At 36.3% G+C, this 288358-nt stretch overlaps 1 protein-coding gene across 2 annotated transcripts; it reads right to left on the minus strand.

Moving 5' to 3' along the window:
- Positions 1-61914: 61914 nt before the first annotated feature.
- On the minus strand, positions 61915-151110 carry LOC131029720 (probable ion channel POLLUX). 2 transcript variants are annotated; one of them, XR_009102813.2, is made up of 13 exons: positions 150401-151110; positions 150192-150260; positions 149570-150103; positions 135714-135896; positions 135481-135540; positions 135159-135362; positions 107394-107642; positions 73742-73840; positions 73238-73432; positions 64163-64255; positions 63469-63735; positions 62903-63336; positions 61915-62797 (listed from the first exon to the last, which is right to left on the minus strand). XR_009102813.2 is itself a non-coding variant. In XM_057960342.2 (12 exons), exons 1-12 carry the CDS (start codon positions 150857-150859, stop codon positions 63121-63123), a joined length of 2628 nt encoding a protein of 875 aa, XP_057816325.2. In that variant the 5' UTR covers positions 150860-151110; the 3' UTR covers positions 61915-63120. The 2 variants fall into 2 exon arrangements, 1 of the variants encoding a protein (XP_057816325.2); XM_057960342.2 differs by having other exon boundaries at positions 61915-63336.
- Positions 151111-288358: the final 137248 nt, after the last annotated feature.

Here is a 288358-nt window from a genome sequence, read left to right on the forward strand (position 1 = left end):
TTGCCCTGTTAGGAGCCTAGCCTATTAAAGCTTTACAAAAGTCCTATTAAGAATTGATCCTGTTAGGAATCACCGGGTTAAGGGATTGACTACAAATGACTTGTTATAAGCAATACCTTGTAAGGAGTAACCGCAGAAGAGGATTTGAATAGCACCGAGCTTGTTAGAGCTTACCCGGTTAGGGGATTTCAATTTTGCTGTAATTGTTAGAAAACAACAGGAGTTTGCTGATCTGTCTGAATAGCACTGCACTTGCTTGATCAGATCCATTTCATGCTCCTATCTGCCTTTACTCAAATTGTAGATACACCATCTAGTTAGGCAACCACACACTCAACTGAACAGTGTCTATCTCTTTGCCAACTCTACGAAACTAAACAACTTCATCGACCTTATAAACAAATCAATTAGGTCGGTAACACAACTAAACCCTAATTCTCATCGAGATTACAAACAAATTCGGTTCAAGTATGACCGTTGGATTACATAGCAATCTCTGCACATTAATCAAGAAAACCTTGATCGCTCCTTGATCACCGCTTCATTGAACTTTGAAACTCAGCACGTGCTTTGCATTAGATGCAATACATTTGCTCATTCCCTAGACAAAAACCGTTACAACAACTCGCCAAAATCTCTTGGAATTGTCTTCATACAATAATCATGTGTGTCATCATCATTAACACTCATCATCAGATCATAAACTAATATAACCAATAAACTTGATCGATTAGGGTTTATCAAAAACAACAGGTAGGGTTTACCGGTTATATCAATAGATAAGGTTTACACCGCTACACCGGTTATCAGTTCTCCTCACAAATTCTTCTTACCGGTTACAGTAACAATATTACAACAATGTCAACAATATCATTACCGGTTCAATTGACATCAATGACAACATAACATATCATTAATTCAATCTTCATGCAAATGCCAACATAGGTGAACTATAGTTGTAAAGCCCATCAGAACTATAGTTGGGGCAAATCCTGAATACTTGGTCAAAGAATGACTAGCACCAGCATCCACTATAGAGGATGGAGTGGTTCTTCGGTCATCCAGAAGAGTGTTGGTGCAACTATAGTATAGTTTATCACAAGATTAAAACTCGAATAACAGTAGAGCATTGTCGGCTCGGTAACTCAAAACCACCCAACTCAATTATAGTCTTGAATTGAGCCCTTCCTTCTTAATCGATTGATTTATGTTTATTAATAACCTAGTTGGGGACGGGTTCTACTGGACATAGTGCAGCCAGAGCACTGGGTTTCGGTGCTAAGCATGTGAATCCTCAATCCGTTATGATCCATTACCATCATCTAGAAAGGACTATAATCTCCGCCCATTCCAACTAGAATGTTGTAGAAGGATTGATTTGCCTCTCCCTCATTTTAGTGACAATACCACTCCACAGCCACCACCACAACCACCACTATAGAGGTAGTGGAGTCCTATCTATCAAGGGTGGGCCCCTACTATTCTATGGGAACAACTACCTTAGAGTAGTAGGGGTCCTATGAATGCACATTGCCATTATTCTGCAAGGTGGTAATAGGAAGCAATTTCCAGGGTGGGTGGGCCCCTACAATGACATCTACCTTTGTCCCATAAAATTGTAGGGAAAGCCCCCTACCATTCTAAAGGGTTAACCCCCTACCCCTACTATTTGTAAGGGTATTTATGTTGCAACTGTATCAACTCGCCAGTACCACATCAGGTGTAGATTAAAATACAGATACAGATACAATTGATCGAGATCGAGTTGACCTAGAAGCATACCCAATAACATAGGCAGGCAACTATTTTGACTTTTTGCACATTTATCCCTGTTGTTCTGGGTGAGATAAAGTTGAAAACAAACATTTAACTCCTTACCACTAGCAGTCGTTGAAGAACCAATTCAAGTTAGATCACTAGAACCACCTCTTACAGGTGCGCATCCAGTAGCTACATCTCTAGTCCCAGATTGAGTTCCTAAATAGCATTTGACTAAGGAGAAGCACCAGTCAAACCATGGGCATGGCCAGTATCAGAGCCATCTTTCCCAGCATCTTAGCCCACCCAAGAGCCAGTAGTTTAAAAGTCCCTAGTAGGAGCAGGCGGTGAGGCAGCAGGAGGAAAGGCAGGGCGCTTCGAGGGCATCCCTTATAGTGAGCAACAAATAGGCGTGGTTTCATCGGTCATAAAGGGAAGGGTGCATCTGGAATGGAAAGGGGGCATGGTTCTTGGTCATTGATGAGAAGGAGCGGCATTATAAGCATAGGTGAGTGATCTAGATCAAGATGGATTGGTTCCTGGATTTTCTCAGTAGCATGATGATCAGTATAGCATATGATTGAAGCAATCACAATCGGTGAGTAAGCAACTCGATGGGTAAACACCAACATTTGCATTACTAGCAGTAGTATTAGTGGATTTGGTTGGATCGGGTGGATGGACATATCGACATGGGTTGATGGCATCAACATACATGTCAAATCAGGGGGTGTTTGTTAGTACAGAAATGTTATCTCCCCGAGATCTCGATGAATGGTATTTGGATTGTCTTAAGTTGATCTCTAAGCAAGTGGCATTAAACCCAAGGACGAAAGGAGGGGCTTACTCTAGCTCAATTCTAGCATTTATTGATGCACATTAATTAATGAACGCATTAATGAACTGCATTCAAGCTCGTATGGGGTGGGTGGGAGGACATGTCAGAGCAAGCCGATTCCCTTCAAATAGTAGGGGGGGTGGGAACGGCTGGAAGAGGCTATGGGGTTGATTAATTAACCCTAAAATTTGGTTGGTAGCATTGCCAAATAGTAGGGGCCCTGTCGGGGCTTTCTCACCCCTACGATTCATTTGTGGGGAGGATAGTAATTGTCAAGTTCCCGGGGGGCATAGTCTCCCTCCCACTCGGGCCCCTACTATTCTAAGGTAGTTCAATGGTGCGGGAGACTCGATTATCATTCAAGCGAATCACGTTTGAGAAGTGCTCCTAGGGGTTCCTCGGGTGCTATTGTAAGGAGGAGATAAGATGAGAGTTTCCCTTAGAATAGTAATCGCCCTTAGAATAATAGGATCATCCCCCAGGATTCCTTCAATCAATGCCCTTTCAATAGTAGGGCCCCCTCGCTCCCCATAGAATAGTAGGGGATTGGCACGAGCTCGATCAGAGAGGGCGGATGGGGCCCCATATACGGCAGGGTTGATTGGTAGGTTATATACCAAAGAAATATTCTATACTAGATCCCCTTATAATAGTAGGGGCCTACTAATGGTATCAATCTAGATTGCCACTTCAACAACAACGGCAATAAAACAATTTTCTCTTAGCCAACAACGGCAATAAAATAATTTTCTCTTAGGCAATAGCGGCAAAAAACAGTTTTCCTCGAGGCCTCCTACCTAATTTCCCACCAACAACTATCTAAGGAGGGGGCGGGGCCCCAAGTCATTGAATTGCAAAAATGGTCAAAAAGGGAGTTACAGATCAGCAATTTCCCCTGCCATAAATTTGATTCCCCGACACTTTGTCCTCCCATCGAAAGATAAGGGGGGTCTATTACTACATTATTTTTTCATCCCAACCTAGCCCTCTTTCCTACTCCTCTCCCTTGCCCCTATCCTAACCCCTGGCCCCTACTACTATTTACTATTACATTCTCCCAATAAAACATAAGTAATTAATTGACCAAGATAATGGCTTCTCCTTCCATTCCTTGAGTGCTTGTAGAGGCAAAGGATGACTTGGGAAGACATGCAATATCAAATAGAATAGGACTTGAATGATTGAGCATCCTTGTTCATATGAAAATGCATTTAGCTCCATGTGGTAGCTATCTTTTTGTACTACATTATGACACTTCCTGGCTAGTTCTCTAGCATCTAGTCCTAGTGTATATTGAGTAGCACCTAAAATATGTATCATGCCTTTCTATGTTTGTGTCTACTTTACTTTATTGGATTTCATGTATGCTTGGTGTATAATGTGAGTGTAATTATCCATTTCTTGCATATTATGTGAGTGTATGTGTTTGGGTTGTGTGATTATCTCCTAGTATGGTGGGTGTGAACCTACAGGTTCCACTTGGTAGGGTGGCATTGTAACCATCATTGGGGATAGGAGGCTATTGATTGGAGGAAACATTGAATACCAATTACTCACTATTTCTTTATACTTATAGCTAGTTTATTTCAAGATAATATGTAATTCAAGTACATTTGAGTCCTATGCAAATGTAATTTATAATCATGCGTATTAGACCTGTCTTGAAGAGGTAATTGTAATTTTAATAAATGAGAATGGATTAGTTTAGTTGTGTTCCTCAATTTTGATTTTGATAATGAAGATACAGTATATTTCCTTTCAACCTCAAATATTGCATCCAGTTAAAATGAACTTGGGAAACTTTATTTGGGCTTACAGTGAACTTCTTGTTGTAGTGGCAAATCTCTCTTAAGTGTTATTTTCTCGATCAAATTTGTAGAAAATATTTTGTGTTTTAAGCTTCAAGGATCAAGCTTTTTTGCTTTACATTTTGTTAAGCTTATGAAAGAGGTAAGGCAAAACCCCAAACCTTGAACCCCAAAATCCTCTTCATCTTCATGAAAATTTACCAAGTATGTCGAGCATTGTACACCATACGTTTACCTCAATGCCTAATTTAGCTTGTTGTAGGTGGAAGGGTTGATCCCTAGTCCTTGACCCCTAAAGTGTAAATTTTAGGCTTGCTTCATCTACAGTTCTTAGACATCGAGCATAGGGATTTTTTAGCTTCAGTTTTGACCCACTAACAAAATGGGTAAGTTAAAACCCCAACCTCTAATATCCAATGAGAACTTTCTGCACTTCAAAGCTTTCTAGTTTTTGAAATTTAGACTTAATTTTTTTTCAAGTTTGTTGGAACTCAAACTATGTAGTTTTTGGGTTTGTTGGACTTTGAACTTTACACTTCCTCCTTACCATTTTATCTTCGTTTGGTAATGGCTAAGGAAAAAACCAAACCCCATAACCCTAGTCCAATTCTTAAAATATCAAACTTTAGATTTCTCTCTTCTAGTTTCCTTTACTTTGCAAACATTGTAAAGGGACTTAAATGCCCAAACATTGAGAAAAAATTTGATATGACTCAATCTAGTGCTAAATTTGACCCTATCTTCCAAAATGTCAAAAACTTCTATCCCAATGATCGAAAATCAAACCTCTTGTTGAACACACCCCAAGACTAAGGGGGGATGGGTTAATAAGTCTTGAAAAAAAACTTTTATGTACAATTTAAATTCAACTTTAAAACCTTTAATTTGATCAACAACAATGAAAGATAAACCAATGAACACCAATACACAAGAGAACACCAGAATTACGTGGAAAATCTAGGAAGGGAAAAACCATGGTGAGATTCAACTCACAATATATATATATTATTATATTATATTTAAGGCTCACTGCCTAAAGAAGCTCACTTCTTTCAAAAAGGACTTGTAGCTAAGGTCTACTACCTCGAGGAAAGAAACAAAGGACCTGCTAAGAAAAATCACTATGTCTAAGTAGGGTACATGAATGTATGAGTTATAATGAATAAATTTTCAACATCATTACATCCAACAATCTCCTTAGAATGTAGATGCTCTTGACACACTTCCTCAAGCAACTATTTGACAATTCAGCACTGAAAATTCTACCATACATTATACTCCTTCACTTTTGCATCTTTCACAGTCCACATGCTTTGCAAATGAAAAAATATTCTATATATATATATACCATCCACAACATCTCAAAACACCAATTAGGTTAGCCATAACAAGGGACAAAGAGTGATCCCAACAAGTCAACCACAAGAGCATCTTAGTGGTGAAAGTGGTCTAATCTAAGAAATAGAGAGGACCTAATAACAACTTATTACATCTTTCGATGCAACCCCAAACATCACACATATTGGAACACAACCTCCCAAGTCAGGCAAAGGCATGGTGCAAGAAAAATAACAAACCCTGACGGCTAGATAACTACAAATCACCTTGATAACCAACACAAGATAAAACATTTATTTAATGAAATTCTAAATGATAAACTTAATCCTAATATTATTATCAATGTCAAATTTAATACGAATATCAATATCACTTTTAATAATACTAATAATGCCCAATTAGTAGTGATATTAATAATATTCTCAAGATTGTAGTTACTATTATGGCTAGGAATATCACTACTAGTAAGATTTATCATAATCATATAAAGTACCACTCTAGCAAGAGAATTAAGATTGGTACTGTGATGCTAAAAATGTGGTATATAAGAGGCATACACATATTAATTGGTGCCCACTGTGGGGCCCAGCCCCTTTGATCTTTAACAAGTTTGCTTGCAGGAAATTTCATTGACAGGTTGATTAGCTCTCTTGGGCTCTCGAATAGCGTTCTTGGTCTCTATTGTGGCGTTTCGACACCTCAAATGACATTTCTAGGAGATTCATCAACTCTGTTTTTATGTTTTTTTGTACTTTAGCACTTTCAGTCTGTACTTTAGCATTTTTGGTATGTATGGTGGCGTTTTTGGCACATTTGTCAGCGCTTTCAATCTGTTTGACAACATTTTTGGTGTGTAGAACAGCGTTTCTGGTGTGCAGAGCAGCGTTTCTGGTGTGCAGAGAAGCGTTTCTGGTGCACAAAGCAGCGTTCTTGGCACATATGATGGCGTTCTTGGTACTTATTTCACTGTGAAAGACCGGAGTCACAAACTATTTCGTCGCCAAAGAATGCAATATAAACTACTAACTTTGTTTGCAGCCATGGGATTTTGCACTTATATTTGTTAAATTAGGCACATAGACTAATTACAATGGAAATGAACAAACATGTCTTATGTGTTTTGATGATAGGCGAGTATGCTCTCACCTTTCTTAGGTGATCAAAAATCCAGACTCATCCTTTGCTTTCAATAGTGCATATCTTTAGCGGGCCTACCCTGCCGAGGAGTAATAACTCTTAGTCATTAAGGCAGATGAGAGGGGAACGACCCAAGTGGGAACGGCTAATGTCAAGCAATCCAACCCACTATAAAATAAATATGTCTTTGATGAAAATCAAAGCAACGAAAGTGCTCGGGAATAGCTCTCCTCTGTACCTTCGGGTATATCAAACCTTGGTTTTCAAGGCTGGGAGACCTCTTAACTAAGTTTATACCCTGATGCGCCGAACAGATCCCTTACTAGTTCCAAGTAAATTAGAAGCTACCCGGTTTACCTCCGAACATTATTAAATTCTTAGTGCATCGAGGGGGAAGAATCTCTCCTTAAGATACTCACCATATGTCCCTCTTGAGTGTATGTGCGAACTCCCCTTTTGAGACCTTATTGCTAGGCTCATAACGGGACTCCACTAGCTCTCGCAAAGGCAAAAACACGGGCGCCCTTTAGGGGGTGACAAGGCTGTGTGAGCTAACAGGGTACCAAGTTGTGGGCTAAGAACTAATAATGAAGCGAATCTCCTTAGGATAGACTGATTGATGTGTTTTCAATTGTTCAAAACCCGTGAAAACTTGAGCTTTCTTTAAAGCTTCTTGAACATACACTTTATGTGTCCTTTGGGACAAAAATACAATCTGAATTCTGTGTTTATAAGTCAAGTCAAGATATCATCCATTGAAATACAACAAACATTGAAAAATCAAACTTCAAATAGTCAAATTCACAAGTTTCACAACAGATTAGCTCTATCAGTTCAAACAATTGCATTCACAGTCCAAACATTAGCTCTTTTGGTCCAAACATTAGCTTTATCAGTCCAAACAGTCGCATTCACAATCCAAACATTAGCTCTTTTGGTCCAAAGATTAGCTCTTTCAATCCAAACAGTCGCATCTAAAGTTCAAAGAGTCGCACCTATGGTCCAAACAGTCGCATTTTTAGTCCAAATGTCAGCTCTCTTAGTGTGAATGTCAAATTTATCATATTTCAACATTAACTCTCCAAGGTTGAGCACATTAGAGTTTCTGGTCTAAACATTAGAGTTTCTAGTCAGTTTAGCAGCATTACTAGTAAGTTTGCCAGCGTTTCTAGTCAGTTTAGTAGCGTTTCTGGTCAGTACAGTAGAGTTCCTGGTCTAAATAGTAGCTCTCTTGCTCTAAAGGTCAGCTCCCTTGGTCAAATCAACAACTCTTGTGAGTTGCATGTCAAATTGTTCATGTTGCAGCATCAGATCTCCTAGTTGGTACTTGTTAGGTCTACATATCCATTCTCTGAGTCTGAAAATCATAAAGTTGGGTCAAAATTGAAATCTCTTAAGTTCAAACACTTAATTTACTAAGTCTACACATTATCATTTGAACTTTTTAGTCACTGTATTGCAGAACAACGTTTTTGGTCTGTCCATCAGCGTTTCTGGTCTGTCTGTCAGCGTTTCTGGTCTGTTTGGCAGCATTTTTGGTTTATCTGTCAGCATTTATGGTCTGTCTGTCAGCATTTCTGGTCTGTCTCTCAGCGTTTATGGTCAGTTTAACAGCGTTTCTGGTAAGTTTGTCAGTGTTTCTGATTAGTATAGAAGAGTTCCTGGTCACTTTGTCAACGTTTCTGGTAAACTGCATCAAAATCAGAAAACAAAAATAACCCATTTCTCAAATAGTCAAGCAGATTCAAGAACAAGACACACAAAGGTCTCAAGTTTTCACCCCAAACAAGTTAAAGATCAAACACCTTAAAGTGCAACATCACATTGTCTTTGATAAACTGATCATTCAAACATAGTTTCTCATCAGATATATCATCCTTTAATCACAAAACTACAACGCTTGATCGAAATAACCTCATTCTCTATGTTCTCCATGGGCTTGATTTGTGTGTGCCTTGCTCATGTTATTGGGATCTAGTACAAGTTATCTCTTTCGGTCCAAACAGTCGCACATACGGTCCAAACAGTCGCACATACGGTCCAAACGGTCGCACATACAGTTCAAACAGTCGCACATATGGTTCAAACGGTCGCACATACAGTTCAAATAGTCGCAAATACAGTCCAAATGGTTGCACATACGGTTCAAACAATCACACCTACGGTCCAAATAGTTGCACCTACAGATTAGCTCTTTCAGTCCAAATAGTCGCACATACGGTTCAAACGATCACACATACGGTTCAAACAGTCACACATACGGTCCAAACGGTTGCACCTATGGTTCAAACAGTCGCACCTATGATCCAAATAGTTGCACCTACGGTCCGAACAGACGCTCTTCTAGTTTAAATGTCATCTCTCTTGGTATGAATGTTAGATTTTTCATATTTCAACATTAACTCTCCAAGGTTGAGCTTGCTAGGTAAAAACATCAATTTTTTCATTCTACACATTAACTCTTGGGGTCAAAATAATCATTGTATAAGTTCTAACATCACTAGTTTAAGCTTCAGAGTTCTTGGTCTAAACGTCGGCACTCTTGGTCTAAATGTCAGCTCTCTTGGTCTAAACCTCAACTCTTACGGTCTAAATGCCAGCTCTCTTGGTCTAAACGTCAGCTCTTTGTGTTGAATGTCAAATTACTCATATTTCAACACTAAATCTCCTAGTATGCACTTGTTAGGCCTAAATTTCACTTATCTGAGTCTGAAAATAAAAAAGATAGGTCAAAACAACAATCTCCTAAGTTCAAACACCTAATTTGTTGAGTCTAAACATCATTGTTTTGAACTTTAGAGTCATTGCACTACATAATAACATTTTTGGTATGTTCCTCAGCGTTCTTGGTCGGTTTGTCAGCGTTTCTGGTCAGTTTGTCAGCGTTTCTGGTCCATATAGCAACGTTTTTGGTCAGTATAGCAGCGTTTCTAGTCTAGCTATCAGTGTTTCTTGTCTATCTGTTAGCGTTTCTGGTCAGTATAGCAGCATTTCTGATCAGTTTGTCAGCACTTCTGGTCCATATAGCAGCATTTCTAGTCAGTTTGGCAGCGTTTCTGGTCCGTATAGCAACGTTTTTGGTTATTTTGTCAACATTTTTGGTCTATCTGTCAACGTTTCTGGTCAGTATAGCAGTGTTTCTGATCAGTTTGTCGACGCTTCTGGTCCATATAGCAGCATTTCTAGTCAATTTGGCAGCGTTTCTGGTTATTTTGTCAGTGTTTCTGGTAAACTGAATCAAAATCAGAAAACAAAAAAAACCCATTTCTCAGACAGTCAAACATAGAGACTAGGTCATCTTCTTGGATCATTCAATTAGGTTATCTTCTATCAAAATAGATTCAAGAGCTAGACACGCTAAAGGTCTCAAGTATTCATTTCCAACAAGTTTAAAGATCTAACACCTTAAAGTGCAACATCACATTTTCTTAGATAAACTGATCACTCAAACATAGTTTCTCATCAGGATCTATCATCCTTTAATCATGAAACTACAATGATTGATCAAAATAACCTCGTTCTCTATCATAGGATGTATCGTTCCTATTGGAATTGGTTCTTATCAAATCATCACCATTGCACTCGAAAACTGAAGATCGAAAAACTTGCAAACTTTTAAAACACTTAAACCATCTTGTCGTGTCATATCGCGCTATCACATTTACATTGACAGTTGATCCCTTATCAAAACAACTTTTAGACAATCAAACCTTTGAAACGGAAACAAAAACATTTGCCATAGCTGAAAATCATATCAACATGACATACCAAAGCAAAACACAAGAAGAAAACATAACAAACCAACATTTTAGAATAATCAAACAAGTCCAAAATCAAAATCCAACCATGTTAAAACCTCACAAGGATTCAAATACATCTCAAAAGAAAGGTGGCTCTTTTATGCAACTCTTAAAGATATCCCTATAGGATTTGGCTGAGAAAGATCAAAATCATACACCTATGTCTAGCAATGGCTCATCCCTCCATAAGCAAATTAACTCTCCAAAGGCATCTATTCCTACACCTCCTGAAAGCTTGCAAGAACCTTCCATAGCATCCTTACCAAACAATATACCCATCAAGCCTACTTCGGAGGATCCTATTCAAATCTCATCTCCTTCACATCCAAGCATTGATTCCTTGCAAATTGAAGTCCTCATTCATAGAACGCTTGTTAAATGTGTCCAGATAGATGGAGGAGTTGGCTTAAACATTTGCTCTTTGAGTCTTGTCTATGCTTTGGGTTATTCAGAAGATGCAGTTGATCACCTGAAAAAGATCAAAATTAAAGCATATGGTGAAGAAGAACATTACTCTAAAGGAATTCTGATGTTACCCATCAGCATGGGACCTTTGCAAAAAGAGACAACATGCCAAGTTCTAGACTTGGACCTGCCATACAACATACTCTTGGGGAGACCATGGATACAAAACATGCAAGCTATTCCATCAATACGCCATTAGTGCTTAAAATTTCCCTACAATGGGCAGGAAATCACAATATCAGCAAACTCAAATCCATTGCAGTGTTGTAATAATCTGAAATCAACTCAAGAGGTCATGGTTTCACATAACAAAGAGGCAACATATTCCAGCACACAATCCAAAGAACAATCATTTGCATCAATTTTGTCAAACATGGAAAAACAAATACAGCTAAGAGATCGAGGAAACGAAGAATATTCATTATCATGGAACAACAAACAAGAGCAACTTGAAGTTGAAAGGGAAGAAGAAGATGTAGAAGTCGATATAGTTCACACGTATGCAGGACAAACATTAGGAACTAGCCTATTTGAATCAGAATCACATGCGGCTGACATGGACTTAACCGAGGACAATCAGGAGCTACTTGCGCGAGGTCATTCTGACGAGAGTATTGTTCTAGACATGGAAATACATACTGAAATCCTTGACATCTCTATCATGACCCCTAATATCTTTGACATAATCCAACATGAGGATCCTTTATCCTTAATTCATCCTAAACCTATGGACTGGGAAAATGAAGGACATACCACCATGGATACCTTTCCTAATGACCATGCCATATCTTAATGAAATCAAACCTACAACAACTCTCACCAGAAATTTCAGAAACGTATCTTCAAGTCAAATGGGAGTCAAATCTCCTAGTCGCAAAAGTGAAAATAAAGAAAACAATATCAAGTATAATGCTGAAAACCATTTCTTGGCAACATTAGACCAAAAAAGAGTAAAAATAAAGGACACATCTAACGGTGAAAACCTCCTCGAGGCACCGGAAGATGGGAGATTTGACACCTTATCTAAATTTTATCAAGAGAAGTCATATATCTTGATGGAACGAGCAGAGGCAGTTATCATTGGCACAACTGATCTACATCCAACAACTTCTCTATCGGAACTAGAAAGATAAAAATACTTGGAACTCTTCAAAAGGAGGCAAATCAAAAGATGGTCATATGCAGACATTCCAGGGTTGGATCCAGATCTTATAATACATCACCCAAATATCAGTCCAAGAGAAAGCATCAATAATGAAACACATCATGGATCAAGAGCAAGCATACTATTCATCACACCACAAGGTCATACAATTCTGAAAGCATACAAATTAAGCTTCCCATGCACCAACAACACTGCAAAGTATGAGGCTTTGGTTACAGGTATCAAAATGGCTGTGGAATGGAACATTACACAACTTCAGGTCTTTGGAGACTCTCAGCTCGTCATCAATCAAATCAATGATGACTATCAAACAAAATATGACAAACTCATGCCTTACAAAAAGATGGTGGATGACTTCAAGAAATATTTTGTTGAAATCACTTTTGAACAAATTCCAAGAAATGATAACAAAGCAGCAGATGCCATGGCAACACTTGATTCTCTATTACAAACACAGGAAAATCAAGAGCGTTATGAATTCCTGGTTGAAGAGTTGTTTTTCCCTTCTCATAATTGTCCTGATTCCCAAACCATCTATCAACTTATTAGACATGATTCATCCCGCTATGGCCAAACTTACACATACCTGAAAGATAACATCTTACCTCCTGACTTATCAAAAAATCAAAAGAGAAACTTTATTCGCCAATCCTCCCATTATACTCTTGTCGCGGATACCCTATTTAAACGAGGTCTAGACGGTACTCTTTTAAGATGTCTCGAACAAGAATAATCTGAGAAGGCCTTAAAGGAAGTCCATAAAGGCATTTGTGGCACTCATTCAAGTGCTCTTACCCTTTCAAAAAAACTCATACGCTTGGGCTATTATTGGTCGACTATGGAACGAGATTCTTTTCAGATAGCTAGAACGTGCAAACAATGTCAGATCCATGGGAACTTGATTCATGCACCAGCACAAGAACTTCATGCTTTGGCAACATCTTGGCCTTTCTGCCAATGGGGTCTTGATCTAGTAGGAAAAATAAATCCTTCTTCATCTAATGGTCACAAATTCATCCTTGTAGCTACAAAATATTTTACAAAATGGATCGAGGCAGTACCTCTCACAAATATCACAGGAAAACAATTGTTACATTTATCTTGAATTACATCATCTGTCGTTATGGAATACCAATGACCATTATCATTGATAATGGGCGACCATTCAAGAATCAGGATGTACAAGAGCTAAGTGAGAAGTTTAAGATCCAACATAGATTCTCCACACCCTATTATCCATAGAGGAATGGGCAAGTGAAAGCATCTAACAAAACTATTCTAAAAATCTCAAAAAGATAGTGAACGATGCTGGGAAAGATTGGCATATTCAATTAAACCCTGCTCTCTGGGCCTACCGCACCAGTATCCGCACACCAACAGGTGCCACGCCTTTCTCTCTTGTATATGGATCAGAAGCCATATTGCCAATCGAAGTAGAGATACCCTCTCTACGTGTATCACTAAAAGGACTTATCCCAGATGAAGACAACGAGTATCTAGACCGCAAGAGTTAGAACTGATCCATGAAAGAAGACAAAATGTCTTTGATCATCTAAAGGTATATCAGCAAAGAATGTGACGAAATTATAATCACAAGGTCAAACCACGAATCTTTCAAGTGGGAGAACTAGTACTAAAGGAAAATCCACGAAATCAGTCAGATCGAGAAAAGAAGGGAAAATTTGAACCAAACTAGTTAGGTCCATTTGTGGTCACAACAGTATTTGAGTCAGGGGCATATCAGCTATCAACACAAGATGGAGATCAGCTCGAGGAACCCATCAATAGCATGCATCTGAAGAAGTTTTATGTCTAAAAAATCCAAAAACAGTGAAAAAGCAAAAAATCCAAAAACAATGAAAAAAACAAAAAAATCCAAAAACAGTGAAAAAGCAAAAAATCCCAAAACAGTGAAAAAAGCAAAAAAAATCCAAAAACAGTGAAAAAGCAGAAAAAATCCAAAAACAGTGAAAAAGCAGAAAAATCCAAAAACAATGAAAAAGCAGAAAAATCCAAAAAACAGCGGAAAAAGCAGAAAATCCAAAAACAGTAAAAAAGCAGAAAAAAAAAAAAAAAAATCAAATATGAGAAAAAGTGCAATAAAAGCAGATGGTGAAAACCTGGCAAACAGGCATTATCTGTCGGCTAGCTCTTCCATCTATTGGTTAGCGCATTCTTCTGCTTGCATTCTTTTCCATCAGCGCTGTTCATATTCATCATAAAGCCTTTGTGCATACGCAGGCATCCCAGGTGATTTCTCGTCATGGTTTAGATCATTGACTATATCATAATAAGGCTTGTTTCTAGGCTGGGGGCAAAATCCTGAACCTGGTTGGGGGCAAAAAGTTGCAATCATTTCGAGCTTAATCAAAGCAGGTAGAACAACAGTCAGACAACGCTTGTCAAGCGAAAAACTAAGACACATCCAACGTTGAACATAAGATCACATTGTCAACCATTAACTATCACATATCAATGGATGATATATCTTGACTCATGATTTTAACACTTTGGCAATAATGGATCAACTATTTTATGTTGATTTTTGCTATCATGATTTCTGAGTAACTCCAGGATGTCTTTGACTAGAGGAACGAGGAAGGAACATGATATTTTTCTTGTCTACTGTTTGTAAATTAATCATTAATATGTGCAAAGTTGTCTAAGGAAATGATCATCAGAGTATCATCGAAGACATTTCGAACTTGCATATAGAAATGGTTAATACTGCCTGTTTTACGCAAGCAACACTCTAGTCATCTTGGTTCAATTATACCTCGATGCTTGTGCTAACTTGCAATATCAAAACCCAGGAAAGTAGTGCTCAGGTCATCATGGTTCAATTATACCATTGATATTTGCACCCACTTCCCACATTTCAAAGGCCCAATGATGAAACAAAGCAATGACTTCATGACCGGTCCAATCACTGCATTGCATTTCATTTTTGCATTTGCATTTAGCTTGCATTTCATTCTTGCATGGGATCACAAAATATCATCTTATCCAAGGCCAAATCTATCGCAGGAATCATCAATGTATCATCATAGGTGTATACACAATCAGAACGATGACTCATCTCTCCAAATATTGTCGACCCAACGCAAATCTTACGCTACCCCCTCAAATATGAACCCACATCAGCATCTAAATCTTCCTGCAACAGGATATCAACAAAATGTCAGTTATTTATCTCATCTAATCCATTCTATCATGTCTTATACAGGATGAATCCTTCCTGGAACCAGACATTTTGATTAAGTCTTATACAGGATATATCGTTCCTGAAACCAGACGCTTTGATCATCTTTGTCTTATACAAGAGGTGTCATTCCTGAAACTAGACTAAATCTTTATCTTCTCAATCTAATCAATCTTATCAATTCAATCAAGTTTTATCAATCATCACATCTAGAATCACATCATAGTGATCAAAGAACTCACACTTTCATCAATCAACATTGCAGAAGTCAAATCATTTCTTATCGGGAAATGAATCGGATTGACTCTAAAAATCTCTAAAAATCGAAAAATCATAAAAAATCGAAAAAATTTCAAAAAAATCGCTAAAAAATCACAAACATTCGAAAATTATCCAATTCATCTCCCGAGGGGGCATCCTCGCATCGATATCTATCAATTAGCATCTGGGGCATCATATCGAGATTTATAATCTCCAGATACGACATCATATCGAGATTTATCATCTCCAAATCAAATCAGTATCATATCCAAACCAAATCCTCATCAAATCAAGATCGAATCTACATCCTATTAAAATCAATATCAGCAACATCATCAATCAAGTTTTCTTTGAACCAACGCGTCGTCACACATCGCTTCAAAGAGGGGCAAAATGTATACACCTAAAAATGGTCTAAAGATAGTTAATTAAATATGCAGTTATTTGATTAATTCCCCTTCCCAATTAATTGAATTCACAAGTAATTTAATTAATTTTTCTATTCATCTACTAGTAAATAAATCTAAATGATTTATTTATATAGTTCATCTCATATCCCCCTTTGATTAATTAATGTCTCCCCATATTAATCAATTCTTCTAATCCCTAATTAAGATTAACAAACTCAAGTTTGTTGAGATTAATTACCATTTTCCAATTATTTGAATTTCTAAATTCAAATGAGCACATGGCTCCTAACTTTAACCACCTAACCTAACCATCCTCTAACTTAACCCATTCAATATAATCTTGGGTCTAACTAACCATATCCTATCTTGCACATTCTAACCTCCTTATCCTAACCTCCCATGGTGTGGATATTCTCTCCTTGAGACACATGGCACTTTTGCCACATGTCTCCTCCCTTGGACACTTGCCCTCTTGTGAGCAAAGCTCCTTGACACTTGTCACCACAGAGATGACAAGTGTCTCTTCCTCCATCCTCTTCTCCAACTTCCTCAATCTTAGCCTTGATATCTTCATATCAAATCTGGACCGTCAATTCCTGCCACATCAGCTTTGGCCTTGGAATTCCTATAAATATCCCCCATTTTGGAGCAATAAGCATCCCATCTCATATCAATTTAGGCATCATTACTATAGGCAATTTGCATTTCAAGTATCTAGTAATTAGCTTTTGGATTTATCATAGCATGTTAGTCTAGTTTCTTAAATCATGCATTTCATATCATCTCCATAGTCAATCATGATCAAATAGCTACTCAACTCTTGAGTTGTCACTTTGGAGGCCATTGCTCCGCTGAGAGCCCATCAATCCAACACCTTCAAGGTCCTCAAGAATAGAGGAAAATGGGACATCTCAAGGAAGGCTTATGGTTTGCATCTTTGATTTAGTTTTGAAATTAAGCTTTTCAATTATATCATATTGTCTCATTATATGTGTATGCCTTTTATATACCACATTTTTAGCATCACAGGTACAAATAGAAAGGCTCGCGACTACTAAATGATAATGAGGTTGGTTCTATGGATAGGACTTACCTCAAGTTAGAAAGTGTAAGACGACACCTTTTGCTACACCGATGAACTTCCTCTATTACGTCAAATTTAACCAAGGGTTTTAGTACCCTACATTATCAACCTAAGGTGTGTGTTAGGGACTCTCTCCACCCACAAGAAAATTCTATCCATTTAAAAATATTAATAGCTTTAAATTAATACTATATATCAACTAAGTCACTTAAAATTTTAATTTTACTTTAATTATTTAAGATTATAGAAGCATATTCTGACTATTCTAAACATGCAACATATCCATAATCAAGATATAATCATAAACCATATGCTCGTATCATTGTAATCAAATAAGGTATCTCTATGTAGCATCAAAATATAAAGTATTTGTATCCATATATAGGTGACGCCTCATAGAGTATTCACAATTAAGTACAATATCATTATCATTAACAATGAGAGTATTTTACCATTTAAGAAAGTATGACTAGGTTTATAATTCCTTGAAAATCCTTGTTTAATATAGGTTCGACTAGATATTTACAGAAATAAGTATATAAAGCATATGAGTAAGGATTTTCATGCCTGTTAATGGGATTTCAAGGGTTAATCATTCCCAAACTGGGGAAAACAAATTCTCATGGTTGCCACTAGAGAAAGAGTGGATAAAGATCAATTTTGATGGTGCAACGCATGGTAATCTTAGCCCTTCAGGTGCGGGATGTATTGCAAGAGATAGCAAGGGAAGCACTATTGCCAACAGTAATCAGAATTTAGGAGTGGGTACTAACAATGATGCTGAAGCCAAAGTCACCCTCCTTGCAGTCCAATTGGCACGTAAACTGGGTGTAGAAAACCTTCATCTTGAAGGTGATTCCCAAATCATCATTCATGCTATCCTCAAGGGCAAGACAAATTACTGAAAGATAGATCATGTAATTCAATGCATTAAGAACCTCCTCACCACCTTCCAAAGATTTAAGGTGACTCGCATCCAGACATAAGGTAACAAGGAAGCAAATGCATGTGCCAACCAAGGTTTTGATCTTTAGGTTGGCAAAACATGTGTGTCTATTTCGTCCAAATGGCCAAATACTTGAACACTTTTTATTTCAAAGTCGGTGATCATCTTTGTGTGGTAGTTGATCTTTTGAATTTGAATGGGCTATGAGGAATATTCCCTATTTTATCCCTATGTGTTGGTCGTACGATCAAGACCGATATCATTAATGTAGGGTCAAATATGATATGCTTTTCTATCAAGCAAATCTTGAAATTAGCTCTCGGAGTACAAGATTTCCTAGTAGATGCAATGGTCTGTGTGGGATGGCGACATTCTCCACCGATGTCATATGAAATTGTGAGAATGTAGCATAAGATGATGGTCGTTTTTTAGTGTGCTTTCCTCAAAAAGCCAAGTTCCTTAATGGCATATCGACCTACTGGAATTTTGATGACGACTGAGTTGGAATGTTTAAATTCCAAACTAGGTGTATTTATTTTTCAAGGTGATGAATTGTATGTATTGATTGATTGGCATCTTTAAGAAGATTTCAGGCCTAGCATTGGCATTGTTTTCCCTATGAAGCTAGAAAGTATCTGCAGAGTGAGTTTTACACCACCTTAGAAGTATGGAGGCCAACTTCTCGTTGATGGTGTTGAAGCCCATGGTGGCGTATCTCAAACGAGAGACTCTCCAATATCTTCAAATTTGATGATAGATATCTTTCTTGACCTGTGTCAAGATCATATTTGACAATGAATATTTGAATGCCCAGTTCAAATATAGATGCAATGCAAGCGTGGCTTCAATTCTTGTCGCTTGGTGTTTCAAATTGGAGGTAAAAAATATAGTGCAATGGTTGGTTGATAGCTGCCTCAGACAGGGTTGGTGTGGGGGATTCGGGATTCGGGATTCTTATGAAGGGAAAGGATTTGTCTTCCTGGGTGGGGCGTGGTTACAAGATATTGAATTCACTCCTCCTCTTCTCCCCTTCCTTATATCGAGTGCAAACAGCATAAGGAGGTTCGAAGGGCCTCTACACAGGTTGGCATGACAAGGGTGAAGGATTATTTGAAGGCCATGGAGACACATAAAATTTGGTGGGAGCTAGAGAAATGAGAAATGGGTACCATATGACGAACACTCATCCCCAGCAACAACAACTTCTACGTCACGATGCAAATGGGGAAAACCGAGAAGCTCCAATAAGAAGTCGGGTAGAACACTATGGATTGCTTTCCCTCCCCTAAATTGAGATGGTGCAGTTTCATCTCAGACAACCGATGGTCAAAGGGTTGCCTCCCAGTGCCAAAGGAAAGGAAATTGTGATAGCAGAATGAGGTTTTGACTATCGATTATAATGTGTTTTGTATATCTATTAAAACTCTACTTATTATTATTACCAGATGTAAATGTTTTGTAACTAGTTAGCTTAGATTTCATGGGGTGATGTAATGGTAGAATGCTAGATGGATGGGGGTGTTTTTTTGTCCTCGGTCTATGTGGATGTTTTTTGATAGACTAATAGGGGAGATTTTCAGACTCGTATGAGCTCCCTCAAATGACTCTCTACTATTTTTATCGATATTAATAAAATAGACTCATTTACTGATATTAAAAAAGCTAATGATTTTCATGCATTTTCAAAAGAACAATTTTAGTGTGGTGTAATTTGCAAGTGATCTATCCAAGCTAGCAGACATGTTGTCTGACCCATTAATTTTTAACCTTGATGATATTGCTTAAGGAACATCAACTTAAGTGTGTTGTACATCTTCTTGTTGAGTATTGAAGTTAGATATTTAGTAATGAACCTAAAAATATCTTTAAAAAATGTTAGTTATGTTTTTCCTCTAGGATAAAATTTGGGCATGATAGGCACTACACATTAGATAAGTAATGTTACATCTAGTTTATAGACATATGAAAAGGAAATTGTTTGATAAAAACTTTTTACATGGTCATGTATGCCTATAACACCATATGTATCTTTAAATCTCAATCAAAACTATTGCTATCATATATCTTTGTCAAAATCCCCTTCAATATCTAATTAAATGCCTCTAATTCTCTATTATCCTATGGGTAGAAAGATGTGATTAAAATATCAAATAACTCCTTAATTTGCTAAATGAAAAAAATATTTCCTTGATCAACAATTATTCTCATAAGAAACCCAACCTTATAATGTCATTCTCATAGAGAAAATTTGTAGCTATTTTTTCTATACAATCCTTGGTACAAACTTTACCCATTTAGTAAGATATTTAGTTATATTATATTGAATCCAACAAAGCCATTTATAGTAGATGGATTGATGGGACCAATATATTGTATGGCCCGTTTTTTAATGGTTCCAATGCTAATACTAGCATATCATGCATTTGATTTCTCTATTCTTAGATATATGTCACATTTTCTTATATACTTATTGGAATCCTTAAACATTGTAATTTACCATATGCTTTCTAGTATTACTTCTTTTTTTAATTTCATCTCATGAATTGTAATTACTAGAGATGTCTTCATGAGCTTCTCTCAAAATATCTTCTCTTACATGTTCTAGCACACTTCTTCTTATCATTTCATAGTTTTCAATTATTTATAATTTTACCTATATTAGCATGTATAAGGGAATTCTTGAATTGTTAACAATTAATTTTCCTCTTTGCTCAAGTTGTGTAGATGGTCTCTTATAACTAATCATTCTACAACCTATTTGAGTTTATATAATACTACCTAAATTCCAATAATATGTATACCAAAAAATAATTATCGATATCCTTTATCCTCCCTTATATGTATTCTTCATAAATAATCTATACCCTAATTGGCCTTTCCTAATTTCACAAAGTCTAAAATTCAAATTCATAATCTATAAAGAACACAAAATATGTAGGTCTGAAATTTTATAGTTTGTACATTATAGAAAATGTCTTTCCTTCTATGATGATTTGTACTTCTCTACCATAACTAGCTTCCTACTTGAAAATGTAATTAAATGATCATTATTAGGACTAGCATAGTCAAATTCTACTCCTATTGGATTTTCAAATGCATATACACACATAAGGCTATTTATAAGGTTATTTATAGTCTAGAAAGATTACATAAAGATTAGAATTGATGAATTGTTTATTTATCTGCTCCTCAATATATCAAATACTTCCTAATATGTCTAACTCTAGCAAATTTCTTATTATTTTCTTCTTCAACAAGTCTTCAATAAGGCTATACATTGACACGTGTTTTTTAATAATAAATTTATGATATCCTATAGATCTTAGGAATTTTTTTTGTCTCATTTTATCTTAGGTAGATTTAAGACTATTTTAATCTTGATGGGGGCTGACCATAATTCCTTCCTTGCATATATTATATCTCAATCATGTTCTAAAGCGAGTAAGAATATGCATTTCTTCAAGTTTAGGGAAATCGTCTAATTTTTTATATTGTTAAAATATTATTCTAAAAGGTTAGATATATATGTAACAATAAATGTAGATAATTGTTAAAAAAATTATTATTGGATTAATGTTTTTTCTAATAATTATTGTTAGCGAAGTGATTACAAAAGAACACAAGGACAATTATGATTTTTACTTAGAGATCATAGTTTTGTCATATCCCATTTTTAATTGATTTAATTTCATGTACAAAATGTTCATTCCAATATTTTTTATAGACTAAAGCAAGACTTATTAAATTTTTTCTCGTGTCTCATTTTTAATTAATTTAATTTCACGCACAAAATGTTCATTCCAATATTTTTTAATGGACTAAAGCAAGACTTGATAAAATAATTTATTTAATATTTTCTTTTCAAACCCATGATAATTTATTCTTTCAAAGAATATTAATGGGCATAAATAGTAAATATATTTTATTATTTAAAAAAATTGAGGCATGAGGTTTCTTATGAAGAGGTTTGTAACCTCTAGGTTTAGGTGATAGACAATTATTGATAGCAATTTCTATTACAACTTGCATAAATGGTGTTAGTGTCCAATTTTTATCAAGAAATTTTGTAATGATAAAAATGTTGAGCTTTTTTTAATGGAATTGTAGTGCCCCTCCCTGATCCATCTTTCCTTTTTGTGCATTGATAGACTATATTGTTATAGCTTAGACTATTTTGTGATGCCTTTATTAGATGTTTATGGATTTACTTATAATCTAGATGCTTCATTATGGATGATAGACATATTATGCTTGCATTTGATATTATGATTACATGTGGATGATGACATTTCTAGATTATTATGATGATGGACTCATTCTTGATGATTAATATTGTACTCATTTTATATGTGTGATTCATGTTTACATAGAGAAATTGATGGTATTATACTATGTACTAATCCTATTTTATGGTATGATGATGATTATGATAGTGCATGATTGATTGTGAGTGTCTTCCATTGTATTCTTGATAAAGATGATGTCATATCACTCATTGCGAGCATGATATGATGTTGTGATTCTCTTCACTTGTTTGTCTATTTTATGATACATGTTATGGTATATGTTGTTGCACTTGTGTTGGTGATGACAGGTTTGTAGATACTAGGCATTGACTCCTCCCGCCTTCACAGGTCTAAGCGTGTCTTCATCCCAATGGCAAGTTGATCGGAGATGACATGAAAACCCATTCTATACTCTAGGTTTAAGTTGATTACCCTTGTCAGTTTAGTGTCTTTGCGTGAGATGTTGTTTAGTGTCAAGTGGTCTTCTGAGTTGTCCTATGTTGGATTGCTTTGGGTGTTATGATTATTGATTGATTTAAATATTAATTAATTGATTGATTTATATAGTTTAATAATGTTAAATTAAATTAATGAATTTAGATAGTTTATAATAATTAATTAAATATTAGTTGATATAAACATGTTTAAATATTAATGTGTGATTATTATTTGGAAATAATTATTATTATTATTTTATCCTTTGGTTTTATATCATTATTGTTTATCAAGAATTATTTATTATTTATTTAATTATTTAGTTGTAGCTTTAATATAAATGCGGGTATTTGTTTATATCCTTTGATTATTTAATTATTGGGCTTTATATGTAATTGTGCCCATGGTTTTATTAATATTGGTTGATTATATTACTATTACTATATTTCCTATTTACACTACCTAACCTATATTGCTATTGGATGAATATTGGGTAAGTTATTTAAATAATATTTGATATATTTTACCTTGGTTTTTGCACAAGGGTTGGTAAGAAATATATTTTATTTGATTATTTTGATTGGCTGACGTATTTGTATAGCTTTTGGCTTGATTTTCTTTTTAATGGCTTTCCTGAGCATTTTGTTGGGTTAGCATTCTTGGAGCATTTTTTTGCATTCAATTTCTTTGTTGGAGCTTTTGTTGTTAGATTTGCTTGTGGGATTTGGATTTTCATTTGGGCGCTCCTTCAGATTTCTTCCATCACTTCTACTGTCTAGGTTGGTTGATTTTGCCTCTGCAATTTATTTTTTAGAAAGGAGTGTATGCACTGTGTTTTCTGAAAGATTGTATTCGGTAAATCTCTGGGTTGACCTTTTGGAAATAAATTAATGTAGTTTTATATATATGGTTATATAGCTTTGGGGGAAGTATTTATACAGTTTTATTTGGTTTTGTTTATTTTTTTCTCTGTCATGAACGACATTTGTGTCTCAGAGAACTCTGTGATAATTGTGAGAAGCCTGTAGATTAACAGAGCTTTCTATGAGTTTTTTCTGTATCGATTGAAGAGGGAATTTGTTACTCTTGTTTATACTTTTGGCTCTCGGGGATTATGTATATGTTGTTTTGGAATTCTTTGTTTAGAGATGTCGGGAGTCCTTCCTTAGAAGTTTGATGTACATTGATATTGTCTTAAATTTAATTATCTTTTTCCTTAGCTTCGTTTTGCCTTTGTGTTACTTTTGGGTGGATTTTGAGTCATGGTTATGCCTTAGCGAATTTTCTAAGTCAATTCGTAATTCTATGTTTCCGTTTTTTTGAGTTTTTAGCTCTCTAAGTCATATGCACTAATTTAGGAGTCATGTGCGCTATTTTAGTCATATGTGTGATTTTGGGAGTCATATGCACGATTCTGGATATCATATGCGCTAATCTGGGAGTCATATGCGCTAAAGTATGAATCATATGCGCAAAAAGAAAGGTCATATGCACTAAGCTATCTTTTTTAATCTTTTATGTCATTTTTGAGCTTTTCTAAGATTTATGTGTCGAATTTTTGAGATTCCAGAGGTTGTTCCTGATTCTTGAGTTGTTTCAGGATTGATTTATTGCCTAATTATTGACCAATTTGGATTATATTTGGATTATTAATTGATTTAGTTTATATGTGATTATTTGGAACTGGGCTCATTGGTTATATTCTTATATGATGGATTATTTCTTTTGCCTAAGAGGTTGTTATGTTACATATTGTGGTATTGAATTGAATTGGAACCTTGGTTCACCCAGTCTTGACTTGTTGTGAGCCCTTGGTCATCTTGTCATATTTTATGTTATATGATGTTTGTATAATCCTAAGGTCTAGGTGCATGCTAGGGGGAGTGGGCCTCCAAGTGAGTGACTCGGATTGTGTGGAGTAGATGGACAGGTTAATCAGAATCTAGATCGTCAAAATATCTCATTGGGATTTTATACTTTGTAATCAAGTGATAATATAATTAATAATTATTGGGGTTGGGTAGAATAGCTCATCTTAATAAGATAAGAAAAGTATTGGTGGCCCCATTGCCTTGTCCAATGGTAGTAATCTGGGATAGGATTGGGAAGGCCTTGGTAACCCAGGTAAGCTAATCTCCCTTACGCCATAAAGGTTGAGATGGGTCTGCATGTGCATCTAGGATGGATGGGACAAGTTCCCAGGTTCCCATTTGTTGCATGTGATGACACTCTTTTTCCTACATCTAGGTCCTAGTACCTTGAGTCTCGATTTGATGTGTTGCCTCTAGGGGATTTATGACTGGATATTTTATGTTATTTCCTTGTGCTGGTCTTTCCTTTGGTTGTTAGGTTTCAGCCTAGATCTAGAGTGTGAGTGGGATCTTGTGTCATCTCCTAGCACGGGGGTGGTTCCTATTTGGTTCTACATGGTTAGGTGGTTTGATGCCTTCTTCCATTGGGATGTTCTTTGTTGGATGTTTTTGTGTGGTTTGTGGATCTCTTGTCTTCTCAGCTATGGATGGATACTTGTAGCAGATTCATGTATATAATTTATATGGCATATGCATGTAATGGATTCATGATGTAAATGTATTTGTAATTGTGAGTTATGCTCCTTGATGTAAATGGATATTGTATTCATGAGAAATGGTAGATGGTATAGTAGTGAACATAATCATGTATCCTATCTATCTTGGATATTGATTCATTAATTATAATAATGGTATTGGGTATGTGCACAAAGATGGTGGTCAGAAAAGTGGACACCACCCAAAAAAAACATGAAAAAACAAGCAACGTGTACACAGTTCTAAAATTTGAAATCACCTCGTACATGCTTAAGTTCGTTGTTCTCGAGCCTAAAAAAGATAGCGCGTACACGTTGTCTTTAGGAAAGTGAGCACGTACGCCCTGCTTTTAGGAAAGTGAGCACGTATGCACTCATAAGCCCTATAGAACCGTGTATGCGGTACCTGTCAAAAAACGTTTTTTTTTTTAAAAACTGGGTCTTATTTTCCTGTGACCATGGCATTTTTTCCTCCATTTCCTCCATGAAACCATAAATGAGCTACCTCATTTCTCCTCCAGACGCTATGGATCAAGGTTATTTTTTCTTAATTTTTGTCTTTCTTTCCCGTTTATTCAATTTGTTTTTACGTTTTGAATTTAATTTTGTTTATTTTGATTAGGTTTTTTTATTTTTTGTTTCAAAAACCAGATTCTAATAATCCACAACAAGAACAACAAAATGCACCTCCTGAAAACCCCAAAGAAAACCCACAAGATATACCTCCAGTTCCTCCTTTTGACCGTACACCTGAAACACGAGAGCAATTGATAATCAGTTAGGGAAAAACGCGTCTAAAATAAATAGACTGATTAATAAATTGAAAACATTTGAGCTTGAGCATCATAAATCCCTCGCCACTAGCCTAGAAACATTAGCTAGTGGTGCCACAGTCGTTTCCACACAAATTACAAAATGGGGAAACTTTAGGGATAGGTGTCATCAATACTATGTTGATGGGTTATCATACGAGGGAGTGAAAACAAAAATATTAGTAAACAATAAATATGTGCCCTTTTTGTTGATCCTAAAACTGGTGAGTCGTTACCTCTTAATGCAAAGAGGTTTCCCATACATTGGTGTACCAATGTACAGATGAAGAATCTTTTTTGGCAGAGGTGGTGGACGGCCTTTGATGATCCACCTTGTAATAATTATGAGGTGCCATTGTATTTTTTGAGAAAAGTATATTGTGAGTTTGTTCTCAATGTGCGGCCAAACTATTTTGACATGAGAGAGTTCCATGGTAGAGGTGGTGGCTCTGCCCAAGATAGACCTAGAGTGTAATGCCCTGCTAGGAAACCTCGAAGGGATAAAGCTAATACATACAAATGGAGTGCAATAAAAAAATTTTAAAGATAAACACAACATTAAGATACAACGAGATATCAAAATTTAGATTACATAGCGGAAGACATCAACTAACACCTACAGAGTTTCCCAACGTGATTACTTAATTACACATTTAACTTAACTCACACTAAAAATTTCAATAAGCTAATTATCTTATAACGAGATAATTCTTAAACAAGGATAATTTCATTTAGATAGATGAAAATATAGTTCACAACATAAGGTTCATCCATTAAGATTTATCTATACCCTTCATTCAAACTTTCATTAAAATATAAGCCACGCATCTAATTTAATAACACACTTTCATTTCCTCATAAACTAATGAGTTCTTTCCATGCATACTTAATTTCCTTAACAACAACTGAATATATTCCATTATACTAAGCTACATTCATTCATGATCCAATTTACTGCATCTAAGAGAGGACTGCATATGTGCATTTAAAATTAATTTCATCTTATCCACTTATACATTCTATCAAAATGTCATTCATACATGCTAACACTAAACATGAAACATAAGAATAAAAGCATCACATAACACCAAGATGATCTCGGAGTTCACCCCTAAAGGGCTGCATCTCTGGGTCTGCTCAACTGCAAGACCCTTCTGATAATTAATAAAGTTAAGAATACATGAGGTTCTCATAATTTACAAACCTGCCATCAAGGCGAAACATAATCAATATACAAACAATCATATCGGTGAATAAATACATAAACGATCCCTGAAAAGGAAAGGATCCAGCTGAACATAATCGAAGCTAATACAAAGGTCCACTAGAGCATCCACAAAACTGAGTCATCGCAACCCAAGGTCTGGCATGAAATCAGGTTCTCACAAGGGCATAAGCAACATGACAACTCCACAAAAGTGCTCCTAGCAAGACAATACAACCACACACTAGCGAACGTAGGGACAAGTGTCATCACACAACTTGGTATGGTTACCATGGCGGGTCTTGATAGGTTCCGGCCCCATACACTGAGTTACCCTGGCAACCTAATCCGAACCTCCGGCCCATCCAAGCCCCATGTGGACCCACACATCCTCTCGTGAAGACAAGGATGATGGTTTGCCATTTCAGGTCTTCTCACAGCATGTCGAGTCTGTGTTAGCAGTCGTCCCATGTGTGAGGCACAATTATCTTACTTAGAGATTAACATTCTAATCTACTATTAGGTTATCACTTATTAGACTCACTTTCGATGGGTTACCCAACAGCCACTTTGGGCCCGACCTCCAATCGAAAGCCACTTTCCCATACGACACTAGACTATACTCAGACGAACTCAAAAACCAAGGAATCCTCATGGTTAAGCAAATGGAGTGCAAAATGGAGGGAACAACCATCTGGCAAACACAACTCAAAAGAGGTACACTTACTGATGGTACTCTAACCAGAGACCTGACCAACTATGGTCAACCATGAATCATCATTCAACACCCACATAAAGGATATGACCAATACAACACCACAACAAAATAACAGTCAACTCGAGACCGAGGACAGAAACTGGTACCCAAATCAACCATACGATAGGGTCCAATCAAACAAACCAAGGTTTGCCATTACTTAAGCAAAAGCGAATACAGAAATTAAACTCGCATAGGCACTAACTAGCAGATACAATCTTTTCCGAATTGATTTACACATTAAATGTCAATCAAGTTTTCTAAATGATCTAAGTTAGATTGCAGTTATCTACTTCATCTAAGTACAAGTTGTTCTTGGTTTTCTAACTCTCTAAGGTTCAATTGCATCGAACATACATAAATGCATCATTATGAGTTCTTAAACCCAATTCACATAAATAAAATTAAATAAACGTTAACCAACTAAATATGATATTTATTCTTCAAATAAAACATCATTCCCATACTGACTCAAAACAATCTCTCCAATTTCGTCTTTTCCAAGTCCAATTACACTATACGGATCAAGGATACATAAACATATAAGGAATCCAAGTAAAGATAGTCCATTCCTAACTTAACAATTATTTCCTTACGCATATAGAAAAATGTCAGAATTAACTATTAATTAATATATGCATTTATTAATCCCCGATTAATAATATATAACAAATTAATAATTAATAACACTATTAACAAATCAAGTAATTAATTAGAAAAATATGCATTAATAATAAAATAGGATTTGAATATTAATTAATGTATATTTAACATTATACCATTAATTAATAACAAATTGACCATTAATTATTACTTAATGAACAAATTAATCATAATTAATAAACTTTATTAAAAACTAAAAAACTAAACATTTATTTAAAATATGAAAATATTATATATATATATTTTTTTATTTTTTTGCATTAAAAAAAATATATTAAAAAAAAAATTTTGCAATTACAAAAAAAAGAAAAGAACGGGGGGATACCCACATGGGTCCCCCTTGGTAGCCCACACTACCTTTGGTAGCGCTGCTACCAAAAGGTAGCAGTTCACTACCATTGGTAGCGCTGCTACCAAAAGGTAGCAGTCTGCTACCATTGGTAGCGTTGCTGCCAATAGGTAGCAATTGCCTCCCGCGTGGTGGGGGTTTGTGCCCTGCCATGTGGGTTTTATATTTTTTTTTTTTTTTAATTTTACTGTTACAAAAAAATAAAAATGCTTGCACAGCAAAATACACAGTCTCCCAGAGACTTAAAATAATTAAATTTTATTTTTTTTTTTTATTTTTTATTTTTATTTTTATTTTTATTTTTTTTTCAAATACCCAGATTTAGGAAGGGTAATCTCTTCAAAACAATACCATGCTGGCATAATGATAAGGATTAATCATCCATTATCCATAACTAGGTAGATTTCTCTAATAAAAACTTGAATTTGAAAACATTTATTTGGAATTTTAACAAATTTCCATTGTAAACAACCAATCTCAAGTTTATTTTTGATTTTAAAACAATCAAAGCAACCAAAAACTAAACTTGGAATGGAAACAACAAGAAAGGTTTGGATTGGAAATAAACTTGCATCTGTTTCATTTTCCCCAAATAGATGGGAGTTTTCCATCTTCACACACAAATTTCTTAAAAAACCAAAACAATTTCTTTAAAACAAGGAAATCAATGAAATTAACCAGAGGCCTACCTGGCTCAACAATCCTGGCAAGATTGAAGAAGAGCTCCATTCTCCAGTTCAAGAAATTCCCTCTCTTCCCAAAACCCCCAAATTTTCCATCCAAAAATATCAATCTCCCATATTTTTCCAAAAGTCTAGGTTAAATGGGAAAAGTTTGACCAAAAATTTTATTTTTGGATTTAAAATTTTTATTTAAAATAAATCACAAAAATCATTCTTTTAAACTATATCAACAAATTAAACTTGCTTTTCAATTTTAAAATTGATTTTTCCAAATAACTGAATTTAACCTTTCTATTTCCAAAATGCCAAGAAGGTAAAATTAATTTTATTTCAATTAAATTTAAATTTTTCTTTTCCAACAACATAAACATATTAAGTTTAACATTAAAATTAACTATTTAATTGAACTTGCTCCCAATTTAAATCGAGCAATTCAATTTAACGATAATTGCATAAAGAAGCCCTGTTTAATTTAGTCCCTTAATCTTTAATGCACAAACACATATTAAATCAAATTAAGGATTAATTACTCAATTTAACCACACAACCTAAACACGCAACCCAAGAAGACAAACGGACAGACGCCCGCAAACCCAACCAAAGGGAATACCGACGACGACAAACGACGCTCACTTGAGCACGACTATGGTCAAACGAGGATCTTACGACCACTTAATCCAACATCTAAAAACCAAAGAGGTACACTCAAACCTGCAAATTCAAGCAGAGACGCAAATTCAAGCAGAGACGAACCTCGCACTCATGCGGTATTGTACCTGAAATCTCCTGCAACCAAGAGTCATGCATGCATACATATATAAACTTAATGAAAGCGTTAACCCGAGATAATAACACAAAATAGGAGAACTAATTAACTTGCATACCAACTGGTGCGAAACCCACATTAACAAATTGTTGTCCTCATTTTTGGATTCTCAAAAATGTGACAACCCCTATAAATTTTTGCCTAAAAAGTGTCATTTTTGTCTCCAAGGCACGTTTTACGAGGTACATAACTCACATTTGATAGTGTCAAATAATTGGGGGGTATCTCTGCCATCATTGTCTAAGTTTTCGTGTGTTTTGGTATTCCTTTTCCTAGCTTTCTGTGCAATTTCAGGTTTCAGAATAGTCACTACAATTTGAAGATTTTACTCTATGGAACGCTTCCCGAGGCAGAATTTCAACTAATCCTTAGACTAGCTTAATCCCCAGTCCATCCTCGAACTACGTTTCGAATTTCATCAAATTCTGGGTTCGTTTGCTATGTCGTTCCTTCAATTTCGGGTTTTAAAATCCCGACTGTAGGTGGAGAATTTTCTTCAAACTGCAATTTAATGATATTCATTGTTTTGGTCTTTGTAGGGGAATTTTTGGCTTATTACATGTGCACTTTTATTTAAAAGATGTTACTTGTAATTTGTTTTAAATTTCTCCTTCGTTGTTTTTATCATTTTTATTGTTTTTTTATCTTTTTTAGTTAAATAGGGATTTTTTGGCTAAATTACAAGTAAACTTGCAATTTGGTCTAAAAACCCCTACTTTAATGGTTTTTACATGTAAAAGGGATTTTAAACCCCTATTACATATGTGCAAGTTATTAAAACTTGTTGTAGGGATTTAATTTTCCCTTTACAAGTAATTAAAACTTGCACATCTCTCTCCAAAACCTGATTTTGCCTAGAAATGAAATAAAGTGACAATTTTAAACTTGCTATTTGGCCAAAAAATCCCGATTTTGCCCAACATGTTGAAAAAGTGACAATTTTAAACTTGCTATTTGGTCCAAAAATCTCGATTTTCATTGTTTCAATGCATTTCGAACTTGTTATTGGTTCCAAAAAACCCAAATTCCAAGGAAAAACATTTTTTTGAGGATTTTAGGCAAATTTTTGTGGAGATTTTTTGGGAGATAGAAGGCATTTTGGATTCCTCCCTATTTTTATGCATTTTCAAACACCTTTCACGCCACATGGAGGTTAAGATTGCTGGTTTTTAGCTTTATAATAGCAGCCACATTTTTTTGCCATTTGGAATGTCACGAATCAACAATGTTATGAATCGTTTTGGCTAGGTATGCTAAGGCGTTGAGGTTAGAAAGAGTCTTGGCCATTTTCTATGCCATTTCTCATGCATTTTCTGCCATGTTTTTCAGCTTTGGGCATTTTTTCAAAAACGTGGATAGGGTTTTGGAATACGGTTAATTTCTTTTTAAGAGATATTCTTCTTTATTTCAAAGATTAATCATCTTTTGGAGAGGCATTTTCAGATTGGACCAAGGTAAGATTTATTTTCTTCTTGTTTCAATTTTCTTGTTTTCTTGTTTTCTTGTTTTTCCTTTCTAGTTGTAAATTTGTAAATATGTTGGCTCTTCCCCAAAAATCAGATTTTGCGAGAGAGAATTTCCCCTTTGTAAAGCAATTTTAGAATTGCATTGTTCTTCCCCATTTTCCCTCTTTACTTGTACTCGGTATTTTAATCCCGATTACAAGTTGGATGAAAATAATTGTTCTTCCCTTGCGGATAAAAGATTTAACCATCTTTTGTTTAAATTCCAAGTTTCAAAGATGAAAAATACTCATTCTTTCAAAATGGGGTTTTAGAACCGGATTACATGTTGAAAGTTCTTCCCATTTTCTTGAAGATGATCTTCCCAAAATATTTTCATATTCATTTCCATCATCCGTACATAGCATTTCATCCACTCATTTCACATCTTCATTCATTTTCCCCATTTAAAGTCCACCTGCGGTCAGCACTCCAGAACTCGAAATTGGTCCAAAATGCACTCAAAAAAAAAACTTGTAAATGAGTTCTAAAGGTCCAATTACAAGTGCAAATTTGTAGTTACCCATTACACATATGAAGTTGCATGTTTGTACCCTGCAATTGCAAGTTAATGCTCTTGTTTTTCCCACACATGTAATGCAGCTTCCAAAATCCGAAATTCACTTGTGAGCCCATTTTTGCATCAATTTCTCTCTTCCCTTGTCAGTCCGGTTTGCACACACGATCTACCAAATCAATGGATTAAGGCATGGGCCTTATTTTGCAAGAAAATTTCAAGAAATGGAGGACGATACAAAAAAGAGATACAACAAGAAGCAAGCATAGAATGCTTTCAAGACAAAGATGGTCATGACATGAAAAGAGGAAGGCGACCTGTTCCCTCTTGAAAAGCTAGTACTACCCCAAGCAAGAAGACAAGGATGCAAGTTCCCATTCCGGTTCAAGATGTCTTTACCAATCTAGAATACTTCACATTCTAGCATCCTGAAGCAACATGAAGATCATCACAGACAAAGGATGATGCAGTTAGAGTCGTGTCTTTAGACACATGGAATAGTTTTAGTTATGCATTTGTAATTTTGTTTTGACAAGTTACATGTAAAAGTGCTTTTTGTAAAATGCAAGTTACACATTACTTGCACTTTTGTAATTACATGTAAGGCAACTACAAGTTGTGTCCAATTAGGACTGTAGTTGGAATAAGTCTTAGTTAGTTAGTGAAGTCTTAGTTAGTTATTGAATAATTATTGGTGGTTGAGAGAATCTCTCAAGTTAGTTAGGATCCTCCCACCTTTTTCTCAAAGCTCCTCTTCTATAAATACTGGAGGGGTCTATTGTAATATATATCTTTTGGAAAGAAAGCAAAAACTCTGCCAAATTTATAGCAAGAAGTCTTTGAGCTTATGTATGTAAATTGAAAGTTTTGAAGAATAATAAAGAAGGGTTACTCAAGTTTTGAGTCTTTGAGCTACATGTTTGAGTTTGAATCTTTTTATTTCTTCCATGCAAAGTGTTTCTAAAGGAGCTTAGTCTAATCTGATTTGATGTCTTTGAGCTGCAAGTAGAGAAGATTAATTAAAATAGAAAAATCTCTAGAAGGAGCAGCAAGTCTTTGAGCTCACGTCTATTCTTGAGGAAAACTAATTGTTTGATAAGAAATAGCAGCAAGTCTTTGAGCTTGCATTAGTTCTTGTCTTTGTATTGAAAGAATAGATTATTCCAGTCTTTGAGCTGTTGTCTTTTATTCGTTGTAAAATTTAGTATAGCAAAGGGTAGATCGGGCTTCCAATAGTCAAGACTTTGAGCTTGATATTGTTGTCCCGTCCCGAAGGAAGTGACGGGAGTCTTTGAGCTTTCAAAAAACTTCACTTCCTTTCTCTCATTTTCATTTGAAGTTGTTACCATTATTATACATTTTCTTGCTATCACTTTTCTAAGGAGAGAAAAGGATATAGGCTTCCTTGAAGAAAGAAGGAAGACTATTGTCCCATCATGTTTTTATTTCAGTTTTAGATAGATAGGGGGAGCCTTCCCTTAATTAGGAGAGTTTCATACTCACACATTGTGGTTGAAGCCACAATTTTGTTTGCTTTCACGAGTGTACAAAATGTTCAACCAACAGTTTTTGGTGACTCTACTGGGGACACGGATGCATTTGGAAGCCTCACGCTTTCGTTTGAAGATTAGTGTCTTGCTGGTAAAAAAAAGAAAAAAAAAGGAAATAACTTTTCTTGGGTTTCCTGCTGATCGAATGATATTTGAAGTACTTTGTTATTTTTGTCTTAAAGATCTCTGATATAAATTTGTTTGGCCCATGCGAGACACCAACATTTTCTTGGGTCTCTGTTGGGGATACGGACGCATTTGGAAGCCTCGCGCTTTTGTTTAAGGTCTAGTGTCTTGTTGTTTTCAGAATAATCTTTCTTTGGTTTTCTGCTAGGGACACGGACGCATTCAGAAGCCTCACGCTTTCATTTGAAGACTAGTGTCTTGCTGATTTTAAAGAAGAAATAACTTTTCTTGGGGTTTCCTGTTGATAGGAGATTGGAAATATTTTGGTAATTTTATCTTATAATCTCTGATATAAATTTGATTGGCCCATCCGAGTCACCAACAGTTTTTGGCGACTTTGCTAGGGACACGGACGCATTCGGAAGCCTCAAGCTTTCGTTTGAAGACTAGTGTCTTGCCGATTTTTAAAAAAAAAAAGAAATAACTTTTCTTTAGTTTCTGCTAGGATACGATACGCATTCAAAAGCCTCACGCTTTTGTTTGAAGTATACCGGTATGCTATTCATTGTAATTCTTGTTTTTGTAATTTCTCAAAACTTCACCAAGGATATGTTAAATGGCTGCTCAAGGTCCTTGGGGGAATGCTTTTGGTCCGTTGAATTTGACTCCGCCTTTGCATGCTCTTCCTGATGGTTCGAGGAAGAACTTTCCCAAGTTCTTTGGAGATGAACAGCAACACCCTGATGAACACATTGCTGCTTTCTACATTGCATGTGGTGTTCATGGTGTTGAACACGAAGATATATCTGTAAGGCTATTTGTGGAGACTCTCCAAGGTATTGCAACTAATTGGTTTTATAACCTTTCTGTCGGTTCGATTGTATCTTGGGCCACACTTAAAGTCAAGTTTGAAGAGAGGTTCAAGATTGTAGAAGATGTGCATGCATTGTTAGCTCAGTTGGCTCAAATGAAAAAAGAGTCACATGAACCCATGCAGGATTTTGTGGCTAAATTCAATAAGTTGTGTAACAAAATTCCAGTTGTTTCTCAGCCTACCACTGCAAATTTGAAGTGCTTCTTCATCAATGCTCAAGTGCCAGAAGTATGTTTTTTGTTGAGAAGGGAAGCTCTGAGTATGTTTTTTGTTGAGAAGGGAAGCTCTGAGAGACCTTGCAGCAGCGCAAGCCTTGGCAATTGATATTGAAGATGATCTTATCCTTGCTGGTAAGATAAAGATAGAATCAAATGGATCCAAAGAAATCTCTTCATTGGGATCATGGGCTACCAAGAGAACAAATCCCATGCTGCAGAAGTTGGCTAATGAGTTGGTTGACCTCAAAAGGCAAATAGCTCAAGGTGTATTCTCTTCCCCTTATGAAGACATTCCAAGGAGGCCATACCCAAATATTGCTCCTAGTTATGTAGCTGAAAATCAAGATAAGCTTCCTTCATCACCAGAAGGGCTTTCTCTTGAGGCACCACCAACAAATGCAGCAGTGGAGGATTCTAAATTTGAACGAAGTGATCTTGCTGGTCTCTTCCAAGAAGATGAGGAAGTAGACGTAGTTGGCGACTCTCAAATATGGTTTATGCAGACTATGCCAGATACCATGAACAATACCCAACAAGAGGTTGAAGGCCATTCTTCCAAGGTGTCAGTAAAGGAGGACAATCATGTCATGGTATGTGAAAAGATGATTTATGAACATAAAGACAATTCTATTTTGAAGTTTGGAAAGTTTGATGAGAGATGTCATAAAGCAAATTTCAGCTCTCCTATTCAAAAGAGTAAAGAAGATATTGAAGAGGATACATTTTGGGATGAGATGGAACTATTTTGTTCAAGCTTTGATGTTAAACCAATATCTCATAAGTTAAAAGATCATGAGAAGCTTGAGAAAGATGAAAATCAAGAGTCTATTTTCCAAGATGGAGGTTTTGATATTTGTTCAAGTCCTCAAGAAAGCTCTATAGAAGAATTTTGTTTAAATCTTGTTGATGATTCTCTCAAATATGAAGTTTTTAAACAACATACTGAGGAATGCAATGCAGTCATGGTTTCATTTGAATCACATGAAGATCTTTCTGTTCAGCATAAGGTTATGGTTGAAGAAGCAGCTGATAAAGATGTAATCAGCAAGAAGAATTATGTTTTTGTCCCATCAAGAGGATGTCCAATCAGACATCTTGCTTTGTTGGAAGCCAATGGGAGGACAAAGGTTTCACTTGTTCCTGAGCTGGTAGATACATTTGTTGAAGAGGCCAAACATGCATTTTCAGCTAAGCAAGAGCAGTCAAGTTTCAAAAATCTACTTTGGAGCAACAGTACATATGATTCATTTCAAGAGGAAAGTGAATTTGTTCATGTTTTCCAAGGAGTGTTGCATCAAATTCTGGTACAATTGTTTGTTCTTCAATTGGTTGTGGCTGCTCATGATCATGCAAGGTACCATAAGTTGTTGAAGAAAGGTAACTATTTTGTTGAGCCAGTGAATGGTTTCATTTGAAAAATGGTAGGTTTCCATATTCAATAAGTGTAGTTGCACAAGTTAGCATCTTAGTTAGTTGCTTTGCATCAGTCATATCATTCGTCTTGTCATCTGTGTCTTTGTTGCTTGACTCTGTAACCCAGTTGATACTAAGGCACTTAGAGTTTTGGATTCTACTCCCTTCAATTGCCCCAACAATCAAAGGAAGTTCCCCAGCCAGAGCCAATTATTGTACTCATTTTTGGATTCTCAAAAATGTGACAACCCCTACAATTTTTTGCCTCAAAAGTGTCATTTTTGTTTCTAAGGCATGTTTTACGAGGTACAAAACTCACATTTGATAGTGTCAAATCATTGGGGGTGTCTTTGCCATCATTTTCTAAGTTTTGGTGAGTTTTGGTCTTCCTTTTCCTAGCTTTCTGTGCAATTTCGGGTTTCAGAACAGTCACTACAAGTTGAAGATTTTACTCTATGGCACGCTTCCTGAGGCAGAATTTCGACTAATCCTTGGACTGGCTTAATCCTCGGTCCATCCTCGAACTACGTTTTGAATTTCATCAAATTCTGGGTTCGTTTGCTATGTCGTTCCTTCAATTTCGAGTTTTATAATCCCCACTGCAGGTGGAGAATTTTCTTCAAACCGCAAGTTTTAATGATATTCATTGTTTTGGTCTTTGTAGGGGAATTTTTGGCTTATTACATGTGCACCTTTATTTAAAAGATGTTACTTGTAATATGTTTTAAATTTCTCCTTTGTTGTTTTTATCATTTTTATTGTTTTTTGGTCTTTTTTAGTTAAATAGGGATTTTTTGGCTAAATTACAAGTAAACTTGCAGTTTGGTCTAAAAACCCCTACTTTAATGGTTTTTACATGTAAAAGGGATTTTAAACCCCTATTACATATGTGCAAGTTATTAAAACTTGTTGTAGGGATTTAATTTTCCCTTTACAAGTAATTAAAACTTGCACATCTCTCTCCAAAACCCGATTTTGCCTAGAAATGAAATAAAGTGACAATTTTAAACTTGCTATTTGGCCAAAAAATCCCGATTTTGCCCAACATGTTGAAAAAGTGACAATTTTAAACTTGCTATTTGGTCCAAAAATCCCGATTTTCATTGTTTCAATGCATTTCAAACTTGTTATTGGTTCCAAAAAACCCGAATTGCAAGGAAAAACATTTTTTTGAGGATTTTACGCAAATTTTTGTGGAGATTTTTTGGGAGATAGAATGCGTTTTGGATTCCTCCCTATTTTTATGCATTTTCAAACACCTTTCACGCCACATGGAGGTTAAGATTGCTGGTTTTTAGCTTTATAACAGCAGCCACGTTTTTTTGCCATCTGGAATGCCACGAATCAGCAATGTTATGAATCGTTTTGGCTTCGTATGCTAAGGCGTTGAGGTTAGAAAGAGTCTTGGCCATTTTCCATGCCATTTCTCATGCATTTGCTGCCACGTTTTTCAGCTTTGGGCATTTTTTCAAAAACGTGGCTAGAGTTTTGGAATACGGTTAATTTCTTTTTAAGAGATATTCTTCTTTATTTCAAAGATTAATCATCTTTTGGAGAGGCATTTTCAGATTGGAGCAAGGTAAGATTTCTTTTATTCTTGTTTCATTTTTCTTGTTTTCTTGTTTTTCCTTTCTAGTTGTAAATTTGTAAATATGTTGGTTCTTCCCGAAAAATCAAATTTTGCGAGAGAGATTTTCCCCTTTGCAAAGCAATTTTAGAATTGCATTGATCTTCCCCATTTTCCCTCTTTACTTGTACTCGGGATTTTAAATCCCGATTACAAGATGGATGAAAATAATTGTTCTTCCCTTGCGGATAAAATATTTAACCATCTTTTGTTTAAATTCCAAGTTTCAAAGATGAAAAATACCCATTCTTTCAAAATGGGGGTTTTAGAACCAGATTACATGTTGAAAGTTCTTCCCATTTTCTTGAAGATGATCTTCCCAAAATCTTTTCATATTCATTTCCATCATTCGTACATACCATTTAATCCACTCATTTCACACCTTCATTCATTTTCCCCATTTAAAGTCTACCTGCGCTCAGCACTCCAAAACCCGAAATTGGTCCAAAATGCACTCAAAAAAAACACTTGTAAATGAGTTCTAAAGGTCCAATTACAAGTGCAAACTTGTAGTTACCCATTACACATATGAAGTTGCATGTTTGTACCCTGCAATTGCAAGTTAATGCTCTTGTTTTTCCCACACATGTAATGCAGCTTCCAAAACCCGAAATTCACTTGTGAGCCCATTTTTGCATCAATTTCTCTCTTCCCTTGTCAGTCCGGTTTGCACACACGATCTACCAAATCAATGGATTAAGGCATGGGCCTTATTTTGCAAGAAAGTTTCAAGAAATGGAGGACGATACAAAAAAGAGATACAACAAGAAGCAAGCATAGAATGCTTTCAAGACAAAGATGGTCATGACATGAAAAGAGGAAGGCAACCCGTTCCCTCTTGAAAAGCTAGTACTACCCAAAGCAAGAAGACAAGGATGCAAGCTCCCGTTCTGGTTCAAGATGTCTTTACCAATCCAGAATACTTCAAGTTCTAGCATCCTGAAGCAACATGAAGATCATCACAGACAAAGGATGATTCAGTTAGAGTCGTGTCTTTAGACACATGGAATAGTTTTAGTTATGCATTTGTAATTTTGTTTTGACAAGTTACATGTAAAAGTATTTTTTGTAAAATGCAAGTTACACATTACTTGCACTTTTGTAATTACATGTAAGGCAACTACAAGTTGTGTCCAATTAGGACTGTAGTTGGAATAAGTCTTAGTTAGTTATTGAATAAGTCTTGGTGGTTGAGAGAATCTCTCAAGTTAGTTAGGATCCTCCCACCTTTTTCTCAAAGCTCCTCTTCTATAAATACTAGAGGGGTCTATTGTAATATATATCTTTTGGAAAGCAAACAAAAACTCTACCAAATTTATAGCAAGAAGTCTTTGAGCTTATGTATGTGAATTGAAAGTTATGAAGAATAATAAAGAAGGGTTACTCAAGTTTTGAGTCTTTGAGCTACATGTTTGAGTTTGAATCTTTTTATTTCTTCCATGCAAAGTGTTTCTAAAGGAGCTTAGTCTAATCTGATTTGAAGTCTTTGAGTTGCAAGTAGAGAAGATTAATTAAAATAGGAAAATCTCTAGAAGGAGCAGCAAGTGTTTGAGCTTGCATTAGTTCTTGTCTTTGTGTTGAAAGAATATATTATTCCAGTCTTTGAGCTGTTGTCTTTTATTCGTTGTAAAATTTAGTATAGCAAAGGGTAGATCGGACTTTCAAAAGTCAAGTCTTTGAGCTTGATATTGTTGTCCCGTCCCGAAAGAAGTGATGGGAGTCTTTGAGCTTTCAGGAAACTTCATTTCCTTTCTCTCATTTTCATTTGAAGTTGTTACAATTATTATACATTTTCTTGCTATCACTTTTATAAGGAGACAAAAGGATATAGGCTTCCTTGAAGAAAGAAGGAAGACTTCTGTCCCATCCTATTTTTATTTCAGTTTTAGATAGATAGGGGGAGTCTTCCCTTAATTAGGAGATTTTCATACTCACACATTGTGGTTGAAGCCACAATTTTGTTTGCTTTCACGAGTGTACAAAATTTTCAACCAACACAAATATGCACTAAAATCAAAACATCTGACTATAACACTATAATATGATAAACTAACTCAGGTCAAACCGAGATTAGAAATTGATTAGGGCAGGGATACTACATAGAGCCCGTAGGCAAGTAGCCCTGAAGAGTCATCACCCCCTAGCACCCAAACCCAAGGTACATCAGGTTGTCCCAGTAGAGCTGAAGGAGTCGATGGAGGTACAGACTCTTCAGGCAGCCACAACATTGACTGGTGCCATCATCCAGCATGGGACGTCATTAGCACGCCCTCTTGTATTGGATGATGAGCCATTAGTTGCTCCGTGTAGCGATAGAGAGCCCATTCATTATGTGTGTGTCAGTTGCTTGGGGATATGCTCAGGGATGGATGATGAGGCCACTGCAGATGGATCCACATCTCATTCATGCATAATTTGCGGGAGTAGATGTCAGACACGCATGACTAAGGATTTGGCGTTGATAGAGGAGTTGATGGACATGGTGTTTGCCCATTAGCGACAGACACAGGTGTGTTGATTTGAATTCATAGCATTTTGTTTATCAGTCACTTTAAATTTCTAATTACATAAAAAAAATTTCATTTATACATCGATTTAAATTGAGACAAATAATATGCATTTCAGGATGCAGCAGTGGTATCCCATACTCCTCCCGTAGTTACTATAGCTGCAACTTCGATGCCTGAGGTATAAATTTTGTAACATGTTAAAATAGAATAGTACACTTTGAATCCAAAAAAATTACAAGATATACTAACTATCTTTAAAGTTTGGTCCAATTTTTGGTTTGTAGGTGTTGACAGGGGACCAAATGTCCCAGATTCATGACATCACACTCTCAGCAACCAATTTTGGCCTACAAGGCTATACGGTATCATATTTTGTACAACCTTTTTTATGTATTGTTTTGATGGAATATGCAAGTCATTTCACTTTAGATTTCTTAAATTATGTTTAATATATTATTTGTACTAATATCTCATGTTAATTTTGTTTTTTTAGGGTACCCCCTCTGTGTCTAGGCCTCGTCCTAAGCAAAAGAATTTCTTGAAGACGCCAAAACATGGGAAGAAGGTAATTGAACACATTTTTAGTTGTATAATTGTTTGAAAATGTTGAAATAAAGTCTTAGTTGGGGTTTGTTGATTGATTAGTATTTTTTGTCTATTTTACATGTACAGTGGCCATTGAGCTATGTGGATCTGTTGAATGCACCTAATTCACTCGTGGATCAAGAGAGGGCGGAGGTATGTATCTCTACTTTATTTTCTTGATTTTATGATTATATGCATGTGTATATGTCAACTTGTGATAAATTATAATCTTATAATTTTTTCATACAGGAAATATCCATAGTTGCTTCATTAATGACGAGCCCTCCTCTGTGCACTAGAGAAGCATCTCAGGATCCGGTACACTTTTGTTTGATATATTACATTAATTGTTTTTAACCTACAATACTTATCATTATATTAATTGTATTTAATCTTTGACCATTTTTTGTATGGGTAATAGCGACAGTTTCTCCATCGATGGTGAGCCATCCTCAGTCCATTGGAGAAGCATCTCAGGCACTGGTACGTCATTTTTCTCTATATTATAGCTTTTAAGTGTTTTTTATGTATTTATGTTAGTACATTGTATTAATTGTACATTTAATCTACAATAGCCCCCTTCACGGTTCGGCCATAACGTCGATCCTTTTAAGTTTGTCTTCAAGAAAACTCCTAAGGGTGACAAGGAGAGGAGAGAGAAGACATTAGCTCTGAGATCAGCTGATGAGGTAATCTACATTTCAATTGCAAAGGAATTATAGTTAAATGCATATTTATGTTGTTAATTGTGAACTATTTTCTACAAAAGAATTCTAACTTGGTTTTTGAATTGTGGTTTTGCAACCATCTACAAAACCGTGTACTGCATCGAAGAGGCTCGATTTTGATGATCCACCACAAGTTTAGGATCATATAGTGTTAGTTGTGGTCATAGAATTACCAATACATGTAGATATATTCTACATTTTTATTGCATATTGATTTGGACATGGCATATGCCACATTTTTGTAATACTTGTATTGACTTGGTAGACATGCCTTTTTTTGATATATATATATATAAATGTTGATATTCGATCTAATAAATGTGTACTAAGTTCATTACTGTGTATTCGTTGTATTTCATGGTTGTCCTTTTATAAAGTTAATTGATCATTTGCCTATATAATCAACAATATGAATATAAACAACAAAAATCTATGATATAAAGCATTGCAATCGTGGAATATAATTTGATAAAATTTCTAAAATGTCAAATTAACCCTACAAAACTCCTTGTATTCAGTTCATTATTGTGTATTCATTGTATTTGGTGGCTGCCCTTTTATAAATTTAAATTAATATTTGCCTATGTAATCAACAATATGAATAGAAACAACAAAAATCTACAATATGAATATAAACAATATGTGTGTGGTGCGAGAGCACCCTCACGCTCGCAATGGTCAAATTTTGGTTCTCATGTGAACAAACCGACGTCACAAGCGCATCCAAGTGGGCAGGTTTACGCTAGGCATTCTCCTCTCGGGTATCCCAAAGCATCAGAACGTCGAGAGTCATACCCTACTAGCGTGATATCTCAAGTGCCTTGAGTCCAAAAAATTGTCAAACTTTGACGGGTTGTTTCTTCCAATCCAAGACACATATGACCAATCCATTTGAACATGTGGGGTCACGTGAGGCTCCTCTACAATGGTCTATCTTGGTTTTTGATGACTCGGAGCCATTTTCAATTGGTAGCATTTTTTTGCCTGGTGCAAAATCATCAGTTGCATGTAATGCAAAGTTGCAAGATAGGCTAGAATTGATTCGGTTCATCATGTGCACAAACCGACGTCACAAGCACATCCGGGTGGGCAGGTTTATGCTAAGCATTCTCCTCTCGTGCATCCCAAAGTGTTGGAACATCAAGAGTCATACCCTACCGGTGCGATCTCTTAAGTGCCCTGAGTCCAAAAAACTATCAAACTTTGATGAACTGTTTCTTCCAATCCAAGACGCATATGACCAATCCGTTTGAACCTATGGGGTTGCGTGAGGATCCTCTACAATGGCCTATCTCATTTTTTTACGACTCGGAGCCATTTTCAATTCGTAGCATTTTTTCACTTGTTGCAAAACCCGTCAGTTGCATGCAATGCAAAGTTGCAAGATAGGCTAGAATTGATTTGGTTCATCCTATGCACAAACTGACGTCATGAGTGCGTCCGGGTGGGCAGGTTTACACTAGGCATGCTCCTTTCACGCATCCCAATGTGCCAGAACGTCGAGAGTCATACCCTACTGGCGCAATCTCTCAAGTGCCTTGAGTCCAAAAAATTGTCAAACTTTGATGGACTGTTTCTTCCAATCCAGGACACAATGATTTCATGGAGTTTGAAGTGGTGTGAATGCATCAATGGTTCTTGGGAAGTCTAGTTAAGGGAAAGAGGAATGTGTGAGGGCTCCATTGACAAGGGCAAGGGTCACCAAGTTGAAGAACCAATAACTAAGCAAACCTTTGGTTGTCCTAAGTTAACAGTGACTGTGACTGTCTTAGCAAAACTAGTGAGACAACAATTTCTTGTTTACCAAATAGGGTGTGATGGGAAGTTTAGTGGTTGGAGTTTTGGGAAGGTTAGTAGGTGGACCCTATAAAGTCCTAGGAGTCTTTTGGAGGAACTGAGGAGAGGGGAGGAAGGCAATGTTCATGATTGTCCCAAGCCTACATGACTGGCACAAAAGGACAACGATGTAACAATAAGACTTCCTTTGTACTTTTCTTGGTTGGTGGAGTAGAGACCCCTTTTGTGTATGTTGAGAATCCTTCTTGGGATGCCTATGATGTATATGTGTTGGGGTTATTCATTGGATGCTTTGAATGGGGATTGGAAGTCCTAATTGGGCATGTACTAGGGTGAGTGACTAGTGGAAGGTCTTATGGTGTTGGAGTGTTAGAGGACATGGGGTTTGGATTCATACATGCTGGAGAGGTCTATGTGAGCATATTCCAATGAGTGAAAGAGGGATAATAAGAATGAGTGTGGTTTTGGATGTATTGTACTTTGTGAGTATTATCACTACCTCTTATCTTCATCTCAAATAACAAAAAGAATACAATGAAAAACACAATAAAGGAGTTATTGGAAATAGGGTACGTTCAACCTAGATTTAGCCCTTTTTCTTCCTTGGTGGTCTTGGAAAGAAAGAAGCACGACACAATGAGAGTGTGCATTAAATACAAAATACTAAATAGGTATCTACAATAATAAATTGGTACCTAATCCCTAGGATTGATAAGATAATAAACAAATTCCATGGAGTAATCTATTTCTAAAAAATAGTCGTTGAGTTGGGTCACCATCAAACCCATATCTGAGAGGAGGATATATATAAGACAGCTTTAGATGCAACTATATGCACTATGAATATTTATCATTTTATTTTGCTTGAAAAATGTGCCTACAACATTCTACTCTTGTATGGATTGTAAAATATTTCAGAAAATTTGTCCACATTTTCTTTGATAGCATTCTCATTTATAGCGAGACATTGGAAGTGCACCTAAGGTACATATATGAAGTGTTGGGGTTTTTGGATTCCTAGACTGTTTTTGATAGAGTCTAAATATGGAGTTTCTATAGCATAAATTGCATATTTAGAGCACATCATCAATGTAAAGGGAGTGCAAGTAGACTAGGAAAAGATCAATGTGGTTGTGGGTTGTGGGTTTGCCTCTAGCCCTTGGCCTATAGAGTTACTACAAAATATTTTATAAAGGTTTATCATAGCTAACCACTCCCTTAACCAACCTAACAAAGGAAGGAGCCTTCAAGTGAATGAAAGTGAAACAATAGAATTTTGACAAGGTAAAGGTGGTAATGAGGTCATGTCCTCTATTAGCTATTACTAAATGTTTTCTTCCATTGTGAGTGCCTCAAGGAATTCATTGTAGGACTCCTCAAGGTCCAAGTCATAGAGACCAAAAAAAGGAAATTCAAGAGAAAAAGACATAACCAAGTACTTGATTAGATGGAATAATATTCTTACTAAGGATGCAACATGGGAAGGCCCACACTTTCTTGAATATCCAAGCTTTGAATTGCTCGAGGGAAAGATAAATTGGTTAGGTTAGACTTGTCATGTCCCCTTTTCATGTAACTCATGTCATGGATTGAAATGCACATTTATTGACTTTGAAACTTTCCTTGATATCACTTTTCATGTAGATCCTTCCTCTTTATCTTCCAAGTGTTGGTCTAAGTCCCCTAAAGGTCAAAGTATGAAGCATAGTAAATCTCATGAGTTTGTGTAAGAAAATAGAGTGACAAAGTTAACCTTCCCAAAATGACTCCCTTCTCAATTGTACTTCTCTCTCTATCCCCATCAAGGTATTTAACCTTCCCCTACCACACCTCCCAACCATTACTTTCTTTCACTCATCTCTTCATTGGAACTTTAGAGTTGTACATGCCATCATCCCTTTTGCCAACCCCTACCTTCAAACCGCATTCCTATCATTTTTTATTACCCCTCTCCACCTACCACCCTTGGCATTATGAATACCATTAATGGATAAAAAATCAATGTGGCTTCATGTGGGATTCCAAATGGCATTGAAATTCATCCCAGTATACTTGAAATTGAACTACTTGGGTCCATCTAGTAGGACATGCTAAAAGGGAACCAACAAGCACCATTAATGTAGTAGTTCATTTTCATACTTGGAGAATTCCATATTGCAAAGGACCCTCATCTACACCTTCCAAGACTATTTTTACACAGGAGGATGCCATTGTCAACTTGATGCGAAGGAAAATATATTCAATGGTTATGGGGAGCCATTACCATGTACTAGACCAATGATGATGACCACTATGTTGTTTTGGTGATCTTTCTAGTCATCTAAAGATTGTAAAGATAGATGGAAGAGGGCATCTTCAAACAAACCAACACAAATCCAAACTAGAAATGACTATGAGCACTTTTTGTTCAAGCATCCAAATCTAAGGACAAAATCCTAGAAAACTATGGAGGTTGAGGGATGAAAAGACCATAAGTATCACATTAGAGGACGAAACTCCTTCAATTGAAGTAGTGGTCCCACATAAAGTCACGTTCAAACTTTAATCATGGTCAAAATCATCAATACGAAGTTTAGATGACACATAGTTTTCATGGGTGTAAGCTTTTATGTTTTAGTTTGTCATAGCTATTTAAGCTAGATTTTTGTAGTGTTGTATAGTCTTGTTTAATGTAATAGTTGACATATAATCTAGGTTATCTCAAAAATGTTGTATTTTGAATTTGATGTCATTGTTGGGTAGTTGCGAGTTGACAGAAATTATTATTATTGAGTAACTTCAATTATATGGCTGATTTCTTCCACCATTTCCTCTTGGCACTAGTTTGTTTGTATCTTCAACTCCCAATGCTTAACAACTTTTTGACATGAGTCAAGCTACATGTTCGAACTTTGAACTTCAACATCACCTTGACATATGTTGGGGTAATAACTTCAATCCTCAATTTCTTAGACATGAATCAAGTCGCAAGTCGAATCTCTAATGTAAATGTTGTGGTATACGCATTAGTAGAATTGCTAGACTCATCTAGCTCTTGCAACTAGACCCCAACCAACCTTGAATGCATGATTGATCCTCATCCCAACGAAAAATAATTGGCATGCGTATTATTTTATTTTTCTTTAAATTAAATCCTCGTCGGAATTCCGACATCCTCCTAAATTTGCACCGACGACCAAACTGTCAGACAAACAACATCCTCGTCAGTGCATAGTTGTTGGTAGGCATCGGAATTCCGACGCCAATCGACGAAACATCCGACGAGGATGTTGTATGTCCGACGGCACGTCATAATTCTGATATGTCCGACGGCACTCTCATGTTGGACGTTTGTCATAATTCCGATATGTCCGACGGCACTCTCATGTTCGACGTTTGTCATAATTCCGATATGTCCGACGGCACTCTCATGTCGGATGTTCGTCGTAATTCCGACATCCATCCGACGAGGAAGCTCTACGCCCGGCGACATTCTCTTGTCGGATGAGTGGTCATGGCCGCCGTCGGAAGGGTTCAGGGTGTCGTCGGAATTCCAATGTTAGCGGGCACTGTCGGAATGTCTGACTACGAGCTTCGTTTGTCGGCAATCCGAAGAAAAATAGTCGAAATTCCGACGATCAACTGTTAGAAATGAGCCCCAAATGTACTAGTGATCGCCTCCTCGTTACTTAACCAAACAAGTCGATATGGGAATCACAAACCAATCTTTGCAATACAAGCAGTAGAAACGTATTCATACAGCTACAAATCATTGTCTAAGGAGGAAAGGAGATTTCTGCATACATTAAACTATACTCCTGTCGCCCTTCTATTCCATTAGGCAGGCGATATGGACTAGCTGCAAATCTCGACCCAATGGGAGTCAATTTCCTGCCAGCAGGAAGGGAGGCGTGGAGATTGAACGCCCCTGCTAAAAATACATCACCCTATTCAAATTATTAAATCTGCAGATTAATTAACCGAGGCGCTGATTTTTAACAGTAAGTAGCGCTTTGACTGCAGCAAGGAGAAGAGAGGAAGTGGCGTGGAGGAGAAGAAAGGAGAAAGGCGTGGGAGATCGAACTCTCCCACCCCAAACACACAAACGCACCCCCCTCCTCCCTCCCCTCAATCCAACGTGGCAGTTTTACCAGGTATGGTAGCAGTCATAATTCCTGCAGTCACCCACGTAAGCTACAAAGAAATGGAAAGAAATATGAAATGGCAAAGGAGATGGGAGAAGGGACGCCAAACAGTTAACCAGATTGCAGATATTCCAATTAATTGCAGGAAAAATCATACTCATAGTTACCTGAAGACGAAAGGAAACAAAATGGAAGGAAAGAGGGAGGCGTGGTCTCATTGATTCGACCTTCTTCACACGGTGGCTTCACCAAAATTCGCAGAGGATCAAATTTCCAGCCAGCTTAATGATGGAAATAGGTTAGACAATCCTAAATTTATAAATTATAAGACTAAGTTTTGATTCCATGCATGAAGGATACATAGCATTAGATAAAAAAGTTTAAACTTGATCATAGAAAACTAATTGTAGTAATTATATTTTTGAATCCATGACTTCTACTTTCATGTTCTAATTTCAGTTTTCGAAAATCAATTATTCTTTAGTCTTTTATTAATTTTCTAAATGGATATAAGAATTACGCATGATTATAATGTTCATGCATATCATTTTCTATCATTAATTATAAATCCATGCATGCTAATTTACAAATCTTAAAATTGATTTTATATCTTAATAATTTAGCCTTCGAATAAATTAATTATTACGTTTTATTTATTTACTTCTACAATTGACCTCTCTAATTTGGTATATTAATTTATAGCTTTTAAATATTTTAATTAAAATTTTATACTTTATTTATTTATATCTCTTAAATATATATATATATATATATATATATATATATATAATCAAGTATTATATTTTAATTATTTAATTTTTCAATCAATTTATTTATTTTAAATTTCTAAGTTTAATTTATTAATTATTATCTAATTTGTGTTTTTGCAAAGGGTCCTATTCCATAGGTCATTGTCGGCAAGCTAGAAAACCCCTCCTCAGTCATATGTCCGCATATATATATATATATATATATATATATATATATATATATATATATATATATATATATATATATATATATATATATATATATATATATATATATATATATATATATATATATATATATATATATATATTATATTTTAATTATTTAATTTTCAATCAATTTATTTATTTTAAATTCTTAAGTTTAATTTATTAATTATTATCTAATTTATGTTTTTGCAAAGGGTCCTATTCCTAGGTCACTACCGGCAAGCTAGAAAACCCCTCCTCGGTCATATGTTTGGCTTCGACGGTCAAACCTACAACCACCTTATGCTCGACAAAAGGATGTCAAATCACGATAAAATGCATTATATACATCATTGCATTTAAAAATCTAACAAAATCATTAATAGCATTAAACATCATCATTAAATTAACTAAAACACCATTTTTAGCTAACATCATTAATCACCTTAATAACCTAATCAAAGTCATTACGTGAATTTATTAGCATAAAATGTCAACAGTATAAGTATATGGCATATAAAAGTAATCTAATCTAAGGGGTCTAAATCAGGTCGTGACAAGATTCAATTTGTGACCTTGTTTTGTAAATTTTGTTTGATCTTTGTTTAAAAGAATTTGGAAAAAAAAAAATGGGGGTTAGTGTTAAGGATATAGCTTCATTCGGATTGAAGCAAGTAATATATAACATTTAATGAAAGGTCATGCCCCTATGTGGACATGACTCTTCATCCTTTTATTTATAGGCATCAACACTTGTTGTGAACTGAAACCAATAACTGTGGCAGTTTCATGAACCAGCAAGTTGTCAATATTATCATAGAAGATTAATAGTTAGAGTTATATATATATACACATCGGAGGTAAAAACATATTCATTGCAGTGATCTTATTAAAGTCTATCCTCACTACATATTACCAGACAATTGTATTCTCTATCTCTGATCTAAATTCCTTAACATGGTATCAGAGCCATGTTGGTAGAAAAATAATAAAATAGTGACACCTCTTTTCTAAAAAAAAATCAGACTTGCACTCAAAATCAAAGGAAAATCAATCATGGTGAACAGTGTTAGAATGGAGGATAGACTCGAAGGCGCATCCAACTTCGTCTCATAGAGAATTCGAATAACAACAATTCTTCAAGAACTCGAACTAGATGCATACATAGAAGAAGATACTAAGATGCCCGAAGACGAGTTAGAGAAAACAACCTGGAAAAGACACAACAACAAGGCTAAGAAGATCATAATTGATGTTGTTAAAGATGACATTCTCCCAACCATTTCAAAACTAACTACAGCTTATGATATGTTCAAGACCATTCAAAACTCATATGAAATAAATAATGCAAGAAGATTGCTCACTTTAAAACAGCAATTAATGCATATATACATGAGCAAAGGGGAAACAATCACATCCTATTTCATGAGGATTTCAGAATTAAAAGACCAATTGTTAACTATTGGGAATAATATAGATGATAATCGCTAGTGGAGCATCTCGACACATAACCGGTTTTAGAGATCAATTCGAAGCCTTTGAAGGCCACTCAACTGAAGAAGTTACAATAGGAGACAATTCTACCTATCCAGTGAAAGGAATTGGGACCTGCTCAATTCAATTAAGAATAGGAGTTACATTACAATTGAAAGATGTTCTCTTTGTACCAGGTATCAAAAGGAATTTGGTCTCTATTTAAGGACTAGCTGATCAAGGATATCGTGTCACCTTCCATGAAGATAAAGTTCTACTCTGGCCTAAAAACTCTAACATAAAGAATGCTATTCCTATAGGATCTAGAGATGGTAGTTTATACAAATTATGTAATACTCAAAAACAAGCACTAAATCATGAAGTATCAAACTCTAATGAAATTTGGCATAGAAGATTAGGACATCTTCGATTTAGTGCCCTACCTTCTATAGGAAAAATTACCACAGGATTACCCAATCTAAAATCTGATCATGTTGGAACTTGTAAAGGATGTGCTCTAGGGAATAACTCAAAAGGGTCCTTTCCCTCAAGTGAACACAAATCAAAAGTTTTACTACAACTTGTCCACACTGATTTGTGTGGTCCAATGTCATTACCATCACTAGGGGGATTCTTGTATTACGTGATATTTGTTGATGATTACTCTAAAAAATCTTGGATCTATTTCATAAAACTCAAAGAATCAAATGAAGTGTTATTGAAATTTAAAGAATTTAAGGCCCTAGTGGAAAATCAAACTGGGAAGAAAATAAAGACTCTAAGATCAGATAATGGGGGTGAATATATCTCTGAAAATTTTAAATAATTCTGCATTTCTGTTGGGATTAAGAGGGAGTGTATTGTACCTTATAATCCTCAACAAAATGGAGTTGCAGAAAGAAAAAACAGAACCATCATCAAAGTTGTTAAAGCCATGATGCATGATCAAAATCTACATATCTCATTTTGGGCTAAAGCCTCAAATATAGTTGTGTACATTCAAAACAGATGCCCTCATTCAATCCTAGAGAATATAATACCTGAAGAAGCCTTTACAGGAAATAAACCAGATTTAAGCCATCTAAGAATCTTTGGTTGCCACGTGCATATTCACGTTCCTAAAGAAAAGAGAACCAAACTAGAACCCTCCGGGAAGAAAGACATATTTGTTGGCTACAGTGAAACCACTAACGGATACAGAGTCTATATTCCAGGACTAAGATCCATTGAAATCAGTAGAGATGTCAAATTTGAAGAAGATGTTGCTTATAAACTATCTCTAAGTGCAAAAGATGATCTAACTGCAAAATCAGATGAAAATCCTACAATTGAAAATCAGAGGGAGAATAGCATAGAAAATCATGAACTTCAATCACCTAATTTCGAGAATGCTGAAAATCCTAACAACAAGAAAAGACCACTATGGGCAAGAAAGATGATTGAAGAAAATAATGTGGAACCCGATGAAATCTTCAAAGAGAATAAGAAAACAAGAAGTCAATCATGCTATGTTGCCCTCATGACTGAACTTACAAAATCTGAACCATCAAATGTTGAAGAGGCTTTAACATGTCAAGCTTGGAAAGATGCAATGATTGAGGAATACCAATCTATCTTAAAAAATGATGTCTGGGACATGTACCTAGACCAAAAGACAAATCAGTTGTCTCATCAAAGTGGTTATTCAAAATCAAATATGCACCAAATGGTAGTATTGAAAAATACAAATCCAGATTCGTCGCCAGGGGGTTCTCTCAAAAGGATGGAATTGATTACGAAGAGTCATTTGCTCCAATTGCCCGATATACTTCCATAAGAACCATCATTTCCATTGCAGCTTCCAAAGGGTGGAAGATACACCAAATGGACGTGAAGACCGCATTTTTGAATGGTGTTATTGAGAAAGAAGTATATATAGAACAACCTGAAGGCTTTGCTACACATGATAGAAATCTTTGTGTGTAGACTAAAAAAAGCTCTCTACGGCCTTAAGCAAGCTCCCAGGGCATGGTACGGAAGGATAGATAGTTATTTCTCCAAACTAGGATATTCCAAAAATGAAGCAGACTCTAACATATACTTCAAAATATCAGATGGTGACATGTTAATACTTGTTCTCTATGTTGATGACTTGTTGATAACAAGAGAAGATCACCTCATTGCAAAATGCAAACAATATCTTGTGGCTGAATTCGATATGAAGGATCTAGGTCTACTACACTATTTTGTGGGCCTAGAAGTATGGCAAAAACATAATTACATTTTCCTAAATCAAGGAAAATACACCACTGATATCCTGGCTAGATTTGGTATGATAGATTGTAAGCCTCTATCCATTCCAATGGAAACAAATCTTCATAAGCTCAAAAGTGAAGCAGTAGATTCAGAACCTATAGATCCTACATACTATAGACAAATTATTGGATCTCTTATGTACCTGGTAAACACTCGCCCTGATATTTGTTACACTACCAATGTGTTAAGTCATTTCATGTGTGAACCTAAGAAGATCCGCCTAATGGTTGCTAAGCATATTCTGAGATACTTGTGTGGCACTATTGGACTTGGCCTGAAGTATAAAAATGTTGAGATACAACTCCAAGGGTATTCTGATTCCGACTGGGCAGGAAGTTCCATTGATCATAAAAGTACAATGGGGTATTGCTTTAGTCTTGGATCAGCTATGATATCTTGGTTTAGCATAAAACAGTCAGTTGTTGCTCAGAGTTCCACTGAAGCCGAATATATGGTTGCCTCCATGGGAGCACGTGAGGCAGTATGGTTAAGAAAATTGCTAGTTGGACTATTTGGGAAGCCCCTAAACCCCACTGTCATTCATTGTGATAATCAAAGTTGCATCAAACTTTCTATAAATCCAGTTTTTCATAATCGATCCAAGCATATAGAAATCCCATACCATTACATAAGAGATATGGTAGACAGAGATGTCATCAAATTGACCTACATCAACACTGAAGAGAAAAGTATTGACATATTCACCAAACCTCTTGCAAAGTTGAAAGTGGAGTACTTTAGAGGTAAACTTGGTATGACTAAATTATAATGGAAATTTCTGATATTAATCTTAATCATATGTAATTGATATATTCATGAATATCTTGAATGCAATATTGCATGTATGTGTTATGTCATGGAAGGTGATGATCTTTCATGTGATGTAAGTGTAAGATCGCTATTATAAGGTGACGACTTTCACAATAGCTTGATATGTTATCAAGATTGACTACATTAAGTTGTTGCCCCGGAATGTGCCAGAAATCTTGATACTAAATTTGGTATGATGAGTTATTGAATTGTTATCATTAAATGATTGTTCTGAAATATGTCAAAAATTATGATAACAATCATATCATGATTGAATACATTAATTTGTTGTCCCATAATGTGTTGGATATCATGATACTAAAATTACTTCACCTATGATAATGACAATGTTACAATTGTCACTAGAATCAAGGTTGTAATCTGATAAGACTTCAAGTAGTTGTTGTCCCAGAGTGTTGGATATCAGATAATCCATATCTCTCTAAGATATGAAGTATTTCACTAGTAAGTGTTACTAAGTGAATGATCATGTCAAATAAATGTGTATATCTAGAAAGTTGTTCGTTAAAACTTAATTATGAAATTCAATCCTCTTTTGCTAAGAGGGAGTGTTAAGGATATAGCTTCATTCAGATTGAAACAAGTAATATATAACAACATTGAATGAAGGGTCATGACTCTACGTGGCATAAGTCATGTAGAAGTCATGCCCCTACGTGGACATGACTCTTCATCCTTTTATTTATAGGCATCGACACTTGTTGTGAACTAAAACCAATAACTGTGGCAGTTTCACGAACCAACAAGTTGTCGATATTATCATAGAAGATTAATAGTTAGAGTTTTATATATATATATATATATATATATATATATATATATATATATATATATATATATATATATACGCGTAAATATTTTTATTGCGTATTAAGTTTATATTTTTTTATGCCTTGTTTTTTGTTGTTTGGGGGTGACATTGGCACCCACGGCGGTGGGGTATTTTGCCACCTACCGTGGGTACCCACGATGGTGGGAACCCCCACTCACCATGGCACCCACAATGGTGGGAAGCCCACTCGTTGTGGGCTTAACCAGGGTGGTGGGATCTCCACCACCACCGTGGGGGTCCACGGTGGAGAAACCTCCCATACACACATGGGATTTTTATTGCCTGCAGCTTAAGTATTAAAAACAGTATGTTAATTTAATAAAAAGGTTTGTTTATATTGAAATTTTATGTTGTTCGAATATATATATATATATATATCATTTCATTATTGTATAAATGTAAAAAGATTTGTTTATGTATATTGATTTTGGTTGATTATTTAGATTAATATTTATATATGTTCATAATTTGGAAAAGGTAGATTATTTTGTTAAGATAGTATAATGGCAAATAGTTATATTTTGGGATAAATATAGCTAGGTTTGATAAAGGTAGATTATAAATAATTAAATTAGGTATATTTAGATTAGATTCGAGTATAGAGTTATATTTTGTGATTAAATATACGAATGTTGTTAAATATAGATATATTTGGAAATTGGTTATATTTGTGAGAAGAGAAAATGTATTTAGATTTATCCATATGTCATTTCATATAATTAATCAATCATATTGTTAAGTTTGGTTTAGGATTATATATATGTTCTCATATGAACTTGGCAATCTTCACATAATTTGTTGTTGATCAAATATATAATGATAGCAATTGTAGGTATGAATTACTTTTTCTTCAATGTTTGAGTAATAGAAAGTCAGTATCATTGTACAAATTAATAGGAATAAAATAAGTTATGATGATTTTAAATTTGGGTTATTGGAAAATTAATGTTAATTTGTATTAATGGATGTATAGAAGACAATTATGGACTTTTTGGTGATATGTTAAGATTGGATTCTTCTATGTTTGACATTATGAGACCCTGTAATTGGTTTGATTCTTGCACATTATTGTTGGATACTCGGTTATGTCATTAAATGTTTTTGGTTCCAGAGGCTAAGGTCAATGTTTGAGTTCTCTATTGTGTATGGTTAATCTTCGTCTTTAATGTGATGTGTTTGGTGTCCTGAATGTCTTCTATGCTAGTCAATTATTTTGTGTTGCATTGAACCTCCTTGTGTGAAATCATATTCTAGCAAGTTAGTCAACCTTGCTATGGTAAAGGAGTCTAGACTCTTGGTGTTCTGGTTGTCTTAGACCTTGTGTTGAATTTTGGATTCCTAGGTACAAGTCAAGGGGGAGTGGCTTTCATTGGGGGTTGAGACCCAAAGTGGTCGCCAGGGTAACTCAATGAGAGTTTTGTAAACAAGTGGTAATTTATAATAATGAACTAGGGAGGGTAGCTAGTTCACATTAATAAAAATTAAATTGTTGCCTCTCTTATGCTCGGGTGCTTGTTTAGGACTGAGGTAAATAGAAAAGGCCTGGAATGGTGTCCACCAATCTTGTCTCTTTGAAAGGTTAATACGGTCCACTAGTGTTTTTATGGGGGTTGGGGGTCGAGAGAGGTCACCAAGGTAACCCAGGAAGGGGGTCAAGGCCTAGTGAAGACTCGTCAGGGTAACTCATGACAACCTAGTGATGACACTCTTCCCTATTGCATAGGTAGTGGTCACTCTTAGTTTTATTCTTTTGTGGATTGCTTGGACCTCTGGAAGTTGGTTGATTTTACTGTCGAGTTCTTGTGTTTATAGCCTTGTGAGTCTCTTGTGATTGTAGATTTGTGAGCCTCGCGAGAGTCATCTGTATCATCTTGTACTTCCTTTTGTCTCTTGGGTCTGGCTAATACCTCCTAGCACGGGGGGTGGAGTGCTATTCGCACCCATTGGGTTTTGGTTCGACCTGCAACCTGTTCATGATGGGTCGTGAGGAGATTGAAGGCTTGCTTGTGTACCAGATTTATGTATTCACTTCTTTGTTGTAGTCATGGAGATTATATCCTTACGGATACCTTGTAATGTAATTGATGATCATATGTATATTATCATGGCAATGTATTATGTATCATGATCCTTGTAAGACAGTGTTTTCTTGTGTTATGGTATTTCATTTGTCTTTGTACGTATGGTCGTTGTTATCCTTGAGTAACATCGTTGTGGGGCCTTGAGGACTTTTTCTAGTTAGTATTTGTGCATCTTTTCCTTATCATGATGTTCCTAGCAACTCAATGCAATTGTATGGTTTATCCATTATAAAAAAAAAATGTTCGTATTTTCTTTAGTTATTTGTTTTAGTCCTCTGGGCCTTATAGCAGGGTGTTACATTAAACATACATTCAAAAAAGAAATGGATAATTTAGAAGTATTGAGTGGGTCCGCTTAGTAATCCATGCATTTCCTTTGTTGTTATGAAAAGATATGTTGCAAAAATATTTGCAAGGATTTTATAGTCATTTGGTTGGCCACCTAAAAAATACACATCAAGAAATTCACACCATATACATAGAGACACTCATAAAATTTGATTTTTTCAATTAATCATTTAATCCAATAAGATTACAAGTGTTTATCTTGTGGTTGGTAGATTTTGAAATTGAATTAATGGCCTCTAGGAATGGCAAGAGAGTAGGTTAAAGATGGATTTTGAACATTCTTGCACCTTGCAAGCACTTTCTACTTGTCAAGATGAAGCTTTGTGGGATTCTAGAGGCAACTAACATTTGAAGGGTTTTTCTACCGAATCGATCTTGCAAGGAAATCCAACTGGACTTTCTAACTTCTCAATATTTTAGTGTCTGGTTCAATTAAAAAAGTTTTGATGATGAAATTGGTAAAAGGATGGAATGATTTCATCATGGATTGAGAGTACTCAAGATGAGATGATGCTATAATGACATCAGTATGGTGGGATCATGTTAGGAAAAAGACATGATGACATCACCAAAGTATACCTTGCAAGAAAATGCAACTTAACTAGCTTTACGAGAAGTCCAACTAAATCATGAAAGAATTCTACTTTTAAAAAGTTCAATTCAATTGACTAGACAATCTTCACAAAAAGGATTGATGATGTAATGATGATGGAATAATGATGTCACAATGATAAAACTTGTAAAAATTTCAAAGTGAACTAGACTTAACTTTAGATATTAAGGATTGTGTTTAGGTTGACCTCAAACTTTTACAACACTTTTTTTCTTTCCACAATTATTCATTTCACTAAGAACCAATAATCAATGCCTCCAACACACAACGATTTTCAAAGTGGATTTCATAGTTACCACGAAGAAATATGACAACACATTCTACAAAGAACCAATTTTTTCTTCTCCAATCCTACTAACCAAGCTTGCCTTGCACATGTGACCTAGATATCAATATTTTTTCATAATACTAAATGCATTTACCAAGTTCACCAACTGCTAAATGCACTAAACCATGCACCCCTTTAATATTAAATGCATTTGGAATATTACACGTAACAACCCTCTAAGAAATAAGGAACTTTTACTATAGATTATAAAAAATGTCACTCTCACTAAGAAATCAAAACATATTTCTCCCTTCGTAGTGTCTAGACTATTATTACTGGTTACTTGTGGTTCCTGCTACAATTGTGCCCAGGTCGAGTGTGGTATCGCTTGGCATGGAGGATGTGATGGCTGCTGAGAGCGTTGACCCTATCCCTATGGATGGGTCTGGGTCTAGATTAGGGCAGGCAGGCTTGCAATTTGACGGTCACCCCTACCTGTCATATGAATTTTTTATGACAGTTTAGTCATTTCAATGTCTTTCATTTGACATTTTAAGAAAAATATTAATTGTCAAAAAATATAAGTGTAGAAGATTGAAGCCACACCAAAATGCAATGCACATTTTTCTTGTGAAGAAATGAAAATCATTGTCTTAATGAGAAAATAATGATAAATTAGTAATATATGCAAAAAACTTAAATTTATGAAATAAGTTTCTAAATTAATACACTAATATATTATATATTAACATTAAATGATAATCAATTAATAATTACTAATTTAGTAATAATAAATATGAAAATTTTAAAATTATATATATTATGACAAGTTTCTATAACAATCTTATTAAATACATTTAAAAAATTAAATTGACTAAGTTTCTAAATTCATATATAAAAAATAGAATATATTGTAAAAATTCATATTAAAATATTTTATCAATTATATTCTATCATTTCAATTATGACGAGTTTCTAAATTCATATGAAAAAATAGAACTATTCTAAAAAAAACTTATTAAAATAATATAAAATTAGAAACAACTACATCCTTTCATTTCAAAATATTCTAAATAAATTTATATTTTTATAATAAACATTCTAAACTAATACATATCAATATTATAAATTATAATATTCTATGATATATATTACCTACTATATTTTTTTACGGTTTATTTATAATTTGAAGTGTCATCTATACGATTTTAGAAAAAAATAGCATGTCAATGGATACATTCAACTAATTTTTTAAGTTGTCAAATACGGGTCAAAAGTGAAAAAACTGGCATTTAGCCTATCAAATTCCAAGCCTGAGGGCAGGATGTTGCAGATCATGGTCCTAAGGCTTGTCTAGGCCCTCTCTTGGGATCCTCCTCTGCTATGAACCGTAGCTATGTCCATGTTGCTCAGTCTAGTCTTGGTTCTACGCACCCCCAACACACATTTTGGCCCCTTTCCTGTGTCAAATCCTCTACAATCATTTTATCTTGTGCAAAATCTAGTGAAGACAAAGTTTTCTTCTGGAGTTATGGACTGGTGCATCAACTCCCCTCTCTCTGGCCTACTCCTTCATACTTGCGCAGCTAGGTTCAAACCTCTTGGAAGCCTTTGGTTTTTAAGAAAGATCAAACGATTTCCTTGTTCCAAATGTTTTCTCATTGTTGAGTTTGTCATTTGAGGACCAAAATATAGTGCTGGGATTTTATTGGTCCTTGTGAGAGTTCTCTTTCCATCAAATTTTGGACTCTCTCTTTTAATCCCCTCACCAAACCACTATTTGTACATCCAATTTAGGTCAGAATGCCTAACCTTCCTCTTCAATTTTAAAAGGATTCATGTTATGAAGACATCGACAACTCTATTGGTCATTTTTTGAATGCTAATGATTTTACTTTTCAATTGGGACACCCCACCTTTTGTCGCCTCGTTGATCTTAATATCTCCAAACCTCTTCATAGGGAAGTGGTTTTGTTGATACAAACTAAATTAGTAGTGATGAATTATAATGTTAAAAATAGTTCAAGATCAAGATGGTGTGACATTGAACAAAGGAGAAGGCACTCAATAAAATATTATGTTTTATGACAAGTGCCTTAATCAAGATCAATCTTGATACCAATACCAAGGTTGTTCTCTTTGACATTAGCACAAAATTGCCTTGAGTTAATAACTTGTGTTGAAGATGGGTACACCACCAATTGAGATTGAAGTTCTAAGCGAAGTTGCCCTAAATGAGATAATGTACTATCTTAAAAAAAATTAATAAAAATATAACTCTATACTTGCAAGTCTTATGCAATTTATTGTTACATGAATTATCTCATCTTAATTTTTTTTAATAAAAAATTTCACCTTTGTCCTTGCAAGTCTTATGCATTTTATTTTTGCATGTTCACTGCATTCCAAAACAAGATTCAGTGCAATACTTTCAATGTTCCACATGGACAACCATTGATTAAGGTGTGTGGTTTAAAACTTGTGGCACTTGTTATTTGATCATTTCTCTAGGTTTCCCTTACCATTTTGAATGTCTCCCTTTGTTGTGGCATTATTTTTCATCTTCTTTCCACATGTGGGACAAACTATCGTGAGATATTTTAGGTTTGTTCATTTTGACATTTTATTATCTAGAATAGAAAATTATCTTACATAATAGTTAACGTCCACCTTCCCAAAAATCACTCACCTATATGTCAAGATTATGTTTTCATTGTTTATGTTCTTTCAATCCTTTCATTTTCATAGAACAAACCAATAAAAAACTCATCTCTTGAGTTCTCCCCAAATAATTTTAATTGTGAATATCTAAATAAAGATTCCATTTGAAGATCACATTCACTACTCTATTATTACAATTAACAAATTTGTATTTTGTGTTTTTTTCAATTTCATAATAAAACAAAATCCTTCCACTCTTTTAAGTGTTTTAACCACTATACTATGCTCTTTGCACTTTTTTACAATCACCATTATTTTCAATCTCAATTGTTTCTAGATTGCAACATCAAACATGAAACAATAAGCTCGAGTAAGGAAAAGAGATGGGGTCCCAAATTTCAGATTAGATGCACTTTCTCTATTCACATTTAGTCATTTTTCTCTTACATAATATTATACAATAGGCCATCGGATTAATATGTCATTATTAACCGTAACCTTCTGGGCATTGTCTCTAAAAAAATTTCTTTCCCTCGTTGACTTAATTGAGCACTCATTCACATCTAAATCTGGCATGATTTAGAAGCTTTTATTATTACCAACACCAAAAGTAACATCTTCCATTATCCCTTCTTTTAGGCTTTCTCACTTTATTGACACCAAAAGTAACATCTTCCATTATCCCTTCTTTTAGGCTTTCTCACTTTATTGACACCAAAAGTAACATCTTCCATTATCCCTTCTTTTAGGCTTTCTCACTTTATTGACACCAAAAGTAACACCTTCCATTATCCCTTCTATTAGGCTATCTCACTTTATGCAACTAGCAATGTACGATTATCTTACCTAGTCCTTTTCCTAGTGATAATAGAAATTTAGTTAGTTTTGTTTGCTCGAAACATTTATTTGTCCAAATTCTTTGGAATTTTCTATTTGAAATAAAATTGGAGCTAAAATTCAACAAAACTATTTGAATTTTAGCTTTTGGAAGCCAGGTCTTTTCCTATCACTATAACCTAATCATCAAAATGTAAAATATAATTGCACACAACTCTTCTTGGCCATCATAAAAAAGTAACTTATGCCTAGAGTAATGTTTCACACGCAATAATGAACAATTATTACAAAAAGTAAATCCTCTTCAAAGAAAAACTTTAACATCAATTCCACCTACTTCTAGAGGATAAAGTTTGGCACATCTTTAAATTTTGGTTTCTACCATATAGCTGTCACAAGATGTTTACAAGTATCATTTGATTTTGCATTAAGTAGGAAGAATGCAAACCTCAAATTCTCCCTAATTACAGGAAATTGGAAACCCTGAAATCTAGATCGCAATTGTAGAAATGATTGCCGACTATGCCCATGGCGAAAGGCATAGAGTTAAAAAAATCTGCCATATCATTGAAAACAAGTATTTGATTTCAAATTAGTAAGATCTCTCAATAAACAATATTTATCCATTTCAGTGGCTTATCCAATCATAAAGGCTCGCTTGGAATGTGCGTTGGTTTGGCAACAGGTAATGGGAGAGAAACAATTCTAGTATACAACTTCTTGTTCAATTAAATACAATGATAAGATGTTTCCATTTTTTTATCAAAACTGAGTTGATTATAGTTCAATTTGGCATCTTCATCCTTACGTGAAGATGTGTGATTCGCATTATGAATATGGGGGGTTCCATACTGCCACCTGAAAAGGAGGACAAGAAATCCAAATCGTAATTATAGAAATCATTGCCAACCGTGCCCATGGCCAATGCGATAGAATTAAAAAATTCTGCCAAATCATTGAAAACAAGTATTTGATTTCAAATTATTAAGACCTCTCAATAAACAATATATATCCATCTCAGTGGCTTATCCAATCATAAAAGCCTTGCTTGGAGTGCCTTGGTTTGGCAACAGGTAATGGGAGAGAAACAATTCTAGCATACATCTTCTTCTTCAATTTAATACAATGATAAGATGTTTCCATTTCTATCAAAACTGAGTCGGTTATGGTTCAATTTGACATCTCCACCCTTGTGTGAAGATGTGCGATTCACTATGGGGGTTCCAAACTGCCACCTGAAAAGAAAGACACTTAACTCTGCCTTCTAGATTCCCAGGCCAATGTAAGAATATCAATTAATAGAAGCAAAGAGCCTATTCAATGACAACAACCAAGAATACCTTGGATGAGATATCTGTAACGTTGAAATCCTGGATAAAGCTTTGGCCAGCAGAAAATCTGAAGTTTGAATGCGTGAAAAGCCTTTTTCAGGTGAGATGTATTGATGACTAGATCTATGGAGTACCTCATGAGGATAATATTCAACTAGTCCATCAAAAGATTAAATGGTTGGTTGTTTGCTTTGAGTGCCTGATCATATAGCTTTAATTTGGCAAATTCATTCCTGAGAAATGACAATGAAGACATCCCCTAGTGACCACTTTTGTCCTGTACCTTTATCTGGTGGGTTGATGACTGCACGTTCAGCAGAAGCCAAACGATAACCTATCACAACTTCCTTTCTTTGCCGACCACGAAGCATAATTTCATAAAAATTCAGCTCTTCTTGATCATAGATATAAAACTCTGCAGGTCTTATGTACAATTCATTGCCCTGTTTTCATTAAAACACAATCATAAAGTTTCTAAACGTTGTAGTACCAATTGAGAAGAAAATAATACATTGTTGAGTTGAAAGAAATGCAATTTAGAACAGTTCAAATTGTAAGAAACATCAGACTCTTACCTCTTCTGCAAACAGCTCTTCCAGTACACGATTTATCTGCTTGTCCTCAGCTACCATGGCCAATGCCATACTAACAAGCTCATTGGATAGTACATAATCACTAATTTTAGACACTGACACAAGATTTCTTGTTCTAGAATCCAAAATTTCACTTATTATAATAGACTTGTCAGAAGCTTGTTGCATTTCACGAATCCAAGAACTATGAGAGTACCCTGCTTGACGAAGCTGAGTTACCTTAGGTTCTCTGTAAGGAAGACGCTTTGACTGTAACAAATTTGAACAAATCATTAAGTGACCAAGATTATATTGCTAAAATTTCCAACTATATTGTATTCAGTAAGTTTTTAAAATACAACATTTGATCTATCCATATGCAATCATCGTGAGTATGCATTTTTTAAGAATATTAGGTAACTTCTAAATTAAGTTATTGGCCCATCAAAAGTATTTCGAACTTTTAATTAGAAGGCAAAATATTTAACAATTAGAAGCGTTCCAATATATATATATATATAGTGGACCATGGACCTAGATTTGGGGACGGCAGCTGGCAGCAGAAATATATATATAGGTCCATGGCCCCCATGTTCTGAAACTCTGTAAAACACTGGATTTCATACACATCCATCTATTGTCAACACTCAACCATTTTAAAATCGATTAAGGAAATGTCTTTCAAAGAAACAATCACCTGGATATCACGTATCAGCAAGAGAGTAGCAAGCGATCGGGAATCTGAATGTACAACTGAACCTTCTAAAGACTCATCTGCAAGAATTAAAATCTGGAAATCAGACAATGTATCAGTATACTGTGAATCACAAGGGTTTTAGAAAAAAAAAAAATATTAGTACCAACTTCATAGTTCTAACAAGCACTATAATCTTCTGGCATTTAGGAAAACAATAATTATATATATACATAATTTTTAGGATCTTCTACACAAAAAGAAAGGTAAATTCTAATTTTTGCCACAAACTAAATCCAAATATATTAAATATTCATGACCAAGACAAATTGCTGAAAATGATACGGCATGTTTAAAATTTCTTGACAATGTTCATTTTTTAAAAGATCGGTCCTTTGTAAATAGACTGCAACACACAGTTTAACTGCAAAAGAGAATTTCTCTAAGCCTTCCCAAATTCAATACAATCTTCATTTTAATCTTTTGCAATTAGACTGATCTCTGAACAAGTTAGCTTACCTTCGGAGTAATCAATTGAAATCCTGAAACAAACCAAAGTCAGTTTCAATTCTATATTTTCATCTCACCATTGCAGATTTGAATAGCCATATCTGAGCATGTGATGGGTATTGTACTGATTTAGCACAGATACACATCACGAACCATCATGCAATATCTAATATGCAGTGAAACACAGGAATGTGTCCACCCCACATTTCCCTGCTGTTTGCGGGACGGGATATCTTCAAGACACGGGGATGGGTCGTGACCACCCCCCGCCAAACCTCTGCCATCGTTGGGACACCACTGAGACGACGGGATGTTGGCCGTCCAAGGGACACCTAGGAGTCTTTCATAGCCCCCACTTAGAAACTTGGTCTTTAAGCAAAAAATGGTGAAAATGGCATCCTTGTCTTCAACTCAGTCTCATTCTCTTCATCAGAATATACACATGAAATATAACATTTAAGTATAAGTCATCATACTTTAAATTATATTTCATGCATATATTAGCAAGATTTTTGAGAGTGGTTTCAAATCTCTAGGAATTATAATGTAGATTCTAGGTTTTAGAAGATATATAAATTTTCAGACCTAGTCAAATTTCAGTAATCTAATCAGCAACTTATCAGTATTCTCTCACTCTCTCTATCTCTCTCTTTATCTCCCCCAAACTATAGACTTATCTCTCTACCTATCACTCTTCCTCTATCCCCATCTACCTCTATCTATCTCACTCTCTAACCTCTCCCCCAAGATCTAGACATATCTCTCTACATCTCTCTCTCACCCCCAGACCCCCGCAAAGGGTACCCTCAACGTCGTTTTGGTGTTGCCCCAAACCCCCATCAAACTATAAATCTAAGCAAGTAATAGCCTAATCAGCCAATGATGAATCATGATCATAAAAATCTACATGATACATATCCCTTGTTGCAAATCTCTACATATTCATAGACAAAGCCACAATCAACACCCCCCCGAGGGGCACTACCCCTTAACTCTAAACCTCCGCCCACCATTCTTATTGTTTATGCAATCATTTCCATGTTTTTTATGTTTATTAGTGTAAAACTTTAAACTTCACTTAGTATGCCAAAGTTTCATTTGCAAATCTTAATACTTAATGTCGGTTTGTACTTTGCTCCCACAGTTCCGAAACCCTGCCCACCATTATAAATGTTCAAATTTCAAATTTTCAATGCAATCATTTTAATGTTGTTAATGTTTATTAGGGTAAACTTTACATAGTGTGGCAAAGTTTCATTTACAGTTCTTATACTTATTCCTTACACATCTTTTTATAACTAATTTTTCACGTACTACATGTATTTGAGCCATCCCGTCATCGTCCCCCCGCCATCCCCAAACTTAGGCCCTTGGTCCCCCCATTAGGAAACTTGGTAAAACATAGCTAAGAAAGTAAATTTGGAGATATTCCACATGATAGTGATCATTACACTATCATTATCCTGTATGAAAATGGTGTTGTTGCCTTCTTGGAAAAGAGGTTAAACATTTAGAACATAAGCTATGGTAATTTCTCCAAACACAAATCAAGCTGAAGAATATGTGATAGATGAAGTGGATGATTTATTTGGAATTTGAAGAAGCCAAAGTTGTTATATCCTATTCATTTGATCAATTAAGAAAATGTAAGCCATCCCTACAACTGTCCATATGGCCAAACTTTTTATTCCAAGTGTTAGAGACTAATGTGCGTGAAAGAGTCATGATCTCCTTGGCCCATACCAAACCAGAACATGATGTGTTAAAATTATCTACACCAGAAGTAGTCCACAATGATGACAATCTTGTAGTCAACAACCATGGTGTTAATGTGATATGGATGAATTTAAGGAATCTGTACAAGTTATTTAGGTGATCATGTTACCTTAACCTCAACCTAATAGATACGAATTGCTGCATGGCCTTTAATTATAATTTTACATCACAAATAAAGAATTACTTAAAGCAGCATAAAATAGATTAAATATAATAAACATAACACAAGTCAACTAAGGGTAAAAATTCACGAGTTTATTGTTATATTCCATACACAAATAAAGCTATTTGCAGAAACATGGCATACATTGGCAAGACTGCGATGCAAAATCAACATGCTTTATCTTTAAACCTCAAGGTGGATTGTTGTTCAAAAGTTATCTATGCCTTCATTATTCAGAGACTTTTTACCATTTAGCTTGCTGCACACCATTTATCCAAATCTCGGCTTCTTTTTTTGAACTGTCTCAGCTTGTAAACATGCATTGCTTCCAAACTTTCACTATTTTATAAAATTAAACCAGCATTTACCTACCTAAGACAAAAATATCATCTCTCCCAACCAAGGACAACTAGAGTCAAGGTGTTTTGTAGCTTACTAGGAGCCTCCTAGAACCTGTCTACATCATCAATAAATAGTTGTGTTGGGACTGATTAAAATTGAGTCAAGTTTAGAGGCCCAATCCAAATTTTTGCTTTGCATTTCCAAATGAGTCAGTTTGAATGGCCTAGTTAGCAAGGGGGTAAAATGGAGCCGGTTGATTTTCAGAGGGTAAGGCTCGGGATTCATGTCCCACACCTTTCATTTGGCCTATTCAGCGATGTGCAACTTTCAAAATTCAATTTGGATAAGTTTATGAGGTACCCATTTTGAGGGGTGAGCTGGAAGTGCATTTTAGGCACAAATGCAGATTTTATTGAGTAGCCTACTTTGAGCGATTATATATTTTTCCCTGTTGATCGTCATGGAGAATTTCAAAATGGATTCAATTCTATGCATAAATGTAAGTCAATTTGCAAAATTTCAAGTCTTGACGAATCCATTTGCTCAGTTTTTGAAGCCAAATCCATTTGCAGTTTCTATGTTTTGGCAAGTCCCTGTTTCGACAGCTAGTCGGAGCCCTGTTTCGCACAAGTGTAAAAGTTGCCTCAGTAAGCGTCATGCCATAATGATTGCTCCGGGTTATTACTGGTATAAATGATGAGCTACATTTCAAATTTCAAGCCTTTATCAATCCGTTTGATCGGTTTTCAAAAGGATTCATTTAGCCATCATTTTCAGTTATCCGTACTTTCAGTGCTATATCAGTTAATGTAGCCGTTTTTGTGAGCGCGTCGTTTGCATCCTGTCAGTCTGGTGATTGAACTGAGAATTCAAAGATTTAATATGTACTTTAAGGTACCTATGTTCCGAATTTGAGGACCTACGGATGTCGTTTGATATTTTTGAGAAAGGCGAAATGTGTTGCCAGGACATTGACTTCATCAGGTCCTCAATGTCGACAAAGCCAGTTAGGCATTTTCGGAAATTAATATCTCTTCGCTCGGGACTCGTCTTGAGAAACCGTTTGGTAGAAGTCATCCTTGTATATCAGAGTACACGCCTGTCAGATGGCGAGCTCCAGAAAGGTGTTTTGACAGGTTTGAAAATTACATCTTCGCGATTAAATGCGAAAATTGTGGCGTAATTGCCTGAAGGTTGTAAAATGCGGATTAATGATCCGAAAACGATGCCGATCGTTTCCAGAGGTATGTTTGAGGTCAGTGAAGCATTCCAGAGGCTAGTTGCTTGAAAACGAAAAAAAATTTAGTCGGACCCACTTTGGGGCCCGACCTGGCTCATGCCCGTGCATTAAATTTTATTGTGAAATGTTCTTATTTCATGGCGAGTAATGCATATCAATACTAGCTCAAATGCATATTGGCAAATTGGTTTATTAAGAGATGATTTCATTTCATTATGTGGGCATATAACTGAGAAGTTTTTATGGAACTTTATGGTATTCCTTTGGCTGGCAATAAAAACTTCAGAATTTGAATTCCAAGGTGTAGTTCCAAATTCCCAAACTCTGTTAATGTCCTCCTTGCTGTGTGTGAGGAACATGGAGGTTGAAAAGACATTAGAATGTCCTCAACAAATGCAAATGGGCATCCCACACTCCACGTGATTTTGCCAAGCATCCTCTCTGTGCTGAAGGTTACGCCATTGAAACTCCAAGGTGAATTGCAATTGGCAAGGTGCAGCATACTTCTCCCTCACGTTCTATGGTAGGGCAGCATTGAAACCTCAAGCGAATGGAACTCCAGCAATAGTATTTGCCAGGTGTATAACCAAACTTCATGAATCTCCATTTCATTTGCCAGATTTCTCCTTGTGCCTGGTGGATGAAGAAAGGCATTAAATTTTACACCAAATACCAATTTCTCTGCACAATGTGACATGGCTGAATCCATTTTAAATCTCAAGCCAAGTGATGCCTCTACGTGGAGAGTGGGGAGGTTTAAATTAAATACAATTGCAGATATGAAGTGAATTGTGGTGTTGGGAGGCCACATTAAACTCCAGCATCCTCCTTCTGCACAAGCTGTGGCTTTGAAAGGGGCTTTTAAAGAATACACTTTCAAACAGCAAAATCCAAACATCAGCACCCTCCCCTCCCATTCTCTCCTTGCTGTGCGTGGCATGGTGAAAAGCCACAGGGAAACATTCAAACAAATTTGAATGCTGGCAATGTTTTGTGCCATTCTCCTACCCCACATGAAGTCTCTAGTGGATGGCGAAACAGTTACAGCAGCAAACCAAAATACATTCAAGCAAATGCAATTGGCTGTTAAAAGCCATTCTCCCCTCTCTCACTTGCAAAAAAATGAAACATGAGTCTCACGTGGCATCTTCAGGGAGGGTTTCAAAAGAGTTTTTTAAACAAAAAGAAAATAAAACAAATGCCAGAGTGCTTGCTAGGCATTGGAATTTTAATGAAATGCAGCAACAGCAACAAGAGGCCAAACCTCCTACGTGATGTGGGGGAAGGAGGGGTTTTCAATTTTAAAAAAAAATGCAACAGCCCTGTTATCTCCTCCAAACGCCATGAGATTGTAGCATCTTCCAAATGCCATGAGTTGCGGAGGTAAAAGACATCACGGCAAAGGTAATAGACATTGGTGATGGAGTATGGTGCAGAATAGAGGCAAACCAGCAGCATCGATCCTCCCCTTTAAGCAATTTTGATGCCTCCTCCTAGTATGGCGTTGTTGAAAGGGCCATTGAATTCCAGGCAAATAAAAAAATCGCCATTAAAACCCAGGGAAAGAGCTCCAAAAGTGCAGCTCCAGGCTTAATCGCATTATCCCACATGCACTGGGAAGTGTTATTTTTAAATGTTTATACGCAAAGCTCCACGCATGTATAATGTCTAAGCCATAAAGGCTTTTGACGGATGGTGCTTGATGGCACCCAAGGTGGGCCCACGCGCGAGCACGGATCCCAAGGTGACAGAGGAGATGACTGAGCGACGACCAAGTGGACCCCATGCAGGCACGCTTCCCGAGGTAGACGGGCGAAATTTTGTAGAGGAAGGCCGGCTTAACGAGTGAGCAAGTTCGAGATGGATCAACGGTGCACGCTATTTCGCGAAAGGAAGTTGCGCGTAGTTTAAAACCAGCGAAGTTGCGAAAGCCAGGTGGCGGGTACAGTCAGCGGTCCAGCAGGCGGGTCCCGGTGAGGTGGCAGTGACGTGGCACACAGTTGGCGCACAGGTGGCAATCCAGTGGCGATGATGTGGCATTGAGGTGGTGTACACGTGGCAGCCAAGTGGCGGCCAAGTGGCGGATGAGCAAGGAACATGTGGCGATGATGAGGTGTCGTCCCAGGTGGCACCCAGTGGACCCCATCAACCAATCGAAGGCTGCCACGTGGCAAGGCGTCAGAGCACATCAGAGGCAAAAAAATTAAAATTAAAATTGTTTATTATATAGTTTAAACTATATGAATAAATGAAAAATTTAAATGATGGTGCAGATTGGGGAATTAATTCGCCCAGAACTCAATTTTTGGCCAAGGTATAAAGTGTTATATATTTTCGGAAAGCTCTCAGAATGAGGAATCCGATTATGAGGTTAATTTTGACAAATGTGGGATATTTTGGAAGCAGTATCCACGGGAACAAAATTCAGTTACAGGGGAGACACTTGGCAATTTTCAGTTGTAGATTTGATTCTCTTCCCTCTCCTTCTTATTCCCAATTCTTCTCAGTTGTAAGGGTTCCAGTTTTTGAGAGATTTGCTCCAAGGGAGAAATCCGAAATTGCAGGTTCCAGTGATGGCATCCTTTTATCAATGCAAATGACAGTGTGTTCGTCTATGTTTTCAGTGTTGTCTTTACTGTAGGTTTAGTTTCAGTTTGCAGGTTCACACATATGCAAGGCATGTGTGAGTTTCCATGAAATTGTCTCCAAAATGTACTCAGATTCATATAATTTCATATTATCAAGGATAATTTGAGTTGTCTCTTTTAGATTCATCTAAGAGTGTAATGTTGTCTTTTGGGTATTCTTCAAGGAAGGATTTAAATCCTAAAACCCAACATTAATGATTTTGAATGCATATTGGATATCTACATATAAGTATGGTTTTGTGACAGAGCAGAAGATTGTATTAATGTAAGGCATTTGTACATGAAAATTTAATGTTGAAAAGAACTTGCATCTGAGATTTCTCTTCTAGTTTTATGCATGACTCTGTGGCCTGGATAAGGCATTGGTCTCTTGTAATATTTAAAGGTTGTCAAAACACAATTTAAAAATCAAAAATCGGAATATCTTTTTATATTTTATTTTATGTGGAAGTGTCCCTCCATCTCATGATTCAAAATGTTGAGTTGCAAGTGTGGATCTAGCCCATCTGCAGTTATCTCTTAGTTTTTGAACCTTTTGAGATCTATCTGCTTTTGATTGATGCAGTCTTGTGTGTAATAGGTCTGATTAAATGCATCAAAGGTATACCCGCCTAGGTTTTGCAGAGCCTGAAGAGTAGAAGGATTCATATCCTTGTCATGTTGTCCAAGCCTTGAGGTGTTTCATTGATTGAGATTGGCTATCTCATAGATAGATTTGCAGGTATACTTGGGTTATCACTTTTGGTGAACAACAAGTTGGAATTGGGTTATAAAAAGAATTTCTTGTTGCAGTAATAATTGTTGGAGTCAAGATATTGTAGCATCCAAAAGTTGCAGATGCCCAACTTCAACATCAAGTAGCATATAAGTTTCAGAAAAGTGACACGACATAGTTGTACCTAAGTAAAGAGGCATTTAAGGCTGAAGAAAATTCAAGCTGATCAGATATGATCCATTGACATTCAAGGCCATATAAGTTTGTGAAAATATTTTAAGCTTTATCTATAACGCTACACACTGATCTACTCTATAGTAAATGCAAATAATCTAAAAATGTTTCGCCATGTCAATAGATTGGAACCCATTTTTCAAAGAGAGAGAGAGACTTCATCCCAGACTATCAAAGTTGTTACAGTGCAACATAAACCATCATGGAGAACTAGAGCTACCATCGAGGTCAACAACAAATTGTCACAAATGGGAAGGGTAAATCTCCAAATAAGTGGTATTCAACAGAAATGACAAAACTTTCCTCGTCTAAGCAAAAATTTGGTACTGATTGAGAAGAATGATAACAAATTCATAATCCCTCATGAATCATATTGAAACACTGATAATATCCAAACATATGATCTGTAAAGGTTAGAGACTGACAACATTCTAATGCTTAAGAATTTGAAATATTCCAAGTATTAAAGCTAGTTGATTCGCATTCAGCAACAAACTATCAAAGACAAGCGATAGCACCAGGGTATCAGCACCATAAGGGTTAGAATTTCAACACCAATTTGGCATCGACAACTCTTGTGCCAAAAATGGAAGTTATCAGAGAAGAGCTTGTTGATAGAAGACCAGGTACACCAAAACCATCCAAGAAAACCTTACAACTCTTAGAATAAGAAATTATTTTTATAAATATTAACCTTATATAACTCTTCCAAAACATGTACAAATAGTTTTGTTTTACATGAAGAAAGTGTTTTAGTTCCAGTAGCTGTGTATTCCATCTACAATTAAATTCAATTTATTAAAAACTCTGTCAAAAGAACAATAGTTCCTTGTCTGTCTTTACTTCAGCAAAACAATTTGAGAGATTGTTCCTATTGAATAGCCCATATGAATTGAACCATGACAATGTTCAGAATTAGCTTGTAAACTAGTGTACAAAGAACTGAAATGGCAAGGATAGATCTAAGACACTACATTTATGCTGATATGCAGTCAACTGACTCTTCCCTTGATAATCAGATCACTGAGGCTTTCTATTAGCAACTACAGATGACAAAAATATATGATATGACTAACTTTTCTGGATAAGATGTGAAAATAGATAACACATGAAATTTGGCCAAAAAAGATGTCATTGGAGGCCATCATGCTGATGCCCTCCAAAGGTTTGCTTAGTAAGAATACAACCTTCCATCCTTAATACAGAAAGAGTTAACATTCTGAGTAGATTGACCAGTATAAGAAACAAAACATAGAATTATCCTAAGTACATCCTTAGACCCTGATGCATAAGACATCAATATAAAAAAAACACTTAAGCCTTTTAGAACCTTTCCATAACATATAGAGTATGATATAGCATATCATGAAGCCTTGTTATATGACTTGAGAAATATACTAGAAAATCACAGCATAACATTTTCTCAGTCCAACTTATCCAAAATTCTTACTGAATCAAAGGTCTCTAGTGGAAGACTCTCAAGGTGGCGGCGGATAACAGCATTCCCCTTCCTATGAACAAGTGTAATATTTTCTAGCCCAGATAGATCAAGACCACCATCAAATAACTTATTTTCTCTGTCTTCCAAAGGCACCTCATTAAACATCCACAACTCTGAGTCCGGTGCCAACAGAGCCTCAAGAACCTGCAAAAGAAAATTATTACTAGCCATGTCATAAAATGGACAAAAAGATTAAATGGCAACAAAAAAAGACGGTAACTATCTACTAGTTATTAAGGATTAAAATGCTTTTAAATAGCATAAGTTGAACAAAAAGGAAACAGGAAGAATGGTTTTGTGAGATCATGAAAAAATAGAGCCTCAAAGATTAGAGAAGGACAAACTAGATTTGAAGGAAACCCACTTTTTAACATATTGAGCATAGAGATGCTGTCAAAATATTGCAATCAAATTAAATTATTGTGCTTTGCATGGGGTAACCTACTCTCTTACCATAATCATATCATCAATGTCACGACGCCAGCCACAGAAAAGAATCTTCTCTGGAAACTTCGGAGGAATAAAAACTTTAGGTAGAAAGCCCCTTCGTACCTGCAGATTATTGGAAGAGATGAGCAAAATAATTCATGGCCTGTTAAAACAAGCGCTGACCTTGACCATATTATCAACCCCCATAACCTTCCACCAGTAATTTTAGGATAGCCTTCTTAATTTTAGGAGATCCTTTCTTGTTTTAGTGATGTTTACCAGTAGTCATTCTCTAGCCTAAAAATTCACAGGTTACTTTTCTAAGCTGTATCCTTATCCTTCCTCATGACCAGAGATATGGAAGCAATTTACTAGTGTGAAAGCCAAGGAACCTTTTGATTAGCCCAGCTTCTTGCATTCGAGAAGACTTATCAGTAAGATTGTCTTATTTGTTAAGGCCATTCCATTTCTCTCGATGATGAAAGCCACAAAACATCAATGCAATACCTAAAAACCTGCAGAATAAAAAAAAAATGACAACATGCAGCCATGATAATTGAATTGCAAGTGTTGTATGAATGAAGACACGAAAAATCTAAAGTTAGAACTCAAGTAACACATAATCCTGAAAGAAAACATTACTTTCTGCAACTATTTTGTGAAATAATAATTAAAATATATTTCAAGGTTTTTGTAGAAAGTGTTATCAGTATTTGACAAGAAAATACATAATTGCAGATTCTAATAGATATGTCAGATTATGATGAAATATGTTGCTGTAGGATTTAATGTAACTAGCCAAAATGCTTCCATGGAACATAAGATTGGAGAAGTTGAATTATTTCAATTTGTAAAGAACACTCTCAAGATATCCTCGAGATTCATCCCAAAAATAATACACATGACTTTAATCATTCAACAAGGCTACACCCAAAATTTGACGTTAACAGCTGAGATTGTCTAATGATTGTCCAATAAATTTTTGTCTAATATTGTCTGGGAGATCAGGATTTCTCATAGAGGAATGCCTGTTATCAAGCGTAGATAAAAAGAACATCTCGTGATAATGAAATAAGAATCCTTAATGGACAGTCTTAGATTTTAGAGAAGGAACTGTAAAACAAGACCCACTTAGATTTGGTGGTGGTAGACGTTGTGTAGGGTCCACAATTACTTTCCTACTATAAAGCAGTGCATGCTAGGAGTTCCATGATTTTGGAATCGATTGGAAAGTCAATTTCAGGATCTAATGGAGTACCATACAATTTTAGGATCGAATGGAGAAGTCATATACAATTTTCTCTATTCATATTCTAGAGTTTCTGTGTTTGATATCCAGCCCGAATCATTCAACCTTTCATATCAGATGATACTCGAGTAAACTTGTATTTGGAGTTTTTGTACTTAGCACTCAAGTCAAGTCATATAATCTTCAGAATAGATCTTGCTTCAAAAAATATTGGCACAATAATTCATTTAGAGAAGTTAAGACTTAAACTTAGGACCTTCCATTTGTTGTTGAAGTGTTCTACCAACTAAGCTATTGAACTCTTCGACTCTTTGACACAATGGCATTTGACATTTTGATTTGTGTATGTAAACTTCAAAGTTCAACTTTACCACTGTTCTTGTTTTCAAAGTTCTATGTCATGATATTTTCTGGAAATTATTAAATTATATTAAAAAAATTGGCATCTCCAAGTACCCCGTCTCCTATTTTTGAAAATTAATTGCAATGGTACCAGTACCAGTCTCCCAGTACCCGTCTCCTACTGACCTTGATAGCACTCAAATTAGATGAGCAAATGAATACTGCAACTTGAATAGCTTAACTCTAGAAGAGAACCAAACAGAGCACTATATTTAACATTCTAAAATGCAAATAGCAGTTAAACAAAGTCACATGACATGGATATGGGAATGACTAGACAAACCAAATAAGCAAAGTATGCATAAACTTACCCGTCAGCCATAAACTTAATAAACAAAGTATGCATTAAAACAATATAGTACAAATGTTGAAGATTTGAGATATTTTATGTATCTTTTAATACATCTAGTTTTTCCCAAGATTTGATTCTTGCACAGTAGCGAGACCAATTATTGTCAAGTACACTAATATTCTTCAGAGATAGCTGTCCAAGAACAGATTTGAACGATTATGTCATGTGCTCCCCAAGTTCAACAAGATTGGCTGACAAAACAGATTCACCCGACATTAGCATTTGACTAAGTTTTAACGGCTTAACTCACTTTCTTGAATTGTAGCAAATGACAAGTTCCCAGCCACATTGAAATTTGTGGTGAAGATGTTTCAAATGGTCCATTTCACTCTTTAAAAACATTGTCAAAATCATCCAAATAGACTAAAACAAATTTGTTGATACCCATGACTCCCTGGAAGGTGGTCCCTAAATTTGACAATCCAAAAGGCATTCACTAATATCCACTTGGTGGCGATGTCATTTTGTGTTGATCCTCATCCCACACACAAATCTGGTTATAGTCAAAGAATCCATATAGCCAAGAGAACACTTTGAACCTAGTGACTATTTGTAGAATATGGGATGGGGCAATGATCTTTAAATGAAGCCCAGATCCTGGTGCACATCCAGATAAATGCTTCATGGTGACCATATTGGTAGCAAATGTTCGAACTAGCTCTGGAATGTTGCCGAGCTGCAGCTTTTGCAAAGATTTGGGCAGAGAAATCCAATTGGATTGGTCATCAAAGCAACTATTCCAGTCAAAGATGGCAAAATCAAGTTAAAACCAAAACAAAAGTCATACTTCACAAGATCCTAAAGCTAAGATTTTGTAACAAAAAATGGGTTTTGGCACTTATATGATGATGGCTGATGAAGTCAACAAAAAAGCCACTATTATTTCCACAGCAAATCAAGAAGAAGAATCAGGCTTATGGACTATGCAATTTGATGGAAGTTGTTCTAGCATAAGTTTGGGACCTAGAGTTGTGTTGATATCACCAAAGGGTAAAATATAGCCTTTTTCTTACTAATTACAATTTGATTGTACCAGCAATACTGCAAAATATGAGGTACTTTCGGTAGGGCTTAGGAATGTTCATGATATGAGAATCAAATTGTTATGTGATGTCCCCATCTAAACAATCAAAACATGATAATTCCACTCTAAAATAGAATTTAATAATAAAAATAATACAATTAAAATATTAATATATATATATATATAACCAAATAAATAAATAGAATGAACTAAATAAAATCTTAATAAACAAGATTTAATATATAATTTATATTTATTAAATATTAATATTAATTTCATATTTATCAAATAATAATATAAATTTTACGGTTACCATATTATATTATTGACAAAATAACAAAGTAATTAGAAAACAAATATAATAATAAGTAAATTCAGAAAAATAACTATTCAATAAAAGACAATATAATATAAAATATAGAAGTCATCCTGATCAATAAATAAAGTTGATTATTAAATCAAATATAAATAAACTGCTGTTGTCAGAGATTGTCCCCTCACAATAAACAGTGATATTCAGTAATGTAATCAAAACTAATACAAATTATGTTTTAAGTTTTAACTACTGATTTTCATCTCTTTCAACTAATCGATATTATAACATTAAGTTGTAATGATCAGCACTTATATCCTCAATGTAATCACAAACTATCAATAATGGACTATCAGTACAAGGATTAATATCCAAATAATAATAATTTGGTTCGATCATATATGACAAACCATTCCATATACAACAGTTAGCATATGATTAATAAGCATTATGAAAGGGTTCGATAATGAATAGAAGTGTCTTCTTATTGCCAAAGAATGCCACCTTTCAGTTTGGGCGATATAAAAATAAGAACTTTCCCACTTCATTCGGGGGGCATAGTATAAGTCGTAGTTGAAATTAAAGATCTGAATTAAAGTCTGAATCAAAATCATTTTTTCCTGGGCTACGGGGAATAAGGTGTTGAAGGTTTATATCCCCAAAAGGATTTGTAATGCTTAAAGTGAGCTCACGTTATCGGCAAAGAAGAAACTTAGACAATCATTGCAAATGCGGAGGCAGCTAATTATCGGGAGTGTGTGAGTCCACCATTAGAGCATTCAACAAGAAAACGTGGACAGCGATCATATTAAACAGCAATATATGGGAATATAAGTAATATTATAAATAACGTAATATATGATTAATATCAGCCACCATATAAAATTAATAATTTGTATCAGTGTCACGCAAATAAAGCAGCGCCAAAGATGAGATTGGGATTCCACTGAGATATGATTAGTCCACGAGGTAATGTTTATCAAAGGATATGGTTACGTGATTCAAAGGCAGTGACTATAATCACAACCAACCACTACCAAGTTAGATTGAATAAGATAACCTATGCGCCTATCATAAGATTAAGATTGGTAAAGGTAATCGATAACCAAATTAGTAATGAAGTGGTGCGTTAACATAAGACATGTCTCTTGGCAGCATAACTTATCAGTCCCACGAAGATATAAGAAATCATTCACAATCGTCCCAGGAGGCATCGTGGAAGTTTGTCTCTTATTAGTAAACCATTTTGGATCGCTCCTTGTGAGCAATTACCTTGAGCATACTATCGGTTGCATAAGGAACCAAGTCACCAGTCAGGGAGAACACCATATCTTATTATAAAGGAAGAAATACCACGTGGGGGGCCTCTGATCTGACAGAGATATCAGAATTTAAGAAAAAAGACTTCAATGGAAATTCAGGTCATATTCGAAGAAGCTTGCCAAAGTGCTTTATGGGCCCACCCAATAATTATTCAGAATACTATAATAAAAGAATCTTCCAACAGTATTTGCAGAAAAGGTCGAAGATTTCACAACTTTTGTTGTGTTTTTAGCAGCAGCTCCACTATAGGGACTGGGGCCAATTGTAATATTTGGAGATATTGATTGTGTTTTTAATTTCAACACCACTTAAGCTTTTACAAGGAATTTGGGAATTTTTGTTTGTGATTTGAGCAATCAATATTACCAAAGGGTTAACAAATATTATTGGAGTCAACAACATGCTGAAGAATTTTGTTTGGGTAAATCAGAGAGAGAGCCAAGATAAGTTCTACTCTTTTTCAATTCAATATTTTAATGAAATCTGTTCAGTTTTAATAAAGTTATGTTTATTAATATATTACCATTCTCATTTTAATTTGAAATTGATGTCTCAAGACTAAATTATGGTAAGTCTGAAATAGGGCCATTACATGTTAAAATTGAAGGAGATGTCCAATTGATTGTCAAACAAATCAAGGAACACTTCCAAGTCAAGAAGAATTGCCTTCAACATTACAGAAACCAAATATGGGATGCAATAGAGTGGTTTCATGCCTTTTCTATTCAACATATTCCACATATAGAGAACAATAGAGCTGATGCTCTTGCTGTTTCAGTTTCTTTATTTATGCCACATTCAATTTTTTAGCACAACACATTCACAATTGAGTTGATCTATCGGCCAGTTCTACCAGACAATTCAGAGAATTGGCAGGTTTTCAACAATGACTTTCAGATTGTTAATTTCCTAGAAGTTAATAATCATTTCAGCAGCTTATTCTTCAAAGGAATTTCTTCTCCTTACCAAGAATAAATTTAAGAAGAGGGTGGGGCAGAGGTCAATGCTCAAACCAGAATTATTCAATTAAAGTGTTATAACATTCTAAAGGGTTTAGTGTCCTTGGAGAACATTTTTATAGACACAACCAATAGATTCCATATCAAGTTAGTTCTCAAGCAAAGACGTTAGTTGAATATGATCAAGTCAATATCAGTACAACTGAGGAGCCCCAAGTTGTCAATTTGGGTAAACATTGTCCTCTTGAAGAGAGAAAAAAGTTCATGACCAATACAATGGCACTATAATCTGCAAATACAAGGCACCATCTACGTGGAGATCCAAAAGATGTTAGTAGCAACAATTATGTTTCCAATAAATCATTCAACATGGGTATCAAATATTGTCCCTATTCACAAGAAGAATGGAGAGATCCGAATATGCATCAATTTTCGAAATCTAAAACAAGCTTCCTTGAAGGATAATTATCCTTTGCCAATCATGGACCATAATCTTCAAACAATGCCAAGCTCAAAGATGTTATTACTAAATGGATGTTCAAAATACATTCAAAATGCAGTTACAATCAAAGATCAATACAAGGCAGCAATCACTACTGCATGGGGTACCTTTGTCTATGAATGGATGTTGTTTGATCCCATTAACATAGGTGCTACTCTTTGATGAGCAACGAATTTGGCATTTGATGACTTGAAAGACAAGATAATTGAATTATACTTGGATAATCTTAAAATCTTCTGAAAAAAAATGTAAAGATCATTTGTAACACTCGGCAAGTGTGTTTGAGGGATGCAAATTTCCTGGTATTTCTTTGAATCCAAACAAATATATTTTTGCAATAACTGAAGGAAAGTAATGAGACCACATCATTTCTAAGAGAGGTTTGATGCTATTAATCGTCTACCTCTGCCAACTAGCAAGACAAGTGTATAGTTTTTTCAGCAAATTCATTTTCTTGCAAACGTTTGTACCTTATTTTTCAAAGCTCATGCAGCAGATATCACCTATTGTGAAGAAGACTGAAGCTTTCAAGTGGACAAATGAAGGAAAAAAGCTTTCATAAAGATCAAAGAATCTATTAGTAAAGCTCCAATTTCGGTACACTGTAACTTTTATATCTATTGTTATGTTTTAGAGAATACTATGTCAACCATTCTCATGCAAAAGCTGAAAGAAAGAAATGTAATCTCCTATCATTTCTAAAAGTGGCAATTTTATATGCCATATTCACAAATTGAAAAACATGCCTATACTATGGTAAAAGAAGTCAAGAACTTTAGGTTCTACGTCTAGATTTCTCACCCTAGAGTCTTTGTGCCAGATTTGTCAGTGAAAAACCATTTTCACTTAGCGAGAGTTGTGCTCAAAATGGGAAAAGTGGACAGCAAAGGTCCAAGAATATGATCTTGAAATCAAGCCTACCAAGCTAAGAAATGGGAGAGGATTGTGCCAACTCATAGCTAAGGGTGGAGATAAGGACAACAAAGACATTGAATCAATAGGAAATGAATCCCCTTTGGTATTGTTTATCAATTACATCAATGAATGATATAAAAAACTAGCAGATTATTTGATGTATGGAGATTGTTCAAGCTATATGGAAAAGCAACAAAGAACTTTGAAGTTGAAAGCACTCAAGTATCTACTATGGAAATATGTATACAAACGAAATGGAACTTTCTTGAAATGCATAAGTAAAGAGCAACAACAAAAGTTGTTGGAAGACTTTCATGAGAAAGTCTGTAGTGATCACTCTTCATCATGGATTATAGCATTCAAAATATTGAGAGCACAATACTATTGGCCAAGCATGTTCCATGATTCATACAAGTGGGTGAAAAAATGTCAGACTTGTCAACAATTCAGTGGAAAAATTAAGTTGGCAACCATTCCATTCAAACCATTTTCAGATTTCATTGGGCCTTTCAATCCAAATTCAAGCACAGAACATGTATATGTTCTTACTGTGACAAATTATTTCACAAACTGGGTGCAGGCCATTCCAACAAAGCACACTACTCCAAAATTTGTGTCATTTTGTGAAAGAGAACATTATTTAACGCTTTAGGGTGCCTCACAAGATTGTAACAAATAATGCTTCAAGTTTCTCTTCTGAAGAGATCTTAGATTTTTGTTTTGAATACGAGATTAATTTGCCATACTCATCAAATCATTACCCTTTGGGTAATGTGCAAGCTAAATCTTCAAATCAGAATACTGTCACAATCATTCAAAAATTGGTGCATGCCAATCAATATACCTAGCATAAAAAGCTATATGATGCCTTGTGGGCAAACAAGATTACACCAAAGAGGGTTATTGTTATATCACCATTCATCATTATACATGGGACTTAAATAATTTGTTGAACACGAGAGATATCAGCATTACAGCTAACCAAAGTGATTAAAGATGATGAATTCAGAGAAGCTATTAAGAAAGTAAATCATGTACTTAACCAAACTTGAAAAAGATAGAGCAGAATTGGTCAATAGGATCATCAATCATCAAGAGCAAATAAAGAAAATATTTGACAAAAAGACTTGTCAAAAGGACTTCAAAGTTCATAATCTCATCCTACTTGACATGAGCAAAAAAGAATGCATGGAGATCATTGATCATCAAGGAGGAGTGAAGAAAACATTTGACAAAAAGGCTTGTCAAAGGGACTTCAAAGTTCATGCTCTCATCCTACTTGACATGAGCGAATAAGAATGCATGGCAAATTGGGTTCCTTGTGGCTAGGATGTTTCAGGATTCATCAACTTAGAGAAAAACTACTTACTTTCTATCACATTTGGAAGGTACACATTTTCCATTTCCCTATAGTGGGCAGTATTTGAAGCATTTCATTCCTTGGGGATTGAAGGGGTTTCTCCTTTTGTTCTTTTTATTGTGTTTCCCTATGTTGTGATGTCTCTGTAACGTCAGAATGTATTTCCTTTATGTATTATTAAAACTCGTGTTTTGTTAGACAATCTATGAGTTTCATCCTTAGGTGATTTAGCCATGCTTTCAACTCTTTTACCCAACTCATAAAGCAACAATCAACTTGTAAACCCTAAGATTATTAAGTCCTTTATATGCTGCAAGTATCTGCCATGGTCCCCAGACAAAGCCTATTATTGTACCCAATCCAAAACTCAATTGCAGTACAAGAAGCTCCTTCATCAGCACCATCTTCGTTGTTTGAGTCAAAAGTCAAAGTTGAAAAAATCATTTTTTTACTGAACTGAAAATTGTGTTGTAGTCCAAAAGTTGTTTTTAACAAAAACAAATTATATCCTAACTCGAAAAGATTCAATTGTTGAATGTTCATAATTTATCCAAAAAAATTAAACTTTAATTATTAATTAAATAATTATTTATTATTGGTCATTAATTAATAATTTTAAAAAATGAATTATTATGAAATATTAATTTTTTATTAATAATTTAATATTAAATATTTATTAATATTATTGTTGATTTTACCCCTCCTTTACAAGCCCTAATTTACAAGTTTCAGATTTTGAATTTCAGAAATCATTTGTCCCTTCAACTCCACTTGCATGGCTCTGAATATATTCTTCGATTGTAAATACTATCCTTAAATAGCTCAAAAAAATACCTGTTTGGCCTACATGGTTAGTAATTAAAACACTAGGCAGATATGTTAGTATTGATCAATCCTTTATCATGAAAGAAATTTTAAGTGTAGTGTTGTATCAAAATTTGGAATTTATTGTATTAAGTTAATACTAGCTGGACTATGGTCCCGGGCAAGGCCGGAGGTTTTCTCACCTCCACTCTTTCCTACCGGCGCTCGCACGAGTGGAGCAATGTAAATTTCAAATAATTAATAAAAAAATTTTGGCCTCGGCCTCTTACCGATCAAAAAAAAAAAATATTATTGTTGATTTATTTTATTATTTACTTTCAAAGTTATTATTATGTTAAAAAATAATATAAAAATAAATTACTTTTTATATTATTCATTCAAAAGTTTAAGATTTTAAAAATGTTGAACAAAAAAGGCAGCAGCATGCTTCCATAAAGCGCACTGATTTCTCTTTGGGCACACATTTTTATATCTGAGGTATCTGAGGTCTATTTTAAAAAAACAGTGAGGCTGCCAAAGTGCACCTATTCTTCTTTTTTTTTTTTTAGATAAAATATTTATTACTGATAATATATTTTTTTATTAACTAGTAATTACAATTTTTAAATAAATCAAAACTGAAATTTAATTTTTTTAAATCAAAGTAAAAGTCTATAAAGAAGTCTGCATCTATTATTCCTAAGTAAGCTCATTTTTGCTATTCATGAGTAAATATAATATTTTTTGATTTTCTGAAGGTCTCCAAGATTGATTCCAAGCATTGTGGGGAAGATTTTTTTATGGTAACAGCTGGGATTGAAAATTTTCAGAGCTTGACATATTCTATTTTGCATCATTTAGTGTATACTTCATGCTGATCACTCCAATTTCAAGATTCTGATTCTTATTTCCAGTGTGTTCACTTTGGAGTTTTCCAAAGGTTCAGGCTATAAGAAATCGTTTCTTAGCAATAGCGTTGCACGATAGTGTGCTAGAGCCCGAGAAAAGTTCATCGAATTCATCACATAAAGTCACAAATACTACTCAAGGTCACATCAATTCTATTGCTTTGAAATCAGAGAAAAAATAAAAGATAGAAGTAACTTGGCAAAACAATGGTTAGCAATTGATTGATCCAAGCAGTTTCATTTCCGATCACTTTTCAATTCCTGGAGTTGGTAATACCATGTACTCAACATTATGAACCTAGTAATAGGCTCGTCATGTCTTTAAGTTTAGATAATCAGGCGATATGCCGTTTCAATGCAAATAGTCTTAATTTGACATTTAAGTTGCAACCTTTTCAAGAAACCCAGTTCATCAACTTTCAGAAATGTGAAGAACAATATAAAAATAATTTGCAAGATTGTCAAAAGAGATTGTCAAAAAATGGATAGTTGAATCCAGTATACATTCATCGACATGATTTTAAAGAAGAGCTTGGTTTAATTGTCGTAATGTAAAACAGGGTTACAAGACAAGTTGAAACATGGACTTTCAAATCATGGAAGTATATTTGATCAATCTCATCAACAAAGAGAAAAAGCCCATTGATTGGGGCTCTATCATCAATCATCGCATCCATACTCAATAAATTATTTCAAGACCAATTATTTTCATATGATGTCATATTTAGTATATACATTGATTTAGTCTCCAACATTCAATGCTTTGGACAAAGTTCAATTAAGTGGCCGCTTTCTCAAAATATATCTGCAATTGGAATTCGAGTATGAAATTAACAAAAAGTAAATTATGCTTATCTGATGTTGACTATCAAAGATTTGGAGAATGAAAATCATGTTCATATTTCCAATAATGCCAAAATGGCTATTCATAAGTGAGCTAATTGATTTATTCAATTTCCTACCTTCAACTATATTAGAGTATGCGATTTCAACTCTTATCCATACAAGTTGCCTCAATATACAAGTGACCAAATTGTTTCGATGGAGTATTGTAGGCAATTATCGATGGCTCATAGTTATTGCAAGAAAAGGCATAAGTTGGGAGCTGAATTTTCTATACAAATAGGGCCAAATAAGTGCCTTAATATTGCTGAAGCAAAAAATATGAATACTCAAATTTCTAATTTCATTATAAATACAGAAGTTTTGACTCTAAAGATATGATGACCAAGAGGCAAGGAGACAATTATACATATGAACCTGCTATTGAAGATTTATGGGCTAAGTGTGTTGACAAGTATGAAGCTTGTATAAGGAGAAATGGAAGCCTTAGATTAGCTAAGGATTTACACTTCAAAATAGGTACCTCAAGATCTAAGAGATTCAAAAGAACAAATCCCATCTCCTCATTTTGTTCAGTCAAAAGAGATATATAGACTTTGGCACTGGTCAATTGGACCATCATGGATAATATTTCAAAAGTGTAGTATGCAGCCCTGTTTGCTATAATTTTTTGCACTTCTTACACTCACTGTAATTTTGTCAAACATTTTGCTTGCAATGTATTGTTTTCAATTTGAGTGTTCAGAGAAATAGACGGAGATGCGGAAGTAGTTTTCACAACAATAATAAATTTAAATTACAGCAATTAAAATAAAAGATAACTTTCCAAACAATACTTTTTCAAGAAACCTTCAACCAGAATTAATTTCAGATCTAAAAATTATAATGTTTCATGAAATTATGAACTACTCAGATCATAAAATTGCATTGCAAATCCACTTCAAACATATTGAGAAAATTTGATTGATTTTGATAAATTACTGTACTTGCAACCAGCTCCAGCAAGCTCCCAGAAATAGACAGCGCAGCCAGAAAGAGTTTCCTTTGCTGATAAAACTAAAAGACAATGCAGTAGGAACCCTAGGCGTCACTCCCAAGCCAAACATCGAAACCCCAACTGGAAGCTCCAAAAACTCAACACCACACCCAAAAACAGTACGGCCAACTGCAAGGATGGTATGGCCAACCAAGGAAGATACAAACAGTAAACAATCCCTCAAAATTTCCCTTCAATCGACCTCCACAAATCTGATGTGTAATAATCTCTGACAAAACTAAATATGAAATTCCACAAATAAGCATGAAACCATCAAGCAATCCTCCAGATTCGATCTTTCACCAACGTAGATGTTCCTTGCAAGGGTTTTTGTCCTCACAAAGCTTGAGATGGACCAAGTCCAATCTCCAAAACCAAGCAAAGTTTTCTCCAAGAGAAATATCAGAAATCACCAAATCAACATCTCCCAAATGAAGGCCAAACCCCAGTATATAAAATCTCAATGAGAAATTAAGGCAACAGATTAGGGCAACTCAGATGCAATAAAGTAATAACCTTTGCCCTTTTTAAATACTTCACTTATCTCTCTTCAAGTGGATGTCCCTTTTTGCTCTTTAAAATATCATTTAAATCTTTTATTTACTTTTCACTTTAGAAGGCCAAATAAAATGATATTAAAATATTGTTTTACCTCCTTAACTTAAACATCCACTTTATTTCACTTAAGTGATAAAGTAACTTTATAAAAATATTGAAGTGAAATAATAAAATATTATTTTCCAACCTTACGAAATTCACCAAGTTCTGAAACTGAAGATTCTGCACTTTGAAGCTAAGGGAAGGATGAGAGTGAAATCAACTACCCAAAATAACACTTAATATAAAGAGTAATATGCTAAAAATAGCCCAAACTATCCAAACTTTGAAACTACAGATACTGCATACTGAAGCTAAAAGGAGACTAAAGCAATGACTAGTTGCCAAAAATAGTAGTTACCCAAAATAGCACGTACTAAAAATAGTAAGTCATCCAAAACTCCCAAATGACCAATCAATGTCCAAACTAACACTTACTAAATATCTATGTTACCCCGAGTTTCCGGGACAGGGACGACAGGGGACGGCGGGACGCGTTTCCGAGACAGCAAATTTGGGGACGGCGGGGGACGACAAAGGGGGCGGCTATATAAAATATAGGAAAAATTTAAAATATATAGGAAAATTTCAAAATTCTAAATGTTCATATGAAAACATGGATAAAGCATGCATATATACATTATATTCATATGAAAACATGGATATAGCATGTGTATGATACTATGAAAAGTTGAAAACATTTTAGAATGTAAATTCTGAACATACAACATTGTTAATACTCAATAGACATTATGCAATTATGCATTCATAAATCAGAATTTCAATTCATTCACATTGTCAATATGCATATCATAATATTTATTAATTTTAAATTTTTAAATGTTCAACAATTTGTCAATTTAATATTTATATTTATAATATGAATTAATTAAAATTTTAAACATTTGATATAAAATTATGAATTGAATTAATAAATTTTAAATATAATTGATGTTATCTTTTAATTTTTTTATTTTTAATAACAATTTGAATTAATAAGGGGCCTATATTAGAAAAAAAATTTAAAAAATTGAAAATACAACTTTTTTTATTTTTTTAATATTTTTTGATGGCCTTAGATATGGGGGACGTTTGGCTATCCCCAGGACGGATTGGGGACGTCCCAGACGTCCCCAAAACGTACTGACGTCCCCCAGAGCTAGGGTAGGCGTCCCCCCGTTTCGGGGACATCCCCTCAAAATGCAAGACAATTTGGGGATAGGGGGAAACGTCCCCTGGCCGTCCCCAAGTCCCCGAAACGTCCCCGAGACGGGGACGGGGGTTTTCAGGTTGGGGACGCGTCCCCGAGTAACGTAGCTAAATATAGTAAGTCTTGGACAAGTCGAAAATCACTCTAGAAAGTGTTTTTCATCTCCATTAATCCATTTGAACACACTAGCGACATCAAAATACTACTTTGATCCCGCTGACACCAACTCAAAGAGCCAGCACCAGCTACGCTACAAGTGAACCCGAAAATGGGGACATTACAAAAAAAAATAGATGAACACGATTGTCACAATTAGATCAAATGGATTCTTGGAAAGGAAACTAGCAGGAAGGGTAGTAACAATCACAAAAGGAAAAAGATTAATGATTGCTTATCAAAAACTAAGAAATTCAAAAAGGAAGATAAAATCCAACAACAAGGGTGTAATAAGGAGGTCTCAACAGTTGCAAAGCTCAAGAAATTGAAAGTAGCAATGGTTAATGACAAAACGCTTTCTTCACTCGTTCAAACTAGTTCGCTTCCACACTCTCATACAAAAACTTAAATCCGTCATTTTTAGTTTCAATACAACTAGAAAATATTCTTCCAAATTTCGATGAAGAGGTTTTGGTTCTTTCATTTTCAAAATTTATTTGGCCAAAATTTGTTTCCATATCTAATATGCCCCTTGTCCCTACATCAAATATTTCACCAGTAAAAACTTGATGACGAAGTAACAACTGTTGATTTTAGCGATCAGAATTGACATGACTCAGAAATAAATAAATACACATACACAAGAACACCAAGATACCCTGGGAAAACCTCCCTCTTGGAAGTGAAAAACCCAGCAACAATTCTCAAATCTTGATTAAGCAATAACCAATTGAATTTACAATGAGCTTCACACTTGAAGCTAACAGCAAACTAATCACAGTAATAATTCCAACCTAGGGCACACTGTAATAGTGAACTTATCTGCCGATGTTACAGTCACAAGAATGAAGTTCGTTGCCCCTTAAATGGAATTTGCAGACCTCCAAAGGTGATCGTTGTGCTTCCACTGTGATACCAATAGGGTTCGCTGATCTTTCAAATAGGATCGCTGTGTATTGATGATGTTCACTGTCTTCTAGATATGTTCGCTGCTCACTGGATATATTCGCTGTCTTCTAGATGAAATTCGCTGATCACTGAAGGTAGTTCGCTGCTTGATAACAGATAGATAATATTTGCTGAATGTATGTCTTAGCAATTGCATTAGCATTACATATATATGAGACTCTAGCCATCAGTTTGCCTTAGGTCGGCTAGGAGTCTAAATTACAATACAAAAACATAAGTTGGCGCCAAAACCAAATAACCCCACACGTTAGGCAAGATAGGGTAGGGTTAACAAAACGTGCTAGGTGCAAGATAAACCCACAAGTTACATATGCATCTATTTGGGCCCAGCCCAATTACAAGCTATCCAAATTGGAGCTCAGCCCTAAACATTAATCAATTATATCAATACAATTAATTTTAAGGCCAAGGGCCACATTAAAATTAATTACGCTAGGGATTAGACCTAGCTACATTTCAAAAACAACTATGGAGGCAATGATTGCAGGACCTAATACAAGCACTCCCAAGTGGATTTGCACATCATTAGTCAAGAAGAGAAGAATAATGACAGAAAAAACTCTTAGTTTGACTGCACTATCTGATTCATTTTAAGATGAGAGAGAGAAGCAAACAAAAAGACCAACAAGGTTGACAAAAATGGACATATCATTGCTGAGACAATTATTCCTTCTAACAAAAGTGCTCAAGATATGCCAGTTACTGATTTTTAGGTTATAAGGATGGATTTTAGTTCAAATATTCATTAAGAAGATTTCAACATGCTGGAAATTGTCATAGAAAACGTCAAAGAAAGAGAAATGAAAAACTGCAAGATCCAACAATTATGAAGGCTGAAATTAAGAGTATATAACTTGTTAGATATTTTGTCATTGATGTCTCAAGTGGTTTTTGTCAAGCTTGTGCCATTCAAGCTTGAGGATTACTCCAAGTAATGTTGGACTGAATTTGAAGTGCTTTTCAAGCTACTGTTTATTCATTAGATTTCCTCAATTCTGGTTGAGGTGCTTGAGGTGCTTGACGTGTTTGAGCTGCATGGTTGGCTGCTTGAGGTGTCTGGCTGTCAGCTTCAGCTAGTTGTGTGCCTACTTGTCAACATGACAGCTTCTAAGTCAGATCTTTGCCATGTCATCTTTGAGTTGTCAAAGGAATTTTTTATACGATTTTTATTAGCTGATTTTTTATTTGTGGGGGGCTCAATATATATATGGTCAACTCATTAAATGGAAAGCCTAAATAAAGGCTGCCGTTATAAAGTTTCTAGAGCCTTATTAAATACATATACTTTATTTTTGGCTACAGTGGAATTATTTTTTTAACAAGGGTATTGTGAGCTGGATTGTGTAATGCCTTGGTTTATTAAAAACTAATCATGCCTTGTTCGATGTTTTGCTTTTGGTAATGGCTCCACTTACGGATATAAAATAATATCTATTGCTGGTTCGTGTGGAGTTTGTCAAAATTTACTTTTGGTCAGCTAGATATCTGGTTTTTGAACCGCTGGCAGTATTTATCATGCACTATAAAATATTCGGGAGGTTACCTGTTGATTGGTTATATATGTTTCTTTTCTGTAACAGCCAATATAAAGGAAAAAAGTTTTCAGAGATTAAAAAAAAAAAAAAAAACGTGAGATCCTTTTTTTTTTGGCTCGTGGTTTAGGTAGTGTGTGATGCCGTTGCAAGTAATATGTGTCGTTTCCTTTTAACAGAAATATTCTCCAGGTTCATGACTGGCAGATTATTAAAGTCTTTTTTTGTTTGGCAGAGTATAAGACCATGGTGTGCACATATAAGGTGAATTTTTTTTTATAACATTTAGTTTTAAAAATTTGTTTTTGATGGCACACATCGAATGAACAATCCTGAAGTCACGCAAAAAAAAGGGAAACATGGAATCTAATGCTTTGTATGTCTGAGTTGAATGTTCATAAAAAGGGTAGCCGCTGGATATCATGAAATATGTGTTAAGATATATCAGAGGAGTGCAGAATACAGTGCTGTTTTGAAGAGGTGTTGGTGTGTGTTGAAGTTTCTTAGGACTGGGGACACACTTCAATAAGTTTAGAGTGTTGGAGTGGCTTCATTTTTAAAGAAGATGTTTTTGAATAAACTCTAGATGCTGCTCTGTTAAGTGATATAAGGTGTATTTTCTGGGTTGTGATGAAAACTGATTATAAAAGGAGCTGGATGTGATACAAATTTTGAAGTGCTATCTGAGTTGAAATTTTAGTTGAGGTTGGTGCCTCATCATTACAGAGTCGGTGCTCTTACTGAGGTCAGTGCCTCTGATATACAGAGTTGGTGCTCTTGAAAGTGAAAGTTTTAAGTGACTTGTAGCTCACCTGTGTAATTTGGGTTGCAGCCCATTAATTTTGAAGTGAATAGAATTCTCTTGTGCCGTGGTTTTTTACCCGAAACGGTTTTCCACGAGAAAATCTATTGTGTTCATGGTTGCTGGTTGTTTCGTTTATATTTCAATTGGTTGTTCTCTGGAATATGTTTTAAGAACTTCAAATACTGATTCACCCCCCACCCTCTCAGTATTTGCTGTGAGCTACTCATAACTCATCTCTTACAACCATATCCAGTGACAACATTGTTTAAAACACAAGTTTTTGAGTCTACAAAAGGTCTCAAGAGGTAGCTTTTACAAATAAAATAATAATAATAATAATAATATATTCCCATAAAGTATCACTTTAAAGCAATCCTATCCTAACTACTGATAATAGGAAATAAAACTACACTATAGCAATCTAATTCTAAAACAATTACTAAAATTAAGGCCTAATAATAGGCTCATCTCCCAAAAATAGCCACTGCCAATAATGACAACTACTATTTATGGTTGTGCTGGAAAAAATAGAAACTTGTCATTTTCATAATTTTTGAAAATTTAAAATGACTTTAACTTGAAAACTTGATAGAATCCTCTAAACTTGGCAAATTTTATCTTAACCCTATGTAATATTGTTGAAGAATCATGACTTGATGAACACTCCTCTGCCACTCTTAATGACCTGATACAAAAAACTTAACCTTGCTAATTCTTCTGAGCTAAATGCCATGGTGAACATATTGACGACCTGAAAAAGCAAAAGCACATGATCATGCCTTAGGGTTTGAGTAAATACTATAACACAAACATCCCTCGTCACAATGAATCTTCTAACACAATATGATGTCAAATCTCTTCGATGCAATGAATAAACCTTAATCATCATTCATGGAAACTAACCTATGCATTGTTCGGAGAAGCTAAACCCCTTGTCATAGAAGATTAGGCCAAACTGATACAATCTTTTTGTTGAATATTTGTCATTGATGTCAAAAAGCTAGTCAGCGATTTTCTTAATTAGTGACAATTATATTTTATCCATGCTATTGTTTGACAAAATAAATATCATCTGCTGGACGTGGTAATTTAGTGAGGCGATATGGTATTATTCTTAGTGTATGACGGCTGCAGATGTCTGTATACTCTGAGAGTTTCAGACTTTGATTATTGACGGCGCATTAATTTATTTATTCTTTTTGAGCGACTGTAGATTCTTCGTTTGACTGTGAGTGTGGTGGCTTATTCCTGATGACAGTTGTGTAATGTCAGCATTAAAAAGGGATCATTTTGAATCTGAAGTAATTGATAAATACCTCAGTCATTCCTTGTTTAGAGTTTATGGAGACAAGCATGTATGCTACATATTAAGCTTTTCAAGATTATTTTTTTGTTGTTAATCGTTGTCTTCATTTTTGGTGTGGGATATATTTTGGTTGTCTTTTCAACTTGCTACAGATAAGAAGTCAAGAACTATTTCAATGGGATGTGTGTAATTTTTGTATGGTGATTGAAGTGCTTAGTGTATTATGAAATGTGTTAATAAGTTTCAATGCATTTGAGTTTGTGTGAAAACTGAAGTTGGTGCTTCGAGGAGAGTTGGTGCTCACTTATGTAATCTGGGTTGGTGCCCATTTGGTAATTGAAAAGCTATTGATCTGTCGTGGTTTTTTACCCGAAAGAGTTTTCCACGTGAAATTTGGTGTTCTTGTTGATGTTTTCTCTCTCCATTCTATCTCTTTGTTTATGTGGTTTCATGTGTTTAAAATTTCAAAATACTAATTCAACCCCCCCCCCCCTCTCAGCATTTTTTGTGTGCTTTTCAATTGGTATCAGAGAAGAGTTCATTCGGAAAAATAGCTCAAATGCTTAAAGGTTGATCTTGATTGCACACATGGGCTCTCATGAAGATCATATTGATGAAGAAGGGGAAGTGGATTTTGAAGAAGAGCTAATAAGAGCTCTAAGTAAAATCAAGAGACTTAGAAAGAAAAATCAGAACTCGAAGTTGTTGCTACAAGAAGTGAATGAGACAAAAACCAAGACATCTAATGCTCTTGAAGAAGTAGAAAAATTGACAGTTGATTTGAAGATTCAGGTTGAAGAAGCAAAAGATAGAGAAGAAGAAATTAGAAATCAGCTTAAGCTCAAGGAAGAAAACTGTGAGAGACTTGAAGCTGAAATGTTTCACTTAGAAAGTTAGATAAATCTTTGACACAATTGAATCATAAGAAGATAAATCAGAAAAGTTTCATGTCCTTAGATAATGTCATTGGCTCACAAAAATCGTCTACTAATAAAGGTGGAGTTGGTCTTGAAGAAGGCCAAAGTTCTAAGTCCACAAAAGAAGAATAGCAGAAGACCAGCATGGACAGCACAAAGGATTCACCATCAAAAATCAGAAATAATGCTTTCAAAAGGCCTCCTATCTCAAGGCAAGCACTTATGAACTGGTTTAATAATTCTTTCTTTTATGTTTATTGATTCTCTTGCAATAATTTTGGACACAAGGCAACCAACTATAGAGTGTTTGCAAGAAATGATTTCAGACTTATGAGTAGGACCTCTTTTGCTTCTTCGAGGAACTACAATGTTATATGTTATAAATGTAATAACTTTGGTCACACTGTGTTTAATCCCTACGGTGAGGTTGGTAAACTCACGGATAAACAAAAATATTCCACACGTACCAACAACTCCATGTAACAAGAACATTCATGTATATCAAAGAAAAGATAACAATTACAGGAAACAGATATGGCAGAAGTATGGTATCTTTATTTCATTCCAAATATGTCAGTACAATCCTCCCTTGCCGAGGTTCAATCCACACACTATATAGACCCAATGGTTGGCCAGGTTGCCAACCGTCACAACCTACCAACTACCAACTACCACGGGAACCTCTCGGCAACCCATACATAACAAAACATAAACACCCCAAACAACTATAAACTAGCATGTGTTATTAGGCCCTAACAACAGCCCCCCCAAAAAATAGCCATCTTTCAGACGACTAGAACAAACAGGACTTGGAATGACAAAACAAAAGATACTAAGACTTATGAGGGGGAGGAGGCGTCCCTGTCGTGGCCGAAGAAGAAGGTTGCCGTCCTGTGTGGAACCGGAGGTTCTTCTCAATAGTCAGTTGTCGCTCATGTGCCTTCTTGACCATGTGTGCAGCCTCCAATAATTTCTTGTCCTTCTGCTCCACCTACAAAGTCAGGTCAGCCACCTTTGCTGCAAGTGCCTTCAACTCCGCCTCCTGCCTACTGCAATGTGCGTCATAAGTGGCCACCTTCGCCTCCAACTCAACCCTCAAGTTCTTCTCCACTGTGGCCAACTGCTCACGCTATTCCACCTCTTTCTCCAATTTCTTGATGTACAGTTGTTGTGTTTGTTTCTCCATCTTACTTTGTCTCATCTGCAAGTAGACATCTCGAAACGACCCCTCCATATTGCGCAAGGTGGCTCCCAAGGTGCCAACTCCCTCCACCAGTCGCATGTGCTTCCACTCCTGCGCCATCTCTAGCATACCACTATCGGGCAACCCCTGCTGCTCAAAGTGGTGTGCAAACTCCTCCTCACACCCCGAAGCCATGAAGTGCAATAGCTTCTCAATGTCAACTGAGTTGCCGCCATCCATCTGTCCAGCCAACTATGCCATACCTCGGGCTATGTCCAATATCCCCTGTAACTCCCCAAGGAACCGCTGGAGGGAGCCTGTTGGATCTCTAGGGTCTGGCGGTGTAATATGGAGCCCTACCAGTGGTCCTCCAGACCCACTATCCTCTACATCAATGATTTCCTGATCATGTCCACTTCCCCCAATCTCCTGTCTTGCTCCTCTGTGGACATCATCTCGTCCTGAACCTGATCTATGATAGGAGTGGCCCTATGTTGTGTCTCGCCTTGGCCAACTGCCATGTCGTGGGGTGAAGGCGAAGTGGGGAGGTGAGGTGCAAGTGCAAACTGCCCGAGCCACCCGTCCAAGGATGCATCTATATCATCGTTAACCAATGTAACCAACACCGCCAACTCCTCTTGGCCATCCCCTCCTTCCGTGTCTACCATCAATACGTCCACGGACTCCTTCCCTCCTAGGGATGTCGTACTATCCTCAACCGCTACGGTCACCTCCTTCATACTAGTACATGTCATACTAGTACCTGCTTCCTGTACGGCCACTTCCTAACTCTCATTACTCCGCACGGTGTCCGCTTCCCTTGCATGTTGCACGTCCACCCCTGCCATCATATGGTCCACCACTACCTGTGTCGCCTAAGTCTCCACTCATACGGTCTGTTGGTCTACTAATATGGTCTGCTGATGTTGGAACGGCTTGTGGTTCTAGTACGGCCAGGCCTATTTGCGGCAACGACACCCGCCTTTGTGCTGGAGGTGCCCCTTCGTCAACTTTCCTGAACAGCACTCCTACTGGTCTCACGTCGCCTACCGGGCTAGCTACTGTGAGTGCTTCCTGAGGTACCAGGTGCGCGGAAGGAAGTAATTTTGGGGGTGTAAATTTCACCCGAGTGCTTCTCCACCGTGCTCGCAACCCTCCATGCTCCAGCTGCTCTTCTTCCTCCTCTCCTTCCTATTGTTGTGGCTCTGCTTCTTCTTCTTCCTCTGAGGCATTGTGTGGTGCCATGCGGAATCCTTCATCTCCACTCTCCTGTTCCTCTATTTCCTCTGCTTCCTCATCTGAGTCTTTCATGCCACTATCTTCTTCCACCTCTATTGCTACGTCCAACTTCCTCCTCTTCGCTGGTTGTATGGCATCTTCAAGGGTGTCCAAGTGAACATAATAGTACATGGAGGGTTTATTGGGTTCCACCCTACTGCGAGGCTCAAAAGTACCCCACATCTCTGAAGGTACTTGTGTTCGTACTGCATCCAGAAACAAACTAATGGCATGGTGGCACATATAGAATGTTTTATGCTCCAGGTTGAAGAAATCATAAATCCTCTCAGATAAGAGCTGCGCCCAGTTATAAACCTTACCACACTTAATGTCGTTCATTAGTCCTATCATCCAAATGGCTATGTCAAATGCTCGGTTGGCCCTTGTGAGTCTGCTTTTCATCAAATCCATCAACATCCTCCACTCCCCAGGTGCAATGAAAGCACACTTCAGTCCTCTACTATTATTTGCAGACCAAACACTCTTCCACTATTCTTTCGTCAAATCATCCCTGCACACCAAGTCCAACAACCATTTCTTTTTCTCCTTGGTGAGCTTCTTGGCCGGTTTTGCTGCAGATGCCCCCTTATCGGGTATACCAAATACCCTCTTGAAGTCCTCAGTTTTGAAGGAAACCCTTACTGTGCATCCCTGGAACTGAATAATGGAGGCTCTCTTGTGGCGGTTGTATCCGGACACCATGGTACGAAGCACAAGTTCAAAATCCTTAATATTAAACGTCGGCATCTGGATGGCATGGTCCACCTGTGCTTTCTGAAGAGAATCTTTTATCACATGGTCTGAAGGGTTTTCCTCCCACCAAGTACAGCATTCACTGTCGGTCACACTCTCAAAAGCCACATTTTCTGCAGTGATTCCTACCGGGTCCTATATTTTTGGCCTGATCTTCACCTTCTTGTTGCTGCTGCCAAGCTCCGTAGCTGTCATGGTGGCGCTATGGTTGCCTTGCCCTCCACGCTGTTTTTTCCCTTTGTCGCTTTCTATTCCCTGGTCGTTATTATAACGGTCCGATTTTGTTGTGCGACTGGGGTCCCCCCAGCTAGTACGGACCATTGTACCAAATTCCCTGCCAAGCCCGTTGTAATGCCTACACGTGATACTTCCAAACCGTACGACTTCTTCAACTTGTACGAACTCTACCCACATCTCCGTATGGATGGCCCGAATTCCTGCACAAATGCCTTCGATTCTTTTCTGCAACTGCTCCCTGCGTGTACGGATACCAGCGTGGACAGGATTGTACAGCTGTTGTTCGTACGAGGTACACTTCCCCTTTTGTTGGCCATACGATCTGTCCTCTCGCTGATATCTGTATGCAATTGTACGGATTGCTTTTCTTCCTGCCGTGCGATGTCGGATCAACTGTTTCTCCATACAATATGACCCCCACAAGTTCGTACATGTGCGGCGTATGGACTCCCTGGCTTGTTGGTCGTACATCGTACGGATTATACTATTGGATTCCACATACTACTTTTGTCTGGTCCGTATAGGTCGTTCGTACGAATGAGTTAGTTCCACTTGTTCGTGATGCTCGTACAAGCACGTACGGTTGGTTCTGCTCGCCTCGTGTACCCTCTGAATTGGTCTGTATGATCTGTGCTCGGGCTTCTCTGCGATGTACGGATCCGTACGATCCTATACTTCGACTAGTCTCTTCACTCGATTTTCTTCCTCTGCAAATTCCGCTTCCACTACTTCGATTCCTCCTATGTGATGTGTAAAAATGGGCTCTTTGGGGATTTTAATAACCACTTGCACTTTCCAGGGTTAGGGTTAGGCATAAATATTTTATTAATTTTTTATAAAATAATCTCCTTTTTATTAAATGTATTTTTCCTTTTATTTACTTCCATCACTTTTACCTTATATTTTAATTTTTTAATACTTGCTACCCCTGTCCTTTTTATTTTTTCCATGTGCTTTTCTTTTTCAATTTTTATTACCCCCTTCCTTAGAAATTTTATTAATTTTATTAAAATCTACACTCTACAATGTTTTTTAAATTCGATTTTTTGTATCTTCAACTTACTAAGATATCCCGAGGCCCATTTTTGTCATTTTGCTCTCCCTTTTTGATCTTCAAGATAGCTTATCTCCTCTTTGGACACTTCTCCATAATATTTTTGCTCCCTTAGCTTCCTCTTCGACATACAAATACTTGATTTTTTCTTCGCTTTTCCCTTGTCATTCATTCTGATTTCCTTCCATCTATTATTGGGTCCTTGGTCGGCATCCTCGTCCTCTATGTTCCTTTTTACTCCTGAAGGATCGTCCTGAGGCCTTAACTCAATCTCTAAATCATGCAACCACATACATGCGTGCGGCATCCTCCTGTAGCATTCTTCTGCACAACACGTCCCCATGTGCTCCAGATCCCATATCTTATCCACCAACAAAGCGGGTCACACTCCCTTGTACCGCTCATCGACATACCAACCTCCATACTGCTGGTACCACAATACCCTTTCTCTGTTCACCTCTGGGGGTCCTGTGGGGGTTAGGTATCACCCAATACAATGAGTTTGGTCCGGCCTCCAGTTCTCCTGGCTGGGAGGCTATGATGAACAAGTTTTCAGTTTTTAGCACCATTTTCAAACGGGGACCTAGTGTTGCCCCGTATTCCTCTAAGTCAATTTCTTCCTCCAGGTCTGCGGGTTCCCCTTTCTTATTTGCATTTTTGGCCTTCCTCTTGGCTTCAACTTCGTCATCGATATCATATGCTACATACCCCTCTCAAAGACCTTCATATGGAGCCCTCTTCCTCCAATGACCTGAAATTCGTACCCACACAGCCGGGTCCCCAAAGTACGCATTTGTCAGGTGTTTATGGATCCTCGGAACCGCAACACCTTCCACCTGCTTCGACACAAGTCGTTCTTCCATAAATGTGAGCGGTTTGGCCCAATCTTCATCCCGGCGATAGGGCTCTACTTTCACCACGGGGTCCTCGTCCTTGCCTAGATTGACTTTCTTCACATTGATTTCCTCATACTTGATAGTTTTATCCCGTTCAAACCGATGGGCTGGTGTGTCATCCACTTGTGCCACCCTTTCTCGATACCTACCATACTCCAAAGGGAATGACAACTCTTCCGTACTGCCACTTGATTCCCCAATCTAACATATCTGCAACATGTGGCACTCCGGATGGAATACCTCATAGTCCTCCATCTCCCAATGGAAGAGTCTAGCCAATGAACTAGTTTCATCTTCAGAGCATCCGTCCAGTTCCAGCACTCCTTCCTCGTTGGGTTCCATCCCTACTCCGCCTCCTTTGAAACCCCACTCCCATCTGTTTGAGTCATCCGAGTCGAAGTTGGACAATGCAAGCTCTTCACTGATGGCCTGGTTCCTCAGGTCAATCACATACTTATGGCCCTCGCTCTCGATCGAGAGTGTATTCTTTTTGCAGTTATGATTGGCTTTGGCCATGATCAGCCATCCCCTTCCAAGGAGGGTGTCGTATGCTTTCCTTTCCTGTGGAATGACCACGAAGTCCAGAAAGAATTGTTGCGTTCCAACAAGGTGGAATGAAGTCCTGAGGGGTTTGATGTCATGGTGATCCGCACCGACAAGGTGGAATATTGGTGGCCAGAGGGTAGGCTTGCCAAGACCCCTCCAAGTTTCTTCTGGTAGTACGTTGACGCCAGACCCGCCATCCACAATGGTGTTTGTGAGCTTCTGGCCCATTATCTCCATCTCCACCACGTCAGGTTTTCGTCCAATGCTTACTGTGAGCAGCATAGGGTCTACGGCATCCTTACCAGGTTCCGTCACTAGAACCGTACTAGATGGTTCTATTGTTGTTCGGTGTTCCTGGTTGGCAGTGGTGTCACTGACTGCATTTGTCAAGGCCATCCATCCTCAACTACGGCATGGTTTGTAGGAGGTCGGATACCCGCACGAGTATAGTGGTCTGTAACATCTGCTTGATGATAGTTTTTTCCAGTCTCGACCGAAGTGGAGTACTGGCAACCTGGTGCGAGGGCCTTCGTTCTTCTACCATCGCACGTTCAATGTCTGCCTTGGCCTCCCGGAGTCTTTCCTTCTCTATGCGAGGGTCAGGGTACGTGGCTTTCTTACTTTGCACTCTTGCGATTGACAGTACATCTTCCTTCGGTTCCTTTACCTCCAGCATATTCACCCCAATTTGCTTTGGACACTCGATGTCCTCGCGATTCCTAGGACCGCACCACTTGCACAGCAAACTCCCTGTACTATCTCCATTTTGACAGTCCCGTGCAAAGTGACCCCATTCGTTGCATTTCCGACATTGGATCATGGGTCGTCCTTTTGCGTCGTACTAAAATTTACTCCTTGGCATGTTATTGATGGACCGGTTGTTACGGTACCCTCCAGGAGAGGCGTCTGAGTTTGTTGTCGGCTTCGGAGGTGTCGCTGGCAGTGTGACTTAGTCGGGCTGGGTGAAGAGCACTTGGATGCTCTATGCTTTCAAGTTGTACGAGCATTCCTTGATGGAATGTCCCATTACTTGGCAGATGTCACAAAAGGCTTTTCGAGGGCAGCTCCCCTTAGTGTGCCCTTTTGTATTACAGTCGATGCACCATAGTTCCTTTCCCTCCTTGCCATTTTCTTTGTCAACCTTCAGTTCTTTCATTATTCTTATCATATCTCTTCGGACTGCTTGTACGGTCTTAGGCTCCCTATTGTTGTCTTCATCCGTACTATCACCATCACTGGCGCTTCCCTCGAGATGTCTTACTTTCACTTTCAATATCCATCGCGCGGTTGTATACTTCGTCATATGACGGTGGCGGGACCAACCTCATTTTTCTCCTGAGAGACGGTGAGAGGCCTTCCATGAACCATCTCTTCTTCAATTCGTCGGCTGGTTGGTTTTCCATTCTATTCAACAACTCCTTCAGCCTCCAGTTGTATGCCCAGACACTCTCGCTCTTCCCTTGTTTCGTGCTATAAATTTCTGCGATGACCTCATTATCGTCTCTCAAAAGTTTAAATTCTGCCTCGAACTGCTTCTTCAAGTCTTGCCATCTCGTCTTGTGCTGGGCGTCAAGATCTGTATACCAATCAATGGCAATCCCCCGGAGAGTGGCGGGAAATGCCTTCAACCATGAATCCTCATCATCCTCACCATTTGCTTGCCAAATAGTTTGGCGTACGGGATCCTCAAACCCATCACCCGTAAAACTTGGAAGCTTTTGTTTGTCCATGTTCTGCATTGGTTTTGTCCTGGGATTGTTTTGTAGGGGTGCTTGGAAGGAAGTGTGTATGGTACTATGTACCACTTGGTAGGTAGTGTGCGCATACTACAAGGACATGATGTTTTGCTCTTCGTGTACCAGTGCATGTCCTACACTCTCGGTCCCACTTGAGCCTTCACCACGTCTGTCCCCTACATCCTCAGCACCGTGATTACTTTCGCCTCTGTACTCCTCCCTCCTTCCCAAAGTTTCAGGCTCCGAACCTCCTAAACTGTTTTCCTCTGCCAAGGACAAATTCCCGATGCAAAACAATGTCGTTTCAAAGATATTGGCGATCTCTTCGTGCAAATCCCGTACCGCCTCCTCTCCTTGTTCAGAGTACTCCGACGGACTGCTCTGCGACTCGGCTCCGAAGTCTTCACTCGACGTCGAGTGTGGGGACTGGTCAGCCAGATCCTCCTCCGTTACGTCTAGAAGTGGCCGGTTCTTAGCGACCTCCTCCAACTCCTTCCACGTACACAGTCTCTATCTCTCCCGACTACGACTCCGACTCACACTCCAACTCCTACGTTGTCTCTCCGAAGTCCTTGAGTCAGCAACTTCCCTCAGCCATCGTCTCCGCTCGGCTTGTTCTTTTATACAAAGGGATCTTCGTACGGTTCCCTCGCCTACTCCTTCAGTGGTAGTGGTACGTTTGGCCGTAGGGGCATTAATTGCTGGGAGTACGACGTCGGCTCGTATCCCTTAACTCTTCCTCCTTACGGTTCTTCTCTTCATACCTTTGCAGTACTTGTTGCCGACGGAGTTCTCGTGCAATTTTCTCCCTTTGTTTTTGGAGTGCAATCAGATTTCTGCCGAGCAACCTTGGAATGCTCCCGAGCAGATCAAAGACAGGAGTGTTGTCAGTGAGTTCACCACGTACCGTGCCTTCAGAGACGGCTCTCTCCTAAGCCTTCCTCTGCACCTACTGCGTGACCAACACGTGACACAACTCTACCAAGTTTGCCGTCAACTGATCCTCTCGTGCCTCTTCCTCAGTTCTTTCTTCGTGTGTGTCTGGTTGAATGGCCAGCCCATTAATTCCTTCCGCCTGCAACCATGGTTATCTCCAGGTTCGCACTAGCAACAGCGCCAAAATGTTTAGTCCCTACGGTGAGGTTGGTAAACTCACGGATAAACAAAAATATCCCACACGTACCAACAACTTCATGTAACAAGAACATTCATGTATATCAAATAATAGATAACAATTATAGGAAACAGATATGGCAGAAGTATGGTATCTTTATTTCATTCCAAATATGCCAGTACAATCCTCCCTTGCCGAGGTTCCATCCACACATTATATAGACCCGGCGGTTGGCCAAGCTGCCAACCGTCACAATCTACCAACTACCCCACAGGAACCTCTCGGCAACCCATACATAACAAAACATAAACACCCCAAACAACTATAAACTAACATGTGTTATTAGACCCTTGCTGCAAAACTTTGTAGAAGTGGTATGGCAGATTTCTCTAAGCAAAACAAGAAAATTGAAAAAGAGGACAACGCAAAGGAGGTTACTAAGGTTTGGAGGAAGAAGGAGAAAGAAGTTTTAGTGGAATCCCTGATTGTGCAAACAGCCTTTCATGCACAAAATGAAAAAGACATATGGTATATAGACAGTGGCAGTTCTAGGCATATGACTAGAGACAAGAACAAGTTTCTCACTCTTAAAAGACTAATAGAGGTAAGGTAAGATTTGGTGGTGATACATTTGCAAAAATCAAAGGTAAAGGTACACTTGTTTTTGGATGATGGTGAGACCAAAGTTGAGAATGTTTTATATGTAGAACGTCTAAAACACAATTTGTTAAGTGTGAGTCAATTGTGTGATCAAGGACACACTTTAGTTTTCAATTCAGATTGTTGTGAAATCAATAAAGACGATAAACATATTGCTGATGCAAGTAGGGCTACTAACAATTTGTACATTCTTGATGATATCAAGAGTGAGAATTTGGGAATCATTCCACTCCATCTTTGAATTGTTGTTTTGACTAGGGGGAAGTTTTCATTGTCATATTCTTTCAGCCCTATTTCAGTTATGCAAGTCGATTTCAGTCATTGATGTCAAAGAGGGAGTTGTGAGTCAGATGGAGCCGCATTCTTTTCAAAGCAATTTTGGTTTCAGTTTGGTTTCAAATGGAGTTGCATCAATGACAAAGGGGGAGATTGTTGAATATTGTCATTGATGTCAAAGCCAGTCAACGATTTTCTTAATTAGTGGCAGTTATATTTTATCTGTGCTATTGTTTGGTGAAATAAATATCATCTGCTGGACATGGTAATTTAGTGAGGCGATATGGTATTATTCTTAGTGTATGACAGTTGCAAGTGTCTGTATACTCTGACAATTTCAGTCTTTGATTGTTGGCAGCACATTAATTTATTTATCCTTTTTGAGCAATGGTAGATCCTTCGTTTGAGTGTGAGTGGGGCGGCTTATTCCTAACAAAATCTATGTAACGTCAGCATTAAAAAGGAATCATTTGAATTCTGAAGTAACTGATAAATACCTTAGCCATTCCTTCCTTGTTTAGAGTTTATGGAGACAAACATGTATGCTGCATGTTAAGCTTTTCAAGATTATTTTTCTGCTGTTAATCGCTGTCTTCATTTCTGGTGTGGGATATATTTTGGTTGTCTTTTCAACTTGCTGCAAATAAGAAGTCGAGAACTATTTCAGCGGGGTGTGTGTAATTTTTGTATGCTGATCGAAGTACTCAGTGTATTATGAAAAGTGTTAATAAGTTTCCGTGCATTCGTGTTTGTGTGAAAATTGAAGTTGATGCTTCAGCTAAACGAAGTTGGTGCTGTGAGGAGAGTTGGTGCTCTCTGTGAGTCGGTGCTCACTTATGTAATCTGGGTTGGTGCCCATTTTGTGAATGAAAGCTATTGATCTGCCCTGGTTTTTTTACCCAAAGGGGTTTTCCACATGAAATTTGGTGTTCTCCTTGTTGATGTTTGTTCTCTCTGTTCTATCTCTTTGTTTATGTGGTTTCATGTGTTTAAAAGTTCGAAATGCTAATTCACTCACCCCCCTCCCCCCCTCTCAATATTTTTTGTGTGCTTTTCACTTTCATGGATGCTACTGCCTATTTTTGTGGGCATGGTAGCATCAAGGTGAAAGATACACCTATTTTTGTGATTGTAGTGTCAAGGTAAAAGGCACACCTCTTTGGTTGTGTTTTAAGTTCCAAACACCATCCACAAATCTGAGTGCCACTTTCTAGTGGCCGAACCAACAGCAAAATGTGCAAAAAGGCTTGAATTATTGCAATGTACAAGAGAAAGCATGCTTGGCTTGTTTTTGAACATGATCTTTGGCTGAGGATAGTTTTATGTAATTAATTTTTTATATATTATTTTGATTAGCCATCCCCCTGCCATCTCGAAAATCAGAAAGAAAAAATGCCATCCGCAAAATCCAGCAAACAAAAATACTGCCATCCACAAAACTCAAAGAAACATAGGTCCTACCTCATTCTTCACCCCCAATACAACCCTCCCGGTTGTCTGATATCTGGTTGTTGTTCATATCACCAAGTCAACGTTCACATGGCAGTTTTGCAACATGCTTTCCTCAGTAAAGAACACATATTTTGGACATGTAGATTAGCAGCCCTACTTCCCCATTCACAAAAAATGAAACACCTACCTTGGCTTGTAAAATCGAGTTATATACATCCCCAAACCTATCAATGAAGTAGTTTACAAGGTTTTGTCCCTGCTTAAGGCCTTTTAGGGTACCCAATTGTGACAAAGAGATTTTCATCATCATTGTTCTTCCTAGTTTACGCAAGGTTTGAGGATTAGACAGGGTCCATAAACTCCATACATCATCCCACATCATTCCAATACACACTTGATGAGACACAATGCAAATTTGGTCTTTCTACCAAGAGTTTCAGCCTAATACATAGAGATATCAGGCCTAGGGCTTCAAGCTTTCATAGGCAAACCTACTCTCCTGTTCCTGAAAGTTTGACATATTAAAGAGCACATATTTATAGATCATTCCACCAATTTATAGGAGTTTTCACCGGTGGAATGGAGAGTTATGCATTTTCCTTTATCACTAGTTACCCTAGGAGGGTTTTCACTAGAAATACAATATCTCACTCAAAACTTAGCAAAAATCGATGAGACCAAGTGCATAAGAAAGTAGATTCACATATCTTGCAATCCCAATTGGTCTGAGATCAAGATATGGAATATACGGTCCATACAACATGCTGCAACAGCCTGCAATTTCCAGAAAAACAGTCTTATAGGACTGCCTATAGTAAAATCGCTATAACCTCCTCAATACTCAATGGAATTTGATGAAACAAAGACCAAATCAAATTAGATTCAATGCAATTTCAATTCCAAGTGGTCTCATGTCATTTTATGCAACGTACAATCCGTACCATGCAAATGAACAGGACTATTACAGTGAAAAATGCAGTAATCTTCTCCAATATGATTTAATTTCTTTTCAAAAACATCCATGAACCCCTTGGGTCGAGTTTTCAAGGCATATTTAAGATTTTACAATCAGTTTTGAACTTCCAACCGACCTACAACTAATTTTTAACAATATTTTGAAAAGTTGCATTACAATATTGAACAGATGTCATTATAACATTGACAACACTTGAACAACTTTGACATCTTTTGCCCTAAGGACACAAATGAGCACAAATTATTATTCATGGTCCAAAATGACCTTATTATCATAAAACAACCCAAAACAAGACAAAAACTCAAACTTTGCCACTTGTAGGCATCAGGTCCAGAGGATGCTCTTGCACCACATGTGAAGCCAATAGTAAGAACTTGAAGATTTTTGTCCTCTAATTCATGATAACCTGAGAGTGATTCCGTCCTCAAGGAAAGATGTTTTAAGAAGCTCTGCAACAAGGGTTTCTGAAAATTAATAATAATCGAATAAATTACTTTTTTCCAGTATTTCTTTTCTTAATCTTTTTTTAATCCAACCCTAAAAGTAATTAAAAAAAATATTTTTTCTTTTATTATTTACTTTTTTATTTTATTTTGAATATTCATCATTTTTTGTTTTTCAATTATTAATTACCTTCTAAGTAATTACATTCCTTTTAATTAAATATTGACCATTTTTTACTTTATAATTTTATTTTGCTTTTTAGCCCCATTTAATAGTAATAAATTGTCATTTTCCAAAGTTATAACTTAGGTACCTTTTGGCCAACTTAATATATTATAATTATATTATTCCCCTGCAAATCCTCCCTCCAACCTAGGGGGAATAAAAATAGGCTTTGGGTAATCCAATTTCGAAAAAAAAAACATTACACCAATCAACTTGTTTGATTTCCTATAGATTCCCTCTATATGACTTGGCTCTTCAATCCTTCCAACTAAGTACACTATAATTCTACCCTAATAGCATACCAACTTCAGCTCTAGTTTGACTCTCAATTCCACATTTCTCTTTGAAAAGTGTTTTTGCTTCATTTGATTTCACTTATTGCTTTTCTTGAAATCCCAAGCATAATAGCAATAAATCTAGGCATTAAATAAATAGAAACAAATCTAGGCAATATTCTTTTTCTGAAAAGAACAGAGGAACTCTATTTATGGTGTCAGCATTCCTCTGATGATGGTAGATTTTCAGGTTTGAATTTGGACTGGATTTCCAATCAACTACTATCAAAAATGTACCATTTGCATTTTTAATGTATTTGAATTTTGAACACTAGTAACATCACAAAATTATTTTACCACACAAATCTCTATATGCTTAATTCTGGTGTACTTAGGGATATTGACAACTTTCACTCATTATTAGGTTTGAAGGTACCCTATGTTGAAACTGCCGCATTGGTAAACAATATTATTTGAGTGTTGCACTTTTTTCCTTGTCTCCAAGTAGGCCCATTTTGTTGATCCACATCATCTATCAATGGCCCACATGTTAATCTCCATGGTCCATGGAGCCTTAATACTTGATCACCTTCAAAGATCAAATGGTCATTGGTACATCAATAGTTCAAAAGTTGCCCCACAATTCAATTGTCAAATTGCCAGAGTGGGAGGGCCCTCTCACACCTTGCTACTTGGACAGTCCCAATCGCAATAACTAGCAAAAAATTATTATACACCTGCCATTTTTCTATGTTATATCTTTACTGTTCTAAGATAGCTGATATTTTTGTCTTTGGGAATATCGTGTAAGAAGAAGTAATTGATAAGACAGTCAACACACAGAGAAAATATTTCATAAATTGGCAATAATGAACCCAGCAAGTAGTCAAAACATGCAGTTTGACTCGCAACAACTGAAAGCAATTCCTTTTTTTGGCATTATATTGCAAACAAATCTTTTGCAATGATCAAGCTTTATTGTAACTATATATGTACAAGCTATCTAAAGTAAATATACTGCTACAGAGCACAATATTACAAATCAAAATCACACATTAATATTGTAGTGACTGGAAATCGATGGTGCACCTGTGGAAGAGGTCCAGGAGCATATGTATCATCATCCTCTGCAACAACCAGAACTTCATCTCCCTCTCTTAGCACAAAATCATTATCTGGATTCAATATAATCCTCCCAACACTGCCTCCCAGTTTAACTCCACAAGGAACTGCATTTGGAAAGGAAATCAAGATATCTTCAAATCGCATACCATCCAATTGAGGCCACCTTTTAATATAAAATTCAGCACCATCAAACCCAAGAATATCCTCCCATATCTGCATAGATAAGAAACAAATATTTGATGATAAAATAAATTCACATCAAAAACAAAATATTAATGATTTGAAACGCATTAAAACATAGAAGCTTGAAAATGCAATCTAAACACTGTGAAACCCAAAGTGTACTGTAGCCATGTGTCTCAACCCAACAAACAACATCATGTTGTTGAGACATTTAGATACCAGACTGGGAATACACAGAGATATTTCACTAAGTATCTTACATGTAGAAATTTTGTAATATACATACCACCAGGATGGTAATTTATCAGCTCAATAATTTAAAGAGGCTAGCATGAATTACATCAGGGCACAAACTTAATTAATACACTAATAAAAGGAAGTAATATGTTATTAAGGAGGTGCGATTACACCAGACAATTGTTAAAGAGGAGGTACGGATGTTAAGGAGTAAGATAACAAGAGCTGTTTAGTCAACAAGAGGCAGCTATTAGTTTGACTTTGAAATGACACCTCTCTAAGGACAAGGTAAGAGTTGTGACTCATCATCCTTCCTTGAGGTCTATATAGGGAAGAAATTTATTTAGTGAAAGGCATCGAAGGAACAGAGTATTAATTTACTGACAGATCAGCTATATAACAGAAATCACTGTTGTGACAGCAGATTGGCATGCTGTATCTCTCCTATAAACTAAATGCTTATTACAGAATATCATATTTGAATTCTATTAGGTATAAGGGGCAGATATATAGCATATAATATAAACTGTTTCATTAATTCATATATATACATATAGCACAGATAATGCCAATAAGATTTATATTTGTTCATAATAGGGAAATCAGGTTTATATAACAATTATGCTTAATTTCATTTGTTTACATATATATTCGTAATACATGAGAGAATAGTATACTCATAGCCTAATCCTTAATCATTCTCTCTTGCCCCTCATGAGGATAGGTTGGTTTTGTTAGGGAAAGGCAGTTGTAATACCTCCCAAAATAGGTGACCCCCAAGAGGTGGTATGGATGGGTGTTCCTGAAACCCTTAGGCCTATTTGTGGAGAATGGTTTTCCTAGTGCCCTAACAAGCAATTCCCCATCCGCCGTTAGGGTTGATGATTAGGAAAGAAGTAAGGATAAGTATAGTAACTATCAATTGTATTATGAATGCTAATTGTTCCCTGGTTTAGTGTTCTGATTTAAGGCATAATGATGTATGTTAATTATACAGGCAGCCTCCTAGTAGGGGACATTACTAACCCTGTCAACTTTAGCGCCCAATTTGGTAGCTGATTATTTATGAGTGTTAATTCTCATGGTTGGAAGCCATTTTCAGGTCTGCAATTTGCATTGTCTGATTTCAATTGATTTGCATGAGATTTAAAAGATTAATGAAGAAGTTGTTGATTTAATGCATCATATTTTCTATCCAATTTGCAATACATATATTCCATTATATATTCTCTATGTAAATGAAATATGAAAGTAAAGCAATCATCAAACACTATATATTGGTTCCCAAACTTGAAAAAAACTATTTCAAAAAAACATCAGGGCTGCATATTACATAAGTTTCGGATTCTGATTTATCAACTGAATATGCCTCTAGTTAAGGGATTTTTCCCTTTATTTTTCTTTCTTAGGTCCTTTTTGAAGTCATCTTCCACCTTCTTCAAGGAGGGCCCTTTGGGTTGAATGTTTTCCTTGTTATCATGTTTCCTACCCTTTTCATCTCGAAGGGCTTTAGATGAGAATTTGTTCTTTGGGACAGCGAGCTCCATGCTCCTAGCCTTCCTCATAGCCTCCTGCAAACTAGGCAGATCAAATGCCTTAACCCATCCTCTAATGGGTTCCATTAGTCCCTCAAACCTCCTCTCTGTAATATTCAGAACCATAACTGATAATCTCTGAAACTTTGAGATATAGGCACCCATAGTACCATGTTGTCTCAACTATGCTAGCTCTCTAAAATACAACTCAAGGTCCTTTTTATCAAACCTCTCAATGAGCTTATTAGTAAACTCATCATATGAAGTGATGGGTATGTGACCCAAAGTGATAAGGCCATGATACTACCACTCATGTGTGATACCATCAAAGTGTAGATTTTCAAACTTAATTGCCTCATCCTCAACCATAGGCCTAAGAGCCAAGAAATTGTCCAGCTTTTGAACCCATGCTCTAGCTAAACATTTGTCACTATCATCGAAGTGAGCAAGTGTAACCTTGCTCAAGGTCTGCTAAAGGTCTCTAAGAACTGCTGGTCCTCTATGATCAGCTCTTCCTCCTCATCCCTACTTCTTCTTCAATTTAGGAAAGAATGATAGGAAAACTATTCAAGTGATTTTGAACTGAATCTGAATAGAGAATACAGTTATAGTTGTATTTTCAGATCAGGAATTAAATAGAAAACTGAAAGGGAATCATTGTTCAATGACATTCTGTTAGTTATATAAATGAACAAATATCAACTGAAATCAATATACAACGAAATCTATTAGTTCCATAATGAACAAATCTATGAATTTATTCCATTGAGAGCTGAGATTGAAAATGAAGGATAGCAAGACTGTTTTTAAACATTGAATGCATCTAGTCTGTATAATTTTGTCTTGCTTATACTGAAGTTCTATAAATCCAAGAATGTATGAGCATAATAATATGATAAGTATGTGTGTGTGTGTGCGCATGCACTTCATACCTTCTTGTAAAGACATAATCATCTTCTTTCTCTTTTTTAAAGAATATATACACAACAGAAACTAAGTATGCAAACATACCAGTGCATATATCGTAATATACCTTCTTGTCCCATCTGTTTATATGAAATTTGAGAGTGTATTATTATTATGAAGCTTAGTTTTAAACTTTTAACATTGTTTTCAAATCAGCATGTATAAACAGTCATCTAGTGCATCAATATGAATCTAGTTTTACATACACGTGCGTAAATGACACATAGGAGCATTATAAGTTATTAGTATAAGAGCATTTATTGGGTTTCAAATAATTACTTTGTAATAACTTCTAATCGTAGTTTAATGCTTAATGTGTTCATCATATCCAAAGAAATATAGTAGATTACAGAGTAAAGATTTAGGGGGAAATATTTATTTTGATTACATTTGTGAGTAATGATACATATTTGAATGTCGTAGTTTTATTATATAATTATCATAGCCATTAATAATAATTGTCTTATATAGTTGGTTCCTGGGATTGACAGACTGCTAGTGGATAACCCGTACTATATATAATTTTTGATCCGATGATGCTGTTAATTTTGATATATATGTAATCAATATAACAAGATACTTGAGTTGTACAGATGATATAGCTCTCTAGGTGAGATTATACTGCAGATACTTCCCGTTATGATCATATTTTTGGTTGATCGTGATGGTGATACTTTGATGTTAATGTGTTCTTACTATCTTTAATAGAAAAAAAAAAAATTGTCTTATATAGAATCTTATTGTTTTCTCTTGTTTACGCTTACATGCTAATGTATGTGGATTCGTATACTCTTGATCACTTGATGTGTTTATATGCAATTCTTATATATATATATATATATATATATATATATATATATATATATATATATATATATATATATATATATAGTAGAATAACCTATAGAGGATAGAGCTTACAATAAGATAGATATAGGAGTTATCATTGCAAAAATAATAAGATTCTAAACCATGTAATGAGTTAGACTTTCATTTCTGCATGTGTGTCTTCATTTTAAATGCTTGATCGGTTTATGATCAAGTTATCTTTAATTTAGTTTAACATACATGATACATGTGATATACCTTCTTTAAATAGATATTTGCTTATTCTTTAAAAGATGAAATCTCTGTTATTCTTGTTATAAGACTAAATACTTATCGAGGTGTGAATTTTAGTGATCATTGCATGGAAGGTCATATGCTCTTGGATACTCTTGTGTGCTCATAAGAGCCTTTATGTGATCATGTGTGCATTTATATGCTCTAGTGTACTCATGGAGTTCTCTTGGAATAATTGGAAATCGTAAATTAAGATGTATGATTAACCTTGTGTAGTAGGTGGATCTCGAATCATTGATTTGATTTCTTTAGAAAAGTGAGATGTTGCATTAGAATATCACTATTCCATTACTCTTTCCAGTGTTACTTGGCTAGTCTTCCTTGTGCTAGGCCGGGGATCCTTCCTCTCATGAAAGATTCCGAAGAAGTGTAACAACTTCATGGTAGGGTGCAAATGCACTTCGACAATGTTCTTGCCCGCAGTAGGTGTCAGGTTACAAAAGGTTCCTTGGAAGGATTCCAAGTTTTATGCTTGTGTAATCAACCTTATGGTCGCATGTAAAGGATTATGAATCCTTGAATTCAGTTTTGTAATGATTTATTGTACTAATACCTCCTTGTAAGTAATGTGAATATGTCTATCATCTATGGATATTTAACATGTCTTTAATTTATGCTATTTTGTGTAATTATGTGAATAATGAAAATTTTGATTTTGGCGGACATTACACGTACATGATCTACTAAAGACTTTTCTTATGAATGGTGGAAAAGAAAAATGCTTATCTCATGTTCCCTTTTTCAATTAAGATAAGGAAATAATAAAAATAATATCTTAAGTTGTCCTGGTGAATTTATTTTATTAGAGGGGCAGCTTATTATTATTTTATTATTAACAAGGAAGGTCAAATAAAGTGTTTTCAAAAGAATGGCCTAAAGTGATGATAAAAGTGTCACTAGGACAATGAGGTTAATTGAAGCATCAAAATATATATATTCTAGACACTTCTAGAAGAAGGCTTGAATTTGTCAATACAGGATTATAAATGGAGGAGCTTGGCTGGAAAAAAAAGACATTCCGAATATTTCATCTATTTGATTTCTCCAAAAGCTTGGACCTTGTGTTCATCTAATTGCTTTCAAGAACAAAAAAACTTTATTGCAGGTGATCGGAGGACAAAATTCCTTTAATTTTTAGGTGGACAAAGGACAAAAACCCTCTTGTTTGCAGAGGTGATTCCATTCAAGGATCACATCGGTGCTAAATGTTTCAAATTTCTTTAGTGTTTGAACTTTGGTGTGATGATTCCAGATTTTGTTGTTGATTTTAAATATAGAATAAAGTTTCAGTTTCAAAGGTTTGTTATTATTATTCCAAATTTCTATGGTTGGGTTTCATTGTTGTAACAGCAAAATTATTGTAATTTTGCTTACTTCTGCATGTTACAAAGTGAATTCATATCGGTAAATGCATATCATAAAGGCTATGATATTCAATATGAAGTGAATCACAGCATATGATAATTCCTAAGTATGTCACATTGTTTCCTTCCCTGATGTACTTTCAAAGAGCTTTCAGCTACCGTACCCTTTAAACAAGTGATCGCGGCTATTGGTTTATTGTTCCATTGTCATACATTAAAGGGAGTCTAATATATTAAAACTCTACTGAGTCAAATCGTAATCACCAATATTTTATGCCATAACAAACACCCATACTAATCCCTTAAGGACTCGTTAGCTTCTTTTTGTTTCACCCTACTAATTCCATGTTGTTGTACCACTTATTATTAGCCGTACAAATCTTACTTTGTCTTTGAAGGATGTCGTACTAGTTTGGGAGTCTAGGGCAGTATTGTGACCTTTTCACACATCGCCCCATTGCAAACGGGGACCCCCTCTTTCTTGCCTTCTGCGTCATGTTAGTTTAGGTTTTTGGCAGTAGGTGATAATTTTGGGCTTCTCAATATCTGAGTCTCGAGTTTTGATATGATTATGCCCAAGTGCTATTAGGGTTTTTAAATTTTGAATAGGATCAAGTGCATGTAAAATATTAAATGTCTAGGTGATCCTAATTTTATCTAAGTCTAGACTTGTGGGCGCAATTGAATTTAAAATGTGTTCAAGTCGGTGATATTTTCGTGCTTAAGCATCAGGAGGTCCTTTAGCGGTTATTTTCTTGCTCCTAGGAGGAGATTCAAGTCTAAATTGCACTTTATCCCGATGGAATCCCTATTTTCTTGCTCAAATTTGGATAAATATGACTAAGTCTCGATGCGTAACGATGAAATTTGACATGTCTAGGTGTTTTTGAGTGTGGAAATCATCAAATTCCCAATGGAAATCCATTAAATTGAAGTCTAAGGATCAATTATCCTGGTGAGGGACGTTTTTCCCAAGTTTTAAGCAAATTTCTGATGACCCGTGATTTTCCCTCGCTCAAAATCCTGATGTGGGGCATTTTTCCCCCACTATCCTGACATTTGTCCTGATGGACCACGTTTTTCCACCAGGAGGCCTGAAATCTTGTCTAAATGTTGGAAATTATCCCGATGACCCACGTTCTTTCCCTAGAATGAGATATGAACTTTAATGCGGATGAAATTGACAATCCAAATGGAGGTCGATTTTCCCCCAAGACAATTGATGGGCAAGTTTGATGGATTTTAATGTGGATCATTGTCCTGATGTGTGGCGAATTTCCCCCAAGTGAGAGTTATGATGATTTTTTATCTGGATTTTTATATAGATGGGGATCAATTTTCCCCAAAAGGTGAATTTTGGACTTAATGAGCAAAACGAGAGGATTTTTCATGTGGATTTTTATCCAAACATGGGGCAAATTTTCCCAATTGGCCAAATTTGATGAAGTTGAACGATTTTAAATGCAAATGTGGTTCGAATTTAATGATTTTTGCCTTGTAAACAATTATTTAAGAATTAGCAACAATTATTTAATGATTTGCAATGATCATTTAATGATTTAAATATTTTTCTAAGGCAAATCGATTTTCCCAAGCAAGTATAAAGAGGCAAGTTTTATCCCACATTGCTTGTGTGGTGAATTAACAAGGTAAAAGCAAGTTTAAAAGAGCCCAGCCAGCAATATAATATTATTATATTTGCTGATGTGATTGATTGAAGGCATATCTGGGAGGCTGATTGGAGAGTTTCCAGCTAGGCGATTTTGCCTAAGTGTACATTGGACACCATTTTTGTGAGCTAGAGTTGCAGATTGGAGGGTGATTTTGCCTAATTCCACCTTGGTGCTGCCATTAAAGGGAGGTTACAGCGGTTTGGGTGGCTGGTTAAGCCACCATTCTTGGCAATTTGAGGGATTTCCATGTTTGGCGCCATTATTGGGGACCACGACTTTGTGTGTTGCTGAGACTTTGCATTTGGAGGATCCTTTTTGGACATTTGTGCCACCATTGCTGGGAACTTTGAGTTAGACGCCATGGCTGGGTGCTGCTGTAGGTGATTCTAATCACCATTGTTGCTGATCATTGACTGAAACATGCATTTTCAGACCTGATTTTACATCTCCAGCCTTAGGTGATTTTGTTTGGGAGTCTTTTGGGGGTGATTTGAGAGCATTTCTGAGCACACCATTACTGGTGTAAGGTCTGAAACTCCATTTGCAGGTTGTCTTCACACTTAGATTTTCATTTCCAGCCCTCTACTTGCGCCCAACTTTAACCATTTTGACTTTGAGAGGTAAAATTTATCAAATGTGAACATTTTCCTATGGCTGCAACCTCCTCAAATGATTGATTTTTTAAGGTTGCAGGTTGTCTTCAGACTTTGAGAGCCATTGTTGAGTTTGGAAGGGTGTCTTCAAACATTGAAAAGTGAAAATTAGAACTTTTGCTCACCTTTTCCAAGCATTTCCAGATTTGTGGTATACTTCCGGACACCATTTTTGACATTTTTCTGAGTATATCACATTTGTCTTCAGACTTTGTTTTGAAATCATACCTTATACAAGTTTGAAACTAAGATTTTATGAGGGTTTTAGACCCTATTCTTGTCAAATTTCCATCCTATTTTCAGAATTCATGATGAATTTAATAAAAAAAATATATTTTAGTTCCTAAATTTGACTAAATCATAAGAAATCAGAGCTTAAACAATTCTGAAAATAGGTTATTTGGATGGTTTTCCATGATATTGACTTCGCGTTTCCTACAGGCACCATGTCTAAATCCGGAATCGGTGTGAGGAAAGAACAATTGAAGATAGTACAGGAGGAATTTTATCCGGATTCCCAGTTGACCTCCCGATGGAAGAAGATCACAAATACAAACATGGAATTCCTGAATATGGAGCGGATGCAGCAGAGAATGTTTGGAATGAAGAATCATTTTCCCTCTCCCTTTTCCGCCAATATCATGAAGAGTGGCATATATTACGCCGCTGAGTTTCCTCAATCTATATAGTGCAATGAACTTATTCTAGAGTGTGCAAGGCATTATGACCCAGTTTCCAGGATGATCCAATCAACCAAAGGGGAACTCTTGCCTACCTCGTTGACGATGTAATTGCGGAAGTATTTGGAATTCCCCAGAGTGCAGATATGTAAGAAAGAACCAAGGATGACTACGAAGAAAAATGTAAGATGAAGGCGGACGCATGTAAGACAATTGTGAACAAGGAATGGATGATTGAACCAAGGCCTTATCATTCTAAGGCACCTAAAAGACTTATGTGTATAGATTTCAAAGATGAATACAGCGACCTGATATTCCTGCTCAATCGAGTAATGGGAATGCCATAGGGTGCCTTGTTTGAAGGATGGATGTTTTACTTTATCCAAGATTGTACAAGAGGAACAACAATTAATTGGGCTAAGATTATCAGCAACAATCTGGATTTTCAATTGAGGAATGTGGAGAAGACGAGAGGAGTCCTCTCTTGAAGAAGATCAAAGAACAATCAGCAATGTAAGGATTCATACAGATGAGGAGATTCGTGCTCCTAAACGAAGGAAGGGTATGCTTGGAGAATCCAAAGTGAAGGGGAATGAAATAGTTAGTCGGCAGTCAAAGAAGAAGAAACATAAACCTAGCACTCCTTTATCTTCTCCTAGTTCCTCGTCAGTGAAGGAGATAGATGTGCCAAAGAAGAGCAAAGAGTTTGAACAATGCTCCAATACAGCAATTTTGCCAGAAAATATTCAAGAGTTACATGCTACAGTAACATCAGCACTACGGCATGAAGATGAAGAACAGCCAAGATCTCCCACTGTCCAGTTGGAGGTTAGTTTGGACAATAATGTTTATGATTTGACCAAGGACAAGGAGGAAGATGATGATGTTATCTCAGCATTGAGGGGACTTGATTGGGAGATGTGTCTTGATGATGGGATAGAGATTTCCACCATTCCCAATTGGTTGCTGTGAAGCATGGAGAAAAGGAAGAAGGTGATAGAGACACAGCCCATTGATGACTATTTAGCCAGGAATGATAAGGTGAAAAAGCCAAAGAAGGCTAATATAATTTCAAATATTGCTAGAGATGAAACGGGTATGCAAGTTGCACAGGTGGCTATCCTGATGGGTGATGTGACTAAGAATGTGGCTACTCCCATGGATTATCAGATTACTTCAATTGCCCTTGGACGGACTACAAAGACGCAGGAGTTCTACGAACTCGATGATACAATCTAGGCGATCAATGAAAGATTGGATAGGGAGATTGAAATGAAAAATATGTATCAAGAAGAGAACATCAAGCTTAAGGAGTATATTGCAGGGATGAGGCATGAGGATCCCACTTTTGTCTCGCCTATCGCAGTTGATCGTGGATTTCACTTTGATCATGAGGCAACGAGGAATACACATGCAGAGTTTGGTAAGTGGATTGAAGATGTGACAAAGCAAGCAGATGATTTCCTAGCTCAGTTTGTCTAAGCATTTGACAAGACGTCAATGCTCGCATTCAGGATACAATATTTGGAAGTATGGGATGATTTCCAGCCTATACAAGAAAAGACCATTCCCCACCTCAGAGTGTTGAAGAGAATTCCAATGCCCACGTTGATCCATGAAGGAGTTGAGCATGAGGGAGAAATCTATGATTTACAGGGTTGGTATTGTTCATTGGCCATGCGGAAATCTACTTATGAGCATGCACGAAGGGATTGTGCAGAGATGGAAGGATCGATTCAGGAGATTCAATCAAAAATCCTTACATCCATTGAAGAATTGTTAAGGGTAGATATCAGTGCTTCCAACAGTCTACAACTAGAGGAGTTGAGAGAAAAGATGAAATTCATGTACTTCAGCCAGTTGGATTCTTTGAAAAAGAATCAAATTGATGATTTGGTTTCCCTACTAATCCATGTCCATAGTTTGCAAAAGCTTATGCCGGATTGGGAGAATACTTTGGATGCTTGTTCGGATGCGTTGGATGTGATTGATGCTCAACAAGAGGCTTTGCCCAACATTACCATGGAGGAGCTAGATTCAGTTTTGGCCAAATTCTTGGAATATGCTACAAGAGAGAGGTATGCAAGCCAAAATGTTCTAAAAGATTCTCTACTTGATGATTAGGTGTCATTCCATTGGATCACATGTTGGTGATTCCGTTTTTTATGTAAACCCTAATTAGGGCAACTTTAGGGTTGTGTTGGCATGATCTTGGCCCTTGATTTTAAATGCATCTTGGCCATTCATTTCTTTTGAGACTCTATATATACCCCACTGCCTCTCATTTGTAAGGGAAAGATTTTTTAGAATTGTCGTCTACATGTTGCAGATTTGAATACAATCATTGAAGTTTGGTGATTTTGTCGTTCTCATTGCCTCCAAGTTAGATTAGAATTTTAGAATTTGTTTCAAGTATTTAGATTGAATGAAAGAGTTGTTGAATGCATTTGTGTGAAATCCATCTAATCCATACCCCTAGCTTCTTGCTGATTGTAAGTTAGCCTTGTGTGGTCAGCTAGAATTTTGTATGAACTTAACTTCAATTGTTGCACGTCCATTGTTATGCATGCTTTGATGGTATCAATGTTTTATGGGGATAATTTGAACATCTACGAAATTTGCCTTAGATGATTGCACTAAGCTTGTGTCAAATTGATCTTTTGATGGTGAGACCTTGCCTAGTAGGATTCCATTGAATTTGTTCATTGCCTCTTGCATTATAGGTCTTAGAATAGAATTCCTAAACCCTATTTCTTTTGTCCTTTTTTTCAAATCTTTGTTAGATTAGATCAAGAGATATATTGCAAAATCTTAAGTCATCAGCATAACCTATTCCAAATCCATGATAAGCTTAGCAAACTTGAACAATTGAATAAGTCCCTAATTGAAAACAGCATATCACATCAAGCCATTGAGTTACCCGCATGCCAAGAACTGACCTTGGATGTAAAATTTTGTGTCTCAGATCAGAAATCAGAATTAATAAAATGAATTTCAAATTAAGTAGGCATGAAAACAAAGCAAGTGCACAAGAGACTCAAAACATTTACCCTGGGAAAAAACCTTTGATGAGGAAAAACCCAGCTATAAAGACCCACAAGTCTGACTATGCATTCACTTTAAATTGTAACAATACAATGCATAGATAGGGCTTTTGTTACAAAACCTTAACAGCAGATAAGAGCAGCACCTATCACCTTCAGTTTTGTGTAGAATTCAAACAGCAATGTTCAGATCTGATTAAACAAAGTCTACAAATCTTCTTCTTCACCAGCATACAGGCCTAAAGATGATTCATCAACCATCACCTTGGAAGGAGAGGCTTCAAAACAATTTGCACCCTTTTGGAGATAATTCGCACTTGTTTGAGTAGATTCGCACCTTTCTTTTGAAGAGCAGATCGAACTTGATTGATCTCATTTGCAACCAAAATGTTCTTTATTTATATGAGTTGTTGGGGATGCAATATGGGGTCGGCCTCATAAACTTTGGCGCCAAAAACCCTTTTGGGGCCACACGTTATATTGTTTGTTGTTTGATAAGGCGAGGCATGTTCTCCCTTTAGGGTCGGCCCTAAAGGGACATGCTACCTCTTGTAGCGTGAGGGCCCAGCCCTATTTTCTTTCATAGTTACAAAACAACACTCCCTCTTAACTAGGAAGAAAATGAATACATAATCAGAACCTTTAGAGTTCCATCTAGCACACAAGCATAGAATGGATCTAGCACACAAGCATAGAATTACATCTTCCACCTAGCACACAAGCATAGGATGGTTCTAGCCAAAAAAAGGGGAATCACCATGAATCGCCTAAACTCGGAGAGTCCGAGTCCGAGCCATGCTCGCCGAGTCTCTGGGACTCCGACTCCGACTCCGACTCCAACTCGTCCGAGTCTGGCAAGAAAACTCGCCAAACTCGACGAGTCCCGAGCCCCAAACTTGGCTACTGCCTGGGTTAAGTAAAATGACAAAAAAAAACATTTTAAAAAGTTTTTTTTAAATGAATGGTCTCGTCTTTGTTCACTACAACCTCCGCCTGAGAATGAGGAAAATTAGGGTTACAACATGTCAGCCAATAGAAAAATAACACTCAACGCCTTTATTAAATAATAAGTTTTTTTGGCCTCGCGGGGCGCTACCCCTCGACCCCGCCCTGTATCGCGACAGGGAGCGCGCAAGGGGCGCTGCCCCAAACCCCCGTCGAAAAATATGGGGGAAAACTGCGTCGATAGAAGCAGGGAAAATTTTACCTCCGAGTCTGACGCTGATTGGATCGACCAGGTAGATATAGAGGCTGAGACTGTAGCCATGGCAGAGGAGGAGCGAAGAGCACGAGCACAAACAAGAGATTCAGAGGCAGATAGTGACACGGATGTTCCTGATGTTGGTGAGCATGGCATGGTGTCACAGGGAGCGGCTATGGCTGTCGAATCATCCAGGACCTACCTTAGATGCCTTCGCAGGGGGCCGGGGCCGGAGGGTGCTACCGTGCAGGCTCCTCTGAGCCATAGGCTTGTAGTTGTATTTACCTTTGGTATTTGTATGAAACATTTGATGATGATCATATGATGACATGGATTTTTTATTCCATTAGTTTTGTAATATTGTATACATTTGACAATATTTATATATCTATGTTTGTTATTTCCTTCAGCTACAATTTGCGTTTATGCTTATGTGATTGATGTATACTTGTGTATGTAATCAAATGAGCCAAGTTTGATGATGTTATTGTGTCTTTAAGGTGTATTCAATAAAGGGTGCCTCAAACAAGTTTTAAATCTTTAAAAATCTCTAAATTTCTTGAGTTTTTCACTTTCCCGAGTCCAGCAGAGTCTGACTCCGAGTCCCGAGTCCGGGTCCGATTCGGCCTTGCCGAGTCCGAGCCGAGTTCGAGTCCCGTTTCTTTGGTTCTAGCACACAAGCATAGAAAGTGTAATACACAAGTGGGTCTTTATACAATTACAACCTTCCATCTAGCACACAAGCATAGATTGGAACCTTCCATTCTTGCACACAAGCGAAGAATGGACCATTCTTGATCCATAGTGAATTACTGAGGTTGAGGCTCCCTCTCAACCTTGACTTCATTTTCCACAATACCGAGTCTGTCTCTAAAGTATTCAAACTTCACTCTGGACAAGGGCTTGGTAAGAATATTTGCAACCTGTTCATCTGTGTTGATATACTTTAGCTGAATGGCGCCTCTTTGAATCATATCCTGAATGTAGTGATAATGAGTTTCCACATGTTTTGACCTGTCATGAAATATTGGGTTGACAGACATCTTTATGCAACTCTGATTATCACAATGAATGGTAGAAGGACCACTAGGTTGTCCAAACAATCCAACAAGAAGTTTGCGGAGCCATACTGCTTCTCTGGATGCAACAGATGTTGCAATGTACTCAGCTTCTGCAATACTTAATGCTACAGAAGATTGTTTTCTACAGGCCCAAGAAATTACTGCAGATCCCAAGCTAAAGCAGATACCCGAAGTACTTTTCTTGTCTTTGACACTTCCTGCCCAGTTTGAGTCCGAATAGCCTTCCAAGGAGATTGAAGTATTGAGTGAATACTTCAGTCCATAACCAATAGTGCCTCGCAGATGTCTCAGTATATGTTTAGCTGCAACAAAGTGAACATGCTTAGGCATGCTCATGAACTGACTGAGAGCATTCACTGCATAACAGATATCCGGTCTAGTGTTAACTAGATACATCAAAGATCCGATCAATTGCCTGTACTCGGATGGATCTGCAAAATCAGAGTTAGCTGCAGAGATGCTCAACTTCTTTAAGTTAGATTCCATAGGAGTAGACATAGGTTTACAATCCATCATTCTAAATCTTTTCAAAATATCAATAGTGTACTTTCCTTGACTTAGGATAATTTCATTAGATTTCTACCATACTTCTAACCTTAGGAAGTAATGCATTAACCCTAAATCCTTCATTTCAAATTCTGAGGCTAATTCTTTCTTACATCTCATAATCAGTTTATCTTCACCAGTGAGAAATAAATCATCCACATATAAAACCAGAATAAGCATATCATCATTGCATATTTTAAGGTAAAGATTAGCATCAGCATCATTCTTACAAAACCCTAAGCTTAGTAAGTATTTATCAATTCTTTCATACCAAGCACGAGGAACCTGTTTGAGTCCATATAAGGCTTTCTTCTATCTGCAAACATGAGAGTCTCTTCTATGTATTACATAACCTTCTGGTTGCTCAAAGTAGACTTCTTCCTCAATAACACCATTTAGAAAAGTTGTCTTAACATCCATTTGATGTAGTTTCCAACCTTTAGCTGCAGCAATAACTATTATAGATCTAATAGAAGTATATCTAGCAACAGGAGTGAATGTTTCCTCATAATCTATTCCTTCCTTTTGAGAAAAACCACAAGCTACAAATCTAGCTTTATATTTCTCAATACTACCATCAACATTATGCTTAATTTTAAATAACCATTTAGAGGAAACAACAAACTTACCTTTGGGTCTAAGTACAATGTCCCAAACATCATTCTTGATGATAGACTCATACTCTTCATCCATGGCTAACTTCCAAGCATGGTGATTCATAGCTTCTTCGACATTGTGAGGTTCAGACTCAATGATGTAGCACATTACTGAAATGTAGTTGGCATGATTTTGAGGTCTCTTGCTATCTCTGAAGGTTCCTCTGGGAGCAGCAAATCTTTCAGCATCTTGAATGGTGCTTCTAACCCAAAGTGGCCTCTTCTTGCTGACCACAATATCCTTAGGTATATCTGTAGAATCCATGGGTTTGGTTGGATCATCCTGAACTTCCTGTTCTGGGGGGTCAATAGACTCCTTCTGTATCTCAGGGTTAGTATCAACATTTGATTCTTGATTTTCAGTCACAATATTATCATCATCAGATAATGAACCTTTAGATCTTTTGAATGCAATATCTTCTTCAAGAGTTACATCTCTACTTACCTCAACATACCTTTGATCTGAAAAGTAGATTATTAAGGCTTTGGAAGATTCACTGTATCCTACTAAGATACCTTTCTTTCGAGAGGGATCCAACTTGGTTCGCATTTCCTTAGGCACATGAACATACACAGGGCTCCTGAAAATCCTTAAGTGGCTGATGTCAAGTTTGATTCCTGTAAAGGCTTCTTCAGGAGTTACATTCTTTAGAGCATGATGAGGACATCTACTTTGAATGTAAACTGTTGTTTTGGATGCCTCTGCCCATAGGAAGGGTTGCAAGTCTTGATCATGAATCATGGCTCTTGCAACTTCAACGATGGACCTGTTCTTTCTTTCAGCAACTCCATTTTGCTGAGGATTGTAGGGAACACAGAACTCCCTCTTAATTCTTGTCTCAACACAAAAATCATGAAAACTACTTGAGGTGTACTCACCTCCATTGTCAGACCTTAAACATTTAATTCGCTTTCCAGAAATATTTTCAACCAAGGCTTTGAATTCTTTAAATCTATTTAAGACTTCGTCAGACTCTTTAGATTTAAGAAAATAAATCCATGTTTTCCTAGAAAAATCATCTATGAAGATAACATAATAAAGGAAACCGCTAGGAGAGGCTACAGACATAGGACCACATAGATCTGAATGGATAAGCTCTAACTTTTCTTTAGCCCTACTATCACTTTTATGAAATGGACTCTTCATATTCTTACCCATTGCACAACCTTTATATGCATCATCATGGGATAAACTGAGTTTAGGCATACCTTTAACCATTTTACCAAGAGTGGGGAGAGCTTGGAAGTGCAGATGTCCAAGTCTTCTATGCCATAGCTCGCATGATTCAGGAGCCTCATGAATGAGGACTTGAACTGGGTTAGTTGCAAGCTTATACAAACTATCATATCTATTTCCAATAACACGAGCAGATTTGAAACTAGATTTCTTTGACCAAGCAAGTACTTTACCTTCAGAAAATGCTACTTGCAAACCCTTATCTTCTAAAGAAGAAATGGAAATAAAATTTCTTTTAATTCCAAGTACAAAAAGAATATCACTAAGTTGTAAGGAAATACCAGAATCTTGTTTTAAAGTAGTACCAGAACCTTTTATGGAGTATCGAGCATCATCACCAATTACCACATGAAGATTGGTGTCCTTTTCTATCAGATCTGAAAGATGTTCACAGTAACCTGAGATGTGTCTGGAGGCTCCACTGTCAATTATCCAAGTAATACTGTCTGTAGGAACATTGCTTGATAAGACAGAGATAAGAAGATAGTCCTCATTTTGTTCAGAGACTTCGTTTAAATTTGCTTCCCTTTCCTTATTAGGTTCATTCTGACAGTCTCTAGCATAGTGACCATACTTGTCACATCTGAAACAACGAATATGAGAGGAATCTCTTGACTTCTTTCTTGGATCGTAGGAAGGAGGTTTAAAATCCTTGCTTCTCTTATCTTTCTTCCAATTCCCACCTTTCTTGGACTTAGCTGTAAGAACATGATTATCATCTTTGTGAGAGTTCTTGTGTTTTCCCCTCACTTCAATGCGGGATTCCTCTTCAATGCAATCAGCTTGAAGACGCTCATAGTTGGGATGTTCAGCTCTCCCGCCAATGCTATGAATGAAGGGATCCCATTCATCAGGTAGACCATTTAATGCAATTAGAACAAGGTCTTTGTCTAGAACTTACAATCAAGAGTACTTAGTTTATCCTTCAGTTCATTGATCTTCATAAAGTAGGCCATGATTGAGTCCTCTTCTTTCAATTTGATATGAAGTAGCTGCTGCCTTAGAGCAAGGGCTCTGCTGAGATTGTTGACTTCAAACATTCCTTCCAAGTGTTTGATTATTTCCCTGGCTGAAGCAAACTTCAATATGACAGTAACAAGATGATTTCTGACGGATTCAATGACGATCTTCCTAGCTTTGGCTGAATCCTTCTTGAACTGTTTTAGTTCCTCTGCATCTTCAGGAGGGGACAACTTTTCTTCTTCAACAAATTTGAGGAGCTCATTCTCCTCAAGTATGAGCTGAATGCGAACTTTCCAAGCAACAAAATCAAGGGCTCCATCAAGTCTGTCTTCACCCTTCAAACCTGACTTTTTAATCTGAAAACAAACAGCAACTAGATGCAACAAAAATGACCTTACTGAAATCTGATGTTTGTATAACCTGGCTCTGATACCATGTAGAATTTTGTGTCTCAGATCAGAAATCAGAATTAATAAAATGAATTTCAGATTAAGTAGGCATGAAAACAAAGCAAGTGCACAAGAGACTCAAAACATTTACCCTAGGAAAACCTCTGATGAGGAAAAACCCTGCTATAAAGACCCACAGGTCTGACTATGTATTCACTTTAAATTGTAACAATACAATGCATAGATAGGGCTTTTGTTACAGCACCTTAACAGCAGATAAGAGCAGCACCTATCACCTTCAGTTTTGTGTAGAATTCAAACAGCAATGTTCAGATCTGATTGAACAAAATCTACAGATCTTCTTCTTCACCAGCATACAGGCCTAAAGATGATTCATCAACCATCACCTTGGAAGTTATATGAGCTGCTAGGGATGCAATATGGGGTCGGCCTCATAAACTTTGGCACCAAAAACCCTTTTGGGGGCACACGTTATATTGTTTGTTGTTTGATAAGGTGAGGCGTGTTCTCCCTTTAGGGTCGGACCTAAAGGGACACGCTACCTCTTGTAGCGTGAGGGCCCAGCCCTATTTTCTTTCATAGTTACAAAACCTTGGAATCGTATTAGTTAATCAGATATTTTTAGCATCTAAGGTGATTTTGTTCAAAAGAGGGTAAAATACTTTGGTATTTTATTTTGTGTTCATACGTGCGTAAAACACACATCAACAGGCAGCTTTTGAAGAAGTTTGGAATTTAGTAAAGTCATTTAAGTTTGTTGAATGGTCTTTCTGGACTGCCAGATATGTTGAAAAAGACAAGAAATAATATAAACAAAACCAAAAAGTTGTACCATTGTTGAAGTGTAGCATTCACCAAGTTATTCGTTTTGGAATTATTTTTGAAGGGGACGAACTCTGACAGCAAAATCAGTTTGTCTAGACTATATCAGCTTTTGGGAGAAATTAATCAGCTTTTTGGATTATACCAGCTTTTGGTTGCCATAACTTCCTTCTTGAGAAATCTGTAGCATTACTAAATTTATTTTAATTCTGTTTGATATCATTCAGTGACTACAGTACAGTTTTTGGGTGATGTACACTCCAATTTCTGCTGTCCAGTTTGCAGGTTTAAAGGTTTGTTAGTCCATATAAACATTATTCAGGAATTTGTTGATGAAAGTTGGTCATTAATTCTTGGATTTGAATGACAATATTGGCTGAAGCTGCAAAAATCATGATATTATTTGGATTAACGCTGCTGTCTGTGTGTTTTTAATACATTTTTTCCCAGAATTAGTTAATTATTGTCTCTTCATATCTGAGTGATTCACCACCAGAAAGGATATTGATTTTGTGGCTGATTTCAGTAGTGTGAAATCCAGAAGGTTCAGCCACCAGATTTTATTTGATATCTGCACTGACATAGTAACCGATATTGGATAGCATAAATCACCAAGATCTTCATTTCCTTATTTTGAATTGATAGTTGCATTGCAAGCTTTTCTCTAGAAGACCTGCTGGTGGAGTCCACATTTTTCTTCTAATTTTGCATGAATTGTAAACTGTGCCACTTGCCGCCAGTAAGTGAAATATATTGCTTATTATTCAAATCCCAGCTACAGTATGCTCTCACATGCCCACATTAGAATCTTGGTGATCAAAAAGTGCTTGGTCTTGTGTTTTCTTTTGAAAAATAGTAAAGTAAGCTAATATCCTAGCTAGGGACATTAACATTAGGCCAATGAAAAAGTGGGTTGGCAAAGAAGACAATTGGTTTAACCCAAAGAAAAGTGTGCCACCTTTATGTTTTACGGTTACCTCACCAACTTGAGACAGGTAGAATTCACTTACAGCTGAGACACCATATATGCATGACGGGCAGAATTCTGCCTTGGTTTATGTTAATTTTGTATGACTGTAGCAAAATAATCAGAAATAATAGAACCAAAGCAATGTGCACAATAAACACCAATATACCTTGGGAAAACCTCCATCTTGGAGGTGAAAAACCCAGCAACTAATCTCAGATCTTTATTAAGCAATAACCAAATGTATCTTTACAATGAGCCTCAACACTTGAAGCAATCAGTAAAGTATGCACAGTAATATCTTCAACCTAGGGCAAACTGCAATGATGAACTTATCTGCAATACAGATATTGTTGTCACAAAGATAAAGTTCACTGTTCCATAGTAGCATTAATCGTTTGGGGAATTAATCAGCAAATCAAAAGTATAAGATTTTTGGGGAAAAAATCGGATTTACAAAAAACCATAAAAAATTAGAGAAAAACAATCAAAAACTACTTTTTTTTAATATTGAAGGACATTTCCATAGCATAGAGATATTGTAAGCAATTAAAAAATAGACTTAAACACATAAATTGCAAAGTTGCATGGACAAGGATAGGAGTATATATATCAGCCCTATCCATATTAAAGTCTTGAAAAATAATATATATATACTAGCAATGATTAATAGTTAAGTAAATGTATATTTTTTAATTATATTTGATATTTTTTATTTTAATTTTATATCTAGATCTAAATATTGAAATATTTAACAATTATTTATTGTTATTTTTTAATTATATTTAATATATATTCTTAACTATTAATTGTTGTTAATATATCAAATATAATTAAAAAAATATTAACAATGATTAATAGTTAAAAGTTAGTTAATATTTTATAACTATATTTAATATATTTTATTTTAATTTATATTCAAATTTAAATATTGAAATATTAACTATTATTTATAGTTAATAATTAATTATATTATATTTTATTTATTTTAATTTTTCATTTAAATATAATGGTCATCTTTAAAATATTGAAATTTATATTCAATTTAATATTAAAATCATGCTAAATTATAATATATTTTATTAATTTTATATTTAGATTTAAATAAATATTGAAATATTTAAACTATTATTTACTGTTAATAGTTAATTATACTATATTTTACTTATTTTAATTTTTAATTTGGATGATTTTATTTAACTATTTTAAAATATTGAAACTTATATTTATTTTAATATTAATTCTACTAAGTATATTACATATTGATAAAAATATACATATTAACCCAAAAATTTAAAAAAAAAACTATAATCCTCATTGAAAATAAATTGAACTAATTCTTTCTCCAACTTAAAGTTAAATTTTAATATCAAATATTTAAAATGCCTATTTTATCGATTGTAATGAATGAAATTATAATGGCTATAATTCCATTGGTTTAACCACATCTGAAATTGCTCGTATCTCTGCTTCCTGCACTGTTGTTAGACCTATCTCAAATCGGCATCGTTGTGCACACCCCGATCCAACCAAGAGCCCATATCAATCGTAAAGAGAAAGAGGAGGATATAGGCGGCGGTCCCAACTGTTCAGATCAAATGGTAATGAAAACCAGAGTGCTAACGAAAACGGATAGAATGGTGGCGTCGCAACGACTTCCCTTAACTTCCACGCATCGCGGGATATTGTTCTTCGTTGCGCTTTAATTTTATTGATTTTCACAGTGTTTTCGTGTGTTTTTCGGCTTTGTGGGTGTCTCTTAGGGTTTTGACGAGTTTGTTTTTCTCTTGCCCGATTATTCGCCGATTTAAACCCGATTCAATCAAATAAAAAGCATTGAAAATCGTTGACCAATAAATCGCGATTATTTGGGGGTAAAAATCGGCTAGTTGGCTGATCCGCGATTAATCGCGATTTTTTGCAGATGTTTGTGCGCTGATCTTCAAATGATGACTACTGTCAGAAAGAACAGTTGCTGCACCTAGGGTGAAGTTCGCTGCCCTCAATGGATGGTTCACTGTCCTTCAAATGGTGTTCGTTGTGCTTCCAATAATGTTCGTTGTGCTTCCAATGATGTTTGTTGTCTTTTGTATATGATTCGCAAATCACAGAGTTAATTCGCTGAAGGATACTGAATAGGGATGTAATTGTTGAATGTGTGTCATTACAATGAGGTTGACATTACATATATATGAGACTCTAGCCTTCCAATTTATCTTAGGTTGGCTTTACAATTTAGGCAAATTAATTACAATGAAAAACTTAAGGTTGGCGCCAAACTGAAATAGCCCCACACATTATACAACCAAGATAGGACATGACTAATCCAAACGTGCTAGGTGTGCTAGGTCGGCCCTAGAAGGGCTCCGACCTAGCTACATACATCAACACTCCCTCTTAGCTAGGGAGACCTTCTCAAGATCCGAGATACATGGCTGCTCCCATGAGAAAATGCAAATGAATACAACCACCATGGCTACTCCCATGGATGATGTTCACCATAGCTACTCCCAGAGGGTAAACAAACACAAGTGCTAAATCATCCACCATGCCTACTTGCAAAGGGAGGGTCCACCATACCTACTCACAGAGGGTGGAAAAACACAAGTACATCATGGAATTTCTTCCATGACATCCATCATGCTTACTCGCAAAGGGTGGAGGAGGGCTTTCACCTCAAAGTTCTCCCAGAGAAGAGTGCATTACCACCATGCTTGCTTGCAGAGGGTGGAAGATACATCTCAATGTATCACTGATGCTAAGACTCCCTCTCGGCAAGGGCTTCATTCTCCACGACTCCAAGCTTAACCCGAAAATGCACAAACTTCACTTTGGCAAGGGGCTTGGTGAGAATGTCGATCATTTGCTCCTCAGTGCAAATGTATCTTAGCTGAACAGCATTCCTCTATACTCCCTGATGTAGTGGTACTGAATCTCAACATGTTTTGATCTGTAATGGAATACTGGATTAACCGAAAGCTTCGCACAGCTTTGGTTATCACAATGAATGATAGTAGGCTCCAACGATTGACCAAATAATCCTGCAAGGAGCTTCCAAAGCCACACTACTTCGCGAGATGCCACACAAGCTGCAATGTATTCTGCTTCTACAGTACTCAATGCCACTAAAGACTGTTTCTTGCAACACTAGGAAATCATGGCGGATCCCAAGCTGAAGCAAACTTCAGAAGTGCTCTTGCGATCAGTGACACTTCCTGCCCAATCAAAATCTGAGTAACCCTCCAAGTTTAGAGCAATGTTGGAGGAGTACAGTCCATAGCCAACTGTGCCACACAAGTACCTCAAGATGTGCTTGGATGCAACTAGATGTATCTGTCTCGGTTCACTCATGAACTGGCTAAGTGCACTCACTACATAGCAAATATCCAGTCTAGTGTTAACTAGATACATCAAGGATCCAATCAATTGCCTATACATGGTAGGATCCACAAGATCTGAACTAGCTATAGCTTCCCTCAATTTCTTCAAGTTAGTTTCCATCGGAGTAGGCATGGACTTGCAGTCTATCAATCCAAACCTCTTCGAGATGTTAATGGTATATTTGCCTTGACTTAGGATGATCTCATTAGGCCCCTGCCATACTTCTAACCCTAGAAAGAAGTGCATGAGCCCTAAGTCCTTCATCTCAAATTCTGAAGTCAACTCCTTCTTGCACCTGTGAATGAGATGATCTTCCCCTGTGACAAATAGGTCATCAACATATAATACCAGGATCAACATTTCACCATTAAATACCTTGAAGTTAGAGGTTCGGATCAACATCATTCTTGCAGAAGCCCAAAACTGTTAAGTATCTATCAATCCTCTCATACCATGCACGAGGAGCCTACTTAAGGCCATATAAAGCTTTCTTCAGCTTGCATACATGAGACTCCTTCCCATGAATCACAAAACCCTCAAGTTGCTCAATGTAGACCTCTTCCTCAATCACACCATTGAGAAAGGTTGTCTTCACATCCATCTGATGTAGCTTCCATCCCTTAGATGCTGCAATCGCAATAATGGTCCTAATGGAAGTATATCGAGCAACTGGAGCGAAATTTTCTTCATAATCTATCCCTTCTTTCTGAGAGAAACCACGAGCCACGAATCTAGCCTTGTATTTCTCAATGCTACCATCAGCGGCATGCTTGATCTTGAATAGCCACTTGGAAGATACAACTGACTTGCCCTAAAGTCTCGGCACAATATCCCAAACATCATTCTTAAGGATGGATTGATATTCTTCGTCCATGGCATCTTTCCATACTTGCTGATTTGCGGCTTCCTCAACACTGGTAGGCTCAATCTCAATGAGATTACACATCGAAGCAACATAACAAGAGAATTTCTGAGGTCTCTTACTTTCTCGAAATGTACCTCTAGGAGCCACGAACTGTTCTACCTCCTGCATAGTGTTCCTTGCCCAAAGAGGTCTCTTCCAAGTTATAACAATATCTCTAGGCCCATCAGTAGGATCCATAGGGTCAACTAGATCATTGTGCAACTCAGGTTCTGAAGGCTCCCTCTAGATCTCAGGATCTGAAGGCTCCCTTGAAATCTCAGGATCATGATCAATATTCATGTCTTGAGGATGAGCTTCATCTTCCAAGCACGAACCCTTGGATTTCTTGAATGCAACATCTTCCTCAAAAGTAACATCTTTGTTGGCCTCAATGTACCTTTGTCCTAGAATGTAGATTTTGTAGGCCTTGGAAGATTCGCTATAGCCCACAATATTCCTCTCTTGCCAGAAGGTTCCAACTAGGTCCTCTTGTCTTTAGGTACATGTACATATACTGGACATCCAAATATCCTCAAGTGACTAATATCAAGCTTGATCCCTGAAAAGGCTTCTTCTGGAGTCATATTTTGCAATATCCGATGAGGGCATCTGTTATGAATGTATACATTTATTCTAGAAGCTTCTGCCCATAGAAAAGTCTGAAGATTCTGATCAAGAATCATGGCTTTTGCAGCTTCAACTATATATCTGTTCTTTCTTTCTGCAACCCCGTTTTGCTGAGGGTTGTAGGGAACACAAAACTCCCTCTTGATCCCTGCCTCAATACAAAAATCATGAAAGCTACCCGAGGTGTATTCACCTCCATTGTCAGACCTTAACACTTTAATTATTTTCCTAGATAAGTTTTCTACTAAGGGAACTCTTTGAATCTTCCTAGGACTTCATCAGACTCTTTAGACTTTAAGAAATAAATCCAAGTCTTCCTAGAGTAGTCATCTATGAAGGTTACATAATACAAGAATCCACTAGGAGATGCTACTGACATAGGTCTGCATAAATCAAAATGCACAAGAGCTAATATTTCTTTTGACCTACTCTCACTACTATGAAATGGACTCTTAGTGTTTTTACCCGTAGCACAACCTTTACAAGTATCATTATGAACATGGTTGAGTTTAGGCATACCTTTAACCATCTTCTCTAAAGTTGGAAGAGCCTGGAAGTGAAGATGTTCAAGTCTTCTATGCCACAACTCGCTTGAACTGGAGGAGTCATGAAAGAGAGCCTGGACTGGACGAGTGGAAAGCTTGTACAAGCTCTCATACTAGTTCCCAATCACACGAGCAGATTTGATGATGGATTTCTTTGGCCATGCGAGGACTCTTCCTTCTGAGAATGCCACTTGATAACCTTTATCCTCCAAGGCTGAGATGGAGATAAGGTTCCTCCTGATTCCTGACACGAACAGGACATCGCTGAGATGAAGAGAGATTCCCGAATCAAGGTTGAGGGAAGTAGCATCGAACCCTCTCACAGAATAGCGCGCATCATCTCCAATGATGACTTGGAGATCAAACTCCCTCTCAACCAAATCTGAAAGATGCTCTTGATAGCCGATGATGTGTCTAGAAGCTCCACTGTCAATCAGCCAAGTATCACTATCTGTGGAAACGTTGCTTGACAGGGCTGAAATGAAGAGGAATTCATTGGAGTTATCTTTCGCTTCCTTCTGATTTGAAACTTCATTGATGTTGACCCCTTGTTGCATCGGTCTTGACTAACAGTCTCTTGCATAGTGACCAAACTTGTCACATCTGAAACATTGAATGCGAGAGAGGTCTTTCTTCTTCTTCTTGGAATCAGGTGCAAATGCTGACCCTTGATCTCTGTTCCTCTTGAAGTTGCCTTTCTTCCAATTCCCTCTTTTCTTCTTGATGGATTGGGTAGCAAGAACATGAGAGTCTTCACCATGAGAGCTCTTGATGATACCTCTTGCAGCCAGCCTGGATTCCTCTTGAATGCAATCAGCACGGAGGTGGTCAAACTTGGGAAATTTGGATCTCCCACTTATGCCTTGGATAAATGGCTCCCATGAGTGAGGAAGACCATTCAATGCAAGCATGACTAGGTCCTTGTCCACAACTTCATCTCCAATGGCGCTGAGCTGATCTCTCAATTCTGAAATCTTCATGAAGTAGGTGATAACTGAATCTCCCTTTGCCATCTTGACTTGATGAAGTTGTTGACGCAATGCAAGTGCTCTACTTGTGTTGTTAATCCCATACATCCCCTCCAATGTCTTGAAAATGTCTCTGGCTGAAGACATCTTGGAGATGATGGGAACAAGATGATTTTTCACAGTGTCAATGAGGGTCTTCTTGGCTTTGACTGCATTCTTCTTGAATTGAAGCTTCTCATCTTGATCTTCAGGTTCAGATTGCTCCCTTCCTTGAACAAACTCCAAAAGATCATTTTCTTCTAGGGTGACAAGGATTTTGAATTTCCATAAGTGAAATTCGATGCTCCTTCAAGTCTGTCCTCAACTTTCAGACCATACACCATCTTGAATGCCAGAAGTCGTGTGAAGAATGTGAAGAATGTGAAGAAGGAGCGCTGCTAAAAGGTCTGATCACAACTGAGACAACCTTAGCTCTGATACCATGTTAATTTTGTATCAGACTGTAGCAAAATAATCAGAAATAATAGAACCAAAGCAATGTGCACAATAAACACCAATATACCCTGGGAAAACCTCCCTCTTGGAGGTGAAAAACCCAGCAACTAATCTCAGATCTTTATTAAGCAATAACCAAATGTATCTTTACAATGAGCTTCAACACTTGAAGCAATCAGTAAACTATGCACAGTAATATCTTCAACCTAGGGCAAACTGCAATGATGAACTTATCTGCAATACAGATATTGCTGTCACAAAGATGAAGTTCGCTGATCTTCAAATGATGACTACTGTCAGAAAGAACAGTTGCTGCACCTAGGGTGAAGTTTGCTGCCCTCAATGGATGGTTCACTGTCCTTCAAATGGTGTTCGCTGACCTTCCAAAGATGTTTGCTGTGCTTCCAATAATGTCCGCTGTGCTTCCAATAATGTTCGCTGTCTTTTGTATATGATTTGCAGATCACAAAGTTAATTCGCTGAAGGATACTGAATAGGGATGTAATTGCTGAATGTGTGTAATTACAATGAGGTTGACATTACATATATATGAGACTCTAGCCTTCCAATTTACCTTAGGCCGGCTTTACAATTTAGGCCAATTAATTACAATGCAAAACTTAAGGTTGGCGCCAAACTGAAATAACCCCACACGTTATACAACCAAGATAGGACATGATTAATCCAAATGTGCTAGGTGTGCTAGGTTGCTAGGTCGGCCCTAGAAGGGCTCCAACCTAGCTACATACATCAACAGTTTAGCCATGACATATGCATGTCAAGCAAGAAAACAGACTTCAACCCATCTTTAACAAGCAGGCAGAAAAGTACAGTGGTAAAGCCACCACCAACCTGTGCCAACATTGTGAGCCATTTTCCATGTCTAAGATCGAAGAAACTAATTGTTAAACAACTCCTTGAGCACACTCGGGATGTTTAGTAAAGTTTCACAAGTCCTTTATGACATGTTGGCAAAGAATCAAAAAAAATTGAATTTAGTGTCATCCTTTCCTTTCATCACCTTCATGATTTAACTACTTCTATATTCCTTTCTCCACCAAAGCCATCGTCAATCTCAAACTCCCTCATTATTTCAATTTGGAACAGCTGCATCATCCTACAAGAGCTGTTAGTCAAAATAAAAGATCATGATACGATAATCTTGCATCCTGAGAAGGCAATCACAACTGACTTGGTTTAACACAGACATTGATTAATTGACAGGAAAACACACAAAAGTAGTCTAAATCTTGAGTTTCATGTGGGTACAACAAAGATCTTTGAGGTCAGTTACACTTTTGCAGGGTTTCATGGAAAAGAAGCACATATTAGAAATAATAAAAAAGCTGTGAATTATGTCTTTACAGTAGATCAAAGATTTGTCAAGCCAACAAATGTATAAAATGTGAATTTTAGTAAATTTTCAACTCAGGGAGGCAAACAATAATCTGCATTAGCAAGCACTAACCTGAGCCAAGCCTGGTTGAAGAGCACATTGAATCATTAAGCGGCCAATAACATCATGCGCCACAACAGTCTCCACAAGATCTCCCCCAACAAGCTTAACCAGTTGCTCGTTGTCAATATCACTCATTTCTACAACCACATGACCTCTCAATCCCTCCTTAACTCCAATAAGACTTAGGACAACTCTCAATACATGTGCATCACTCTGCCCGAAATTTTAATGTCAGCAAATAAATGGCACCTATTTACTAATCACAGAACAAAGAACTTCATGGTGCATTGAAGCTTCAAATACCTAAAAACATCTTACAGCAATATCCTACCTGGTCTGCATTTCCATCAGTTGCAAGAACAATGATGGCTCGAGCTTTTGAAACTGACACCTGTTAATAAAATGGCAAAGGTGTTAATTACTGTACTTTCACCAGTAGAGAAATATATCATAAATTCAAGCTACAGCAATGAAAGGAAACCCAATATCACATACAAAAACTGATATATTAGGGATTTTGCACTAAAGTGGATGTTAAATGCCTATACAGATAAAAGATTTGACCTTTTTCAAGTCTGCCATTATGAGAGGACTCCCACTCCTACAAATAACAGAAGTACCCATGAAGTCAAATTCCAGCTTAGCAATATCAAGCTCCATTTCTTCCTTATCACGCTCTGCAAGAACAACTACAACACCCCCTCCTAAGCTTTGATTAGCTATGGCAAGTTGTTTGAGTAATGAGCCCTGTTTCAGACAAGTCCAACAAAAGTTATAATTGGGTAAAATGATATCTAGATAGAATAGAAGAAAACTAAGAGTTTGTGAATTATGAATCAGACAACCAAAAATAATATGATTAGATACTACTGAATCATGCTTAATTTCTTATTTGATCTGTAAATAACCATGGTGTAAACTGCAATCTTCAACGTCTGGGTAGATATTAGATAATCATTTGAAGAACATAATTCATTCTGTTTGTCAAATTGAAGAGGAATCTCCACGAGAACTGATACATTTACCATGGAAATAATGCCACAAAGCAAGATTATCAGAAAGAAATGAGTATTTCCACAGTATCAAACATCAAAATACTTTCAAACTCATTGCAGTCAATAAAATTAAAGATAATTAATCCAATCAAGGATAAAGCAGAAAAGAAAAGAAAATAAATATTTTCTAAATGTCTACCAAAAAAAAAAGAATAATAAATAGGAATTTAATAGATCCACTAAATTCAAGAGTATGAGAAAGTGTACGGTGCAACTCTGAACTGTTAAGCAACAGTTGTTTTTCTCCAACAATCAATTATGTACATTAATATCCATGTTGCAATTAATTTGTATACAGTCTAAACATGTGAGTACATGTCATCCATATAATAGTATGTCAAATCAATTACACTAATAAGTAGCTCAACAAAACAATATCAAAACATTCATCTGCAAGTTTGACAACAGATTTATGTTGAGAAACTCTCTTAAAGTTAAAAGAACTCCACAGTCAAAATATCTCCATGTTTTTTCTATGTGGAATTGAACTAAGAAACAACAAATTTCAGAGGAACAACAGGTGTGGCACTTACAACTCTGTCATTAATATTAAAAAACAAAATTATATTTTCGAATAATACATAATGAGAACAGGTATTTCCTCCGAGACTCTAAGATATCAAGGAGTATTCTCAAGCACTGCATTGTGACTTCTTGGCAGAATGCTGTAATAAAATCTTTTGTATTGGTACAACTCTTCCCCTCTCCATGACCAAAGGATTAACTTTTATGCATTTGATTTCTTCCCTCCAATTTGTAGAAATCAAGACATCTTTCTGGTGAGGAAAATTTCTCTCAATTACAAAATATTTCTGCATCTCCGATTTGTGTCAATTAGAAAGTCCTAATGATTGGCTTCAAAGACTCAATTTTATTGGTATTTCTCAAGAATGAGTCTCCTTCATCAATGGATGGTTACAAACAAAATGACTTGCCTTATTTCAAGTGACTCTCACAATCACAGTAGCATCCTTCCCATTGATGGATCCTTATTGGCAAATAACATCATATTTCAACCCTCACAAACAAAATGACTTTATTTTGTCCGTCTCTTGCCCAGCTTTCATAGAAGGACCCTCACAAATAGTATACAATTCATTCCCTTTTGTCAATGCAGACAAGACCTCTTTACAAGGTGGATCTCATAGACAAAATGACTTCCCTTCGCCTGCTGAACCTCTTATAAAATAACTTCCCTTTTCTTATCATTATTTCACTAACAAAATGTCTTCTTTTCATGGATAGCTCCTCACAAAACAAATGATCTTCTTTTTGGCTCACAACCTCATAGACAAAATGACTTCTTTTTCATCAACATATAGTCACACACAAAATGCTTTGTCTTTTGACAACTATACCTCACACACAAGATGAATTCCCTTCTGTAGATAGAAACCTTACAACAAAAAACAATATTAGTTCAATTTGTCAACAAAACCTCACAAAAAAAAACTACTTTCTTTCATTGGAAGAAATAATTTTGTCGATTAATGCTTTTTTTAACAAAATCCAATGTGTCTTTTCCTAACAAAGATCACTTGTCACGAGATAATTTCCAGAAAACACTTATTTTCCTTTGATAGGATGCTTCCTCTTGTTGAAGACATTTTTTTATTTTCCCTTCGGTCCTACCATTTATGCTAGAAGAATCTTCTTTCTCTCATTGATAAACCCAAAACAAGAGCTAAGGAATCTTATGAAAAAAAAAAGCTAAAAAGGTTTATGAAGCTTTAAAGCTCTATATAACGGTTTAAGAGATTAATTGAGAGCCCAGAGCCTATTCTTTATTTCCTATAGGCTAAGGGAAACAATCTAATAATAATATTTTTAAGTTGGGCCCAATCACTTAAGTTTTCAAAATGGCAATTTAAATATTATAGGGCCTTATCTAATATTTTATTTTAAAAGTGTAATATTTTATTTAAAAATCTTTTTAGTTAAAACTTGGAGGGAAAAGTGAATTCAGTGTGTAATTAAAAAATGTTTTTAAACATTTGGAAAAAGGTAAATTCAAATGGAGGTCCCAAAAAGGCAACTATAAAAGGAAGTCATTTGCTCAAAGCAAATCATCCATTTTTATCACTTTGTTATTTCTTCCATATTGAAGATTGAAGCATTCAAAGACGAAAGCCCTTGGTGTGGGAGATCCGGAGGATGAAACCTTTGTGGGAGATCCGGAGGATGAAACCTTTCCGGCTTCCATATCTGGATTTGAGGACAAAAACCCTCTCATCCATAAGAGCTGATTCCATCAAGGGATCATGTTTGTGCTAATTTGTTGAAGAATTTATTGAAAATTTGATCATGTATTGGATCAGTTGAGTATTTGCAAACAAATCTATTTGAATTCATCATAATATTCATATTTGCCAGGCTTTGGATGATTTCTATTGTTGTGGCCAACTTTAGGACTGCTGTCATCATCATTTCCAACTACTACATTTTACCATTTGCAATTGTACAAGTGGTGTCAGTCATAGGGTTGTTGATTTTTAAGGGTTTCAGGAATGATACGTTATTTGCTGTGTTGAGGAGTTTTCAGTCACCATAGTGTTGTTTCACTTGCCATACAAATGCTCCTTGCTGCCATAAAAATCATTTAAATCATATCATTGCTGATTTTGTCAAGGCTTCAAGGGCTTGAACTGCTATTACAAAAATATCGTTGCTGGTTTCAAGGACTTTAAAATATTTAATGAATTTTCATCATCATTTTTAGGTTCTACCATATTCACCAATTGTTATCACTGCCATTTGCCTTGGATATCTTTAGCACTGGACACTTCAAAATGACAATGTAATCAACATCTTTCTTCAGCCATTGTGATGTCCCCTTCTAGTTGATATCTGTCAGCTGAGTAGACTAGCCTATCACTGACCCTCATAGGCTGATGAGGTTGGGTAGAGGGTCCTCCAGAGTTTGATTCACCACCTTCAGAGAAAGCACTCCAGGTCTGGTCTTCGTTTGAGGTCTCCAGGACTCCGTTTGAGATACTTTCTATTTTTAGCAGTCCTGCTATTTATAGCCAGTAGGTTGGGCAAGGACAGATTATGGTTTGGCAGTCTCCAGTTCAGACAGCAGGCATTTCTGATGAATACTTAGAGAGATATTAATATTTAATTATTTGTAATTAAATATTAAATGGCGAACTTTAATGTTTTAATGTTTTAAAAAGTCACTTAAGTTATAACTTAAGTGAGGGTCTATTTCTCATCAGATGGGGCCAGTTTTTTATATTAAATGGAAGATGATTTATTTTTGACACTTCAATAATCAAAAATAAATAATAAAAGTTAAAAAATCATTAAAGGCCAAGTCGCACCTTTCTTGGGAATCGCACCAACCCTAAATGGAGAAGATTAAAGAAGATTTTAGGTCTTCTTTTCATTATGCTAAGTTTTGATATTTTTGTTTGGAGCTCTGAGAGGAGTTTTGCCCTAAGGTTTCAGCAGAAGATTCTTCTGCAATGATCAGAGGTATCGGTACAAAAAAACGTGGGATTCTTGTGCAACAACATCAGAGGTTGTGAAATATCAGCTGATCTTGCTCTTTCAGTTGGTTTTATCCAGAAACCAAGATTGGACAGATTGGAAAGGGGTTTATTAATTTTTATGCAAAAGATCGATTGCAGCCGCAGAGTCAAAACAGAGGCAGGAATCAGTGTGTGATAGATGGAGGTTTTGTGCATGTACAGCTTGTTGATCTGCCGTACCTTTCTTCCTTGAAAGGGTACGATTTTTGCTGAGGAGGAGTCCAAAAATTCCGAAACAAATGCCAGAAGGGATGCCTTGCCAATGTCTTTCCATCGGGCTAACATGTGAGTATTTCAGGTCAGTTTAAAATAAATTGCAGCTTGCTGTTATACAATCTGTGCATGACCAGCAATAGGAAAATAAGGGTTTTAACAGAATATACTGGTATTTATCAGTTCTTCTCTAGCTTCTTGTTATTTTTATTTGAGTATTAAATAAATGATGAACGGATGTAATGAGGGTTTGATCAGTGTTGTTGAATATAAATTGATTTCCAGCAAATACCATTAGTTGCTTTTGTGCTTAAGATTGTCAAAATTCTATTTGTTGTCATTATTTGCAAAGAACACACTTGAAACGCAACAGGTTCAGCAAAACGTTAGTTGTCTCAGTTGAGGGCCCTTTGAGGTTCTTACAATGGTATCAGAGCTAAATCCTGCCATCCTAAGGGTTTAGCAATTACATGCAGTCGCAGGAAACGGGTTCACACAGGTATTACACACGCAGTAGAGTCTTTCGTGAAAGAGAACAGAGTTTTAACAGGTAGTCAGATACCATGGGTGAAAGGCATACAGGCAGTCCAACCAGAGGTCACAGAGCTGAGGATGAGGAGACAAGAGAATTTTTTAGGACTATGGCCACTAGGCAGCAGCAGGTTGCTCAAGCTTTACAAGCACTCACCACCATGATGGAGCGTATGAATCCTCCAAACCGAAACAATCAAGAACCAGAGGACAATAGGAGTGTAGCCAATATTCCTAGACCTCACAGGGTAGCTACACGCACAGTTGACAGGCCTTCAAGGCCTAATTTTTTGGCAAAAGAACCTGAGGATGTTGCCAGAGCTGAGGCAGAACCTGTCTTTGTTGATAATGTTATGATGGTACATGATGAGTGGAGTCTTCTTCCAACTGATGTGAGGCAGAATCTAAATTTTGATCAGTTCATGAGGCAAAAACGGGAGGTAGAGAGAAACAGGCAAGAGAGGAGGCCTCGTTCCCAACATAGAGATCTTGAGTTTGCCACAAGCAAGCTCACCCTACCTTATTATGATGGCAACGGTGCAGTTACAGCTAGATCTTGGATCCATAAACTGGATACATACTTCACAATGAGACCCATGATTGAAAAGGATGCAATTAAGTTTGCAACCTTACACTTGGATGGCACTGCACATGAGTGGTGGCATAATGGACTCATCACTCTCCAACATGATGAGATTACCACCTACCAGGAGTTAGTTGATTTGTTAGTTGAGAGGTTTGATAAGAAAGACCCTGAGTCATACTTCCGGGAGTTAGCACAGCTGAAACAAATAGGGAACTTGGAGGTGTATGTTTCAAAGTTTTTGAACCTGTCATGCATGGTAAATAACATGTCAAATCAGTGATTAGTAGTGTTGTTTATAGAGGGACTCATGGAGCCTTTGAGAGGCTAGGTAAAGGCATTTGATCCCCCAACACTTCTAATCGCCATTAAAAAGGCACGGAGTATGGATGTGACAGCCACTCAAAATAAATTTGGGACAAAAGGATCAACATCTTTCAAAGATAATAGGAATTTCAGCAAAGGGAAAGAAAAATCAGACTTTAGAAATGATTACAAGCCAAAGCCAAAGCCAGCAGCCCCTCCCTTAGATCGGGAGACACTTAACGATTTAAGGCAAAAGAAACTCTGTTTTTATTGCAAAGGTCCATATGATGCCAACCATGACTGTCCTTTGAGGCCTAAGGGCAGGGCAAACAGAGTAATGTGGGCATATTATGAAGATTCTGAATCTGATCATGAAGGTCAGCCTGCTGGTTATGAGAATTTAGAGGCTGAAGATGACACACAGGGTCCTCCGAGACTCGACAAAATGGATGCAGAAGGTGATGAGCACCTTAAGGAGGCACTTCTCACGAGTATTCAGCAGGAAGGGTCATTTAGAATGAGAGGAGTACTTGCTGGTCAGAAAGTTATTACACTGCTGGATACCGGAGCCACACATAACTTTTTGATGCCAGGTTGGTGGAGAAGAGAGGAATCCAAACAGAGGAGTTTGAGGGCATTCGTGTGAGGGTGGCAGATGGTTACACTTTAAAGTATAATAGGATGATCACACAACTCCCATTACGTGTAAACAATTATGAATTCAAGACTGATTTCTATGTGGTTCAGATGGGAGACACAGATTTGGTCCTTGGTATGAAGTGGTTGCATGAACTAGGCAAATTTACACTTGACTTGCAGGAGATGGAGATGTCTTTCACCATTGATGAGAAAACACATGTGCTGAAAGCGATTAAGGACAGCAATTTCAGAATGATTACACTCAGGCGGATGGAGAGGCTTGTACGCCATGATCAGACTGAGTGGGCAGCAGAGTGTATGATCATGCCCATACAGCAGGATGCTCAAAAAGTTGAATATCATCCGGACATTCAGATACTGAGAACCAAACATAGCAAGGTTTTCAGTGACATACCATCAGGGAGGCCACCAGATAGGGGTTTTGAGCACATCATTGAGCTAGAGGAGGGAGCGAAGCCAGTAATGATAAATCCATATAGACATCCGAAGCGCTTGAAAGATGAAATAGAGAAAACCATACAGGAGCTTCTGGCCATGGGACATATTCAGCCTAGTAAGTCCCCCTTTGCTTCTTCAGTTGTTTTGGTGAAGAAGAAGGATGGCACATTGCGGATGTGTATTGATTACAAGGTCCTTAATAAGCGGACGATCAAAAACAGATATCCCATCCCGCGTATTGATGAGGTCATAGATGAATTACATGGGGCATGTTATTTTTCAAAGATTGATTTGAGATCAGGCTATCACCAAATCAGTGTTCGTGAGCAGGATATTGAGAAGACTGCTTTTCATTGTCATTATGGACATTTTGAGTTTGTGGTTATGCCATTTGGGCTAACCAATGCTCCTGCTACTTTCCAGTCCACAATGAACAAAGTCTTCAGACATCAGTTGAGGAAATCAGTATTGGTGTTCTTTGATGATATACTGGTTTACAGTCGTACTTGGGAGGAGCACCTCAGTCACCTAGATATAGTTTTGAGCATTCTGAGCAGGGGGTCCTTGTATGCCAAGGAATCCAAATGTGACCTTGGAATGATTGAGTTATTGTACTTGGGCCATATTATCAGTGTAGAGGGAGTGCGGATGGATCCCGAGAAGATCTGTGCTATTGTAGATTGGCCTACTCCAGTGAACCTCACTCAGTTGCGTGGGTTCTTGGGCCTATGTGGTTTCTACCGCCGTTTTGTTAACGGTTATTCACGCCATGCGGCACCTTTGACAGACTTGATGAAAAAGGGTGCCTTCTTATGGACTCCTGAGGCCCAGGAGTGTTTTGAGAGGTTCAAGGAGCTCATGACTTCATGTCCGGTACTTGCTACACCTGACTTCTCGAAGTCATTTGAGTTACAATGTGATGCCTCTGGTGAGGGCATTGGGGCGGTGCTTATGCAGGACAAGCACCCTATTGCTTATGAGAGTAGGAAACTCCGTGGACCTGAGAGAATTTACAGCATTTATGATAAGGAAATGTTGGCCATAATGCATGCACTGGCCAAGTGTAGACAGTACTTAGTGGGCAGCAAGTTCTGCATTAAGACTGACCACAATAGTTTGAGACATTTCCTTGGGCAGCGTGACTTAAATGACAGGCAACAAAAGTGGGTCAGCAAACTTCAGGCTTACAACTTTGATATTTCCTATATCAAAGGCACACAGAATGTAGTTGCAGATGCCTTGTCACGTCATCCCCACCTGAATTCTATGGTCTAGATAGCAGAGGATTGGCGGCATATTATAGTGGCAGAGTACGCCAAAGATAGCTGGGCTGCAGGTGTGATAGAGGGGTCAGTAGTGGACAGCAGGTATACAGTTGTAAATGAATTGATCATTTACAAGAGGAGAGTGTACTTGATCCCAGGATCGGAGTTGAGGAGTAGAGTACTGCGGTTCTGTCATGATGAACCGATAACAGGACGTCCCGGGTTTTTCAAAACCTACAGACAGGTCCGTGAGCGCTTCACGTGGAAAGGGCTCAAGGCGGATGTTCTACAGTATGTTAAAGAGTGCCCTGTTTGTCAGCAGAATAAACAGGAGCATACATACCCTGCTGGTTTACTTCAGCCACTTCCAATTCCTGACAGGAAGTGGGAATGTTTGTCTATGGATTTCATCACAGGGTTACCGAGAGCGCAGGGACGTGATTGCATATTTGTGGTTGTGGATCGTTTGACGAAGTATGCTCACTTCTATCCGATCACCACCACTTATTCAGCTATTCAAGTAGCAGAGTTATTCTTCAGAGAGGTATTCAGATTACATGGGTTGCCTCGGACTATTGTCAGTGATAGGGACACATGGTTTTTGAGCCACTTTTGGCAAGAGCTTTTCAGACTCTGTGGGACCGATCTTACACCGAGCACCAGTTACCACCCTCAGACTGATGGCCAGACTAAGATAGTTAACAAATGGATGGAGTGATACCTCAGGAACTATATTTCAGGGCAGCAAAAAGCATGGGTGAAGTGGATTTACCTCTGTGAGTACTGTTACAATACCACTCACCACATGTCCATTCAGATGACTCCATTTACAGCACTGTACGGGTATGAACCTCCCAGTTTCATTGACTTATTGCTGAGTGACAGTAGGGTGCCTAGTGCGGGAGACATGATACAGGAGAGTCAGGACATTGTGAAGACTCTTAAGGAAAATATAGCCAAGGCACAAAATCAGCAAAAACAATATGCTGATCAGAAGAGGACAGAGAGGTCATTTGAGGTAGGAGACATGGTGTATTTGATGTTGCAGCCTTATCGACAGTCTACTCTCAGGAGGAGTGGAGCAGAGAAGCTCAAGCTTCGATATTATGGCCCTTTCAGAGTAACCAGGCGTATAGGTGAGGTGGCTTATGAGTTGGATTTACCGGTAGATAGCAAAGTACACAATGTGTTTCATGTGTCACGTCTCAAAAAGGCGTTGGGACACCGTATTGTTCCTTCCACGGTCTTACCACCCCTAGATGATGAGGGAAAGTTGATACTCGTACCTGAGGCTATCATTGAGTTCAGGGAGAGGAATTTCAGGAGACAAACTATCACAGAATACCTGGTGAAATGGAAGGATTTGCCGGTAGAGGATGCTACTTGGGAGAGCGAGGAGATTTTACAGCATCCGGAATTGAGATTGCTTGAGGACAAGCAATTTCGGGAGGGGCGGACTGTGATGTCCCCTTCTAGTCGACATCTGTCAGCTGAGTAGATTAGCCTATCACTGACCCTCGTAGGCTGATGAGGTTGGGTAGAGGGTCCTCCAGAGTTTGATTCACCACCTTCAAAGCAAGCACTCCAAGTCTGGTCTTCGTTTGAGGTCTCCAGGACTCCGTTTGAGATACTTTCTATTTTTAGCAGTCCTGCTATTTATAGCCAGTAGGTTGGGCAAGGACAGATTATGGTTTGGCAGTCTCCAGTTCAGACGGCAGGCATTTCTGATGAATACTTAGAGAGATATTAATATTTAATTATTTGTAATTAAATATTAAATGGCGAACTTTAATGTTTTAATGTTTTAAAAAGTCACTTTAAGTTATAACTTAAGTGAGGGTCTATTTCTCATCAGATGGGGCCAGTTTTTTATATTAAATGGAAGATGATTTATTTTTGACACTTCAATAGTCAAAAATAAATAATAAAAGTTAAAACATCATTAAAGGCCAAGTCGCACCTTTCTTGGGAATCGCACCAACCCTAAATGGAGAAGATTAAAGAAGATTTTAGGTCTTCTTTTCATTATGCTAAGTTTTGATATTTTTGTTTGGAGCTCTGAGAGGAGTTTTGGCCTAGGGTTTCAGCAGAAGATTCTTCTGCAGTGATCAGAGGTATCGATAAAGGAAAACGTGGGATTCTTGTGCAACAGCATCAGAGGTTGTGAAATATCAGCTGATATTGCTCTTTCAGTTGGTTTTATCCAGAAACCAAGATTGGACAGATTGGAAAGGGGTTTATTAATTTTTATGCAAAAGATTGATTGTAGCCGCAGAGTCAGAAAAAGGGCAGGAATAAGTGTGTGACAGATGGGGGTTTTGTGCATGTACAGCTTGCTGATCTGCCGTACCTTTCTTCCTTGAAAGGGTACGATTTTTGCTGAGGAGGAGTCCAAAAATTCCGAAACAAATGCCAGAAGGGACGCCTTGCCAATGTCTTTCCATCAGGCTAACATGCGAGTATTTTGGGTCAGTTTAAAATAAATTGCAGCTTGCTGTCATAAAATCTGTGCATGACCAGCAATAGGAAAATAAGGTTTTTAACAGAATATACTGGTATTTATCAGTTCTTCTCTAGCTTCTTGTTATTTTTATTTGAGTATTAAATAAATGATGAACGGATGTAATGAGGGTTTGATCAGTGTTGTTGAATATAAATTGATTTCCAGCAAATACCATTAGTTGCTTTTGTGCTTAAGATTGTCAAAATTCTATTTGCTGCCATTATTTGCAAAGAACACACTTGAAACGCAACAGGTTCAGCAAAACGTTAGTTGTCTCAGTTGAGGGCCTTTTGAGGTTCTTACAGCCATGCCCATACCTTTGTGAACGCATTTATTGTGAATTTTGTTGCAAATAAATAAATATTTCGAGTGCCAAATCTGCAATTCTGATTGGATGATTTTATGAGGTTTTTTGGTCATTGTAATTTGTGTAATTGCTGAAATAAATTATTGAAGTAGACACCATAATTCGTGGACTGTTACTTGTTTTTTTGTTTTTTTAAACTATGCCTAGTAAACTTTTTAACGTGACCGGTGACGCTGGCACGACACGCCCTCCAGCTCCACGTGAACGCTTTTGACCTGGAGCTATGAACCAGTGAGGCCACAAATGGGGGACCTCATCCCCACACTTCACTTGTTCAAATCCGCGAGCGCAACGACCCAGCGAAGGCACAAGGCCTTGCGAGCACAGTGGCCCAGCAGGGATTTGAACCTTGGTGGCCACTTCACCAACGAAGTGTTTTAACCGCGACACTACATGTCCGAAGACTGGACTGTTATTTGTTGTCAAGTAATTTAATGGATGATTTATTTGGCTACAACCATTAATGATCAGCACTAAATTATCAAATCTGTTGTTCATGATTGATTGCGAGGCACATGTGAGGGTTTCATATACTTTATCAGCTATTACACATCAAATATGGTAGCATATTTATCATATTTCTGATAAGTAAGGTTTTCGACGTTTGCCTCATCTATCACTAGTTCAGATCTGCTATATTAATTGATTATTTCAGCTTTTGAGGATTTCTAAAATTTATAACAGCTTTGTGGAAGGTTGGATCTGCTGTTTCATAGTTGAATAATATGACTAATAAGGGTTTCCTAAATATATTCTGCTTTTTGTATTGCCGAACAGCATTAATTTCATTGGAGTTTGGCATCTATATTTTAAGATTGCATATTTCCTAAGGTTGTCTGATTGGGGACATTGCAGAAGCCCCTTAGCATTTTGGAAAATAACTCTGCTAATAGCATGTCCAAAGTTATGAGAATCAGTTCCATCACTATTGAGCTTAGCAAATGGAAAAGGAGATGGAAAACCCTAACATTTGGCCTGAACTATAGAAAAAGAAATTCTACAATGGCCTGAAATTTTCTGTAGTTTACGCAAAGCCAGTGTCTGCATGTATTGAAGCTGATGAGTTGAGTCTAGGATTGACAAATACTTGTAAAACAGAAGTTAGTACAACTCAGACCAGGAATTGAAGAGCTCTAGAGCGCCCTTAAATATACAATGAGTTTTTTCCATCCAAATTCCCCAAAAAACAAAGGTGGAGCTAAATGATGGACTAAGTTGATAATTCCCAGCTCTGTGGATATGGGCTGTATGTGAAGAAGAGCTGAGCTGATGCAGCAGCATCCTGCCTGCCCGTGCCAAAATAGGAGCATCTTGAAACAAGGTATGGACATCCATCGAAAGAATTTGTAGTGAAAGCTTTACACTTGGCAGGCATAAAAATAAATTTCACAACCGTTGCCAACATCCTTCCTACATGTAGAGAAATCTGTGGCTGGCAGTTTGTCACGGAAACACCAAGAGTAGAAGAGAAACAATTGAGGCAAAACAATTAATGAATCGCTAAGAAAAGAAAAGCCAGTATGTAACGCATAGTGCAACAGTTTGAATGGAAGAACAAGAAAGAGGTTTTGGCCCAAAATCGAGGTGTGAGACTGCACAATAGCTGATTAAAAAAGAGTCGTAAAGACTGCATTTAAAGAGGAGGGGTAAATATGGGCTGCGCATCAGAGGATAGAGTAAGTGTGCTGAGAATGAACGAGTGCGCATAACATAAGGAAGATGGAATTAAAACGGAGAGAAACAGTGTACAGGTTGTAAAGAGGGGCGCAGGCAGGTGGAGAGTAGGCCACCACGTGAGGAAGAGCATAGAGGTGCCTGCCTCATAAAATGATTGCAGAATGTAAAGAATTATAGCTGGAGGTTTAGAGATGAGAAGGGGTGAAGACATGCATGACAATGAATTTAGGCATTGAAATTGAGAAACGTATGGACTCCGTAGAAAATGCAGAAGTGCACAGAGGAAGATGTAGGAATTTGGAATGCAAAATAAAACAGAGCCATTGAAATTTGAATGAAAAAAAAAAAGAAAATAACCTGGGCGCATGTGATGTAGGGAGAGGGAGAGCGTATAAAGAAGATGTACAGAACAGATTCTGAAAAGTATTTGAAGATTAAATTCTCTTCTGTGAACAGTAAAAATTTAGAAGTTTAGACATTGTGAAATTCAATTAGACTGCAGAGAGGATCAGCTTGTGTGAGTTTGTGTTCTGTGTATTTGCAGTCGGAGGGGAGTTTTGTCTTACATCAATAATTTTATTTGTTGTTGCAATCTAGTATTAATTTGAAAACAAGAAGCCTCTGTTTATGTTGTGTGTTCATGAGTTTTTGAGTTGCAAAACGGAGTGAAGATAGAATTGGATCATGAGCTATCTCCATGGATTGTCACTATATAATATAGAAGAGCGTTCGCACACAATTCCACAAAGAAGAAGCATTTGAGCCCTAAGCGTAACCAGCTCCAAAAGTCACACAATCAACGAGATGGAGCAATATCTCCCTTCTTAGCTAAGCTTTCTGCTGTTAATATTTTGTTATGCAAAACCGGGTAAAGAAAGGCATTTATTTTAGGCCATATGGGAGGGTTCGAGATTTCATACAGGGGACCCACAGGTAGAAGAAAAGATTGACCCCCTAATGCATGAATCGAATACAAAGTAACTCGTGTTCCCAAATCTTTAATGTCTCTAGACAATGACAGAGACCTTTGCTCTCTATACATCACCTTGCCCTCTGATTCTGTATATGTATGACAGGAGATGCCAAAAATAATAGCAAATTAATCCCCAGATGATATGGCAAAAAAGCAGTCAATGCAGATTGATCCTTGTCTTAGATGTTTAATTGCCCAGAGGAAAAAAAAAATCCTTAAGAGTGGTTATTGGAGAGGACTCAATGCGCCTACGAATTTACATGATTGGTGTAAGGATGGAGAAGCGAGCATTGAGAATGTGAAAAGAAGAGATTACCAATTTGTCACTCCATCCGAGTATGAGAATGTGATTGCGTTCGATAACTTCACTTTTGCCTTTGCGCAAGGAATCTACCTTTTCCGAAATGGCATCGGAGACGAGGCCCAGCATCATGGCAAATATGAGCATTCCTCCAGAGGTGATGGCCACCGCCACCATCCTAGGCCCCGTCCCTTCACTCTCCGCGTGGCTCCCTGAGTCGGCAACAAACGACCACGACAGCCAAAGAGCATCTCCCAAATTCTCACTCTCCACCAAATACACCGCCACTCCTCCCATCCCTATCACCATCATCGTCGCTCCCAGCAGTGCCAGCAGCTTCGCGTATGGATAAACCGAAAAAACCACATCCACCCGGTACGCTATTCGTTTCTTCAGCGCCACCTCCTCCTCCTCCTCCCCTTCCTTTCTCCACCACTGCACGTCTTTCAACCAGTACACTCCCACCATAGTAGACGCAAGCGCTGCCCAAATTTCTGTTGTTGCTAACCATCCCTCTCCCTCTGTGCGCTCGTATACACGGAGCCGTTCCTGTTGACACCAACATCACCCCTATTACTTAGTGAATTCAAAAGTATGCAGCAGAACAAGCAACAAGGAACGACCAATGCCCACTCACCTCCAATTCATGCGCTCTACTATGCATCAGCCACGCATAAGCCGCACAGCAAACGCAAGTCACAGCTAGCTACACAAAAATTGAACTTTCACTTTCAGGATCCATTTGTGCCCTGAGCTTTTCAAGGTCCATTATTTTGAGTAAAAGCTTCTGGAAAAATTAATGCTTCAGATCAGAGCTCAAGTCAAGTAACAAAAATGGATGCGTACCATGAAATTGAGCTGCCCGTAACAGCCTTGTATAATTGATGAGCAAGAGGCGAGTGTTGATGAACGCAAATGGTTACTGATGCGGAGATTGTGATTAGACTCGGGATTGCATTCAGGGGCCTCCGCCTCCGCATCCGCTTCCGCCTCGGTCTCCGCCACCGCCGCTGGGGCCTCCTCCTCCTCCTCCTCGTCATCGGAAGACTGTCCGGACAGGTCGTGGGTGCGGATGGGAGAGTGTAAAGGGGGCTGGCGAATATTAGAAGGAAAATACCAATCACGTGGAGGAAGAGGGGTCCTCCGCACAGTGGGAAGCAGGGGTCCTCGAAATTGTGAGGTGGAAACAGACACTAGGGGCCTTCTCTCCCTCTCCCTCTCCTCCTCCTCCTCCTCATTTCTTATGAGAGCAAGATTAAGGGGGCTCAACGATTCATTTCTCCACAATCTGCTCTCTGCCGCCATCCTTGCCACAGACAGCTTCGCTCTATGCTCTGCTCTGTCACTTTTTATTCTCCTTCTCTGTCCTATTTCCTCTGCAATTCAGAACCCAGTTTCTACGGTTCCAGAAAGCGAGTCCGCCCTCGTTCCGTAACCGTAGATCTCCTCAATTATAAAAATGGGTCGTCCGAAACCATGGAAATGGTAATGAGCAAGCACAAGTCTTAAAGTCTCGTATTACAAAGAATATTGGGGCAAAGAAAATGATACATTGAATTAAAGGATGCTTGAAACCAGCATAGTAATAAGATTTTAAAACTATTCAATCATTAGGTATATCATGGTATTTATGGTTAAAAGCTACATAGTTATAAGATTTAAAAGCTATTCAATCATTAATAAGATGTATCATGGTATTTATTGTTGGATGTTACATAATTAAAGTTTTGACTTTTTATTCATGAGGATTATTTTTATTCATTTGAGATGATAGTACAATGAACAAGTTGCAAACAATTTTCATCGATTGTAAGTCAAAATTTTAGTTATGTAGTATCCAATCATGGATGTTATGGTGCATTATGGTGGCTGAATAGTCGTTTCCTCAAGGAAGTGGTACCAATGGAAAGAAAAGTTTGTTGTCCAATATAAATAATTCTAAGACACATAATATTTTGGAGATTGGCTAATTGGCATGAGAACTTCAATGGGCTAACAAATTCCATATTCGAATAAATTTTTAACAAACCTTTTGATAGGATGTTGAGATAAGGGTATGTCTATATGGACAATCTTGAAAACTTAACACGATGATTACTCGAAAAAAAATAAGAAAACGAATAAAACTAAGAAACTTTTTAAAACTTTTGTAGACTTGGCAACACATTGAGTAGTGAAGGATGACACGTGGTAGTATTTTAAGCAAATTTAACTCATGGAAAATCACTTATGACATCTCAAATCAGTTATAAGAGGTGGATTAACGTGGTTATCAACAATTGGACAAAACTCAATCAAACCTACAATAGTTTAGACATGCATGGCTAGTCACTATCAAGCCTTGTGACCTTTTACAAAGTTCTAGATGGGAAATATGAAGAATTAAAAAAGAAAAGAATCAAAATAGGTCTTAAAATTGCAAAGGCAAAACAAAGAAAAAAAAAAAAAGTCAAAAATAGCACATGTGAAACAAGATGACAATTGAGCTACTAGTCAACTAGATGATTAAGGCTTTTAAAAGCTTCTTATTCTTCACATGAGGATTGGACCTTAGAGGAAAGAGGATATTCCATGGTCATCCTATCTTAAGTTCATTCTTTTACTTTTATCCCTTTCTTTTTGCTAGGTCCTTCCTCAACATCTAACCTCAATCTTTTTCTAGTACTAACCATAATTTCCTTGATGTAGGGGTGCCCTGGTTACTAGTCACATCAAGCTCTAAAGAGAGAATAACCATACCTTGAATCTCATGTTCTAAATTCTTCACTTTGGTCTCTAGACCTACCTTATGCTCCTTAATTGTGTCCTAGATTGGGACAAATATGTTTTAATGCTATGTTTCATTAAATTTCTTAACTTTAGCTGATTTTAATATGTAGGTCCAAAGGTATTTACTCGTGTCTTTTTAAAAAATTATCGCTTTAGTGATATCACACTAAGAGAGGAGGGCACTTTTGAAAGACTCCATTTTTTTACAGGGGGAGCAATCTAAGGGCTAGACCAAAGAAAGGGGGAGCTAAGGAGGGATAGGGGTAAGGATGGTGATAGCAAATAGTTTATACTAGAAATGAACAAAAAAATAGCACCATTGGCTAGTTTATTAGGGTTACCAATATCTACAATTGACTTTATTTTAAGCTTGGGGTCTAATAATTGGCTTCCTAGTGACATTTCAAACTAGTCCCAACAAACATTTAAGAGAAGGACAATGATAGGGGAAGATATTTGGGGCTACCAAACACTTTCTTCAATGGCTTAAGGTCCAAGAATTTGGTGTTTTAAATTTTGGGACCCACCAAAGGCTTACCATATTGGAAGAGGTGAAAGATAAGAGTTCAATGAATAGGCTATGATCAATCTTCCCATCCTAGCAGTTAAAAATAGTGGCCTCAAGGGACATTATGTCCACAAGGTTATTATGATGGAAATGGTTAAGAAAATAAAAACGGTAAGAGATATATGGTAAGATAAATGCCTGAGCTTCTTATATCTACCTTCCAATGTGATACATATGTTTTATAATGGGAAGACATACCTTGTTGCATTGAGGAGAAAGAAAGAAAGGTACGCAAAATCCCTCCTTGAAGTTCATGAATATGCTCACTGCCTTTGTAGAAAACATCAAGCTTTTCCTTTTTCCTCCTTCAATCCTTGAAGAGTTTCAAACTATCAATGTGCATTTTAATGACAATAAAACTCTCCTTTAAAAATTCAAAGATGGTGTATCTCATAGAGATGACCCTGTCTTAGCAAACCCTATTAAATTCAATGCATTGCATGAGGTTGGTTCAATAAAAATATGATTACCACTCATGGAAAGGATGAAAATGAGAGTCAAGCTTACTAGGGAGAATTAGATAGTAAGGACAAGAAATAGAGAAAAGAAAAAGCTACAAACACAAGCAAGAAAAAATAAAAGAGATAAGGAGGCAATGCCATGTATAATGGAGAAGAAAGGTTGAACTAGAACATGCATGAGAATAATTGAGGACACAAATACTAGACAATGACAAAACCAATCATGCAATGAGAAGAAAGGATAATGAGTGAGTTGCTTCACTATTTGGAGGAGGGGATTCCATACAATATGATATTTTCCATAATTGAATATCCTCCAACAAAGGAGGCAATTAATTTTGTATAACAAATTTATCTTTATCAAGGAGAGAAATGATGGGATAGGGTAGTTTCACTAAGCTAGTCCTTGTGATAAAATTTTCATTAGTCACATCCTTGTTGGAAAATCAATCAGTGTAATGATTATTCTTATACTAGGTGGGTGATTTTTAACAAAATTTAAAGTATCCATGAGGACCTTGACATCGTCTAAAATATTTTTGATGGTTAAACTAGGGGTTGAGATATTCTTGAGATAGTTATTAATATGTATAGAATCTCCCTCAAAGATGAGGAGTTTGGAGGCCAATCAAACCCTATAGAGAGTATCGCAAACCTTAGAATAATAGTCAATTTGATTTCCCAACAACCCACATAGGCAACCACAAGAGACCCAATATGATTCCTTATCACTCCTCCCCCAATAGCTATATGGCTTCTCTTTGAGACGCCATCAAAGTTCAGCTTAAGCCACTCATGAGGGAGGTTGATCCACTTGACTAGACTTTGATCAAACTTGATCTTGGCCTTCCCGCCATGGAAAATACTAGGTCCTAATTGTGAATAAGAACCTTCTCCAATTCAGGAACCTAGAATTTGTCATTATTGGAAGCAATCAAAAAAATCTCTTTTATAGCTTAAATGATTGTGACACTCGTCCTTAGAATATTTCTTGCCTCAACATAGAAAATTTGAGATTTTTTCAATACTAGAAGAGATTAAAAAAAATATCTTTTATAGCTTAACTCATATTTAAAACATCTCTTGCCTTAACCTAGGAAAAATTGAGATTCCTCTCTTTGCAAGGTTGGGAAGAGAAAGATTTCAAATTTTCTTGAAGGAGAGGAGGAAGGGAGTCTCCCATTGCAAAATCAAATCGAATAGAGAGGAGGGTCTAGCTCAAGGTCGAATAAACATGGAGAGGAGTAAAGAAAGGATCTTAGACGAAAATGAGCAATCTAGGAATAAATAGTGGATTGATTCCTCAAGCTGCAGATGTGATCACCATTACTTTTTTCTGGAGAGGAGTTGAAAGTGCAAACTGCAGAATTGAGAAGCGGGGCTTTGATAGGTAGGTTTTGGGAATTTTCCCCTACTCAGGGTGAAATTTCTTGTTGGGTTAAGTCGAATTGGCAAGATGTGAATGAGGTTTTCAATATTAATAATGGTCGTGACTATTTTATAGCATTTTTTTCAAATTAAAATGCTAGGGATAATGTGCATAAATCTAAAAGTTGGCGCATGAAGGGATCGAGGTTATGTCCTATGTTGTGGTCTCCTAATTTTAATCCCCAAATACAACATTTGAATTTTTCTCCTTTCTGGATTCATTTTCCATCCTTGCCTTTAGAATATTGTGAACTTGATTTAGTTGAGGCTATGGGAAATCAAATTGGTATTTTTTTTAGGCATGATTTAACCTCTTTTGATAATTCTTCGTTCTTTATTCGCATTTGTGTCCTTCTTGATGTTCAAAACCCATTTCCTTCACTTTTGACTTTGAAATCTCTGCATGGAGAATGGAAGCAAAGCATTATTATTGATAGCCCATATGTAGTATTTTCAAAGGAGGATTCCTTGGGTCATTTTACCTCTGCATGTAATAGTTATTTGAGGGAGTTCATTAAGGTTTGTCAGGGTCCTTCATCGGATCCCTCTACCTATTTGTTAATGCAAGATTTAGAATTACTAGATCATCAAAATTTCAACCACTAGGGTTCCTCAATTCAAATCCCTCTTTTCAAATAGACTACTTTTAATGTGCATTTTTAATGAGGAAGGGTGTTCCATGCATAATGAAGCTCCTTTGGTATCTCCTCAGGATGATATGTCGGTTGTTGGAGAATAGATTGATAAGGTTAATTCACCTCCTTCTTTTTCAAACATTCAAGATGTATTGGTTTCTCATATGACTCGGGATATCTCAACTCTGGTTAGAACTGTATCTAATCTTGTTTTTCAACCAGTATCTCCACTTGTGGAGCTATACAGATTAAGAGATTATCAATCCCCTTTACAAACACATTGTCCTTCATATATTTCATTTTGGGTTGAGGGAAAAGGGGTGTCTAATTCATAATCTCCAAGGTAGGGCATATTTCTCTTATTCAAATTAGTTTCTTCCTAAGTCTAGTGGAGACATGAAGTCAGGTCATTCTTTAGATTTCAAAGTAAAATCCTGGAAATCTTCCAAAAAATATTCAATGCATTTGTCCAAAACAGATTTTAAGGAATTTACTCTATGATAATTTTGAATCTATGGTGGAAAATATTCTTCTTAATGTGGCAAAAGAAAAAATTGAAGAATTGGCAGATGAAGTTTTGGCAAAACGAGTTTGTCAAGAAAATATGAATCCAAATTGTTCTCTCCAAATAATGCCTGTTACTAAAGAGCTGACAGTTTTTGCTCTGAAAATGTCAATTTATCAATGTGACTTTTAAGGTCAACAAAACCCAATTTGCACTCCTAGTAAGAGAGGAAGACCCCCAAAGAGCAAGAAAACAAACCTGGAAATTGATGCAAGGATACAGATAACTTTAGATTTCTTTATTAAGCCTAGAAAGTCCAAAGAAGTAGTTTTTGTTTTAATTTTGGAGCAAATCACTAGGACAAAGAGAGTGAGTCGCTCTCTAAGGATTCAAAGAAAATAATAACTTAGAATGTTAGGAGCATTAATGCCCCTAACAAAAAATGCTTCATTAAACATCATATTGATAATAGCGAGGCAAACATTATTTTGTTGCAAGAAACCAAGCTTTCAGAAGACAATTCGCAAGTGTTTTTTAAGAGTTGTAAACTTTGGTCGGTGGTTCAGTCTCCTTCAATTGGGGCATTAGGTGGGCTTGTCATTTTGTGGCGAAAATAAAAAAAACTCAAGTTTATCTGATAACTGCTAATGCAAATTGGTTACTCGTTAAAATATCAACTTTTAACTTCTCTTTCAATTTTTTAAATGTTTATGGGCCAACCTCAACCCTTAGCAAAAAAAAATTATGGAACACTCTGTCTCAAGTTATTTCCAATTTAGGAGAAGACAAAATTTCAATTATTGGATATTTCAATGCCATTATTTATCTTGAAGATAAAAAGGGACCCCGCCTCTTAAGACGATGGAGGATTTTCATGATTTTGTGGCACAAAATGGACTTTTTGATTACTATCCAATTAATGCTAGTGTTACATGAAAAAATCGCATAAAAAGTTTTTTGCATATATCTGAGAGGATTGATAGGTTTTTTATTAACCCCTCTTGGATTTTGGAAAGAGGATGTTGTAGTTCATTGATTCTCACTTACACAGGGTTTGATCATTATCCTCTTCAACTAAACATTCCAACAGGAATTTCTCATATTCATAAGAATTCGCTTTAAATTTGAATAAATGTGGATGCGAGATCCAACATTCCTTTTGCTTCTTAAGCATTGGTGGGAACAAGTGCCTTTTGTTATAGGATCAGGGATGTTTCAAATATCCAAAAAGTTGCAGTTTGTTAAACAACAAATTAAAGTCTGGAATCACAATCATTTTAAAATCATTTTTTTCAGGAGAAAGCTCAACTTCAGGCGCAATTAGCTGATATCAATGACAACATCATTCAGAATGGCCTCTCATCACAAATTTATGAGATTCAAAAAAGACTTCAAAAGGAATTAGAGGAAGTCTTAATCAAAGAAGACATTTTCTAGTGTCAAAAATCTCATGAGTTATGGATCCAATGTGGTGATCAAAATACAAAATTCTTTCATGCCTCAACTACGATAAAAAATCATTATAAAACAGTTTTCTAAATTCAAGATAGTGTATACGGTGAAAATGGATAACAATAATAACAATATTAAAAGACTAAATGGATTCAACCACAAAACCCTAGCCTAACAACAACAAAGATCCACCATAACATATGAAGATTACCTAAGACAATGCAAATCAAATGAAATCACAAAGATTATACCATCACATGTCCAATAGGGTTTGGATCTCCATTCTTCCTATCTCCATTGATCTTGCTTGATATATTTTCTCTCAAATTTTGTGTGCACAAAAGCTCAAAAAAGAACGGAATGTGGTTGCAAGTAGGATCGCATATGAAGGTGCAAAGCGTAGTGTTGTCAAGTGCATAATAGAATTAGCCAGGTAGTTAGGGTCTAATAATGAAGGAAGCATCTCCTTATATAGAAGACACTATATGAAATGGAGGGATAAGATTGAGAGGTGTAAAAGGAGGTCGGCTATGATTAGAGGGTAGGTAAAGAAAATAATAAAATAATGAAAGGGGTAGGTAGTGTATGAATTAAGAGATGAATAACATGTGTCATGGGTAGAAAAGGCTAATGACTTAATTAAATAAATAAATATTTATTTAATCAATAGAAGAAGTGGGATCAATTAAATAAATAAGATATTTATTTAATTTAAGAAAAGGATAATTTAAATAAATAAATGTATTTATTTAAATGAGAAACAAGGCTAGAAGAGGATAAATGAATTAATTAAATAAATAAAGATTTATTTAATTAATAGAAGAATTAGGCTTAGATAATTAAATAAATAAAGATATTTATTTAATTAGGCATGACACTTTTAGGTGTCTACATTTTGCCCCTCTTTGAGACAATGCAGCTTGTTGCGTTGTTTCAAAGAAGATAAGATGAACTGATACAAAGTTGCCCCAAGATGGGAATGATATGCCCCCTCGAGAGATTGGATGAAAAATGTCTGAAAAGATCGCAAACAATCTCTCGATAAGAAAGAAAGGCTAGAATGGACTGACCGGATAAAGTGACAGAATCACAGGATAACGAAGACTGACTCGAGAAACGAGGGCTAGGACTAAGGCTAGGGCAGTCTATAAATAGACCACGAGGGGAAAACATCCTCGTTGTCATCCACACCTTCAAGAGATCAGAATGCAGAGCGAGATAGAGTAGCAACAGTCAGCAATGATGGCAATGGTTCACAGATTCGATCGCGTTCGCCGATTTCAGAGGCCAGCAGAGGCAGGAGCCCCGGTAAATACCACAAAACCTCCTTGTACTTTGTTGTATTAATTGTTGCCATTAATGCATGCTAGGTAGTGTAATAAATGCACTTTAGGAAAATGTAAAAAAGTGTCCAAAATGGGTAGGCGCGTCTGTGCTGGTGCCAGACGCGTTTGTGCTGGCTAGGCGCGTCTGTGTTTATGCCAGGCGCGTCTGTGTAGGATGCGATCGCGTCTGCATTGTGCAGGCGTGTTTGTGCTAGGCAAGCACGTTTGTGTCTTTTAGGCACGTCTATGTGTTTCAAGCGCGTTTATGCAGTCTCTAAACGTGTTTATGTCATGAAAGCGCGTTTGTGTCCAAAAATGTGAATTTGTGTCTTCTAGGTCAAATCGACAGTTCTGTGATGAACATACGCTGTCGATTGGATAAGTTGCTGAGAAGATACACTCAAGCAGGTCCTCTAGAGAAGACTAGGATAGCAAATAGGGCTAGGATTGACAATTCTGTGATAGAACATACGTTGCCAATTACGAAACTACTCAAGAGGATTCACTCAAGCAGAGGCCCTAGGATAGGATAAATCAAGGCACTTTGTGATAAACAGTGAGTACCAAGATAGTACTTTGTGATGAACAGGGAGTACTAACATATGAGCAGCACTTTGTGATGAACAGTGAGTGCAAATGCGAGCAGCACTTTGTGACGAACAGGGAGTGCCAAACATATAGTACTTTGTGATGAACAGGGAGTACCACTAGGATAGAAGCAACACTTTGTGATGAACAGTGAGTGTCACTAGGATAGAAGCAACACTTTGTGATGAACAGTGAGTGTCACTAGGATAGAGTACCATATGCACTTAGATAAAAAAGTAGATTTTGTGATGAACAGTGAATGCCACTAGGACTGATATGATTGATTTGTTTGACTGTAGGAGTATTTGCCTATGCTAGAGTCACGGGAGAGATTCCCATCGACTCAGAGGTTGCGACCAGAGTTGACGTTTGAGGACAGAGCTGCCATTGAGGGTATGGGTCTACGCCATATTTTGTATGTGCCTGAGTTTCGGGCGAACATGGGTTTGCTGATTGCACTAGCTGAGAGATGGCACTCGGAGACGTGCACTTTCCATTTGCCGATGGGTGAGATGACAATCACCTTGGAGGATGTATACCGGATTCTGAGGATACCGATCGATGGGGAGTTAGTACCCTATGATCAAGACAGAGACAGGGATGCCCTGAGACGAGTATTTCGAGACCCAGGACTGGATATGATGGCAGGACATGTCACATGGCACACCATGACAGCTACAGGATTAGCACTACCAGTAGTGCTAGGAGGAGTGATAAGTGGGTTCTTGTGTCTCGATAGGGCGACACGAGGGTTGGCTATGGGCTGGGGGAGCACCTTGGAGACGCTGGTTACACAACACACCAAATATGCCTGGGGACCGTGTGTGCTGGCGCACTTGTATTACGAGCTGCATTAATTTGTTTATCATGGATCCGTAGGATTGGGCTGCGGGGTTACATTGCTACAGGTGTGGGCATACAAACATCTCCTAGTGACATGACCTATACACTTCAGGGGTAGGGGGCATGGGCGCAACTTTGTGCATTTGTACGACATGATTACATCGCAGCCACGGATTGGTAGATTGGAGTACTAGCGTCAAGTCTTGGATGAGATCGACTTGGTGATATCGAGGTTGTACCTTGGGTGCGAGCAGTGGGAGGATGATGCAGTAGAGTTACCATACACCTTTCGGAGCAGATATTTGATTGGGCGGACGCCATATGTATTGGAGAGGCAGCTAGTGGACAGAGTGGGTAGACAGTTTGGTAGGATTCAGCGAATGCCGCGGGGCTCAGGTATGTATGCGCGGACAGTGCGCAACCAGGCACATTTTGGGCCACTACTGTCATATGATCAGGTCATGATGCAGTTGGTGGAGATGGTTCCCTTGCCATGGGATATGTGGCCAGAGATCGAGGATGCAGGGATGGATGCAGAGTACACTGCATATTGGGCTGAGCATCCCTTCCCACGACTAACACACCCCGGAGAGCTGATAGATGGGGATGGCGGAGGAGATGACGATGATGACGAAGATGGTGGGGGCAGAGGCCGACGGAGGAGGCGAGGTGTGGTAGGAGAGAGGAGAGTGGTTCCGCGGAGGGAGGGTGGAGAGGAGAGACCGGTTCGGGTGGTGAGGGGTCGCGGTGGGTTGCCAGTACAGGTGCCAGCAGCACAGGGTCCTAGACAGGTGCAGGGATAGGGACAGGGACAGAGGAAGGTACAGGTACCGGCACAGGGATAGGCACAGGCACATGCACCCGCACAAGGGGAGCCACAGGCAGAGGTACAGGGGGTCGAGGTGGAAGAGGATGAGTTGGTTGAGTTGAGGGAGATCTGCCAGGGACAGGCAGATGAGATACAGGACCTAGAGAGGGAGAGGGATAGACTCAGGAGGTGGCTCAGAGATACTGAGCGGGAGCGAGATCAGGCTATACAGCACTACACTAAGGCTGAGATAGCACTGAGGGCTGGGAGGCAGGAGACAGAGGACACAAGGGCTGGATATGCCTATGTCCTGCGGGCAGGGGAGGAGATCGCTTACTGGCGAGATCTCTATTATGGTGCAGTGCTAGCCGATCAACGGGCCAGGAGCTTTCGAAGACCATCACATACAGCGACAGCCATTGGAGGGAGCCAAAGGAGACAGGCGTCCAGCGGTGGGGTTATGGGTCCTCCACCACCACCAGATAGAGGGGGCAGGAGAGATGATCCTGAGGTGGGTCCTTCTAGGGCTCAGACTCCATCGAGGCCAGGCGGCTCCGAGGGAGGGAGTTCATCATAGCCATAGAGGGCTCCCTATGTATCAGTATTGTACCATTTTTGTATGATGATGTAGACACTTGCGGGTGATTGTAGCCATGTGATTTTGACATCATTGTATCATGACACTTTATATATATATATATATATATATATATATATATATATATATATATATATATATATATATATATATATATATATATATGAGATGATTCATCTTTGCGGCAGCTATATGCATGTGTACCTATGTGATGAGATGTTTAATGATGTATGTTTTATGTGATGGTTATGATATGGATGCAAATATGTACATGATGAAATGCAATATTTTTGTTCTTTTATGTTTTAAATATTATGCAAATGTGAATGTGAATGTATGAAATGCAAATGAATATGATAATGCAAAAGAACTATTTACATGATTAAAATGTAAGATGTGCTAATATGTGTTGTGTGCAGGATATGATGCAATTGTGATATCGATATGTATGTATGAAATGCTTATATGTGGTAATGCAGGTGCAAACAAAATGAAATGCAAATATTTTTGGTGTGTCATTATACTCAGTCATGTGATAGCAGGGTACGCAGACTCGAGAAGGACGATGGAAGTCAATCAAGAAAGGGGGATGAAAGATAGAAGATATGAAAGTGAAAGAGCTTCTTGTGCGTTATCATCATTGAGTTTTATTATGGCAAGTAGGTTATGATAATCGAGGCATATGTTCGACCCAGAAAGTCATTGTACCTGTTTGCATGGAGATAAGACAATCACAAACAAGGAATGCCCCAGTTCATACTAGACTCACAGTGTCCTCATATCCTTGGACAAGTCATAGCATTACTAAGAGACAATCCACAGACAGCAAAGAAAAATAGGTGACGATACCCCATCCTCGCCTTTCTAGTCAAAGACATCCTGGAGATAAAATCTCTAGTCAGAGACATCCCAGAAAAGCTAAAAGACATGTCACCAAAAGATAAAAATCAAAAGAAAACCAAGACTCGACACCAACATTCATTGTAGTCCTCAGGTTTAGTGTCTCTTGTCACTTGTATAAGTCGTATTTGATTGTGGTCACAATGTTTACTTTCACAAAAAGGATAGATAGCATTGAACCATATGTTGTCTGAGTTCGTTGAAAGATTTGATTTGTTAAAGCACATTGTTGCTGTTGTGTATCATCTAAAACTGACTAAATCTAGGAAACCGATACATTATTGCGGAGAAGACGAAACTTGATTGCGGATTGGCGATGCAACTGTTGCTTTATTGTGGATTATGCGCACATAGACTGAAGGAAGCTGGAAGAAACTGAACTCCTCAAAACATGCGATGATCTCAGTTCCACACCCATCACTAGACGTAGGATTTTCCTTAGCCACAAATAGGAGCTGATTTATTATGGATGGAAAAGGATGAAAATGAAGGTTATTATGAATGGCGAACCACTCTTGGGTAGATCAATAACAAGCCATGATGGGAATGGGTATGTTTATTATGAATGGATAGATTGTGAGTGTGTGCAAAGTGAAAGGATGAAAGTGAATCCTGAAGGAGGGAGGAGCAATGTCTCTACGCATAGCGCTGGTGACCCAGTTTTCACCATGGTACTTGCCCAAGGCGCCACCGAAGTGGTTTTCACCGTTGGACGAAATTATTTCTTTACTTTTTTGATTTTTTTCAATGTTTTTTGTGTCACAAGGCGCCTGTTTGCCAGGTTTTCACCAAGTAACAATTTTTTGTTTTATGATTTTTTTTTGTATTTTTGAATTAGGATATTCCAAAGAGCTATGTATAAAACTAGCGAAGGTGCATGTTGTTGATGGGATCCTCTAAAGGTTCACCCTCTATGGTTGAGAGCTGATATGCACCAGATCCATATGCTGTTGTAATGATGTAAGGACCAGGCCAGTTTGGTTCGAACTTGCCCTTCTTCTCTCTGTCTTGCTGATTTTTGGGGTTTTCTCTGAGAACAAAATCACCTACCTCAAATGTGCGAGGCTTGACTTTGTGATTGTAGCTGCGACTCATTCGTTGTTGATAAGCCTTGAGATGATTAAAAGCAGTTTGTCTTCGTTCATCCAATAGTTCAAGTTCTTGTAAGCGAGAGACCCTATAGTCTTCATCACTGATAATGTTTTGCAAAGAGACTCGTAAAGAGGGTAGCTCAACCTCATAGGCAAGATGGCTTCAGCGCTGTAGACAAGTGAATAGGGTGTAGCTCCTATAGGTGTGCGGACACTTGTGCGGTAGGCCCAAAGAGCAAGATTAAGTTGGATATGCCAATTACGCCCAACGTCGTCGACTGTCTTTTTTAAGATTTTAAGGATTGTTTTATTAGATGCCTCAGCTTGACCGTTACCTTGAGGGTAATAAGGTGTAGAAAAACAATGGGAAATATGGAAGCGATCACAGAGTTCACAAACATCCTGATTTTTGAAGGGACGCCCGTTATCGGTGATAATGGAAACAGGAATACCGTATCGACAAATGATATAGTTGAGAATGAACGTAGCAATCTATTTTTTAGTGACTTGTGTGAGAGGTATGGCTTCGATCCATTTTGTGAAATACTCTGTGGCAGTGATAATGAATTTATGATCGTTGGAGGATGGAGGGTGAATCTTGCCTATGAGATCGAATCCCCACTGACAAAAGGGCCAAGGAGTCGCAATTGGTTGAAGTTCTTGTGTTGGCGCATGAATGAGGTCTCCATGAAGTTGACACTGCTTACATTTCTTGACAAACTGATATGAGTCTTTTTCCATATTGGGCCAGTAATATCCAGTCCTGATGAGTTTCTTGGCTAAGGTAGGACCACTAGAATGTGGACCACATATCCCTTCATGTACTTCACGTAATGCAATCTGAGCTTTGTCGCTTTCTAAACATCTAAGAAGAGTGCCATCTAGACCTCGACGGTATAGGATATCTAAAATGATGTACCGAGAAGATTGGCGGATGAAAGTGCGATGTTGGTTATTGGATAGATCAGGAGGTAGGGTATTGTCACGAAGGTATGTGAAAATGGAACCATATAACTAGGACTCAGGACCAACGACACATATCATCTTAGTAGGAGTGATTTCATATGAGGGAACCAAAAGGTTACCACCAAGAACTCATAGCGGGTCTTATTCAGAGGTAGATCGATCAGTGAAGCAATTGTAGCCATGGCATCTGCGGCTCGATTCTGCTCTCTTGGTATCTGCTCAAAGTCTATCTTTGTGAAATGTTGTTTCAGGTCATCTACCATTCTTTTGTAAGGCATTAATTTCTCATCCTTTGTTTGGTAATCATCAGTTGCTTGATGGATTACAAGTTGAGAGTCCCCAAAAATACGAAGTTCTTGGATCTTCCACTGAACAACAATCCGTAATCCTGTTGTTAATGCCTCATATTCCGCTATGTTATTAGTGCAAGGAAATGATAAGTGGTATGATTTTGGTATAGAATCCCCTTGAGGAGTTATAAAGAGGATGCCAGCTCCTACCCCATGCTGTGTGTATGAGCCGTCAAAGTATAATTGCCATGGTTTTGCATGTGACACTGTTAAAATGGATTCATCTGGAAATTTCAAAATTAGAGGAACATCATCTATCATGGGGGCATCCGCTAACTGATCTGCAATAGCTTGTCCTTTTATTGCTTTTCTGTCCACATACTTGATGTCAAATTCACTCAGGAGCATCACCCATTTGGCTAGTCGTCCAGTAAGTGTTGCTTTATTGAGAAGGTATTTCAACGGATCAATCCTTGCAACCAACTTAGTCTTATGAGTTAGCATGTAATGTTGTAATTTATGCGAAGCAAAGACCACGATGAGACATGCGCGCTCAATTGGTGTGTAGTTTAGCTCATATCCCACCAATGTGCGGCTGATGTAATAGACTGCCTTTTATTTGCCTTCAGTGACCTGTTGTGCTAAGAGTGTCCCCAGTGCTGTTGAAGTAGTTGATATGTATAGTAATAAAGGCTGATCTGGAATTGGTGGCATCAAAACTGGTGGATTCAGAAGATAATCTTTGAGTATATGGAAAGTCTGTTGACAGTTATCATCCCATTTGAATTTGATGTTTTTATGTAGCAAGTGCTGAAAGGGATTACATTTATCTGCAAGTTGTGCTATGAATCTTCATATGGACTGGAGTCTCCCTTGTAAAGATCGAAGCTGACTGATGTTTTGTGGTGGTTGCATCTCTAGGATGGCCTTGACTTTTTTTGGATCAGCTTCGATTCCTCTTTTTGATACAATGAATCCTAGGAGCTTCCCGGAGGTTAATCCAAAGACACATTTCTTGGGGTTTAATCTTACTTTTTATTTTTCCAACCGATCAAAGACAACTGAAAGTATATCCAAATGTGTATTTCTGTCTATTGATTTACCCAAGAGGTCATCAACATAATTTTCCACAGTAATGTGCATGAGATCATGAAAGATAGTAGTCATGGCTCTTTGATATGTAGCGCCTGCATTTTTTAGCCCAAAGGGCATGACATTCTAGCAGAAAGTTCCCCAAGGACAAGTGAATGTTGTTTTGTGCTGGTCTTCGGATGCAATTTTTATTTGATTGTAACCAGAGAATCCATCCATCAAGGATAACATCGCATGACCTGCTGTGAGATCGACAATTAGGTCAATATTTGGTAACGGAAAATCATCCTTCGGACAAGATTTGTTGATGTCTCTGAAATCTGTACATATTCTGATGCTACGGTCTGGTTTACTAATAGGCACTAAGTTGGAGATCCATTCAGGATAATCAATTGGGCGTATGAATCCGACATCCAATAATTTCTCAAGTTCTGCTTTGACTAGTAATGCCACTTGTGGATGCATCTTTCTTAATTTTTGTTTCACTGGTTTTGCCCCCGGTTTGACTATCAAATGGTGCATTACCAAATCCGGATCCAATCCAGGCATATCAGCGTATGACCATGCAAAGTTGATTTGTCGTTCCGTGAAGAAACTTATGAATTTTGACCTTTCTGACTCTGTCAAAGATTGAGCCAAGAATATGTTGTGTGGAACTTCTTCTGTAACAATGTTTGTTTTGATAGTCTCCTCTACCAACATGGATGACTTTTCCTCATATGATGTTGGGAGAATGTCAAGCCTTCCATCTTCGGGTGCCTCAGAGAGGTTTTCGCCCTTAGATACGTCCTTTCTTTTTACTTTTTTGGGGTCAAACAGCGCCACAATGTGGTTTTCACCATAAGATCCTTGATTTGTTTTTATTTTCATATTTTTGTGACTAGAAGGCCCGACACCCTCACCAAAATACGCCACGCTATTGAGTTCTATAGTGTATCCCGCTTTATGGTCTTTAGGGGGAAGATCATCTCATATGCCAAGATAGTCAATAAAAGCTTCATCATTTTGGAATGTGTCAAACTGTGCAGGTCCTTCATGATCCCAGTCAATGAGTTGGTGGTGGACAAGGGGAAGGCCTTTGATGTCTTCGAAGTTAGCGGGGCTAAGAGTGAAGATGCAATTATATTCCGGTATGTTGAGGTAGTTATCGAGGTCATCGTTGGCACTCTCCTCATCAGTCTCGATCGTGAACGAATCCAAATTATCATCACTAGTAGCACATTCTGGGACAGGTGTTCTCATTTTATGTGATTTCAACTTAGAACCTAGAGACAAGGATTGTGTGGAATCCTCTGGGGTTGTTTCTTGACCAACTTTGAATTTCCTATTAAATTCCTCTTCTTCTGTTGGCTCACTTGGTTCTTTAAATGTCTCGGTGAGCTCATAGTCATTAGAGGATTTGTTTGAACCCCATTCCCATTCATTGGAGTCTGTGGAATAGCGATTTTCTTGTTGAATTTTGGCAGCTTTGATTTGTAATGCTTCTTCTGTCTTTTGAGTGTGGACCTTGGAAGTCATGAAACCAAGTCCTTTGGAACGTTCCTTTTTTAATGTCAATTCAGGTTGTAAAGGTTCAATGATGCCTTCCTTTCTTAACCCAAGAGGGCTTTTGCCATCATACTCAATTTTTTGTAGAATCTTGAACCCTTTGCCATACATCTCACATGGTATATTGATGTGATCTTCTGTATCATTTTCAAGGTCTTTGTAAAGCATTTTGTATAAGTCTTCTTCTTCTAGTTCACCCCATTTTTGGAAGATTGTAGGATCCCATTCAAGTGTAATGATAGATACCCGCTTAGTAGGATGTGGTCGTCCATATTATTTTGGTGAATTCATGACTTTTTGTAAGTACATGGTCTGATTCAAAGTGTATTCACCCATGCCCTTGTCTTGGAATTTCCCTTTAAGCTCACCTTGTTTTGATGTCGAAGGTTTTAATGATTCAGGATCAATGTACGTAGAAGAAGGAACAGCTTCGCGATTACTTAAAATGATCGTCTCAGTTTTCGATCTCAAGTTATTGCAATATATGAATGGATTAGGATCACCATTAACTGTTATTTCAACTCCATTGTGGGGAAACTTAATGCATTGGTGATATGTAGACAGGACTGCCCTCATTTCATGAATCCAAGGACGTCCTAGCAATATGTTGTATGTGAGCTCCAGGTCTAAAACTTGACAAACCACATCCTTTGTAACCGGCCCAACTCTGAGAGGTAAGGTGACTGTGCCTTTGGATGAATGCTCTTCATCATCATATGCCTTGATGGTGATTTTGTTTGTAGAATTCACAACTTTATCAGAATATCCCAATTGTTTAATAGTGCTCAATGTACAAATGTTTAGACCTGCTCCTCCATCTATCAGGACTCGTTTTATGCGATGCTTGTGTATGAAGGCTTCAATGTGTAATGGTGCATTATGTGGCTGACTTACAGAGGCATCATCAACTTCTATGAATGTAAGAGAGTATGGAATGGAAAGGTATCCCACCATGGCTTGAAATTGGTCCACATTCAGATCAGTAGGAATGGCAGTGTCTCTCAAGAGTTTGTCAAGAATAGCTTTGTGTGCGGGGGATATGCGTAAAAGCTCAAGGATGGAAATAAGCACGGGTGTTTTTCCTAACTGTTCTACAAGGTCATACTCAGGCTTGGTTGATGAAGAAGCGGTATTTTTAGTTGGAGCACTTTGCAAAGTGAATTTACCTCGATCGGTTGTAACATGACATTCAGAGGTAGGTTAAGAAGAAGATCCAATTCCTTTTAGGACAATCTTGGGTCTCTGGGTAGAATTCTCAGGGTTTTTGTCCTTGATGATAATGGTAGAGACATAATTGTCCATTGAAATGTGATTGATGGTTGAATCATAGTTATAAGATGCTCTGGTATAGTTGGTTTGGTCATCTGTGGCTTCAGCTTTTCCCTTGTCATGCTTTGGGAATGGTTCCTTAAACATTTCATGTTCTTGATTGGATGAGTGTCCTTCAATCTCAATGTCACCTCTATCAATGAGATCTTGTATGATGTTCTTCAGTCGATGACAATTTCCTGTCTTATGACCCTTGCTCTTATGAAATTCACAATATTCATCATCATTCCACCAATTTGGTTTCACCTTTGGTTCATATGGAGGAAAATCTGGAATTGTGATTACCTTGTTTGCCACTATCTTTTTGAAAACTGACTCAAGTGGTTCTCCCAATGGAGTGTACTTCCTTCATGATTTGGAAGTTGTTTGAGTATTCACTTGATTGTTTGTAGAGCTTGATCCAGAAAAAATGAATTTGGGTCGCACTATATTGGCGTCTACAACACCATCATTGACTGTGTTCTTGTTTTTGTTCCAAAATCTTGGCTTATCTTTTCCTTTAAAGTCATCTTTGTTTTCCTTGAATATCTTAATGACTCCTTGTTCAATTAGGACCTTTTCTGTCGCTAATCCTTTTTCAATGACATCCTTGAAGGTAGACAAACAAGGTTTCCTTAGATCATAGCCAATGTCTTTGTTAATATTTTGGGTGAACATCTCTACCATTTGTTTTTGTGGAATTTCACAAGAGCATCTACTGGCTAGATTCCTCCATCTTTGTAAAAATGATGCAAAAGACTCTCCCTCTTTTTGCTTGGTGTTGCACAAAGTAGTGATTGATATGTTTGTCTCTATGTTGTAGGAGAAATGTTGGATAAATGCCTCTGCTAAGTCACCCCATGACTTAATTCCAGGTGGAAGTTGGGAGAACCATTCCATAGCTTGATCGCCTAGGCTTTGTGGGAATAATCTCATCAAATATGTCTCTTCTGCTGCTACCTCAATGCAGGCTGTCAAAAACTGTCTTATGTGTGCCTTAGGATCCCCTTTTCCTCTATACTTATCAAACTTAGGTGTCACAAAGTGTGTAGGAAATGGAGGCATTGGAATGCTTTTGTCAAATGGATAAGGACATATGTCTCTCATTGTGTATGTTGGCTTCGGTGTATTTATGTCCTCCATTTTCTTTTGTAAGTTCCTGATTTGTTGCTCCAAATTGCTCTTAAGTGGAGACCGACTTCTTGGACCATACCCCATTCTTGAGGCACCAATTGGAGGAGGAGCATGTTGCATACATGGATGATATTGATCATACACATGTTCATATGGAGGAGGTCTATAATGATGTTGCGTGTATGGACCACTTGGTATAGATTCATGTTGAGGAATGAAATATCTGCTTTGTCCATGTATACCATACTCTACAGGCATGTCATGTTCTAATGTGTTGCCCCCAAATTTGACACGGGGTTTCCTTGTGTCCAAATTTTGAGCATGCCTTTGAATATCCAATTGCTTTGGTGGTTGATCCTTAGCATTGGTATGTGATTGAGCATATTTTTCTGCATAAGACTTCCATAATGGTTTGCGAAGGTGCGTATCATATGTTTGACCATATGTATGTGGGACCTCTGGTTTTTGAAACAAAGATGATGGTGATTCAGGTACCATATGTGGTCCTTTATTGCCTCCACTATTAGGCCTCCTTTGATCCATGCTGGAGTGAGTTTGTTGCAAAGGTCTATGTTCCATTATCTGAGACATGTCAAAATCATGAGGGATCTTGGCTCCACTTTGTGCCATCATTTGTAAGAAGTATTGTCTATCCCTCCTCATTATTTCCTCAATCAATCGATTGAAACGGGGATCCATAATGGATTCTTCCACATCTACTGAATGTACTGAAAAGCTGTCCATATTGTCATTGTGTGTATCATTGTTGTTTGTAGTGTCCATGTTCTCAACATTTGGAATGTTTCTATAGGCATCCATGTCAGGTAATGTAGTATGATCTGAATTGAAAAAGATATCATTGTCATATTCATAGGAACTCATGTTTGCGGACTCTTGAACCTCTTTAGATTCTCTCCTAGATTTTTGGGAATGGGTTTCAACCATGAACTAGGTATTGACCAAGATGTGTGAGACTAGATGAAAATGGAAAGAGTATGGAAGACCAAGAGTTGGATGGAATGTAAATGAATATGAGGTGTACTTGCAATGTCCAAAATGTAAGACTAAGTATGTATGTAGTAGAGTAGGTGTGGCTTCCAAAGAGATGATAGTTTCTCTTGATGAGGTAAGTTGACCTTGACTCTAAGTAAGACCAAATGAGACCCAAAGGTGATAGACCTTGATGAGGGACCGCTTAGCAAATGTTGTTGTATGTAGTGTGTTGACAAAGCAAGATGAGGACAAGCAAGTGACCTTTTGACTCAAGTTTAGACAAATGTGAATGTAATGTAAGGTGTAAAGCAATGATGGACTATGTGAGACCCAAAGACAGGTTGAATGGTAGATGAAACCCTAGAGAAATAACCTAGGAAGGTCAAGAATTCCGAAACTAACTATGTTTGTTTGCTAGACTGTAAATTTTTTTCAATACTGAACACAGACGCGCCTGTATACCGCACAGACGCGATTTCCTGACGCAGACGTGGTTCTGTTTAACACATACGCGTTTCTGAGATTTTGTAAATGCAATGTTGATTCTGAGAACACAAACGCATTTCTGCCCTTCACAGACGCGGTTATACAACATAGACGCTATTATGTCAGACACAGACGCGTTTCTGCAAAATTTGTGCAATTTTTTCCAATCTGTGAAGTTGCTTTGTTGTGACCAAATTTGACTATTTGACTGTTTTTTCGTGACAAGAGGACAGTTTTACATACACTTGAAGACACAAAAGACACAATGTTTTGTTGTTTGGTCTTGAATGTTTGATTGTTCAAAATAAGTCAAGCACAATTCTTATGGCTGGCCAAGACAATAGTAATGGTAATGTGCAGCTGGAAGAAATCAAGATTCAATAAGAAGCAACCAACTTCTTCTCAATTTTGTTCCCAAAAGACTTGGACTAAGATCAACATATAGATAGTTATGAAATTATCAATTGTATCCCCATAAGTTATTATCGGGTCAAAATAATGTTCATCTTAATCAGCCATTTACTCTTGAAGAAGTTAGAAAAGTAGTCTTTGCTCTCTCTTCGGATAAGGCTCCAAGGCCCGATGGATTTATTGGTTTATTTTTTTGTAAGTGTTGGGAGTTTGTGGGTTTAGATGTGTTAAAAGTGATAGAGGATTCAAGAAGGAATGATACAATGTTAAAAGAATTTAATACCACATTTATTGTCCTTATTTCAAAAGGTAACAGTCTGAAATCATTTGTAGAAGATAGACCTATTTCCTTATGTAATACAGTTTACAAGATATTTGCATAGGCTATTTCACTATGGCTAGCTCCTATTATTCCAAAGATTGTTTCTTATGAGCGGGGTGTATTAGTTCCAGGAAAAGATACAATGGAAGGGACCTTAGTATCTCATGAAACATTGCATTCAATTCATGTTGGTAGGTTGACTTCTATGATTATCAAATTGGACATGATGAAAGCATATGACAAAGTAAGTTGGGAGTTTCTCCTTCAAATTTTGCACAAAATGGGTTTCAAGTAGAAGTGGTGTAAATGGATCTTATCATGTATTTTAGGAGCTAAAATTTCAATCCTAGTTAATGGAAATCCATGTGGTTTCTTTTCTTCCACTCAGGGAGCGCGACAAGGTGATCCACTTTCACCTTTCTTCTTTATAATTCTAATCAAGGGCCTAAGTAGGTTCATTCATCATCAACACAATCAGGGGGTATGGTAGGGAGTGTAGATTCCAAATTCAAACTTATCTACAACTCACATTTTGTTTTCAGGTGATACATTGATGTTTGGGTAGGCATCAATGGTTGAAGCTAAAATTATTAAACATTCTTTGGATTATTACTATTCGAGATCAGGTCAGAAAGTAAAAGCTCACAAATCAAAAAAAATCTTTTTCAACACATGAATTTTGGTAAGTTCTCCTTTGCAAATATATTTTCCCTATAAATATCTTGGTGTTCCTTTCTTTATTGGGGAAAATAAATTTACATATTGGTCTCATATTCTTTCATCTATTTCCAATAGAGTGTCATGTTGGAAAGCTAGATAGTTATCATTGGCAAGGAGAATTCTTATGATAAAATATGTTTTTAGTTCAATTCCAAACTATATAATGTCAATACTAGAAGCCTCAAGAGGGGTGATTGGTGCAATTGAAAAAGCATTGAGATATTTTTTGTGGAAAGGTAACATGGACGGTAAAAACAAACTACCATTAATTTCTTGAGAGAATATTTGCAAGGCAAAGTGGGAAAGAGGTTCAAGTATTCACAATTTAGATGACCGCAATCTAAGCTTGGCAACAAAATTGGCTAGGAATTTATATAACAAACCAGATTCAAAATGGGCTTAAATTATACAATTCAAATATCTTGATTCACCTCAACTTGAGAGGATATTCTCACTTGAAAATCCCCCTAAGGGTTCTACCATGTGGAATTTTATAATTAAATGCAAAGAGGTAATCTTACCATACTTGTCTTGGGTAATTGAATCAGGTGATAAAGCCTTGTTTTGCGAGGACTCCTAGAATGGAGCTCTTCCTCTTGCAAACAATACATGTGTATAGCAAGCAAAGAAAGTGTTATAGAAAGTTTGGGGTTATAAAGTGAAGGATTATTTGTTGATTTTAGTCAAAGGTGGTATTTATTCTTATCATTGGAAGGTTTTTTTATGATTTTTCATTCCCTTAAATGAGCAACATATTCTTCGTAATGTTCTTAAGGAGAGACAACTATTCGTGTCCTCAAAATCAGATTTTTTGATTTGGACTCCTAATATATTAGGTTATATTCAGTTAAGCAAGGATATTTATCATTAAGATATCAGGGGGATAGTAAAAAGTTCAAAGACTATTATTTATGTTGGAATGATGCAAATATCCCAAAGGTAGGGGCATTGTCCTAGTTGCCACTAGATAATTTTTAACCAATGAAAGATTAGCCAAGCTAGGGATTGCTAATGAATTCAGTTGTACTTTATGTAACCTACAAACAAAACCTCTAGACCATTTATTGCTCCAATTTTCTTTTTCTCAAGAATGTTGGACTTGGTTGCAGGGTAAGCTCAGATGAACAACTCCATTGCAAAATTCATTGTTTTAAGTATTTCAAAGTTGTCCACTTTTACATAAGGATTCCTTTTTTCAGTAATTTGGAAAATTTATCCTCCAATTCTTGTTTGGAATATTTGGTGCGAGAGAAATAAATGTATATTCAGGAAGCAACAACAAACAGTGCAAAAAGTCTTTGAAAAGATAGAGATTTCAATTTTTGAGTGTGTCAAAGCATATACAACAAGAACAAAGAGCCTCTCATCTCATTTCACCTTAGAAGACTCAAGTGTTCTAACTACTTGGCCTTTAATTTCTTTACCATTCCAAGGTAGTTTATTACTAAATGCACCTATCAAACCTATCAAGAAATTTAATATTTAGTGGAGGCCTCTAGTTATTGGTTTTTTCAAACTCAATTATGATGGCTCCTCCAAGGGAAATCCTAGATATTCAGGTGCAAGGTTTGTTACTAGAGATCACAATGGGAAATTTATAGCAACTTTGGCCTCTAAACTATTTCTAGGAACTAATAATACTGACAAACCTTTAGCCTTGACCAATGGTCTCAAATTAACTCTTTTGTATGATGTTCATGATATTCAAATTGAAGAGGGCTCTCAGGTTATCATAAATGTGTTAATAAATGGACATGTAATCAATTGGCAATTGAGGTATGCTTTCTCACAAGTATGAAATCTCTTGCCTCAATTTGACAATTATTCTTTAACTCACTATTTGAGAGAGGCATATTACTTGGCCAATATAGTTGTTGAGTTGGATCAAGGAGAGAAAATATTCTCTTCACATGAGTTGATTAATCATCCCAGAATTTATAATCGGATCAAATTGAAATTGAAGACAAGTTTATATGAGGAGCTTGAATTGACAAAATAATCACTCAAAGTTATCATCATTTGCCAATTGACCACAAGGTCATGCTAATGTGACAAAATTGAATTTTTTTCTAATTTTTTTTCTCGTACAAGAAGGATCATGAACTCCTACATTGCAATTTTGTTGCCTACATGCGAGTTTATGTTGATTACATTAAAGGCAAGAACATGCATTACTAAGTTTTTGTTGTCAGCCACATTAACAAGGTGTTCATAAAGATGTATTTTATTCATGTGAGGTTCAACTTTGCAAACTGTCAGAGATACAACTAATATGGTATTTGCTCCAAGCTTTTGTATCCACTTGTCCCATCCATTTTGGGTTCCATCAAGAGTTTGTACTTTGAAGTTATCCATTCATCCAATCTTTAAGTGGCTTGGCAATGAATTCATGGCAGCTAGTGTAATAATGACAAGATATTGAATTTGTCCAAGGTTTGGCTATACAATTTTTTTAATCCATCCATGAGATCATCATTGAATGTCAGTATCTTCGATGACTAGGGATTAGGAAAGTCCATTTGAATGGTTTAGTTTAAGAATTCTCTCGAAGGTCGATGAGAATATGAGGACATTAATAAAGTGATGAATAATTTATGGCCATTCTCTTCTTTTGTTTATAAGTTGCATAGGAGGTTGACATTGGTCTTTCCTACAACTAGTTGCCTAGTCTCCTTCCCTTTCTAATACTTCAAAGGAAAGTCAAGGTATTCAAGAAAAAATGGTGTTGTTCAAGTTGGTGTTCAATATGGTGGTGATGATGATTCCCCTAATGACATTGCTATTATGAGATCAAGGAAGTTGGGGAAACGTTCCCCAATATCTGATATTTAATCTTTCAGAAGGTGTTTTGTGGGCACTCTACATCTTTTTGTATTGCTATGCTCTATTTTGATCATTTGGGCATTGATGTTAGTTTTCTATTTATGTATTATGCTAAAAATGATTGAGAGAAGTAATACTTATAATTATTATAAAAATATATAATAATCTAACCATTCTTATAAATATTGTATGTATTATGCTTGTAATTAACCATTATATTATAACAAATTGTAATAATATATTATTATTAAAATATGTAGAATAAAATAATAACATATTAACAGTACTACAAAGAAATGTTAAAAGGTGTTATAGATATAAGAATAGAAATAGATAATTCGTAAACAATTGGTATTTGTGTGATTAGATTTACAATATATTGATAAATTGACAATGAAATCAAAAAGATAGATTAAGATTAATATATAAGATTACAATCATTAAAATATAGGATGCACGTGATGTAGGGGAGGTCACACTTTACAAAAAAAAACACAATTTTAGGGTGCAGAATGAGAGGCAAAGGTATGAGAACAACAAAAATATGCCCTCAATGGCCACTGGAGCCAATCCATATGCGTTGGGCAACACACAAGAAGGAAAGAGTAATTTTCCCTATCGAAGAAAGTCTGAAGGAATGAGGAGAGTAAGGTAGTCTAGGTGGAAATAGTAGTAGTGATCCGAGGGAGGAAATGCTTAAAAGGTGAATGTGAGTAGCAAAATAATGGTGATCCAAACTAATATTCTACAATCAATTCTTGTCCATCATAGAAGTGCATTATTTATAAAATGGTTCTGTATAGGGGACAATAAAGCAAATACAAAGAAATGGTAGATAGATTGGCTGGGAGCTGAGGCAAAAATCAAATCAATAGCAAATAATGACTTTTTGATCATCTGCCCTACCCCAAAAATGAAGAGAGTCATCATGGATAGATTTTGATTTTATCTCAATGATTGGGAGATCAATCTTGATCCATCAAAATATAGGACAAAGAGAATACAAATCTAGTACAAATTATCTAGCCTCTCAATGGAGAATTGGGTTAGGGAGATCCTATAAATGATTGGCGATGAATTGGGAAACAACTTGAGTTCTTGTTTTTCCACTAAGGAAAGATCTTTCCCATGAGAAAATGGATCCTATGTGAGGTTTTGTGTGGAAACTATACCTAATAGCGCCAGATGAACTGGAGATTGTAATTGAAGAAGGTTGATGGATTCAAAAGGTACATATAGATATGCATTCCAAAGAGAAACTGTTGGGGTTTTGGAGGTTTAGGAAAAATCACAATCAAGAGAATGAAGCGGTCACCTAGGAGAAAGCAATGGTATTGGAGGAAGGTGAGAGTTCATTGTAAGAACAAGAAAGAGCCCCTCTAGGTAGGACTGAGGGAAAGGAGGAGAAAAATGGGAAGACTGGAGATAATAGGTCAGGAAACGCAGAGGTCCAACAATAAAAGGATGAAGAATTGTGTTGGTTGAAAATTTTGTAAACTGGTAAGGTTTACAAAATATAGGTTTCAGCTACAGTGTGTGAGATTAAATCTCTCCTCACAAAGGGGAGGTTGCCTTCTTATTGCCTTTCCACCATGGAACTAGTATCTATTATAAAAGCAACTACTATATTCTATCTAAGGGAATTACAATCATAAATTTAATTCTCTCTTTTAGAATGAATGTTTCTGTTAGAGTAATCTTTTATTAGCTAATAATTATTTATTTAATTATTAGTCTATTATACTCTACACTTAAGCTAAACTAAGGAATCTTATAATTCTTTAGGGTTTCGAGTATCCTTTTATAAGGATTCTCTCTTTGTATTTTCATAACAACTGTAATTATTGAATTGCATTTTTGTTTCACAATCAATATGACTCCTCTTTTCCTGGATCTCTGAATTTTGGCCTCTATAGCTATTTTGCTTCTCTCTTTCTGTGTCAGGTTTGCATGCAGGTGATCTTTCGGAGCTGTAGAGTTGATTTTTCCTCAACTCCAATATGGTATCAGAGCTCTAGATCTGCATGCCCATGTTCTCTTCATGAGATTTTTTGGGCCTTGTTTTTCATAACTGTGTATATGGGGGTTTGTGTAGTTATTTTTTTCCATTTCTGGGGGTAGCTGATTTTTTGGTACATTTTGGTGCCAAAAGGACCTCACGGTTGGATTCAGAAGGCAAATTCCATGAATTTTGATATATAATTTGCCTATTTTCAGTGACAGGGGCATGATTTTTTATTGGCACATTTTTCAAGGCACAAAAATCCATATGGTTGTACTTGCAAATGTGTCAGAAAATTTTTGTCAAAAAAAAATAATAATAATAATTTTTTTTACCCTCTTTGTGCCCTACAAGAGGGTTTTTTTTTTCTTTTGGTCGTAACTTGGTCATACAGAGGCGCTTTTTCAAAAACCTTATATCCTCGGAAAGCTCTTTCTGAGCTCTATCTAGATCTGGAGGTTTGAACTTTTGATTTTTCTTTTTTGATGGGTTTTTCTTTCTGTCAAAGCCAAAGGTTCCTTTTTGCATTCTGGGAGACATAACTTGAGCATCTGAAGTTCATTTTTCGAAAACTTTATCGTTGGAAAGCTTGTTCAGTGTTATTTACATTCATATGAGTTTTCTTTCCAGATTCTGCTCCAGGTATATTTTATTCAATTTTTTTCTTTTCAGCACTCTGGTGAATATCTTGGATGTTTCAGGTCCTGGAATCTCTTTCTTTGAGTAGGATGTCTCATCTTTGGCTTTCTGTTTCCAGTCTTTTGCCTCTTCTGATCATTGTAGAATTGCATTTATGCAAACGCACTGAGATAAAGTGCCACCATGCATTGTATACTTGGGATCTTGCACATCTTGTGCCTTATTGTACATGCACTACTTATAAAGTGTCATGGGGGGGTTGATGTTTGCCTTTTGTTTTCCATCTACCTTTGTCAAGTGAGTGTTCCTTCCATGACATTGGCCTCATAATGTGTGTCAAGTAAGAATTCCTTCCACGACGCTATGTACTTTCTCTGCACCTTTGATGTTCCAGGTTCTTCGTCATGCAGTTTCTTGTTGGCCATTCTTTTCAATGTACCTATCCCTCTCCCTTTTCAACATTATGGGGAGGTTTTTCCTGTTGGTTCTGATGCTTCCTTGGTTCGATTAATCAACTCTCCAGGCTTTGGTGTTTCATGCCATTTGTATCTTTGAGTTCAACTGTTTGCCTTTGTTTGCCATCTGATTTGAGTATTGTCATTTGAGGGAACTCATGCAAATTACATTCTTCTCTACCTGGTCATGTTCTATTTCAGTGGAGGTTCTTCAGATCAACAGTTACTCTTCGACAGTGTTTGCAGCTATTTCATGCTTCAGTGGTGTTCTTCTTGATCTTCCTTTGTTCCTATTTTCTGGAACACTCTTGTTTGGAGGCTTCTTAGTCCTTCACTTGAGCTTTCATCTCTTCTTGGAGAGGATTTTTGTTTCCACAGGGTTTTCTCCTGTTTCTCCACTTTACAGAGATTTTATTGTACTTGGGTACCTCATCAGGCCTAGTTGTTGGGACCCATTGTTGTTTTCCTGCATTTTTTACATGTTTTTTTAGTCCTTAGTTGTTTTTTAGCTACTCCCTAGGTTCATCTTAAGGGGGGTGTTAGAGTAATCTTTTATTAGCTAATAATTATTTATTTAATTATTAGTCTATTATACTCTATGCTTAAGCTAAACCTATGAATCCTATAATTCTTTAGGGTTTTCTCCTTTAGGGTTTCGAGCATCCTTTTATAAGGATTCTCTCTTTGTATTTTCATAACTGTAATTATTGAATTGCACTCTTGTTGCACAATCAATATGACTCCTCTTTTCTGGATCTCTGAATTCTGGCCTCCATAGCTATTTTGCTTCTCTCTTTCTGTGACAGGTTTGCATGCAGGTGATCTTTGGGAGCTGTAGAGTTGTTTTTTCCTCAACTCCAATAGTTTTCTTATTCTCTTTTTTTAAAATAATGTGTTTCACTTCTTTCAATACTTAGAACTTTCAAGACACTAGTATGAGCAATAATAACCGATAGAGTTAAGTTGAACGAAAGAACAACCTAACAATTTACCAGTGCAATTAACACAATAAAGAAACTTGTGTAGCACAAAGACTTCCACAATTTCTTATATAAATTTAACATCAAAGATAATAATATTGAAGCACAAAGACTTTTAGATATGATATTACCTAAAACATACGAGAGCGAGAGAGAGAGAGAGAGAGAGAGAGAGAGAGAGAGAGAGAGAGAGAGAGAGAGAGAGAGAGAGAGAGAGAGAGAGAGAGAGAGAGAGAGAGAGAGAGAGAGAATTTGTAGCTTAAAGACTTGTTAGAATTTTATATCTCCTGACTCTAATTTCTAACTTTTATTCAACAATTTCAAAATAATATTGGTCCTAAAATTACTTTGACTGATTTGATTCATTATAACCAAGGAGTTAAAGAAAAGTGACTGGTTTTATTGGTAGTTATAAACATTTGTATTCTCAATTTGCTTATCATATGCCTGGTCATGATGTTTAAAGAATTTTTATTGCTAATTTACAAAAATACATTAGGGATAAGCTTCTATTTTTCGAGTTTACTTCCTTTACACAATTGTGTGTAGTGCTTCATAACTATTAGCTTCAAGTGGATCAATTTTAATCATCCCCTTTAATGGATCCGGTTGACAAGAATGAACGTGCTCAACAATATTTTTTGAAGTTTAAACCTAACAAAGGATACATCGATACTCAAGTGGCAGCCACGACATTAGGTGTAGCCCCTAAGTTATCCAAATACTTTAGAAAAGAATTAACTACTCTTTTTGAATCTTTGCATAGTATAATGTCAAGGTTGATAAAGTCTAATGTGTTGAAACTTCCTCCCATTAGACCAATTGACGCTTCTAAACCATTGCTACCTTATCATGATCCCAAAGACTTTGTCAATATCACTATCAACCTGGCCATGATACCGAGAAGTGTTATACTTCGAGGAGTAAGATTAAAGACTTCATTGCTAATAATACTATATCCATAGTTGGTGTGAATGACAAAGGAAGCAAATTTGTAGCTCTTCCTAATCAAAATCTTCAAATCTTTCCCAATCTTTTGCCTTCTTACTCTACTAATGTTGTTGAGTCTGAATCTCTTGACTTTTATCCCGATGACCTTGGTGTAGAATCTAATAATATTGTGGATCTTGTTGACAACCCTACACCTCCTAAGAACCTATACATTACCTTTGATCCTAGTGAGACTATTGTTGCACCTAATGGGCCATTGTATATCACTACTAAGATCAAAGACAAACTCTCATGAGGAGTGTTCGTTGATGCAGTGTGTATGGTGAATCTGATAACTAAAGCATACCTTTGCATTTTGCAATTGCATCAAATAACATATGATAAATATGATGTTATGGTCAAGTTGTATGATGGTTTTTCTTTCCCTACTATTGGTTCTATTACTCTTCCCGTTGAGGTTGGTACTATGTGTTTAGATGTGACTTTTGCTATTATTCCTACATCGGATCAATTTCATGTGAAGTTGGGACATCATTGGCTCTCTTCCATGAAAGCTATCCTTTCTACCATACATAAATGTTTAAAACTCCCTTATAATGGCACTATCATAACAATTAATTATAGCATTTACCAACCATGGTGAAGTGTGGACATTACACCCTTGATTAATTTCATCCCAAACAACTTGAACCTCTTAAGCCTCGAAGTGATGCCCTTTTTCTATTTTATAAAAAATGGAAAAATGAGATGATCATATCTTTGAGTAAGCCTGTAGACCCTAGACCTATTCCCCCTCCTCAGGATGGACCTAGTATCCTTTCTACATCTTCTATTCCTCCCATATATGTTGCAGTCCCATCTCCTGCATCTAATAAAGGAAAGCACTTGGCATCTCCTGTTTTTCAACTTAGTAAAGCTTCTCACATTCCTCCTCCTTTAAAGGAAGAAAAGAAGCATATGTCCATTAATCCTCAACCTTCACAACCCTTTACTAAAACTAAAAGGAATCATTGTGCGAGAGAATGACGATGAAGATGTCGTGTTAAGGCTCATGAACTTGCTTCCCAAACCATTTCCTTCCCAAAGACACCAAATGTTGTCATGATCCCATTTTTCCAGCATTTGCCTAACCCTAGGGAGGAAGTTCAACCTAAATCACCGAGATTAAAAATGCTTAAGAAAAATGATGGTTCATGCTCTTTTTCATATTAGACATCCTATTTTTATTAATCTTGATGATGAAATGGATGATGATATTGTTCACGCTAACAATGTTGATTCTAATGATGCTAATGATATGTATGAGGTTATTGATGTTAATCATGATCTATCTTCACATTTTTCAAAAGCATTAACCCTAGGTCCTAGTAAAAAACAAAGTAACTCATCATTATAACATGGTCCTTATTTTTAACTTACAGTAGCTCCATCTGTCGTGCTCGAAGTAGCTCCTCTTGAATCTTATCCACATTCCCAAAATAATATTCAACAAGATTAGGAAGTGGATTATCTTCTTGATTAGCTTCATTCGTGTCATAGATCCTCTCTTTTTTGTTTGCTTGTCCGTAATGTGTTCCCCCTATGATGTATGTTTATGTTATGTCAGGTTCTCTTTAGATGACCCTTGTTACTTCGTTGGTGCAAGGTAATAAAGAGGTCGAATCTATTGTGACATTCTTCTATTTGTATCTCAATTCTTATATATGTTGTCCCTTGTGTTGTCTACTTGGGGACTATGTAAAGCATTGAGATCTCTTTTGGTATCTTCCATGTTGACTCAAAAGACACATAGACCCTTCTTCAATTGTGTTTGTAGTTCCACTACCTTTGGGGGATGAGGTCAATTCAATAAAAATAATCATGATATACATTATTTATCATAAGAAACATACTGACCCCAAAGATTGTAGATCCCTTATGTACTTTTATGTTTTGTGACCATTATCATTTGATTTGTCCTTTCTTGGGGACATATCATTGCGGTAATGTGCTTGTGTTTTGGATGCATGCTACCTTAAATCAACTGCTCCCAATACAACGTATATAATTGCTTTAACATGGGGGCATACACTCCTTTATAAACACATTATTGGAGTTGAGGAAAATTAACTCTACATCTCCCAAAGATCACCTGCATGCAAACCTGTCACAGAAGAAGAGAAGCAAAAAAGCTATGGAGGTCAAAATTCAGAGATCCAAAAAAGAGGAGTCATATTGAGTGTGCAACAAGAATGCAACTCAATAATTAAAGTTTTTATGAAAAAACAAAGAGAGAATCCTTATAAAAGGATACTCGAAACCCTAAAGGAGAAAACCCTAAAGAATTATAAGATTCCTAAGTTTAGCTTAAGCATAGAGTACAATAGACTAATAATTAAATAAATAATTATTAGCTAATAAAAGATTACTCTAACACCCCCTTAAGATGAACTTAGGGAGTAGCTAAAAAACAACTAAGGACTAAAAAAACATGTAAAAAATGCATGAAAGAAACAATGGGTCCCGACAACTAGGCCTGATGAGGTACCCAAGTACAATAAAATCTCTGTAAAGTGGAGAAAAAACGAGAAAACCCTGTGGGAACAAAACTCCTCTCCAAGAAGAGATGAAAGCTCAAGTGAAGGAATAAGAAGCCTCCAAACAAGAGTGTTCCAAAAGATAGGAACAAAAAGAAGAGAATGAAGAACACCATTGAAGCATGAAATAGCTACAAACATTGTCGAAGAGTAATTGTTGATATGAAAAACCTCCACTGAAATAGAACATGACCAGGTAGAGAAGACTGTAATCTGCATGAGTGCTCTCAAATTAGATGGCAAACAAACGAAAACAACTGAACTCGAAGATACAGATGGCATGAAACACCAAAGCCTAAAGAGTTGATCAATCGAACCAAGGAATCATTAGAACCAACCAAAAAAACCTCCCCATAATGATGAAAAGGGAGAGGGATAGGTACACTAAAAAGAATGGCCAACAAGAACTACACGACGAAGAACCAGGAACATCGAAGGTGCAGAGAAAGTACATAGTGTCGTGGAAGGAATACTCACTTGACACACATCATGAGGCTAATGTCTTAGAAGGAACACTTACGTGACAAAGGTAAATGGAAAACAAAGGCAAACATCAACCCCCCATGACACTTTATAAGTAGTGCATGTACAATAAGGCATAAGATGTGCATGATCTCAAGCATACAATGCATGATGACACTTTATCTCAGTGTGTTTGCATAAATAAAATGCTACAATGATACGAAGAGACAGAAGACTAGAAATATAGAAATAACAGCCAAAGATGAGACATCCTACTCAAAGAAAGAGATCCCAAGACCTGAAACATCCAAGATATTCACCATAGTGTTGAAAAGCAAAAAACTGAGTAAAATATATCTAGAGAAAAAAATAGAAAGAAAAATCATATGAATGGAAAGAACACAGAACAAGCTTTCCAATGATATAAAGTTTTTGAAAAATGGAGTTCAGATGCTCAAGTGATGTCTCCCGGAGTGCAAAAATGAACCTCTGGCTTTGACAACAAAAAAACACCATCAAAATAGCAAAATCAAAAGTTCAAACCTCCAGATTTGGATAGATCTCAAAAAGTGCTTTTCGACGATATAAGATTTGTTGAAAAACACCTTTGTATGACCAAGTTACAGCCAAAAGAAAAAAACCCCGTTTTAGGGCATAAAAAGGAAAAAAAAAAAAATGATGAAAATTTTCTGACACATTTGCAGGTACAGCCGTACGGATTTTCATGCTTAAAAAAATGCGCCAATAAAAAATCATGCCACAAATGCCCTTGTCACCAAAATAGGTCGAATTATATATCAAAATTCGTGGAATCGGCCTCCCGAATCCAACGGTGAGGTCCTTTTGGCACCAAAATGTACCAAAAAAATAGTTACCCCCAGAAATGAAAAAAAACAACAACTACACAAACCCTCGAATACACATATTTGAAGAACAAGACTCAAAATCTCTCATGAAGAGAACAAGGGCATGCAGATGTGGAGCTTTGATACCATGAAGAAGTTGAGAAAGTACAACTTTTGAGATCCCAAGAGCATTTGCAAGCAAAATACCTATCACAAGAGAATATTGGAGACAAAACACAAAAAAGGCTTTGAAGAAAAGATTATCATTTCATAGAGGGAATTGAAAAAGAAAAGTTACAATACAATCCTTATGACAAGAGAATAGAAACCCTAAATATGTGCAACCCTAAAGAAACCCTAAAGGGATAAAGAGTATTTAATAATTAGAATAACTATTAAATACCTACAATATTATTAAATGGTTAAGTTTAGCTTAAGCGTAAAATATAATAGATTAATAATTAAATAAATAATTATTAGCCAATACAAGATAACTCTAACACCCCCCCTTAAGTTGAACTTAGGGAGTAGCTAAAAATAATAAATGCAGGAAAGCAAAATGCAACTACAAGAAGAAGGCAAATTTGGGTCCCGACAACAAGGCCCGATGAGGTACCCAATCACAACCAAGTCTCTATGAAACAAAGAAATAGAGAAAACCACATGGGAAAAAACTCTACTCCAAAAAGAGATGGAAAAAACATGCAAAAAAGAACATGAAGGAAGGAAGGCCTCAATGAGACCCCCAAGGACAACTTCCTTCAGCCCAAGCATAGATCACAACTGAAGATAGTGCAGAGATCCAAAAGGTTTAGTGAAGATGTCAGCAACCTGCTCCTCTGTAGGAATGTACTCCAAGATGAGAAAGCCATCCTGGATCAACTGTCTGATGAAGTGCATGTGAAGCTCAATGTGTTTAGACCTCTGGTGCTCCACTGGGTTGCGGGAAAGGTGAATGGCACTCTAATTGTCACACCAAAGAATAGTGGGACTATCAGGAGGAAACTTGAAACTCAGTCATCAATTGTTGAAGCCATAAAACCTCCTGACTAGCTAACACCGTTGCTCGATACTCAACCTCTATAGATGATAATGCAATAGCAGATTGCTTCTTGCAAGACCATGTGATAGGACTAGAACCAAGGCAAAAAATAAAGCCAGAAGTAGACTTCTGATCTTGAGCATCACCAGCCCAATCTGAGTCAGTGAAGCCAACAATGTGAGGGGATCATGAAGTATAGTGAATGCCAAATTTTGTAGTGCCCCGAATGTACCTCAAAATACATTTGGTTGCTTGCCAATGGCTCTCATGAGGATCATGGGAGAACCGAGAGACAAGACCAATCGCAAAAGAAATATTCGGGCGGGTATGAGTCAGGTACAACAAACTCCCAACCAATTGCCTATATAAGGTAGAATCCACAGAAGGTGTAGAACAAGTGGTAGACAAAACAACACTTGACTGAAATGGTGTGGGAGCAAGCTTTCAAGTAAGCATGTCAAATATTTGAAGCATATCAAGAGCATACTTTTGCTGAAGTATGGCAATCCCATCGGAAGACTGAATAACCTGTACGCCCAAAAAATAGTGTAGAAGGCCAAGATCTATCATCTCAAACTGCTCCATAAAGGCTCGTGGAATATCCTGAATCAAGGAGGACGAGCTATCGATAATAATAAGATCATCAACATAGAGCACAAGAATAACTATATCATCCCCCTGATGCTGAATGTAGATTGTAGGATTGGAATGACAACGTGTAAAGAGTGTGGAAAGCAAGGAGTTCATCTTCTCATACCAGGACCGAGGAGCTTGTTTGAGACCATATAATGAACGTCGAAGTCTGCAAACCAAAGAGGAATCCTGCACAAATCCTTGAGGCTGCTCCATATAGATCTCCTCACGAAGGTCTCCATGCAAGAAATCACTCTTCACATCCATATGAAAAACTGTCCATCTCTGTGAAGCTACCAAAAAGTACAAAGCGAATAGAATTCATCTTGGCGACAGGAGAAAAGGTCTCAAAGTAATCAATACCCTCCACCTGAGAAAACCCCTTCGCAACAAGATGAGACTTGTACTTATTAATAGAACCATCTGCATCATACTTGGCACGATACACCCACTTGCACCAAACCAACTTTCTTCCCTTTAGAAGAGAACAAAGATCCTAAGTATGATTCTTCATCAAAGAAGAATACTCCTCATCCATGGCCCTATCCCACTTTGGGTGACCTATCGCCTCTGAAAATTTGAGGATCATCCAAAATGGCATGACTCAGAAGACTAGAACCTGATGTTTGTGCATGAGTACGATGAGTGTCAGTAGGATCACCTGCCATAGAACTAGCAACATCAACTGTAAACTGGGCCCACTTGGGCAAAGGCTAAGCACTGGGTGGTGGTGGTGGTGGTGGTGGTGGTGATGGTGGACCATCATCTGCATCATCCTCAAGGAAGAAGGAATCCTCAAAAGATGAAGAGGGAGGAGGTAGTGAGGGAGAAGCTGCTGATGGAGAATCCATCTGAGGAAGGCACTCATCAAACTGGACATCCAGCCTAAACAGGACCTCTCTGGAATCAAGATCAAACAACCTGTTCACCTTAACATCCTCACAATAGCCAACAAAAATGAGTGGTCGATTTTGGGCTTTGTTCTTCAGATCTGTGTATTCGGGGGTTTGTGCAGTTGCTTTTTTCCATTTCTCAGGATAGCTGGTTTTTTGGTACATTTTGGTGCCAAAAGGACCTTACCGTTGGATTCAGGAGGCCGATTCCACGAATTTTGATATATAATTCGACCTATTTCGGTGACAAGGGCATCTGTGGCATGATTTTTATCGACACATTTTTTGAGGCACAAAAATCCTTATGGCTGTACTTGCAAATGCGTCAGAAAATTTTCGTCAAAAAATAAATTAAAAAATCCCTTTTTATGCCCTAAAAGGGGGTTTTTTTTCTTCTTTTGGTCGTAACTTGGTCATATGGAGGCGTTTTTTGACAAATCTTATATCGTCGAAAAGCTCTTTCCGAGCTCTATCTAAATCTGGAGGTTTGAACTTTTGATTTTGCTTTTTTGATGTTTTTTTTGTTTTTTTTTTCTTCTGTCAAAGCCAACAATTTATTTTTGCACCCCGAGAGACATAACTTGAGCATCCAAACTCTGTTTTTTGAAAACTTTATATCGTTGGAAAGCTTGTTCTGTGTTATTTCCATTCATATGAAAGATTCTGCTCTAGGTATATTTTATTCAATTTTTTGCTTTTCAGCACTCTGGTGAATATCTTGGATGTTTCAAGTCCTAGGATCTCTTTCTTTGAGTAGGATGTCTTGTCTTTGGCTTTCTGTTTCCAGTCTTTTGTCTCTTCTTATCATTGTAGCATTTTATTTATGCAAACACACTGAGATAAAGTTCCACCATGCATTGTATACTTGAGATCTTGCACATCTTGTGCCTTATTGTACATGAACTACTTATAAAGTGCCATGGGGGGGTTGATGTTTTCCTTTTGTTTGTCATCTACCTTTGTCAAGTGAGTGTTCCTATAATGACATTAGCCTCATGATGTGTGTCAAGTGAGTATTCCTTCCACGACTCTATGTACTTTCTCTGCACCTTCGATGTTCCTGGTTCTTCGTCATGCAGTTCTTGTTGGCCATTATTTTCAGTGTAATTGTCCCTCTCCCTTTCCAGCATTATGGGGAGGTTTGTCTTGTGGATTCTAATGATTCCTTGTTTTGATTGATCATCTTTTCAAGCTTTGGTGTTTCATGCCATCTGTATCTTCGAGTTCAGTTGTTTGCCTCTATTTGCCATCTAATTCAAGTAGTGTCATTTGAGGGCACTCATGCAGATTACATTCTTCTCTACCTGGTCATGTTCTATTTCAGTGGAGGTTCTTCATTCTCTTCTTTTTGTTCCTATCTTCTGGGACACTCTTGTTTTGAGGCTTCTTAGTCCTTCACTTGAACTTTCATCTCTTCTTGGAGAGGAGTTTTGTTCCCACAGGTTTTCTCATTTTTCTCCACTTTACAAAGATTTAACTGTACTTGGGTACCTCATCAGGCTTAGTTACCAGGACCCATTGTTACTTTCCTGCATTTTTTACATACTTTTTTAGTCCTTAGTTGTTTTTTAGCTACTCCCTAAGTTCATCTTAAGGGGGGGTGTTAGAGTAATCTTTTATTAGCTAATAATTATTTATTTAATTATTAGTCTATTATACTCTATGCTTAAGCTAAACTTAGGAATCTTATAATTCTTTAGGGTTTTCTCCTTTAGGGTTTTGAGTATCTTTTTATAAGGATTCTCTCTTTGTATTTTCATAATAACTATAATTATTGAATTGCATTCTTGTTGCACAATCAATATAACTCCTCTTTTCTGGATCTCTGAATTCTGGCCTCCATAGCTATTTTGCTTCTCTTTCTATGACAAGTTTGCATGTAGGTGAAGTATTACTGTGAGCAAGTGAGGTAACAAGCTATGGTGAGTGTGTCATGTGGTGAGAAACCCCTGAATCAATAATCCAAGTGGATGCAGAAGGAATAGATCGTGTAGAAAGAGCATGTCCTTTCCTAGTAGAAGAGGAAGATGGAGGCTAAGGAGGAGAAATATGATGCTGCTGCATGGATGCCTCCAAGGCCTCTAATCGTTTCCAATAGCGAGAAACTGGATGACCTTCTTTACCACAGAAACTACAAAGTTCATCTAACTTCTTCTTAGTCTCGGAGGAAGACTCACCAGACTTAGAAGAGTGCTCCTGTTTGGGATATGACTTTGGTTTGTAATTAGACTTAGGTGGTGGCATAAACTACAGAGCAACTTCTGAGATCCCAAGAGCATCTGCAAGCAAAATACCCGTCACAAGAGAAGATTGGAGACATAACACAAAAAAGGCTATGAAGAAAAGATTATCATTTTAGAGAGGGAAATTAAAAAAGAAAAGTTACAATACAATCCTTATGACAGGAGAATAGAAACCCTTGCCTCCAGAGAAAATCTTCTGAAAATAAATCAGGAACAAGCAGCGACAGATGATGGCTCTGATACCATATTAGAGTTGAGAAAAAATCAACTCTACAACTCCCAAAGATCACCTGCATGCAAACCTATCACGAAAGAAGAGAAGCAAAAAAGCTACGGAGGCCAAAATTCAGAGATCCAGAAAAGAGGAGTCATATTGATTGTGCAACAAGAGTGTAACTCAATAATTACAGTTGTTATGAAAATACAAAGAGAGAATCCTTATAAAAGGGTACTCGAAACCCTAAAGGAGAAAATCCTAAAGAATTATACGATTCCTAAGTTTAGCTTAAGCATAGAGTATAATAGACTAATAATTAAATAAATAATTATTAGCTAATAAAAGATTACTCTAACACACACCATGGCATATTTTGATAATCAAGTTACTTTGTAATTTGAGCCTTAAATTTCTTTGTAATTTGGTATTTTTATTTTTCATGACTCATAGTAAGCGAATCTTACTAGGCTAGCAATCATGTTCTCTCTCTTTTCTCTTTCTTATGATGTTCCTTTTATCTTGACATTAGAGTAGTAAGATCCTAAAGTCCCTAAGGGCTTAGTGCATCTTGTCTCTTTGATATCTTGATGTTGATGAAAGTTTTCAATGCAAACCTTTGTACTTTACCGTGAGTATGCTTAGTCTCGTACTCCCGCTAAAGTGGGGGATAAATGTAGCATCCCAAATTGTACTCGCCTACAATTTTGTCCTCACTTGGACCTCACTTTGGCGCTTCAGCTTCCAAGGCCTGACTGAAGTACTGATTCTACTCGCATAACCTATCAAACATGCTTTTTCACTATCTTCATAATCTCCCCCAAACCTCGATCCCTAATTTCCAGGACCATGACACCCAGCGCTATGGTCCTCTCAAAAAAGGCCAATTTGGATCCTCATAACGGTCACATCATTTTAGTGAGGACCTAGATCCCATGTCAGCCTACTCCGAAAAATTAATTTGTTTTTCTGGTAGACATGTATAAAAGGAGGTCTACCCCTCTCATTTTAAACCTAACAAATTGAAATCAAAATCTACACTACAAAAAAATCAAGTGAGCAAGAAATCAGTCTTTCATCAAGTATTGGAGCAAAAGTGAAGTCGAGTTTAAGACATAATTGAAGATGACATCCATGATCTATGTTTTACAAAAACAACATACATGAAACCCTAATTCCTTTGTGAAGGTCAAACAAAACTCCATTGAGGTGTATCAATAGTGTTTCAATTATTTTTCAGCATTTCCCTCAAAAGGAAAGTATTTTACTACAATCTTTCATTACATTTATCAATTCAATTTCATGGTTAATTCCAAAACTAAGGTTTGACCTAAGGCAAACTCATATTCCCAATATATTTCCCTTTCTTTAATTTTGTGTATAGGAACAAGTACGAAGTTGTACTTGGGAGGATCAATAGAGTTCACAGTGACAAATAGGTTCAACTTTCGACAACGAAAAATTTGGAGGACCATGGCGAATTAATACTACCTAGTCCCAAAAATTAGGTCGAACTACTGAGAATAGATTCTAAACAGCTTATTTTTCCCAAATCTCGGTCAGTAGCTCCATGGGACATCTATAGCTTACTATTTTTGTCAGAATACTTCAATTATTACCTATTTTGCCCCAATCATCAAACAATCAAATCAATTCAATCTAGGAAGCAGAAAGGCCTTACCCAAAGAGCCTAGAATCTCATCAAAATCTTAGTCTTTTGAGGCTAGATCTATTAGATTCTTTCTCCCTTCCAAATGTTTTGGTGAATTAGGTCATTTAGCGGTTTTATTCTCTTAATTTAACCCTAACCCTAATTTCCCACCTTTACACCTAGTAATAACTTTTTGTTACAATATTTTGACTTTTTAATCATAAAGTATTCTTGGTAACTTATGCCCATTGCAAGATATTATTTTTCATTTAAAAATACATCAATTATCACATTTTTTTGATGAAGAGATCCACTCTTAGTGCTTGGAGTAACTGCATAAACAAAAAATATTGCACTACTTCCAAAATTGTCATCTACTAAGCTAGATTTCATCTGCTAAAATATGATGACCGACTTAAATGGAAATATTATTTAATCTCTGAATTTTTCTTCCCATGCCACATATGTCTTTTATGATGGCCATTTGAACTATTGAATTTTATTGATATTTTCATTGTGACTTGCATATTTGGCATCCAAAACTTCTTTCCCTACTAAAACTTTCACAAATCATCTCTGGGGTGTACATTCCATCCAGTGTGGTGTTGAGCTATCCAACATTCAATTTATTATCCATAGACACAAAGGATAATAGATTAGGGACTATATTATTGAATTATGCTTTCCATTTCTCCAAGGTTTTTGCTCGACCTTTCTCATCCTTGATGCCATACATCACCTTATTATCAACTCAATCAATTATGCTAAGCTTCTCCTCAAAGTTTTTGTTAATCTTAATCATATAGGCCACTACCTCTTTCAAAAATTCCATCTCACTGGTTTCCTTTATCTCTCTGAGTTTGCCAAGATCAAATCTTGACACCTTGGTGGTGGGTAAGGTTGTTGATGTTACAATTTGCACCATTTAGTTTCTTTTCAATATCAAACCAGGTGTGTCTTAAAGCTGTTTACGATAGGGATTTGATTAAGATTGGTGGTTTTTGCACCATAAAATAAAGACTTAGGTTCGGTCATGCTCCACCAAGATCTCTCAGGATCTCTTCTCTACGGTTGAATTCAAAGTCTAAAGATATTCTACAAACTAAGTACAAAAAGACTAAAACTATCCTAAAGAGGATTCTAGCATTTGTATCAAGAGTTAAACAGGACATGATCAAGATTCATTCATGGAACTATCTATTTAAACCAAGACACTTCAAAATTTAAATTCTAATCTATGTGCTGGAAAAATAAATCTATTTTATTTGCAGGAAACATAATCTATTCTACGCTTGCAAAATTTGAAATCTATTCTAATAAATATTTAAAACAAACTAACATTCCATGAGCAAGTCCAAATAGAGTCTTTATTATAACTTTTGTTCCAAATACCATCATCGTTAACAGTTACTATGAAAGCAAAATACATCATTGAATGAAATTAAGCAAAACTATGAAACCGAAATTTTTAACAATGCATCCATTCATTAAAGTACTACTGCATTAAATAAATAACTACGATCTTTGCAATCAATTTTCATCTACTTAAAACTTATCACAAATAAACATAACAAAATGTAATAAAACCAAATGCACAAAACTGGAATAGAAATGAAATCAAACAAAGATCACCTCCCTTCAATCAAGTAGGCCCTGCTCTTCCTCTAGTGGGATCCGTAACACAACTATTCTTGGATCAACTTCAGATTTCCATTGAAATGAACTTCCAGAAGGAACTAAAACAAGTTTGTAGATTACAAAATGCGAGACTCTAACTGTTGGCTAACTACTGACTATCTTTTTAGCTTTTAGCTGAAAGTAAAGGGATATTTATACATATCTTTATTCAAATTCAAATACAAAGTTACCCACTTAAAATGGAGTAACGACTAAAAACTGAACTGAAGAAAACTTAACACTTAATTTAATGACTTCAGATAGAAGTTGAAGTTCATGGAAACAATCGATGAAATAGACTCAGAGGATATCAAGGGTATCTCTCTAGCTGGAGCAATCAAGAGAAATCACCATTCACACGTTGGCTAAACTAGAATTTGTAACTCCTTGTCTGCTAGTTAGTTTCAAACACATTTGAAAACGTATCCAAGAAAATAGAACAAAACACAATGATAAACATCCTGAATATTTGCCCATTCATCCATACTAATCGGAAAAAATGAAAACATTTAATCACAAGATATTACTTCTAATATGCTTTCTAATTAGCATAATATAATAGTATAAAGGAGTAAATATGCATCCATTAGATATGCCTCTAGGCGCATTAGTTCACAAAATATTAAAAGTTTTAAGTAGAAAGTATAATTAAAAGTAACATGATTAATGCTCATCATTTTCTCCCCCTCCTGTCATGAACCATGTCCTCATGGTTGATCTATAATATCTATGTTTTGTCTTTCAATCCATAGGACTAAGTCTAAATGATTGAAGTTGTATTGATGATATGCTCTGGGAGGCACATACTCATTCCACTGTTCCACTATATCAATCCATTTTCTCAGAGTCGCTCCTGCAAAGTTACTAGGTGCATTCAACTATGGTGTTGGCATGAGAACCAATGGAGGTTTAAATCTCATCCCTACCCATTGCATATCTTGTTCTTCAATGATTTTGATTATCGACCTCACTCCGTTTAAGCTCCAGGTAATATTGGTAGGAGAAATAGGTTCTAAGCTCCTTCTTAACTACACATGTATGGTATTATATCTTGTTCTAGATGTCTATAGAGCTCAATAGGGTAGTTGATTTTGCACCTCTCTAAATATTTGAATGCTAGCAATGAGATTCCTATGACAGGTTGGTTGAACTTGCTCAAATTGGGCAATGGAAATGAACTTTGATTTGAATGCTGATGATTTGGGAGTTTCATCCCTTATGGGAAGTCCCAACCTATGTTGTTGTTCTTTGTATTGGTTCACCCTATCCTCCAATTCAATTTGATTTTGTAACAAAGAAACAAATACTCTTACTTGAACTTCACCAAAAAAGATGTTTATAAAAGACTGGTAGTAACGTCCTAGGAGAAAACCATGTAAATAAAATTCACACATTTGGTTTTGGTAAACATGATGACTCTTATAAAAATCTTCAAGGAAGTCATCATCATCTTCATATTTTGTTTTTTTTCCTAGTACCAACTGATTTATCTTCCATTGGAGAAATTTCTCTTGGAGGAACAAAGCGTATATCCCTGAATTTTTTCTCATTGCCAACAGAGCTGAGGATAACTCTACTACATGCTCTAATCTTTGTATAGCTTTGTCCTTCTAATCTTTCATCTCTTCTAGTTATTTTGACAACTCAATATTTTCTTTCTTACACTTCTCAATAGTCAAAGAGAGACTCCAGGGAATAGAAAAGGAAGTTGAAGTGTCAGGATCACGAATCTAGATCTTTTGGCCTCTTAATTGTTGTTCTTTTTGCTCCAATTCTTCTTTTAACTTCCTTATTATCACAAGTACAAAAACAACAATATATGACTAAAGAAACTACTAAAAATTGCATATAAATGACTAATCTTGGTCATGTGACCATTAGTAGTTTATTGTCGGTCATTTATAACGTGACCAAATTTATGACTAAACTATTTGATGCAGGAGCATCCCCGGTCGATGGGCAATCTTGTATCAACCAAAAAATATTTCCTTTCAGTTTTGTTCTTGTTTTGTTCTTTGTGCAGTTTTATGTGTTCTTGCTAGTTGACACCGGTAGTTGCTTGTTCTTCATGGCAGATCTTGTTTTCATTTTCCCGATGGTTTCATGTGGTTGATTCTAGATTTCTAGTCCATTTGGGTTCTTTTTTGGTAAGTTGTCGCTTCTGGTTGGCTGTTTCTGGGTTCCCAAGGTAGTTCTTGTGCTTACCGGTTGGTTTTCCTTCATTACCGACATGATTCTTGGCGTGTGGATCCATCTTGGGTCTTGTCTGATGTTCTTTGGCATGTGGCTGACCTTCCTTTTGAACCACATCACTTGATTGTTATTTTCTGAAAATATTTCTTAATTCTTAGGGCCGACCTAATTACACGTTTCATTTTCTCACATTGGTGAATGTAATCTTGTGAGGCCGACCCATAAATGTTCCGATGGGTATAAATATGTTATCATGTATTCATTGTAGGGGGCAGAGGAAGTAGAACTCAAAATAAGGATTGAGATTCGCATGTTGTGATCTGGTCGATTCTTAGAGTCTCGGTTGGATTGTATCTGGCTTGAAGCCTGTATGTAACTGATTAATTACCAGATGTTCTTTGATGATAATCTAATGATTTTCGGATGATTTCCAGAAGTTATAAGGCTTTAATATGATCTATTTATGTGAATTTGTTACATTTTCTTGTTGCTTCTGTTGTGTCTCTCTTGTTGCATAAGTCGGTTGACTCTTTTGAGGGTATTTATCGGTTATGGCTGCATTAAGTGGCATCAAAGTTGGTTATGGACTGGCTGGTAGAAGAATCATTTGCAAACATTGAGGCATTCCTTGGGGTGGATGGATCGCCAATTGGAGGCAGGCTACACGTGTGTTCAATAGATCGTCGAGGGGAGGCAATTGAAACTGGTAGTCAGATCGTCGAATATAGGTAGTTCATCGGAGTGGAAGGAGAGATGCCGCCAAGGAGGACAAACCCCCGGAGGGTAGAGCAGATGATGGAAGACTTCAAGAATGAAGTAAGGAATGAAATCTGGAATGCTTTAGTTGGTTTGCGGAGAAACCCTAATTCTAAGGATGAATATGAGGAAGCCAGGGAAGAGCTTGAGGAAGCTGGAGGACCAGGAGATTGAAGAGAGGAAAGATTCCTAAGAGTAGTGGTGCAAGCAAGTAAAGTGCATAAAGTTGAGGTTTCTAATTTTTTTAGAATGTTGAACCTAGAGGATTTGATCGATTGGATCGAAGAGTTGGAGGACTACTTTGAGTTTGAGGATGTCAAGGACCCGCAAAGAGTCTGGTTGGCACAAACCAATTTGAAAGGGCATGTTGCCTTATGGTGGAAAGAATTACAAAAAGACAGAGTGGAGAATGGTGAATTGAAGATCACTCGGCGGAGACAGATGGTTGCAAGATTTAAGGCCAAGTTCATACCAGGAGACTATGAATTGGAGTTGTTTAAGAAGTTGCAAAACCTTAAACAAAGAAACATGACTGTGAAGGAATATACTGAGGAATTCTACAAGGTGGTAATCAGATCTGGACATAGAGAGATGGACAGAGAAAATGTGGCAAGGTACATCAATGGACTTGCTTTTAACATTCAAGATGAGATGAGTATGTTGAATATTTCCACAATTGAAGAAGCTTACCAATATGCTTTGAAGGTTGAGGAGAAAGTGAGGAGAAGACAACCGAATAAGGGAAAGGAGAAATTCAAGATGAGTGATAATATGAAGAAACCGGTTGAAGAAGAGGAGTCAAAACCTAAGTGGAGTAAAGAACTGGTTGCATAAGTTATACCAGAGGGTTTGAAGAAAGATCTGATAGAACCAGTTGCAAAGGTTATACCAGAAGGTGACATGAATTTTCAAAAGGATCTGACAGTTGAGTCTGATAGATAGATGGAACCAGTTGACAAAGAGCTGATGGTAACAAACTGGATAATGTTTTGTGGTAGAACCAAATCAGAGTTGCAGAAATAGAGATAATGTGCAGATCTGAAGCAAAGAAAGGGAAATAAAGAGGGTTAAAGGTTAGAGAAACCGGTTGAGGCACCGAAAGAGCTAAAGCAAAGGTTGACTGACAAAGAAGATGTCTGGATCAGAAATGAGCATGGGATCTTCATTCCAAATCCTTTTAGATGTTCATGAGTTACCTCTCATGGAACATCTTTTTCTACCTCAGTTGTCTAATGCAAGAGCATCCCTGGTCGATGGGCAATCTTGCATCAACCAAAAAATATTTCCTTTCAGTTTTGTTCTTGTTTTGTTCTTTGTGCAGTTTTATGTGTTCTTGCCGGTTGGCATCGACAATTGCTTGTTCTTCGTGGTAGATCTTGTTTTTGGTTTCCCGATGATTTCATGTGGTTGATTCCATATTTCTAGTCCATTTGGGTTCTTTTCCAATCAATTATCGCTTCCAATTGGTTGTTTCTGGGTTATTGAGGTAGTTCTTGTGCTTATTGGTTGGTTTTCCTTCATTATCGGCGTGATTATTGGTGTGTGGATCCATCTTGGGTCTTGTCCGATGTTCTTTGGCATGTGGCTGACCTTCCTTCTGAACCGCATCACTTGGTTGTTATTTTCTGGAAAGATTTCTTAATTCTTAGGGCCGACCTAATTACATGTTTCATTTTCCTACATTGGTGAATGTAATCTTATGAGGCCGACCCGGAAGTGTTCCGGTGGGTATAAATACATTATCATTTATTCATTGTAGGGGGCAGAGGAAGTAGAACTTGGAATAAGGATTGAGATTTGCATGTTGTGATCTAGTTGATTCTTAAAGTCCTGGTTGGATTGTATCTGGCTTAATGCCTGTATGTAACCAGTTAATTACTGGATGTTCTTTGATGATAATTTGATGATTGTCAGAAGATTTCCGGAAGTTCTAAGGCTTTAATATGATCTATTTATGTGAATTTGTTATGTTTTCTTGCTGCTTTCGTTGTGTCTCTTTTGTTGCATAAGCTGGTTGACTCTTTTGAAGGTTTTTACCGGTTATGGTTGCATTACTATTTTAGTCATTTATTGGTTGTTTTGATTGATCAATTTGGTCATTGATTTAGTCATGGATTTGGTCATTGATTTAGTCATTAATTTAGTCATTGATTGTTGTTAACTGGTCATTTATTTAGTCATGGTAGTGATTTATTTAATCATTATTTTAGTCATTGATTGTTGTTAACTGATCATTTATTTAGCCATGGTAGTCATTTATTTAGTCATTGATTGTTGTTAAGTGGTCATTTATTTAGTCATTGTAATCATTAATTGCCATCAATTGGTAGTATATTTAGTCATTTTTATTCACTGATTTCCACCCATTGGTAGTATATTTAGTCATTTTTATTCACTGATTTCCACCCATTGGTAGTATATTTAGTCATTTTTATTTAGTGGTTTCCATTAATTGGTAGTAAATATAGTCATGATATGAATAATTTATTAAATACTGTAAATTTTATAATGCAAATAACATGATGTTAAACTTGAACTAAAACATAAAAGCAAATAAAAATATTACATATACGAACAAGCTACAACATGCTAGAATTAAAAGATAATAAAAAATGTCAAAGTTGTCTAAGAGTTTCCAACTCTTTCAAATACACCATAATACATTAGTACAAAAACAACAATATATGACTTAAAAAACCACTAAAATTTGCATATAAATGACTAATCTTGGTCACGTGACCATTTCTAGTTTATTGCCGATCATTTATAACATGACCAAATTTATGACTAAACTATTTTAGTCATTTATTGGTTGTTTTGATTGATCATTTTGGTCATCGATTTAGTCATTGATTTGGTCATTGATTTAGTTATTAGTTTAGTCATTGATTTAGTCGTTGATTGTTGTTAAGTGGTCATTTATTTAGTCATGGTAGTGATTTATTTAGTCATATATTTAGTCATTGATTGTTGTTAACCGGTCATTTATTTAGTCATTGATTGTTTTTAATCAGTCATTTATTTAGTCATTGTAATCTTTTTTTTTTTTGAATAAAGGGGTAAAAACTTTATTGAAAATTAGAATCAAGAATTACATCAGAAAACCAGAGCCTCAAAGCTCCATAAGAGAACCACAAGCCCAACCAAAGATCAACCAACTTCATAACTATCCATATCCTCAGTAAAGATCTTATGCAAGTCCTGACAGTAATCCAAAGATAGATGCTCCCAACCCTCAACTTTCCAATCATCACCATGCTTCGAGGCCCACTTAGCCAAACAATTAGCTGCTCTATTCCATTCACAAGGAATGTGGATGAAAGACACCTTCTCCATCATAGCACTAATTTGTAAAATTTGGTGAACAATCCCTGCCAGCTGCCAATTAATCCCACTCACCTTCTGCTCAATCAACAGGTTAACAATAATCTGCGAATCCGATTCGCAGATAACCTTACACCACCCCAACTCAAAAGCACGCTTCAGGGAATAGAAAATTGCTAATCCCTCCATAAACTTATTATATTTTTGCTCTTTATGCATCGAAAAGAAGAAAACCACATCCCACATACGATCCCTACCAACACCACCAATCCCAGTAGGACCTGGATTACCTCTAGAGGAGCCATCAGTGTTAATCTTGATGGACTCATCTAGAGGGGGCATCCACCTTCCCACCCTTTGAACCTTCTTCATAGCACGTCTACCTCTCCTGACACAAGCTGAGACGAGAGACATCTCCTGCAAACCCAATCTACTCACAATATCAGCCTCTCCTCTATCCAGAGGAAAATTCTCCTCACATTTAGCTTCCACCGTCTCCCAGGTCATAACAATGGTTCTATTCCACACTTGCTGAACTAATAGTCTGACCTCCCTAAAAATCATCCTATTCCTCTCTAGCCAGATCTGCCAAAGTATGAAAATGGGCCCAACGTGCCAAACAGTCTGGAGAAAAGAGGACAAAAGAGGAGGCCTGCCCAAATTGCTCCAAAACTCCACCAAAGAATCTGCGTGAACACAAAGGTGCTTCCACACCCCCACTAGTAATGTTAGATTAGCAGCGAGAAAGGGCATCTGAAAAATAGGTGTGAAGAATCCTCCTCCCCATTACCACACAAAACACAGATGGAAGGCCCAAGAAACCCACGCTTGCGATAATTGTCCCAGGTTAGATATCTATTCAAAGCCAAAGTCCAAGCAAAACAGTTACACTTCGGCCAAGAGAAATTATTCCACACATATTTCCACCAGTACACCTCCCTCCCCTCCAATCTACGGGACAACAACTCCTAGTACCCACTAGCCACAATAATAACGCCCTTAGAATTCGGGGACCAAGCAAGTCTATCCCTATCCTTAAGGGTACTACAGTGTCTACTCGCCAAAATGCCATGCAGCTCAGCACAATCTTCATCCATACCAACAACCGTCCATTCATTAGGAACCTTCCACCGCTCCATCTCCAATTGTCCACACCTATAAATAGCCTTAAAGTCGCTCACTCTAGAGCACCCTGCCTCCAGGAACCTCTGGCAAAGATTCCCAAGGTTAGGAAACTGATCAATGATGGGGGGTAACCATCCCAAGAGTCTAACCAGAAAAGCACCTCTTCCCCCCTCTTACATATCCAAAAAAGTCCTTGCTTTATAAGTGTAGCCCCTTTCTTGAGAGTACTCCAAATCGCTGAGCCTTTTCTCGCAAGCGGATATCTTGGGATTTCCTCCTTCGGGATCCTCTGCATATACTTGTAAGACAAAATCCTAGCCTAGCCTCGATCTTGTTCAACACACAACCAAATAGGACCCATAAGCTGCTCATTCATCTCCCTAGCAAAAAGAGAAGGAATACAAACAAGAACTTGATTCTCCTCTTTCGATTCCCCATAAGTATCCTCACTAAAAAGGGACCGGAAATGCAGCAAAGACTCCCTAGAAATCTCCTGCAAGGATAAACATTGCTCACCTCTATCATTAACCATAATAGGAATGGAATTGCCATGTCTTCTTGCTTTCACTGAATTGAAGAAGAACGTAGTATTCTTATCTCCCGCTTGAAGCCAATCAATATGAGCTCTCTGTTTTCAGTAGATTTCCTCCCTAATCTCCCACTCCTCTAAAGCCTTGACTGCACTGTCTTCCTCCCTAAGCAAGGCTTCTGATAAAACATGCTCTCTTATTTCTCTGGTAATGCCATTCAACTCTAATTGAGCAACTATCTTAGCATGAAAAATATTACCGAAATATTGACGATTCCACCGTTTAAGCTGAAACTTAACAAATTGCAACTACTTGGCAAAAGTGTACATAATAGTGCCCAAGGCTGGCCTCCCTTTCCTCCACCACTTTGCAACATGATCCTGCAAAGAAGGATCCTATAACCACATAAGATAGAATTTGAATGAAGGAGTGCAAGCAAACCAAGCAGAAGAAGACACTAACTTAATGGGCCAGTGGTCCGAACCTCTCCAGTCTAAAATCCCAAAGCACGTGGACCACCCCCACCAACCCAAAAACTAGAAACTAGAAAGCGATCCAGCCTCTCCGCAATCCAATACTCCCCTACCCTCCTGTTGTTCCAAGTGAATAGGCCATTACCAGGTTTAATGTCAACAAGATGCAAGGTTGATATACTATCCCGAAGAAGAAAGGAAGAAGGTTCCAATCGCATAACACCACCCTTCTTCTCACTCAACTCGAAGATGGCATTGAAATCACCCACCATAATCCATGGATGAAAAGGGAACAATCCTCGCATAAAAGAAATATGAGACCACAAATTATGTTTGCCCTAAAGATCAATGGGTGCATAAATGTTAGTAAATAAGATATATTCCCCAGTCTCAAGACTAGAAGCAACCCTGGATAAAGAAGATCTGGAAGCAACCCACCATATGGGATGAATCCTCAAGGGGTTCCAAAGACAAGCCACCCCTCCAGAGGAGCCAAATGCCCCAGTACACTGACACTCGCCTCTCCCCCATAGCTTTGATGTCAGACCCAACATACTTTTCACAGATAATTTAGTTTCCTGCAAGAAAAAGACATCGGGAGAATGACTCCTTATCAACTCCTGAACAACTTTTTGTCTAGGGCCACTGTTCAAGCCCCTCACATACCATGATAGCACAATCATTTCGGGCGATTGGAAAAATGAGAATCCAGAGTCTTTACTAACCCCGACTCAACCAAATTCTCCCCCATCAATTTAATCTTATCCAAGTCCTTCTTTCTGCCAACCTTCAAAATCTTCTCCGTTGCTCCTTTTTTAATGTCTTTCTGATGAAGCCCTAGATGTAAGGAGATCTTATTACTTTTGACCCCAACAGATTCCAATTTTTGTGTTGTAGGAGAAACATCCCCCCCAACCAACTTCACTTCAGCACTAGAAATGGGTCCCAATTGAGCCACTACTAGTTGATCCATCTCCATTTGCTGACTCCCAACCACCTGCTGAACCTGGGTAGAATCCCAATTCACACTATCAAGAACCAACCCTGATGCACTTTGATCCAGAGGAATTAATCCCGGATTCACCTTCTGCTGGCTAAGGTCATCCAAGGCTTCAAATTTGTTAAAGGTATCCTCCTCTTGTCTCTCCTGCAAAGACCTCTTTTGTCCTCGATTCCTGTTCTTTGTTTTAACTGGGAGAATACCATCAGCACCCACCACCTCATTAGACATGGCGGCTTTTCCTTTATTAGCCCCATCTAGGTTATGGGAAGGCTATTGAGGTTGACGCACAACCGATTTATACCTAGGGCACTTGCACTGCAAATGACCATACTCATGACATAGACGACACCGAAATGGTAAAGTCTCATAATCTGGCAAAGGCTTACTAAGATCAATTTCAACATAGATATGAGCGAAAGTCATTACCTTTCTCCCCAAGGTTTGCATTGAAGATCCAACCGGCTTCCCAAGCAATGAAGCGAGCATCCGCAACACATCCTCTTGACAACATTCCACCAGAAAACGCGGTAAACAAACCCACACTAGAACCCTATTCAGGATCTCCTTCGAAGGGTTAAACACCGCATGCCAAGGTTTGATGAACAACCCCACCTGGTTATAAAAATGCGGGCCTCCTTCAAAGACCCTATTGTGATCCTCCATGCAATTGAATGTAACCATCAAGTAGTTATTTGCCAACAACATAATCTCAATTTCCTCTTCCGATGCCCAAATCCTCTAAGCCCAATTCTCCAGAAATTGTAGAGAAAGCCTCATCCCCAAAAATTTGTAGTAATGCGAATGCTTTGAAAAATATTCCACATCCTCGGCAATCATCTTTGGCAGAATTACCAGTTTCGGCTCTCCTTGCATCTCTCAAGATAGTCATTAACCTTCAAAATCCAGGATCCATTGGACCCACCAGCACCAGCAGCCCCCGATTCAGGAGCAAAGAGATTATTATCAAAAGTCTTAACACCATGATTCAGAGAATGTGAACCCATGGCTGCGTGAAAATCCAGGTCAGGAGAATCCCCTGAGGCTTCCTCTCGAGAACTAGCCATCCCGCCCAACCTCAAAACCCACCCAACTGGAAAAAGAGGAAGAGCAAGCCCAAATCCCCGAAGAAGCCCGCTACACTCTCCACTCAAAATCCATCGGGACCAGAACTTGAGCTAAACCCCACCTCTCCCCACTGATACCACACAACATAGCTGCAAACACCCATGCCAACACACCCACCACTCAACCCCCACCGTTAAATCGCCACCAACCCCAGACGCACCTGCACCGAACGTCGCCCCTCCCTACAGAACCAACAACTTCCCTCCCCCCTACGCACAACCATCACACCCGTTCATGAGCTAGAGCTTGGATGCCCTAGCTCGATACCTACTAAGCCCACAAACACCATCTGCTCACTGATATCATATTATTTGGAAAAGAAGTCATTGTACTCATTAATTGCCATCAATTGATAGTATATTTAGTCATTTTTATTCACCGATTTATGTCCATTGGTAGTATATTTAGTCATTTTTATTCACCGATTTCTGTCCATTGGTAGTATATTTAATCATTTGTATTAACTAATTTCCACCCATTTGTAATATATTCAGTCATTTGTATTAACTAATTTTCGTCCATTGGTAGTATATTTAGTCATTTTAATCATTAGTGTACATTTAGTCATATTTAATTATTTCCAATATTTTGTTTATTACAAAACACTCAACAAAGTAGAATAACAAACCAGCTTGACAAGAAATACCAATTAATTGTAATTATTTCCAATGTTTTGTATCTTACAAAATGATGTGGGAGTTTCTCTACAACCAAAAAAACATACCATGGATACAACATAATTATTATTGAATATTGGCACTAATTTCTTGAACACTACAACCTCATAGTTAAGTACATAAATTGGCTCATACTATACATGTCCACTATGTTTAATGATGTAGCACAAAAGCTCCTTGATTTAACTACATGTTTTATGAAGACAACTAGAAGGAAATATTTAATTTTGAACATGTTGGAGTTGTAATGTTTTCAGTATTTCATATCTGGAATGACCCCTTGTAGATGCAATTACCAAGCAATGTTTTTCAACCGAACAAGAAGCATCCCATATTCTTCATGTTTCTCCTATAGCCTGAAAGATAGAAAAGATTCAACCAAACAAGAAGCACCTCATATTCTTCATGTTTCTCTTGCAACCTAAGAGATAGAAAAGAAGTGTAAGGATATACTTGGTAATGAAGGAAAAATGAGAGCCAATGAACACTTCTAAAAAAAGAATTGAGTTTCCATCTTTCTAAATACAAAATAGAATCTTCACTTTCAAAAGAATGCCAAATTTGGGTGAACTTAACTAGCAATTTTTGCCAGTGACCTAGAAGAATCATGCAAAATATAAGATGTAGGTGTTTTATTTTGTGATGATAACTTCAAGATGCAAATCAAATATCAATTCCCAATATGATCTTTCAAAATATGTATGGATCCCCAAAATGGTAACTCAAGATATGCAAGAGAGAATGTGAAACTCACATCATTTAAAACAAATATATAGTACATATATCAATTAAATTGACAATCCAAATAACAAGTCCAAAAGGAACATAAGCACATGGTAAGGTAAGAAAGGGGTCTTCATGAAATTGTTTCAGTCAAAGGGTTCTTACCGGCAATATGAGCAGAGATAACAGTATCACAAAGGCTAATATCACATTGTTACAGTCCAAATGACTATCTTGAAGAAAGATATTGAAGGCAATCAGTCCCAACCTCCTACAATGAAAGGATAAGTTGCATATCCAAGCAATAAAGAAAGAATAACCATCAAGTTCACTATACAAAGCAAATGAGAACAGTCTATTCAAGGGACAATATACAACATATTCTTTCATCAGACAGAGGTGCTCTTAAAGATCAATCACAGTCAAAATAATGTATTGGGATCTTGTAGTAGCAAGAGAACAATCACGAATCCATGAGAGAATGATCAACACATGAGATTCCTCTTCACGATTATAAAGACAAGATCATGATAAAGAGAATATGTCTACAATAACATAGATCAGTCAAAGGCAACATGAAACAATAATTAGAGATTAGACTCTCATTCTTAAGATCTAGTCTCACAAAAGGGTAGCAATACTATGTTACAGTCGATCACGACTGTTCCAAAAATGATAGAAACAACTAATGAAGGTTTAAACCTTCATCAAAGTGCAAAAAATTCCCAAGGATAGTATGAGCAGGACAAATATGGACTAATATGGAAGGCTCAGTATTAAAAGAGCAGGACAAATATGGACTATTATCCAGATAATTTTAAACTTTTAAGGGTGTGTTGGGCTAGAAAAGAGTTAAAAACCTTAGGAGAATGAACTTAAATTATTAATCCAAACTTCAAACTCAATCTTTTCTCCCCATTCAACAGTTTATGTTCCCTCTAGTCTTTTGAAATTTGTAGAGAAGAAATACTAAAACATAGTACCAATCATGGAAATCAGAGATTGAAGGAAACAAAAGAGGTTTTGAGGATATACATGATGTGAGCATCTAAACTCCCTTTTTTCTAAACCAATGAGATCCCTTTTAGTGTTTGGCACAAACCAAATGATAAACTTGCTGACAGTTGGTATTTGCACACATTACTTCCTTGCTTGGCACGACCAAACCCTTGCACTAGAAACACTCCACCTGCACATAATTCAGTCAAAGTCCATAAATATAATAATAAAAAAATATATAGAATAATACTAAGATACTTTAGTGCCCTCATTCTTGCCTATTATTACCAAACTGGAACATGCCAGATATTACCATGAGAATAAGACCACTGTTGACATACCACTTGAAGCACAATAGTAGATTCTAAATCAAACAAAAAGGGATGAGACATGCGTGGAACCAAACTTATACTAGGATGTCCAGTGAGATTATATAACTGCATTGTAGGATCTCAATTGATAAGTACTGAATAAAGCATTTAGACATCTTGCTCTATACAAGCAACAAAACAAGTAACAAATAGAACTAAATGTTGATTATGCTCAAGGAATAGAGAATAATAACTAAATGAGTACAATAAAACCAGAGGAAAGATAATGAGATCTCCCTGTAATCTTTTGAATAAGCTTTGAAATGATAAAACAAAAAATGTGAATTTAATCTATTTTCAAGCACACATAGATGAAGAATGACAGTAAATTTAATTTGATTTAACATACTTTGAGAAGCTTATCCAATATTGCATTCATTTATTTGAGTTGACTGCATGTGCGAGTTCTATTTTGTATACATTAAACTTGCATCACTATTAGTTGAACTCCAAGCTTCATAGAAAGCATCAGGAATCCTTACAGTAAAATAAATGAAAAGCAGTTAGAAACAAGTGCTTTTAGCAGACTAATGCACATTGAGACAAAAAAATACACATTTATGGAAATGCCCAAACTTCAAAGAATTATACAGAATTGAGAATAGCTGTTAGATTATTATGGGTGGCTCAGCTGGTGTTCTAGTGCTAATGTAGTAAAATCAGATGTTATTTTGCGATTGTTCTCCTTCATCTGGGTGCAGATTTTGTGAATATTATTAGTGTGTAAAGCAGCTAATGATAGGCACTGGTTTAGGTTATCTTTTAGGCGCCATTTTGATTTCATTTTTTGCTTTAATCTGGGCATTGTAATTTAATTTTTATTGGGTTTATTTGAGATGAAGATATCTAAAAACAAAGCATTGTTTTCAGTTCACCCAAGTTGGGAGATCTATTTAGGACGTGGGGCACCTGACACCCATGTTGTAATACACACAAAAATCAGAATAATAAAATATTATAGACAACAAGTGAGATACTCAAATCTCAATTTTTATATGTTTTTTTGGTACTTTCAGAAGCTTGTGTGTGCAGCTTATTGCCTGAAAATTGCAGGTTTTTGATTAAATTTTAACTTTGACAATTTATTTCAAACCCTAGAATGCAGAATCTGCATACCGTGTGCCAAATTTTAACAATAGCAACCAAGTAAAACATAGGAAAATATAATGCATCCTATGTTTAAACAACATAGGAAAAGTTCTAGTTAATAAATCACATAAAGAACATCAGAACCATAAATAACAACTGGACAAAAAGACAATCTTGACAGAACTGTACGCATTTCACAATACAAATGTAAATACCTAGCTTCCAATGAAATTATAAAGTTGGAATTTGACCACATATATCAGAGCCATGGAAATCCTTGTTATAATAAGTCTTCACCACCATGTCAATGTGAGAAAATCCAACACTAAACATAAATCTTTGAAAACATACCCTTACTCAAAAACATGCTTTAGCTATCATTGTCTCAACCTTCAAGTGCAAATTTGATTGAGTAATCAGAATCCTCATTTTTTTGTAGAACTAGGTTATGAATAATGAGCTTGACACCCAGCAGGTTCACCCATTTTTCGAGTAAAGATCAAGAATAAAACCTTGATGAAAATATTGTCTATGAGATTCATGCCTTTGGTATTACTTATATATATGAGTTGTCTCAAGTAAAATGCCTTGCAAAAAATTAATATTGCTTCATTCCTAGGGATTTACAAAAGTGAGAAATCCAAAAAAAACTTATAACTAAAGTTGCCTTCAAGAAGTAAGTATGATGTAGAGGAGATATACCTTGGATCTACAATTTACACATAAATTTACATTGAAGCAAAAAAAGAATTGTGTATAGGGATTTGCCTTGGGTCAAACGATAGTTTAGATTTAACCTTGAATTGAATAATTTAAAACCTTGAATTGAATAATTAAAATACCAAAGTAAATGTGAGGAGATATACCATGGGATTCCATGCCATGGTCTCCCTTCACAATATATCTAAAAAGACATGGATATCATTGTGTTACAATGGGGCTTGAAACCAAACCTCGTGATGATGTGGAAAAGATAAAGTGGTTTAACATTGAATTTGTCACTACACCAAATTTGGTAAGAAGGATAAGTTAAGAGGGCACCAGTTGGAGAATGAACTCATAGGGTTGAGTCCAACCAACTTTGACACTATAGAAGACTATAAAATGATCTAGTCCATCTACTAATGGATCTAGTCTTTGTCACTACCTCAAAGACTAGATCTGAGTGAGATCTTCGCTCAGATCTAGTCTTTACAGGCACTAGTGCATACCTTTTTCATCAGGCACTAGTGAGAATGATTTGGCACCAAAGGCCAAATCATTCTCACTCGTTCCCTTAGTGGATTTTGGAACGAGTGAGAATGCTTTTCGCCTTGATCTGCTTCCATCCATAAAGATGTAACCGGTGATGAAAATTTAAGAATCTGCAATTGTTTTGATCCTTTTGAAGCATGAGGTCATTTTTCAGCTCCTCTTGATTGTGTGGAGCAGAATCATCAATGAGAGGCGGGATATACCTTGTGCCACTTTTATTTCAATTTAGGACCTGTTGTTGTGTTAAAGGGATCTCCTTGCAACTCCTTTAAAATTTCTCAAAGAGGGGAGCCACTTTTATTTCAATTTGAGAGCTAAAGTGCATTTCTTGTCTATGTTCAACACAATCAATTTCAGGAAGTCATGTCTTCTTATTGGATGACTTCAGCTACCATTTAACTTGACAACCTTTCATCCATGTCCTATAATTGTTTCTTTGGGGAGACACTAAATTTGATAATGATTTATATTAAGCTTCCTTTCTAGAGGTCCAACCCTCGAGGGACTATTTGTACTTGGCTTTTATGCTTCAAGTTTTAGAGATTTTATAGCATCCCATTATATTGTTTACACTCAAATACCTAGTTTCTTTTCATAATTTAGGACCCTTTATCTTATAATTTCTCTATTTAAAATGAATGCACTCTTTGAGTCTCATTAACCTACTTTTGCTTATTTGTAGATATTGATATGATTTATTTCTTTCCTTATTGTTGAGCTGTTTTATTAACTAGGATTCTTTTATCCTAGAACTTCTTTATTTCGAGTGAATGTGATCCGAGTCCCATTCACCTACTTTTGGCTATTTATTTATTTCTAAGTAGTAAGAGATATTGTGTAAAGATGCCTACGTATCTCATTTCCTTTACAATTTTAGCATCAAACTCCAATATGCATCAATTTCAAATTTTTTGGCATTGACCAATTTATTGCTCTTCCCTACTTCCCATAGTTTTCTTCTTTGCCAACCAATGTTTCAAATGCTATATCACAATTCTCAATGTAGGGTTGAACTTGCAAAATAGTTGTAATCTCAAAAACAATGAACACACTGTAAGGTCCCTTGGCAAATAAATTATCAGATCTAAAACTTTTCAACTCTATCAAATAAAAACTTTTCTTACAACTAAAATTATATCAAACACTGCCAAGGAATAAGTTTGAATAATCACACCCAAATACAATAAATCCATACAAACTGATATGTAAATGAATGTTCGGATTTGTTGTAATGTTCCCTACTAGGTTTAGGCTTGTTTTAACCATAATTAATCTATTTCAATATACTTATGACTTAAACTAAATTGATTAGAAGACAAATCTATCTTAACATGGATCAAATCTGTGATACTCCACAGTTCAATTAATTTATCAATTATTAATAAGTAAATTGTCCATCTACCATATTAGATAATTAATTATATCATACTAGATAATTAATTTTATCATCCATAATTCTTAATGCAAGTGTCAGCCTTTGTTACTACTTCGGTTCTAAGGAAAAAAATGATGTCTATGTTATGAAAGCGCTTAGAGACCAAAATATAATCAAAGTTTGCAGATCCAAGCCCTTACCCTATCTTGGGATCATTCCCTCAAAGTTTATGGGGCACTGATCCTTACCCTATCTTGGGAATCATCCTATTGATTGGATTAAGACTACCCCTCTTTGGAAACAATTCAGTCCCTTCTTCTTAGATACTGACAGAAATAACAAGAATTGGACTATAAGTATAGTAACTTCTCATGTATTATGTATATATATGAAATTAAGTATGATTGCCATACATATTGTAGTCATATTAATATTACTATTAAATTATGCATAAGAACATTATCAGGCTTCATATATTAAGCATACATATTAAGCACATCCTCGTGCATACCACCAAGAGCATGGATGTTACTGCCTGTAACTTAATAACAGTTCTGATCTAATCTAATTGAGGGTGATGTCACTAGATGATTTTGATTCCTTCCCTTTGTATCTCTCAATGTGAGGGAGAGGTCACACCTCTTCATCATGTATGCCCTTTGGCAAGAGACACACCCTTTACCATTAACACTCTTTGAAAGAGTGCAACTCTTCATTATTTTTGCCCTTTGAAAGAGACACAACCTTCCATAATCAAATATGCACTTCTTATTTAAATCAGATATGCACTTCTCATTTAAATCAGATATGTACTTCTCATTTCCCAATTATCCCCCCTTCAAATGGGTTCTCTTCTCCCCTTTATACCTCATATTTGAGGGAGTTACAACTCATCATTTCATGCCTTTTGACCATTCATTAACTCAATCATATTTAATTATATTATTTTATATTTTAATTTTAATTTTTATTCTTTTGTATTTTAATTTTATTATTATTATTTATTATTAAATCATATTTTAAAGTGGGGACATTACATTTGCAACATGTAGAAACAAATATTTTTACCATCATAAATTGATTTAATTTAGCAAATAACTTCTGCAATAAACTTTTCAAAACTGAGAGTAAAGATGGTGCCAGTAGGCATGACAAAACATCAATGTTTTCAGGAAAACTTCAACAATCTTACAACAACTATTTTGAATGATTAAATATCAATTTTGAAAATAAAATAACAGCAACATATGGTCTCTATGTTGTTACAAAAGCTACATCAACTACAAATTTTAAAATACAAACTGAAAATAACTATCTCCAAACTACTAGCAAACTCTTGCACCAAGAAAGCTTAAACCAAAACTCTTGCAAGCTTTCTCAAAGGCATAAATATGATTTTTGTAGCCTAAAGAATGGTCACATCAGAAAATACATCTCTCATTAAAGTGAATACCATTCTTGGAAATATTTACCTCTTTTACCTTGAAATGGTAGAGACATTCCCTACAAGAATCAACACTAACTGCTCCAAACTATGCCTTTGTATGAAGGATGCTAGATGTAACTTCAGGTTCTAATCTTCATTACTCTGATCTGGAAGACTACTATAACATGATAGTTGGAATAAAATACACACATATTGCTCTGATCTGGAAGACTACTACAACATGATGATTGGAAGAAAATACACACATATCACTGCTATTATGACCCCATATGAATAGAAAATCTTACCATATCATATTCTTCTGCTATGAAAAGGAGATTTGAGGTTGTCTTTGCTTATCTATGAAGACCCTCCTAACAATGAGTAAAATCACTTTTCTTTGGGTGCTCTATTTTGAGTTTGGCCATTTTTTTTGGTAGGGTTTATAATAGTGAGCAAATACTTTGATCTTTCATTGTTATACATCAGGATCAGTCTAACCATAGGATTTGTAAGGAAGACTCATAAAAATATGGCAATGAAAGGATGAAACTGTGAAATCATTAACAAAACATTCATTCACTCATAACATTACCCTTTCCACGATCATCATCTATTGCAAAAAATGAGAGCATAAAACCCCCTTTTTTCATGCATGTGAGACTAAACTAATATATGATGATATAAGATTATTAAATGAGATTTCTAAATATTTTTAAAAGAATTAATATTTTAAGAATATTTTTGCAATATATCAAATTATATAATATTTTATCTAAAATTTAACTTCGTTTTTTAAATTAATTCAAAATATACACAATTAGGTACAATAAAAATCATATAATTTCAAAAACACCTTCACAAATTCGTATGTCATTGCCAATTAAAGCAACAAAATTGAACAGGAAAAAAATGTTGCTCAAAGCATAAGAGGTACCAGAAGAAAACAGTAATAAGCCTCACCTAAAAATATCTAGAGCAACAAAGATGCAGTAGCTTCAGAAATTTAGTGTCCCCTAAAAAAATTAGTTTAGTTTGATTTATATTTGCGATTAAAAAGTCAAAAGAAAGAAAAACTCCACAATATTTAGATATACAATATATCCTTTGTAGAGATCTAATAAATCAACAGATGTTAAAACTGAGAATATTGAAGAAAAAATTGTGTAAATACCTTGGTTTTTTAAGTAGAAGAGAGTAAATATTTGAGAAATGCGCTTTCAATTTGATTCTCTTGTTCCACTCAGCTATCATATGTCCAATCGATGAGTTAGTTCTTGATCTTTGATGCCTTTACAATTGAAATTTGGGTCAATCTATCTTTTTTCTTTTAGATTGTGCGCAAAAACCTAAAACATCATTTATGCAAGATGTGATCGCCAGGGGAAAATTCAGTGCTATCTATTCAAAGAATGGGAAGAATTGGTAGGATTTGTAAGAAAAATATACCCTTCTAATATATAAATTTTATTAAAATAAAATGAATCAAAACCAATCTCACTACAACTGTTGCTTCAATCTATTCAATACAAACAAAAAGTAGATCTACAACTATTGTTTCAATATATTCAATATAAACAAGTAGATCTAAAAATTTCAGTATGGCAAGGTTGGACATATTGAGAATTTACAAGTCTTTACAGAGAAAATGAAGAAAGTAGGCTTCAATCCCCCATCTAAGATCAACCAAAATCATAAATATTTTATCAAAAGTTTAAAAGTTAGTCAAATTATAAAACTCTTCTCCCTAAGTTGTTGTTTTTGTATCTTTAGTTTTCAACTTTTCTACCAATTCAATAACAAATTTAAATATTGTCTATTGCCAATAGTCCTTGTATTTATCTTCTTCTAATAGTTTGTTTTGCACACTTTTTTTCCATGTGTTTGAGATGTTGAAAACCTTATAATATTACAATGAATAATCGAGATTATAAAATGTTAGATTCAATAAAGTGTATGGTAGACACTAAAATCCTTTGAGAGTTATTGTTCTATGAGTTTAGTTTGAAATTATTAAAGTGGTTGCAACTAGCATTAACATGATCATTTTTATATGTGCATGTTGGACTAAAATCTATTTGTCTTTTATTCCATCCAACTTACAAAATCTATCAAAAGAATTATTTTTATTCCGTTCCTTTTATCTATCCATAGTATCTTACTACATTTTAAATTTTTTTCTTTTAACAAATATTTTAAAATTCTTGAAACTAATAAGCACCTTATATTTGTACCATAAAAATAAAACCAAACATAGCTAGTGCAATTATCATTTAAAATTTAAGAGGTCAACACATGATTTGTGCCATCAAAGAATGGCTTATTAAGTGAACCTGTCAAAATAACTACGCACCGACTATAAGAGGTTACTTATATCTACAACAAATAATAATTATAACCCTCCATGACACATCACAAAAACCTTGCAATTTGTCTCAATGCAAATCATTGACAATGAAAGAGACACCTAAGGTGTACTCCATTTTGCAACGTTCAAGCCCAGAGTGTGGCTTGTATGCTTATGAGAAGCTTGTAGCCATGTCATATGCAAGGGCAAGGTAAACCTTATATGTTGAGTGGTAAATCTTTGTTCTAGTACCATGAAGGAGGATTTGATTGTCTCAATGCAAATCATTGATGATGGGAGAGACACCCGAAATGTACTCCATTTTGCAACCTACAAGCCCAGAGAGTAGCTTGTATGCTTATGAGAAGGCTGCAACCATGGCAGATGCAAGGGAAAGGTAAACCTTACACGTTGAGTGGTAAACCATTGTTCTAGTGCCACTAAGGAGGATTCAAATCAGATCGGAAGAAAAATGGAACACACAAAAAATTAGTAAGTCCAACTCAGTGACTCATCACAAGTAATAGTGCACTAATAAAGGGAGAGAAACAAAAAAAATGAGGATTAAAATCAATAAACTTAACATAATGACTCATAACAAGTAATTATGTAGTAATAAAGGTATAGATTAACATCAATAAGTTCTAATACAATTCAATAATAAAATGAAGACTGAGAATATATGTCAGATATCTATACAGCTTGCTAATGACAACTTAGAATAAAGTCCCCTAAAGTCATGAAGCAAAGCTGCCAATCAAAATTCCATATCATGTGTGCCTAATTGGTCATATATTATAAATAAACATTTTCCCTAACAAAGTAACTTGAAATGAGGAAATGGATCTTAATATTCAAAATTTTCCAAGAGATTATAAATTCATTTCATTATGCCATTCGACTAGAAGAAAAACTCAATATTACCTTTGCAGCAAAAAATACTACAAAATGATCCTCAAAGCATTTGAATTCCAAATTAATATTAACAGAGCAGTCATGTATACAAGATACAATAGCCTCAGAAATCAATGGTGATGGTCATAATCAACACACTTAACCTCAGAGTGGTGCATGACATTAAATTTTTATCATGGACTCTATTAAGACATTGATAAATCAAAAGGTAATTATCAAAATTCATATAGCACAAATGTATGCTAATAAGACCGGTATGACAATCATATCATCACATTCCATATTATACAAAGACAATGCAGTCGTAGTAGAAAGATGGTGATAGTGTATGAACAATCACGTATATCATATCAACAAGATACAAATCTTCATCCTCTAACTGCACAGATACATAATATTTGAAATTAAGACATGTTAAACAAATTAAGAAAATAAATTAAAAAGAAAAACCTAGAATGACGGTTTTGAAATGTCTGCAGAAAAAAGGAATAGACAAGCCCATTAAGTTGTCTAATAAGTTAAGTCATCTGTGTCACAAGAGTTGTTGTGTAAATATTGGCCTTATTTATGAGATGCCTTCTCCTTTCATTTTTATTAGCTCGAGGAACCAAATACGAACTTTTATTCCATGATGAAAAATAAAAAAGCAAAAAAATTATACCAAAAAGATAAAAATAGAAAACCCTAAAAATTGAAGCCATAGAATTTCAAACCGGTGTGTGGCAAGGAATGTTTGAGTTGCCTAAAAGTCGTTATTCCCAAAATGCATAGATAATGACATAATCATTTTAGAATAAAAAAACACACAATAAAAATCAATTTGGTTGCATAAAAATTTCAACCAATAAAACTCACTCAAACCATGGCAAGTGACTTACCTCAAGATTCTACACAAATTGGTTCGTGCTATGAATGATGCCAATGAGAGAAAATGGGCAGAGTTTGGAGGAAAAAATTACGAAACCCTGACATAGCACATATTTTTAAAATGAGACAAACCAAAACTAGCCTTCGTATAGTTTTGATTAAGTAAAAACAGGTTTTTGAAAGGAACCTGAACCTTAATACATATCAGGAGAAAGATAAAGCATTAAAGCGGAAGAAAACCATACCTAATCACCCAAACAAAAAACAATTCCCAACCAAAACAAAAAGGGAACTCAAAACACAAAAATCCGCACAAAGACAACTAAAGGATAGCAAAAGGACAGCACAAAGACAAAGACAACTAAATATTTTTCATAATATCTTCTCCATAAACCGCCATTTGCTTCATGTTGTCTGCAAAGTTCTTCAATTCATCCAGCTCTCATCCCTTGATATCACCCCGATTCCTGGTGTTGGCCCTAGTTCTCTTCTCATGACCCTTTTTCTCCATCTGGTCCTTGTCGCCCTCCTTGTCTTTAGTGTTATCAAATCTGTTGATTAGAATATTCATATTATCCACAGAGGCCTTAAGAATCTGGAAATTATGTTCGGCAATCCTATTCACAGTTAATTTCATCTTTTCAACTCTATTGACCAGGTTGTTCATGGTAGTTTCCAACCCGTTCGCCTCTCTATTCCCTTCCATTTCCTTAACCTTCTTTTCTGTTTCAATAATTTTACCGATCATGGCCTCAATAGCTTCAGCATTGTTGATAACAACCACTAATTCTTTAACATTTTCAGAAAGAGGCTTCTCGCCTATCGTATAATTTTTTATAACATTAATATCATTCTTCAGGTTGCTAATATCTTTTACAATTTTGTTGATAGTTTCACAAAATCCCTTAATACTATCATTATCCCCATGACAGTTGCTAGGATTTCCCTTTTTATTTTCTTGGCCCTCATTCTGCAATCCTTGAGTACTCGTGTCCTCACCATGATCCACATCTGGAATCTCATCCTCCTCCTTACCCTTCATATTGTCATTTTTATCCTCCTCTACATCCTCATCAGAAGCAATCAATATCTGCCTTTTTACCTTGTTAGTCCCCCTACGGGTATTCTTGTTCCTCTGGGTTTGTTTTCCCATTCCCTTTCCTTTCTTTCTTTTGATGAATTTCTCATCAAAGGACTCATCCTCGGAGTCCAAGAGGTCAGAATCAATAACAGTCCTCTTTCTTTTCCCCTTAGTCCTCCCCTTTTTGCTAAGATCCTTAGACTCACCTTCAGTTTCAGAGTCGAAGTTGAAACCACTATACTCACTTTCTGTGTCATCATCCCTGGTATTTTTACCTCTAATGAGTTTCTCAATGGATTTCCCTTTCAACAATTTGTAAACTAAAACCATTAGATCTTGATGAAGAGCATGGTCACCTTGAGGGTCTTTATGCATTTCTTTAATGGTATGATCCATAGAACAAGCTAAATAATAGGGCAGGCTTACCTTTTCACCATGGTGGAAGTGGTTAAGCTGCACAAAATGGTGTCTGTAAGCCCTTGTGAATCTTCCATCCAGAGTAATGTAAGTGATGGTAGAAAACAACACAAACCTCCACGGCCTACAAATACACTTAGGGGAGTGGTAGGAGTTATCCACCTTCACCAATTTCCTTTTTTCACCATCTGTGATAGGAAATCTTTCCGCTGCCTTATCAGAAACACTTCGATCTCTATAAAACTTAATACCATCTTTAACCATCCCCATAACTTCAACACTGATATCTTCGTCCACCATCATCATCTGGGTGCCAACCAGAACCTTGCCATTCTTCCAATTCTTTATGAAATGCTTGGTAACTGTAGGGTCTTTGTTGCAGAGCCTCTCTATGAAAACTCTTAAGCCTCCCTCTTGAAGAATCTCCCATACCTCATTGTTCTTCTTCCAATCCGAGCAAGAAGTTGGTTCAAACCTCTTTTTGTTCCCTCCCATATTTCCCTCAAAGTCATTGGAATTCCTAATCTCGGCTCTGATATTTCCCCTCTGGTTTCTGTTATTGCTCTGAAAAACAACCAAGAATCCATGCCCTGTTAATATGATATGACTATTAAATAAATAATCGACACCACCGTTGTGTTCAGTCATCGAAAAAAGGGGGGAAGGTATTAAGAATTATGATTAATGATGTCACGTTGCTTCATCTGGATACGGTCCAGTTCAAACAAGGATTTCGCCTCACATGCAAGATTACTCTCACCATAAATGGTAATGATTTTATCAGAACGACGGGCCAGGTTGGCAGCCCAGTCAACACGCGTGTTAGCTTCCCTGTAAACATGTGTGAAAACACGCATATCAAAGGTTTCAGTAATTTCCTTCACGGCTTTGATTGCATTGTGTATAGACCAAGAGGGTGGGAAAACATTATTCAAATAGTTTATAATATTCAAAGAGTCACCTTCACACCAAACTCTTGTACAATTGGCTTCCTTAGCTAGAACCAGCCCATGATAAGCAGCAATGGCCTCAACAACATGATTAGTTTGACTGCCAATAGGAATACATTTAATGGTTTTGCATTTTCCCCATTCATCCCTTAAAACCACACCACACCCCGCATTGCTAGGGTTACCCTTATAAGCGTCATCGAAGTTAATTTTCATCCATCCATGAGGAGGGCTTTCCCATTTCACATCTTCTCTAGGGTTAGCCTGAAAGATGTCATTTCCCTTTAATCTCCAATTCTTGAAAATGATATGATCATCTTGATCTTTGGGGTTGGCTATTCCACACATGATTTAGATATTCTCCACCATATGTCATTTGATTTTCTCAAAAAATATTTGAGCTTTTGATGCCTTATCTCTGAACACTCTTTTGTTTCACTCTTTCCATATTCCCCAACAAATATGAGGTAAAGCCAATCTCCATAACAAAATTATAGACTTATTCCTTGAAGGGTGATGCCAGGAATTAAAAACATCTTGGACAGATTCTGGAAAGACCCAACTAATATTGAAGTTATCCAAACATCTAGCCCAGATGTCAGCAGAGAAGGGACAGTGGAAGAAGAAGTGATTAATGGTTTCCTCATTTTGCATACAAAGAAGACAAACACTAGGCATACAAAATCCTCTAGTTTTGAGATTATCAATATTCAAAATTTTATTTTGAAGGACAGTCCATAAAAAAATATTAATTTTGGGAATAAGGCCTTTCACCCAAGCCTTAGCCCAGCAAGGGATCTCCAAATTAGAGAACTGTTGATTATAGAGAGAGGCTACAAAAAAATTACCATTTGCAGTAAGTTTCCAGATTAGCTGGTCATCATCATCCACCACCACCATGGAGTTCATAATTGTGTTCAGATTACCAAGGGAGAGATCAACTAGGGATGATTCCTTCCACTGTCCAACATTCCAGTAGTCACCCACCATAGTACCATATTTTTCCTTACACTGATCCTAAAACTTGCCCCAATCAGGACTATCGCTCAACGGGGAGTCAAACAGCCAAGAGTCTTCCCAGAATTTAATGAGATTACCTTTCCCCACCTTCCAGTTCACACCTTTAGCAATTAGATCTCTAGTTCTTGTAACATTTTTCCAGATGTTAGAACCAATCGGGATATCTTCAGCATTGAGGAAACTGTGAAGGGTTAGGAACTGTCTCTTATACTTATTGTCCCATATCAATTTCCATTCTCTGTTAGTGTTATAACCTCTCCATATCTGCTTAGCCATGAGAAACTCATTCATGTCTCTGATTCTTCTAAGGCCTAGTCCTCCCTTTCTTATAGGTTTACAAACCTTATTCCACGCAATTAGATTCATTCTGTTCTTTTCCTCAATCCATGTCCACATAAAAGTTCTTTGAATTTTTTCAATAGCCTCCGCAAACTTGGCAGGGATTCTAAAAAGACTGATAGCATAAAGAGGATTACTCTGAAGAGTACATTTCAAAAGCTGGACCTTACCAGCTTGGCTAAGCAGAGAGCCTTTCCATCCAGCTAACTTCCTATGAAATTTATCCACAAGAGCACCCCAGAAAGTATCAAGAGGAACTTGACATAAAAGGAGCCCAAGATAGGAAGCAGGAATATTCCCCAATTGGCATCCCAAAATGTTACTAATCTTTATCTGTCTTCTTTTCAGAGTGTTTATGAAATAGACAAAACTTTTAGACCAATTTATCAATTGACCAGTAGCTATCTCATAACTATCCAAAGCTTTCTTTAAGCTCCTAGAATCTTTCACTGAAGAGTTTCCCATAATAATAGAGTCATCCACAAATTGCTAATGGGAGCAAACTTGGTCCGTCGATGAAGGTTTCAGCCCAGAAAACTCTCCCTTCTCAACAAGTTTACCAATAAATCTTCCCAAACATTCCGCCATGATAATGAAAAGAACCAGGGATAGAGGATCCCCCTGTTTGAGACCCCTTGAGGATTTGAAAAAGGGGGAAGGAGACCCATTGATCAAAACAGAAAAAGAAGCAGAGGAAACCAATTGCATAATAAGACAGATACTTCTAGAACATAAACCAAAAGCAGAGAGAACATCCATCATAAAGCCCCAGTCAACTCTATCATAGGCTTTAGATAAGTCAAGCTTCAAAAGGAAGCCTTCTTTTTTAGCACTAGAGAGAGAGAGTGGATATTTTCATGGACCGTGATTATCGAATCCAAAATTTGTCTCCCTGGGACAAGGCCACTTTGCTGGGGAGAAATGATAGAGGGGAGCAGAGTCAAGTTTCTAGAGGTCAAAACCTTTGAGATGATCTTGTATAAAGAGTTGCATAGGCTGATAGGTCTAAAAAGATCCATAGAATCAACACCCATCTTTTTGGGAATAAGAGCAATGAAAGTACCATTCAGTTTTTTCAAAATTCTCCTCGCACCAAAGAATTCTTTCACAACACTAGATACATCACTTCCAACAATATGCCAATACATTTGAAAAAAGAACATAGGGAAACCATCTGGGCCCGAGGCCTTGTTACCTTCAAAAGAGTTGACAGCTTTCAGAATCTCATCATTGGATGGTATAGCAGTAAGATAGGAATTTTGATCAACATCCAAGATAGAGGGGATATAGTCAGTAAGGTCCTTTGGAGCCCGAAGGTCCAGGTTCTGATCCTTAGTCAAGAGTTTGGAGAAGAAATCCAGGGCTGTCTTCCCAATAGAATCTTCATCTTCAATAGTTCTACCATTGGCTTTAAGCTGAGATATCCTATTGATGGCCTTGTGTTTCAAAGTGGACATATGAAAGTATTTGGTGTTTCTACCCCCTTCCTTCAACCAAATATTTCTCAACCTGTGTTTCCAGAATGTTTCTTCTTTAGCTATAATGTCATGATATTTCACGAGAATCTCGTCTTCAACCTCTTTAGAGACCTTGATATACCATTATTCTGAGTCTCATCCTGGATATCTTTCAGATCTAAGAGAATGGTAGCTTTGGAAACAAAAATGTTCCCAAAGGACTCCTTATTCCATCTTTTAACATTATCTTTCACAAACTTCAACTTTTTGACCACCTTATACATAGCATTTCCTTCAATTCTAACCCGCCACCATTCCTTGATTTTGCTTTCCAGGTTCGGGTGTTTTGTCCATATTCTCTCAAATCTATAAGGGAAATGTCTTCTTCCCTTCTTGGCATCATCCATGAAGGATATAAGATAATGATTCGACCCGACCCTAATATGAACCAATAAAGAACAAAAATGAGAACTAAACCAATCCAAAGATATTAAAGCTCTGTCGAGTCTGGCTTGAATTAAGTCTTTACCACTCCTTTTGTTGGTCCAGGTATATTTAACCCCTTGCAAATCCATATCATGGAGAGCATGATTAATGATGAACTCCATCAAATCCAATCTGCTGTCGAGATTGGTTTAGCTCCTTCCCTTTTTCTCATTTTCCCTCAAAGGGGTATTGAAATCCCCCATAATAATCCAGTTATCTTCAACAAACTTACTTCTAAGCAAGGATAAGCTTTTCCAGAAATCACTTCTACCAGTCTTGGTGTTAGGGGCATACACATTAGTCAAGACCCATGAAGTACTCTCTTTCAAATGCTTAAATCTTATGCAATCCAAGTTGTTATCTTGAATCAACACTTCTCCTTTTACATTATTTTTATTCCAGAAAGTAGCAATACCCCCAGATGCCCCTTTTGAACTACCACCACTAACTCCACCATTACTAAACATTTTCAAACATTCAACCTTATCCTTAGGCATTTTGGTTTCCCGAATCAAAAAAATATCCGGATTTTGGTCTCTAATCATACTTTTTATTAAATCATGTTTGTGAGGATTATTCAATCCTTGAATATTCCAAGAGATAATCTTCACAACTTTTTAGAAATACCTACTTCAAATATGGTTCTTTGAGTACCGTCTACTAAATTCTTACTGGTTTCCATGGTCCTCTTCTTTGCATTTGAATATCTTCCAGGTGATGTATGTTGAGCCCCCACATCCCCTAGTCTACTTCTGGTATTTCTGGTGGTGGTGTTATTATTATTTCTATTATTTTATTTTATTTTGTTCTTGTTCTTTCTTTTATCCTCCATTACTTCTTCCTCCTCCTGCTTTATCCCACTCTTTCCTAGAGCCTTTTTTATATCTTCTTCATTTCCCCATCTTGGTTCATTTTCCTCCGGGAAAGTCAACTTGACCTAGGCCGGAGAGGCTAATGATATCTCTGAGAGCCCTTGCTCAAAGATATTGTCAGGTTGAGCATGTTGGATCCAGCTTGCTCCATTTTATGACTCGGAAGAAATTCCCACTGAGTTAAAATTGTCTCCCTCTTCCTTGTTGTCTTTGGATTGACTATCTCCCTTATCCATCTAACTACTATCTCGTTTCTCACTCTGAGCTAAATTTTGTTATGTCATATCCTTTTGATTATTTTTATTGTGGTCTTGTGACTTCCTTTCTCCATCATTAGAATCCCTTCCACTTTTCTCTTGCTCATTTTCCTATCGGGAGAGCTTATCTTGCTCTCCTTTCTTTGTTTCATTTCCCGATTCCCTGGCTAATACCTCCTCGATTCTTCCAACCCAGGACTATTTCTCTTAATCCGAACCATCAGAAGGAGAAGCTTTCAAAGAATTTTCAATCTTGGTATTTGGGTTCTTTTCCACCTTTTTCCAAACTTTAGTTTGGGCTTGAGTTTTGGCAAGATTGCTTGGGCATTTTTTAGCCCAATGCCCAACTCTCTTACAGTGAAAACAAGCAAAAGGGATTGATTCATAAACAATATTCTGCATCCATTTTCCAAGTTTTGAATCTATATCTATTTCCTCTGGCATATCTGTCTCATGCCCAACCCCTACACGGATTCTAGCATAAATGAGTCTCCTTCTGGATGTCGTGACCGAGTCAATGGAAAGAAGCTTGCCAAAAGCATTGGCTATCCCAGAAAACACATCTTCCTCCCAATATTCCATAGGAAGCCTATGTAGCTTTATCCAAATCGACACTTGGACCACAAAATTATCATCCAATCTCGCATTAGGGTACCATTTTTGGATATACATTAGATATATACCTATCACCCAGGTTCCATTGCAAAGGATTTGTCTGCGATCTTCCTCACATGAAAAAGAAAAGGAGAGACATCCTTTATTCATAGCGACCACATCAACCTGTCCTTTCAAATTCCATTTTCTCTTGACAAATCCACGAACAACCTCAATGTTAGGTCTCGCCCCAAAGAATTTACCTATCAGGGTACTTTCCATCCGAGCAACATTTTGATCTATAATTTGATCCAAAATGGAAATGGCGAACTTTCCCTGAGAAATAGTCGATGTATTTTTAATCGGAGACAAGGACGACTTACCTTTGGGTTTGATACCAAATAGAGAGGACCATTTACCAATGGGTCCGCTCGATCTAGGGCCCCCATCTAGGTCCCCCAAATTCAAAGGGGCCTCAAGATCCTTCCCATTGGATTCTATTCCCTCCACAGGGCTCCCTGATACTGCTTCAGGTTTGCCGCCCAACAAGTTTGAATTTTGAACCTGACCATTCACCTTGTCTGCTTCAATCCGCTCCTCGTGTGATCTGGGACCCCCGAATCCAAATGGGCATTGGGTTCCTTACCATCTGAACTCTCCCCTTCCAAAGGGCTCCCTGAATCGCCTGCTACAAGCTGTCCTGCTGTTGATCCAGTTCTCCCGCCCCAAAAATTTAAATTTTGGGCCCGACTATTCCCCTTCTCCTCTCCACCTCCGCTCCTCTCCATCGCAACCACAAAATCTTACAGATACCAGTCTTCCTATAGTTGCCACTAAAAGAAGATTTAAAAAAATATCTAAGTTTTAGGTCTCTACCAAAATTTGATTTGATTTGATGATCTATTGTATGAACCTTTTTTCTCCCTTCGAACAAAAATATTAAATGCAACTTTGTTTTAAGATGAAGATCCACTCAGTTTGAAATATTGTACTTGATTTGATGCAAGCCATGGGAAATTAGTTTGTCCAAATTGTCTTGGAAGTGCATTGCCAAATAATAAGGGTTTACTACGAAGGCTCGAGGGTATGCAAGTACTAGAAAAGATGTATCATGGTCACCTTGTGCCAATTTCTTGAAAATGGGAATTACATTCAGATAAAATTGAAGCTTGGGTTGGGCTAATTTACAGTCAGATAAAGTCAATGAAATAAAGCAAGGGGAACACTCAATAAATCTGATGGAACACATTTTTTTTCTAATGTTACAGAGGATTATAGTTTCCGTGAAATGGGTCGGTGGGTGTCAGTATTTGATAAATCTTCACTATATAAATAAAAACAAACTGGCAATATTTTTTTAAAAATGTGTAAAAAATTGCTTCCAAATCTCTTCTATGAAGATTGAACATCATGGACTGAGAATGAATAAGATTTTATATGCAAACAATAAAACAAAGAAACAATGCTGAAATTTTATATGTGAACATGTAAAATAAAGAAATGGTAAACTCACACATTTATAATTGAAAAGTTTTAAAACTAAATTATACACTATGCACACCTGTGTTTGTCGTTGGTCTGGTATTTTTCACTATGTGGTTTTGTCTTCTGCAATGGTCTGGTCTTCTTTACGATGTGCATCAAACCTGATGTTGAAAAACATAATAATAAAAAAATAGCTTTCCTTCTCAATTTTTTCTTGGTGGGATTCATTTATGTTTTGGTGGGAATGAAATTGAGAGGATTGACAAATGGCATAAATTATTACTAAGCTAGTGGGGCAATTTCCAGCCCCACCCCATTTTCACCTGCTTAAATTTGGAGACCTAAAAAGTAGGAGCTTCTATTTTTTGGAGAATATTCCAAATAATCCTCTAACCAAAAAAATAAAATCCATGCGACCGCTCCTTCCATAAAAATAGAGCCTAAGCCCCTCCCATGGGACCCTACCTTAATGTCTTAAACACCTCTATTGTGTGGGGATTAAAATATTTAATTATGATTAGCACGCACACGCACACATGCATATGCATATACATATACATATATATGTATATGTATATATATGCGTATATATGTATATGTATATGTATGTGTGTCATATGCATATATATGTGTATACACAGACACATACACATACACAATACACATACTCATACACATATACATACATATATACATATACATAAACATACACATACACATACACATACACATACACATACACATACACATATATGTGTATGTGTATTTTATATATATATATATATATGCATGCATGCATGCATGCATGTATGTATGTATGTATGTATGTATGTATGTATGTGTATGTGTATGTGTATGTGTATGTATGTATGTATGTATGTACACATATAGATGTATGCATATATATGTATATATACATGTATGTATATTATATACATGTATGTATATAATATATAATTGTTGTTCAAGCATAAATCTGATGTTTAGTTGTGTATTTTATTTGATGATCAAATTAGTCATTTATTTAGTTATTTTTATTTGTGTGACTAATTATTTAGTTGTGTTTTCTTACTTGGTGACCAAATTAGTCATTTATAGTTGTGTTGCAAAAAATGACTAGAATGTGGTCATTTTTACTTGTCGTGACTAAAAGTTTTAGTCACCTAGTCATTTATTTGTCATATTTCTACTAGTGATAATTAAGACCCCTAAACAACACATTCAAAATACTGCATAAATCAGTGAGCCAAGATGTCTACAAACTAGTACATGATAAACATGATCAACCATGTCATTTTTTGTAAATATTTTAGTGGCCACTGTGTAAGGTTCCCTCTTTCTCTTTCAGACAAACAACTCCATCTATTTTGTCTTCATAAGCAAGGGGTATGCTACTTGTGACCTTTAAAATATTTACATTTGCATCTATAGCTCCTTTCAAGTTGACTCCATACATAATAGATAGGGAGTGAATCCGCCCAATGCCCACAAAAAACACCATCAAATAGATCCAACACCCTAACTTTATCCCCTTCTTTGAGTTTATCAATACATTTCTACAAACAAAAAAAAGATAACTTGTTATTTTACATAGGTAATGGTTACCCTTTTTTGTATAATAAAACAACCATTACTTACTTAAATAGTACTTACATGTGTGTGTTAAAATAATTGCAATGATTCTATAGCTAAAACAAAAGACCTTGCAACAAGTCCATGAGTGCTATAGAAAGATGTTGAAGCATTTAGATGAAAGCTATCAAGAAATGTTGTTGAAACTTCATGCAATTTTATATTGTCAATAGTGAAATGAAAGAGTATGTCTAACATAATGGATAGTGAAATAGAAAGCTAAGACTTGATAGTGATAAGGTTCCACTACATCATGTCATCATAAAAAAACACTTTAAAATTTTTAATGAAGTTAACAGTAGTAGTGACCCCAATAAAAAGTGTCCGTACATAAATTATTATGAGATGCAACAAATAAGTTTTCAACCATGTAGAATGGTTGTCCTTAACATTCATGACAACAAGTAGAGGGCATAGTAACAACCAATAGAAAATTGTGACTAAGCATGGAGTAGCTTCATAAACAAATAGACCATGACAAAAATACTTGAACAACAAATGGTAAATATAACAACCATATAAAAAAGAGAAAATAAGACATTGAAGAGACTTAAAGAATATACTTGTAACGACAGTCCACGAGGTTGTGAAGCTATTAAAATGACCTATGCAAACTAACTCTGGCTAGTTACTGCAGTTGAGAGGAGGCCATTATTAGTTACTTGTAATGAGAGATAAAAACCCTTGAGCACTAGTTTCAAAACAGTACAAACCTTGTGGTGGTAGAAGAAAGTCAAAGAAAGAAGAAAGTCCTAAATTAGTCACAAAGACACAAAGAAAAGTATGTGTCATTGTAAACAGTAGGTCATTCACTATGATTAGTGATAGAAGGACAAGAATGCACAGTCACAAGGTACTGGACAATCATATTAGAGGGTGTAATCAAGCTACAACAATAAGGATTGTCTTTTCTAGATAGAGAATTAAGAGAGAAGACAAAGTTGCAGGCCTAACAAGGAAACAAAATAGTCAAACTTGTCATGCAATGTGTGTTGAACCAAATAACACCGAAGCACCAAACAACAACTTCAAACCGTAGGCACTAATGTAAGGGAAATACTAATAACCATGGTTATGAATCAATTCTATTGAGTAATAAGAGTAGTGTTGTAGGTTTGGATCTCATAGCAAAAGATAGCTTTGAGTGATTCTTCTTAAGAAAATTGCATACCTTCTAGACTTTCATTTTTGGGAAATGACAAATAATTGCATTGTTTATACCTTCTAGACTTTCATTTTTGGGCAATGACAAGTGCATGCATTATTTTACATGTGGGTGACCATATTTTTGAAAGAAAGAATGCACTAAGGAGAATTATGTTTCTTTAGAACCAATAATTCTACATGCTTTCATAGAGACATTGCACAACTTCAAGAAACTTCTAGCACCCACTTTTCCAACTAGAATTTTGTTGCTCCCATTCAATTTCATTCATATGGTACTGCATTATAATTAGATTGCAATATTTATGATGGAATGTGGATGAATGTAAATTTGTGTAGTCAACTTTATTTTAGGATTTGTGTATGTGTGCATACATGTGCATGGTGTGTGTGTGTGTGTGTGTGTGTGTGTGTGTGTGTGTGTGTGTGTGTGTGTGTGTGTGTGTGTGTGTGTGTGTGTGTGTGTGTGTGAGAGAGAGAGAGAGAGAGAGAGAGAGAGAGAGAGAGAGAGAGAGAGAGAGAGAGAGAGAGAGAGAGAGAGAGAGAGAGAGAGAGAGAGTCTTGATATCTGCATACCTAATTGAAATCCCCTTGTATGATATAATACAACAACCAGTAAGTTGTATGCTCCTATTGTAATTCGATGGTAAAAACCATAGACTACAACAAGCTTTACCAAAGCTTGTGAATTGAAATACATAGAATATATGTAATTAAAAGGATGAATATATTATTATATGAATTACCAAATTTTCTTTTCTTTTTTCTGAGATGATTTTAATACCTTGGTCCCATAGTTAACAGTCTCATCAAGTTTTCCCTTGTCCAAAGTCACTTTTGATGATTCGAACAATTTTTGACCATCTACAAATTAGCATGATACTTGTCGTAAAAGGAGCAACACAATGTTAAAATTATTATTAAAATATGCAAGTGACTAGAACAAAAGGCAATATGCTAAACATGGCAACAAAATTGTTCATTTCTTCCACCTTATAGACAGGTACCATGCTTATGATGTCCATCCTCCTAAATGGATTTGGGCTGTCCACATCATAATCTCTAGGAGCCAACTCAAGTCCCACCTAAATTAATAAAGTTCAGACACATGATTTCAAGCAAATTAAGACCATTTGATCGTAAATAAGAGAAGTCAATGGACATAATTTCTCATAATAGTCTCAAAGAACAAGTGAAAAATCTTAGAGAAAATTCCTCATAAAATTGCACACTTTATCAAATCTCGGTGATGGGAATTATTCATTTTCCATTCTTGTTGAAAAATAGTTCAATCGAGCTTTAGGCTATCAAAACAAGAGCAGTCCCAAAGAGAGGGATTTTGTGTTTGTTTTCTAAAAAAGCAAGTCATTAGAAAGGAAATAATGGTAATCTTGTTAAGAGAGGGTTTTATGAATGTTAGTCAAACTAGAGAAGAGACAGTCTCAAATCTGAATATGAGCATCAAAGAGTCATCATGAGCATTATAAGATCATAAGGTCATTTTAGGACCTAAAACTTCCTTTTTTGCTGCATATTTATTATTATGTCATGGCAACTACACTTTCTCTTGAATACCCCTTAAGATGTCATGTAGAATATAGACCTTTGAGATTTCTATACCCTTTTGATGAGTTTTGTTGTATTAAAAAATCAAGGATATCTTGGGGCTAGGTCAAATATGTATTTTGGAAATGTGAACACTGCGTGTATTAACTATCTTTTCAAGTTCTGTGTAAAACCCTTTGCTCTGCATTGGTCTTTGTTGTCATTGAGGAACTCTTTTAGTTCTCCGTTTTAGCTTCAACATTGTCTTAAATCACTGTGTTTTTTTATTTAGAAGTCTTGTCACTGTGTTCTCTTTAAAGATTAGAACCCAAATGATGTTGTTGTCTTTTGGAGTCATTTTGATCTCTTAAGGTCACTACTATCAATCTTTATGACTGTCATTATGACAATGATCTGCTCCTAACTGTGTTCATTTCACTGTATTGTGGCATTCTTTTTTATATATCATTGTCATTGACTGTGTCTCTATCTTGGCATTTAAGCAAACTATGATTTCTTTGGTCACTTGCAACTTCAATAAATGCTTATAAATGTTGTGTATTATCCTTTGATGGGACTCTTCATGTTTCTATATGACTGTGTATTTCTTGTAATCATGAAATGTGTATTAGTGTTATGCTGCCATATTATTTATTGCTCGCAGCCTTGTGACTTGTATTTAACCTTGGCATGAATTTATTTGACTGTCATTCCTTTCACCGTGACTGCCTTTTGATAGTGATCCCATCTGTGAGATCTCTATGTAGGCTCTTGATGTGGTTTTCTACTTTTCATGACAGTCTTTAGTGTTGTAGATTCCTATTTTTTGGTGACCTTATGATTGATCAGTGCCATAAAGGCTACTGTTTTTGACCCTCTGATCATGAGAAAGCATGATTCTGTAGATCTCTTGAGTTGTTACTTTTGCATTTTGTGAGGCCCTACCTCGAGCCGTCATAGAATTTTAGTTATTTTCATGTTGGACCTATTTTGGATACTATATTTTGATGCATTATGGACCCAAGTTTTATATGATCTCGTGTTATGGATAACATTGATATGATTATGTCATTTACTTTGATTTGAAATACTTCATTTTTTTATGGATGCATGCTCTATAAATGATTTAATTCCATGTTTATGAGGATGATGTCATTTAGTAGATGATTGTATGTGGATGTTATCAAATAATTGGATACTTGATTTTTATAATTGAAATTTTATGTGATGTCTGAATTGTATTCTTTTGATAATATTATATGTGATTTTTGGAATTACTAATGTGCAAGTGAGATGTGCAGGAAAATTATTCCATGTGACCATGGAAATTATTCGGAGAATCAAGCCTAGGCCTATATGCGATTGTGAAGCCAGAGGTTGTCTATTTTGAGAGACAACCCCTCGTTTGTAAATGTTATGCTTGGATGTGTGTTTAATTTGGAAATTGTTTAATTTATAAATTCCAAAAAAAGGGACATTTGCCTTGTGTGTTTTAGTGATGTGTAATTCTTTTTGTAGTGTCACTTGACACGTGTTGTAGGATGAGTTGGCATTGTCATGTCTCTTTTGAAGAAATTTATTTTACCAAAGCACATATTTTCAATTATCCTAAATGATCCCAAGAATATCTTGGTTAGGGTGTCATAAGTAAGGTCAACTCAGGGTTGACTCATAGGTAAACTTTGGGTGGGCTTTCAAGGGGTTAAACCAACTCCTAGGGTCAATTTAGGAGCATTTTTAGTGGGCCATATGATGTACCTATGGATGAAGGCCAAATTTAGCCATGTGTCCACTCCCTCGGGCCTGTTTAACCTCCCAAAAAATTGAGTTTCCCAAGTTGGCCGAATTTCATCTTTAGAAGAACCTTCCTTGGTTAGATAACCCTCCTCATAAGTAGCATTTCTCTTCCCCATTCCTTTTACCCTTTTTGAGGTGCCTTGGTTAGAGAGTGTGTAAGGTATTGGGAAGACCAACCAATGAACATCCTTCACCCTTCCCAAGTGGGTTGGAAAAAGTGAGGAGTGTCTTCATAGGGAATAATTTGGGAGGGAGAAGTTTGATCACCCACTCTCCATTTTGGAGACTTAGAATTTTTGAGGAATTTTTGCAAGTTCTTGGGAAGAATTGGGCTACGTCTTGAGAGGAAAAAGGTTGTGGATTTGGGCAGTTCTCCTACAACTTCTCTTACCCTTTTTGGCAGATTTAAGGTTGGTTGAATCTTCTATCTCATGTATGTTGATGTTATGGAAAAGATTGTTGTTGCATTGTTTTTTTTGTTTTTCCTTGTTTTTTTTAATATATATGTGTAGGAGGATGTTGAGTCCTTCCATATGTGATTTTGGTTAAGTTTTTATGTTATTGTTTTTTGGGAGTTTTCAAGGCCAAACTCACCCTTGGGAGGGTAGAGTGGCATTGGGGTGAAGGGTTGTTTGACAGCCTTTGAGTGAGAGGCTCTCTTTGGAAAAGAGTGAATCTCAAGGGATTTTGTGACCCTTGCTGCATAGTATTATGTTTATGCAATGGGGGTCATAAGGGGAGTTGTTGGATTATATGCCTTGGGGGTCATAAGGAATTGTAAGGACAAATTTGGAACTTGTGGATGTGTTATATTTGCAGCCTTGTTATGGCATTATGTTCACTATTTGCAAAATTCTCCTCAAGGGTACTTAGTCCACCTTCACCCCACTTGAAAAGTCACATAAGTGACATTATTTAATCCTTGGGTTGCGAGTGTCTTTGTTGTTATGAGTTTCTGCATGTATGTGTTTGAATGCGTGTTTCCTGTCTAGCCTTGATTCTCCTAGCTCAAGGGTGGCTTCTAGTAAGCCTAGGTTGGGAGGTGAGCCTCCATGGTCACAACCTTCAAGTTTTATTGCAGGTTTTCCTTGGGAAAAGATTGGAGAAAAAGCTTTGGAATGATCCTATTATTGTATTTAGTTGCAGAAAAGAAAAAGATTTCCTATTGTATTTTAGTTGCAGAAAAAAAAAAGAGCTTTCTTATTGTATTTATATTGCAGAAAAGAAAATGTATTATTTTGACTAAGTTTTACCATGTAATAAATGTATTTTACTTGAAGTATTTATCCTTTAAATGAAATGAATGCATTTTTGGATTATTTATGTACTGATATAGTTGTTGCAAAATATTTGAAAATGATATTTCATTCTGTTTTAGTTATTTAATGTAGAAAGGAATGAATTATTTTATGTTTTTGTGTTATTGAAAAAGGAATGCAGAGTTAAATGTTAATGAAGTAGTCACTTAAATATAGAAATGAAATATTTGCTTAAGTCAATAGTTCAGATACAAAGGAAAAATAAATAGATATCTTAGAGTTAATACTGCATTAGTTGCAGCTGTAAATATAATATCACTGTCATTTCTTTACATTATGTAAAAGCAGTAAATAAATCTAGTTATAGTTATTTAATTTAAATTCTAACTATATGTCATTTTAAAAAAAGAAATAAATTTACTCTAATCTGTTATTGTAGAATAACTTGCTTAAATGCTTTGAAAAAAACAAATTTAATAAAAAAAAATATGTGGTTTCTCCTTAGTTAAATGATTAAGATATATGTTGTTTAAAAAAAAGATTTAGTTTTAATGCCTTTAAAAAAAGGGGGGATTCACATATATATATATATGTGTGTGTGTGTGTGTGTGTGTGTGTGTGTGTGTGTTATTTCTTTTTTTTACATTTTATAATCTGAAAAGAAATGGGTTGCAAAAAAAAAACAATTATAATCTGGTTCATTCTTCAGGTATGCAGGTCTGCATATATATATATATATATATAAACTAAATAAAAATATATAAAAATAAATAAATATATTAACTCTGTGAGATTTTGTCAAGATCAAGGGCACAATGAAAAGTATAAAAATAGAGACAAAAGAATGACAAGAACAAACTGCATTCTCATCAATATGAAAATGATCAACTGGATTCACCAATACAATGAATATAAGCCTTCTTATATAGGCAAGGCCATATGGATGTACGAGCACACAATCATGACATGTGGCTCAATGAGAAACAAGGGTAGGTAAGAAATACTAGGGGTGAGTAGGAGAAATAATATAATATTCCACAAGAGGTGGATGACCCACCGAATGTGGAGTGTAACAACAAAACAAGACCACAAAAAGTGAAATTTCTCCTACAATCTCTATCCCTATGTGCACACTTCCCTAAGTGTCTCAAATCCAAACTACAAAGAGATGCATTATCCTAAGTTAACTTAAGTAAAGTGTAATAATATCCATAATGAATATTTATTTACACCAACAAACTCAAACCCTCATCCCCGGAGTTGAAGCCCGGGACCCTCTGTGGGTCGAGACCCAAAAGGGCGCCCATGACGCCATTGTGGGCTATGACCCGCAGGGGCGGCCTCAGTCGCCACTGTAGGCTATGTCCCGCAGGGATGCTACGGCGCTGCTATGGGCTGCGACCCCCAGTGGTGGCCTCGACCGCCACTACGAGTGGCCACCACAGCGGTCGTCGCCACCATGTAATATGCGCCGCTTCCTTCAAAGAAACCCTGCGGCACTCCTTGCTTGACGCCCCCTCCCCTTTGGCCATGGCCTTCGGCCTTTGTAGGATGCCCTCGCTTGACCACCACCTACGCACACACACAGGAAAAAAAAAGATAGAGAGATAAGATAAGCAAGCAACCCATTTTGGGTTAGGGTTTGCTTAATAGTAAGAATATAAAAAAAAAGAAGGAATAGGGTAGTATATTAAGGAAAGATAAATCAACCCTAGTTAGGGTTTGAAATTAAATATTAATAAAATGAGATGATGGGGAATTCTTTTTAAAATTTGAAAAAGAATTTTCCCCCCCATTTGTCTATAGCCATGTGTAGAATTTTATATAGTTAGTTTTTAATATAGGCTTTTTAGGGATTAGTTTTTGTATAATAATATTATTCTCATAATTGAATAAATTTTATTAACGAGGGTTATTAATGAGAATATTATATAGTTAATTTTCATATTTAATTAAATATGGATGTTGGGTTAAAATTCCTTGGGGAATTTTATTATTGGAATTTACTATAGGCATAACGTAAAATTTTAATTCCACGAGGTCATTATTGGTCAAATAATTAATAGCTGAGATTTAAATATCCTAGGGGATTTAAATTTGAATTTAATATGAAATGATTAAATTAGTCTGATATTATATTTGAATTAGGTTAACTTTATTAATTTAATTAAAGGCGTTTTCACGTTCGTTCAATTAATTATTTTAATATAAGATAACATTATCATTATTTTATTTAGCCTTGAGTATTTTAAATTCTATTGAGATAATTAATACCTCTCGATTCTTGTTGGAGAATTTTAATTAGGGGAAATTACTTAGTTTAATTAGATTAATTAATTAAGTTGAGTTGACCCCTTTTAGAAAATAATTAGTCTTCTCTAATTATTGTCGCCAAATTGATTTAGTTAATCAAATCAACTTTAGTAAACCATTATTTAACCTTAAGTTAACCCATAGTTAAGACAAAACTTATTTATTCCATTTTAAATGTAGTTTATTTAATGTATTTATGTTGTTTAAAAAAAAATTGTTGTTTCATTTTTTCCCAGAAGTTTGGGCATGACACATTTGTTGTGCTATCCATTTGTGGATATCACGATCTTTGTATGTGTATATGATTGAGCCTTATGCATTAGGTCTCTACTTGCTACTCTCTTTCTCAGATCTTCTTTGACAATGAAGAGTTCTCTTATTCAGAATACTTTACGTTTCTAGTCACTTATGAATTTATGATTCAAACCCTAATCTCTAGGGTTGGTCTTTAACATGGCTCCTTGAGGCTTTAGTGATAATTGTCATTGAATCAATATCATTTTTTCTTTGATCTCTTGATAGATCTTCTATTGTTGTTCTATAGCTTTATTACCTTTATAGTTGTTCTATATTCTTTGTCTTCTAATGATTGTCCATATCTTGTATAGGCATTACACTGCTGCATCTTGAGCTTTTTGTCATGCTTTGAAGGTATCTTGTACTAGGGACTAATTTTGTTCTAATGTTGGTATATTTTGGTTATTCCTTTATCTCAGACCTTTTGACAGTCATATATTCTGTCAAAACATTGCTCTTCATTATTTCATGAATGTAGCTTTGTGCTCTTTCCTTGTTAGGCTGCTCACAATACTCTTGATCAAAGAAACTTGATAAAAGCCACTGTGACCTTTATGAATTACTGTCCTAATAGTCTTTTGAGAGCTCACCATGATCTTTACTGCCTATTTTCTGCTCTCATGATCTTCTATGTGCTTTTGTCCACTATTCAACCCTCCTTCCTCTATGAATGTCATAAGTATATGACTTAAGACTGTATTTTGAATTGTCATTACTATTTGATTTGTCATTGTCCTATTTGGCCCTTGCACTGTCAATATTATCACTGTGTTCATATTTTGGCATTAAGTCTTTCAGTCTTTGCCCTACAAAATGATTGCTTTGAGGAAGGAACGACTGTCATGATTGTATGAATCAGGATCCCTATGCACTTTCATCATTGTCCCAAGCCTTTGGCTTCATACATGCTTCATTCAAGTCACTTACATGAATCACTATTAGCTGCTCTATGGGGTTGCTCATGTTTTTTAAATGGCCCATTTCTCTTTTGTTCTTCTTTGACAGTCACTTAACAAATTTGGGCCCTAAGGAAACCTCAACATGGCTCTCTTATTTCCTTTAGTGTCACAAAACTTGCTCTTTATAATCTGCAAACATGATGAATAGATTGTCCTCGTGTTTTTTCCATGACAAGATTGCATAATATGAGCATTTCTCTTCAATCTGGTTTGTGACAATCATATGAACTGTATTGGTCTAATATGTTGTCTCCATTTGCTTTGAACACTATCTTGATAGTAGGTGAAGGGGTCTCTTTTGCTATGGTATTGTTATAACAAAAAATATATATGAAACTCTAATGCCCTATGATCTCAAGACTGTCTTTATGACTTTTGTTTTGATTATAACATATCATTGTGCTTGTTCATACATAGTCACATTATCTTTGTCACATAACCTTGCTATGCTGCTCCAAATGCTTTCCTGGAAACTATTTGTGACTGAAAAATGCATTTCTGGAAGGTATGACTACTTCAAGAAGGCTACAATGTAAATCTGCAAAACTGATATTGTGGCCTTGTATGCTCATATAACTTTGTATTGACAAACATTCATACTTTATATGCACTTGTCCATAAATGAGTCACTGTCTTGACTGGAATATCAATGTCTGGTATTCATGGAATTTGGGTTGTCATTTGCCCTTTGAAACCTGCAATATGTGCCTTGATTGGTTGTTATGTAACATTTACTATTATATCTACTGCTCCTTTGATAGTGTCTTTGCTTTCACTGCTAAAACTGGGTTCACTATCTTTTGCATCTCTATAGATATTTTGGGTAGATGACTATGATATTGCGAGTGTAATATCTTCCTTGCAATTGTCAATGAATGCCCTCTTCTTGAATATGACTGTAATGCAAACTCTTAGCATGCCTCGCCTTTTGATGACTTTGAAAGCATTGTTGATCCTTGAAATGTGTTTGAAAATATTGCTCTCATGCTAATGATTTTAGATAGGGTTTGGTCTTATTGCAAATAATAAATTAGTTAAACCCTGTTGGCAACAACAATGAAGGAAAATGAGAGAGGGGAGGGGAGTGAATATGACTGTAATGCAAACTCTTAGCATGCCTCGCCTTTTGATGACTTTGAAAGCATTGTTGATCCTTGAAATGTGTTTGAAAATATTGCTCTCATGCTAATGATTTTAGATAGGGTTTGGTCTTATTGCAAATAATAAATTAGTTAAACCTTGTTGGCAACAACAATGAAGGAAAATGAGAGAGGGGAGGGGAGTGAATCAATTTTCCTTGGATCAACAAACTTAACCACAAAAATAAATCTGATAAATTGCACAAAGATAAGAAAATTGAAAGCACAACACACAACACCAATATTTTGATGTGGAAAACCCGGTTAAGGGAAAAACCACGGTGGGAACCTACCTACAATAAGATGATACTTTGTAGTAGTATGTGAAAATATTACAATGGGGAATGCACATATATTTAGGCACACTACCTAGAGATCACTACTCAAAAGATAATGACTCAGAAGGCTACAACCCTCAGGGAAGTCTCACTGACTTACAATAAGATTCAGACTACAATCCAGAAGGAATGAACTGAGAGTTTAACATCTCGAAATGCCTAATCACACTTCCAGTTAAGCACAATTATCTGCTTTGCAACACCAATCTCTACTCAATACATCACATTGAAAGATGAATCCTTGTTCACATATATACTACTCTCTAATAATACAAACACAACCTCTATATCTAAATTACATGACAATATCACCTATTTATACAATTCATCGATGTTGACAACAAGGTCGGCTAAACCCTCAACTCACAATTACAAAATTACATCACACGATACAAAGATCGACCACCAGACTAATATAATGATTTACGTGACATAACATGGTCCTAAACCAAATATCCAAATGCTCATCACCACCGATAATCACACCAAGATTAACCGCAACACACTACACCACCAGGAGAACCGCATCACACTACACCACCAAGAGAACCGCATAACATGAAGAACATCATCGGACCAGAAAAATCACCAAGAACACACACAACAATCAATGTGGATCATAAAGACAAATATGACATACTTAGGAAACACCAACAAGCATGTTAGGACCATCAGTAACAACTACACCAACACCACTTATCAAATCTTCATCGATCAACATCTGAACCTCAAGAATACTCAAACAACGACAATTGTCATGAAGAAAAGATAACTTGCGGAGAAACAAATCACAAACCATCTGAAATGAAGATACACAAGACCATCCCAAACAATATCCCAAAAGCTCAGCTCAAGATCTTATCACACCGGAGTATACCAGAGGAAATATTGAATTGTGCGAAGCACTGATCAGATAAACAAACTGCATAACCGGATCATCTGATATGATTAATTAAGCTTTCTGGATCACCAAAACCAATACAGAAGAATATAATGATACTAGAAATACTTGATTCACCAAACCATGATCCCAATAAACCAATCAACAATCATCGGAGAAAGAATATGTTGACATCAATGACAACGACATATCCTAGTAGCAACAATGTCCAACAATCTCCCCCTTTGGCATTGATGGAAAGATATGAATGTGAAAAATAATCAATGCAAAGAAAGAAAACATCTCCAACACACTCCCCCTAAGATCAAGCAGATAAAACAATTTTTCACATTCTTCTCTCCCCCTTTGAAAGCAATGCCAAATACAGAATATTGATTATGCTTTTCTCCCAAAAACACATCCTCAAAGAAGGACAAATTCACAACTGATCACCTAAAACACACACTGACTACTCCAGTTGAGTAGAAACATCAACTCATCAACCCAAATAGAAAGATAAGGCTTTGAAATCCATCAGATTGATGCAGCTCAATGCGTCTAGTTCTCATCAGGAGGGGTGGATACCCCTAACTTGTCTCTCAAATAGACAAATGTATTTGCGGGCAAAGGCTTAGTGAAAATATCAACAATTCGTTCCTTTGTAGATACATATTCTAGCTTCACTTCCTCTTCACTGACTTTTTCTCTCAAGTAATGATATTTGATTGATACATGTTTAGTTTTTGAATGTTGTACCAAATTCTTTGACATGTTAATAGCACTAGAATTGTTACAGTCTATGATAGTAGGCTCATCATAGATAACTCTGATATCATTCAACATTTGCTTCATCCATACTACCTGAGTGTAGCTACTAGTAGCAACAATGTACTCAGCTTCAACAGTAGATAAGGATATTGAATCTTGTTTCTTACTAGCCCAAGAAACCAATTTATTCCCCAAAAAGAATGCACCACCAGAGGTACTCTTCTAGTCATCAACATCACCAGCCCAATCAGCATCAATGTAAGAACGTAACATGAAATCATCATTCTTCGGATACCACAAACCATAAACCACAATCCCCTTCAAAATATTTGAATATCCTCTTCACAATAGTGACATGACTATCTCTTGAATCAACTTGATAACTAGCAACCGTGCACATAGCATGCATAATGCCTGACCTAGTCTGGGTAAGATATAGCAGTCAACCAGCCATAGATCTGTACAAACTCTGATTAGCTTTCAGAGATTCATCAGTTTTAGACAATTTGCAACCAGTCACCATAGGAGTTCCAACCGGTTTGGAGCCATCCAACCCAAACTTCTTCAATAATTTACTTCACATATTTAGTTTGAGATATAAAAATACCTTTTCCAGTATATGAAATTTGCAATCCTAAGAAAAATTTCATCTCTTCTGTCATAGACATCTCAAATTCTTTCTACATATCACCGACAAACTTCATGCTCAAGTTATCATCTCCTCCAAAGATAATATCATCAAAAAAGACTTCAACAATTAAAATGTTATCATTCTCAAACTTAAAATACAGATTACTATCAGCAATACCTTTATTAAATCCCAATTTCAACAAATACTTATCCAATCTAGCATACCAGGCTCTAGGGGCTTGTTTCAATCCATAAAGAGATTTCTTCAGTTTGCATACCATGTCTCCATCATCAAGATAATGAAAATCCATCAGGTTGCTCAATGCAGACTTCTTCCTCAAGATCACCATTTAAAAAGGTCGACTTGACATCCATCCGATATACCTTGAAATCTTTATAAGCAACATATGCAAGCAACAGTTTAACAGCTTCAAGTTTGGCTATCGGAGCAAAAGTCTCCTCATAATTGATTCCTTCTTTCTATGAGTATCCTTTGCATACCAATCTTGCTTTATTTCTAACAACTTCACCAACTTCATTCAATTTGTTCTTGAATACCCATTTAGTACCAATCACATTATTATCTTTAGGTCTAAGCACTAGCTCTCATGTGTTATTCTTTTCAATTTGATCTAATTCTTCTTCCATAGCTCTAATCCAATTTTCATCTTTGCAAGCTTCAACAAAATCTTTAGGTTCAATTTTTGAAATTAAACATACATCTTCAGTAGTTAGCCTTCTTTTAGTCATCACACCTTAATTTTTATCTCCAATAATCTAATTTTTCAGAGTGATTTAATCTTACATACCTCGGAGTCTTTTGATTATTTTGATTCTCAGGTTCCTGCACCTCTCCACCAGTAGCATCAATATCCGAATAAACAGTCTCTACTGGATTATTCTGCTTCAACTCTTTAGTATGAATAGGTGTTATAACAACATGTTGGCCATCATCATATCCACATGCTTTGATCTCTTTTCCAAAGTTCTCGTCAACTTTCACATTTGCACTTTCTACTATCTTTCTCAGTCTTGTATTGTAGCATCAATAGGCTTTGCCCTTTGTTGAATATCCCAAGAAAATTCCTTCATCACTTCTTGCATCAAACTTTCCTATGTCCTCATCTCTCTTGATATAACACTTGCTACCAAATATTTTGAAGTATCTCACAGTAGAAACATGACCAAACCATAGCTCATAACAGATCTTATCAGTATCATCTTTAATATAAACTCGGTTGAATGTGTAAACAACAGTGCTAACAACTTCTCTCTAATAGATCTTCAGAACATTCCCTTCAATTAGCATAGTCCTTGCAGCATCCAAGACAGTCTTGTTCTTTCTTTCAACAACTCCATTATGTTATGGGGTTCTAGGAACAAATAATTTTCTTCTAATCTCATGCTTCTCACAAAATGAATCAAACTCTTCATAACAAAATTCTCATCCTCTATCAGATCTCAGACATTTCACCTTCAATCATGTCTCAGTGTCAACCTTTTCTTTGAATATCTTTAATTTGTCCAATGCTTCAGATTTTTCCTTCAAAAAGACAACCCATGTCATCCTGGAATAATCATCAATTAGCAACATAAAATGTCACCTTGCACACTTCTAACATTTGTAGGTCCACATAGGTTAGTATGTACAAGATCTAGCAATCCATCAGATGTATACTATTTTCTCTTGAAAGAAACTCTTGTTTGCTTACCCATTTGATATTCTTAACATACCGGATTAGCAGGCTTAACAATCTTAGGAAATTCTCTAACAACTTGAGTAGAACTGATCTTAATCATTGAATCAAAATTAACATGACATGTTCTCTATGCCACAACCAAATTTTCATCAATTTGAGCAATCAAGCAACTTTTCTCACCAGCATTCAAATGAAAGATATTACCTTCACTCTTAGTTCCAGATGCAATATCTATACCAGAGGCATTTAGGATGTTGCATTTACCATTCTTGAATTGTAGATCATAACTTTTGTCAACCATTTGTCCAACACTCAAAAGATTATGCTTCAAACCTTCAACATACAAGACATCATCCGTATTATTCTTACCATCAAAGGAAATAGAACATCAACCACGAATCACATAGGCTTTTTCATCTCCAAATCTTACTATTCCACCATCATACCTGTCCATACTCACAAATTTGTTTCTATTACCTGTCATATGATGTGAACAATCATTGTCAATTACCCATTCATCTTTTTCTTCAACTTTAGCAGCTAAAGTTTTCTCCTCAAAAGTGCAACTTATGGAATCAACAGGTACCGATCCATCTTCTTTGACAGCAATAAATACAACTGCATCTCCTTCTGATTCTTCATTTGTAACACCTTCATCAGCAACATAGTAGCAATAGTTCTGATGCTTATACTTCTGGTTAGACTTGTAAGGCTTATCATACTTCTCATGCTTCTCATATCTATCATTTCTATCACGATTATCGAATTTATCATGCCTATCATACTTAGTCATTCTCTCCGGGCATCTAGGAGCAAAATGTCCTACCTTATTGCAAGATAAACATTTCAAAGGCAATTTTCCATCATACTTACCGGCTACTTTAGGAAGTCTCTGAGCAATCAATGCTTCAAGCTCACCCAATTCTCTTTCTTTCTCTTCCATCTCCCTTCTCTCTTTCATATCTCGATATTCTGCATTCATCAGGATCATACTTCTACTTTCCAGATACAGATGCTCTAAATGTTGTTTCAGACTTTCATGTGATTCACCAAACTCGCTCAGCTAAAAAGCAGCAATATTTCCAACCAACATATCTCTCGTTACAGTAGTCACACTCTGGATCTCATCAATAACATCTACCTTATGTTTGTAAGTAGGAGGCAAAGATCTCAGTACCTTAGCAATAATTTCATCTTCTTCAAGGGTTCCACTGACACATCTGATACCTAGGACAAGATCATTCACCTTATCCATAAAGGTATTTATGTTCGCATCTTCTCCCATCTTCAACATCTTATATTTCCCTTTCAAACTTTGAAACTTAGCAACTTTGACTTGTTCATCTCCTTCATACAGGGTTTCAAGCTTCTCCTAGATCTCATGTGTGGTCTGAAGTCCCATTACATTTGTCATCTCTGAATCAGTCAAGGTGCTCAGCAATGTTTCCTTTGCTCTAATGTTATTTTCAGCTTCCTTGATCTCATCAACAGTAACCAGTCTATTCTAAGGAATATAATAGACATTCTTTGTAATTTTCAAGTAATTTTCTCCAAGACATCTCAAGTGCACCTCCATTCGGTTCTTCCATATATCATAGTTATAGTTTCCATCAAATCTCGAACTCTCCTTCTTACAGACAACACTTCCACTTCCAGTTGCCATCCCGGATCACCTCAAGTGGTTAAGCTTCTTCCGAAAGATCTAGCTATGATACCAATTGTTGGCAGCAACAATGAAGGAAAACTGAAAGAGGGGGGGGGGGGTGTATCATTTTTCCCCGGATTAACAAACTTAACCACAAAAATAGATTTGATAAACTGCAGCAATAACAAAGATAAATAAATTGAAAACACAACACACAACACCAAGATTTTGACATGGAAAACCTGGTTAAGGGAAAAAAACACAGTGGGAACCTACCCACAATAAGATGATACTCTGTAGTAGTATGTGAAAATATTACAATGGGGAATGCACATAATATTACAATGGGGAATGCACATGCATTCAAGCACATTGCTTAGAGCTAACTATTCAAAAGATAATGACCCGGAAGGCTACAACCCTCAAGGAAGTCTCACTGACTTACAACAAGATTCAGACTACAATATGGAAGGAATGAACTGAGAGAATAGCATCTCCAAATGCCTAATCAGAGTTCCAGTGAAGCACAATTGTCTGCTTTGCAACACCAATCTCTGCTCAATACATCACACTGAAAGATAAATCCTTGTTCGCACATATACTACTCTCTAATAATGTAGACACAACCTCTACATCTAAATTACATGACAATATCACCTATTTATATAATTCATCAACCTTGACAACAAGTTCGGCTAAACCCTCAACACACAATTACAAAATTACATCACACGATACAAAGATTGACCACCGGACCAATATAATGATATACATGACATAACATGGTCCTAAACCAAATATCCAAATTCTCATCACCACCGGTACTCATGCCAAGATTAACCGCAACACGCTACACCACCAGGAAAACCACATAACACGAAGAACATCACCAAACCATAAAAATCACCAAGAACACGCACAACGATCAATACGGATCATCAAGACAAATAGGACATACTTAGGAAACACCAGCAAGCACGTTAGAACAATCAGTAACAACTGCACCAACACCACTTATCAAATCTTCATCGATCAACATCTGAACCTCAAGAATACTCAAGCAACAACAACTATCACGAAGAAAAGATAACTTACCATATCACAAACCATCTGAAATAAAGATACACAAAACCATTGCAAACAATATCCCAAAAGATCAACTCAAGATCTGATCACACCGAAATATACCAGAGGAAATACTGAATTCTACAAAGCACTGATTAGATAAATAAACTGCATAATTGGATCATCTGATATGATCAATTAAGCTTTTTGGATCACCAAAACCAATACAAAATAATATAATGATACTAGAAATACTCGATTCACCAAACCATGATCCCTATAAACCAATCAGCAATCATCGAACAAGAATATGTTGACATCAATGACAACAACATATCCTAATAGCAACAAGGCCCAACAAACCCTTCTCATGAAAACTATAGGATATTCATGAGAAACCTTAAGAAAGAAAAAATAACTATTTCAATATATCTTCACACATATATCATTGTATCTTGTGTTATGCAGACTTTCAACAGTTTGTGCATGAACTTCTCAAACAAGTGTAAGATAGGATACAATCACAATCTCATGTCCAAGGTTTGCTGAAATAGCAAAAGGATGTATTGTTAAAAGATCATGCACTCATAGAAGGGCTTGACCATAATCACAAAAGGTGTGAAAGGAGTAAAGGTTTTGTGTCAACCAAAGTCTCAATCAAACAATAATATTTTACCATGAAGAATACAAGTTTGAGGTTTTGAAAGCCCTTTAAAATATTAAGATCATGTGTATGTTCTATGTCAAATCAGTGCCTTAATCTTTATAGCAGTCTTCATGGCAAATACAGTGATCAAAACAATAGAAAAAGATGTTGTGAATAGTTTGTCTCAGTCATAATAAAGCAAAGATTCTCAAGGAAAGTTTGAGACAAAAGAGTAGTGATTGGCATCCATGAAAGGTATAAGACAGAGCCATATAAAGATGAATCTAAGAGCAGGGCCACAATCATTGCTAGTTGAAGGACCATGAAGACAATTTGCAGCATTCAAGGAAGTCATGTAAGAGATGAACTCATGAGCCCTAAGAAGATAGTCATTAAAAACAAGCTACAAAATGACAAGGCACCATGGCATCAAGGCAATATATATATACAATATTAATGTGAGTTGTTACAGTCATACAAATAAGTGACCTTCAAAGGACAAATAGTAGCATGAGTACCAAAGATCATAGATTTGATAAAGATGAATGAAAAGACCTTGTTGATACACTCAAAGGAGTTTTATGATCAGACCGGGAGCAATTAGAGGGATGTCCTAGATAGCAATCTAGGTCAATTCATGGCAGCCAAACAGTCAAAAGGGAAATCCTTATCAATATATGACAGTATAGAAAAATCCCTTATAAAGTGTTCCATCTAACAACAGAGTAAAGATAGTATACAGAGGCATCCTTTGAAAGCTCAAACATTTGCACAACAAGAATGCCACGAGACCTCAAGAACATTCAAGGAGAAGCCCAATAAATGGTCATAGAATCATTTAAGAATGTAGATATGGAAAGGACAAAATAAATATAGCTCCAAGAGTAGTTTCCATGGAAAATGGAAGAAAGACAGTGATAAAGCTAAACCAATGACTCATTCATTGTCAAGAATACAGTGGCCTAGTCGTGCACCACAAAGAAGAAGAATAGTCACTAAAAAGACAATGCTAGATCATCAGCACAAAAGCACAATACACAATATATATACTTAATAGTAGACCCCAAGTAAAATGGAGGAGATACAAAGTGATTGTAGTCACAAAAAGAAGCCTTGATCAGAGCTAAAGTAGCCTACAAACACAATTAGCGGTTCATGATATGATCACTGTCAAAATATGTAAAGAAAGGTCATAATGAAGGTCCCAGCTCACTGTAACAGTAGCATAAAGGAGTATCAGACAAAGAAATATTGAAAAGAGTTTTTAGCAGCCAAAGCAGTCTACATCACAGTACAAAAAGGCATAATAAAAGTCTAAAAATAGTCAGATGATCAAGTTCTTGGGCTTGTGAGTCATTTGAATGAATTCACATGTTATTGAAGATTTGTAAGCCAAGTTGAAGGGATTAAGAGCACAATTTGAAGACACGGTAAGGACAGAATTTGTTGTCCATGAAGGGTCATGCTAGATAGTGAAACAATGATAGAGGAAAGATAGTCATAGAAAGTGAATGTGTCACTGTCATGAAACACAAACTTTAGTTCCTTCACTCGTTGTCTAGGGGCAGGTCATGTTTTGATGCAGACGAAGAATGAGCAGCATGTGGTACAGAGATATCAATCAGAGTCCAAAGATCCTTGCTTAACTCTCGGAGCAGTCCATGATATCACAGAGCAGCTTCATGCAAAGATTAAAGGAAAGAGACAATAGAATCAAAACAATGAAAGAAAGGAGTCAAGTCCTCACAGGAAAAAGCAGTCACAGTGCTATTAAAGTTCGCTAGAAATATCCAAAGGGTACTGTTTTGTAGTCATTAACCATAGAAAAGACAACCGACACCAGACAATGTCTCAGTCATGATTACAAGAAAGGTGTCAAGAACAATAAAAAAGAACCAAGGCATAGTCATAAAGTGGAGTCTTTATCCTATCACATAAGGTAGCCACAACATGTACAAAGATAGAAGCTAACACAGAGCAATCTATGAAGATCATCATCAAAGTCACAGTGTTCCAAAGAGCCTACAATTGTGAGAATAATCATATGCTTTGCTGATGAATTTCAGGAAGGGTAGTCTCAGTCACAAAATATAGTAAGCATAAGAGATTTAATGATGTAAATTTGCAGTCATTATTCAAAACACAAAACAATGAGACAGTGAAGAGGGAAGAGGGTTACATTACCCAAAAAAGCATGACCAGCTAATAAGGAGCAGTCACTATGCACTTACCAGAAGATCAGTCCTAAAAGGTTAGGACAGTCCATTCAGTGGACAAAGTTTCATAAGCCAATATTGTGACATCAACGAAGGACAAAGAGCATACAAGATAGCTAAAGAGGGTTAAAAAGAAAGATATATAGCAGCATTGTCTTCACAAGTAAGGCACTGTCTCAAAGGCCTAATAATAGTGATATAGGAGTCTAAAAATAAAAGTACCAAGCCAAGATCAGTCTAATGATGAGCAAAAGAGGTCTATGATTGTTACAATAAAGAGTCCAAAGTCAGATACTAATCAACTTGAACAAAGCAACAATATTGTTTGTCATCAACGCCATGCAATCAAAAATAGTGAAGAGAGGTAATGCAATCATAAGTCATTATGTGGCAAGTATTCAAGGAGGTGATAGGAATCTTGGGAAACATGAAAGACTTGAGGTAGTCACAACTCAAATTATCAGTAACAAGGCCAAAGACACCGTGGAAAAGGCAATCTTAGCCTTTATTATTGCAACATAAGGTTGACATGTGTCATGATGGTCAATTGAAGTTTGTAATTAAAAAGATCAAGATTAGTATTATAGATTAGTACGAATCTGTAATTAATAAACAAAATTAACATATTTTAAAAACAAAAAAAAAGTTTACTTATAATTAGAGGTACATAACTACAAAGTGAAAAAGGCAGGACACAAAATAGAAGCTTAAAATTATACAGCCAAATCCAAAATTTTCATTAACCTCACAAAATGCATAGTTTTGGCTTATAATGTTTCAAACAGAAACATTATATGAGGGTCTTGTTTGTCACCATGGGTAAGAAAAAGGTAGAAACACAACTCACAGTTGTATAGGCACACTCTACAATGATAGAGTGCAATGCAACTCCAACTAAAATTATTTTTGAGAATGTTTTTAGGGCCATGTATAAACATGTCGACATTCTAAAAAGCAGATGTATAGGAGTCTTCATAGGTTAAGCCATATCAGATTGCACCAATATTTCTTAAACTAAGACTCACCATTGCCATGAGCACACTCCTTGATAATAATATCGCATCACCCAGCAAAACCCTTCTATATATTTCCAAATTTGTCATGAAAAATTAAGCCAAACAAACCTTCACATTGCAATGAAGCCTCATGGAAAAAAATAAACCTCTGCATGTATGTCATAAAATCCCAACAAAAAGTATAATAGAAACTAATGATAGAACAATGATAAATGTGCAGCATTCCACTAGCCATATATAAGCAATAAGAACCCTCTAATATTTTCTTAGTTTCTATAAGCAGAGACGAAACTCACAACATCTTTCACAAGTTTCTCTCGAGCTTCTTTTGTATGTGCTTCAAATTTTTTAGCATAGTATCTTTCCTTCGTATATCCATTGATGGATCTTTCATGGAACATGTCTCTTTCATATATCCATTGATAGATCTTTTCCTTACAAATTGCCACTATCTTAATTCTTTGAAAGTATTGGATTATTATCTCAATGGGAAGCATTGGTACCACTACCGACACAATCCTTGTGATGCATCATGATTATTAAATGTATTATTTTGTTTGATCCTGCTTAATGCTCTCAACCTCATGACATCTTTTCATAATTGTCATCCTTTCTACTTCATTCATTCTTTGATGAAGATTTTCTTGATGCCCTTGTTGAAGACTACCATCACAAACCTTGAAACCCTTAGTATCAAAACATCAATAAATTCCATTATTGTCTTGATGAATTATTTTTAAACCGTGACATAGGTTCTTGATAGTAAAATGGGTAAAATGGACTGTGAATACCCTTATATCCCTGTGCCTTAAGTAACTACATCCATCCTTCGATGTTTGTTGTTATTGTGTTTGCTTCCCTTGAGACTGCATTTCTTTTGTTGATCTACTCATAATCATGGGGTTTTGGCTATGTTAATATCTACAATGTTGCACTTTGACGGTGATCTATTCTCCTCAATATTTCCTTTGAATACTACTATTGTTATGTATCTCATATTGTGCTCGTGTATGGAGATTTCACACATGATGGCTGTGACTTTGTTTTATGACTGCCACATGTAGATTTGATGTATTATCGACAATGATCTTTATGACTTTGTGCACCTTACATCATTGTTATTATTTAGCTCTTTTGATGAAGGTTGTCACAACATTTCTATTCTATATTGCTACAATATGCTTTCCAAACGATGATTATATTTCAAGAATATAATGGAAAAAACCCTTCAAATTCATAATATGACTTTACTTTTTGATGAAAAGCAAAAGAAAAGTTATAAAGGAGAAGTAGACCTGTTTGATCTTTGCATGAGATAACTATAGCCACTTCCATGGATTCCTTGAGCCTTTCCCTATTCTTCTCTTCAAAATGGAGGCATACTTTATTCACACTGTTCTGAAATGACTCTATTCACACCTTTGAATGTTGAGAATATATTTGAATAACATCTTCCTCTTCTCATCACTGGAAATATATACTTGAATCACACATGGACCTGCTCTTTGAGCTCTTGCTGAGGTTCTTAGAAGTTTTAGCCGCTAGGAATCATCTTGCAAACAAAAATAAAGCTCCTAAAGAATAGGATTTCTGCATGAAAACCCAAGTCCTACTATGCCAAACCCGAGTTTGACTCCTTCAAACACAAGTTAATGATTGGTCATACATAGAACATGATTCACTGGACACTTAACATGATCACATGAGCTTTCAACTCTAATAAAATTGATAGATCTAGGGCCATTGGGTGCACACCAACCATTGATATAATTTCTTAAGAACTACAATCGAGACTTGGGAAAATTAAAATGCAACAAGGCCAACTAGTGAGTAGGAAGAAGGGTGGATAGAGAATGACACTAGACACATGAAATATATAACTTAACGCTCATGACTGGGAATAACAATTCAACATCAAAATAGAATGTAGGACCCAAAGGTTTAAGGAAATAAGACTACGAATAGGGATTTTCATACTTAACCATATTTTTATAAGGTTTAAGCAAACCAATGAGCCAAGAAATTATGTAGGACTCCACCGGGTGACATGCCCAAGAGGGAATACCTCAAGGTTTGATCTAGAATAATTACATAGATAGAAAATAAATCCTCTACTTAATTTTAGTTAAAAAAATCATACCAAAATTCTTTCATTATTGTCCTAGGAATCAAATAAACTAACATTCGAAAAGCTAAAAATATATGTTAACAACATAGCTCGTGACTTGCATAGGAAAGTACCTCAACATTCGATTTAGTAGCTAGTTATTTCCAATCTTGCAAATCTATTATAGAGGTTGCTAAGGCTGATGTTGCATCTATAGTTGATCATTCCAACTGATAGCTTTTTATCATACTCAACGAATGTGTCATAGATATTCCAAGAGGTATTAGCATCTCACCAAATAGACTCAACACACTTGAAAATGGAAACTATGAGGAAATATGTGTGTTTATAATGATAGTTTATTGGCACATGAATACCCCTGGAGAGGTATCTTTTTTAAAGTGTTATGCCAGTATTTTAGAAAGGCTCTAAAGTTACTAAAATATGAATGTGATTTCTTTTATGTTGTAGTGTCAAAGGTAAGAGGGACTCACCATGTTGGTATAAATTTGATAGATTAGGGGCCATTGGGTGCACACCAACCATTGATCTAACTTCTTAAGAACTATGGTCGAGACATAGGAAAAATTAAAATGCAACAGGGCCAACTAGTGAGTAGGAAGAAGGGCAGATAAATAATGATGAGTTGGGCACATGAAAGATATAACTTAAAGCTCACGACTGGGAATAACAAGTCAACGTCAAAATAGAATTTAGGACCCAAGGGTTTAAGGAAATAAGACTAGGAATAAGGCTTTTCATACTTAACCGGATTTTTATAGTGTTTAATCAAACCAATGAGAAAATAAATTTTGCAGGACTCCACCACATGACATGCCCAAGAATAAATACCTTAAGGTTTGATCTAGACTAATTACATAGATACAAAATAAATCCTCTAATTTATTTTAGTCTAAAAAGTCATATCAAATTCTTTCATCGTTGTCCTAAGAATCAAAGAAACTAATATTCCAAAAGATAAAAATATATGTTAAGATCATAACTCATGACTTGCGTAGGGAAGTATCTCAATATTTGATTTAGTAGCTAGTTATTACCAATCTTGCAAATCTGTTACAGAGGTTGATAAGGTTGATTTTGCATCTATAGTTGATCATTCCAACTAATAGATATTTATCATACTCATCAAATGTGTCATAGATCCCCAAGAGTTATTAGCATCTCACCAAACACACTCAACACACTTGAAATAGAAACTACGAGGAAAGACGAGTGTTATTTATGATAGTGTATTGGCACATGAATACACTTGGAGAGGTGTCTTTTTTAAAGGGTTATGCCAATATTTTAGAAAGGCTCCAATGTTTCCAAAATATGAATATGAGTTTTTTTATGTTATAATGCCAAAGATAAGAGGGACTTGCTATGTTGATGCTTGACTTCCAATGTATTCACATCACCTCCTTTGAATATTCTTTATTTTGAATGACCTCCTCCTTAATGCTATGACAACTCCTAAATGCCATAATTCATACTTTCTAATAATTATATTCCTTGGTATTCAATGATATAATGAGTTAATATAGGCAACGACTTCCTATGGTAATTACTACTATTACAAGGATGAAGACCATGTCAGTTATCAAATAACTTTGTCTTTTAGTATGTTTTGTATTTTTCTGAATTCCTTATCCTTATTCCTTCCACCTATAAATGACCTTTGTCATATTATTACATGTCCTTCAAATTTTATGCCTAGCTAGAGAAGTTTGAATCAACATTAACTGAAGGATTTCTCCTTTCACAAATTCCTACTACTTCCCTAATTGACTGTTCAAGCTTTCTTAAGGAATATTCACATCATTATGTGAAAAGTATTTAAATCCTTAAGAATAAATTAAACAATTGTTATAGAGAATATGTTTGAGCTAGGTCTAAGAAAAATACTATTTAATATTCTTATCAATCATTGCACACACTCCAAATCTAAAATAAAGTTCATTCCTCAAAACTAGCAATTTTGTGCAATGATAAAGTCTTCAAGACATGAACTTAGACAATATTCACATTAGCATCAAATCATTACTTGTAATCTCCATACTACTCAAACTACAACTTTGAATAAGCTAAATTGCAATAACCAAGGTCGATCTTTCACCATCATGATTATTCTTCTCTACAAGGGTCTCCATCCTCTAGAAGGTTGAGATGAACCAAGTTCAATCCCAAAACCTAAAGGGTTTCACCAAAGACAAATAACATAATATGCACAATTCCAAATGATCCATTGAAATGCCTTTATAACTTTTTATTTCCAAACGTTTGAAAAACATAATTTAAAATTCCTTTTTAATTAAAACCCCATTTTAGCCTCTAAAAGACCTTTTTATTAAAATGATGATAATTTGAGACACGAGGTTCCTATTTTATACATCCATAATTTTAAAAAAAATGTCTCAATTCCAACGATCTATAAAACTAAGGTGATTTTCAAATATTTTAGTAAATTCAAGCAACAGTAAAATAATTAAAATAAAGTCATTAACGCACCCTTTTTGCAAAAATTGCCAAAAAAGCCTTGGAAACAAAATTTGATTGCACTAGAGTGATCTCAATGATGAAAAATGACAAATGGAGCTATCTAAGTGACTTACTATATATAGATGTCTTCTCTAAGATTCTTGGAAAATGCACCAAAATCTAAAAGTCACTTCAAAAAGATGCATACGAGTCCTCTAAATCATCTGATATAATAATAATGACAAACACCCAAAAATGTTAGTGCCAAGTACAATGCAAGAGAACCCAGAAATGGGAACATTATAATCCTCTCGCCCAAAAGATTTCTTGTCCTCAAGCAATGTATGCACAACATAAAAAATACTAAATCGATCTAAACTACAATGTGATCCTAGGGCCCCATGTCAATTTCAAAAAGAACCCACCATGTTGACATTGTGCCACTTTGATTATAATTGTGAATCCATCATGCCAAATCTATACTCTCATCTCCTGTAATCCTATATTATAACCATCATCAAAGACCAAACTAAAATAGCTATAATGGCTGACAATTATACCATGAAACATCTCCTACTAAAACATCACAATAAGATCCACATTTGCAATCCCACTACCCGACATGATCCTAGGCAACGTGAAAGATGTTTTTTCTCAACCATAAAGCATAATCTTTAGCATATCTCCTCATCATTTATCAAAAGTAATGTAGATCAATCACTGACAAGTGGTTGGTATAGAAGATGTCAACAAGACCAACTCTAAAATTATCTATCATGGGAATGCCTCTACAAGACACTTAATCTCCAGGTTTCAAAGAGATAATTCCGAACACACCAACACCATGAAATGATTATGACAACCATTAATCACCAAGGTGGAAGCATATAGTAGCTAAAATATATCTAAAAAATCTCCCATAATTTGTTATCCTAAAGCTTGCATGTGCTCAACATCATTTTTATCATTAACTATAGTTGCCAAACTTAACACTATAATATTGGGGCAAAAGCTAAAAATGTGAATACTCCTAAAACATAGGAGATGTGAGTATAGAAATATGAAAATTCTTCTCCTATGAGTAGATCATCTCTACCAACCAACACCAACCATGAAATACTCCATTGTTGGACTAAGATTACATACCAACTCATACGAATGCCAAGAACTAAAATCCTATGTAGGATAATTGGAAAGTGGACAACTATACTAACTCTAGAATTTCATGGACAACTCAATCTTGAATCAACATATCACAATTGGAAATTCACATGGGTGCCAAATATTTCTATTAACACCAAACATATCTTCAAAAAGTGCTCCATCATCCAACTCAAAGAGTGTATTATTAAATGATATATTAGAATTCAACTTGACTAATGGATTATCAACCAAGTGAAGATTATCCTCATCCCCAAACTCAAACTAATCGTCTTGTTGATCCATACTTCTATTTTTTGATTTCTAGGGGAAATGTACTAAATCACTCCCCAAGTTCTTCCATTACCTATTTGATCTCCTTGGCCCTTTGTGTTTGTTCTCCTACTCCTTGAATCATTTCACCTCATAGAGTTTCTCTTCCACTTCAAGAAGTGCCTCTTGGGCACTTTCCAAAGAAAGTTTCATGTAATTGAGCTCAATGGTGAGCTCGCTAACCTCTTCCCTTGTACTGATAGATAAAATAAAGCTTCATCTACAATATTTGTGGTTACATATCTATCATCTATCAAATAAAAGAAGGTTGATTTCATTTCCTCCACAGTGCTCTTACTCCTTTGCACTTCAATAAGAAAGATAATTTTCTCACTTTAACCTCTTGGTAAATTTTTAACTAAGTTTACTACAAGCCTATGTGTGCAATCTAGTTTAGATAAAACTTGCACTTCATTATCAATAGTTACCAAAAATTGATCCTTTGAATCATGCATTGATGGTGAATTGATGTTGTGATGCATGTAGAAGTCAAAACTCTATTCATACCTTTCAACAATGACTCCAAGGCTATCCCAAGTCTCATGTACCTCCTCTTCAAAGATTATCCCATCATCATCATTTGACCCTCAATCAACTTCAACTTCATGCATTAAATTTTCTATTTTACATACAAGATTGTGTCTCTCAAAGTCAACTCCCTCTATAGCATCCTCTTGGCATACTGTATATGCTTAAAATCATCATTACTAAATAGGAAATAAGGAAAATCACGAATTCCTAAACTATTCAAGCAATCCAAACATAAACCAATGAAATAATACAAACAAAGCAATAAGGATGTAAAATATTAATCAAAACTTCTTATTCCATGAGCACATATGGCTTCCATTGTTCTTCTCTTCTTTGTGGTATGATGGCTCTCAAATATTGCGTTGGTAACCTGCAAGTGACACAAAGATTCAAAGTTCGTGATTGTTGAAAATGCAAAATTGATCCTAAATTTATAGATTTTTGGAGAGGATTGAATGAGAGGTGGAACAAAATGATAAAGAGGTGGAACTCAGGTGAGCTCAAATGTTGATTGATAATTGAACTGTTGATTTGGAGGTGGAACATAATAGATTGAATAGTTAATTGAGTTAACTGATTGAAAAAAAAGCTAATTGAAAGATGAAAAAGAATGATTGGAGGAGATTTAAAGAATGATGTAAATAATCAATTAAAATAGATGAAATAGTTAACTGATTGAAAGCTTTTTGGAAAAAAAGCAAAGTGGAAGATAGAAATAGAGATTGGAAAGATAATGATTTAATTCATTCATTCATTTAGCACGTGCTTGCACTTTGACTTTGATTTTCAATTTAATCTTTGCACATGAGAATTGATTTAAATATTGAGTGTATTTTAAATTCAATTTATTATTTGAATATATTTAGAACTTCGACTTTGATTTTCAATTTGATTTTTGAAATCATGTACATGTATTTTGAATTAGATGAATTTAGAAGAATATGAATTTGAATTTGAATTTGGAGAATTAATGAAATTAGAATTTGGGAATTAATTAGTTAATTAAATAATTTTAGGAAACTATTTAATTATTTAGAAATTAGATTTAATTAAATAATAAAGATTATTCAATTAAAGGAATTAAAACCATAATTAATATTTAATTAATATTAAGAAAAGGTTTAATGATTAATTGACGAGAAGTTAGAAATTGAAATAATTAGAAATATGATGGTGGAGAAATATGAATTTAGAAGAATAAGATTAATTGATTTAATTAAAGAATTAAAGAATTATTTAATCAATTAGACGAATAATAGTACATGATTAATGAGACATTTTTAGGTGTCTACATTTGCCCCTCTTTGAGACAATGCTGGAATGGCATTGTTTCAAAGAAAACAAAAAAATCTGCCCCAGTATGCCCTAGTAATGCTTAGGGTGTAATGCCCCCTCGAAAGATTGTTTATCCATTAAAGGTATGAATGATCTCTCGAAAGAAGAAGAATGTGAGATAGAAGAATAGTTAGTTGATTAGAGAGATAGCTGATGTGAAGATGATATTGAGATAGAATATGAGAGAATAAAATATGAGAATTAGAAATGATATGAGATGATAGATTGATACTGATAGACTAAAAATGAAGATGATGGTTTTCACAAACTTTTATGCCTTTATTCATAGTGCAATATATATTCATCACTGAGCCTTATTATGTAATAATGGAGCTTTGCACATCACGATATAAGGAACCAAGATGTAAAGATATCTCATTGAAGAAACAAACATGTAGTAGACAAGGAGTGAACCCTCCACTCTGGGAATTACACTAGGGGTCGAGGTATGTGTGGCATTCACCAGCTGAATACTCCTATCATAGACACCCACTAGAGAAATTGCCCCAGAACATCATTGGTACACACCACAAACAACAAACAAAGAAAAAGATAATGCCCATCATGGCTCCTCTAATCCCTTGTGGACATCCTTGAGTAGCATAGGAACATGATCTGTTGCCGAATGATAAAAGATAGAGACTGACTAGGACAAAATTCAACAACTATATTGATCTATGCCTTCGCTCTTGGTTGCTTGATGTGATGGTTGATGATGTCTAATCTCAGAAAGTGTGGACCTTGTTCAAGACCGACCTGTCTGATTTTGAGTGTATCCATCTTTGTTTAAGACTAGATAATGATCACTTGATATGAATACGATACGATTGATAAGACAGTTTGATCAGTGGATTGCAGATGTTTGACTAGATAGTTGTATCTTTTGTTAAATTTGTGCGGAGTGTTTACTGGATATTTGCTAGGGTGTTTGATTCTTGCGAGACATTTTATTGCGAGTTTTTGTTTTTATTTTATTTTTTATTGTATTTGGATTTTGTAGATTGATTTTTTGAATGTTTTTTATTGATTTTTTCAGGACTTTATTTGAATGTTTTTGGTTGATTTTGTTTTTCACTGTTTTTGGATTTTTCCAGGACTTTATATGATTTTAAGGATTTTTTTAGGGCTTGAACGTTTTGTTTTTTTTAAGGATTTTTTTTCAAGACTTTATATGATTTTTAGAGATTTTATGCTTTTCAATGTTTTTTTTTTTAGGACTTTTATTTGTAGGACTTTATATGAGTTTTATGGATATTATGTTTTTCAGTGTTTTTTGGATTTTTTCAGCTATGCCCCCAGTATGGAGACCTATTATGATATGATGATCTAGGTGATGCATATGGTGACAACAAATATTTTGACATGATCTATGTTAATCCAATATGCATGATCAAGATGTCATTTCCTATTTTGACAAGGATAACTGCGTTTATTTATCATTTTGTAATACACAATTGAATTTAAGGTACAAAACATTTCATAGATAAGTGGTCAATCGATCCTCAAGGTCTTTTGGAACATCCAACCTAACACACTTAGTGACTAGGATTTACAAATGGAGACACAGAAAACTCCCCCATTGATTCTTGAAACTTTGATCTTCATTTGCCCATGTGTGTGCAAATGAGTTAATTCATGCTCTTGTGTTCACTAAAGATCCTTAGTATCCTATATGACTTGCTACGTGGATTATTCTAACTTCAAAAGCATCTCGGATAGAGCCTCGTTGCCAGCAAGCTTTTAGAGCTCCTACGAGGTTTACACTGTAATCTCTTGAATATTTCTCCATTGCTCGCAGGCGTCTATAGACCTGATGGAGTTACTTGCATGTTACCATAGTCAAGCTTTTTGTCACACTTGTATGCGTGATATTTCAGTTATATATTATTACTCTTTTGCCTTGAGATGGATATTTGGCATAGCACTTTTTCTTTTATATTTTCTTGCCTTGACTTGTAAGTAATGAAACCCACATGGGTGTGATAATTATTGTAGCGTTGAAGCAGAATATTGTATTTTACACTAGTCATATGATTAGCTAGGTGTCTAGAATGAATTAGAGATTTTGTTAATGTGTTTTAGATATAGCAATTGATAGATTTTGGGTTAACTAGTCTGAAATGGTGAAATATGTACCCAACCAAAGGTAAATAGTTGTCACAAGGTGATGTTGAAAATGAATGACCTTAGGATCTCAAACACTTCATGTCCGAATATCTAAGAAAGGAGATGACCCTTGTTGCCTTGTTTTATTGATGTTGCTGCATGTTGTAGACACCTAAAACTTGCACAGCCAATTAAATGAATTATATTCATTTAATCATCACTTCTTCGCCTATTAATTAGACTAAGGTTTAATTAATATCCCTATTCTTCCAATCAACTTATTAATCAAATTAAATATTTGATTAAAATCCTTTTCTTTTAGCCTAACCTATTAATGAAACCAAGGTTTGATTAAGTACCCTTTAGCCTTTTAATTGAATAAATCTTATTTATTTAATCAAAAACCCCTTTTTCCTTTTTAATTGAATTTAAATTTGATTAAAATCCCTTTGCATTTAAATAAATCATTATTTATTTGTGAATAGTCCCCCCACTTGCCAAATCCTACAAATGCAAGTTGCACCCCCTTTTGGCTAAAATAAATCTTCTATTTTATCTAAAAATGCCTATTTCCCTCCACTTGCATTCTCCTACATTTTCCATTAGCATGCTAATATTCTTCTAGAACCCCTCTAATCCCTCATTAATTAGCCTAATTCTTCTAATCATGTCACATCCCTAAAATTGGGGGAGTCACTTCTCCAAATTTGGAAGAAAGTCTTCTAAATGCATTTAAGACTTTACCTTTTTCAACAAATTAACTTGTTGAGTCTTCCAAACTTGTAAGGCTCTTACAAAATCCTTGAAGGTTGTCTAACTTTTAACAAGTTAACCTCCAAAGGTCTTCAAAGATCATTTAATGCCTCTTACAAGACACCATCATAGCCCATGATGGTTGTCCCTTTGACTATCCTTCAACTTTGCACAAGAGTTTACCTCTTGGACAATAGCATGCCCCCTTTGATAATAGCATTATCCAATGATGTCATCCCTTGAGGTTATCTGTAATGCTTACAATTAGTTGGAAGTTTGAATTATTTAACTCTTACTAGACCAAATATTGCTTATAGTGTTGGTTTGGTTTCAAGATTCATGTCTAAACCTCAACAAACACACTTTAAAGTTGCTAAAAGAATTTTAAGATATATTAAAGGAACTATTAATGTATGTTTGTTTTATGATGCAAATTATAATTTTACTTTAAAAGGTTTTCTTGATTCCAATCTAGGTGGAGATCCCAATGATGGGAAATCTACTTGTGGTTATTGTTTTTTTGTTGGTTCGAGAGCAATTTCTTGGAATAGTAAAAAGACACAATCTACCTCTCTTGGATCCACTGAAGTTGACTATAAAGGATGGACTAATGCTTCCAAAGAAGCCTTGTGGCTTAGAAGACTACTTGAAGATTTGGGTCTACCTCAACACGAACCAACTCCATTATATTGTGACAACCAAAGTGCCATTGCCTTGGCTAAAAATCACTTTTTTCATGCAAGGACAAAACACATTGCTCTCCAAGGGGGGGTGTTAGAATATTTGATCTTTACTTGGATTAAGTTTATTTTTATTTAGTTTAGGATATTCCTTTGGAATCCCTACATGTAATTTGTCCTCTAGTACATGTGTGAGGACAAGTCATTTCTTTTATTTTCCTTTATTAAAGAATATTAGATTTCCTCCTTAAGAGGATGTAGACACATGGCACACACATTTTATGAATGGTGGCATTCATAGATTTGGGAGTTACTTTGTAACTCCTCTCCTCATCTCTATTTAAGAGATGTTTCCTCTCTCATTTTTTCTTAATGAAAATATTGTAAAGAGATTCTTGCTCCCTCTCTCTCTCTCTCATTTTATGCATTGCTTCATTCATAATAACACAAGGGGGTTTTCTTTGTTTTTCCCCTTTCAAAATTTCTTGTGCCTCCTTCTTCGCATTTGGGTGATTGATCCAAGGTTTTTGCATTTCTCTTGGTAACATTTATTTTATCAATAAACTTACTTGGATTTTGTTTTTTCTTTCCTTGCTCTTGTATTTCCTTTCACTTAGCATCCTCTCAAGCATCTCAAGATGACATTTGTCAACTTGGGATTGGATTGAATCCCCCTCATGGATTGATAACTTTCAGTCCTAGCCCTTGTTAAGAATGCTCAATCTTGGCCATCCATTTTTCTATTTTCTCTATAAATAAAGCCCATTTCTTTTATCTTAGGGTCCATCATCTTGTGCATCAAACTTAAGGTCATTTTGCAGGTTATTAAGGAGCTTAATTTGTCATCTTCAAGAATTTAGATCATCTTAGTTGCATGCTAGTTTAGCTTTCATCATGTTGATAGTATCATGCTAATCCCATTTTCATGCTAGCTTAATTCATAGCCATTGTATATCAATTTCATAGCAATCTCCATGTTAGTTTAATTAGCACACCTAAGCTTTCAATTTGGGATCAATTTTAATCTCATATCTTGCATTCCATCTTGCATTTCATCTTTTCATATCATTTGATCATCTAACTAGAGTCTTAGTTGCATTCATTTTGTCTTGTTATATCCTTTAATATTGTTCTTTAGGTTGACATCTAAAAGATCAAGTGGTCTTCCAAGTGAGAGCCACCTTGAATCTTGAAGATCCTTGGAGATAGAGTAACATGAGACGTGCTTGGAGTTCTTGATTTTGAAGCTAACTTAGTTTAGTTTCTATTTTGATTTATAACTCTAACATAATGTTTCATGTGTGTGTTTGATGTTGTTTGATTCTCTTTTGCGGATTCCACACTTTTCAGCACACACATGTATATGCTGACACTATATGCTATGAAAATTATGAATATGATGTGCTTGAAAAGAAACTATATACAGTGCAGTACTTTTAAGAAAATGAAATGAAAATGCCATCTATTCTAACCATAATCAATGGGCCTCATGTCTCCCACCCCCACAACTTTTGTAACCCTGTTTTCAAAGTGATTTGGATTCGTTTTCTTGAGTTTCTACTTGTATGGCTTAATTTCCGACAAGTGATGTAACACCAATTCTGGCTCCATCCCTGATATATAAACATATGATTCAACCAAGTGTATGTTATGTATAATTGCCCCTTCTGCTACATTGACTTCTTCTATCTTTTCCCTAGGTAATGCGAAACTTTCTTGTTCAATAGGAAGATCTTTTAGTTTGTTTTTACCAATGTTTTCAACCTTATCGGGATCTTGTTAAATAGAGGAGCTCGCTTCTCCAAAGTATGTTGTGCTATCAAGGTTTATTTCATATCCTGTCTTATAATCATCATGTGGAATTCTGACACCCATGAATTCTATTATAGCTTCATCATTTTCAAACCAATCTGGATGCGATGGTTCTTCTTGCTCAATAGGAAAATCCTCTAATTCGTTTTTACCATTGCTTTTGATCTCATCATGATCTTGTGAAGTAGGGAGGTTTGTGCTTTTCTCTTGAATTTGAATTGGATCATAGTTGGAAGAGATATTATAATCTTTCTCAGGAGGTGGATGTTGAATGGAACTAGGAAAGACACTTTGCTCTGGAGATGTAAGGTGATCTTCTTGGATGGAATACAAAAAGATTGGGGGATCATCATAATACTCTTCATAGGTGGGATCTTGATAAAAAATTGGTTTAGACAAAAGGATTTGTTCTTGATCTTGATTTATTTCAGGATTCATTTCTTCTAACTTTGGATTATCTTCTTGACATGGGGTAGGTGTTTTGATATGCATGGGAGTTTCTTGGAAGGATTCAACATTTTGGCATGGTAAGAATGGATTTTGAATGGGACTCTCTATAATATTAGTATATGATGTGATTGGAAATGGAGAATATGGTGGAAATAGATCCAAGATTTCTAAATTATGTAAGGGATTTGTACTAAGAAATGAATCGACTTGGATTTGTATTTTGGAGAGCCCTTGAACGGTTTTATTGTTAGGTGCATTGTTTGACGGAGATGGTAAGGAGTGGTCATGGGATAGAAAATGGTGGGAGATATGAGGGCTACTTGAGAGTCAAGTTTATGAGAGGATAAGATATTGCTAGACACTAGTATATTATTTTGATCTTGCTTGGAAATCCTTCATGAGAATGTCTATTATGTGATTATTCTTTGGAGGAACATGTAAATTGTTTTGAGGGATATACACAGTTTGGTTGTGATTTTGGGTTTGTCTATTTAAGATGTCCATGTTCCATATGGGATTATGAAATAGGTTGTTGTTTGGATCCATTTTACCATTTGCTTTTTGTGACCTTGTGACATGCATTTAAGACAACTATATGAGGACACTTAGACCTAATGAAGGATGACGACAGACCTAGGGTACGAATGCAAGACTCTAGACCAAAGATAAGTTATGTATGTAGAACTAGATCTAACTCTCTATTGGGGATTAGGACATGAAACTTGTTGAGTACTTTATTGAGATGTTTGTAATACAAGTCTCTCAAGTTCTTGTCTAAGGAGTTCTGTTGCAATTTCTCTATCAGTTCTGCGAGCAATCTTATTCTCTCTACCTAGTTCAATCCCAACTCCTATGTACTAAGGTGTACTTGTCTTTAATTGCCAATCCAAGTTATCTAAGTCATCAATGATTTCTCATTGACCATCGTTTGACACTAGATTAGGTTGCTCAAAGGGGAGCAAACCATCACCTTGTAGACACATTAGGACACATGCTATGACTTTCTAGGATGATTATGCAAATGATGACAAACTAAGACAGACGTATATGGAGTCTAGACAAGGACTAAAATGAAGATTATGATGATACTAGATTGAACTAGGATGCTAATGGGACACAAATAATGACTTTCTAAGAAATATGTAAAACTTACGCAAGGACTTATGTGAAGATTAGGAAGACGTATATGGGAACTTTATGAGGATGATAATGAGGATGATGCAAGAACTTATGTAAAGATTGATATAAAGTAAGGGCGTAAATGAAGACTATAATGAGGACGATGCAAGGACTTGTGCAAAGTAAGGACATAAATGATAACTATAATGAGGATGACAATGAGGACGATAATGATGACTATGCAAACCCTAAGGACTCTAAGAAAACCTATGGTCACAAGCATGGAAAAATTTGGACTTTGTTGGACTATCTGATGTTTCAAGATAGATTGTGTTCCAAATAACTCTGTTTGTAGGACAAGTCTTTTTTTAATTTTGAGAACACTGTGTGAAGATAAGTATAGATTATCAAAATTTGGAATTGTGTAAGGTAGGGCCTAAAATAGCCCAAATACTAACTCAATACTGGTATAGCACAATGATACACACAAAAACATAGAAGACAATCTTAGGTTAGAAAGTGGAAACCATTCAATGGAGCTCCCGTAACAAAGTACCAAAACAAAATGAACAAATAGAGAGTTTGGTACCACTGGTTCCACTCCATAGGGCACACTTCTCGGGCATGCTAGTCTCTCTTACCTCAAATATCTGAAGATCATATCATCAAGAATTTTTTGTCTCATCATGCAAGGTACATGGAGGGTATCTATGGGGTACGATCCGCACACCCGAAACCAATAAACATGAGATTTGGGCTACTAAGTTGGTTCTTATTGTAAGTTTCGAGAGATCTCGATCCAATGACGAATTCTCTGAGCAAGCCACTTAAGGCTTTAGTTAAGCTTATCGGTGTAGGGAAGGCCCCCACATACGTCAAATTCACTTACACTCTACCCGCTTGAACAATATGTTTATATAGCGGCTCAAAAAAATCGCTCGAGAGTACGCTGGGAAAGATGATATCCCGAACACATCCCAATTCTAAGTACCTTTGTGGGGTGATGAAATCCCCAGTCAAAGATACCCCTCACTACTGAAAAGAAAAAGTGGGTGTTGTTATCATCTTTCTCTCTCTCCCAAGACCCCGAAGGCGGGTGGAAAGTGATGCTCTGCAAAAAGGATTAGAAAATCTGTTTGATGGCAACACACACAAGAGCACAAGAAACAAACGTTAGTGTTAGCAACAAAAGATTATCCTAAACAGGCATATCAAGAGAGATATTAAGCATGAAATAGAAAGCATATAAACATAGAATAAAATAGCTAATCAAGATGCTCATAGTTTCTCCTCCCTTGTTCCTCTCCTCTCCAAGTCCCAAATGAGTGTAGCTCTCAGCTTTTAGCACTAGCCATGGATGCCATATGGAGATTCAAGATAGTTGAATATGATAAGCAAATGCTATGCAAGTGTAGATAGTGATGCTATGAGAAAGCTCTATGCTAATACCAGTATAACAACAATACTCTAATGCTTCTCTTTCTTGCTTGAGGAGAAGGGTTCTATTTATAGAAGAAATGGGGAAATGAAGGGTTAAGATTGAATGGTTTAATCAAGGGCCAAGTTTGAAAGTTGGGGATCCATGTGCACAATTGGCACCAATAAAATGGTGACAAGTGTCAACATAGGATTGGGTTGAGAGAAGAGGTTGGAGGCATTAAAGGCCTGAGAAGACCTCATGGTTATCTAGAGGCTAAGGGTCAAGTCCAAATTAAGATTACCCACTGGATTAAGAGTTAATCCAAGGATAAACCTTTGTGCAAATGTTTAAGAGATAATCATGGTCAAAGCATTAATGGCCTGATGAGACCTTTGGGTTGGGTAGAGGTTGAGTCAAAACAAATGTTTTAACCATGTGGGAGGGTTTGAGGTAACCATTAATGGTTATTGGAGACTTTGGGGATTAAGTGGTTGAAGGTTGAAAGCCTTCAATGGTTATCAAAGACTTTGAGCCATTTAGTGGTTGAAGGTTGAAAGCCTTTAATGGTTATCAAAGACTTTGAGGGTTTGAGAAGTGACATCCCTTTTGCTTAGGAATGTGACAAAGTTTAGAGAAGGGGTTAGGTTATTTAGAAGTGATTAGAAAATTCTAGAAGGGGTTTAGGCATGCAAGTGGATTTTGTAGGAAAATGCAAGTGGGAGAAATTTTGGTATTTTCAATTAAAATAAAATCATTTATTTCAATTAAATGGTGTAATTTGCATTTGGATAAATATTCAAATAAATATTAATTTATTTAAATGAGAAAAATGAAGATAAAGCATTAAAATGCTTGAAGACTTTGAGGGAAACCATTAAAGGCTTGAAGACTTTAAGGAAAACCATTAAAGTCTTAAGAAGACTATAGAAGGAAGCCATCAAGTTTGAATACTTTAAGGGAAACCATTAAAGGTTTCAAGTGGGTGAGGATAAATAGGATTTTAAATAAATAATTTATTTAAAATAGTTGTGCAACTTGCTTTTGTAGGAAAATACAAGTGGGTGGAGGATAAAGGTGATTTAAATAAATTATTTATTTAAAATAATTGTGCAACTTGCTTTTGTAGGAAAATACAAGTGGGTGGAGGATAAAGGTGATTTAAATAAATTATTTATTTAAAATAGTTGTGCAACTTGCTTTTGTAGGAAAATACAAGTGGGTGGAGGATAAAGGTGATTTAAATAAATTATTTATTTAAAATAATTGTGCAACTTGCTTTTGTAGGAAAATACAAGTGGGTGGAGGATAAAGGTGATTTAAATAAATTATTTATTTAAAATAGTTGTGCAACTTGCATTTGTAGGAAAATGCAAGTGGGTAGAGGATAAAGGTTATTTAAATAAATGTTAATTTATTTAAATGTGAGAGGTGGGATTTTGGGGGATTTAAATAAATATTAATTTATTTAAATGTGAGAGAAGATTTAATTAACTAAATATGATTTATTTATTTAATTAATGGTCTGAATTTGGTTAAGTGAATTAAATCAAATAAATTGAATAATTTATTTAATTAATAGGAGAAGAGGGTTAAGATGAATTAATTAAATATATTAATTTAATTAATTATTAATTGATGGTTAAATAATCAAATAAATATTAAATATTCATTTAATTAAGTGGACAGATTTATGTGACTACAGAAAGGTACTTAATGCAACAATAGGTCCACCCAAGACACCAAAAAGTTCTTTTTCCCTTAAATATCGCAATGTGTGATTTATTCTATTCATAAGCCAGATTCACGTCAATTTTAAAGCCCAAACTGAGGTGTGAGATATGCATGTGCATGTCTATTTTAAACACCAAAGTGAAGTGTGAGATCATGCATGCCAATTTTAAACCCAAAATTTATTTTAAGTACCAAGGTGAAGTGTGAGATCATGCATGTCAATTTTAATCCCAAGATTTATTTCAAGCACCAAGATGAAGTGTGAGATCATAATCCCAAAATCCAAAAGTGGGTTAACCCTAAAGGATCCTACAATCAAATTATTAGTGGTTTCCAAATTTAATATGGGATGATCAAGCCTTCTCTGTAATTCCACCACACGCTGCAAACAGGGAATTAGTAACTAGAAAAACACACAGAAAGTCAAACTACCTATCAAATGAATGTGTGATACTATTTCAGCAAATGCGTAATGATGTCTAGGCGATTGCGTGATGATAACTGGACGAATGCGTTAATCTGACAGGGTGAATGCGTGAAACTAACAGGATGAATGCGTGACAGATAAAAAAAAGAAGAAGCTTAAACTTCACCAGAAACCTGTAAAATAGACTATGAGGCCCTAGTCAAATCTCTCATCAACCATTCTATATTAATCAAGTCATATTTCACTGTGTATGATAGAACAAGGTTGTTGTATTTGTCTATATCTTGTTGGTCCTCTAGGTCTTGTATTCTCTTTTTTGCCTTTAGGATTCGCTGGTAACTTATGGCCTGCCTCCTTTGTTTTGTTGTTCTTCGAGCACCTGAAATCTTAAACTTTACCTTATGTGCCATGAGATGTTATATTGAAAGTATCATATAAGGATAAAAAATCTTCAGATTTGCAAAATTTAATGCAAAATTTAGAAAGGACGGAGAATTAAAAAAAACAAAAAAAAACAGAACGCCTAGATATGAATAATGAATGTGTAATGTTATCTAGGAGAACACGTTAAGGTATTAGCATGAATGTGTGATCTTGTCTGATTGAATGCATAATTCTATTTATGCGATTGTGTGATATTATTTGCATGAATGCGTAATATTTAAATCCGCCTTTGAAATCCATACAAAACCTGCAAAAAATCTGAAAATCCGTACGATCCTGCAAAATCACACAAGAAACACGGAGGGTTAATTAGTTGCGTCGAGTTCACCAAAATATCGTATGCTTAAAATTATCATTGCTTAACTAGAAATAATAAAGAAAATCACGAATCCCTATTCTAGCTAAAGAATTCAAACAACATCAATAGAATAACACAATCAAAGCAATAAGGATGTAAAATATCAATTAAGACTGACTATCCCATGATCGCATGTGGCTTCCATTGTTCTTCTCTTCTTCATGGTATGATGGCTCTCACATATTATGCTGCCAACCTGCAATTGACACAAAGATTCAAAGTTCATGATTGTTGAAAATGGAGAATTGATCCTGAATTTATAGATTTTTTGAGAGGATTGAATGATAGTTTGAACAAAATGATCAAGAGGTGGAACTCAGATGAGCTCACATACTGATTGATAGTTGAACTATTGCTTTGGAGGTGGAACATAATAGATTGAATAGTTAATTGAGTTAACTGATTGAGAAAAAAATTGATTGAAAAATGAAAAGAATGATTGGAGGAGAATTAAAGAATGATGTAATTAATCGATTAATTGAAATAATCAATTAAAATAGATGGAATAGTTAACTGATTGAAAGCATTTTGGGAAAAAGCAAAGTGGAAGATACAAATAGAGATTGGAAAGATAATGATTTAATTAATTAATTAATTGAATTAATCAATTTAGTATGTGCTTGCACTTTGACTTTGATTTTCAATTTAATCTTTGCATGAGAATTGATTTAAATATTGAATTTATTTTAAATTCAATTTATTATTTGAATATATTTAGAACTTTGACTCTGATTTTCAATTTGATTTTTGAAATCATGCACATGTATTTGAAATTAGATGAATTTAGAAGAATATGAATTTGGGGAATTAATGAAATTAGAAGAATTAATGAAATTAAATGAAATTAGGAGAATTAATGAAATTAAATGAAATTAGACGAAATTAGAATTTGGGAATTAATTATTTAATTAAATAATTTTAGGAAACTATTTAATTATTTAGAAATTCGATTTCATTAAATAATAAAGATTATTCAATTAAAGGAATTAAAAACATAATTAATTAAATAGTTAATATTTAATTAATATTAAGAAAAAGGTTATTGATTAATTGATGAGAAGATAGAAATTGAAATGATTAGAAATATGATGATAAAGAAATATGAATTTAGAAGAATAAGATTAATTAATTTAATTAAATAATTATTCAATCAATTAGACGAATAATTAGTACATGATTAATGAGATATTTTTAGGTGTCTACACATACATTATTCTATAACGTTATGACATCATCACGATCAAAAGAAAATTTATCCCAATGTGGTCCCTCATCGTATCTAGGATTCAAGATGCCAAGATCCCAAGGACTTGAGGGCTGATTGTTTTATTTAGAGAAAATATGTACCTCATGTATGATTGAATCTCTAAACAAATCTCTCTCCAAGTCGCCAATATTGAAGTTGTCATGAACACCCTTCTAAATATGTTTGGTTTAGATGTCAAACCTAGACCCACTTAAGCTATCATCACTTAAATATACTCCACTAGAAGCATCAAGGGACCTAATAGTTTCAAAAACATCACCGAATAATCTTGTTAATATTAGTTGCATGCATGTCTAATGAGTCATCCTCAGGCTCAATCATACACTCTTCGTGAGGTGAGGAAATCTCTCCATCCAAATGCTTTGCTATCAAATCTTTTCCATCCACCTGCTCCTCATTAACCAAATAATGTTCCAAATTCTCACATTGTTTGAACACACTGTCGACCAAGTCATATGAAACTAAAGAAATATCATATTCTTTCTTCTCAACAACCAGCAACACAGATAAAAGGATTGGGGGATATCATCACTTTCATTAAGGATTAGGGCCATAATAGTTCGCATAGAAAAATATTTAATTTCTTCATGCTCTTCACTGATTGAAAATATGAAACAATGAAGAATAAGATCATCATAATTTAAATAAATCAAAAGAAAACAAGATATGACTTTTTCCATCACTTTTAATATTTTAACCTTCTTGCCAAAGAAGGGTCTTTTTATATCATATAACCCATGAAGTTTCTCTACAATCAGCTATAGTATCTCCCTTAGAATGCCATCATTGTAGGATACTTTATGAGATAAGATTCTAATAATATAATTGAGGCTTTAAGTCACAAAAAGCCTTACCTCTATGTTAGGATGTCTCATGAACTTTGGCTTAATCAAACAAGTCATTCATGGCTTCATTGCCCAAAGCCTTTTTTTGCAATCGGATTGATCCATTATAGACAAACCATCCTCTACTACCTCCAACATATTGAGAAAATGCTCCTTCATCTAATGTAGAAAATCAAGATCCCCACCTACAATATAAAACCTATCTCCAATATCCTCTTTTCTATTTGACTCCATGATTTTAATCATCTTTTCAATGTTTGCTTGATTTTACCTAGAAAATTCAAGCAACAATTTTATTTTTCCTTCCATGATCCATAATGAATAAATTTAAAACTTTATTTAATACCCAAGCTACATAACCCAAATAGGCTAGTAGGGTACTCTATGCTCAAATACCACCATAAGATTCCTTCTAAATTTGCTATATTTTTTTTGCAATTCTAGGCATTGAGAATTATGCCAAACATTTGGCATGCCCTTGATAAGGTTTATTTGAAAGTTATCAAGTTTCTCATTTGCAATGCAGTAATGTTTGTTTTGGAAGCTTGCAATGTTGTGAAAATTTATATTAAGTTTGGCATTCATAACAAAAAACATGTCCCATTGAACCAATTAGAAACATGATGAAATTTATAATTATACTACTGCAATCAATCTCATAAATGAGGGTTATGCATTAAATCATCAACTGGTATATCTTTGATAGGAAATAGATTCATTGCATTGCATCATTGATCAATGGACAAATCCATGACATGATCCTCAAAGTTTGATTTAGATTGTTTAAATATATATAAAATATTTCCTTTGTCCTATTTCAATTTAAAAGCTCATATCAAAATTTGTTCTTTCATTGTTGTTCTAAGAATGAGAGAAACCAACATTTCGAAAGATAAAACTACAAGTTAACATCATATCTCATGAATGGGGCGGCGAAGGGTAATCCGGGTCCGGCTGGGTGTGGGGGAGTGATTAGGGATAGTAATAACATTTGTATCTTAGTTGTGGCTCTCCCATTGGGTATCCATACTAACCACATTTTCAAAGCCATAGGAGCCTATCAAGCCCTCTTGACTGCCAAACAGATGAATTGTACTAAGGGTTGGATTGAAGGGGACTTCGAAAATATTATCCAATATCTTAAAAAAGAAGCAAATTGCTCTTGGAATATTGCTAATTGGATATATTTATCTCATTCAATTATCAATTCTTTTGAAGAATGTCCAATTTCTCATACTTATAGAGAAAATAAGAAGGTGACGGACTATTTTCTGAACCTAGGAGTTAAAGCCCATGAAAAACTAATTTGGTGAAAAGGAGATAAATTGAATGATGAAGTGAGGGGGTTAATTAGGATAGATAACCTCGCCAGCCGTGAAGTTAAGTTGCAATGATTATTTTTATGATTTCTAAATCACCCTTGCGATTTTTTGAAATTAGAATTAATTGTGTGTGGCGTGTGAAGGATATTTCTTGGGAGAGTAATAGTAATTTCTATTCTAGAGCCTTCTTCCCACATGTTTTCTGAGTAATTTTAGGGTCAAAACGCATTCACAAACAGTTTGGAACCAAATTCTGGTTGCAAAATTTCAGTGGTTTGGCTATTCGTAGATTGGTTTTCGGGCATAGTGGTTGTGATAAAATGGGGGGAGATTTGAAGCATGTGGAGCCCATGGATTGCACAACATTGAAAAACAATCAAACTATTTGGTGAATTTTGGAGAAAGGTGGCTTTACTATTTACATTGAGAAGTTACTTGGGGTGAAAGCTAAGGTTACTAAAGATTTTGTCAAAAACTATAATAAGGGCTCTGTTAACCTTTTTGGTAGAGAAATTGTCATCAATGAGGACCTTATTCAAGAGGTCATCGGGCTCTCTACTAATGGTTCCAAGTTCTATAAAGACATGAAATTCTCTAAGAATGTGGTTAAACTCTTCCCTAAGCAGGAGAAGGAGAGGAAAAATTTGGTGAGAGATGGGACTACTAGCTACAACACTATGAAGATCAAGTCCAATGGGGTGTTGTCCTGAAGGTGATCATGGAGTATGTCACTCTTGATGGGAGGTACACGAGAGCCTTTTCCTACCATTTTTCTCTCCTAAACCATTTGTTGCATAAGGTGAGAATTTCATTCCCCTTTTTTCTTGTGAGATCTTTAAATACCAGCATTGTTGATCACAAGAAGGATCCTATCAAAAACCCTATTTTTCATGAAGGTCTCATCCTTCTTATCTTTGATCATGTGAAATCTTTGTCGCCTATGACTCCCCCCCCTCATGAGGTTAATTTTGATATGAAGGACTCTCACTCTTTGGAGGATGAGTACCATACTGAGATTGAGGATGAGGATTTCATTCCCTCTTTGGCCACTCCTAAAAACAAGGGGAACACTAGTGTTGTTAAGAGCCCTAAATCTAAAAACCCTCATAGATATTTCTCCCCCTTGTTCATCAGATTGATCCTAACCTTGTTGGTGCTTTGATTGACAATCTTCATAGTCAGGGTAAGAGTCCTTCTCCCTCTGCTTCTAGTGAATCCCTTCCTGATCAAAACCTTGAGAAACAACAATCCTTTCCGAGCTCTATTGAACCCTCTTCGCATTTGCTCTGTTCTGATAAGGATTCTGTTAATGATGTTCTTTCTCTGGCCAGAAATGGGGCTGTGGATAGTTTTAAGATTTTTAAATGGATTTTTCATGAGATTAAGGACATCTAGCTAAAACAAAGAGCTGGCAACAATAGTTTGGAAATTGTCAAAGATAAAGTCAAGTAGATGGAGAAATTGCAGGTGTCAGATGAGATGACCCCTAGGTCTAAGAAGGATATGGCCTCTATCATGGAATGTCTTAAAACTACTATCGATGGAGGCTTTTTGACAATTTCAAGAAGGGCTATGAAGCTAGGATGGAAACTTTAGAAAATAAAAATTCTAAAATCAAGGAATCCATCAATATGGTTGTTAAAAATAGTCGTGGGGTGATTGGTTCCACTGTGGAAAGCTTTAAGAATATGATCAACAACTTTGAAGAGCAGTTCAGTTGAAGAAAGTGGTGGATATGAACGCTAATACTAAGCATGATACTTCTTCAGGACCCAACAAAAGGATCAGAGATACATTGAAGAGAAAGGAAGATGGACCTCCCCCTGACTTTTAGAAGCTCAAGAAGATCACTGACACAATGATTGTGATTAAAAAAGAGATGGAACAACCCATGAAATTGCTAGACTAGGGTTGATGTTCTGGTGTTGGTTCTCTACTGGCTTTTATGTGTCTTGTGTTTTTTTTGTTTTCTATTTTTGGTAAAAGTGGCAAGCCACTAATATATTAATTTATAAAGAAGAGTACAAAAACCAGTTCAAAGGGCAACCCGGGAGGAAAGAGCTAGTAAGAAAACCTCCAATTAAAGGCCCAAAATATACCATATTAACCTAACTAAAATAAAGAAGGAAATATTACATGTTCGATGCACTTTGTTTTGCAAGACTAAACTAAAAGGGGGAAAAGGGGGAAAAGAGGGAAAAGAGATTTATACAGATTTGTCCAATAACCCTCTAACACGAAACATATTACATAGCCAACATTGACCTCATTATTGAGAACAGGGTAGGCATCATTGGATTGTGAGTCTACCGACTTGCATATGTATCTGATTTGTCCTTCGACCTTTGCATTGATTGGATCGACCAACTGCCTTATTTAATATCCTAGCATATCTGCTTGATCACTTGGAGTACACATGTCTTCACAGTAGTCGTCCAGGTTACTCGGTCAAGATAGGTCAACTGCCATGTGGACAATCGAGTTGCTCAAATCAGTTGATCTCCATACCATGAATAACCTTCTTGTTATGCAGACATATTGCACGTATTGGGTTTACAGTTAAACACTTATGTCGAACAACTTTGTCAATTGGATTTTTCTACCCTCATGTTCATCACCATAATTATCCTGAAGTCACACCTTATCCCTTCATCAACATAACAATCATTGTCAAGCATACCTCTCACATTTATACCGCCTTCACAACCTATCTCGTTGACCTTGTGATGCCTTTAGTTCCTTTTGCTGGCATGATTTACTCTGATAGGAAAATCATCTTTGATTTCCCTTGTCGCCATAGGCTATCCCGAAGCACAATCACCATGTTGGCAGACCTTTTCGGATTAGGTTATCCCGAACTGAAAAAGCTTCAAGCCAAATGACTACTCATCAGAATAGCCATAACTATCAGCATAGAAAAATTGTGCTAGATCGACCGAACAAGTTATTCTGATGCAACACTATCAACTCACCTTTATCAGCATAGGTGTTCTGAAGTTCAAGCTCCACAGTGACAAAATTCATCGGCATAGGTTACTCCGATGAGAACTTCCATCAGAACAACCAACACTATTGGATTAGCTTTTGGACACTAACCCATCAATACAAACCTATTCTGATGACCCAACCTGAACCTCCATTGACATAGTTACTCTAAAATTGCATACCCACAGTCCTTCAACATATCAACATATGTTATTCTGATGAACTTACCAAGGGGACTTCTCTTCATACTCCTTTGTCGGAATAGTTTACACTATCATCATAGCAATAATGTGTCATTCCACCTTCAATAACTACTCCGATAGGTATCCTCTATCTCTTGGTCGGCATAGCTATTCTGATATACTGATATCAGAGTAGTTTGTTCTATCGATTTTACATAAAATCACTACTCTGCCTATGTTCAGCTATCCCGATAAGTGACTCTGTCTTGACATTTGACATTGCTATCCCCATCGGCATAGGTTACTTGGATGAGAACTTCCATTAGAACAACCAACACTATCGGATTAGCTTCTAGGCACTAACCCGTTAATACAAACCTATTCAGATGACCCAACCTGAACCTCCATCGACATAGTTACTTTGAAATTGCATACCCACATTCCTTCAACATATCGGCATATGTTATTCCAATGAACTTACCAAGGCGACTTATCTTCATACTCCTCTGTCGGAATAGTTTACACTATCGACATAACAAGAATGTGTCAATCCATCTTCAATAGCTACTCCGATAGGTATCCTCGGTCTCTTGGTTGGCATAACTATTCTGATATACTGATATCAAAGTCTTCATACTCCTTTGTCGAAATAGTTTACACTATCGACATAACAAGAATGTGTCAATCCGTCTTCAATAGTTACTCCGATAGGTATCCTCAATCTCTTGGTTGACATAACTATTCCAATATACTGATATCGGAGTAGTTTGTTCTATCATTTTTATATAAAATTGCTACTTGTGTGTGTGAAAAGTGGAATAAGTATCTGCAAGTTGTAAGACACAACACTTCAATTAAGTCATTGCATGCATGGTTAGATAGATATAATCATGAATATGAAAACCATAACAAATCGACCTATTGCCTTCTAAAAGATGCGAGTATAGACTTGCTCTCAGATTTGTCTAAGCAATACCAGTGACTAGACTACACCAAGTTGAAGGATTTAATCTATATGAGGACAAGATTAAGCTAAATGTATGCAAGATTAAGCTAGATGAATGAATATTAAGCTAAATTAATGAATATTAAGCTAGATGAATTCAAGCAATCATGATTAAACTAAGTATGCAAAAAGCTAAACTAAGATGCAATAATCTCAAAGCACAATATTTTCAATGACTCCAGAGCAAAAACTACACAATAACAATAAATCTCCAGGGTGTTTTGAATGAGAGATGAAGGTTGAATTTATAGAGACTCAAAAGAGAGACCAACGGTCAATATTTATTAACAATATGCGGTTGAGATTTCTCAAGAAAAACATAATCCATGTTAATTAAAATAATTGAGAGATAAAGTTAAGATAATCTTGAGATAGATTCTAATTATAGCTTGATTGAATGCATTCAGATTATAAGTTTGAGTTTGGATTGAATATAAATTTAGTTGACTCCATGCACTTGAGATAAAAACAGGCGATTCCATGCACATTTCTTTAATTTGCTCAAGATTTTTATTTAGAAAAAGGCCTTTTCAATGCAATTGAACCTCTTTCCTCAAGAAAAGCTTTGAGTTTTAATTTTAGAGAAAATGATTAGTTCAATTTAATTGCTTTTTTGATTTCTCAAGTTATCTCAATTTTAGAAAAAGAAATATCTTAAGTTTGATTATTTCTCTCAATTTAATTATTTTCTTTTGTTTTCAATTTAACTCTTTCTTTTGTAGACTAATTCCTCTTTATGTGATTAATCTTTTTGTAAATTAATTAATCTTTTTTCTTTAAATTAATTGTTTTTTTTTTTATTTAAATGGCAAATTTATTTATTAATTAAATATTCTAGGATATTTAATTAAATAAATAAAAGAATTGATTAAAATGATTTGCTTGGAATGATTAATTGATTAAATACATATTTAATTAATATAGAGTGATTTATTTGCCAGGTAACATTAATGTTTGAAGAATTAATTAATTAGGTGCTCAAAGCTGATTTAATTGTCTTTGGTTAGGACCTTGGTGATGTTGTCGAGATTAGGGGCTCATAGTTTAGGTGACCATTTTTAGGGTATTACATTTGCCCCTCTTTGAATTAATGTGAGAGCAATGAATTGGTTCAAAGAATAGTTGATGTCAAATAGATATCAGTTCTGAACTTGATGGATCACAAGCCAATGAAGAGCGAGATGTTCAGTTTGATTTGAAGTGATGAAACTGAACATATTGATTAAAGCGATACCAATCCTGAACTTGATTGAACTAGGACTGACAAAGAGCAAGATACCGTTCTTGAACTTGATTGATAAAGAAACAAGCATCAATCTAGAACTTGATTGAACTAGATCGAGCAAGAGACACAACCAATTCCAAAATTGATTGAACAAGAATCGATTGAGCAAAGCGATAAAACCGATTCCAAACTTTATTGAACAAGAACCGATTAGCGAGAGAAAATGTCCAGCTTGAATTGATGTGATGAAATTGAACACCGATTTGAAGATTGATTCAGATAAGGACAAAGATTGATATGCCCCTAGAGATTGCTTTATTTGACATCGAAGAATCTCAACGTGATACAAAGTGATTGAGTTAAGATGCCCCTAGTAACAAGGTTTAGTTGATTTTCTTTGTTTGAAAGGATTTTTGCTCGACTTTAGATGAAGATTTGAAAAATTCCTCGACTTTAGATGATGATAATCACTGAAAAGATGTAATGAGTATGCCCCCTCGAGAGTGAAATCAAAAGATAGCAAGGGTACAACGATTTTAGGCAATTTTGTGAAGATAAATAGATGTAGCGATGATAATTATTTGAGCACAAAGATTGATGTTGAAGAATTAATTTTGAGATCAGAGATGATTTGAGTGCCAAATGATTCAAAAATTGACTTGAGGATGAAAGTACTAAGTGGTCAATATTGTGAAATTTTGACTAGAAAATTGACGTCAGATTTCGATTTCGATTTCAATCCCGAAAATGGACTCAGGACAGTTGATTTAGCTTAGGTACAAGTTTTTTGTCCATCGGAGCAAGTTTAAAAATTAGGATTTGAGCTATATAAGGGGTTCAATGTGTCATTGTCAATTCATTTTTACCTCTCAAAATGAAAAACCTCCTGCGAAGAAAAATGGCAATTCCAACGCAAGAGCATCGGTTCAAGCGCCAGAGACGACATAATCGACCACAGAACTACACCCCAGCAGTAAGGGATCTATCTTTATCCTTTGCATTTCTCAATTTTTGAATTTTTGCATTTTATTTTGTTTGAAGTCGTTTATGTCATTTTATCGTGTGGTTCATTACTATTTCTCGTACGAGTTTCTGTCGCTTTGTATTTTGTTGTATGGGCATATAGGGTTTGTCGTCTGGTGTCTACACTGGTATCGTACGAGAGTGTTCTTTTGAGACCATTTAGTCCTCCAACATGTAGTAAATTATCATTTGGGTCTATTTACTCGTTTGGCTTGTTTTGTTTGCTCGTACGAGTTGTTGCTTGTTTGTAGAAACTCGTATGAAAAACAAGTAGTTTTTAAGGTTCAAAGAGTAATTTTTTATTTTGAATGTTGTAAATTTGTGTTCTTTAGCATGTTTATCACATTCTTAGCACAAATTTGATCGCGTACTGGCAATTTGTATGTTTGATTTTACAGATTCAGTTGTCGGATATTCAATTTCGGTGTACATATCCGTCGACGATGAGGCTAGTCCGTGATTTATCAGACACACAAAGAGGTCATATTGGGTTGTGTGGATTTAGATACCTGTTACAGATACCTGATATCCATGTGAATCATTGTATGTTGACCACTTTAGTTGAGTGTTTTCATTCTGAGCATAACACCTTTCATTTACTAGTTGGAGAGAGGACCATCACGTCGGAGGATATATACATAATATTGAGGATTCTGTTTGCTAGAAATAAGGTGGACTATGATTCAACTCCACGAATGGGTATTTTGGCTCTTAGACTATATTCCATGATGAGACTATCCTTGATCATGCTATCACTTGGGACGATTTGATGAGCATGTATGGTGCAGAGTACTGTCTAGCTTGCGTTTTGGCTGGTATGATTAGTTGTTTTATGATGCCTGATAGAGGACAACAAGGTTTTTTATGTGGTTGCGGCAGAATTCTTGAGAGGTTGTTGACTCATCCAGTTAGATTAGGGTGGGAATCATGCTTACTTGCTCATATGAATCATGAGCTGCATGTGATTGTCTATTGGGAGGGGAAGAGCATGGTAGTAGGTGTCTTAGTTTTACAGATGTGGGCATGGGAGTATATCCCGGTATGCAGACCTATTGTAGATGATTCATGGGAGGTGCACCAACCTATTGTATGTTGTTACTCAGGTTATGTTACACAGACCCACCTAAGAAATATTGATTATTGGAGGAGGTAGTTGGATGATTTGATTGTTGTAGCATGGAGACCGTATAGGGGTATTGAGCTATGGGATGATTGGAGAGAACAGAGGAAGGATGTGTTTATTAATCAACCTCTCATTGGCAGATTGGTGTCTATTATTGAGCTATTTGTAGTATCTAGGGTGATGAGACAGTATGGGAGACCACAGAGTATATCTAAAAAGTTCACAGCCTATGCTAGATATGGGGAGGAGGAGAGACAAGGATGGACACAAAGACTATCATATGCGCTGAAAATGCAAGAGTTAGCGGGTTTACAGTTGCAGAGATGGGATTATCTAGATGATGTGGCAGACGCAGGGATATTGCTCCAGTATAGAGATTACTTGCAGAGACATCCTTTTCCTCGGTTTACAGATCTTAGAGAGCATGCGCCTCTTATAGAGGAGGTTGAGGAGGATGCACCAACATAGAAACAGGTACCAGGTCAAGTACAGGGATAAGTGGAGGTGTAGGGATAGAGAGCGGATGTACCTAGACGGACAAGAGGTGATCCTGGTGATAGTAGCAGGAGGGCACCAACGGGAGGTTGACAGCAACAAAGAGGGGAGGGTGGATCCTTAGGAGTTGTTGGGGTTGAGGTTGGCGGTTCTAGGGCAGCAGAGGTTGGAGGTGAGGAGGAGAGAACGGCTCCTAGGCAAGTTAGGCAGTGGAGATATGAGCAAGGAGGCAGAGAGGGGGATGTTGGGAGAGAGCAGGAAGTACCAGACGTAGTACGGTCTTTGAGGGCAAGGGTGACAGGTTTGCAGTCATAGTTGATAATGGCGTAGATGTAGCTAGCAGAGCGAGATCGACAACATACAGAGGTGAGAGCAGAGCAAGATGCTCTTCAGTGAGAGGTTTTGCATCAGACGAGCCAGACAACTTATTATGTTGAAGCTTATAGTGTAGCGGTCCTAGTAGCGCAACAGGTTGTTTCATATTCTCGGTATATGGCTTGATCTAAGGGAGCTAGGGCACCCAAACAGGATGTCGGTCAACAGGCACCACCTCCTCCACCTGGCGATGAGGGAGAGGTAGAGAGATAGATTTGTTATATCTCATAGATTTTGTTATATACCCCATTTTTGTAGCCGATACGATTCTTACTTCGCTGAGACATTGTATATGATAGTTGATATCATTTGTACTCTTGGACACTAAGGTTATGATGAGATATATGAGCTCTTGATTTGATTTCATTGTACTTGTATTGATTGATTATGAGATATCTTTATATATGCTTTATTCTATATGTATGCATATCATTTCAGTATGGATGTATGTAAATTAAATGAATATGGATGGGTTTTTTTTCTTTTTCATATTCAAATAAATAATGAAAATGAGTAACTAGTAATGCCAATGTTTAGTTTTCATGTAGTAATATGAATGCAAATAAATATATAATAAAATATATGGATGTATATAAGATGCTCATGTATGCAGCTAACATCTCAATACACAAGTACTCAATCAGAGAAATGATGATGAAAAAGATACCACTTAGCTGAGAAATGACAATTGCTTCAGACTCCCATTCAAAAGATAAAGAGATCATTGTTATCACGCTGAAATCACTTGAAATGCATAAAATTTAGAATGAATGCAACCTAAACTTAGTCACTAGATTTGGTATGCTTAATTTTCATCACTGAGCTTTTTACAAACACAACAGGCAAAATAGAGTTCCTTCCTTTATATATGCAATATTAATTATCTTGTCCACAATGACCCTTTTATCATTCATATCCTTGGATAGATTACGCATGCATATGGATTGCACATTAAAGAAATTTCCTCAAAATAGACAAAAAAATGACTCCAACCTCCCTGTAGCATACAAATAAGTGGAGTCGAGGTATGTGTGGAGATTTCACCTTGATGTGAAAGCACTTATCACAGACACCCAGTTGATTAGATGTTTCTAGATCATCGGAATCATTCTTACAAGTAGAAAACAAAGAAAAGTATTATGCCCCCAATCCTTGCTCCTCTTAGTCAAGATAGACTTCCTTGAGTTACTCAGAGGGAAGAATAATCAAAAACCAATGTAAAAGACAACACACAAAGAAAATTTCAATCATATCTCATACAGTTTAGTGATTGTTTTCAGTAGTCTTGTTTTGCTTGTTTACTCAGTGATAAAACTCTTCAGTAGTTTGGAGACAGGTGACTAACGTGGATTGGATAACCTAGTACTACCGACAGAAATATGATTTGGTTGATACTAATTAGGACATATAAATTGATCAGTCGATTACCCTAAGACTAGGACATTGATCAGTTTCAAGCCATGAGGGTTCCAAAAGAACTAGACATCACAAAAGCGACTAAAAGATATGTACAAGCAAAAGCAAAGATGCAGGAAAGCAGAAATGAAAATGGGAAATGCCAAATTTGTGTTAGTAGATGAAGTGTTTGAGTACAAGAGGCACTTGTTTACTAGGTTTTCACCTACTTGGCAAAGACATTTTTTTTTCTTTTTTTTACCAAGGTGCCTGTTTACCTAGTTTTCAACAAGGCTTTTGATTATTATTATTATTATTTATTTATTTTTGGACTTTATATGATTTTTAGGATTATTTTCAGGACTTTTTCGCTGTACAGGTTGCTAGAGAAGAGAATACTAAGTGAATAATTTTTTCAAGTGGATGGTGTTGATCGGTTCACAGAGTTGTTCTCCTTCCTATGTTGAGAGTTGATAAGCACCAGAGCTAAAGACTGCAGTAACAATATAGGGACCCAACCAATTGGGTTCAAACTTCCCTTTGTTGTCTCAAAACTATTGATTTTTAGGATTCTCTCTCAAAACAAGGTCACCAACCTAAAATTCCCTTTGTTGAACTTTCATGTTATAACCTCTAGACATTCTCTTTTGGTAAGCTCTCAGATGATCAAACGCCACTTGTCGACATTCATCCAACAACTCGAACTCTTGCAATCTAGATATTTTGTAGTCTTCATCAGTCATAAGACCTTGCAAAGAGACCCATAAAGATGGAATTTCCACTTCAAGAGGCAAGACTGCTTCAAACCTATACACTAAATCAAAAGGTGTAGCCGCAGTAGGTGTTTTGATACTTGTTCTATAAGCCCATAGTGTAGGATTGAGCTGCAAATGCCAATCCTTTCCAGATTTGTTTACCGTTTTGTACAAGATAGTCAACAAATTTTTGTTAGATGCTTCAGCTTGTCCATTACCTCGAGGGTAATATATGGATGAGCAATGTTGTTTGATTTTGAACTTTTCACAGAGCTCATCTAGATCTTTGTTTTTAAAATGCCCTCCATTATCAGTCACAATTGAAGAAGGTATCCCATACCTGCAGTTGATATAGTTAAGGATGAACGGAGATACTTGTTTGTCGGTTGCTTTGATTAGCAGAACCGCTTCAACCCACTTAGTGAAGTACTTCGTGGTAGTTATGATAAACTTGTGTCTATTAGATGATGTAGGATAGATTTGGCCAATGAGATCAAATGCCCATTGTTGAAAAGGCTAATGTGTGATGAAAGGTATTAGATCCCTTGTTGGAGCATGTATGAGATTCTCGTGTAGCTAACACTTCTCACAAGTTTTAGCAAATTTTATAGCATCTTTCTCCATATCTGGCCAGTAGTAGCCAACCCTTAGTAGTTTCCAAGCCAGAGTAAGACCGTTTGAATGAGATCCACAAATACCTTCATGGACTTCAGATAATGCGCATTGGTACTCTTTAGTTTCTAGATACCTAAGCAAAGTACTATCCAAACCTTGCCTATATAAATTGTTAGCGATGATGACATATCATGAAGCATTTCAGATTAGGTTTCTTTTCTCATTACAGGTAAGATTAGCAGGAATAATTTGGTCTCGTAAGTAAGAGTAAATGTGGCTATAGCGAGATGAGTCATGTCCAATGATAGAACAAACCATCTGGGAATCAGGGGAATCATAAGCAGGGTAATGTAACTCTTCCACCAGGAATTCAAAGCAGAACTGAGTTTCTTGTAGCTGTGGTATAGATGCTAAGGTAGCCATAGCATCTGCTGCTCTATTTGCAGATCAAGGAATCTGCTGAAATGATACAAAGGTAAAGTATTTCTTGAGGTCATCCACCATTATTTTATAGGGCATCAGTTTTTCATCCTGAGTTTGATATATATCATTGATCTAGTTGATAATTAGCTGAGAGTCCCCATAGATGTGTAACTCGACAAGCTTCCATTCAATAGCTAGCTTGATTCCATTTACCAAGGCTTCATATTCTACAATATTGTTTATGCAAGGAAAGAGAATCTTGTAAGCCTTTGGGATTGAATATCTTTGAGGAGTGATAAAAAGTATTCTAGCACCAGAACCTTGTTGAGTGAAAGACCCATCAAAGAACATTTTCCAGGATCGCCGAGTAAGGTGCATGATGGATTAATCCATAAATTCTATGTGCAAAGGGTGATTGTCTTCAAGCGGAGCATCATCAAGTTGATCTGCAATGACTTGTCCTTTGATAGCTTTGTGTTATATATATTCAATGTCAAATTCTATGAGAATCATGACCCATTTAGCCAATCTCCCTGTAAGTGTTACTTTGCTGAGAAGATATTTGAGTGGATCTATCTTAGCCACCAGCTTCATAGAATGTGCTAGCATGTAGTGTCTTAATTTCTGTGATGCAAAGACCAATGCCAAACAACATTTCTCTATGATAGTATAGTTCATCTCATAGGACACCAAGGTTTGACTGATATAGTATATAGCTCTTTCCTTTTTATTCTCATCTTGTTGTGCCAAAAGTGCCCCCAGTGATGTATCAGTAGCTGATATGTAGAGAATCAATGGATTGCCTTGAATTGGTGGCACTAATATAGGTGGATTAGAAAGATATTCCTTGATCTGTTTTAGATGTTGTTCACAATATACATTCCAGTTATATGTGACTCCTTTCCATAATGCCTTTGTGAATGGTTGAGCCTTATCTGCTAGCTAAGAGATGAAACGTCTTATGGATTGGAGTCGCCCTTGGAGAATCCTCATTTGATTGACATTCTTCAGAGGTGACATTTCCATTACAACCTTAACATTTTTTGGATTTACTTCAATTCCTTTCACTGAAACAATGTATCCTAGGAGCTTACCAGATGTAACTCCAAATGCACATTTCTTGGGATTCAATATGAGTTTGAATTTGTCCATCCTATCGAAGATTGGACCTAGTTCTGATATATGTGTTGATCTTTTCATAGATTTTACTAGAGTATCATCAACATAGTCCTCCGTGTTTTTGTACATTATATAATGAAAAATTGTTGTTACAACTCTTTGATAAGTAGCACCTGCATTCCATCATAAAGTTCCCCATGCATAGGTGAATGTTGTTTTCTCTTGATCTTCAGGTGCAATTTTGATCTGATTGTATTTTGGAAAAACCATCCATTAAAGAGTACATTTCATAGCCAACAATCATGTACACTATCATGTCTATGTTGGGCAGCGGAAAATCATCTTTTGGACAAGCTTTCTTTAAATCTCTGAAATTTGAGCAAGCATGTATTGATTTGTCAGGACTAGAAATAGGTACAATATTAGATATCCACTCAGCACAATCAATTGCTCTGATGAATCCAGCTTTTAGTAATTTTTCTAGCTCAGCTTTAACAAGTAATGCAACATGAGGATGCATTTTTCAGAGTTTTTGCTTAACAGGTTTAACTCCAAGAGTGATAGAAAGATGATGCATTATGAGGTCAGGATCCACACCCAGCACATCAACATATGTCCATGCAAAATAGATCTTCTTTTCCGTGAAGAAATCAACAAATTCTTTCAGTTCTTTAGCTAACAAGGATTGAGCTACATGTATGATGTGTTGAGCTTCTTTTGTTTCAATATTTACTAGCTATGTAGGTTCTATCAGCACTGATGATCACTCTTGAAAGTGATCAAGAAAAATGTCAAGTATCTCATCTTCAGGCGCCTCAAAGAGGTTTTCACCGTTAGGTACATCCTTTATTTTTACTATTTTTTATTTTGACACCGCCACAATGTGGTTTTTGCCATTAGAATATTTATTTTTATTTTTATTTTTGCGACTAAGATACTTGACATATGTTGTTGTCATGTTCTCACTTTGTTCACTGGTGGAAGAGCCTATTTGTTCAACTGCATTAAGATAACAGGCTAATGTATAGTCATTGGTAAATGTAGATATATTCAAAGGTTGATCTTGGAGAGTACAGTCAATAAGCTCAGGATGTACCATGAATAAAGATTTAACAGGTTCAAGGGAATTCACGGTATTATCATCATCACCTCAGACTGACAAGTTGAGTTCTAGAAGACTACCTTGTGTAAGCGTCTCAAGACCAGGAAGAGTTATAACACAATTATCAAAGTTTACGTTAGTATTTAGGGGACCCAACTCAACAAACACCGTCTTCTACTTCGGAATGGACTACATATCGTGGTTTGATAGTAACAGGTTCAACAGATAGAGTTTCGTAATTCATGACGAAGTAGTCATAGTTTGGTGTCGATAGGTAATGTCATAAGTAAATATTACTTCAGAGTGATCAAAGTCAGAAGATGAAGCCTCTGTCTCCTCTTCAAGTGGCTTAGTGAAAGCATGTATAGTATCGATATCTGTATCTTTGATGCTACAAGTTCCTTCATGATTTGGTTCAATGATCCCTTGTAGTTGACATACCTGTTGACATGTCCTTGATGACTTTGTTAGTCTCTGTCACCTTTCCCATTCAGCTTTCTCTGGACTAATAATCGGCCCTGCTTCTGTAGCCTTCGATTCTTCATTTGTAGTCCCATACCCGATTTTCTCTATCTCATTAGAGGGAGATATAATAGATGAAGAATTTTATGGTGCTCTTCCTTCTTTCAGTTGTTGTTCATAGTCTTCTTGTCTTTTGAGTCTGATTTCCTCTATTTCCTTTTGTAGCTTCAAGCGTATTATCTCTTGTGCTTCATCTATGATATCACTAGGTTCTTCAAGTGTTTCCTCAGTAGATGCATCTGAGAGAGAGTCTGTACCGCATTCATACTCATTTGAGTTAGTTTCTGAACCCTCTACTTGCATTCTTTTTGTATATGTGACCAAAATATTTAGTGGTGCAAATAATTATTTGATCACTTCCATCTCTTCTCTCATATCTTCTGGGATTTGTACTCTTTCTAGTGTTACTGCTGATGCAATTGGAACTTTATTACAAGCTACTTATTCTCTCTTGATTGCCAATTCTTCTTGTTCTTTTTCATACTCATCCTAAGTTTGCTGAGTGTTTACTTCTTGTGATGTTGGAGGTAGTATCTTTTTCCTCCACTTAGACTAATGATCAGAAGTATGTTTTCAATTTGATGACTCCTCTAGATGATATCCAAGTCCAGCTTTATCATTTTTAGATTTAGTTTGTATCTTAATAGGTTCAACAATTCCTTCTTGACGCTTGCCCAGAGGACCGGTACCTGAATATCCCATGCATTGAAACATCTTATATCATTGACCATATTGTTTAGGTAAATCCCACAGTGTTGCACTTCTTTGCTTTTGCTTTCTTCTTTGAAAAGTCATTTGAGAACAACCTCCTCTTTTGTTTCATTTTCAAGGGAAGTAGAGGACTATACAAAAATACCATCATAAATGACATTCAGAGTTGAAGTTTGTGGCTTCATAGCCTCAGATGGTTTTCTAGACTGTCTTGGCGATAGAGGAAGAGACATTAGTAAAAGTACAAGTTTTATCTTGTATCCATCTATGCCAGTACCTGTGATTTTCAATTTATTTTCTAAGTCTTTCATCAAATTTTTTGAACTTTCAGTTGCAGAGGTTGCTTTGTTATGAGGAAGAAAGGTATCAGTACATTATTTTAATGCATTACAGGTGTAGCTTGTATCAGTAGGAATACTGACTTCAACTCCATTATAAGGAAATTTCAAGCACTAATGGTATGTAGATGGTACTACTTTCATTTCGTGAATCCATGGCCTACCCAGCAAGATAATGTAGGAAAGAGGAAGATCTAGCACCTGAAAAATAACATCTCTTTCTACATGTCCTACCCTGGTCTATAATAGCATCAAACCTTTAGAGGTTCTCTCTTCTTCATCATAAGATTTGATTGTTATTTTCTTTGTTGGATCAATAATATTTTAAGAAAACCCCAATTGTATAAGTAATTTGGAAGTACAAATATTCAACCCCATGCCTTCATCTATCAAAATGTGTTTGACTCAGTGTTTATGGATCATAGCTTCGATGTGTAATGGTTGATTATGTGGATGATTCAGTGAAATGTCATCTTCTTAAGAGAAGGTGAGGTAATGAGGTGAAGTCAGGTGACCCACCATAGATTGAAACCGATCCACATCTAAATCTTTAGGGACATTACTAGTGAGCAAAGCTTTGTCCGGGATCTCTTTATGAGAAGAAGAGATCTTAAGCAGTTCAAAAATGGAGATTTGAGTAGTAGTATGTTACAATTGTTCGACAATGCTATAACCAAGAGAGGGTGATGAAGCCAGCTGTTTAGATTTAGTCATGATCGTATCTGGTTGCCTATTTGAAGAAGTCGATAGATTTGATGTTGTTTGATCAGGAGTTGAGGAACTAGCTCCTTTGAGAGTAACCTTCTTTCGAGCGTGGGTCACAACATTTACAGTTTGTGTTTTATTTTGTTTATCTTTAACTATGATCACATTGCAATATTCAGAGTGGAAGATTCAATCATATTGATCACATTGTCATTGTTGGCATAAGTGTAATTGACTTTGGCACCTCCTTTAGATTTAGAGGATTCTCCTTGCTCATAAGCAAGCAAATGATCTTTAAAATATTTATGATCAACATTGGTTGCATGACTTCCAACAACAATTTTGCCAGCATCAATAAGGTCTTGTATCTCATGTTTGAGTTTCATGCAGTTGTTTGTTCTATGACCCTTGCTTCGATGATATTCATAGTATTCGTTTCCCCCCCACCATTTGGGTTTAATTTCTGGATCATATGGTTTAGAGTTGTCAGGCAATGTGATCAGTTCATTTGCCAATAGAGTCTTAAGAGCCGATTCATACGATTCTTCTAGAGGAGTGAAATTGCGTTAAGGCTTTGAAAGCCAAAGCTTCTCTTTAAACCACTCTTTTGATTTCTTAGGAGGATTTTCTGCCGCAGTTTCAGCTGCTTTGAGGGCTTGTGTGCCACTAGCTAGATCAAATTTTATGGGTTTTGATTTTGGTTTAACATTATCCACCACTCCATCATTAACAACATTTATGTTGTTATATTTATCGTATTTCCAGTATTTGTTCTTTTCTTTGGAATTAGAGCCTTGTTGTGTTTCTTTATAAAGCGATATATCTCCTTTCTTTATAAGCACATCTTCCATTCTGAGGGCACTATCTACCAATTTATTAAATGAAGGGTACACTTGCATTTGGATGTTGTATTTCAATTCAGGGATCAAGTTATTGACAAAGTTGTCCATCTTTTCAGAATCTGGGATAGGTCGTGCATATCTAGAGAACATCTTTCTCCAACGTTGAAGGAAAGTGAGAAAAGGTTCTCTTGTTTTCTGTTTGGTATTGCAAAGCTTGATCATGGTGACTGGATGATGAATGTTATAGGAGTATTGTTGGAGAAACAATTCGACTAATTCCTCAAAAGACTTAATTTCCATAGGTAGGCTTGAAAACCATTCCATAGCTTGTCCTCCTAGACTCCTCGGGAAAAGGCGCATGAGATACGTCTATTCGTGCATGAACTCCATACATAAAGCACAAAATTCTTTGACATGGTCTTGAGGATCTGTGTTACCATCATATTTGTCAAACTTGGGGATTTCCACTCTTGAAGGAAATGGAGGCATGTAAAGGTTTTTGTCAAATGGGAACGGGCATATCGTGTCCAAAGAATATTGCTTGGATGATTTATCCTTATTTTTCATTTCTTTGATTTCAGTCTGTAACGCTTGCAATTGTTTGTTTACCAATGCTAGTGGTGTCTCTTCCTCTTTAGTGATAAGAGTTTCAATGTTATAATAAGTTGGAAGTTTAGCACCTTGTTTAGCTAGCTCTAGAAAATGCTCTTCTTTTTCTCTAGCCATGATGATTTTCATCATTTTTCAGAAATCTTAGTCATTTTGACAACTATTTATAACAGCTTCTGTAGGTTCGGAAGCTTCAGACTCGCTAGATGAGGAATCACTGTCATTAGCATGGGTGTTGATATTGTCATGAGTATCATGTTTAAAAACCTCTCTTTCTTACTTTTCTCTAGACATGGTGGGAGATAAGGGTTGATAGAAAATTGGTATACTTGACGACGAAGGTTTGTCAAAGACGGGGTCTTCTACAAAGAATGGATTGTTTTTTAACGAAAAGGATGATCCTTTACCTTTGGTACCTTTCTTGTGAGAACTTCTTATTTGAATAGGCATTTATAACTGATGTGACCAAGAGCGAGATGTGATGTAGATGTCAAGATCAAATTGAAGCTATTTATTCGTTTAACGTAGTGATTTGAGAGAAGTGACTAAGACTAGGTCTGGTTTTAGGAACGATATATCTTGTATAAGACGTGATCTAAGTAACTTAGTTTGATTTAAGAGAAGTGACTAAGACTTAGTCTAGTTTTAGGAATGATCTATCATGTATAAGACGCGATCTAAGTAACTTAAGTTAATAAATTTTGATAAGTGATTGATAAGCGATTTG

The sequence above is a fragment of the Cryptomeria japonica genome, chromosome 9, assembly GCF_030272615.1.
Source record: "Cryptomeria japonica chromosome 9, Sugi_1.0, whole genome shotgun sequence".
Lineage (NCBI taxonomy): Eukaryota > Viridiplantae > Streptophyta > Pinopsida > Cupressales > Cupressaceae > Cryptomeria > Cryptomeria japonica.

Coding starts and splice junctions, on each gene's coding strand:
- LOC131029720 (XM_057960342.2), bottom strand. CDS start 150,859: ATGGCGGCAGAGAGCAGATTGTGGAGAAATGAATCGTTGAGCCCCCTT. Junction 135,897..149,569: donor TCGGATGGAGTGACAAATTG/GTAATCTCTTCT, acceptor TGTCTGAAACAG/GGCTCATTACTCAAACAACT. Junction 64,256..73,237: donor CACTAGAGACCTTTGATTCA/GTAAGAATTTTG, acceptor TCTGATTTCCAG/ATTTTAATTCTTGCAGATGA.